Source organism: Pelophylax lessonae, assembly GCF_965119305.1.
Source record: "Pelophylax lessonae genome assembly, chromosome: 5".
NCBI classification, from domain to species: Eukaryota; Metazoa; Chordata; class Amphibia; order Anura; family Ranidae; genus Pelophylax; species Pelophylax lessonae.
Genome location: NC_138772.1, coordinates 142,814,798 through 143,103,155, shown reverse-complemented (window position 1 = coordinate 143,103,155; position 288,358 = coordinate 142,814,798). Strand labels below are relative to the sequence as shown.

The following is a 288,358-nucleotide window of genomic DNA, read 5'->3' as shown; positions in this document are numbered from 1 at the left end:
GACCATCTCCTGCATAATGTCCGCAGTCTCTGACCGTCTCCTGTATAATGTCCGCAGTCTCTGACCATCTCCTGTATAATTTCCGCAGTCTCTGACCGTCTCCTGTATAATGTCCGCAGTCTCTGAACCATCTCCTGTATAATATCCCCAGTCTCTGACCGTCTCCTGTATAATGTCCGCAGTCTCTGACCGTCTCCTGTATAATGTCCGCAGTCTCTGACCGTCTCCTGTATAATGTCTGCAGTCTCTGACCGTCTCCTGTATAATGTCCGCAGTCTCTGACCATCTCCTGTATAATGTCCGCAGTCTCTGACCGTCTCCTGTATAATGTCCGCAGTCTCTGACTGTCTCCTGTATAATGTCCGCAGTCTCTGACCATCTCCTGTATAATGTCCACAGTCTCTGACCGTCTCCTGAAAAATGTCCGCAGTCTACGACCATCTCCTGTATAATGTCCGCAGTCTCTGACCGTCTCCTGTATAATGTCTGCAGTCTCTGACCGTCTCCTGTATAATGTCCGCAGTCTCTGACCGTCTCCTGAAAAATGTCCGCAGTCTCTGACCGTCTCCTGAAAAATGTCCGCAGTCTCTGACCGTCTCCTGAAAAATGTCCGCAGTCTCTGACCGTGTCCTGTATAATGTCTGCAGGTTCTGACCGTCTCCTGTATAATGTCCGCAGTCTCTGACTGTCTCCTGTATAATGTCTCCAGTCTCTCACCGTCTCCTGTATAATGTCCGCAGTCTCTGACCGTCTCCTGTATAATGTCCGCAGTCTCTGACCATCCTCTGTATAATGTCCGCAGTCTCTGACCGTCTCCTGTTTAATTTCCGCAGTCTCTGACCGTCTCCTGAAAAAATGTCCGCAGTCTCTGACTGTCTCCTGCATAACGTCCGCAGTCTCTGACCGTCTCCTCTATAATGTCCGCAGTCTCTGACCGTCTCCTGTATAATGTCCGCAGTCTCTGACTGTTTCCTGTATAATGTCAGCAGTCTCTGACCGTCTCCTGAAAAATGTCCGCAGTCTCTGACCGTCTCCTGTATAATGTCCGCAGTTTCTGACCGTCTCCTGTATAATGTCTGCAGTCTCTGACCGTCTCCTGTATAATGTCCACAGTCTCTGACCGTCTCCTGTATAATGTCTGCAGTCTCTGACCATCTCTTGTATTATTTCCACAGTCTCTGACCATCTCCTGTATCATGTCTGCAGTCTCTGACCATCTCTTGTATTATTTCCACAGTCTCTGACCATCTCCTGTATCATGTCAGTAGTCTCGGACCATCTCCTGTATCATGTCAGTAGTCTCTGACTATCTCTTGTATCATGTCTGTAGTCTCTGACCATCTCTTGTATGTGGGAGTAATTTTGCCCTTTCCTTACCCCTACACTGTGAGTTACACACCCCTGTCTCCTGCACTCTTGTTTTGTACTCCTAATTTTTTTTTTATACATTACACACTGCTGGGCCCTGCGTTCTGTGCATTATGTACTCCTGGACCATGCTCTCTGTGTGTATCATGTACTCCTAAAGCTGGAACTGGCTATAGCCCTCTGTGCATTACATTCATCTAAATCTTGAACCCATTGCATTACACACACTGGACCACTGGAGCCTGCACTATATATCCTAAACCTGTCACTGGCTGCAGCACTCCCCAACCCCTGTGCTCTGCTTTACACACTCCTGCACTATATACATAATACTGTACATTATATACTTCTCACAAAAGTCTTCATTGTCTCAACAGTTGCTGGTTGCTATGAAGTCGCTGACTATTTTATTGAATTTATTCTTTAGGTAGGCTCAGACAAAGCAATCAAAGCATATTTTATGGGTACAAGGAAGCCTGGGTTTTGTTTAAACATATCCCTTAAGCCCCTACCACAATTTACCGCAAGCTAGCATGCCGCAGGTCTTTTCATTCCTCCAGTGTCCCTCATTGTGAAGTTCAAAAGTTGGGAGGTATGATTAAGCGGTGACAGCAGGCTCTTTTCCTCGCTCAGTCAACCATAGAACAGGTAGCGAGCTGCGGGCTGTCAGTTTATCTTCCCCACTTCCCCCCTCTTTTCTCCTGTCAGCAGTGCAGGAGAAGAGAGAGCGGCTCTCATCTGATTGCCGCCCAGCTTACTGCCCGGTCTGTTTCCCTTCCCACTGGCCACCGCGGAGGGCCAATCAGAACAGACTAGGGGGGCATCATGGGACAAGTAGTCCCGGAAGATTGGCGGCCCCATTTGTTGCCCACAGGGAGCAGACCACAGCCCCCATCATGCACTCTGCTTGGGGGAGAGATTGAGGACTGGGAAGCTGGGAAAAAGCTGAGGGAGTGAGTGCTACACCATAAAGAGAGGACTGTGCTGGGGGAAGTCAGAGAGCCACACTGCCCAGCACCACCAGAGAGAGGGCCACACTGCCCAGCACCACCAGAGAGAGGGCCATGCTGCTGCCCAGCACCAGCAGAGAGCGAAAGACTGTGTCACTGCCAGGGTACAGACGGGCTACACTACTGACCAAAGTCAGCCTGGTTAACCCAGAGGGAGCGGACGTATAACCGGAGGGATCACTGCTGCAATTCTGCTAGGGACTGAGCCATTAGGAAGTGCCTAACCTGCTATCCTGTAGGCCTTATTGACCGTCGCAACCTGCTTCAAAAAACTCCAACGCTGAGCTGCTGCCCGGCCCGAATATGGGGGGGGGGGGGTGACACCATGTTTTACCGCACCAGGTGACACCAACCCTAGTGACGCCACTGCATGGAGGCCTCAAGTTTAAATAGGCCATCATGCACCAGAATCTGTAGCAAGTGTGCCAGAGTGTGCATTCTAATCTAGTTAAAGGGTAACTCCACTTTCGTGGGAAAAAAAAATCAGCAAATAAAGAAAAATCAATATAGCGTATACAATTGCGACACAAATCATATTGTAATTGAATGTTATTAAAAATTACCTTTCCTTTTTAATCTGCAGCTGTTGTAATGTTCTGAAAATGCAATGCAATATGGCTACCTGGAGCTGTTCTGTACACAGAACGTTACTGACCACACCCCAGAAACATAATTTCCTGCTTGTGTGATTGGCTCACCAATTTTCCCAGAAGTCTGCCTAAGATATAAGTCAGATTTCTGGCATCCCCTACAACAAAAATGTCATTGGTGAGAATAGGAACACGTCTAAAGGAATGCAGGCCCAGCAGCTTCCCTCATTAGAGCCCTGCAGCTGCCACAGCTGATAGATAAATATGAAACCACTCTCTTTAGACTCACTAAGCACAGAGGCATAGAGGAACAAACAATGATTTCTTCAGAATACCAAAAGGTAGGAATCTGCAACAAAGTTTGTTAAAATCCCTGCAATGTACATAGATCACCCAGAGGGGAATGCTTTTTTCTCAACAAAAGTGGAGTTATGCTTTAAGATCCTGTGCTTGAGAATATGTGCACATCTTTGCTCACATGCACAGCTGGCATGAAGTGCCTGACAAAATGCATTTTTAATGGTTCCCTGTATATCTGCTCCCGCAGAAAGGGAGCCGGACTGAACAGGGGAATGAGTAGAAGCATTTGTATGCAAGCCACACTAAAGCCTCGTACACACGATCAGATTATCAGACGAAGCACTGTACTAACGATCAGAGAATCGGCAGATCGTTACTCGGATGAAATTCTACTTATGATTTTCTTATCGTGTGTATGGGCCTTTTGAGTTTAAAATTTGCTTCCAAATGCCAGTGTCCATATGATTCCAGCCAAGGCCCAGCCAAACAGACATAGGCTGCCTGAACTTCTTGTTGTACCGAAGCCAGGCAATTCTCCCATACAGCTTGTGGGCCTTTGAGTCAGGGCACAGAACAGAGAACACAAATGACCAGGTGTCTCCTTTGGGGGTAGCACTACACAGCAATCAGCTTTATAAATGAATACACATAGTTCTCAATTACTGCTCGCAAAACCAAATGGACCCAAACACCCTTTACTTGTTTCACCCCCTACATGACGTAAGCCCATCACAACAGACGATGGGTTATGATTGGTGGGGTTGGGTTAATTAGGATTTTGCAGTTGTGCACCTCTTATATTTTTGCCTGATGAAGGGGATCCTGTGTGTGGTCCAAAAATAATACAACAGAACATCTTCTGTAGCGACTTCTTGCCTTAATGAATCTGACAAGCGAGCACGTTTCTTTGCACAAGTCCCATGGAGAAAATAAAAGTATAACAAGAGACAGAAAACTCCTAGTATACAAATATATTTTGCTGTGACTCCAATTTAATGTCAAATAATCCCTGCAAGAATTGTTTACACAAATGATATATAGCTTTTAAAGGTTACTAAGCTGGTAGTAGGAAGTGTTTTCAGATAGCTTTTTGTGAAATGACCTCTCCTTAAAACAATTTTGATCGATTAATGAAGCTGCACAAAGTGGAAATCACTAAGTTAGTTATTAACACACAAATAAACCCTGCAAGGCACAGGAAATGCTAGGATAGAAAAATATAACAGCTCATTCTGTTTGTACCTTTATTTTCTTGGCACTCCATAAAAATATGCAAAATATAGGGTGCAACAGACCCCAGTGCTAAGAATCGATTTTGGCTTCAGTTTGGGGTTTCTTCTGGATGCCTGTCTGCATCAGGACCTCAAAGCCAGTATCATGTGGATTAGAAAAGATGCCCAGTTTGTAGCTTTTTTCTGACGCTAGGGATAAGTAGAGTAAAGTTGGCAAAATTACCAGTGTCACAGTAAGGGAAAGTTCATATTTAGGAAACTGTTAGTTTTGGTCTTTGAGCTGTTTAGTTAAAATTTGCTTAAAAAAAAAAAAATTATGTACTCATCAGGAGCCGTTAAAAGCCAATTGCACCATCAAAAACACTAGGCAGTATTAAACCCAGAACAAAAAATGGTTATCAGTCCTTCGGAGTGGTGGCTGCATTGGCTTTAATTTCCTAGGTTTTTTTTTCAATCTGATTTCACCTGATGATACAGCCAGTAACAAGCCTCATGTATAAGAGTGCCTCCAGAGAGTGAGCATAGGGGGCACCTTTGGACAGCAACATTGTCAGTCTAGGAGGAGGGGGAGTGTTAGATGTTCAGTACTAGCAGATTTAAATACACAAACAAACTTAAGCCAAACGCTGACTAATACTTTTTAAGCAGTTACAGCAAACAGTGTTTTTTTCCTTTTGGGATAAAGGATTTACATAATAAAAGCTGATCGTTCTAGGCACCCCGCTAGTGTTAAATGGTTTGCCTCATATCTATATGTAATACATTCTGCTTGAGAGTGTGTTTTTTTAAAAAAACAACAGACTTACTGGCTCGATCACCAGATGAAAAATAGAAGTAAGAAAGCCTAGAAAAGAAAACAAATGCAGCCATCACATCTAAGAAATGGTAAACTGCAATATAATGAAATAATACATGTTTGCTTTTAGGTTTGATACCACTTTAACTTTACCTCCCCCAATGGCTACATTTTAACAAAATCCCTTGATTTGCAGTAAAAAAAGATATTTAAGCTCTCTAATTTGGATATCCCTGCCTCTGCCTGTTGCATTTTACTGGTCACGAATTTTCGCCTGCTGCATGCTGCATCACCACCACCACCACCGACATCACTTTATAGGATAAATAATTCCTTTGAGCACAGGGCTGAAACCCACTAAACTCGCACTACGTGAACAAAGTGTAACAATACCCAAATGTACTAAAACGCACACCTTTATAAGAAGTGTTCAAAACATGGACATGAAAAAAAAAGTGCTTTCATGTGAAAAAGTGCAACAAGATACAACTAAGTGAGGTACAACCTATACATATTGTGACAGGAAGTCAGGTAAATCTGGGAATGTAGTCACTGAGAGGAGACACATTCCCACCTGCTTTGAAAGTTCACTGATACTATAGGGTGTTGGCTGCAGAGAGAGCCAGCAGGAAGTTGAAAACCATTCAGCTGTTCAGAATGAGGAGATCAAGGACTCTATAATTTGTCCAGAGAAAATCTATTGAGTGCTGCCTCCTGTCGTTGTGTGAGCTGGGAAGAGGAGGACAGACATACGTGTACCTCCCGACGCCGTGTGGGCATGGGAGAAGGACTGCTGCCGCCTGTCGCCGTGTGGGCTGGGAGAGGGGGACAGTCGGATGTGTGCCTCCCGACAAGCTGGTGAGCATGGGAGAAGACCCCCTACAGCGATGTGAAGCTAAGGAGGGTAACCACGAGTGAAGACGTCTCAAAGGTGAGAAGACAAAGTGTTCCATGTGAAGAGTGTGAAGAGTAAAGGGACCTGTTAAATGAACTGTGTTCAATATGAAGAATCTGAAGAGTAAAGGATCCTGTTATAAATGAACATGTGCTGTGTGAAAGAAAACAAAGGGACATGTTCAATGGACAATGTTTGTGCTGTGTGAAAAGCAAACAAATGTCCATTTGTTTGCTTTTCACACAGCACAAACATTGTCCATTGAACATGTCCCTTTGTTTTCTTTCACACAGCACATGTTCATTTATAACAGGATCCTTTACTCTTCAGATTCTTCATATTGAACACAGTTCATTTAACAGGTCCCTTTACTCTTCACACTCTTCACATGGAACACTTTGTCTTCTCACCTTTGAGACGTCTTCACTCGTGGTTACCCTCCTTAGCTTCACATCGCTGTAGGGGGTCTTCTCCCATGCTCACCAGCTTGTCGGGAGGCACACATCCGACTGTCCCCCTCTCCCAGCCCACACGGCGACAGGCGGCAGCAGTCCTTCTCCCATGCCCACACGGCGTCGGGAGGTACACGTATGTCTGTCCTCCTCTTCCCAGCTCACACAACGACAGGAGGCAGCACTCAATAGATTTTCTCTGGACAAATTATAGAGTCCTTGATCTCCTCATTCTGAACAGCTGAATGGTTTTCAACTTCCTGCTGGCTCTCTCTGCAGCCAACACCCTATAGTATCAGTGAACTTTCAAAGCAGGTGGGAATGTGTCTCCTCTCAGTGACTACATTCCCAGATTTACCTGACTTCCTGTCACATACCCCCCCCTCTTGTTTCAACCCTAGGGTTGGGACACATATTTCCAGGCACGCATGTGTCAGGCACTGCTGACTCACTGATAAGCCTCCTATTATCCTCAAGCTTCCGGATGAAACTGTTTTGTCATCTTCATTGACAGATTTCTCATAAATGCCAGACAGCTTGTCTCTCATAACCGTCTGTCCAATCCACCATGGAGGACCGTGATCCATAGGCAACTCAATTGGGCTAGTCTTAATGTCTTCAACATTCTTAAGACGCCTCTCTCTGCAATCCATAAATGTTTTCCACAAAACTTTGAGAACCTTTGCTTCACTAAGCTTTGTTCCAAGTAGGGACTCTTGACATCCCTCTGTGACTTGAGTTGCCTCTCCATACATCTGTACACAATCATTGACTTTTTGTTGTAAAAGGGAATGATCTTCCTTCTTGAGCTTTGCTTGCTCTAAGATGCTGTGCAGAGGATTTTCCAATTGAGACAACAGGCTGTCACACATTTCTTCAAAGTGACCCCTGTTCCTTTTCCCAGAGATATCAATATCATTCACCAAACATTTCATATTCATAGGCAGATCGGAAGCATTTGCACTCATCAACTTCTTAAACTTTTCGCCCTCCTGAGCGAGTCGCAGTAAAGGCCTACTATTTGATTTGATATTCAGTTTATATTTCTTGCCAAACTCTTCACAGAAGTAGTCAACCAGAACATCATCAACTTTCCTTACACCAACATAGGGGTTAAAGGCAACAACACAGTTGAACCCAGCGATCTGGGTGGTATCCATTATAGACCTCCTCTCTGCATCAGTGAAGAAGCATGGAACTGCAACACATTCTTTTACAGGTTTCTTCAATGCACTTTCTGCTGAACTATTTGACCGCTCAAGGTCACCTAGTTCTTTTTCTCTATCTGAATTCCACATGGAATGCATCTCAAGATCACGATCAAACTTCTGCCACCCGTCTTTCACCAGTTCCATTTTGGAAACACTCCCTGAAAGGCACTTATTCATTTGCTTCACGTTTTCACCAACAGCCTTAGTTTTCCCCACTAGGTTTTCAGCCTGAACTGAGAAATCATCACATTTCTTACTCAGCTCCTTTGTTTGCTGAAGCTCTAATGATACATTTTCCAATGCTTGAAGTTTTTGAAGGAACGGTTTATTCCAAAGGGGTGATTCAAGCCACATGTCATCACATTTCTGAGGCTCACTCAGGACAGACCCCAAAACACTGATCCTTTTAAAAACTGCATCAGGCACACTATCCCCTCTTTGGGACAGATCCTCTGTTGCCTGGAATTCCTCTTCCAGTTCCTGCAACGGAATCTTCATCTCTTCTACTTGCTGTTCTAAGGCTCGCTTAGACTTTTCTAGCTCCTGAACTCTTTTCACAACATCATCCTTGGAGCTGACCAATTCTTCCATTTCTGTACGCAGCTGTTTGTTAACACTTTCTAGTTCAGCCTTACACTCTAGAGCTTCCTCCAAAGAGCGAGCCAAGAACAGGGCTTTGCTCTCGTTATCACGCACCTCCGTTTCTGCACGGGCGCGTTCTTCTGCATATTTTTCAGACACAGTCTTCTCTTCACCAAGCATCTGATCAAACTTCTTTTTCACATCTTCAACACACTGTAATGAACCAACGCTTTCTTCCATGCGTTTTTTCATATCCGCTATCTGAGCTTGCAATGTTGCGACTTGCTCTGATAGGTTTTTCTTTGCTTCCGCCTCCTCTTCTAATTGTTCCAGGAAGCCATTTTTCTCATCTTCCATTTGTTTGAGCTTTGTGCTAAAACTCAGCCTTTGACACCTCTCTTCCTGTAAGAGTTCCTGCGTGTCTTGCAGCTGCGATTCCAAGATAGAAAAATCTTCCGCAATTTCTCTAGATTTGCTGTCTGCTTGAGAAAGCTGATTTGTAACATTGTCCAACTCAACCTGCAGTCGGTTTGCCTTCTCTGACAGCTTAGCACACAATCGGTCACCTTCTGACACCTTGACTTGCGATTCCAGAAGCTGTGCCTCTACTTTTTCCCTCTTATGTTCACAATCTTCTTTTCCCTGCATAAGAGCCTTCACCTCATTGGCTAGCATCTGGGAATAAGAATGTAATTCTGCCACACAGGCTTCTTTCTCCTTTAACTGCTGCTGGACACGTTGGGCTTCCCCTTTCCAACTTTCACAGTCCGCACGCCATTCATTTACCACATTGCTTAAAGTAGTGAGCTCATACACAGTACTCAGTAATTTAGCCTCTCTTTCACTTTTCTCTTTGTCGCTGAGAGACAATGTCGCTTTCAGAGCAACATTCTGTTCCTGCGACTCCTGCAGGTCTATTTTTGTAACTTCCAAACACTGAAGACTTTTTTCCAGCTGATTACGCAACTCCAACATATCAGCCATACTTTGCTTCTGCAAAGTCTGAATTTCACTTTCCTTTTCCATGAGGATGGTATCTTTCTCCATTATAGTCTCTCTGCGTTTTTGCAACTCGACCAAAAGAAGAGCAGTGGATTCTTCCCACTGTAACACATGAGACTTGAGTAGTTCATTCATTTCCTGCAAGTTTCTATGCTCCATTTTAAGCAATTCCAAGGCTTGTTCCTTTTCTTCCATTTTCCGTTGCAAGGCATCCAATTCAGCCCTGCACACATACTCGGTTTCTTCCAAACCGATGGCCTCCATTGGCTGCTGGCGTCTCTGTTTCCAGCCTGCCATGCTCTCTTGGTGAGCCTTTTGCTGAGCTGCAAAGCTCCGCTGAAAATCCGCATTTGCCTGCTGTTGAGCTGCATTTGCTTGCTGTTGAGCTGCATTTGATATAATCAGATGTTTCAACATCTCCTCCATTTTGAGTTTACTTTTCATCTGAGCACACTGCGTCTCCATAGCAGTTTCATCAGTGTTGCTAGGGACAACAACCTTCCTCTTTAGTAGACTCTCTTTAGGCATGGATGGGGCTGGTTCAGACGGCAACATCCCCTCCATCCAAAGAATCCGGTCTCTCATTTCATCTATCTTTGCATTTTTCAGGCGTTTGGACCGCCCCATCTTCAATAACTCCACAAACAAATTTTTCACAGTCCAGCAAACAATTTTCAGACCACTGTCTCTTCAACACATGTAGTTTTTCTCTCTCTTGCAGGATCTCTTTTCCTGCGCACACAGTTTGTGCAGTCACTTGCACCAGACACAACAAAGTTCATCAAAAAAATTTTGAGACCCCTGTCTCTTTAAAACACTTTTTTTTTTTTTTTTTTTCTGTCAGGATCTTCTCTCCTGCACACATAGATTGTGCAATCTCATGCACCAGACAAAGTTCATCAAACATTTGCACTTCCTTGCAGGGATCTTGCTGCTTCTGCCCACTGCATACCTCCACCATATGTGAGGGATTAGCTCGGTGGTAGGCGTGGATGACCCCTTTGGGGGTGCGTTTTCACAGAGAGATAGCCGATTAGAGGTTGAAAACAAGACTGATTTATTCATGCAATTTACTTCACATAATTGCAAGCGTCAAAACAGCCAAAATAAAATAAAAGACAAAATAAATCCTTGCCTCTGTGGGCGGCTACCTTCTCACGCTGGAACCTACCTAAGAAGTCTTCCCAACCTACTGTTGGGCCGACACTGCTGATCCTACAGCAGACACTCAAATGTCCATTTGTTTGCTTTTCACACAGCACAAACATTGTCCATTGAACATGTCCCTTTGTTTTCTTTCACACAGCACATGTTCATTTATAACAGGATCCTTTACTCTTCACACTCTTCACATGGAACACTTTGTCTTCTCACCTTTGAGACGTCTTCACTCGTGGTTACCCTCCTTAGCTTCACATCGCTGTAGGGGGTCTTCTCCCATGCTCACCAGCTTGTCGGGAGGCACACATCCGACTGTCCCCCTCTCCCAGCCCACACGGCGACAGGCGGCAGCAGTCCTTCTCCCATGCCCACACGGCGTCGGGAGGTACACGTATGTCTGTCCTCCTCTTCCCAGCTCACACAACGACAGGAGGCAGCACTCAATAGATTTTCTCTGGACAAATTATAGAGTCCTTGATCTCCTCATTCTGAACAGCTGAATGGTTTTCAACTTCCTGCTGGCTCTCTCTGCAGCCAACACCCTATAGTATCAGTGAACTTTCAAAGCAGGTGGGAATGTGTCTCCTCTCAGTGACTACATTCCCAGATTTACCTGACTTCCTGTCACAATATGTAGTGCTGACCCTCAGAGGGGGTTTTTAGCAATGAAATGCAGGGAGCTGAAAAAAAGTAACATTGCTATAACTGGATTTTTTAGTTTTTAGATAATAAGAAACTTTTAAATCCCCCATCAGGTTTTTATTTTATTCTCTCTATTTTTCCTGGTGACTATTGTCTCCAATACAGAAAGTAATGATGAATCCAAAATGTTAGAGTTGTCACAAGAACAGGTGTCGAGAAGAAATTTTCTAATGGGGACACGAGTTTAGGTGACAGCTCTCTAGGATGGGATTTCCTGATGTTGGGGAGAGATTTCCTCCTACTTCCTGTTCAGTTTTTGGTAAAGTGAAAAAAAAATCTCCCTGATGGGAAAGACAGCAAAAAGAAGAACCTAAAGAGGCCTTAACCATTCTCTGCTGTATATAAAGCACAGAAAAAAAATGTGCCTTACATACACATACATTACATAAAATGGAAGCCTCCAGCAAGAAACTGGCACAAGGCTGGGACAGGGACGGTCCCCATTGGGAATGGGATGCAGTAGGCCCAAGGGAAGGTGCCGAGGAGATTTGTTCTGGGCACAGACCGAACAAGCAGCCACATATGCAGAAACCTCAGTGCGGAGAAATGGCCACCAGAACTGACGGGAAATAGCCCAGGACAGCTGGTTATTATCAGGATGACCGGCAGTCGGGAAATTGTGGTACGTGCGCAAAAGTTTGATGCGCAACCCCTCAGGTACAAAACATTTGCCAGCAGGTCTCCCTGTGGGAGCATCAGGTTGGGCAGCCAAGATCTGTTCCCCAAGAGAAGAGGTGTCAGGAAAGGAATCAGCATTCAGCAACAATAGAATGCTGGATGCAGAGCAGGTGTGTCACCACGCCCATCTCCCCAGCCCTGGCCCTATATAAGACACTCTCTGGCTGTGCTTCAGTGCTGGTTTATCATCAGCTCCTGTACCCGTGACCTGTTCGAATGCCTGTTGTTCCTGTTTATCCCGGCTAGCTCCTTTGACTTACCTGCATCTCTCCTTTGTTTGACCTCGGCTTGCCTGACCACCCCTTACTCTAAAAGACACCTCTGCTGGATCTCCTGTGTACCGACCTTGGCTTGGATCCCACGGACTCTCTCTCTTGTGCGGCCCTCTGTACCTTCATCTCCTCGGACTGATTATCTGTGTATGACCCTCGGCCTAGGCATTAACCTTTGTCTCTTTTCTCTGAGCATCTATAGATCTCCTGGAAGCGGTCCTGAATCACCATCCATCCATCCATCCGGGATCCATCCGCATCCAGTGCTCCTTGGGACGTGTCATCTCCTGTTTCACCACCAGGGGTGATCCGCACCGAGCTGCAAGGGAAGCCCTCTCAGCACTTCGGCCTCCACCAAGGTAACTGACAAGAGGTTAAGTTGGTGCGGATGGCAGCCAGGATATGATCTGAAGGTATGATCGTTGTCGGCACAGATTCCTCCCTGGACAACTCAGAATACTGGTGAGACCCGGCATCAGCCTTAACATTCTTGGAGCCGAACAAATAGGAGAGCACATAGTTATAACAAAACAAGACAAAAAGATAATAAATATGTAGCGCTAAAATCATTAAATGATTAAAAAAAGTCCTTATAAAAAGTCAATTTCCAATAAAAGATAATCCCAGTGATATTACACAGCACCCGATTTGCAAGAGTGAAGAAGGTCCACCACCAAGTAGAGTTTTCAAAACACGCTTACCAGACAAATAGGTGTAATGGGCCAACATGAGTTAACATGAGGCTGCAACACACTTAGTATTGGATTGGACCGGACCTCTTCACAGAGATGGATCTCAGGAATAATACCTCCACAGTACGTCTTACCGGAGCCACTCAAAGGAAGGAAATAATACCCTTCATAGTGCAGTATGTTTCAATAAGCTTTATTCAAGGTAAAGAAGGTAAAGTATAGCACTCACATATAAGAAGGGCAAAATTAGCCTAACACACGCCGACCTGCGTGATTGCGAACCGGATAGCAAGATGACAGCCAATAACCTCTATTGCGCATAGGCATCCATAGGAGGGCGGCCCGACGCGGCGTTTCGTCACATAGGACTGACGTCTTCAGGGGCGTGGCCCCACTATTAAAGGACGCCTCTTTATGGCAATGGAACAGAATTGATTGGCTGCCTAAAACCGGAAGGGGAGATCGCCATCATGCGTTCCACCGACCGGAAGGGAATAGAGCAAAGCATATGTAATATACGGAAAAGGAGTCACAACTCAATGCGCTCCGCATACCGGATGGAAGCAAGCCATCAAAAGTCAACAGGCCAGAACTAATGATAGCTAATAACTTCCTTAAAAATATTTACAAAGTTAAATCCCCCTTAACTCTGGTGATAACACACGGAGCCAAAAGAGACTAATTTATCACTATTTAGAAAAATATAGTAATGCGCCTTATAGAGCAACGGCGCCATCTTGTGTCCAGATTCGGAATCTACATGTACTATACATACAATCAATACAAATTTAAAAACAAAACCAATAAGATCACAAAAAACATAAAACATATTCTTATTTGCCTCGGTTCATATTATATATCAGAGATAGCTCGTAGAGATAAAAACCCAATGTAAAAATGGAATAAAAGAAGGAATAAAAGAAAAACACTTTAGGAATTAGATATAAAAGCGTTAATATCCCACGCAATGTTCAGTCCGTGTGGCGTGTAAGATTTAAATTTATAAATCCAAGCTGTCTTCAGTTTAGACACACCACGAGTGAGATTACTTCCCCTCCAATTAGAGGTATATTTATCGATCCCCAAGAATAGGGTACCTGTAGGGTCTCTGTTATGGCAAACGTCATAATGGCGAGACACACTATGCTTGGGGAAGCCATTTAAAATATTCGTGATATGCTCATCGAGACTTACCCTTAACATCCTTGTGGTACGCCCCACATACGCCATCCCGCACGGGCACCTAATAAGGTATACCACATATCTTGAAGTGAAAGATATGAATGGTTTAATTTTGTATGTGAGCTTGGTTCCACTTGTCACAAATGCTTCACTTTTCTTTTGGCCCGCAATATTATATTTACAGACCCTACAGGACCTACACGGAAAAAATCCGCACATATCTTGAAAAAATGAGACACGTTTAGGAGGGTTCCGGATATTCGGCGCCACCTGTAATCTCAAGGGAGGCACACCCCTGAAAATCCCAGGCGGCGTGTCGGGCAGGACATGACCCAAAACCCCATCATTTTTTAACATGTGCCAATGTCTACGCAACATATTCTTTACCGAAAAATGTTGGGTAGAATAAGTAGAGAAGAAAGCATGCTGGTAAATATCATCCTTGGTTTTTATTTTAGGTACCAACAAATCTTCTCTATTCCGTGCACTCGCACGTGCAAGAGCCACATCCAATTCCGCCTCTCCATACCCCTTCTCCAAAAACTTTAATTTTAGAGAGGATGCCTCTTTAAGAAAGTCCTCGTGCCTAGAGCAGTTACGCCTCAACCTCAAGAACTGACTGACAGGAACGGATCTCAGCCAAAATGGATGATGACAGCTGGAAATGTCAATGAATCCATTCCTGCCAGTAGTCTTAAAAAAGGTTGAGGTGATTATCTGCCCATCTATAACTTTGATGTTAAGGTCGAGAAAATTAATCTCCTCCCTGCTCCACTCAAAAGTGAGTACAATGCCTTTATTATTTACATTCAGGGAGGCCATAAACAATTCCAGAGAGGATTGATCACCATCCCAGAGGAGGAGGATGTCGTCAATGTACCTGCGCCAGAGCACCAGCTCCTGCCCAGGCACATCAGCGACGACATCCTCCTCCCACTTGGCCATAAATAGATTGGCCATACTTGGCGCAAATTTAGCGCCCATAGCCACTCCTCGACTTTGACGATAAAAGGTCTGATCTAACCAAAAGTAGTTGTGACCCATCGCAAAGTAGAGGAGTGACATGAGGAAATCTCGCTGCAGGCCATATTTGATATCTTGTTTTAGATAATATTCTACTGCCTCTCTCCCGTCATCATGTGAAATAATCGTATATAACGATGAGACGTCGGCTGTAGCCAAGATATACGAGTTTTTCCAGTTTAAGTTGTTCAGCTCGTTTATGACCTGCGCCGAGTCCCGTAAGAAAGAAGGAGTCTTCACAACAAGTGGCTGTAAAAAATTATCAATATATCTCCCCACCCGGGCAGTAACGGAATCTATACCGCTTATAATAGGTCTCCCGGGTGGGTTGATCGGATCTTTATGTACCTTCGGTAAATAATATGCCACAGGTGTTCTTGGCGCTGAAGGGACCAAAAAAAGTTTCTCCTTCTTAGTGAGCAACCTATTCTGGAAACCATAATCAACCAAGGCACTCAATTCTTTTTTATACTTAATGGTAGGGTTTCCCGCCAAAACCTCATAAGTATTACTATCAGAAAGCAATCTACACATTTCCTTATTATAGGCCGTAGAATCTAAAATCACAATCCCTCCACCCTTATCGGCCGGCCTCACCGTAATATCCTCCCTATCCCTAAGGCGCTTCAAACCCTTCTTAAACATAAGATTGGTGCTGATATTCTTGACCTTCAAGGAATCAATATCCTTGGCCATCAAATCTCTAAACACCATAAGGGAAGGAGCCAACAGGCCGGGAGGATTAAAGGTGGAGGCATTGGAAAATGATGTAGACTTAACACCCATAACATATTCTGTCCTGGGGTTCAATGGATTACTGAGAAGATGTCTCTTGATACTCATTTTCCTAACAAATTTATATAGGTCTATGAAAGTATCAAATTTACTCAAAGATTTGGGGGGAGCATATTTCAATCCATGATTTAAAACAAATTTCTCTTCGTTAGATATGGGGGCAGAGCTGTAGTTGAAGAGGCCAGCGTCTTTTAAAACCGCCTCTTTTTTCTGTCTGATCCTCCTCCCCCCTCTAGTCCCTCTTTTACATTTTTTCCCCGTTTCCCTTTGGGAGTGTCCTGGCGAAAAAACTGATTATAGTTTGAGTTTTGGGCACCACCACGGGGAAAAAATTCACTATTATGGGGGCCATAATTATATCCATTCTGACTATAATCCTGATGCGGATATCCCTGGAAGTTGTTATTGCGAGGGGGCTGTACCCAACCACCCCCGTTATTTCTGATAGGCTTTCTGATAGGAATACTTATGAGGTTTTGCCGGGAAACCCTACCATTAAGTATAAAAAAGAATTGAGTGCCTTGGTTGATTATGGTTTCCAGAATAGGTTGCTCACTAAGAAGGAGAAACTTTTTTGGTCCCTTCAGCGCCAAGAACACCTGTGGCATATTATTTACCGAAGGTACATAAAGATCCGATCAACCCACCTGGGAGACCTATTATCAGCGGTATAGATTCCGTTACTGCCCGGGTGGGGAGATTATTGATAATTTTTTACAGCCACTTGTTGTGAAGACTCCTTCTTTCTTACGGGACTCGACGTAGGTCATAAACGAGCTGAACAACTTAAACTGGAAAAACTCGTATATCTTGGCTACAGCCGACGTCTCATCGTTATATACGATTATTTCACATGATGACGGGAGAGAGGCAGTAGAATATTATCTAAAACAAGATATCAAATATGGCCTGCAGCGAGATTTCCTCATGTCACTCCTCTACTTTGCGATGGGTCACAACTACTTTTGGTTTGATCAGACCTTTTATCGTCAAAGTCGAGGAGTGGCTATGGGCGCTAAATTTGCGCCAAGTATGGCCAATCTATTTATGGCCAAGTGGGAGGAGGATGTCGTCGCTGATGTGCCTGGGCAGGAGCTGGTGCTCTGGCGCAGGTACATCGACAACATCCTCCTCCTCTGGAATGGTGATCAATCCTCTCTGGAATCGTTTATGGCCTCCCTGAATGTAAATAATAAAGGCATTGTACTCACTTTTGAGTGGAGCAGGGAGGAGATTAATTTTCTCGACCTTAACATCAAAGTTATAGATGGGCAGATAATCACTTCGACCTTTTTTAAGACTACTGACAGAACGGATTTATTGACATTTCCAGCTGTCATCATCCATCTTGGCTGGGATCCGTTCCTGTCAGTCAGTTCTTGAGGTTGAGGCATAACTGCTCTAGGCACGAGGACTTTCTTAAAGAGGCATCCTCTCTAAAATTAAAGTTTTTGGAGAAGGGGTATGGAGAGGCGGAATTGGATGTGGCTCTTAAACGTGCGAGTGCACGGAATAGAGAAGATCTGTTGGTACCTAAAATAAAAACCAAGGATGATATTTACCAGCATGCTTTCTTCTCTACTTATTCTACCCAACATTTTCCGGTAAAGAATATGTTGCGTAGACATTGGCACGTGTTAAAAAATGATGGGGTTTTGGGTCCTGCCCTGCCCGACACGCCGCCTGGGATTTTCAGGGGTGTGCCTCCCTTGAGATTACAGGTGGCGCCGAATATCCGGAACCCTCCTAAACGTGTCTCATTTTTTCAAGATATGTGCAGATTTTTTCCGTGTAGGTCCTGTAGGGTCTGTAAATATAATATTGCGGGCCGAAAGAAAAGTGAAGCATTTGTGACAAGTGGAACCAAGCTCACATACAAAATTAAACCATTCATCTCTTGCACTTCGAGATATGTGGTATACCTTATTAGGTGCCCGTGCGGGATGGAGTATGTGGGGCGTACCACGAGGATGTTAAGGGTACGTCTCAATGATCATATCACGAATATTTTAAATGGCTTCCCCAAGCATAGTGTGTCTCGCCATTATGACGTTTGCCATAACAGAGACCCTACAGGTACCCTATTCTTGGGGATCGATAAATATACCTCTAATTGGAGGGGAAGTAATCTCACTCGTGGTGTGCCTAAACTGGAGACAGCTTGGATTTATAAATTAAAATCTTACACGCCACACGGACTGAACATTGCGTGGGATATTAACGCTTTTATATCTAATTCCTAAAGTGTTTTTCTTTTATTCCTTCTTTTATTCCATTTTTACATTGGGTTTTTATCTCTACGAGCTATCTCTAATATATAATATGTACCGAGGAAAATAAGAATATGCTTTATGTTTTTTGTGATCTTATTAGTTTTGTTTTTAAATTTGTATTGATTTTATGTATAGTACATGTAGATTCCGAATCTGGACACAAGATGGCGCCGTTGCTCTATAAGGCGCATTACTATATTTTAATAAATAGTGATAAATTTGTCTCTTTTGGATCCGTGTGTTATCACCGGAGTTAAGGGGGATATAACTTTGTAAATATATTTAAGGAAGTTATTAGCTATCATTAGTTCCGGCCTGTTGACTTTTGATGGCTTGCTTCCATCCGGTATGCGGAGCGCATTGAGTTGTGACTCCTTTTCCGTATATTACATATGCTTTGCTCTATTCCCTTCCGGTCGGTGGAACGCATGATGGCGATCTCCACTTCCGGTTTTAGGCAGCCAATCAATTCTGTTCCATTGCCATAAAGAGGCGTCCTTCAATAGTGGGGCCACGCCCCTAAAGACGTCAGTCCTATGTGACGAAACGCCGCGTCGAGCCGCCCTCCTATGGATGCCTATGCGCAATAGAGGTTATTGGCTTTCATCTTGCTATCTGGTTCGCAATCAAGCAGGTCGGCGTGTGTTAGGCTCATTTTGCCCTTCTTACATGTGAGTGCTATACTTTACCTGCTTTACCTTGAATAAAGCTTATTGAAACATACTGCACTATGAAGGGTATTATTTCCTTCCTTTGAGTGGCTCCGGTAAGACGTACTGTGGAGGTATTATTCCTGAGATCCATCTCTGTGAAGAGGTCCGGTCCAATCCAATACTAAGTGTGTTGCAGCCTCATGTTAACTCAAGGCCCACTACACCTATTTGTCTGGTAAGCGTGTTTTGAAAACTCTACTTGGTGGTGGACCTTCTTCACTCTTGCAATATCGGGTGCTGTGCAATATCATTGGGACTATCTTTTATTGGAAATTGACTTTTTATAAGGACTTTTTTTAATCATTTAATGATTTTAGCGCTACATATTTATTATCTTTTTGTCTCGTTTGCATATGATCAGTGTATGACCAAGTGTAGCTGCTCTTTGAGATTGTATTGAGAGATTTTTTTATATTTATCTGCTCATTGTTTTAAATTGTTCTTAGCGCAACTATACTTACGTATATTTTATAACAAAACAAGAATAAGTCCCATCTGGCCTGATGGGGTGTGGTCCTCTTGGCCTCCGAGAAATACGTCAGATTCTTAGGTGAGAATGAGAATTGGAACAACAGAACCTTCAAGCAAGTGTCTCTACTCTTTGAGAGCCACAATAATGGCCAAGTAATTGCATTCAGCTGGAAAAGGCTTCTTGGAGTTGAACCCATATGGAAGTAGGGTCAATTAGGTGTCTGACGCTGAGACAGGAGGGCGCCCACTCCCGTCTCAGATGCATCCACCTCTAGGACAAAGGGCAAACCAAGATTGGGATGAGACCGAATGGAAGCCGAAGCGAAAGCAGACTTGAGGGCTTTAAAAGCTTGGATGGCAGCAGGCGTCCAATTGTGGGAATCACTACCCTTCTTGGTAAGATCTGAGATAGATTTGGCCACAGAGGAAAAGTTCCTGATAAATTTCCGATAGTAGTTGGCAAACCCAAGGAAACGCTGAATGGAACGTAGACCACTCGGGCGAGGCCATTGTAGAACAGCCGAAACCTTCTGAGGTTCAATGGAGAACCCTTCAGCAGAAATGATGTAGCCCAAGAAGGCAACCTGAGACAGGTGGAATTCACATCTCTCAAGCTTACAGAAAAGCCCATTTTTACGTAACTGTTGCAGCACCCATCTGACATCCAGGTAGTGTGATTCAATGGAGTCCGAGTAAATCAAGATGTTGTCCAAATAGACTACCACGAATTGCTGCAACAAATCACGAAAGACACCATTGATGAACTCCTGGAAGAACGCGGGCGCATTGCACAGGCCAAAGGGCATCACCAGAAATTCGTAATGACCGGTTCTGGCATTAAACGCAGTATTCCACTCGACGCCCTCCTTGATCCTTATGAGCTTATACGCACCCCTTGGGTCAAGCTTGGTAAAGACCTTTGCTCCATTGAAGTGGATGAACAATTCAGTAATCAGTTGAATCAGGTATGCATTCTTGACCGTGATGCGATTGAGGCCCCTATAATCAATGCAAGGTCTCAACTCAGGAAGAAAAAACCGGCATCCACTGGAAAAGTGGAATTGCAAAAACGCATTTGCAACGTACTTCTCCATGGCCTTATTCTCCGCAACTGAGAGAGGATAACTTCTGCCACGTGGGGGAATGGCACCAGGTTGCAAGTCTATGGCACAATCCTACGGACGATGAGGAGGAAGAATACCAGCATGCAACTTGTCAAATACATGTTGATACTTAAGGTATTCAGTAGGCAACACTGAATCCGAGAAGGTACAAAGTACCTTAACTGGCCCATGGATACAAACAGCGCCACACTGTGGAGATCAAGAGAGGATCTCGACTGCCAATCAAAGGTCGGATTGTGTTTCTGAAGCCAAGGGTACCCCAAAACAATGGAGTAGTGTGGGGACAAAATAACCTGGAAACCGGTCGACTCCCTGGGAACCGCACCTATCGCCATATCAACCAGAACAGTCTCATGGGTAACCTGTGCCGGTTGCAGGGGTCTGCCATCAATCGCCTCGATAACTAGTGGAGAAACATGAGGCTGCAAGGGTATGGAATTTGCAGTTGCAAACGTACTGTCAATAAAATAACCACCAGAACCGGAGTCTACCACCGAACCTGCTGCCCAGGTGAAGACAATAGTGATTAGCGGTTTATCTTTATGGGAAACCGGGGACGAGTAAATTCCACCTGAGATCTGCCCCGATAGGACATTAGGTGCAAGCGTTTCCCGCATGGGTCGGACAAGATTTCAGGAAATGCTTACCAAGAACGTATGAGAGGCATTGGCCTTCCCTCCTCCTAAAGGCCTGCTCAGCCTCAGACAGGTGAGCTGCATTGGTTCACAGCCAGATGCACCATCCCCAGGAGGCGTGGGAGGTGAGGGAGGAATAAGTGGGAAAGAAAGCGTAGGAGCCAGTCTGGTAGGAGGCCTCCGCAGGTGCTCCTTAAATGATGGTCTCTCCCTGAGCCTGGTATTGATCAAAATCAGAAAGGAAATGAGAGCCTCGAGTTTGTCAGGGAGATCCTTGGCCACAATCTCGTCCTTCAATGCATCGGAGAGATCATGAGAGAAGACAGCCACCAGAGCCTCATTATTCCAGCCCACCTCTGCTGCCAGGGTACGAAATTCGATGGCATACTCGGCAACTGCCTGTATACCCTGTTGAATGGACAGGAGCAGCTTTGCCGCAGAGGCAGAGCGAGCAGGCACATCGAATACCCTATGAAAAGAGGCAACAAAACTCGGGTAATCGAGTATCACAGGATTGTCGTTCTCTCATAAGGGATTCGCCCAGGCCAAGGCCTTGTCCGAGAGCAATGAGATTAGGAAGCCCACCTTGGACCTGTCAGAAGGAAACCCCCAAGGAACCATCACATAATAAATGTTCACTTGGTTTAGGAAGCCATGACACTGACTCGGCTCACCCCCATAGCGCTGCGGAAGGGTGGCTGAACCAGTCATCCCTCTGGTAACAGCGACTGCAGCTGCAGCTGAAGGGGCAGGAGCGGTAATAGGTGCAGCAGCAGGTGCAACAACAGGAGGAACCACTGGCCTAGCAGCACCAGGAGCAAGGTGCGCTGTGCATACAAGCAACGTCTGCAACGCCTGAATGCACTGGCCCAAAAGGTGATCTTGTTCATGGAGCCTGGTAACCAGCATGTGGAGCATAGGAGAACCTACATTGTCAGGATTCATGGCCCTTGCATACTGTCAGGATGCCAGGAAACCAGACCACACGGGGACGCAGGTAAAACAAAGCAGTTTATTGGAGCAAATAACAATAAAAGCACAGCAAGAGTGAGGAAATCAGAGCAGGAAGAAGCCTGGGTCAAGCCCAGAAGCGGGTAGTCATCCAAGCTGGGGTCGAGTCCAGAAGTGGGTAGTCATCCAAGCCAGGGTCGAGTCCAGAAGTGGGTAGTCATCCAAGCCAGGGTCGAGTCCAGAAGCGGGTAGTCTACTGATCCTGGGTCTTCTGCCAATGTGGGGTCGTCTGCCGATGCAGGGCTGAGAGCCAGGGAGTTGTCAGCCAAGCCAGGTCATACACGGAGGAACATGGAGAACAGAAGATTGCTAGCAGAGATGCACCTTGGAGCACAAACGCAAGGGCAAGGACTGCAACCCATCAGGTGATTGATATAGTCAGGTGTGCAGCATTATCACTGTGCGACACCCAGGCAGCAGGCAAGTGATGATACAGAGTTTATAAGAAGCAGAAGTCTGCACATGTCCAAGATGGCTGCCATTAGGAGGGCAAGGTAAGACCTTGACACATAGATAATGTTTTTTTGTATCCACGTACATAAATGGATACTCACATGCGAACACAAGATAACAGAATAAACCGATCCGCTCCAGCCAGAACGCAAAAGTGGTACGTCCTGAATGCATCTGGTTGGAAAGCTGGTCATTCCCCTTTCCTTATATTGACAATAACCTAGTGAGTTATTTATAAGCTGACTAGGTAAAAGGGTTACTTTACAATACCAATCTCTATGGTATATAACACAAATAACTATGGCGAACTAAGCTTTTATTTGTACATATCAGGAAAATTGCCATAAGCTTTCAAAATGAATGGGTTGCAAGGCACATCAATTCACAAGGTGTTTTTTATTTATTTATTTATTTTTTTAGGGCAGCACAATGCAACCCACAGGACACCATTCTGCTGTGTTGCAGTTTATATGCATTTTTCAGGTGTGCTGGTGTGCCATTTAGAATGAATGGCACTAGAGTGCTGCAATGCATGTATATTAATTATGTTAAATCTGGCTACAAGTGAATAACATACTGCGAACAGAGGTGCAGTCTTCGATGTGCATATCCTTGTAGTGTGTGGTAAGAAATTCTTGGCCAGGAGACTGCGTAAAGTCTTGGCATTTTGTTTGCAGAGCAATGCAATTAAAGCTGTTCAGTGTAACACAATACTAAAGCAGAATTTACTAAACACATACAGTCCTAGCCTATTCCAGGGAATGAAGTGGACCACTTCTAATGTTGGCAGGGTATTTCCAGAGTCTCTGATTAGTGTTTTATGGTTTAACTATTACTTGCTGCCCATAGTTTATATTGTATCATTCGAATGTGCTTATTATGAATCCTCTTTTATTCCAGAAAATCTTTTTCATTCTGAGGTTTGGTGAAGTGTCAGTAAATAGGCTTTTCATGGGAAGAGTGGTGGTAGATTTTGCCTCTGTTTTCTGTGACTCCTTTCACTTGGAGTAACTTAAACCACATGTCCCCGCTTCTATATTTAACAGAGCTATATAAAAGGTTTTGTACACATAACTGCTAACCGTAGCCTAAAATACTAAAATGAGACCTTATAGGGCTTTTTTTATTTTGCACACAGCATGTTCTAGGAAATAAAAACAATACCAACAGTCTCCTCAACTGTTTAATATGCAGCCAGAGTCAGAATATTTTCTACTATTAAAGAGCCTGTGTACAGAAAAAATCTGTATATGCCTCATTGATTTTATACAATTTATTTCATCTTTTTTTCTAAAATATGCTTTGTGGGGTTTTCACAAGCCCAATTTGTAAAACAGATAGAAAATGCCTTTAAAAAAATATAATTTTCTATAAGGACATGACTGAGATACGCTTGCTGCATTATACAAAACGACAAAGTGGTCTGCCTGATGATTTCTGGCAGTAGGAAGAAAGACAGCTTTCCCTATTTAACAGCAAAACCCATCAACCTTGCCTCTTCAGATAACAATACAGATATCTGACAGCACAAAGAGAGACACCAGATCACACTTGAAGTGTATCTAAACCCCAAAGCAAAAATGTAATATATTGCAACTTACTATTCCTTAAATGTGGTGGCTGCGTTATTTTATTTTCTGGCTTTTTTCCCCTTTTTTTCACCTGGTGATCCTGCAAATAAAACACTGTGGAGGAGATTTACTAAAACTGGTGTAGCTGTGCATAGTAACCAATCGGCTTCTAGGTTTTAGACCCCGTTCAAATTGGGGCGATTTGACATGTCAAATCGCATGCCGAATCGCAGCATTTTGCCAGAAACAGCACTGTTCTAATCAGCACAAATGCCGATTTGTGGCACAAATGGAAGATATGAGTGGGAGGCCTGGCCCAAAAAAAGAAAATGGGGGGGGGGGATAATGTAGACAGGTATGGCCTATACTGTTCATCACTGCTCATCCGGAGCCTACAGGAGCTCAACAGTTAGGGAGGAAAGCCCGAATGGCCGCCGGCAAGGAAAATAGAGGAAAGAGAGGGAGAAAGCGAGAGAGGGAAGGGAAATAGAGAAGGGAGAAGGACAGGGGTCTTTAAGCTGATGGAACTTTTACAATTCTAAAAATTAAGGGGTCACTTGAGAAGGTGGGAAATGGTCTATCCAGGGTTGCCAAGTCCGTTGGAATTTGTCATAGTTGTCCTCAAGGATCGCTGTCAATCTTTCCTTAATGAGCGCACAATCAGTGATTTTTTTAATGCCTGTTTTATGCCTGTTAATGGGTGCATGGATACAGAGGTTAACAAAGAGAGGCTTAAAAATAAAACGCCAAACACTTGTAAAAGAGGTCTGAACAATAACTATGGCAGCCATCACATATTAGTACTAGTAAGTTGCAATATATTACATTTTTGTCTTGGATTTAGATACACTTTAAAATATTTGCTAATTTACCAAGCACCTAAATTCACAAGCCAGAGTCTTCCTAAATTTGTGGATCTTTAATAAATCACTAGTCAATTTTGTAGTTATTCAAAATCGCAAAATTTAGCTTGTACCTTTCATTTTAGAAGAGAGCGTGAAAATTTGTACATAATAGTCATCTGCATGCTGCTGCTTTGATTAGAAACTGGCAGGTCCTCTTCAAAGGTTCCTAACAAAACAGCTGCCCCCTATAAATACAGACTGACAAAAAATTCTATAACTTTATGAATTACATTTATTAAAATACAACCATCTTGTGCAAGTGGAGCAGTGCAGCCAAGGAACCAGCCAAAGAATCAAGTTTGCACTGTCCACGGAAGCCAGACCCTGTCATATTTCTGAGGGCATCCCCTGTTAGTATAAGTCATTTTATACATGGGTAACACTGCATCAATAGAAGATTCCCAGGATTCCACCGTAGGGGGATGGGGGAAGTCTATCTAGTAAGTATTTCTTTTTTAGCATAAAACAGTAAAGAAGGAGATCAAGATCTTGGTGTGGCGAGACCTCTGCTCATCGTCCTGGATGCCCAATAAAGCTTATTCAGCCGACATCGGTAGAGATAGCTGTAATCAGGTATTAATATAGTCAAAAATCGCTGTCCGGTATGGAAATATAATTGTATGTATAAATCTGTTATTATCATCCACTATGATGTAGGAATCAGTAAAGATCACATTATCCTTATACACAAGACTAGGGCAAGTTCAGAACATATGAACATAGTTGCTATCAGGAGACTGGCATCGGGGGCAGTTTGGTGAATGCTGTGGGTATATTCTGTGCAGTCTTTGAGGCTTGTAATATACCCTATGTAAGAACTTGGTTTGTATCAATTTACAGTGGGTATGGAAAGTATTCAGACCCCCTTAAATTTTTCACTCTTTGTTATATTGCAGCCATTTGCTAAAATCATTTAAGTTCATTCTTCTTCCTCATGAATGTACACATAGCACCCCATACTGACAGAAAAACACAGAATTGTTGACATTGTTGCAGGTTTATTAAAAAAGAAAAACTGAAATATCACATGGTCCTAAGTATTCAGACCCTTTGCTCAGTATTTAGTAGAAGCCCCCTTTTGATCTAATACAGCCAGGAGTCTTTTTGGGAAAGATGCAACAAGTCTTTCACACCTGGATTTGGGGATCCTCTGCCATTCCTCCTTGCAGATCCTCTCCAGTTCTGTCAGGTTGGATGGTAAACGTTGGTGGACAGCCATTTTTAGGTCTCTCCAGAGATGCTCAATTGGGTTTAAGTCAGGGCTCTGGCTGGGCCATTCAAGAACAGTCACGGAGTTGTTGTGAAGCCACTCCTTCGTTATTTTAGCTGTGTGCTTAGGGTCATTGTCTTGTTGGAAGGTAAACCCTCGGCCCAGTCTGAGGTCCAGAGCACTCTGGAGAAGGTTTTTGTCCAGGATATCCCTGTACTTGGCCGCATTCATCTTTCCCTCGATTTCAACCAGTCGTCCTGTCCCTGCAGCTGAAAAACACCCCCACAGCATGATGCTGCCACCACCATGCTTCACTGTTGGGACTGTATTGGACAGGTGATGAGCAGTGCCTGGTTTTCTCCACACATACCGCTTAGAATTAAGGCCAAAAAGTTCTATTTTGGTCTCATCAGACCAGAGAATCTTATTTCTCACCATCTTGGAGTCCATCAGGTGTTTTTTAGCAAACTCCATGCGGGCTTTCATGTGTCTTACACTGAGGAGAGGCTTCCGTCGGGCCACTCTGCCATAAAGCCCCGACTGGTGGAGGGCTGCAGTGATGGTTGACTTTCTACAACTTTCTCCCATCTCCTGACTGCATCTCTGGAGCTCAGCCACAGTGATCTTTGGGTTCTTCTTTACCTCTCTCACCAAGGCTCTTCTCCCCCGATAGCTCAGTTTGGCCGGACGGCCAGCTCTAGGAAGGGTTCTGGTCGTCCCAAACGTCTTCCATTTGAGGATTATGGAGGCCACTGTGCTCTTAGGAACCTTAAGTGCAGCAGAAATCTTTTTGTAACCTTGGCCAGATCTGTGCCTTGCCACAATTCTGTCTCTGAGCTCTTTAGGCAGTTCCTTTGACCTCATGATTCTCATTTGCTCTGACATGCATTGTGATCTGGAAGGTCCTATATAGACAGGTGTGTGGCTTTCCTAATCAAGTCCAATCAGTATAATCAAACACAGCTGGATTCAAATGAAGGTGTAGAACCATCTCAAGGATGATCAGAAGAAATGGAAAGCACCTGAGTTAAATATATGAGTGTCACAGCAAAGGGTCTGAATACTTAGGACCATGTGATATTTCAGTTTTTCTTTTTTAATAAATCTGCAACAATGTCAACAATTCAGTGTTTTTCTGTCAGTATGGGGTGCTATGTGTACATTCATGAGGAAGAAGAATGAACCTAAATGATTTTAGCAAATGGCTGCAATATAACAAAGAGTGAAACATTTAAGGGGGTCTGAATACTTTCCGTACCCACTGTATCTCAAGAGGAGATCAAAAGTTTGGAGCTACAGTATCCTCAAAACACTCTTCCCAAGTTTTGCCTATCCAGGCTTGGGATATCCGCCCTCCATTGTTCCCAGAGCCTATCCATTTTAGGGGATTCCAGACATATAGTGAGGAAAAGGGTATATCTAGGGTCGCTTGTGCCAGGAGTTCCTCTATAGAATCCGCTTTTAGACCAGGAGCAGCAGGGATTGCGCTTTAGCCGCATGTCTCAAAGGTAGCAGTGCTCCTGTAGGCATAATATCCTTAAGCGTTTTTATTACGAACTGCGCCAAAAGCTGAGGATCTAGTATCATCCTAAAGTGTGGCTGGGATGGATTGCCCCATAGTGGTTGGTGAGGGGACCACTGATTGGGATGCATGAATATAATCCTAGCAACTGCCCAGACTTGCAGCGTCACCTTAGTGGGATCAGGAAAGGAGGGGTAAGCTTTGGGCCCACTATAGACTAAGTTACTGAGTTCCAAAGGGAGCCCAGACAGACAGAAGCATTGGTTCTGGATTGCTCAAACCACCATCAAACAGTTACCAAGATAGCTATTCAATATTACACCATCAGGTTAGGAAGTGCTAGTTCACCACAACCTACAGGGAGCTGAAGGGTTGACCTGGCTAGGTGAGGAGGGGATCCATGCCATAGGAAGGAGCTAATGCAGCCATCAATTTCTTTAAAAAAGGAATTGGGAACCCAAACTGGATAATTTCTAAAGATATAATTGAATATGGGGAGATAGATCATCTACAGTATATTTATGCGTCCTAGGAGGTTAAGTTGTGGATTAGTCCAATTGGAGCAATGTTATTTAAGTTGGACAGCTATTGGGTATAAATTAAGTCTATGAAAAGACTGGAGGTGTCACGTGACTCTGATCCCAAAATATTTAAACTCCTCCACCCAGAGCAGAGGGGTTTGAGTCACATCCTCCCTAGCCTGGGAGTCCACAGGGCCAACTTTGTCCAATTGATGCGAACACCTGAAAAATGCCCACAGATATCAAAAGCCTCAAGAACTGCCCCCAAGGAGGAATTAGTTTCATGTAGATACAACAGGGTATCACCCGCATAAAGCAAAATAATTTCCTTCAGAGAGCCAACTAGGATACCCTCGATGTGTCAAATATGGCCAAAGGTTCTAGAGCTAAAGCAAAAAAGCTGGGCGAAAGAGGACACCCATGGCGGGGTCCCGCGCTGCAGAGGGAAAAAAACTGGAGATAACTTCATTAGTACGAATTCTTGCCCGAGGGGATTTATATAGCATACCCAGTCATTGCATAAATCTAGGCCCAAATCTGAACCTCCTCAGGACCTCCCAAAGATACTCCCACTCCACGAACTCAAAAGCTTTCTCCACATCCAAAGAAGCAATGACTCTTGTGCCTCTGTTAGAGTGGATTGTAGCTAAATTAAGAAATAGTTGGCGGATGTTAATGTCTGTACCCTTACCAGGCATGAACCCAGTCTGGTCCACGTGAATGAGTTTCTCCATCACTTTAGCCAGGCGGTGGGCTAGTATTTTGGCCAGTATTTTGGCATCGGTATTAATCAAGGAGATTGGCTTATAGAAGGCTCAATCTTCTGGATCTTTGCCTGGCTTGGGCAATAACACCACAAGAGCCTCGGACATGGAGTCTGGGTAAAGAATCCAGGGAGATAGACTGAGAAAGGAGGGATGTAAGCCTAGGTGCCAACAGATCCTGATATAGGGAAAATAATTCAACCGGGATCCCGTGTGGACCAGGAGCCTTGCCAGACTGCAGGCAACAAGTGCTTCCTGCACTTCCTCAAGGGAGATGACCTGGACCAGTTCGTTTAATTTCTCTAAGTCAAGGGAGGGAAAGGGAATTTGATCTAGGTACCGGACCAGTTCTATAGTACTGTAAGAGACTCTAGAGGAGTATAACTCCAAATAATATTGCAAAAATCTGTCATTAATAGCTACCGAAGCCTTAAATATCTCCCCGCAACAAGTGCTTCCTGCACTTCCTCAAGGGAGATGACCTGGACCAGTTCGTTTAATTTCTCTAAGTCAAGGGAGGGAAAGGGAATTTGATCTAGGTACCGGACCAGTTCTATAGTACTGTAAGAGACTCTAGAGGAGTATAACTCCAAATAATATTGCAAAAATCTGTCATTAATAGCTACCGAAGCCTTAAATATCTCCCCGCTTGAATCTTTAATTCTGCCAATGTGCGTAATTGCATATTGCCCTTTAGCAAGCTACGCTAACAGCCTGCCATTTTTGTCCCCAAACTTGAATACTTTTTAAATAGTATTTAGTATGGATTTTTTGGTTAGATCCAGCCAAAGTAAGGACAACTCACGGAGGGTATGTTGCCATGCTACATAACTATCTTGATCTGGATATGCCACATAGGCAGCTTCCTGCTGCTACGCCTGCTCTTCTAATTGCCTCAAAGACTGTACAGACAATTTAGTCTCCACATCCTCTGTTCCACAGTAGCAGGCAATTAAAGAGTTACAGATAATGGGGCATGGTTAGAGATACCCCTGGAAAGAATCTCAACAGAGACTACCTGTCGCAAAAGAGCGAGGGAGGCAAATGCCAGGTCTATACGGGACATTGTTTGATATGTGGTAGAAAGACAAGTGTATTCCCTGTCAGATGGATGGAAATGGCTCCACACAGGGAAAAAGAGGTTGCCCAGTGAGAAAATCCAGGGGACCAGGAACCAGAGGGATGGAGTCTGTCCAGATCTCAAATGGTACCAAATTGAAATCTCCCACTATTAACACATTATCCACAGAAAACTGAGTAGTAGTTTGCATTAATGAAAACAAAAAAAGTAATATCTGCAGGAGGAGGTAAATAGAGACCTGTAAAAACATAGGGTGAGTCAACCAATGGGACATGTAAGATAACATATCTACCTCCTGGGTCTGTCTTCACTTCCAATAGCTGAGAGGGCAGGGACCTATGCCCTAGTACACTTACTGCCATGCGCAATTCTGGTCTGGAGCTGGACAAGACCCTCCGAGTGCCTGCTACAGTGTGCTCGGCATCGTCGGCGCCTGTGGGTCTGGCGGAGGCGGTGCCTGAGCAGGTTGTGTGATGTCATGGTGCAAGGGAGCCGAGTGGAGTGTGCAGAGCCTTGTGTGCGGGTCTGCGGGACAGTAGCAAGGCAAGTTGGGAGCGGGACTGTCAGTGCTCCTTGGACTGGAGTGAACTGAAGGGACCACCTGGCTTGGAGAGAGACTATCACTTTGACTTGGACTTGAAGGAAATGTGCCCTGTCAGTAAGATGTTATCATCATCTGTGCTGCTGCACACTGCTGTCAGTTTCACTGTTAGAGTAAATTTCATGTGTGTTCCATGACCATTCTAATTTCTTGCTCTTCTGATCCCTTTCCCTGAGCTACTTATTTACTATATTGAAAATTAAATTAATAAATATGTCTCTTTGCCTTAATTTCTACCTTAAATCACATTGCTAATCGCATATTGTACTTGTTTGTGGCCTAAATACTTTCCACCTAAAACTGTAATTTTGTAACTTTTGGAAATGCCAGTAAAAACGTGGCTGTGCCAGGAAATTTTGGGTGTCGTATCAGTAAATTTCAATCTGGTAGTTTGGCAACACTGGTCTCTAATGGACAGTCTCTAATGGACAGTAATCTGGAGAAAAGTGATCTACATACAAAACCATTTCCTCCTTTTTTTGGTCAGCCCAGGACATTCATTGGAAATCCATACAGCTGAAATAAGGTCATTGATATAGTAACTGCATGTTTATCCAAAGTATAGTGTGGACTGGTTAAAACCCCTGTCGGTTTTTTTTGCTGAGTATTTCTCAACTGTACAAAATTTACTCTATATGTCCTGGTGGTCACTGTAACCAAGACATGTGTCGGAAAATCAAAACTTTTACAGTTGTCACCACAACATGACTTGAGGGCAAATAATTAATTGGGGACATTAGTTTTAGTGACAACTGTATGAGAGTGGAATTTACCTCCAGTTTTTCCTTGTTGCCTCTTTAGAAAAAGAAATGAAAAAAAAAGAAAAGAAAAAATGTGGTTATCATTGAGGTGTGCCTTAGCAGCATTAGCCTGGTCCAAGATGATGGAACTCTCTGGTGCCACATTTACATATATGAAAGAAAAAAAGAGAGTATTTTGAGTGTGCAAGTTAACCGCTTGCCGACCGCCCACAGTACATTTACTGCGGCAGTCAGCCCATCCTGGGCAAAGCGACGTAGTACTACGTCGCTCGCCCAGGAGCCTACAGGGGGCGAGTGCGCGCTGCCGGAGGCGCTCTCCCGCCCCCGCTCGTTCACGGGCATCCCCGCGCTAGTGACCAGCGGCTCTGATGTCCGCCGGTCACTCCCGATCTCTCGCTGGAGAGGGAGAAAGGCAGGCGGCTGATGTAAACAAAGCCGCCTGTCATTCTCCCTGGTGTAACTGCAGAGATCATACGATCCTGCTATGTAGGATCGTATGTCTCTGTAGTTACATCACAAGCCACGCCCCTTTACAGTTAGAATCACGCCCCTAGGGACACACAACCCCTTGATCACTAATAAAATTAACCCCTTCCCTGCCAGTGTCATTTTTTACAGTAACAGTGCATATGTATAGCACTGATTACTGTAGTAATGTCACTGCTACCCCCAAAAGTGTCAAAAATGTTAGGGGTCCAATCTGTCCTCCCCAATGTCACAGTCCCGCAAAAAAAACCCCAGATTGTCGCCGTTACTAGTTAAAAAAAAAACAATAAAAATGACATAAATCTTTCCCTTAGTTAGTAAACGCAATAACTTTTGCGCAAACCAATCAAAATAAGCTTATTGAGATTTTGTTTACCAAAAATATGTAGCAGTAAACAAATTGGCCTAAAATGTTAAAAAATTTTGATTTTTACATTATTTTTGGGGAATTTCATATAAAAAAAATGTGAAAATATTGTTATTTTTTTTAAAAAAAAATTTTTAAAGCACAAAAAATAAAAATCGCACAGGTGATCAAATACCACCAAAAGAAAGCTCTGTTTGTGGGAAAAAAAGGACGTCAATTTAATTTGGGTACAGCGTCGCACGACCGTGCAATTGTCCATTAAAGTCACGCAGTGCCGAATCGCTAAATAGGACCTGGTCTTTGAGCAGGAAAATCCTCCGGGGCTTAAGTGGTTAATGTTAATTTCCTTATATTAATCCTCTTAAAGGACAAAATCAAAGTAAGGAGGAAAAAATAATCAAGCATGGGGGAATTCTGCCCTAAAAAATATTGGCTTTTCCTTATTTCGCCCTAAAAAAAGTGGCATGTACAACGAGTTGTCATTACACTGCACTGACATTTGCCTGGACCCATTAGAAAACATGCTGGTTCTAACATGTGTGCATAGGGAACTCAACTGAGAGTATTTTGAACAATGTCCTAAATTCTAGTGCCTCTTGGTTGTCTTTTTACAGTTGAACAGCTTGTAATATATCATCAAGAAATGCTTTACAATCCAAATCCAGCAAGACAGCAGGACTTTCTGTATTATAACGCCGCTGTTTAATATCACCAAGGGAGCTCTGACTAAATTGGCCATTTAGAATTTTTGTAGAGGTGAATAAATCCCAAGTCTCAGTTAGCATTGTTTACCGATTTATCATTCACAAGCATGCTGCTTTTTTTTTTTTTTTTTGCGGCTCTGTGAAAGAAATTCAACTACTCCATGTTTAACGTTATTGCCATTGGTTGTAGGAAACATTTCCAAAGGGGAATTAACCTATTTTATAATTATCATTAGCCTGAAAGGGTACAGTATTGACATTTTGTGTTTTTAAAGTGGAACTCCAACAATAATAATGAATTTTGTAACACCCTGCTCATAAATTTAGGAGTTCAGACCTCAGACCAAACAAGCACTGGCCACAGCTTCTAGCAACCCAGTGTGTTGGTTCCTTTTACACTTTTTTTTTTTTTTTTTAAGATTTCCTTTTACTTCCTGTCCAATTAATGGGCGTCAGACAGAAGAGGAAGTGAAGGTAACAGGAACACTGTCAAAGAGTGGGGAAAAGCAAAAATGTGCCAGGTCACAAAACAATATGGTATCTCTTACTGGATGAACGACAGGACATCAAATTAGTTTGTATCATTCTTGTCAAGTATACTGACTTGTGTTCTGCATCGTATCTTGGTACAACAGTGAAATGTTTTATACTGTGTCCCATGTTAATGTTGAACTCCAGCCAAAAACTATTTTTAACATGTGCACTTTGAAGATAAATCCACACTGATGAAGTATGTCCTATATGTCTAGTCTGCAGTGTTATGTACAACTCAGACTTTCACTGAACCCAAATAAAGTGCAGTCAGCACCCAATGTCCAGTACTGATAGGTTACAGAAGTATTCAGATTACAGTGGGTTATGTTGATTGACGTGGTTGATAAATTTTGGTGATAGATTAACAGATTAAGGTGTCCTTTTATGAAACGGAGATGAGCAGTGATCCTGCTGATCACAGCTCATTTCCGATCATTCTCAGTTTATGAAACAGAAATGATCGCAGGAGAACATGTTCTCCGCTGATCATCTCTTCACACGGGAATCTGTCATTGACAGACACAGAAATGGCCAGGCTATGAAGCTGCGATCCCCGCACTTCACTGGCGATCTGGGTCAGAATTCACACTCCTGGATTCACCAGCCTGGAGCTTGTGAAGCGGGGAGTGAAGACAAAATCGGGGAGAACTGAGGGGGAAAAAGGAAGATTATCGACTTCCTTCTTCCTCGTTCAGACCCCCCAACACAGTAATCATGTCCCCCTGCCATATTTATGTATATATATACATGTATATATATACACACATACATGTAGATATATATTTAATGTGTATATATATATACAATGTATGTGTGTGTGTATTCAGTGTATATATATACATATTTATGTAAGGGGACTATTATTTATAACCTCGTGTACTCAGCAGTGATAATTTATCTCTGCTTGTTAAAGCGCGCGAGGGATTTTCATACTACTGTAATCTCGCTTTGTCTCACGAGATTACAGACGCTCCATTGACTTCTACACAGATCTCCGAGAAAACTGTTCTCCTCTGATCACCCTGGGCGAACTGAAGTTCTCCGATTCATAAAATGGGTGCCAGATGTGATCATTTTCCCCGGAGAACTGTAGAGAAGCCAATGGAGAAAAAAATTCACCCGTTCATAAAAGGACACCTAACCCTGGCTATATTTCTCTGATGACTATCGGACCATAGCCACGAGGGGGCGCCACAGTGGGACCCAGCCAAAAGAAAGAGAAGGAAAAAAGGCATTCAGGGGCGCATAGATTACTTTGTATGAATCAGCTTAGTATGTAAGATAAAATGGCCAACCAACAGCCTAGGACGCTATATTAGTACATGATTCTAATTTCTATTCTATGCATACTTACATGCATGTGTATCCTTGGAGTTCATGAGATATTTACCTCCCGCTGTTTCCTAAAAAAGCAGGCTCTGATTTGAGAAATGCCATTAATGCACTGCAATGAAAACAATTGTAATACAATATGTGTAAAATATTTTGTATGGGGAATCATGGGAGAGATTTATGATAACAAAGCAATTTGAAAAGCACTATTTTTGTTGGTTGTTTGTATTTATGTGCCTACAAACTCTGCTTTTAACTTGTCTCTTTAGTGAAAAGATATTGGTTTTAACTAATTTAACCACTTCTGGACTGGAAGGTTTTACCCCCTTAAAGTGTTTGTAAAGGTTCGTTTTTTTTTTTAAATAACAAATATGTTAAAATGAAAGGATTTTGCACAGAGCAACCTCAATCCTCCTTTTCTTGGGTTCCCCCGGCGGCGGCTCCTCCTCCTCTTTATCGGATGCCCCCATGGAGAGACGCTTTTCATGGGGGCACCCATGCCGGCTCACTTACGAGTCTCGATGTTGCGTCCATTGACACAGACAGCAGGACTCGGCTTCCATGTCATTGGATTTGATTGACAGCAGCGGGAGCCAATGAGGACCTGAGAACAGTGGCTGTTCATTGCTAGAACGATTGGGTTCAGGTTACGAAAAAGGGGGTTTTGGGGGGCAGCTAAAGAACAAACAAACAAAGAATGCATTAAGGTGAAAGACCATGACACTTTACAAGTCCTTTAATGACCAGTCCATTTTTTGCGATACGGCACTGCCTTACAGCGCTACTTATTTAACTGACAATTGTGCGGTCAGCAACGCTATACCAAAATAAAATTGATGTCCTTTTCTTCCCACAAATAGAGATTTCTTTTGGTGGTATTTGATCACCTCTGCAGGTTTTTTTTTCCCGCGATACAAACAAAAAAAGAGTAACAATTATGAAAAAAACTATATTTTTTCCTTTTTTCTATAAAACACAGCCAATAAAAAGAATTTAAAAAACACATAATTTTAGGCCGATATGTATTCTGCTAGATATCTTTGGTAAAAAAAATCCCAATAGTGTATATTGATTGCTTTGCGCAAAAGTTATTGCATCTAAAAACTAGGTGATAGATTTATTTATAATTTTTTTTTCTTACTAGTAATGCGATCAGTGATTTTTAGCAGGACTGCGACATTGCAGTGGACAGATCGGACACCTAACTGACATTGTTTACACTTTTGAGGGGACCAGTGACATTACTACAGTGAGCTGTGTTAAAAATATGCATTGATACTGTACTAATGACACTGGCAGGGGAGGGGTTAACACCAGGGGCGATCAAAGGGTTAAGTGTGTCCCTAGGGGATGCTTTCTAACAGTGTGAGGGAAGGACTCACTAGCTGAACATAGAGATCTGTGTTCCTAAATAGCAGGTACACAGGATCCCTGTGTTCATCTGTGACATCTGTGTCTCTAAGGGGGAGCAATCGGGGGTGGCCGGTGGATATTGCGTCCCCTGGACTCCCCCTCTGGCCAATCACTTTTTGGAAGGAAACACTTTTTGAATGATAAAAATTGAATTTTATTTACAACTATATAGATCAGATCAAAATGAGGGACAAATGAGGAGGAAAGAGGGACAGAGGGACTTTGTTCCAAATTAGGGATAGTCTCTCAAAATCAGGGACAGTTAGGAGCTATGCTTGAAAGTCTAAGTCCGGCACTGATTGGGGGATAGACACAGATGAACAAAACATAAATACATAGGGGTTGAGTTACTAAAATTGGAGTGTGCAAAATCTGGTGCAGCTGTGTATGGTACAAAAAACTGTACAAAAAATACCGCTTTCAAAGCGATCGTACAATAATCTGATCATTAGTAAACAGTTTTCGTCCGACATTTTCCAAAGGGACAAACACAAAAAATGTTCTCGTATGATACGAGATGGTAGGATTTTCATTTAATCTGTACAGTTTTCATCCCAAGATACAATACAAATACAATACATGACTTCACTGAATTTATTTTTTCTGTTGTATGAGAATTTCGTACTTTAGTAACCGCTTAATTTCCGATATGGAGACTAGCATGCAAAAACCCCCCAAAAAACAGACGATCATTTGTCCGATAATCTCATCGTATGTACCAGGCATATGTTTTGGCTACAAAACCTGGAAGCTGATTGGTTTCTGTGTAGAGCGTCACCAGATTTTGCACCCTCCAGTTTAGTTAAGCAACCCCATAATTACTAGGACACAGACACAGAAATGTTGGTGGGATAACTGTGAAGAGATAAGTGGCATTCCACATACAATAATAAAACTGTGTATACGTAAATGTGTGGAAGGTGTGCTGATTGTGAACTGTGTAAAGCTGCAACAATAGATCCAAATTGTGGACAAACGTGTAGTGAAAATAAATGAATCAAGTGCGCTAAACAAGTGTACTGGTGTTCTGCAAAAGAAGAAACACTAAATTGTGCTTAAAACGAAAAGCAAACAGTCCTATTCTGAAACAGACTGTTAAAGTGTTAACCCAAACCATATATACCTTTGCAAAATTAATATGTGCTGGGATGGCGCACAAAAACACAATTAAATACAAAGGTACAAATTAAATGCAAAGTCCAAATGTAATTTTGTAAAGGTATATATGGTTTGGGTTAACACTTTAACAGTCTGTTCCAGAATAGGACTGTTTGCTTTTCGTTTTAAGCACAGTTTAGTGTTTCTTCTTTTGCAGAACACCGGTACACTTGTTTAGCGCACTTGATTTATTTATTTTCAATAATAAAACTGTGCACAGTCAGATTCTTCATGTTAAAGTGGAGTCCGGCCTCCTCAAAAAATGTTTTCTTAGATAAAAATACCCCTGGAAAAGTCAGGGCTAGTGCATTTCAGCAATGATAGCCTCTGAACTGTCCCCGGGTTCACTTACCTTTTAGAAGAAATACTTACCTTGAAAATGTCTTGTCAGGCACTGCCATCTCAGGTGTGGGCAGCTGAAGCCAGAGCGTCCTCTTCGGTGTCCTCTTCGGTGACGTCGGAGTCCCAGAATGCCCTGCACTGGCCCTGCTCGTCACTTCTGGTGCAGGTGCGTCATCCCTGCATAGCTTCTGGGCATGCCCAGAAGCTGTTCAGCAGGGAATAACGCACCTGAACCGGAAGTGACGAGCGGGGCCGGTGCAGGCGCATTGAGTCTTGGAAGCGAGGACGTTCGGCTCCCAGGTGTCAATGCAAGCAAGAAGAGACGGCACAGGCCGCGGCCGAAGAGAAAGGAAGGTAAGTATATTTTCTTTAATAACAAGGTAAGTAAAACAAAAAAAATGTGAAATTATCCAATTATTTTTCAGTGACTGTACAGCAAGCAGATCGTGTAAAGTCGATTTTGAGGCCGGAACTCCGCTTTAGGCAACATCTTTGTGAGCACACAAATGCAGGTGTGTGTACATTTACAGGGTCCGGATATCTGGCTGTCTTTTGCAGAATAGTAGCTGCTATTTCTGTATATATTTTAAAGCTCAAAGGGGAGGTGGGAGAGTGCAAAATGGGATCAGAAGTGGTAATTATTGGTAGGCTAATTTTGGGCATGGTCTGTGGAGAAGGATAATAGCAGGCCAGCAATACAAATAACAGGATACAGTGAACCTTTGAACTACTTGTGAAAAATCTAGATTGCTGCGTCTGCTACTTTATTCGGGTTTCAAATACTAATGAGCTCAGTTAAAAAAAAAAATCCTGCTGAAATATGTTTGTACAATTTGCAGTGGTAGTAGCCAGCATAGCAAATTAGGGCAGCAGAGATTTAAAAATACTTTTTTTTTTTAAATCTTCCTTGAAATCATGTGACTGCTCTAGCCCCATTCTCCAGTAAACCAGCATAGTGCTTTAAAAATGCACTTAAATCAAAATCACTGAAAGAACAACATACACTGTCAACCAACTAATGATTCCAAGCATATTCTGACATTATTCCCCTAAAAGAGTTTATGATTTTTTAAAAAAATTGACTTAAAAAGTCCCTAAACCCATACACATTTCATACAGTAAGCTTCACTTGAGCTCTGGCTGGTAAGTCATATCTTTTTACTGGCCAATAAAGAGCCTAAAATGTACTGTATGATGTTAAAAGGATGACAACGTCTAAGCTCAAAATAGAAACCAATATCAATACTCAAATAGATACGCTTGTATGTACAGTGCTTGATGTTTTACTAATGCTACCTATTTGATGTTACCAGTTTATCTTGATGATTTGTTTTTAATGATGATATGATGATTTTAAGGAATTAAATAATAAAATCAGTTTTTTTATTAAATTTGCTTTTTTTTTGTTTTTTTTGCTGTTTTATCTCCCCATTTTTCTGGTACCTTTAAAGTTCCTTCCTTTTTTAGCAGGGGAGAGGAGGAGTCGCTGTTTTCCCCTCCCCTTGTTTTGTTGGGATTACATTCTCTTCCCTTTTCCCTCCTTCCCTTTTTTTTTGTATACATTTTTGGGATGGTGCCACTATGTGGATGTTTTACAGTATGATGCTCTCACTGCACAAATACATTTGTATAAACTCAAAATAACCATAGCACAGAGATTTTTCTTGGGTCCAGAGGCTCCCCAAATACATGTAGCATTGCCCCCTTGAGGACTGCTGGATTCCACACCTTCGTGTCCCCCTGGGTTACCATTAGCAATTTCAGCATGCACAGATTAAAGCCTCGTACACACGATCAGATTATGGAACGATCTTTCATCCATTTTTTGTTGCATGCTAGTCTCATATCGAAAGTTATGAGTTACTTTTATATGAAAATTCCCGTACAACATAATTCAACTTCAGAAGTGATGTCATGTGTTGAATTGTTTTGTATGTGTTCTTTCGTGTCTGAGCATGCGTAGTCTTGCTCTTGCGATTTTTTTCGACAAAAACTGTACTAATTAAATGAAAATCGGACTTTGTGTTGACGTACGATAAAAATTTTATAGCCTGCACATCCAGTTTTTGTCGTCCGAAAATTCGTAATCAGCTGTCGAAAGCATTATACTAACAATCCGAAAATCTGCAGATCGTTCGTCGGACGAAATTCTACTTCGTATCGTGTGTACGGGCCTTTACACTTTACTTCTTGGCTCAGTCAATGATCAGTCCAGGGGTTTGTAGTTGTTTTTGGTGTTTTAATTTAAATAGGGATGGGAGAAGGGAATAGTGGGATACTCCAGATTAACTATTCACAAGATGTGAGGACTCCTGTCTGATGATGCAGCCAGGCTGCTAATTCACCCTGCCACTAGGTGAATTTAGGTGAAGTCTCTATCCAAAAGACTTGATGAACTAATTCTCTTCAGGATACTCTCCTAGTATCCCCTTTCGCTTGACACACTGACACCCGTCCTCTGACTATCCGACTCTGCTCACCAGCCAAAGACACTGCAGCTCATGTGCTCCTGGCTTTTATACAGTATCCCATAATGCACTGAGACAGCCGGTCTCAACGCTACTGTATCAAAGCCTGTGTACCCATTGGTCAGGTTTCCTCCCACTGTACAACATGCCTCCCTATTGGACCAGTGTGAAACACTATCTACACCCAGTGAATCACAAACTGAGCAGACTGAGCAGACCTTACTCACAGATCCTGCTCTCTGGTAGGCAGAAAGCAATATGGATTTGCCTGCTGCCCCTCTGATAGGCAGACAGAGCCAAAAACTATACGCTCTCACGAGCACCTACCTAGGAGGGTGCTACATACACAATAGTCATTTTTAAAATAACAGTTGTCTACAGGCCACCTATGGTTCCAGATGTTGTGGGTTTATGTCCGTTAAATATTATCATTAAAGGTTCACTTTAACCACTTAAGGACCAGAAGGTTTTATCCCCTTAAGGACCAGGCCATTTTTTGCAATTTGGCACTGCGTGACTTTAACTGGTAATGGAGCACTCTGGGCTTCCTCTGATTATTATGGAGCTGTCAGGACGCTTTTAATCAGTGGAAGCAGTCTCCAGGTGCGGCTGGGTTCTTTTTCCCTCTGCAGCCACTACACTGTGTGTAAACTGGGTATCTGCCACCCTCATTGTGAGTACATGCACATCCTTGTCTACTTTGTCTGTGTTGAAGCATGGGCTGCCGCCAGTCTCAAAGCACTAAAGATTTTTTCAGAAGGAATTAATTTTGTTTTTCTTTATCTTTAAAAAAAAAAAAAAAAAAAGTCTTCTTTAGGTCTTTTCGGCCAGATGGCTTTTTCCCAAGTTCCAACATTCTATGGACTACGTTCCAAGTGAACTGAGAAACCACTCTTCCTGATTTTTCGGAAGATGAAAGAGAGAGAATATGAAAAAGAATTCAATATTGTTCTTCCCTTTCGGCCTACTTGGGATCAGTTTGGTCTTTTCAAGGGGAATAACTGCTTGATGTCCCAAGTGGGTTTGGGGAAGTTTCACGCCATTGGCAGGGGTTAGTTCTTCCTGAACAGTCAGGGTGGTTCAGTTTGACTAGCTCTCTGCGGCTTCCTCTGTCTTCAGAAATGACAGCACATTGCACAAAACTAGGACAGTTCCTTGAGCATATAGACCAGGGGGTTGGCAGAAGTAGAGTGTAAACATCGGGCTATGCTGGAAAACACTTTCATTTGCCACTAAAGAATGGTCCTGACCTTGCTGCCTTCTGAGGAACTTCTTCGTATGATTTTCTGCAGCTGTCTCTCGTGTAAATAGGTTTAGACAGGAGGTTGAGTTATTTTGTAGTCCTTATTCCCTCCCTTCCTGAAATGATATTGCTTGTTACGTCCCATAGTAGGCTGACATGAGGAGGTCCAGGAAGGAGGAAAATTGTTTTCATACTTACCGTAATTTTCCTGCATCCTCCTAAATGTCAGCCGAGGATTTCCCACCCAGGTCTCCGTCGCGAGGCTTGTAAGGGAACAGTTTCCTAGTTAGGCTAGTTAGAGGTTGTCCTAGAGGGGTCAGAGGGGTTGAGCTGACCCATAGTAGGCTGACATGAGGAGGATCCAGGAAAGGTAAATTACAGTAAGTATGAAAACAATTTTCCTCAATTGCTCACTTTTTGGCAGCCTAGTCGCATACAGTACTCCGAAAACCAATTACCGCCTTCTGCTTTCTAAGGGCGTAAATTGTTGATTTCACTCCTCACTACCTATCACAGTTTCGGAGGCCATGAATTGCCAAGACAGCCCATATGACCCCTTTGTTCGGAAAGTAGACACACTAAGCTATTTGCTGAGATTTTATGTTCAGTGTTTTGCAGATCTCACTTTTTGTCACAAAGTTTTGAAAATTTAAAAAAGAACAAAACTACCTTTTCCTTTTCTTTCTTCATTTTCCAAAACAAATGAGAGCTGCAAAATACTCACCATGCCTCTTAGAAAATACCTTGGGGTGTCTACTTTCCCAAAATGGGTTATTTAGGGGGGTTTTGTGCTATCTTGGCATTTCATGGCCTCCGAAACTGTGATAGGTAGTGAGGAGAGAAATCAACAATTTACACCCTTTGAAAGCCTGAAGGCGGGATTGGTTTTTGGGGTTCTGTACGCGGCTAGGCTGCCAAAAAAATCTCACACATGTGGTATCCCCATACTCAGGAGAAGCAGCAGAATGTATTTTGGGGTGTAATTCCACATATAGCCATGGCATGTTTGAGCAATATATCATTTAGAGTGACAACTTTGTGAAAAACAAAAAACAAATAAAACATGTTTGTCATTTTCCCAAAACTTATGGCAAAATATAAAATATTCCATGAACTCAACATGCTTTTCAGCAAATAACTCCCAATCAGCTCTATGGTCAGCTGACGGAACCACCAGCTGCAGTCTCGGGTTATCCCATGGGACAGGAGAGCCTGAGAAAACCATGGAAGGTGGCGGGAGGGGGGGGGAGTCCCCTCCCACTGCTTGTAAAAGCGGTCTAGCGGCTAATTAGCTGCTAGGATTGCTTTTACATTAAGGCCGACCGCTGGCTGTAAAAAGTGATACCAAGATGATGCCTAAATCTGCAGGCATCATCCTGGTATGACCACTCAAATTCGAGCAACGTACCAATACATTGCTGGTCCTTGTTGGGCATTTATTGTAAGGTTCTTTTTTTTTCATACAGCCTGTGGGCTGAAAAAATAGAACCTAACAAATTCCTCCATTCACATGGATCGATGTGGATGAAGAAACCTCTGTCAGAAAGTGTGCGGTATGCCCACCATTAGACCTCCCAGCATCCACCCACTTCTAATGATGGGTACACATGCAATATTCTTTTTTTTTGTCCAGCCCATAGGCTGAACGAAAAAAAAAAAGGAACATAGCACATTCCTCCATTTGCATCAATTGATGTGGATGAAGAAATCTCTGCCAAGAAAAGTATTAATAAATATATGGCGAAGCAAAGGGGAGATCCATCCTCTGTGTCCACTCCATCCCCTATGCTTCGCCATATATGCTCTTTTTTTAACTGCGGTGGTGAAATTACCTCCCACAGCACTGCAATCATTGATTTACGTATATGCTGAGACAAATGTTGCTGTCAGAATAAACAAGTCAACAAAGCTGATGGGCATACCTGCAAAGCAAACAATGGTTAACAATAAAACACAATAACAATAAAACATTACAATATAATAGTATACAGTGCAGTAAAACAGTAGAATGGTGGTATCTGCAAAGCAAACTATGGTTAACAATGAAAAATAGTAACAATAAAACATTACAGTACAGAAGTATATTATAACTTACAGTACGGGCTGGTACAGAACCCCTGTAATCCTCCACAAACTTTCACCTTCAACATCCCATCTGTGTTGGAGATGTGGATCTGCACCTGGATCCTTACTACATACCTGGTGGTCCTGTCCGAAAATACAATAATTTTGGAAAGCAATGCATGATGACATAACTAAGATAACCACCTTCATCCGATGACTTTACCCCGGCACAATACGTGCTACATCATACATCCGTTCCAAAATCCACATATCACAAATCATTGGCTCTCCACTTAGTGAAACCTGCCAGACGCTGCATTCCAGCAATATGGGGCACCGCCCCATTGTTAGCAGATTGGTATCGTTGGATTCGTTATACGGCTGAAATGGAGGAGCTGATCAGTGTCACACAAGACAACCCCCTCTAAATTTACCCACACTTGGGCATGTTGGTTCCACTTTCAAGAAACATTGAATGCAGTGCCTATCCTCATTTATAAACTATCTTGAATGCAACATAGTTAGAAGTGGTTTGATACCCTAACATCTCATTTTACACCATGTGCCTACTTTCTGATGTATATGATATGCCCACTTTTCCTCACTCCCTATGTAGATTCCTTGTGCCCATACCTTCCCTTCAACTCTTTCTATCTACTCATCATACAGTTGCAGGATTACATATGTCCATATAGATGACCTTGACTTAGTTATAGTCACTTAATTTGTTACTTCGACACCAATACTCCAACGAGATGCAACTGCACAAGAGCTGTATCAATTCACCGGATGAAACAGATGTCAGACAACATATGTAACACTCACTCTGGGTACAGAAGGGCTGTGATGATTTTTTCCTGGAATTTTAGGAAGCATCCACTCCTTCCTGACGCTTTGTATAGCACATAAGTGTTCAGCAGAGCCAATTGGAATCATAGGTGTGCGCAGCCTATTGCATTAGGGTGTGCACCCCAAATCTCAAACACACATGCAAGTGTGTGTCTAAATATATATGGCCCCAGTGCATTCATCTCCCTGCTGGCACAATGAAAGAGAAGTGCTTAAGCACTTCTCTTATGGCTCAGCTGGTAGGAGTGAGATATTTCTCATCTCCCCACACCCGCACACAGAGGTATAATGCTAATGTGCACTAGGTGATTAGGGTGTGCACACCCTGTGCGCACGCCTATGATTGGAATAAGTATGCAGACACTTTCTTGTACCAGCGTCTGGCCTTACGGGCAATTAAGTATGGTGCCATCATCTAGTCACTGAAGTCCACCCCTCCCATGTTGAGGTTGTATTCGTGGACACAGAGGGGCTTCCCAAAAACACCAGTTGCCATTGCAATTTGGACTGTCATATCTGCCTAAATGGAGGACAGAAGGAAAACATTCCGTGTGTCCCTCCACTTAACTGCAAGCAATTTATTATACTGGAATCTACAAGCTGTTGGGGGAAGCCCCGGCGATAAGGTCACACGGTGCCACATGCGCTAATTGCAAAATCAAAAAGGTGGTATGCTTGTGTAATAATTAGCCACGTATAAATGGTACCCCTTTCCGAATAAGGGTGACACCAAGTGCCAAACAATCTTGTCATTGCTCCCTATGTAGTCTGGGCAGTTGGGGGGCTCCACATTTCTATCTTTTCCCTCATAAATCCAGAAACTACATGTATAGTCTGTTGCCCTGCCACAGAGCTTGTACATCTTGACCCATACCTGGCACGCTTGCTGGGGAGAAACTGTTTGAAAGCAAGGAGGCCAAAAAATGTAATCAGGGACTCATCAACGCAGACAGCTTGTTGGGGTGTATAAACAAGGCTGAAAACTTTTGGATGAAGTGATTTACAAGGGGCTGAAATTTGTGGACCCGGTTATATCCAGGGTCACCCCGAGGACGACAGAGTTAATTGTCATTGAAATGCATGAACCACAAGATTTGCTCGTATCTAGTCCTGGCCATGGCAGCAGAAAACACAGGCATATGATGTATTGGGTCTGTGGACCAATATGAACGCAACTCACTCTTTTCAGTAATGCCCATGATGAGGGATAGGCCCATAAAGGTTTTAAATTCAGAAACAGTGATACATTTCCATGCAATTTCTCTGGCAAGGGTCAAATTTGGATTTGCAGCTATAAATTGATCGGCATATAAATTGCTTTGGTCCACAATAGATCTGTACAGATCTTCCATGAAAAAAAAAGCTCATTAAAATCTAGGGGAGTAATATTGGCTGTTTCCACCTAAATTCTGGGTTGGCCAGTGAATGGGGGAAGTACAGGTGCGGCAGAAGTGGTGGGCTCCCAATCAGGATTTGCAAGCGCATCAGGAAAGACACTATGGGCTCTACGGGCCTGTCTTTGAATTCTTGGTGGCTGCAGGACATTACTTGTGCTAGCCGCCGCACCAGCTTAAACTTCACTTATGGGACTTACCACGTGGCCAAGTTTTACTGCAGTACTGGTTTGACTATGACCAGGATGTACTAGGCAGCTGGTGCTTGCCAGTTCACCAGAAGATCGAGCGGCACTAGTACTGACACTCTGCTGCATACGAGAACCCTGTGGTTGTTGCACCTCAGCAACAGAAGAACGGAGTTAGGTACGCCTAACCTTAGCAGGGACCACTACTCCATCGTCGGAGCTATCTGTCAGGGTGCTGCTGCTCTCTAAAGGTTTGAATACTGAGCCTGATTCTGACAGTGAGGCTTCCCCACCGCTCTCATCTGTCATGCTCAGCATCGTGTAGGCCTCTTCACTAGAGTACCTCCTTTTGGATATTTTAGCCAATAAATGTATAAGTACCTAGTGTGACTCACAGATAAAAAAGCACCTGTTGTCAAGGACTGTTTGAACCGCTACCAAAAAATCTAACTGCTAGTGCTAGCAGAGATCAGGCCTGTGCTGTGTATTGAAAGTGACTGTAATCTGTTGATACTGCACTTCTTGGGAGCTGGGCAGAGGGGCTAAACACAGGTGCTGGCAGGTGTCGGGGCTGATCCTGCTAACGCTGCGTTTTGGGAACATTATACTAAACTATTGGGGACGCTAGTATAGTTCTGATGTGATCAAAGATACTGATCCGTTTAGACACTATACTAGTAATAGAGGTGTTTAGTGTGTGTGTCACTTGCAATCAAAGGGGTAAAATGTATAACTAAATATGGTAGGCAATCTTACTCTGTCCTGGATTGATGCTAACTAACAATAACGCTAACTGATTTTACCTGTGACACTAATACAGTGCTCGGAAAAAAGATCTATAATAGTGACAATGCAACAGGGCAATGAAGGGGTTAACTGGTGGTTAAATCTTTATGGCAGGCACCCTAAACCTATCTGGGACTGCCACAAAACTAACTTAGGTCACTATAACAGTGATCAGTAAATTATCTGCAATACTGTACATAGTGAGACTGTGACAGGGAGTGAAAGGGTTAACTGGGGGCTGATCAGGGGGTGACAAATGTGCCTACGTGTACTGGTGTTAGTGTAGTGCTTGTGCACTTACTGTCTGATGTTCTCTCCTCTTATGCTGGAACCGAAAAGGGCTCCTGGAGAGAAGATTGCACCATTTCCTCTGCCTGTGTGTACATTACATTTGTAATGAGGGTCAGTCCCATCTGGTAAGAGGCTCTGACACTTGGGTGCTGGTGCTGGTCTCTGAATTAAGCACTATAGTCAGGATTGGTTGGACACTGATGTCACCTGCTTAGCGCTACACCTACTTTTTATACTTTTTGGATCTGTTATTCAGGATTTTGTGTTAGCTGCTTTTTGGTATATGAATTTACATTGAGGTTGGCGCAGTATATTATTATTTCTAAATTTAGCTTGTTCATTTAAGATTTGACAAAAAGACCTGGAAGCTTATTGGCTGCCATGCACAGCTGCATCAGATTTTGCACTCTCCAGTTTTAGTAAATCAATCCCCTTTGTCAGAGGGACTTGTAGATCTGAATGCAGCTCAAGTGCAGTGAATTCACCACACTTATAGCCCAGTGTTTACTTCCTCTAGCCCCATAACAGAAGGTCCATACCTTTAAATGAACTTGGAGCAGGGTTAAGGCTGGCCATACACTATACAATTTTCTTATTCAATTTCCTTTAGATTTACCTTAAACTATGTAGTGCAAGGGTCTTCTTGATTGCATACAAATTGAAAGTGTTTAGGTTTGACCCTATATTACATGGTTTTGGTAAATCTAAAGGAAAGTTGAACAAGAAAATTGTATAGTGTATGGCCAGCCTATGAGTCTGCAGGAGCCAGAACATTGCACTGATGCGATGCACGGATTGTGGCTGCATTGCTCTACATGCTTCAAGGCAAAAATGTAATAAATGGACATATTTAATTTTAATAATGTGGGTGCATTTAATAAATGGTTGAAAATGGTGGACAAGGCCTTCAAAGAGGTTGTAAAGTCACATAACACAATTACTTGTATTATCTCTGTTTTTGCAAGCTATAAAGTGTAGTGTGTGTAGTGTGTGTTTTTCTTTTAAATGATAATCCTAAATATCTTTTTTCACAGCTCCTTTGTGCATTTACATGATCTCCCTGGGGGCTGAGATTCCCCAGTAATGTCAGCCAGCCAGCAGAGGTAGATTATGTGACCACCCAGAGGAGTTGCGCAAAAAGTTATTTAGGATTATCATTTTAAAAAAACTGACATACTGCAGTGAATATCTTGCTAAAACAGAGAAGATACAAGTCATTGTGCTATGTAATGCATTGGAATTGAGGCAGGAGGAGAGGGGAGGGCCCCAGAGGAGATCGGCTCTGCAGACACAGACTGGAGCTGACAGGCAAGGAGGGAGGGGGAGAGAGGAGAAGAAGAGACACTCAGAACACTGCGAATGATGGAGGCACGCAGGCTAACCATGGTGATCACGGCTCAGCAGCCATGATTACCATGGTCAGCACACAGAGGGGGGCACAGGAACTGGCAGGATCAACCAGGTGTTTCAGATCAAAAAAAGGGACAAATGACAATGTAACAGCACTATGCTACTGATCATTCTTTAATGGAACAGGAGCATTTTTTTTTTTAGGGTAACAACCACTTTAGCATAGGAGTTTTTGTTTTTCTGCATTCCCTCTATAGAAATATTATATTACATATGGATCATGCAAGGAGATCCATTATTTTTCCACTGCCTGTAATGGACAAAACTGTCCAGAAAATGTGACTAGACGTGCAATTTGTCTAGTTTTGATTTGTTTTTCGCAGATTCTAATGTATTCAAATTTCCAAATAGACATAAATGGCAACAAATCACATTTTCAAATTCATTCAATAACATCCATTATGAATAGCTGTGGTTGTTAAAAGGCGGGCGGCTGCCATGCCTTTAACAACTGTAGCACTATTTCCAGCAAAGGTGCTGGATGTGGGTCCCCCTGGGTTACTTCTAGCAACAACAGTACCTTCAAACATGTTTCTCCAAGTGTGAGCATTAAGACAAGAACCAGTCCAGTTTCTTTGGGTTTATTTAGGAACTTGGATGGGAGAAGGGATGAGTGGGATACTCCAACAACTAAACTATACAAAAGTAGGCAGGGACTCTAGAGAACAACGCTTGATACTGGTTAACGCTGACTTGATGCTGGTTAACGCTGACTTGATGCTGGTTAACGCTGGCCTGATGCATGTTAACACTAACTTGACAATGTGACTTTGGCCTTTGACTGCTAAAGTCCTTTAAGCTCCCTTAAGTACTCCTTCCTGAGATAGCTGACTGTTAACTGTATTGCTGAACACTTGAGGGCCCACACTGGCGCCCCCCTTTACACCCCTATCTTCAGGGCTTTAAACTTGGCACCCCCTTTACTGCCACAACCGGCTAGCTGGCTCCTGGATCCCCTTGACCTTCTGGAGTGGTCCCCTCTCTTAGGCAGACCCCTGGGCAGATCTTGAGTTCTCACGATACTGTTTTTCCTGAAGGTCTCTGCCCAGCAGCTCCACTCAGTCAGCACACTCTGGATCCTTTCTGCAGCCCAGCTCAACCTCCGGTCCCTGCCTGGACCGCCTTCACACTTTTCAGGAGAGGAACACCTCCTCCTGGGACTAATGCTCTGTCACATGCTCCCTCAGCATCTATTGCCATTCCCAGGGTGCATGGTGGCAATCACCCCCCACTGAGACAGTCATAAACCCTGGTGTACTATTGGCCAAGTTTCCTCCACCGTCCAACAAGGCCCCCTTATTGGATACAGTGGGGAGACTCCCCAGACTCAACAGACCACACCTGGAAACATGTGACAGACTAGCTAACAATTCAGGCCCCCCTGATAAGTAGACAGGGCCACATAAAAGTTTACCTAGCACCTACCTAGGAGGGTGCTACACAACCATGACTCATCTACTGTCAGAGGGATTTTCCGCTGACAGCAGAATGTACTGTAAACAGTTCCAGTTATTTTATTTTTTTTAAATAGCATGGGGTCCCCTGCTCCAATCCATACCAGGCCCTTCAGGTCTGGTATGGATTTTGAGGAGAACCACACGCCAAAACTAAAAAAGGCGTAGGTTTCCTCCCAAAATCCGTTCATGTCACTGGGTGACCCCATCCCCATGTTTACCTATTATTCAGCGAGTGTCTTGTCACCCGACAACCACTGGGCCAAGGTTGTGGGGGAAAGGCCCTTGTCTTCACTAACATGGGGACAAGGTGCTTGAAGGGGTAGCTTCTCTCCCTCAAAGCACCCCCCTATGTTGAGGGCATGTGGCTTAGTATGGTTAAGGGAGGGGGGCGCTTGCTTGTCCCCCCCTTTCTTGGCCTGCCAGGCTGCATGCTTGGATAAGGGTCTGGTACGAATTTTGGGAGGGACACCACGCCATTTTTTTTATACATTTTGGCATGGGTTTCCTCTCAAAATCCATACCAAACCCAAATGGCTTGGTATGGATTGGAGGGGGACCCCTCCAAAAAAAATTGACCAGCAATCCTTTTGTTTATATTTTGTTAAGGGTGCAGCGGTCGACTACTCCTTAACAACCGCTGTTATTCACAAATAATTCAGATCCATCTGAAGTTATATCGGTTGGATTCGAAAACTTTTCAAACCCACCCGGTTTAATGACATGATTCCCGAAGAAACGAAACAATCTTGAAAATGAACCAGGTGGACACAACGAAAAACGAAAAAAAAAATTATCAGCCTAACAAATGCATCCGAAACAGAACTAAACAAATGTCTAAATGTAGCAGAAACAGGGTTGGGACAGACAATCGGGGGGGGTTGTGCTTACAACAGCTTTAAGCTCTTATCTTGCATTTAAAATTACCCTGTTCAAAGTGTGCCAATGTTGTCATATGATTGCGCTGCAGAACAAATAGTGGTATCACCTTAATAAATAAAAAATAACAGATTTTACTCACAGTATCAACAGGCAACAAATCTATGTTATGGAGTTGGCGAGACTCAGAAAAACAACAACTGCTGCGTTAAAGCCGAAGTCCAGGTATGGTACAAATTGTGTAGTTTACATTGTTCCAATTTAGCACAATGTAAGTATTTATATCTCATAACTGAGGGACCACTGTGGAAGTTGGCAAACACTGTAGTAGACGCCATAACTATAATGATCTCTACAATCTTCTGGGTCCTTCCCTTCTGCAAAATGACAATTTTTTTTACGAATTCAAAGCTTACTCTGATTGGATGAGACGGAGCAGCAGGGCAGTGACATCATGATCTCTACCTTTCCCAATCAGAGAACTCCTTGTACTTATTGAAAAAGTACAAAGCAATCTGTAAGGGTGAGCAACTCACTTTGTACAGGACCTGGAAGCAGAGACTGATATACTGATTGTGACCATCCATGGTGTGAGGTTTGTATACTTATATTGGGCCAAGCTGGACAGTGGACAGTGAGATACTGTTCTGAGCAACCATTCAGAAAGGGTCACAACAGGGAGTCAGCCTGGAGGAATATTCCTTTTGGTGATAAGCTTCTTTTGACCCCAAAGGGGTCCATCAGTTCTGGTAAGTAGGGTCCCAGAAGGGGATTGAGACACCTGGCACCAGCTATTATTTTGGAGCACTTCAATACTCTATTTGCAGCAATACCACAACTTTTTCCATTATACTACACTATATTTTGGACTTTTTTAGCACTATAAGCACTTTATTAAAGTTTTGCACGACATTATTTATCTTTGCACTATTTTGCACAACATTATTGGACTTTTGCAGTTTTGCACCTTCTTTATGAATTTTAAAGCGGAGTTCCGGCCTATTTTGCAACTTTAGTGATTCCTGGAATGCTCGCGATGCTGATCAACAATTGGGCATTTTCAATTTTTTTCGGGGGTCCCTTACCTTGTTTTCAGGGCATTTTTGATTGTACTTCCTCCTTCTCCCCCCTCTGTGGCCACGGCCACTGACATCACTTCTGCCTTTGCATTGCATCCTGGGAGCTGTTTGTCATCACTCCCAGGAGGCTGGAATCAGGAAGAACTCCCAGAACATTCCCTGGAATCAGGGAGAAGGACACAGCAGATTAAACTGCGGCTTCAGATGCCCACATCCAAGATGGCCGCGCACAGACAGCACTTTTAAAAGTAAGATTTTGACTAAAATCCAATACTGTACACCTTGTAAGTATGAGAATAGCAGTTCTGTAAAGGGCGATGGATTAGTATTATAGGGGTATTTTTAGTTAAAAAAGGTATTTGAGGCCGGAACTCCGTTTTAAGGATTTGTGCACTTTTTAATCTTAATTATTATATTTACAAGCGTTGTGTTTTTTGTTAGTCAGTTTGTCTGAGTTTTTAACTTGGTAAACAGCAGCTGCATCATACATTCACATATTTATTTGGTTATTTTATTCACTTAGCGTGGGTTTTAAATTGCTAATATTAGCCATGCAGACCAATTTGATGCAGTGTGCGACGTATGGTCTGAGCACTGACAGGCTGACCCTCCACCCCTTCAACCTCTGCAGCATTGCTGGCAGCACTCATACATCTATTTCCCAAAGACAACCTCTGAGCACGTGCACTCAACTTTTTTTGTCGACTATGGCGAGGCCTGTTTTGAGTGGAACCTGTCCTGTTAAACTGCTGTATTATCTTGGCCACCGTGCTGCAGCTCAGATTCAGGGTCTTGGCAATCTTTTTACAGCAGGCCATCTTTAAGTAGAGCAATAATTTTTTTTTTCAGATCCTCAGAGAGTTCTTTGCCATGAGGTGCCATGTTGAACATCCAGTGACCAGTTTGAGAGAGTGAGCGATAACACCAAATTTAACACAACTGCTCTCCATTCACACCCAGGATCTTGTAACACTAACAAGTCCCATGGCACCGGGGAGGGGAAATGGCTAATTGGGCCCAATGTGGACATTGTCACTTGGGGGTGTACTCACTTTTGTTGCCAGCGGTTTAGACATTAATGGCTGTGTGTTGAGTTTTTTTGAGGTGACAGAAAATTTACACTGTTATACAAGTTGTACACTCACTACTTTACATTGTAGCAAAGAGTCTTTTCTTCAGTGCTGTCACATGAAAAAATAGAATAAAATATTTACAAAAATGTGAGGGGTGTACTCACTTTTGTTAGATACTGTACACACACACATATATATATAGTGATGAGCCGAACACCCCCCCCCCCCCCCTGGTGCGGTTCTCACCAGAACACCGTGAACAGAGGAAAAGTTAATTTGAATAAACAAACCCCATTTAAGTGTATGGGATTTGAACCTCGAAAATCAAACAACCTATTTTTGAAAGCCTAAATGCAAGTTATTGCCCCAAAAAAGTCTATGGGGGTCTGGGTACTGACCTGGGGAACACGTAGCAATGAAAAAAAAGTTTTTAAAAACGATCGTTTTTAAAGGAGCAGTGATTTACTGATTTTAATGAGGCTTAAAGTTAAACTATAAAAATGAAAAATTCCTTCAAATATCGTGCCTGGGGGGTCCCCTGAATGTGCCTGTAAAGTAGTACATCTCCAAGATGTATGTAGCCTGCTGCAGCAATACTGACATTTCTAAAGCAAAACATGTCATAGACAAATATACATACAAATTTCAAATCGCATGTACTTGTCATACAGGTGCAGAAAAATTGGGCCTTGGTTGTTGATGGTGCCTGAACACCGTAACTCCTCGCAGTTACTCTTGCTGGGCGCAGGAACGGTCCCTGCTGCTAAAAAATCCATACAAATTTGAAATCGCATGTACTTGTCATATAGGTGCCAAAAATTGGGCCTTTGCTGTAGGTGGTGCCTGAACACCGTAACCAAGCCCTCGCAGTTACTCTTGCTGGGTGCAGGAATGGGACCTGCTGGTAAGAATTCCATACAAATTTGAAATTGCATGTGCTATACAGGTGCCAAAAACTGGGCCTTTGCTGTAGGTGGTACCTGAACACCGTAACCAAGCCCTCGCAGTTACTCTTGCTGGGTGCAGGAATGGGACCTGCTGGTAAGAATTCCATACAAATTTGAAATTGCATGTGCTATACAGGTGCCAAAAATTGGGCCTTTGCTGTAGGTGGTGCCTGAACACCGTAACCAAGCCCTCACAGCTACTCTTGCTGCGTGCAGGAATGGGACCTGCTGGTAAGAATTCCATACAAATTTGAAATTGCATGTGCTATACAGGTGCCAAAAATTGAGCCTTTGCTGTAGGTGGTGACTGAACACCGTAACCAAGCCCTCACAGTTACTCTTGCTGGGAGCAGGAATGGGACCTGCTGGTAAGAATTCCATACAAATTTGAAATTGCATGTACTTACATACAGGTGCAAAAATATTGGGCTTTTGGTGTTGGTGGTGCCTGAACACCATAACCCCTCACAGTTAGCAGGGCACAGGGACAGGGCCTGCTGTTAAAAATGACATACAACAGTTAAATTGTATGCACCTGTCATACAAGTGCAGAAAAATTAGGCCTTTGGGGTTGGTAGTGAGCTAAACCAAAAACATTGTTGGAAGGTAGCAGAATCAAGGTAGAGGAATAGGATAGGCAGCATATGCAGTCTTCAAGGGATGGCAGACCCCTAGCAAATTCAATCAGTTACATTAGCATCAGGGGCCTGATAGCTCTTGTTGATCCAGGACTGTTTTTTTTTGATAGAAGTCGGCTGATCAACAGAGTCTGTGGACGGACGCACTCTTATGTCCGTCACAAAACCTCCAGCAGCACTGAACGTCCATTCGGAAAGCACGCTGGAAGCAGGACAGGCCAGTAGTTCCATTGCATATTAAGCAAGTTCTGCCCAGTGGTCCATCCTCAAGACCCAGTAAGCCAGTGGATGCTCAGGTGGAAAGGTCTCCAAGTTTGCTCTTGCGCCTAGAAAATCATGCACCATGTGATGGAGACGCTGCCGATGGTTGCTTAAACCTAACAGCCCTGGGTGCTGCTGAGGACAAAAGAACTGTTTAAAGGCATTGGTCAGCTGGCCGCCTTCTCCTCCTTTGGCTGAACGATGCCTCAGAAACACGTACAGAGAATGTTGACCTCCCAGTGTCTGGAAAGGTGGGCTCTGCAACTTTACCCTTGCAACGTGGATCAAGAAGGGTTGCCAACCAGTAATTATCCCTCTGCTTGATAGCACAAATCCTCGGGTCCTTTCGCAGGCTTTGCAGAATCAGGGAGCCCATACAACGTAAGTTGGAGGAGGCATGAGCTTCTGAGTCCTCTGGGTCACTAAAGATGACATCATCAGCAGGAGCAACCTCTACTCAACCATATACAACTCCTGGGGTTTCTGGGGAATCAAAACCATCCCTTGAAGACTGCTGTAGGCTATCCTCTACAGCCATGCTGCTGAAATCCCCCTCCTCCTGTGTGTTTTGTGGCCCTGCAGGAATGATATCTGCATAAAGGGGGCCTTGTGAGGAAAGGAAGTCCTCCTCTTCCTCACGCTGTTCTGCCTCAAGTGCCCTGTCCATGATTCCACGCAGCGTGTGCTCCAGCAGATAGACGAGCGGGATAGTGTCACTGATGCATGCATCGTCCCGGCTCACCATCCTTGTGGCCTCCTCAAATGGTGACAGGACGATGCATGCATCCTAATCAAAAGCCACTAGCGTAGCGAAAAAAAGCCAAGCTCCCCTGACCCTGTCCTTGTGCCATACTCACACAGGTACTAATTGATGGCCCTCTACTGCATGTGCAGCCGCTGCAGCATTGCCAACATTGAGTTCCACCTGGTGGGCATGTCACAAATGAGGCGGTTGGTGGGCAGGTTGAATTCCCGTTGAATGTTAGATAAGCAAGCACTGGCATTGAACGAGCGGTGGAAATGGCCACAGACTTTTCTGGCCTGCCTCAGGAGATAATGGAAGCCCGGGAATCTGTTCAAGAAACGCTGCCCACCAGATTCAGAACATGTGCCAAACATGGGACATGTGTCAAGTGTCCCTGTCGGAGGGCAGAGAGAAGGTTGGTGCCATTGTCACCTACAACCATTGCTGGCTCAAGCTGTCATGGTGTCAACCATCTCTGAGCCTGCCCTTGCAGAGCTGACAGAATCTCTGCACCGGTGTGACTCCTATCCCCTAGACAGAACAACTGAACACAGCATGGCATCTTTTAGCCTGACTGCATGCATAGCCCCTTGAACGCTTAGGGAGCACTGCTGCTTCAGAGGACAACTGAGCAGAAGAGGACATGGAGGAGGAGGTGGTGGAGTAGCCAGATGTGGCAGAACCAGCACCAGCTTTTTGGAGGCGTGGTGGCAAAACAAGCTGCAACACCGAATCCTGTCCTGCATCCTTCCCAGCTGCCAGCAGAGTTACCCAGTGCGCCATGAAAGAAATGTAATGTCCCTGTCCATGCCTGCTGGACCAATAGTCAGCAGTAATGTGCACCTTCCTGCTGACTGCTTTGTCCAACTAGGCCAAAACACTACCTTCCACATGACGGTAGAGAGTCGGAATGGCCTTACGCGAAAAGAAATGTCTTTTTGGGACCTACCACCGTGGTGCAGCACATTCAACAAATTTGCGAAAGGGAGCAGAGTCTACAAGATGAAAAGGCAGCAACTGTAATGCTAGCAATTTGGCCAAGCTAGCATTAAGTCGCTGAGCATATGGAAGGCAGGGACAGTATTTCTTTCTATGGTTCAAAAACTGGGGTAGTGAAATTTGCCCTCTGCTCAAATCAAGTGGTGGTGTACTGCTAGCAGATTGGGTGCAAGTCTCTGTGGCACTCATTGCTATACCATCATCCCTCTAAATGCTGGTATTTGAGAAGGCATGAGGTATAGTAGGGTTAGAGATCACAGATGAGGAGAAAGGTGATGTATGCTTGTTTTGATCTGGTGCCTCTTTCAGGTGCTGTTGCCAACGGACTGCATGGCAAGTCGTCATATGCCTTGTCATGAATGTGGTGCCCAAGCGGCTGGTGTTCTGGCCACGCTTGATCCACTTTAGACAGATGTTGCAAACAGCAACATTGCAGTCTACTGCACAGGTACTGAAAAAAGCCCACACTAATGAAATTTTGTGAGTCCGCAGGGATTTTGCAGCACCCTGCACCTGTGGAGCTCTGTGCTGTGACGCAATAGGTTGGCTACTGCTATGGCGGCCCCTGGAGCACATCCTGCCTCGTTGGAGTTGTGCGTCCTCCTCATCCTCCCCCTCCTCCTTCTCTATCCTGTCAGGCACCCAAGTACAGTCAGTGACCTCATCATCCCCTCCCTCCTCATCACTGGAGCAAACTTGGCAATATGCTTCAGCTGTGGCAACATGACTGCTGGTTTATTGTCCGTCATTGTCACCCCCTTTCTCTAGGCTCACATTATTCCCTTCATCAACCTGGGAACCAAAATCACAGCTTTCAAATTGCTGTGCATCCTCCAGCAGCATGTCATTGACACTATGATCGAATAGTTCAGGTGACTCCTCCGTGCATGATGGTGGGGCGACAGAAGGAGTAGCTGTGGAGAAGGAGCCAGTGGAGTGGTTCACTTTGGCAGCTGCGGTGGAAGGCAAACTACTGTGAGCATGGGTGTCAGAGGACAAGGAAGATGAGGAAGGCTTATGGATCCACTCCACCATCTCTTCCACATGTTGTGGCTGAATAGCATGGGCAGCACCGGAAATAAAGGACGGGCATGCCCCGCCTGCAGAGGATGCACTATGTCGACTGTGACCACAACTGTTCACAATGGACACATAGGCTGCTTGCCCTCTTTTCGTGTCCTGTGAGCGTTGGCCTCTCCTTGTTGGCCTTTCGGGCATGATGTTGCACCAGATCAATATAGGGTATACACAACAGATCAATAGATACTCAATGACCTGATGTGATGTAATCAATAGCCCTATAGGTGACCTGTGTTATTTATAGATGTATGCAACTGACCGATTATTACCAATACTCTCACTGATGTGATGTAATCGATAGCCTTACAGGTGACCTGTGTTGCTTATAGATGTATGCAAGTGACCGATTATTTCCAATGCTCTCACTGATGTGATGTAATCGAAAGCCCTATAGGTGACCTGTGTTTCTTATAGATGTACGCAACTGACCGATTATTACCAATACTCTCACTGATGTGATGTAATCGATAGCCTTACAGGTGACCTGTGTTGCTTATAGATGTATGCAAGTGACCGATTATTTCCAATGCTCTCACTGATGTGATGTAATCGAAAGCCCTATAGGTGACCTGTGTTTCTTATAGATGTACGCAACTGACCGATTATTACCAATACTCTCACTGATGTGATGTAATCGATAGCCTTACAGGTGACCTGTGTTGCTTATAGATGTATGCAAGTGACCGATTATTTCCAATGCTCTCACTGATGTGATGTAATCGAAAGCCCTATAGGTGACCTGTGTTGCTTATAGGTGTACACAAGTGACCGATTATTACCAATACTCTCACTGAAACAAGTACCTGGCCCTCCCTACACTGCTAGGAATATCTCTCTGGCTGCACTGTCTGACAAACTCCAAAAAAATCTACTCTCTCCCTGCCTCACACACGTTCCTCTCCCTGTCTCCTCGCCCGCACAATCAGACGGAGCCTTTATGTAGTGTGGGGCGTGTACTTGGCTCCTGAGCCACGATTGGCTAGAGGCAGCATGCCTTTAATCCAATCATGGCAGAGATCATTTAATTGGCCAAAGCATGAGGTCAGGGTGCATGCTTTGGCCAATCACATAACGTGCTGCGCGCACAGTGCATTATGGGAATGTCTAATTTCCAGCGAAGAAGCACATTTGTTCATGATTCGATGAACGATCAAACGAGCGATGTTCGAGTCAAACTTAGCCTTGACTCGAACTCGAAGCTCACCCCTACACACATATATATATATATATATATATATATATATGACAATGTTTATTTTAAAACGGCTGTATCAGAGTACATTCGGACTATGAATATATGCGCCTTGACCACTGTGACAATGAATGCCAACAGCTCTCTGGAGTGGTGGGAAAAATGCGATGAAGAGTAGCAGGGTTCCTGTACCCCCTGACTGTCAATTTATAGTTTTTCCTTGGATTTATTTTAATGAATGTAAAGGGTTTTGTGTTTGGAGGAAGTAGAGTGCATTCATTGAGAAAAATGTGTTTTATGAATACCACTTGTGCTACAGCCCCCCAAAAGATAGCAGTGAAAACTGTTGTACTGGTGACTTCTACTGGGATTGTCACATTCCAAAAGATCAAACAGGTATAGCATATGCAGACTTACATTGGCGAAAGCTAAACCAATGCAACTATGCCAAAAAAAAAAAAAAGCCATACCTGAAATTCAGCTTTATGTAATGCATGCTTTAAATTGGATGGATTAAACTCCATCCAACTTGTTAGAAGCACTTCAGAAACCAGAGCATTCAATATCAACTCAGTGCTACAGTCAACTACCTTCTCTGCTAACTTTGTTTAGTAATTGGGAAGACACTGCCCTCTGCTGTTAGTAAATATTATTTCACAAGCTTACAAAAAAAAAGTTTGTTTTGCTGCCGCTGCCAATTACTATGCTATACCGCTTTAAGCAGGACATTTTCTTTAGAACTCTTTAAAGCTTAGGTAATTAATCACATGCCAAGGCAACCATGTTCAGAAGATGTCATCCAGTATCTGAAATTGTGATGTACTAAGATCCTGTGTGAAACACTTTTTTCTATAACACTACCTAAATCAGTGATCAACCTAAATTTAATAGAGGGCATTAAGTGCAGCCACCAACACATCCAAAGGGCGCCCCCAGTAGCAGTGCCTTTTTGTGCGCTGAGGTGCATTGTGTCAAGTCATGCAGCCTATTCAATATGCATAGGCTATAAAGCACTTCAACGCCTGAATATCTTGGTTCTGCTGTATTTCGTTTTTCATTTTTTGCAATGTACATTATTTTTTTTTCACACTGAAGTGAAATTTGGAGTGATCATTGGTGTCAGTGACCACAATAATAACCCCCATTATTGGTGTCTGTGACCACAATAATAACCCCCATTATTGGTGTCAATGACCACAATAATAACACCCATCATTGGTGTCAGTGACCACAATAATAACCCCCATTATTGGTGTCTGTGACCACAATAATAACGCCCATCATTGGTGTCAGTGACCACAATAATAACCCCCATCATTGGTGTCAGTGACCACAATAATAACCCCCATTATTGGTGTCAGTGACCACAATAATAACCCCTATCGTTGGTGTCAGTGACCACAATAATAACCCCATCATTGGTGTCAATGACCACAATAATAACCCCCCTCATTGGTGTCAGTGACAACAATAATAACCCCATCATTGGTGTCAGTGAGCACAATAATAACCCCATCATTGGTGTCAGTGACCACATCAATAACCCTCATCATTGGTATCAGTGACAACAATAGTAACCCCCATTTTTGTTGTCAGTGACCACAATAATAACCCCCATCAGTGTTAGTAGTGACTGCAATAAAAACCTCTTGTGCAGTGGCAGTGAAATGTATCCCTGTAATCCCCCCACTGGTGGTCAGTGCAGTTGCAGAGAAATGTTACCCTCCCCACCAGTGGTCAGTGCAGTAAAGCAGTGACATTTAACCCCCTCTCTGGTTTCAGTGCAGCAAGGCAGTGAGATGTATCCCTCCTTACCCCATCACCATCTCCAGTGCTACTCTCCTGATCATGTTTATTTCAGTGCTGGGTGCTGGAACGCAGAGAGTGTTTTAGCGCCTGACACCGCACTGTCGCTATGCAAAGAGGGGCCCAAAAAGTGTCAGACCAGGACAAAGAGGGCCCCCAGACCATATGTTGGGCACCCCTGACATAAATGCTTTTCTAAGAACACGGTGACATTATGTATTGTAAAACAAATGTTAAAATAAAAATGTGCAGTGATTACTACTTAAAAACACACTGCAATTAATACCGCCATTTAATGCCATCATGCACAATCATTGTATATTAGGAGAATTGGTGGCAATATTAAGTCATTCACACAACACAATCATGTGGACAGGCATGAAGGAGCCCTTAGGAAATTTCCCCAGAGGCTCCAACTCTATCACACACTACAATATACAAAATGACAGACAACATTTGTGTATATTAATTTGGCTTTAGATACACTTTAAAGGGACCCTGAAAACTAAAGGCGAGGCAAACAGGAACCATATATTTTAAGTACCTGCTGGCTGCAACAATGTAACTCCATTCAGCATAGATGCTTTTTTGGCAATCCTAGTCCAAATTGACACTTTCATGTATAATGGATTGACAGCTTACCAGGCCATCCCGAGCGGCAAACCCCACCCACCCCCCCACCCCCCATCAGAATGTTTAAAAGCATGGAAAACGTTTTTAAAGGATCGACACTAAAGCCTCTGCTTAAACATCGGCAGCGCGTTGGCGGGGTCATCTGCGCCCATGCATGTGGCTGTACCTTTTCGCGCAAAGTGCGCTTATCAATGCCCAGGAGCAGTCGGACACTGCTGTCATGTGAACAATCAAACATTAAAGCGGAGTTCCACCCTCCCTCCAAAAATTAAAAGTCAGCAGCTACACATACTGTTGCTGCTGACTTTTAATATTAGGACACTTACCTGTCCTGGAATCCAGCGATGTCGGCACCGCAGTCAATGTTTCCATCAGCCGCCGGGTGCTGCTGCCGCCATTGCTGGTAAGGGAACCCGGCAGTGAAGCCTTGCAGCTTCACGTGCGGGTCCCTACTGCGCATGCGCGAAGCGTGCTGCGCAATCAAAATGGCTCGGCGATGGGGGAAGGAGGAGGGGGCCAAACTTCCGAGGGACGGCGCCGCTGTGTCGTCTCCCGAAAGTGGGGAACGAAGTAAGCCCCTGTGTGAATAAGGCTGAAGATGTATAGTGACCATAATTATAGAGAAACACCAGACACAAAGTGAAGAAATGTCCTGCACGTTATTGGCGAGGGTCTCTGCAGCTAACAAAGTGGAAGGAGATAAAAAGTGGAGGTGCATGGACTTGAGGGGAGTTGCATGCTGTGCACCAGTGTATGCTCTGTTGGTGACATCACAGGGGGCAATGCCACCAGGTGATGTCACTGGGTGGCCCTGCCCTTAGCTATTAAAGAACTGTAAGGCGGCAGGTCAGCGGGGGGGGGGGGCGGTCATTGGGATTAAGGATGGATCTACCCCTGGGGACAGTTTTTTTTTTTTTTAAATAAAGGAATTGTCAAAAACTGTCTCTGTGTTTATATTTCTTTTTTACCCCATACTCATTCATATATGGGGGGCGGGATCTGGGGGACCCCTTGTTAACGGGGACTTCCAGAGTCTGATAACCCCCCTACCCGCAGACCCCCACAACCACCGGCCAGGGTTGTGGGGAAGAAGCCCTTGTAACCATCAACATGGGGACAAGGTGCTTTGGGGTGGGGGTCGGAGCCTCCCCTTCCTCCAAAGCACCCCCCCATGTTGAGGGCATGTGACCTGGTGTTGTTCAGGAGGGGGGAGCTATTCGCTTGCCCCCCCACCCCCTTTCCTGGCCTGCCAGGCTGCATGCTTGGATAAGGGCCTGGTATGGATTGGGGGGACCCCCATGCCATATTTTTCACAATTTTTTATTGCCGGCAATGTTTTTTTTTATACTCAGCTGTCAGTGGGGAACCCCGCTGACAGCTTATGAGTCATCTGTTGTTAAGGATGCGGCAGCTGGCTTCCCGATCCGCTCCTTAACAACCAGCTTATATTAAAAATGTCGGTGGCCACCGCCTCCAAAAATTCACATCTGAACCGAATCTAAATTTGCAGCTAAACAGCTGCTTTGGAAATTTGCAATAAAACCGAGGGGAAATTTGCAGTGGACATGTGTGAACCTAGCCTTAAGGCCTGTACACACGATACGAAAATCGGAAGTAAAATTTCATCCGACGAACGATCTGACAATTTTCGGATTGTTAGTATATTTCGACAGCCGATTACGAATTTTCGGACGACAAAAACTGGATGTGCAGGCTATAAAATTTTTATCGTACGTCAACACAAAGTCTGATTTTTGTTTAATTAGTACAGTTTTCGTCTGAAAAAAATCGTAAGAGCAAGACTAGGCATGCTCAGAAGCGAAAGAACACATACAAAACAGTTCAACACAAATTCAACACATGACATCACTTCTGAAGTTGAATTCTGTCACACGAGACTTTTCTTATGGAAGTAACCTCTTCACTTTCCATATGAGATTAGCATACAACAAAAAACAGATGAAAGATTGTTTGATAATCTGATCGTGTGTACAAGGCTTTAGGCAGGATGATGATCAGGACATCTGTAGATGTCAACAGCCTGACCTCCCAGTAGCTGAGGGGGCTCTGTACTGATTGAAATACAGTATATTGTCAAAAGTATTGGGACCAGTCCTATTTCTGACATTTGTTGTTTACAAGTTAAAAATATATTTTTTTTTGCTAGAAAATTACTTAGAACCCCCAAACATTATATATATATATATATATATATATATATATATATATATATATATATATTAGTGATCGATCAATTATCGGCAACACCGATATATCGGTGGCCGATATGCACTTTCCCCGATATATTGGAATCGGCCTTTGGACTTACCGATATTTTGGGAAAGTGCTGTACCGGAGTGATGCCTGTAGCTAGAGGCATCACCCCAGTACCGGCGTCCATAGCCAAGGGTCGGCTGTCTTGTAATGACAACCGATACGGCTGAGAAGCCGCTCGACTGTCATTCCAAGGAGCGGGAGGGGACGTCCCCCCTCCCGCAGTTCGCCCGGGTCTTCCGTCCCACCGGGAGACCCGGGCATCCTACCTGCAGGGCCCCCGAAGAGAAGACACGATCAAAGCCACATTCGGCTCTGACCGGGTCTGCATTTTTTTTAATTTGGCGCCGAGTACCCGGAAGTGATGTCATGACATGACATCACTTCCAGGTACTGGCGGCGCCGAATTAAAAAAACTTACAGCATTCAAAACAGCCAAACTTGGCGTTTGGAATGCTTTTAAGTGCAGAGGAGGGGTGTTGGGTCTTTTAGACGCCCAGATCCCTCCACCACAGTACCTGGTAGACATTAAAAAAAAAAATGTCTGAAAATATCAGCCAATATCGACCGATACCGATACCCGATGACCAAAACATCGGTATTGGTATCGGTATTAAAAAAACGATATCGGTTGATCAATAATATACACCCGCGAGCTCAGGGCAATATCCCGGCTCTGTCTGTGTGCGAGTCAGATGACTCATCGATGCAGGCAGAAGAGTGTGTCAGCAAGCCTGCACGGAGCCGAAGTAGATCCGGCTCACAGGCGGAGTGATATGAGTCATGCACTCTGCCTGTGGGAGGAGCTGCAGAGAGCAAGCAGAGGCTTTGCTCTCTACTACAGCCACATCTTATACTCCAGGAGGCATTTTGGCGCGCGGGGGGAACAATCATCGTGACACCCCACTCTGTGACAGACACAGTGACCTAACCTGAGAGCAGCACCAGAGAGCCAGCACCTGAGACCAGTACCAGCAAATGACCAGCACCAGTGACCAGCACCTGTGACCAGCGCCAGTACCAGCACCAGTGACCAGCACCAGTGACCAGCGCCAGTACCAGCACCAGTGACCAGCACCTGTGACCAGCGCCAGTACCAGCACCAGTGACCAGCACCAGTGACCAGCACCAGTGACCAGGCCAGTACCAGCACCAGTGACCAGCACCAGTGACCAGGCCAGTACCAGCACCAGTACCAGCACCAGTGACCAGTCCAGTACCAGCACCAGTGACCAGACCAGCACCAGTACCAGCACCAGTGACCAGGCCAGTACCAGCACCAGTGACCAGACCAGCACCAGTACCAGCACCAGTGACCAGGCCAGTACCAGCACCAGTGACCAGACCAGCACCAGTGACCAGGCCAGTACCAGCACCGGTGACCAGGCCAGTGCCAGCACCAGTGACCAGACCAGCACCAGTGACCAGGCCAGTACCAGCACCAGTGACCAGGCCAGCACCAGTACCAGCACCAATGACCAGGCCAGTACCAGCACCAGTGACCAGGCCAGTACCAGTGACCAGGCCAGTACCAGCACCAGTGACCAGACCCGCACCAGTGACCAGGCCAGTACCAGCACCAGTGACCAGACCAGCGACCAGGCCAGTACCAGCACCAGTGACCAGGCCAGCACCAGTACCAGTGACCAGGCCAGTACCAGTGACCAGGCCAGTACCAGCACCAGTACCAGCACCAGTACCAGCACCAGTGACCAGGCCAGTACCAGCACCAGTGACCAGGCCAGTACCAGACCAGCACCAGTACCAGCACCAGTGACCAGGCCAGTACCAGTACCAGTGACCAGGCCAGTACCAGCACCAGTGACCAGTACCAGCACCAGTGACCAGACCAGCACCAGCACTAGCGACCAGGCCAGTACCAGCACCAGGCCAGTACCAGCACCAGTGACCAGACCAGCACCAGTGACCAGGCCAGTACCAGCACCAGTGACCAGGCCAGCACCAGTGACCAGGCCAGTACCAGCACCAGTGACCAGGCCAGCACCAGTGACCAGGCCAGTACCAGTGACCAGGCCAGTACCAGCACCAGTGACCAGTACCAGGACCAGCACCAGTACCAGTGACCAGCACCAGTACCAGCACCAGTGACCAGCACTAGCACCAGTGACCAGCACCAGTGACCAGGCCAGCACCAGTACCAGCACCAGCACCAGTGACCAGGGCCAGCACCAGTGACCAGCACCAGTACCAGTACCAGCACCAGTGACCAGGCCAGCACCAGTGACCAGGCCAGTACCAGAGACCAGTACGAGCACCAGTACCAGCACCAGTGACCAGTACCAGCACCAGTGACCAGGTATACTGATTACATTTCATTTCATTATTCTCTGGTAGTGTTAAATTGGAAAGGGGGGGGGGTGCGGCGCGTGCGTGGGGGGGGGGCGGCGGCGTGGGGGGGCTCACCTCCCTGAAATTAGTTTTTGCAGGATGTCTGCTGTTGGCGCTATATAAATCCTGTTTAATAATAATGTAAGATTTGTATCTATGTAGCTTTATTATATACTAGGGATGTATGGAACACCAGGTCACTATTATTATCCATGCACACAGGGTCTATGCTGTGAAATAAGAGACACAAATGGAGAGAGTATAATTGTCCACCATGACTGGAGATTAGGCCTCAGTACCTCATAGCAACCAACTGCAGCCCCACTGCTGCCTCCCATGTCCGCCCCGCCCCAATTCCTTTTTCTAAAACACATAACATTCCTAAGCAGCTTGGGGCCGAACCCCTCTCTGACAATAATATCACTTGTATATCAAATAGGACAATTCATTGACCATACGTATCTCCCTCTTATTAGGATACCCCCTCCCCGCTTATATTCCTTTTGGAACGGCCTGCTCCCCTCCCATGAGTGAAGTGCGCTGCTCCGGGGTAGGTTATAAATAAGACCCGCCCTTCCTGCCCCGTCCCAGTGGTTCCCGCGTTCTGTCTTCGGTTGTTCTAGGTTTTGTTGAAGTTGTGACGATGGTGAGTGTGTGTGTCTAGTATTAGGCCTGTCCGTCTTCCATACACATACAGGGCTAGTGGTGGAAGGCTCTTCTCGGGGGACACATGTCGGCTCCATGCTGCGCACTTCTCTGTGTGTAAGCGGGACTCCGAGGAGAACCTCGGCGGCTCTGTGTCAGCGGAGGCCTAGAGATCGGGCCTGTAATACACGATGGCCGGAGCCCCGTATAGAGGGAGACTGAGCCGTGTACACCGCCTATGGCCGGTCATTGTAGAGGAACCCCAGAGATGGGATCAGATCTAATCTCCGGTGTGTGCTCACATCTCACCACAAACGGATAGGAGTGGGCCTCAAAGTAGGACTAAAGGAAAAACTTATATTTTGGGGAGGGTGATAACCTGTCAGGTCATCTGTGTTCCAATAGGGGAGATTTCCTTTCACTTCCTGTCCTATAATCAAAACCGGAAATGAGGGAATCCCTGGTTGCTTCCAGAACTAGTGTCCCCACTGCAAGATTTATTTTTTTCCTGTTCTGGGGACAATCCACAATTTGTGATTTTCTTTTACTTTAGATGAGAATAGTATTTAGGACAAAGAGTGAATCTCCCAAGCTGTGGCATGGATGGCAAAAAAAAAAAAAAAACTAATGGGGATTCAAATCCTTTTCCACTCTGCAGGGATGAAAAAAACCAAAAGTGCCTTAACCACTTAAGCCCCGGAGGATTTGGCTGCTCAAAGACCAGGGCCTATTTTGCGATTCGGCACTGCGTGACTTTAACGGACAATTGCGCGGTCGTGTGTCGCTGTACCCAAATTAATTTGACGTCCTTTTTTTTCCCACAAACAGAGCTTTCTTTTGGTGGTATTTGATCACCTGTGCAATTTTTACTTTTTGCGCTATAAACAAAAAAACAGCGACCATTTTGAAAAAAATAACAATATTTTTCACTTTTTATTGTATGAAATTTCCCCCCCCCCAAAAAATGTAAAAATCTAAATTTTTTATTTTAGGCCAATTTGTTTTCTGCTACATATTTTTGGTGAAAAAATTGCAACAAGCCTATTTTGATTGGTTTTGCGCAAAAGTTATTGCGTTTACTAAGGGAAAGATTTGTCATTTTTATTTGTTTATATTTTGTAACTAGTAATGGCGGCGATCTGCGATTTTTTTTTTTTTTTTTTTTGCGGGACTACGACATTGCGGCGAACAGATTAGACCCTTGACTAACATTTTTGACACTTTTGGGGGTACCAGTGACATTACTACAGTAATCAGTGCTATACTTATGCACTGTTACTGTAAAAATGACTGGCAGGGAAGGGGTTAACTTTATTAGACATCCAGGGGTAAAATGTGTGCCTAGGGTTGTGCTTATAACTGTAAAGGGGCGTGGCTTTTGATGTAACCACAGAGCTATACGATCCTACATAGCAGGATCGTATGATCTCTGTTCTTACATCAGGGAGAATGACAGGCGGCTTTGTTTACATTAGCTGTCTGCCTTTCTCCCTCTCCAGCGGGAGATCGTGAGTGACTGGCGATCATCGGAGCCGCCGGTCACTCGCACTAGGATGGCAGTGAACGAGCGGGGGCAGGAGCGCGCCTCCGGCGGTGCGCGCTCGCCACCTATTGGCTCGCAGGCGAGTGACGTACCTATGCGTGACTTTGCCCAGGGGGGCTGATTGCCGTAGTATACTGTATGTACTTGCGGCGGTCGGCAAGCGGTTAAAGGATAAGCCCAGGTAAAACCTAACTAACGCTAAACCTGCTGTCTGCCGTATTCTAAACTTAATCTATCTAATCCTGTAAAGCAAAAATCACTGTTCTTGCCTGTCCTGCAGCCGGTCCGGTTCCATGCTGAGCTGTCAGCGGGCGTCTTCATCGTGGAGGCGGGTGCAGGAGAGGCACTAGACTATCGGTGACGTCTCTTCCAAGTCATTTCCCAGCCTTTCTCAGTCCTCTCCTGCACACAGCTGCCGCCGCTGGAGGCCGGACTGGATCGGGAGCAGAATAGGTAAGTATAACAATTTTTGCTTTACAGAGTTAGATTAGGTTTAGAATGTAACACAGAACAGGTTTAGCGTTAGGTTTTGCCTGGACTTATCCTTTAAAACAGAGCTCGTCATTTTTTTTTTTTTTTTCAAAGCACCACTGTCATGGTCGAAGCTTATGCCTGGCAAATTGGCATCAACTGCATATGTAATCATTTGTGTTCCATGTAGATCCAATCTTACTATCCCTTCTTGAGCCTGGAAGCCTAAATCTTTAGTGTGGGCTGTTCTGTAGAACAATGCATCTCTTCGGAAAATGTCTGGCGATCTGCACAAGCGCAGTATGTAAAATCACTCCAGCTGATCTATTGATCAGCTGGCGTGACGTCAACATTGTACATGCACAGATCTTCAGAGGACTTATCAGACGATCTGCAAAGCGCGGAGGGAGAATATAATTGTCAGCTTCTGCCTTATTCTCACTGCACATCCACAAGACTTGAGAAGATTAATCCACCTTGGAACACAGCCAGATCCGCCCAACAGCAAAAGTATTTGCCTACTATGTTGCTCAAGTCTCAGGCATGCGCAGAGAGAGTGAGGCAGAATCTGACATTTAGATTCTCGCTCCGCGCTTTGCGGATTGTCGGGTAATACCTCAGACGATCTGTACATGCGCAGTGTTGATGTCACGGCAGCTGATCAAAAGATCAGCTGGAGTGATGTTATGAACTGTGCAGATCGTTGGAGGCATTTTCCAATGGGATGCATCATTCGACAGAACATGGGCATCTGGAGCCCGGTTGGACTTGCTTCCAGGATATGGTGCAGCTGGCTACCCAGCATGCACCTCCTGATCTCACACCTGCTCAGTGTAAAGAGAGTGAGATGCTAACGGTGCGAAGGATGTCGTTAAACTCCTGGGATTGATGACACCTATATCCCGGGAGCCATGGGCGGGAGGCTGACGTACCTCAGCAAGGTGATACGGAAGTACAGCACCTAAGGAAGAATAAAAAGTGATTAAACTTTGAAGGAAAAAAGTTCCCAAATATTGATGGCATAGCACTAAGCAATGCCTGTGACCAAAGTGTAAAAGTAGGATGGAACTCCACTTTAACCTCTTGCCGAACGCCCACCACAGTATTACTGTGGCAGAGCGGCTTGGCTGCGCAAAATCACGTAGAGCTACGTGATTTTGTGCAGAAAGTTTTGGTGGCGCTCCCGCTGTGTTTGGAGCGGCGCCGATTGCCGACGGCCTCCTGCGATTGTCAGAGAAACTGACGGAAGACCCGCCTGCTTCTGTAAACAAAGCAGGCGTGTCTTCTGTCAGACAGGCAGGGCAAGATCAAGAGTTTCAGCTAAGCTGAAACCCCGATCTCTCTGTGCCTGTCACAGAGCCCTTCCCCCACGCAATCAGCATATTTTAGGCATACATTAACCCCTTTTATCACCCCCAGTGTTAACCCCTTTCCTGCCAGTGTCATTTATACAGTAACAATGCATATTATTTAGCACTGATTACTGTATTAATGTCACTGGTCCCCAAAAATGTCAGGGGCCCGATCTGTCTGCCGCAATGTCGCAGTCCCGCTAAAAAATGCTGATCGCCATTACTAATAAAAATTCCAAAAATCTATCCTGTAGTTTGTAAACGCTATAACTTTTGCGCAGACCAATTAAAATACGCTTTTTGGGATTTTTTTTACCAAAAATATGTAGCAGAATACAAAATTGGCCTACACTGATAAAAAAAATCTGATTTTTTTTAAAAACAAAATTTATTGGGAATGTTTATAACAAAGTAAAAAAAATGGCTTTTATTTTCAAAATTGTGGCATTTTTTTTATAGCGCAAAATCTAAAAACCGCAGAGGTGATCAAATACCACCAAAAGCAAGCTCTATTTGTGGGGGGGAAAAAGGACATCAATTGTATTTGGGTACAGCGTCGCACGACCGCGCAATATTTCGTTAAAGTAACACAGTGCCGAATCGCAAAAAATGGCCTGGTTATTAAGGGGGTAAAACCTTCCGGAGCTGAAGTGGTAAAGTGTTATAAAACCCAGGTCCCTCCATTCACCATGTCTGGTTTCCCACAGAACATGGAAATTCAATTATTTTAGTAAATATAAACTGCTAAATACCCTTTCTAATCAGCAGTATATAGCAGTCTTGTGACTTCTAACAGTGTCTGGTTAAAGCTTGTAGGAGGAGTTTTCATTCTCTGACTGTCATTTGAGGCTGCAGGACCCCTGATCCTCTGTCTGGACAGTGCTGATTGGTCTTGTGCTGATCATGTGCACTCCCAAGAAAAAAAAAAAAAAACTTTCTAGCAATACACACAAGTCTTATCCGGACATGTTATGGGGACAATGCAAGAAGAAAATCTGTGCATACAGGATCAAACAGCCTTTTTACACAATACAGAGGATTACCCCTTAGGTTCCACGTTGAGTATAACAAGCATGCTTTACTCTTATACAAACTGATTTTAATGTTGTGGGCTTAGTAACACTAGGCCTAGGTAGGTATACACTGGTGCAGTGCAGGGAACTGCATGTGATTCAGACAGAAATCACACCCAGGGTAGATCATCTCCTGCACTATGCCCGCAGACCTGCATCTCCTGTACCATGTCCGCATCCCCTGTTTTGGGTCTCGTGGTGGTCCAGTAGCTGCTGCATTTCCCAATAAAAATCAGTATTTCTCTTACGTCCTCCGACAGTCGCCACCGCCTCTAAGTCATCACTGTTGGGTAGGGCTGCACGATATTGTGGAAAAAAAGTACATTGCGATATTTTTTTATCTAACGATATATATTGCGATATTGAGAGAGCCGTCAATCCAGGCTAAAGTCAATTACCGGCTGGGACAGCCAGGGTTAATGTTACTGTAGGGATGGGATTATTAATGGTATATATTTATCAGGCAGCACTATTGACACTCAGTGACAGTCAGTGTACTGTGGATGACAATCTTGATTAGGCACAGTCACTCTGTCGGGACTCAGTGGTGGTAGGAGAGGAGCCGGTAAAAGAACACAGCCTCAGCCTGACTCCACAATCATCTGTCCAGACTCCAGCCCACACGTTCAGTGGAGTCTGCCGCCCTGCAGCTAGTTCTCTTGACCGGCGGCACAGCAAACCAATCACGCCGTGAGTAGCGGCACAGAGCGAACCAATCAGGTGTGCAGGCACGCGTGATTGGTTAGCTGTGCAGCTACTCACGGCGCGCTGCTCACCGCTGGCGCCGAATTGTGAATCCTTCCCCCCCCGCCAACTTCTCCCTGCCTAATTAATATCGCATCCTCGGCGATGCGAATATCGCCCACCCCTGCTGCACGATAGTCGATAGCACATCGACTATCGTTCAGCCCTACTGTTGGGTATTGACTTCCGCTACGCAGGAGTAACTAGGCATATAGACTTAGTCAAAAGACAAAAGGCATTAGCATATATACACCCATGGGGGCTGTCCCATCTGGTCCCATCTGGTCAATACCCCCCTGCAGTGACCACTCCCAACTCCCAACAAGTTTTAATCTGCCTAGCGTCAGGAGTAGTCAGGCTTCCCTGTGCTGGGGCTTCAGTCTCAGCCTTCCTAATCTTTTATTTGATTTTCTCTGAAAATGTCAGTTTTTTCTTACTTTACTAGCTGTTTATTTTGTCAGCTTCTAGTGTTAGTCGTTTCTTCGGATGACGACGGATCATGCGGTGCTGGGATTCGGACTGACCGCCCTGGTTCTCCAGGGCAGAAGGGTCAGATGGACCCCCAGCCCGCCATTGAGCGTTCAGCTATGGTTCGCCCTGGCATTACGAACGACCCATCCCTGCTCGCCGCAGGGATGCAGCCGTGAGGTGGCTACCTCACAGGACACATCTGCGATGCTGCAGTGTCATGTCCCTGGCTCACGGCACTCCCCGTCAGCTGAGGACAACGGTTTTCCGTTCATAGAGGCGTCCCACGCCGTCTGGTACAGGTAAGTACTTCTGTGTGGGGCCTCTGTCTGGGGTGGCAGTCTGTGTTGCTGTGTGTTCCCCATGTCTGTGCCTGTGTGACTCCTTGATGCAGTCCCTGTGGGGATCACTTGTGCAGATACTGTATGGTTTCTGGGGGTCTCCTTCCCTGTGTCACTTTGGTGCATTGTTGGGGGTGCAGACGTTTTTTTTGTGTGGCGACCGCAGCGGCATGAATTTGCGCGGTCCGCCATCTTTGATATGGGCAGGCCCGACCGCATGTTTGGCGGCCATTTTGGCATAGCCTCTAAATCATTCGATCAGGGTACAAGATCGAATTCCTTTCCAGGCCGGCGGACAGATTTTTTCCCTCAAATCTTCACTTGCCTCCAGGGCGTCTGCAGGACCTGCACCAGGCGGTACAGGACCTTCTTGCTCAGGGGGTGATTGTCCTGGTGCCTCATCGGGACAGGTTTCGGGGGTTTTATTCCAATCTGTTCACTGTGCCCAGAAAGGAGGGCAAAGTGCGTCCTATTCTGGACCTAAAAGCGCTGAACCGCTTCGTGCGTGTTCCGAAGTTCCGTATGGAGTTTCTCCGTTCGGTGGTGGCCTCTCTGAGTCCAGGGGAATTCCTGGCTTCGATAGAGCTGAAGGATGCATATCTGCACATCCCCATTTTCGAAGGTCATCAGCGGTACCTTCGGTTTGCTATCGCAGAGGACCACTACCAGTTTGTGGCGTTACCTTTCGGTCTCGCTTCGGCACCCAGGGTTTTTACCAAGGTGCTGGCGCCGGTTCTGGGCCTACTGAGGGCATAGGGCATTGCGGTCTTGGGGTACCTGGACGATCTTCTTCTGAGGGCATGTGCCAGCCAGGACCTAGTGCGCGATCTGTCCACCACGGTACAGACGCTCCAGGAGTTCGGATGGACCATCAACGTTCAAAAATCGGCGTTGTCTCCATCGGTTCGTCTTCCCTATCTGGGAATGATTCTGGACTCTGCTCAGACAAAGGTGTTCTTGCCGGAGGACAGGCTCTGGACCTTGCAGGACGAGATCAGGTCCCTCAGGGACAACCCGTCCTCGTCACTCAGAACCTGTATGAGGTCTCTGGGGTTGATGGTGTCAGCCTTCGAGGCGATACCCTTTGCTCAGTTTCACACGCGGGCTCTCCAGACGGAGATCCTGGCCAGGTGGGACAGACTGCCTCAGTCCCTGGATCTGAGTGTCTCCTTGAGTCGTCAGACCAGATTGGCTCTTCTGTGGTGGCTCCAGTCCCCGTCAGTGGCGGAAGGCAAGTGCTTCCGTCCGTTGGTGTGGACGGTGATTACCACGGATGCCAGCCTGTCGGGCTGGGGTGGAGTCCTGGGCAACCTGTCTGCCCAGGGCACTTGGTCGGAGGAGTAGTCCTCCCACCCGATAAATGTGCTGGAATTGCGGGCGATAAAACTCTGTCTCTTCCAGCGGTCGGACCGTCTTCAGGGCCTTCCGGTCCGAGTACAGACGGACAATGCTACCGCGGTGGCTTACATCAACCACCAAGGGGGCACCAGGAGTGCTCGTGCGGCCTGGGAGGTGACCGACATTCTATCGTGGGCCGAGACTCATGTCCCAGTGATCTCAGCAGTTCACATTCCGGGTGTGGAGAATTGGCAGGCTGACTATCTGAGCCGCCAGACCCTGGACCAGGGGGAATGGTCTCTGCACCCGGAGGTCTTCCAAATGCGGTGTGCGAGGTGGGGATCCCCGGACGTGGATCTGTTCGCATCTCGGCTAAACCAAAAGGTGGAAAGGTTTGTGGCAAGAACACGCGATCCTCTGGCAGTCGCCTCGGATGCGTTGGTGGCCCCTTGGCATCAGTATCGTCTGTATGCCTTTCCTCCGATTCAGTTGCTATCCAGGTTCCTCCACAGGCTAGCCTCGGAACCGCACCTGGTGATTCTGGTGGCTCCGGACTGGCCACGCCGGTCCTGGTACGCCGACGTTGTTCATCTGGCAGTGGCGGCTGCCCATGCGGGAAGATCTCCTGTCTCAGGGTCCGATCTTCCATCCTGCTTTACAGTCGCTGGCTTTAACGGCCTGGCTGTTGAGACCCAGGTCCTGCGGGACAGGGGTCTCTCCTCTGAGGTCATTCCTACCCTTGTCAAGGCTAGGAAGTCCTCCTCTGGAAAGATCTATTACCGTACCTGGAAGGCTTACTTCGCCTGGTGCGAGTCCAGGGGGTTCTCCCCTCTCTCGTACTTGGTGTCGAGAGTGTTGGCTTTTCTCCAGGCTGGAGTGGACCAGCGCCTGGCGCTGGCCACGATCAAGGGCCAGGTGTCCGCACTGGCGTTTCTTTTCCAACGCCCTGTGGCATCTCATTCTCTGGTTCGCACCTTCATTCAAGGTGTGCGACATTTGGCTCCTCCCAGGAAGGAGCCCTTACCTCCGTGGGACTTGAACTTAGTTCTGTCCGTGTTACAGCGTGCTCCCTTTGAAAACATTCGGGATATCTCGTTGCCTCTGCTGTCTAAGAAAGTTGCCTTTTTGGTGGCGATCACTTCGGCTCGCAGAGTGTCGGAACTGGCAGCGTTATCTTGCCGTTCTCCATACTTGGTGATTCACCGGGATAAGGTGGTTTTGCGTCCGCAGCCCTCCTTTCTTCCTAAGGTGGTCTCTGAGTTCCACATTAATGAGGACATTGTTCTGCCTTCGCTTTGTACGAAGCCTAAGCATCCTAAGGAGGTTGCTCTGCACTCCTTGGATGTTGTCAGAGCGATCAGGGTTTACCTGTCTAAGGAATCTTTTCGTAAAACGGATTCCCTCTTTGTCCTTCCTGAGGGACCTCGGAAGGGCATGGCTGCATCCGCAGCGACAATTGCCAAATGGATCAGACAGACCATTGAACAGGCTTACGCCTTGAAGGAACGGGTTCCACCCTTCCCTGTTAAGGCGCACTCTACCAGATCTGTGAGTGCGTCCTGGGCCTATTGGCATCGGGCCTCGGTGGCCCAGGTGTGCAAGGCTGCGACTTGGTCGTCGGTGCACACTTTTTCCAAATTCTACAAAGTAGACGTTCTGGCATCAGCTGATGCCTCCTTTGGCCGCAAGTGCCATGATGGACCCTTGTGTTTTTTTCTGGGTCCCTGGCTGTTGGCATTTGCTTTCCTGGGCTGTTTCTCCTGTTGAGCATTGTTTTTTTCTGTTGCCCAGTTGGTTCTCTTACGGTGCATGTAAGATTCCTTTCTCTGATGTGGGTACTGCGTTGCCTTTTCTACGGTTGCGTCTCCCACCCCTCATGTCTAAACTGCTTTGGGACATCCCAACAGTGATGAGGCGGCAGCGACTGTCGGAGGACGTAAGAGAAAACTGAATTTTTGTAAAATCTTACCTGTAAAATTCCTTTCTCTGAGTCCTCCGATAGTCGCTGCCCCCGCCCCTCTTTTGGGGTTCTTGTTACCTACTGCTATGCTACCAAACTGAGTTGGGAGTGGTCACTGCAGGGGGGGTATTGACCAGATGGGACAGCCCCCATGGGTGTGTATATGCTAATGCCTTTTGTCTTTTGACTACTTCTATATGCCTAGCTACTCCTGCGGAGCGGAAGTCAATACCCAACAGTGATGACTTAGAGGCGACGGCGACTGTCGGAGGACTCCGAGAGAGGAATTTTACAGGTAAGATTTTACAAAAATTCAGTTTTTTTCTTGCCTGTGATTGGATGATAGAAATTAGTAGTGCTTCCCCTCAGATCTAGTGCAACTGCACTTGCAGTACACATACAATGCACTTGCAACTGAACAGACTATTTGCCTTTAGTAAATCAACTTTACTGCGTTTTGCAAATCGCTTTTGGGGTGTCATTAACTTAGTTCGCATGAACAGACTGTGATTCTGATGCAGTGCTGGAAACACGCAGGAATCGCAAATCTTGCACCGCATCAGTGTGAACCTAGGCTTAGCTATACTTAAAGGTAGGGATGCACCGAAACCGAAAATGCAGGATGCCCTTGGCCGAAAACCGAAACCGAAAATTACTTTTTCCCCCAAAAAATGTTTTAAAATGGATAGAAGAGGGGCATACACCAAAAACAGGCAGCGACGTACACCTGTCGCTGCCACCCTGTCACAGTATATGTACTGTGATGGGTTGGCAATAGGTTAATTTAATTACCAATGGTATTTGTATTATGCAGCATGAGGGGGTTAATATATTGTCACTGCTGGTCACTCATCTATTAGTGACTGACCAGTGGCAGGTAATTAACCCCTCTGTGCTGCATTAGTGCAACCAGTGTTAATTAACACTGATACTGGTTGCACTAATGCAGCACAAAGGGGTTAATTACCTGCCACTGGTCAGTCACTAATAGATGAGTGACCAGCAGTGACAAAACATTAACCCCCTCATGCTGCATAATACTAATATCATTGGTAAGCTGCCTCAGCTCCCCCCCATCTCCCCCCACTGCCTCAGCGTCCTGCATTCAAAAGTCCCGCCTCTGGCCGGCGGCACCGCCTCTCAATGACGTCCCTACTACGATCTGTGCATTATGAATGGACATACCAGGTCGGGGGGGGCGGGGCGAGCGGCCGCTATAGAGAGAACTAATGTGATTCTTCCCTGTCAGCTCAGCACGTCTATGTGTGAATGAGAACAGAACTGAGCTGACACCGGGGGCGGGCGGAGCGGCCGCTATTAGCTGTAACTATGTGAGAGCTTCTCTTCCTTGTCAGCGGAGATACATGCCTGTCAGTGAAGAGAAGCTCTCACATAGTTACAGCTAATAGCGGCCGCTCCGCCCGCCCCCCCCCGCCCCCGGTGTCAGCTCAGTTCTGTTCTCATTCACACATAGACGTGCTGAGCTGACAGGAAGGATCACATTAGTTCTCTCTATAGCGGCCGCTCGCCCCGCCCCCCGACCTGGTATGTCCATACGGCCGGCCAGAGGCGGGACTTTTAAAACCTGCCCTGCGCTGCGCCCTCCTCCTTCCCCACGGCGGCCATATTTTATTTTCGGCACTGTGAGAGGCTCATTTTCGGCCGATAATTTCGGTGGCCGAAATTTCGGTGCATCCCTACTTAAAGGCACATCTCCTATACCATATACGGTATGTACAGACAACACTTTTAGTTGCAGTTAGAGTAGGTAAGGGTTAAAGTATAAATAGAGCCTCAAAACCTTTTTTTTTTTTGGGTAGAGTAGGAAGCAGTGGAAACCCCAATCAGGTTTTCTTCCCCCATCTGTGTCCTGTTGAGGAGATTTTCCTTCAGTGTCCTGTATACACAACAGGAAGTGAGAGGAAATCTTTGCAGTGTAAGGATAAATTCTCTCTAAGGGCTCTTTCACACTGGGAAGCTCCGCTCTGCAGAGATCGGAGTGGATCTCCTGCTGAACTGGAGCCAAGTGGGAAAGATACCAGTTTTGACATCTGTGCCTGTTCCGTTTGTGTCCAGCGGACTGTGACAGCTCTATGGTAGCTAGATGTAAACAGACTGCATTGTGTTTAACCACTTGCCCTCCAGAAGGTTTTACACCTTTCATGACCAGGGCATTTTTTGCTGTTCAGTGGGGTGCTACTTTAGTTGGTAATAGCGTGGTCATGCGACACTACCCAAATTAAATTTATCATTTTTTAACACAGCCTTCCTTTGGAGGTATTTGATCGCCACTGGGATTTATTTTCTTTAAATTAAAAAAGACCATGTTAAAAAAAACAATATTTTCTACTTTGGATTAAAACATATCCAATAAAATCAAATCTCTCCATAAATTTAGGCCAAAATGTATTCTGCTATGTATTCTGCTACATGTTTTTGTTAAAAAAATTCCAATAAGTGTAAATTAATTGGTTTGCGTGAGTTAATCGCGTCTACAAACCATGGTATAGATAGTTGAAAATTAAGCAGTCCTGGTATATTGATGGCTTCACTCATTTCTTGAGGCCCCAAAATGTCAGGACAGTACAAATATTCCCCCACAATTTTTTTGGAAAAGTTAGACATTAACCAGGTCTGGACTGAAAGGATTTTTTTTTGCGATTCGGGATTGCGTTACTTTTAACTGAAAAATGAAAATTGCGTGGTAGTGCGACACTGAACCAAAATAAAATTGATGTCCTTTTTTTCCTACAAATAGAACTTTCTTTGGTATTTGATCACCTGCTATATAACATTCCCCGAAAAAAAAAATGTAAAAATCAAAATTTTTCATCACTTTAGGCCAATTTGTATTCTGCTACATATTTTTGGTAAAAAGAAAAAAATCGCAATAAGAGAACTTTGTTTTGCGCAAAAGTTATCGCATCTACAAACTAGGGAAAAGACTTCTCATTTTTATTTAATTTATTTTTCTCTATCGTTTATTGACGGACACAGTCCTCTGATCCATATCAGTAGTCATACTGCCCCCTACAGCAGTTGGACACTAGGCAGAAAAAAAGTTCTGGCTGCGCCTATGGGCAGTCCCGGAGGGTACTCTCTCTTCCTGCATTGGATGTCAATTTTAATCTGTCTAGTCAGGAGTAAGGACCTAGTTCCTTGCTGGGATCTTTGGTCCTGGCATAAAAGTATTTTTTTATGTAGATTTTTTTAGCTAGCCTTTTTTTCTCTGGAATTTTGTCCTGTGAGATCTTCAAGCAATCATGCCAGTCTGGGCAGCAAGCGTGTGCAGGCCTTGCTCCGTGCTGGGTTGGCCATGACAAAGTCCCACTGGACGGGGATTGGGTCCCTGAGCTAAACGTCTCGCCAGGTCGCACACGACAGGGTCTAAGCCTATGTCGTAGCATTCCTATTTGGCCGACAGCCCCCACGCTTTGGTGGAGAGGGGTCCTGTCAGGAGATGGCGTCCGCCTGTGTTCCTGGTACGGTGAGTAAATGCCCCCCACTTTTCCCTGGTGGATTTTGGGGTGGACGGACCCTCACACTCCTGGGTTTCCCTCTGTCCTGTTGTGCTCTCCTCCTTCCCTCCACGTGGGGGGAATGTTTGGGCCTACCTGGGGCTGGGACCTCGTTTACAGGCCGCATGGGGGGCGTGCCGTCCATGCGGGGGCGGGAGGCCCTCGATGGGTTCATCCAGCTGGATGGTGTTAGGAGGGCTGGCGGGGTCCCCCCTGTGGGTCCTGGTTATCTTGCTCCTGCGCGGGGCCGCCATTTTCCTGTAGCCTCGTCTGCTTCTATGACGGCCATCTTGATACACCCGTTTTCAGCCATTTTGCGGAGGATTCTTTGCTGTGAATGCTGGTGGGTGTGCCTGGAGGTGTTTTTTGGTGGGAGGAGCCCCTCCCTTCACCCCGGGCAGCTTCCTCGCTCACTTTCTTTTACTGAGCTGCTGCTGAGACCTTCCTAATCCGATTGCTGCTATCTGGGGACAGTGAGTTACTGGGCGCATAGTGTCTCTCTCCCTGTGGAAGTTCATTAGCGCGTGCCTGACCTCTGGCCGGCGCGGTGGGGCTGCTCTTTTCATATAGAAATTTCATTTTTTTTTTTTTGCAAATTTTGCTGGCGGGTTCTTCTGGTTCAGTACGGACCCCGCAGACCACGTGTTCCCACCTGACCCCCTCATGGAGTCCTCGGGGCCTTCCGGATCTCCGCTGTCCATCAATGCATTTTCAGAAGTTCGGGAAGCATTTGGGCCCGGGTGGAGGTGGCCTTGAGAGAGGTGCGCTGAAACATTTCTCTACCTACCCCTGCCTCATCTGTTGTCTCGGATTCTGAGTCTGACTGTCGCCGCAGACGTGGGCCTCCCTGCCGGGTCTGTTACCTTGTGCCCTGTCTCCTCTGATAATGCAGATGACATTTCTACCTCCCCTGCCACGCATGGTACAGACGATGGTGGACGCACTGGTTGTTTCGGTGCGTGACACCCTGCACTTTGGAGGATGCAGCTTGAGCCACAGACGGTGGCACTCGCATGCCATCCGGAGCAGCTTGATTTCCTAGCATGCTTATAATGGATGGTACCGTCTGCGTCGTTCCCCTGGGGTGTCTAAGCGGCTGCTAGACGTTACCCTTTTGAGGAGTCTGTTAAAGTGGACTGTACTGCCTAATGTGGATCTACAGGTTTCTAGGCTGCATAGGACTACCGTTGTTCCAGTGGAGGAATCCCCGTCTTTTAAGGACCTGGGGGTTAGGGTGGCGCGGGCTGTGGCTCGCGATCTGTACTCCCTGGCAGGGTCTGCACTAGTAACAGTGTTTACTCTTGCCACGCAGACTCTGCTTGATGGACGGAGTTTCAACGCTGTGACTTGGTATGAAGAAAGTCCCTCCTGCCCTTCGGGAGCTGTTGGACCAGCTGGTGCAGGGGCTTAAATTTGTTTGCGATGCCGCGCTGGACACGGCTCCTTTATTGGGTCACCTGTCAGTTTCGGCGGTGGTTATCCGGCGTTTACTTGGCTGAAGTGTTGGTCTATGGCTCAAGCTTCTAAGAAGGCCTTAACGGATCTCCCCTTTTAGGGAGATCGTCTGTTTCGCGCTGCTCTGGATGACATTATATAAGGGTCTCACGGGGGCAGAGTGCTTTTCTTCCACAGGCTAACAAGGATAAGCGCCTTCGTTGCGGATGGGGTCCCTCCCTTTCGGCTCACAGTTTCTTCGTCCCTCGGGGACAGTCAGTGTGGCGAAGTCCTTCAAGACTTCCTCGGGTGGTTCCAAACGACCCTAGTCTGGCAAACGAGAGATTGGTTTTTCCAGACCTGCGGACAAGGCCTACTCGGCCTGAAGGTGCATCCTCGCCTATATATGGGGTGATGAGACGTCTTTTCCGGTTCTCGGACCTGTGGCTGGACCGGATCGTAGGCAGCTTGGTTCAGGTCATGCGGTCCAGTTGCAAGATCGAGTTTAGATCTGCTTTTTCTGGTAAGGTTTTCCCTTCCAATGTACGGCTGTCCCCGGATCGCTTGCAGGCGCTCTATGGGGCAGTTCAGGCCCTGGTTCAACAAGGCTGGACCTACTGGCCCTTGATGGTTCCGTACGGATCAAAAATTCAAGATGGTATCTGTTCGCACAATGGTGGCTTCCCTACATCAGGGGGATTCCTGGCCTCCCTAGACATCAAAGATGCCTACCTTCCATCCCGTTCTGTGCAGAGCACCAACGGGTTCTCCGTTTTTGCCATGGGGAAGGATCTATCGGTTTGTGGCATTACCCCTTGGTCTCGCTTCTGCTCCTCAGGTCTTCAGAATGGTGTTGGCTCCAGTCCTGGTGCTGTTGCGGCAGGTCTCGGTGTATCAGTCCTGGGTTCCTGGCTGATCTGCTTCTCCGTGTGGAGTCTCCCCTACTGGGCTGACGACGAATTTGGTCTACAACCTGGAAAGGAGCTTGGACTTTACCCATCAGGCGCTGGCAGGGGTCAGCATAGAGGAGGAAGGAATAGAGGAGACGCAAGCAGCAGAGGTACGCAGCTGGGTGACTGTTAGGAATGTTAGGGGGAGGAGAGTCAGGGAGGCCAGTCCTGAGTTGGTACACCCTAACATGTTTGCCGAGTTGCAGGTTGAGGGGGATATCAACTCAGGGGTGGCAGAGCTGGAGCATGCACCCTCCCCCAGCTGCCAGGGGAGGGACGGCTCCAGGAAGAAGGGGGGCCGTAACTCAGGAAAGGTTAGAAAGGTTGTGGTAGTGGGGGACTCAATTATCAAGAGGACAGAGAGGGCAATCTGTAAAAAAGATCTCGTGAACCGAACAGTTTGTTGTTTACCGGGCGCCCGAGTTCGGCACATCGCAGATCTGGCAGACAGATTGATGGGGGGGGCTGGGGATGACCCAGCGGTCATGGTGCATGTGGGCACTAATGACAAAGTTAAAGGTAGGTGGAGGATCCTTAAGAACGATTTCAGGGACTTGGGTAATAGATTGAGGAAAAGGACCTCCAAGGTGGTTTTCTCTGAAATACTGCCTGTACCTCGAGCCACACAGGAGAGGCAGAAGGAGATTAGGGAAGTTAACAAGTGGCTGAGGAATTGGTGTAGGAAGGAGGGGTTTGGGTTCCTGGAGAACTGGGCTGACTTCTCAGTCGGCTACCGGCTCTTTAGTAAGGATGGGCTGCACCTTAATGGGGACGGTACAGCTCTTTTGGGGAGAAAGATGGCCACCGAGTTGGAGGGGCTTTTAAACTAGGAGACGGGGGGGAGGGCTCAGAAGTAGAATCAGTCAGGAGGGAGCAGAGGACTGAAGGCAGTTGTAGGGTCAGCAGCGACATTAGGTCAACAACATCAATTGGCGGGTCTGTGCGGGAAAACAGCAGACCAAACAAAAATAAACATAACCGCCAATCACGTTTAACTTCCGTAAAACTAAGAGGGGTATATGCTAATGCCAGGAGCCTAGCTAATAAGATGGATGAGTTGGACATGTTAGTACATGAGGAGGACATAGACCTTGTGGGAATAACAGAAACTTGGTTCGACCCCTCACATGACTGGCTGGCAAATATCCAAGGGTATTCTGTGTACCGGAAGGACAGGGTAGAGGGGGAGGGGTATGTCTCTATGTCAAGAACAATATAAAGGTGCTAGAAAGGAGTGACATTACGGATGGGATGAGCATGGATTTAGAATCTGTGTGGGTTGAACTCGATAGGGAAGAAGATAAGGGAAAAGTAGTTGTGGGGGTTTGCTATAGGCCACCTAACCAAGGGGAGGAGGTAGAGCTGGAATTTTTAGCACTAATAGGTAAAGCGGCAAAACTGGGATCAGTCATCATATTGGGGGACTTCAATTATCCCGACATTGACTGGGAAGAGGGGACTGCACACTCGCATAAGGCCCGTCTATTCACGGAAACCTTACAGGATAACTACATGTCACAGTTGGTGGATTCCCCTACTAGAGAGAATGCAATCCTGGATCTATTGATCACTAATGACCCAGACATAATCTCGGAGGTAGGAGTCCAGGACAATCTGGGCTCTAGCGATCACAGGATGATCACATTTAGTATAAATAACAATATAAAAAGGCAAGTGGGGAACATAAGAACCCTAAACTTCAGAAGGGCAGACTTTCCAAAATTGTACTCAATGATGGAAAGGGTAAACTGGGACCAAACCCTGGGATCCCTGACCACTGAGGAAAAATGGGAATGCTTTAGGAACATATTAAGCAAAGGCATCTTGCAGTGCATTCCTATGGGGAATAAATTTAGAAGAGACAAAGCCAAACCTGGCTGGCTAAACCGTAGCGTTAAAAAACTTATTAGGGGAAAAAAATTGGCCTTCAAGAAATATAAATCAGAGGGCACAGTATCGGCCTTCCAGCAATACAAGGAGGAAAATAAGAAGTGTAAACACGAAATCAAGATGGCTAAAATCAACTTTGAGAGACAAATAGCGGAGGATAGTAAAAAAAACCCAAAGAAATTCTTTAAATATATCAACAGCAAAAAAACTAGGGCAGAGCATATTGCACACATAATTAACGATGATGGGAGGATGGTTACAGAGGACACTGAAAAAGCAACCGTGCTGAATGCTTTTTTCTCGTCAGTCTTTACGCAGGAAAAGGAGGGGTACACTGACCATGACTGTATGGTTAGTAGTAATACACAGGACTTGCCACTATGGCTAACAGAGGGGGAAATCAGGGAAAGACTGGATAAACTTAACACAAACAAATCACCAGGCCCGGATGGCGTACATCCGAGAGTGCTCAAGGAACTCAGTATGGTTATATCTAGACCACTGTTCCTAATCTTTGCTGACAGTATTAGGACAGGAGATGTACCAGGGGATTGGAGGAAGGCTAACGTGATTCCGATATTCAAAAAGGGCCAGAGACATATCCCGGGAAATTATAGGCCTGTCAGTTTGACATCAATAGTATGTAAACTTCTGGAGGGGATGATAAGGGACTATATCGTAGAGTATGCTAAAGACAACAACATCATCAGTAGTAACCAACACGGGTTTACAAATGGGCGTTCTTTTCAAACCAATCTCTTAGCATTCTACGAGGAAGTGAGCTGTGAGCTAGATAGGGGCAGACCAGTGGATGTGGTGTACTTGGATTTCGCTAAGGCGTTTGATACAGTTTCCCACAAGCGCTTAATTTATAAAATAAGGTCTGCAGGTATCGACAGCAGGGTTTGCTCTTGGATACGGAACTGGCTAAAAGGCCGTGTCCAAAGGGTGGTAATAAACAGCGCATACTCAGACTGGGCTGAGGTAGTAAGCGGGGTGCCCCAGGGCTCAGTCCTGGGACCAACCTTGTTCAATTTATTCATAAACAGCATTGAGGACGGGATCAGTAGTTCGTTATCAATTTTTGCAGATGACACAAAATTGGCCAGGGCAATAACTGCACAGCATGAAGCAGATATCCTACAGAATGACCTGGACAAAATTACGGAGTGGGCAACGACATGGCAAATGAGGTTTAATGTGGAGAAGTGTAAGGTTTTGCACTTGGGGACCAAAAACATAAAAACACAATACATGTTAGGAGGGGAACCCTTGGGGGACTCAAAAATGGAGAAAGATCTGGGAGTCTTGGTTGATGATAGATTAGGCAACAGCATGCAATGCCAAGCGGCAGCTTCCAAAGCCAACAGAATATTAGCATGCATAAAGAAAGGGATGTATTCCAGAGATAAGACTATAATCCTTCCACTTTATAAAACTCTGGTCCGACCGCATCTGGAGTATTCTGTCCAGTTCTGGTCGCCAGTCCTCAGGAGGGATGTGTTGGAGCTGGAGAGAGTCCAGAGAAGGGCAACTAAACTAATTAGGGGATTGGAGGACCTTACCTATGAAGAGCGGCTGCAATCGCTCGATTTATTTTCCCTGGAGAAGAGACGTCTGAGAGGGGACATGATAGCAATTCATAAATATCTTAATGGGGATCTCAGCTTAGAAAAAAAGCTGTTCATTCGAAGGAATTGCATGAGGACTCGAGGACATACAATGCGATTAGAGGAGAAGCGTTTTAACCTCAGGCAACGTGGGGGGTTCTTTACTGTTAGGGCTACAAGATTGTGGAATTGTCTACCACAAGAGGTGGTTTCTGCAGGTAGTATGGTGACTTTCAAAAGACTCTTAGACTTACATCTCAAGGATCAGGAGATAAAGGGCTATGTTAGATGATTACAGTCACACACACCTACACAGGTTGAACTGGATGGACTATTGTCTTTATTCAACCTCACCTACTATGTAACTATGGTAGTCACCATGTGAACACTGGAGGAGTTTGGGTGGGTTCTGAACCTTCAGGAGTCATCCCTGGTCCCTTCCATGAGACTGGACTATCTGGGCCTGACTTTGGGCTCGTCCTCAGTCAGGGTGCTTCTCCCTCCGGGGAAAAAACTCTTGGAACTTCGGACTGCACCAGCACGTGGTCATACCTTCTAACCTGCATGCAAGTGCTGGGACTGATGGTGTCTTTCGAGATGGTCCCTATTGCTCAATCCCTCTCTGGGATCCCCTGGAAGGCAATCCTTCTCAAATGGGACTAGAATACAAACCAGTTCCGGCTGAGCCAGGTGACCAGGAAGTCTGGAATCCTTCCTCCCCTTCTTTACTGGACAATTGTCACTGCGGATGAAAGCCTGTCCGGGTGGGGAGGAGTCCTCGGCAGGTTCTCTGCTTAGGGAGTATGGTCCCTGAAGGATCCAGGTTACTGATCAATGTCCTGGGGCTGAGAACGATACGGCTTTGCCTAGTTCCCTGGACCGGGCACCTGCAGCTGTCCTGTGGGCATTCAATCAGACTATGCCACGTCTGTGGCTTATGTCATTCACCAAGGGGGCACCCAAGGGTGTCCTTGCAGTCTTTGAAGTGTCATTCATTCTTTGGGCAGAGCGCTTTTTTTTCAGCGCTCTCCGCTGTTCCGTTCCAGGTGTGGAAAATTGGCAGGTGGATTGCCTCAGTCGACGGACTTTATCCCGAGGTGTTCCAGCAGTTTTGCCTTCGTTGGGGCTCTCGAGACGTGGATCTGTTGGCGTTGCATTTACAGGATAGTGCAGAGGACCCTCTGGCAGATGCACTGGTGGCACCATGGGTTCTGTCGTGGGCAAGAACATATGCGAAGTTCAGCATGAACGGTGCTGAGAGGTTTGGCTTGGTCACCTGCGCAAAAAGGATGCCGGCATTGTCGTGTTTGAGCAATCATGGATGGGCCCAGGTCAGTATCAGCTGCTGTCTGCCTTTTCCTCCTCTCAAGTTGCTTCCAAGACTTCTTCGCAGGATCGAGGCGGCAGGGATTCCGGTCATTCTCGTGACTCCAGACTGGCCTCGCCGAGCCTGGTACGCCAACCTGGTTGGGCGCTCCTTGGAGACTTCCTCTCAGGGAGGATTTTTGTCTCCGGGGCCAATCTTCCATCCTGCTTTACGGTCGCTGGCTTTATCGGCTTGACTGTTGACAGCCAGGTGCTGAAGGGCAGGGATTGTCTGCTTCAGTGCTTCCCCCCCTACTAAAGTGTGGGGAGCGACTTCTAGAATGATTTATTTGTGAACATTCTGGTGGCGTAGACGGCTACTGAATGGGTGAGGTTACTTAAAATTAACTTGGAAGCTGAACGGCTCTCCCCTGCAGTGCTACAAATGGAACAGTTGGCTCAAGCCCTGGTGTTCATGTGTGATACGTCCCTGGATTCAGCTCTGTTAGTGACCAGGGCGTCGGCAGTGGGGATTGCTATTAGGCGCATGGTGTGGCTAAAAAGCTGGTCTGTTTATCAGGCTTCCAAAAAGGCCTTGACTAATCTTCCCTTCACAGGAGAGAGGCTGTTTGGATCATCTCTGGATGAGTTGATCAAAGGTATCACAGGGGGTAAGGGTACTCTTCTTTCCCAATCCTCTAAGTGCAAGGCGCCACGTCCTAGGTGAGGGCCTTCCTTTACTGCTCATAAGCGTCTTACCTTTTTCTTGTCACCCGAAGGTACAAAAAAAAAAAATCATTCAGGTCTTCTGGAGGTTCCAAGAAGCCATGGTTGGGAAAATTACGACTGGCCAGTCTGGATCTGTAAACGACTCCTCGTCTGCATGAAGGGGTGCCCTCATCTGCTCTGGAGTGGGGGGGGGGGGCGTCTTTGTTTCTTTCCGGAACCCTGAAATTTCTTGATTCAGGACAAATGGGTTCACAAATTGTTCTGATCAGGGTACAAGATCGAATTCCGATCTTGCCCGTCAGACAGGTTCTTCCCTTCCAATGTTCACCTATCCTCAGGCCGGTTAAGACTGGGGGGCAGTGCACGATTTGTTCTTGCAAAGAGTGGTTATACCGGTCCTTTTTCAGGAATGTTTTCAAGGGATTTATTTAAACCTGTTCACCGTACCCAGAAAAGAGGGCAAGGTGCGTCTAATCCTGAATCTCAAGGCCCTGAACCACTTCATGCGGGTACAGAATTTTGGGTGGAATTTATCCGCACGGTAGTGGCGTCTCTGCACCAGGGAGACTTCTTAGCCTACATTGATATCAAGTACGCATATCTGCACATCCCTATTTATGCTGGTCACCAGCGGTTTCTTTGCTTTGCAGTAGCAGAGGAGCATTATCAATTTGTGGCATTACTCTATGGTCTTGCCTCTGCTCCCAGGGTGTTTACCAAGGTGCTAGCACCTGGATTGGCATTGCTGCGCCAACGGGGGATTTTGGTACTGGGGTACCTAGATCTCCTGTTGAGAGAAGACTCCCATTCAACCTTTTATAGGCGACCTGACGATCACTGTCAGAACCCTGCAGGAGTTCGGTTGGAACATCAATTTCAAGAAATCTGCCCTGATTCATTGAGACTGGATTATCTGGGCCTGACTCTGAATTCAGCCTTGGTGAGAGTTTTTCTGCCCCCAGCAGGGTTCGTACGGTCATGAAAATCCTGGAAAAGTCATGGGATTTTGACATGACACTTTCCAGGCCTGGAAAAGTTATGGAAAATGAGTAAACCCCACTAAGTTTTGGAAAAGTCATGGAATTTTGTGCAGCTATTTAATTTAGAAAATGTCTTCGGTGCCCCCTGTATTCTGTGGGAGCAGGGGACAGTAAGTGGACTATTTTCTCTGTTTCGGGTTTAGGCGGATTAATCAGCCGCAGCGCGCTGCACAGCTGAAGCCTGGTCACCACTGGTCTCCAATATGAATAGACCGTGACAGGTTAGGAACTCTGCGGCGGATTGATCCGCCTAAACCTGAAACCAAGAAATAGTGCACTTACTGTCCCTGCTCCCAGGGGCGTACCAGCGGGAAGGAAGAGGGGGGCGCGCACTGGGGGTTGACAGCCGAGCCGTCCGCATCTCTGCACTGGGGGGTGTCAGGCCGCACTGGGGGGGGTGTCAGGCCGGGGTCCGCCGGGCCGCCTGCATCGCTGCACTGGGGGTTGTCAGGCCGGTGTCCGCCGGGCCGCCCTCATCACCGCACTGGGGGGTGTCAGACTGGTGTCCGCCAGGCCACCCACATCTCCGTGTGAAGAAGGCAACTGCAGCGGCAGAAAGGTGATCAGTGAGAGTGTCTGAGCAGCCTTGTTTTGTGTGCTGGATAGGATGTGGCAGCTGCATAGAGATGAATTGAACTTTCCATATTCCTCCTGCTGTCGCTGAATGCTTGTTACTCCTCTCAGCAGCTGCAGGAGGAATATGGAAAGTTCAATTCATCTATATGCATCTGCCCCATCCCCCTCCTATACAACTTCCTTTGCTGGCCCCCCTCAGTGCTCTTCCCCCCCCCCGTGCTCTTTAGCCCCCCTCAGTGCTAATAACCCCCCCCCAGTGCTATTAACCCCCCCTCAGTGCTCTTTAGCCCCCCCATGCTCTCTGGCTCCCCCAGTGCTCTCCACCTCCCTGGCTCCCCCCTCAGTGATTTCCAGTTCCCCCCCCCAGACAGTGCTCTCCAGTTCCCCCCCTCCCCCTGTGCTCTCCATCCCCCTGGGTTTCCCTGCTCCCCCCCCCAGTGCTCTCCACCCCCCTGCGCCTTCCAACCCCCCTGCAATGCTTTCCAGTCCCCCCCCCCCCCGTGCTATTCAGCTCCTCCAGTGCTCTCCCGTCCCCCTAGTGCTCTTCTATCTTCTATCATGTCCGCAGTTCTTGACCTTCTCTTGTATCATGTCCGCAGTCTGACCATCTCCTGTATCATGTCCGCAGTTCTTGACCTTCTCTTGTATCATGTCCGCAGTCTCTGACCATCTTGACCATCTCCTGTATCATGTCCGCAGTCTGACCATCTCCTGTATCATGTCCGCAGTCTCTGACCATCTCCTGTATCATTTCCGCAGTCTCTGACCATCTCCTGTACCATGTTTGCAGCCTTTGACCATCTCCTGTACCATGTCTGCAGCCTTTGACCATCTCCTGTACCATGTCTGCAGCCTTTGACCATCTCCTGTACCATGTCTGCAGCCTTTGACCATCTCCTGTACCATGTCTGCAGCCTTTGACCATCTCCTGTACCATGTCTGCAGCCTTTGACCATCTCCTGTACCATGTCTGCAGCCTTTGACCACCTCCTGTATCATTTCCACAGCCCCACACTATTTTTCCCAGGACTTGACCCCTGAGTATAGACAAGAGTAAGCGCCACATTTGTGCATCTGTGCCATCCATACCAGTCCACCTGCACCTCCATCATGACTGTGGTTTGGGCCTAAAGAGTAAGCGCCGCATTTTGTGCATCTGACTGTGCCATCCATACCAGTCCGGGTGCACCTCCATCATGACTGCCTGAATTGAAGCTTTATCCCCAAGCAGGAGCGGCCATTAATCTTCTTTCTCCAGTTACAGTATATTGGTCAAATTACAAGTTAACTTTATGGGGGTAACACAGTTTCAGCTAAAGTTAGTGTGTTCTAGAGGTGCAACGATGCGTCGACGTAATCGATTACGTCGACTACAGAAATACGTCGACGTGCGTGAAAGGCGTCGATGAAGTCACACGCCCCCTGCTCGCATTGCTGGCTGGGCATTGATTGGGGCCTCTGCAGGCGTGACATCCCGGGGTAGCTGCGCCTGCGCGGCGGTGCATCAGCTGAGCTGACTCTCTGTGGCTGCAGACTGCTGCCAATGCCGATGATCCCTCCCACTGCCCCACAGAGACGAGATGTCACGCGCCACTCCAGCAGCAGCATGTGATCGCAGGTGAGCCTGAGGGGTCTGCACTGGGAGGGGGGCTTACTAAGTGGTCTGTACTAGGTGGGAGGGCTTACTGAGGGGTCTGTACTAGGTGGGAGGGCTTACTGAGGGGTCTGTACTGGGAGGGGGCTTACTGAGGGGTCTGTACTGGGAGGGGGGCTTAGTGAGGGGTCTGTACTGGGAGGGAGCCTACTGAGGGGTCTGTACTAGGTGGGAGGGCTTACTGAGGGGTCTGTATTGGGAGGGGTGCTTACTGGGAGGGGGCCTACTGAGGGGTCTGTACTGGGAGGGGGCCTACTGAGGGGTCTGTACTGGGAGGGGGCCTACTGAGGGGTCTGTACTAGGTGGTAGGGCTTACTGAGGGGTCTGTACTGGGAGGGGGCTTACTGAGGGGTCTGTACTTTTTGTTATTCAAAGGATTAATTAGCTAATCAAAAAAAGAACACTCAAGCAAAAAAAATAAAATAAAAATAATCGTTAGATTAGTCGACTAATTGGAAAAATAATCGTTCGTTGCAGCCCTAGTGTATTCACAGGGTAGCAATGCCAGGGAAATGCTGCTTTAAAATCTATGGCTTCATGATGAAAAGTATGAGAGGTGGCTGGAGAAAGATCAGGACTCGGGACATGCTAAATGTAGTGTGTCGTAAAACATTTGACCTTTCGAACATGGGAGAGGCAGCGCTGTCTAGCCACGCTAAAGGTGCAAAGCACAAGTCTGCAGCTGCATGCTCGACAGCTTCCAATCCGATTGTCGCTTTTTCACCCATGCGCCTGAAGTGACACCGGCTCCCAGCTGCAGCAGCAGTGCTTCCATCTCATCCACTATAAAACAAGGGACCATTTTGAGTCGCGCTGTATCCAGAAACTAAACCCTAACTGCAGAGGTACTGTACACTACTGTACAAAGCTTGTCATTTATTTAAGTAAAAATATGCTGGGTGTGACATGGATTTTCTTCTTATTTAACATGTATACATAGACATTTCATGAAACTTTAGGTCATGAATATTTACGTTAAGTCATGGAAAAGTCATGGAATTTTATTGGTTAAAAATGTGTATGAACCCTGCCCCGGAGAAGCTGCAAAAATTGCAGGGTGTGATTTGGTTACTGTTGGCAAACAATCTGTCTTCACTGTGGACTTGCTTGCGGGACTTGGGTCTGATGGTATCAACCTTCGAGGCGGTTCCGTTTGCTCAGTTTCATACCAGACCTTTGCAAAGGGAGATTCTTGTCAAATGGAACAAGGATCCAAAGTCCTTGGACTCTTTGATTCGGTTGAGTCACAACACAGTCTGCTCTATTGTGGTGGATTCAGTCTCCAGCACTATGCCAGGGCAAGTCCTTCCTCAGGTTGTTTTGGACGGTGTTAACCACGGACGCCAGCCTGTTAGGCTGGGGCGGGGTGCTGAGGAAGCTCTGAGCCCAGTGTACCTGGACAGTGGAAGAGTCAAAACTAAAAAACGTTTTGGAGCTCAGAGCATTGTCTGAGCTATTGGATGACTCGTCTACAAGATTGTCCGGTTCGGATTCAATCGGACATTGCCACGGCTGTGACTTACATCAATCATCAGGGGGTCACTAAGAGTGTCTTGGCGGCCAAGGAAATGGCTGAGATTCTGGCCTGGGCGGAAAGGTTTGTTCAACTCTCTGCTGTACACATTTGAGGTGTGGAGAAATGGCAGGTGGATTACCTGAAATGTCAGATGTTGGATCAAAGGGAGTGGTCCCTACACCCGGAGGTGTTCATCTCTTGTGTGTTCGGTGGGGAACACCCGAGGTCGATCTGTTTGCTTCTCGCTTCAACAGGAAGGTTCAGCGGTTTGTAGCCAGGTCTCGGGATCTTCTGGCCGACGCCACAGATGCACTGAGCAGAAGTTGAGAAAAATAAAAAATTGCAGACTGGGCCCCCTGGTGCAACATGAACACTGCAGAACAAGTATCCCCACCTAATCCCCCCCCCCCCCCTCAAGGAGGCAGCAGGGCCCTCCAGATCCCAGCTATCCATAGATGCACTTTTGGCAGTCCTGGAATCTTGTGTGGCCCGGGTGGAGGTGGCCTTTAAGGGGCGAGGTGCCAAAAAACACCCGCCGTCTGCCTCATCTGATATATCTGATTCAGCCACCGCAGACGCGGGTCTCCCTGCCAGGTCTACTACCTCGCGCCCTGTCTCCTCTGATAGTGAGGATGACACCTCTCCCTCCGCCACCGCGCAAGAAAAGGCACTGGTGGACGCACTGATTTTATCTGTGCATGAGATCCTAAATATGGAGGACGCAGCTGAGACTGTGAATAAGGCGCAGGTTACGTTATGTTTGGCACTCACAAGCTATCCAGAGCGTCAAAGGTTTTTCCCTTTCCCGCGTATTTTAACAACATGCTCAAAAAAGAATGGGACCGCCCAAAGCATTCCCCTGGGGTGACTAAGCGGATTGCTAGACGCTGCCCCTTTGGGGAATCCATTATAAAGAAGTGGACTGTGCCACCTAAAGCTACCATGATTCCAGTGGCGAATTCCCCGTCCTTTAGGGATCCGGTAGATAGAAAGGCGAAGTCTGTGGCCTGCAATATGTACTCCCTGGCGGGGGTCTGCACTAAGGCTGGTGTTTACAGTTGCCCTTGTCTCGCAAACCTTGACTAAATAAACTTAAGTTGCTACGCTGTGACCTGGAGGAGAAACCACTTCCCCCCTGCCTTTGCTGAGCTGTTGGACCAGTTGGTGCAGGGGCTGCAATTTGTTTGCGATGCCGCGCTGGATGCTGCTCCCATTTTGGGACGACTGTCGGTTTCGGTAGTGGTCCTCCAGGGTATACTTTGGCTAAAGTGCTGGTCTGCGGATCAAACCTCGAAGGCCTTGACTAATCTGCCTTTTCAAAGAAATCGCCTGTTTGGGTCTACCCTGGATGACATTATCAAAGGTCTCACAGGGGGTAAGAGTAGGGTAAGGACCCGGGTCGCAGACGGGGCCCCTCCTTTTCAGCACATACTTCCCTCCCAATGTGAGACTGTCCCCGGATCACTTACAGGCTGTCTTTGGGGGTGGTACAGGACCTGGTACAACAGGAAGTATTACTTCTGGTTCCATGTGCGGAACGTTTTCAGGACTTTTATTCAAACCTGTTTATGATCCCCAGGAAGGAAGGCAAGGTGCGTCCAATCCTGGACCCGAAGGCACTGAATTGCTTTGTGCGAGTTCAAAAATTCAAGATGCAATCTATTCGCACGGTGGTGGCTTGCCTACATAAGGGGGATTTCCTGGCCTCTATAGACATTAAAGATGCCTATCTTCGGGGGGACCCTGGTCCTTCCCTAGCTGGCAGATCATGGCTCAGTTTGCGACCCTCTCGGGATTGCACGCGAACTGGAACAAGTCCCTAGTCTTACCTATAGATGCCGGGGCTGCTGCCCTCTGGGACCCCTCTTCCCCGCTATTAAGTACCACGGTATTTATATCTCCGCCGATACCAAGGATTTAATCAAACTCAATTTACAGCCTAAAGTGCAGTGGGTGTAGACAGCGCTTGAAGGCGTGGTCACATCTCCCATTATCACTTATTGAGAAAATTAACTTACTGAAAATGAAAATTCTCCCGTTCCTACTTTATACCCTGAGGCATTCCCAGTTTGGATCCCAATATCGTACTTTACCCAATTGGACTCCCTTGTTACATCTTTCCTATGGTCCTCACGTCCTGCCAGATTTAGTAAGAAAATTCTCCGCAGGCCTAAGGCACAAGGGGTGCTGGCTTGCCCTGATTTTTACTCTTATTACATAGCGGCTGTGCTAGGACATGCCCTCAACTGGCTTATCTCTCATGTTACCATCTCCTCTGTGGTCCTGGAGGCGGCTCATGCAGTTTCCTACGAAAAACTTTGTAACACTCTATAATAGGGGTCTGAAGGCATCATATCCCCCTTGGTGATTTTGTGGACTCTCACAATAGTCACATCTGATCGGAGAGGGGCTCGCTGGTCTCCAGATACCCCACTGTGGTTCAACCCACACTTGGCAGAGTTCCTGTCTGTTCCGGATCCAGCCTTGTGGGCTAATAGGGGCATTAAGACCTTGGCATACATCAGTGATGGCAGTACCCGGACAACATTTGACAATCTTAAGGCAAAGTTTCAGCTCCCCAACTCCTTCTTTTTCAGATTCCTCCAACTCTGCCATGCCTACCGTGCACAGTTCGCCGCTCCCATAACTGGCCTGGTGCGTAATGATCTTGAGTCTCTCCTGTGGGACGCTGGCTTGAACAAACCCTTATCCACTATTTATAAGGCTTTGCTGCCCTCTATCCACAATGGGCTGTGAGCGGTGTGGTGTGCAGAGCTGGATGGTGAGGACTGGGAGGATATGTGGGACCTCCCGTTTCAGCCACTCATAGCGACCAGGGATGTCTTGATTCAATTTAAGATATTGCATAGGATTTATTATACTCCACAGCGGTATTTATCCTAGTGTCTCGGCTTCCTGCTGGAGATGCACTTGTGACTCAGCAGGTTTCTCCCACATTTTTTGGGAGTGCCCTCTGATCGCTTCTTACTGGCGGGAGGTGTCTCGGTTCATCTCAAGCTTGACCTTAGTTTCAATCCCTTTGACTGGGAATTTGTCTCCTTGGACTGGTGGACCAGTTGGCGACTGCCAAGGCGACACATACCCTGATTTGTATCCTGCTGTTCTATGCGAGGAAAGCGATTGTCCTGAAGTAGAGGTCAGACCTCCCCCCCCCCCCCCCCGACCCTTCGTTTCTGGAAGGGACTGGCGGTGGTGAAAGGAGCCTGGGTTTGAAATTCTCCTGGCATTGACCCAGATTGCTGAGCCTGGTGGGGTTGCACATTGGGAAACCGAGGGGGAGGAAAAGTGGTGGCCTGACATATGTTATTTTCATTATCCGATTGTTGGGCAGTATGCTTTTGGGAGGTTACGGTTATGACCTCAAACTTGTTTTGTAGTGTTAGTGGCTAGTGATTGTGCTGGTGGGTATGCCCCAAAGGCTTTGTTTTGTACCAAAAATAACTTTTCAATAAAAAGAATAAAAAAAAAAAAGATGCCTACCTTCACATCCCAATATGTGCAGGACATCAACGGTTTCTGCGCTTTGCCGTGGGAGAGGGTCATTAACAGTTTGTGGTGTTACCCTTTGGTCTCGCCTCTGCTCCTCTGGTCTTCACAAAGGTGTTGGCTTCTGTCCTGGCGCTGTTACGAGTGGGGGATATCGGTCCTGGGTTACCTGGACGATGTGCTTCTCCGTGCAGAGTCTCCCGCGGTGACGGCGACACATTTGGAGATCAACATGAGAACTCTTGAGTTAGGGTGGATTCTGAACCTTCAGAAGTCGTCCCTGGTCCCTTCTATGAGGCTGGACTATCTGGGCCTGACTTTGGACTCGTCCGCAGCCAGGGTGTTTGCTTTCTCTGGAAAAACTACAGACTGTGATTCAGCTGTTGCTGTCCAGCAAATGGTTGCCCCTTCGGACGTGTATGAGAGTTCTGGGACTGATGATGTTGTCCTTCGAGGCAGTCCCCTTCGCTCAATTCCACACAAGAAGCCTCAAAAAAGAAATCTTTCTCAAATGGAAAAAAAATCCAAATTTTCTGGACAATCAGATCCAGCTGTGCCAGGTGACCAGGGAGTCCCTGATCTGGTGGCTTTGGTCCCCAATGCTTAAACAAGGGAAATCCTTCCTTCCTATATATTGGAAAATTGTCACCACGGATGCCAATCTGTGCGGGTGGGGAGGGGTTCTCGGCAGGTTTTCTGCTCAAGGAGTCTGGTCCCTGGAAGAATCCAGGTTACCGATCAATGTACTAGAGCTGAGCGTGATCAGGCTTTGCCTAGTCCACTGGACCGAGTACCTTCGGGGTTGTCCAGTGCATATTCAATCGGACAATTCATACAGCAAAAGCCATGGTCCACATAGCGGTTTGAAAGCATCAGAGGGATCTCATTGTTAAATGTATCAGTCAGGAGAAGGGTACAAAAGAATTTGAGGCATTCGATGTGACAGAATTGATGAAAAGACAAGAAGGAAATTGGTCGGGGAGGCTGCCAAGAGGCCTAGAGCAACATTAAAGGAGCTACAGGAATATCTGGTAAGTAATGGCAATGTGGTATATGTGATCTCCAGTATTTGTCATATGTCTGGGCTATAAGGTAGCGTGGCAAGACGGAAGCTTTTTCTTACGAAGAAAAACATCCAAGCCCGGCTAAATTTTGCAAAAACACATCTGAAGTCTCCCAAAAGCATGTAGGAGAATGTTATGGTATGATGTAAATATAGGTTGAACTTTTGGCCATAATTCCAAAAGAGATGTTTGGCGCAAAAACGCTACACATCACCAAAAGAACATCATACCCACAGTCAAGCATGATGGTGGCTATTTTTCTTCAGCTTGAACAGGAGCCTTAGTCAAAGTAGAGGGAATTTATGAACAGTTCCAAATACCAGTCAATATTGGCTCAAAACCTTCAGGCTTCTGCTGGAAAGCCGAACATGAAGAGGAACTTTCAGGATGGCAACGACCCAAAGCATACATCCAAATCAACAAAGTAATGGCTTTACCAAAAGAAGATTAAAGTTTTGGAATGGCCCAGCCAGAGCCCAAACCTGAATCTGATTGAAAATCTGTGGGGTGATCTAAAAAGGGCTGTGCACAGGAGATGCCCCCCCCAATCTGACAGATTTGGTCCTTTTTGCAAAGAGTGGGCAGATCTTGCCAAGTCAATATGTGCCATGCTGCTACTTACACCCAAAAAGACTTGAGTCCTGTAATAAAATAATCCAAAGGTACTTTGGTGTAACAACAAAGTATTAGTTTAAGGGTGTGCACACTTATGCAACCATATTTTAGTTTTTTTTTTTTTTTACTTCCCTCCATCTAAAAAATTTCAGCTTTTTGTTCAACTGAGTTTCTTTTCCATCACCAAAACCTGAAATTTTAACTGGGGTGTGTAGTCTTTTTATAGCATCTGTATGTGGGTGTGACTTGCTTATGCATTCGCTTATGCATGCGAGCTCGGAGGGACGGGTTGATTAGCAGAACAAGGGCCTCTTTTATGTGAGGTCTGGGGTCAGACCTCAGAGCTCACATTTACACTTAAAAGCAATAAAGTCTTTAGTGTAATAAAAAAAAAAATGGGCCCTTTAAGGCCCGAGGGCAGAAGTTGACGTCGCTCCGGTCCTCCAAGGGCATAGTCGAGTGGAGACAATCTTGCCCTCGCTCTACTTTCTCCCCATCCGCGGGAAGCAGCAGGAAGGGGGTAGGCACCTCTCCCGCCGCCCATAAAAGTAATCCTGTGGCAAATCCACTATTGGGACCATTTTTATGTTAACCACTTGCCGACCAGTCACTGGGACTGTACTGCGGCAAAGTGGCTCGATTCCGTCCAGTGACGTAGACCTACGTCGCTGGACTCCTCCCCTTGTGGGCGGAGCTCGCACCCGCTGTTTTCAGTCACAGCGGGAGTCGGGCCAGGGGAGGTGCCGCTGCTCTTCCCCGATCGTCGGGGAATCGAGTTTGGAGATCCGCCCGCTTGTGTAAACAAAGCGGGCGGATCTCCTAAGTGACAGTGACAGATTGCAGGGTTCAGCATCTGTCCCTGTGTCACTCAGTCACCTCCCCCCACACACGTTAGTAAGCACCAGGCATACATTAACCCCTCCCTCTCCAATTAAATTAACCCCTTCCCTGCCAGTGTCATTTTTACAGTAACGGTGCATATTTATAGAAATGTCACTGGTACCCCCAAAAGTGTCAAAAATGTCAGTCAAGGGTTCGATCTGCCCGCCGCAATGTCGCAGTCCCGCAAAAAAAATCGCAGATTGCCGCCATTACTCGTTAAAAAAAACCCCACCAAAAATGACAGAAATCTTTCCCTTAGTAAACGCAATAACTTTTGCTCAAACCAATTAAAATACGCTTATCGTGATTTTGTTTTTACCAAACATAGGTAGCAGAAAACAAATTGGCCAAAAATGGGGGGTTAATTTCATATAAAAAAATGTGAAAAATATTATTTTTTCAAAATTTACGCTCTTTTTTTGTTTATAGCGCAAAAAGTAAAAATCACACAGGTGATTAAATACCACCAAAAGAAAGCTCTGTGGGAAAAAAAGGACGTAAATTTTGTTTGGGTACGGCGTCGCACGACCGCGCAATTGTCAGTCGCACAGTGCCGAATCGCAAAAAGTGGCCTGGACGTAAGACAGCAAAATCCTCCGGTGGTAAAGTGGTTAAAGCAGAGTGCCTGCTGTGTAAAAAAAAAAATACAGGGGTTATGGCAGCGATCTTTATTTTTTCTTTGACTTTCACTTTTAATGATGTTAAACAGGTCAAATAGTGAGAGGGAATCTCCTTAACGGGGCCACAGGCAATAAAAACGGATGGGTTCTAATTCCTCTCCATTCTATCCAAAACTAAAGAAAAATTTTGCCTTTAGATTTACTTTATATTTTTGATTATTTGTGTATTCTATGTATGATGTATTGTCACTTGCAGATAATGTAAACTAAAAAAGGGAACCTCTGCAAAATCACATGTGTGAGTAATCAAGAACTTCCTGTTTTTTTTTTTTTTTTTCTTCAGAACCTTTCTGGGTAGTCATTCATGATCTGATGGGTGCATGTTGGGAGTCTTCCTGGGCCCTGTTCTGTTATAAAGAAAATTTGGCATTTTTATTTCCACCTAATTGTATGCAGTATGTATTCGCTATGCTTCTTATTAATTTTTGTCTCGTGTAGTCTGATGCAGGAAGTCCCATGGAGGATCAGCCATCCGGTTATGTGCTTCCTGAGGGGAAAATTGTACCCAATACTGTTTTTGTTGGGGGCATTGACATCCGGGTGAGTTTGAGTAATGTTTTTGTGACTGTTTTATTTAAATATTGCTTTGTGAAATGGCTGCTATTGAAACTACATTTGGGTAATGGAAGAAAATGCACAATGGAATGAATATAGTACACTGCAACAGATCCTAATTGAAAAGTCTACAGCTTGAAGGCTCTAAACCAGCAGCGATGCTTTAGCTTCTCAGGACTAAACTAAAATGAGCTTGTCAATAAATGCCAAAGGTATGGTTACTGTATTAGGACTTTGCCTTGTATCTCCTAGAGGCAGCAGCTATACCCACTAGTAAACGACTGACCTAGCCCACAATTAACACGGTAAGAAATTACAATTTCTATGGGTTTAGTTAAATGTGTACAGGTATTGTATTGAAGTGGTATATTTAACCATTACTTCTATGCCTTGCAGCTGCCAGCCACAGAAGTAATCCATAATTACAAATCTTTCCCTCGGTCCACCATATCCTAGGAATTAAAAGGCTGAAATTCTAATGTAGGATCATACTGAGTTCCTAGGTATTTGCTGCAGTGGCTGTGAAATTAGACCCTAGTTTTAGAAAATGTTCTCCTAGGATGCGCTGCTTTGGCTGTGTTCTACTTCTAAACCTCACTGTATCCCAGAGAATGGTTCTTACACACTTATGTGTTCATCTTCTTAGTGTGGTACACCTGACATGAATCCCGTTGGCATCTCTTTGCAATAGCAGGATGTCCAGGTATCTAGCCGGATCAAGATACCCCCCTAGCATATGCAAAAGATGTTCTAATCCCACTATGAACACTATACTCCCTGATAGTTTTTCCTCTGCTAAAACGCCTCCTGTGGAGGAGTTAGGAGGCATTCCCACAATTCTGATAACCTCCAGCTGGCCTGGAAGAGACTGCCATTCCACCTGGTAAGATGTATTGCGTACCTCCAAAGACTGAACCAGTTATCAGAAGCGGATGGCTGCAGTAGCGCTCTGCTTGTTCAGTCGCTGTTCTAACAAATAGTGCAGATCATCAGATAATGCCTTCGATCTGTGTATGCACAGTATGTAACTTCACTCCAGCAGATCTCCTAATCATCTGCTATGATGTCAAAACATGCGCAGATAGTCAGAGGCATTATCCGACGATCAACAAATAGTTGAGGGAGAATGTAATTGTCAGATTCTGCCTGGCTCTCTGCTATTAGACAAGTCTGCCCTCCAACACCGCCAACTCCGCCTGTCGTGATTGGCCAATTATTGAGCATGAGCAGAGCCGGGCAGAATCTGATTATTCTCCCTCAGTGCTTTGCTGATCGTTGGCTAGTGCCTCAGACGATCTGCGTATATGCAGTGTTGACATTGTTGCAGCTGATTGGGAGATCAGCTGTAATGACTATACGAACTGCGCATGCGCAGATTGTTTTAGGCATTATCCAACGTTCTGCACTATTTAATAGAACTCCGGCTTCCAGCTTTAAAGTGAAAGTGATGCGATCATTTTCAGAGTGGGCAGCAGTCTCAGATCTTCACTTTTACAGGCCATGCAAGATTGCTAAAGGGTCCTCATTCATGGTTTGAAAATTTTCTGTACTAAGATTGGAAACCGTGTTAACCAATTCCCATTCAGCATATGTATACATACGTCCTGGACAAGAAGCCGCTATATTAGGATCATGATTGCGCCACACATGAGGTAAATGAAGCCCTACCTAAAATATCCAGTTAGTATCCAGTTAGGAAGGTCCTGCACTACATTATTGTTGGTAGATCTAAAGGAGATTGTACAATCAGATTGTAAAGTGTATAGCACGTGGGAAGTAAAAAATGTAAAGGTGAACACCATACACCCTCCCCAGCTGTCAGTGCCCACTCAATTTGGTCCAGTGGTTTGAAATCCCCACTCTACTCCCTCTTCAATGTGCATTGCTTCTAGGCAGACCAGAGTGATTCTGACTGGTAAGTGCCAGCATAGTAAATTGCTCTGGTCCTTCCCAGAAGCTCTGCACAGAGAAGAGGGAGAAGAGAAAAGATTTCAAATACTTGGACTGCTAGACCAGCTTTGTGGGCACTAACAGCTCGCACAATTGAGTAAAGCGGGACCTGGGAAAGGTGGGGGGAGAGTGTACGGTGTTCACGTATTCATTTCTTCTTTAACCACCTAAGGACCAGAAGGTTTTACCCCCTTAATGACCATACCATTTTCTCTTTCGTTTATTGACGGACACAGCTTCAGATCTTCATAACCGTTGGGTTATACTGCCCCTACAGAAGTAGGACACTAGGCAAAAAGTCTGGCTACGCCCATGGGCAGTCCCAGGGAGTAGAACTCCCTCTCTGCTATATACACTCTAGGTTTCTGCCTAGTCAGGAGTAAGGACCTAGTTTCTTGCTGGGATCTTTGGTCCTGGCAATTTTTCCTTTTTAGATAGAATTTTTTTTTTCCTGTGAGATCTACAATCAGTTGCTGCACTGGGCGACAGGCTGGATAATCTAGATGCAGTGGTCACCCCAGTCTGGCCAGTGAGCGCACGCAGACCTCGGCCCTGCGCTAGGTCAACCGCAACATAACCCCACTGGATGGAGACTGGCCTGCGAGTTAAACACCTCGCAAGATCGCAGCGTTCCTCCTGGCTGACAGCCCCCCCCCCATTTCCCCGCCCATGGAGCAGTGCCCACCTGGTTCCTGTTAGGTGAGTAGCTGTCCCCCCCCCCACCCTGGAAGGTTTTGGGGTGGACACGGGCCCCTTCTTGGGGCGGTCAGACCCCCGGGTTCTCCTCCTTCCCTTCAGGCACCCCCTTGTCATCTGTCCCCCATCCTACCTTCACATATGTCAGGGCGGTCTTATCCACATCCTGGTGTGGGGTCAGGGCGCTATGCTGGCAGCGGGGGGCCGAGCCGCCGGCGACCAAAATGGTTACCGCCCCCTTCGCGTCATCACATTCATGCGGCTGGACCGCCCTCCAGTGATGCTTACGCTGCCTGATTGGTTGTAATCTCCCAGCTGTTGCTGCTGGCCAGTCAGTCTCAGGGCAAACTGCGGCTGGCCCTCCCCGCTGCCTGATTGGTTCATCTCCTCGGCTGCTGCTGTCCAGTGACAGTAAGGGCAAACTGCGGACCCGGAAGGACACCTACCAGTCCTATACGCTTACACCAATGTAAAATATATGTCAATAAAATTACTAAGCATCCAATCCACTGAGTGGCACCTTTCTGTTAACTCTTTTCTGCCTGTTTGTGGGACTGTAGGTTCGGCCTAAGAGTAGTAAGCGCCGCATTTTGTGCATTTAACTGTGCCATCCATATCAGTGTCCAGCTTCACCTTCATGACTGCCTGAACTGCTTTATTCCGGCAAGCAGGAGCACCCATTTACTGTTCTTTCTCCAAGAGTAAGTGCCGCATTTGTGCATCAGATCTGTGCCATCCATACCAGTCCGCCGGCACCTCCTCCATCATGACTGTGGCTTGGGCCTAAAAGAGTAAGTGCTGCATTTTGTGCATCTGACTGTGCCATCCATACCAGTCCGCCTGAACCTCCATCATGACTGCCTGAACTGATGCTTTATCCCCAAGCAGGAGCGGCCATTAATCTTTCTCCAGTTACAGTATATTGGTCAAATTACAACAGGGGTAACAGTTTCAGCTATAGTTAGTGTGTTCACAGTGTTACAGCAATGCCAGGGAAATTCAGCTTTAAAAATGTATGGCTTCATGACGAGAAGTATGAGAGGTGGCTGGAGAAAGATCAGGACCCGGGACGTGCTAAATGTACAGTGTGTGTGGAAAAACGTTTAACATTTCGAACATGGGAGAGGCAGCACTGTCTAGCCACGCTAAAGGTGCAAAGCACCAGTCTGCAGCTGCGTGCTCAATAGCTTCCAATCCGATCGCTGGCTTTTTCACCTGTGCACCTGAAGTGACACCGGCTCCCAGCTGAGGCAGCAGTGCTTCCATCTCATCCACTGTAAAACAAGGGACCATTTTGAATCACTCTGTATCCAGAATCGAAACCCTAACTGCAGAGGTACTGTACACTACAAAGCTTGTCATTTATTTTAGTAAAAATATGCTGGGTGTGACATGGATTTTCTTCTTATTTAACATGTATACGTAGACATTTCATGAAACTTTAGGTCATGTATAATTACGTGAAGTCATGGAAAAGTCATGGAATTTTATTGGTTAAAATGTCCTGAGGCCCGGGTTCCCTCCTGGGTCCCTGCGAGCCTTGTGGTGCCACGCGCGTCTGCCATATTGCTGCAGCCTGTGTGTTTCTATAACCATGTTTGTGTAGTCCGGCTGCCGTTTTGCGGTGGTTTGCCATTGAAAATGGCAGCTGCCATGATAGTGGAGCCCTGTGGGCGGCAATTTTTGCTGTGGGAGCCCCTCCTCATCCCCTGGTGCTGACTGCAGGATCCTTTCACTTCCTGATCACCGCGTGTGGAGTGCAGATAATCTTGGTGGCTGCAGGGGCCTGTTTCTGCTGGGTGGTGAGTCTGGTGGGGTTCTCTTCCTCTCTGCTGAGGATTGTTTGCTGCTGCCAGTGCGGTGGGGGTTGTCCCTTGCAGTGTTAAACTTTGTGTGGTCCCCCTGGTGACTCATGTTTGGAGCACATCTCCCCACCTGATCCCCCCTCTCTGAGGCTGCGGGGCCCTCTGGGTCCCAACCATGCATCGATGCACTGACAGCGTTTCTGAAGTCCTTTGTGTTCCGGGTGGAGGTGGTCTTCGGGTGACGGGCTAGCATAAAGGGCCCCCCCCCTTTCCTCTGCCTCATCTGTCTCATCAGATCCTTAATCTGACTCGGCCGCCGCAGACTTGGGTCACCCTGCTGGGTCTGCAACTACGCCCAGAATCTGATAGTGAGGATGATTCCTCCACATCTGCAACCGTTCACGTGGAAGCACTGATTATATCTGTGCGTGAGATCTTGAGGATGCAGGTGCAACAGAGGAGCAGGTTTCCTTTGGCACTCACAAGCCATCCAGAGCGGCAAAGGTGTTTCCTTTCCCTGCCTTTTTTTACAGAATGGGCGCTAAAGAGTGGGGACAGCCAAAGCGTCCCCATGGGGTCCCTAAGCGCTTTGCTAGGTGTTACACCCTATGAGAAGTCCCTCCTTAAGAAGTGGACTGTTCCCCCGGTGGTGGAGGCTCCAGTTTCCAGATTGAACAAGGCAACCATGAGTCCCGTTGAAGAGTCCCCAGGCTTTAAGGATCTGGCTTACAGGAAGGCGGAAGCTGTGGCCTGCAATATATACGCTCTGGCTGGTTCGGCACTGAGTTCTGTATTCATTACCCTGGTGTTGCAAACTGAGTGGGCTAAGCTTTTACGCCATGACCTGGGGTGAGAACAGATCCCCCCTGCCTTTGCTGAGCTGGTGGATCAGCTGGTCCAGGGGCTGCAGTTTTTCTGTGATGCCTCTTTTGATGCGGCTCCCCTAGTGGCTCGGCTCTGTTTTGGCAGTGGTCCTTCGGCGTGTCTTTTGGCTCAAATGCTGGTCTGCGGACCAGACTTTTAAAAAGGCCTTGACTGATCTTCCCTGATAGCCTGTTTGGAGCTACCCTGGATTACACATAAAAGGTTTCACGGGGGGAAGCGTACCTTTCTTCCATAGGCTACTAAGGGCAAGGAACCTCATCATAGACATGGGCCTTCCTTTTTGGCTCATACGTTTTTTTTCATCCCTCAGGGTCGACTGCCAAGGGCTCAAAGCCTTTCAGGGCCTCCTCTGGAGGATCCAAACGAACCTGGTCTTGCAAGCCGAGAGCAGGCTTATTCAGACCCGCGGACAAGGCTCCTTCAGCATGAAGGTGCGCCCTCACCCATATCGGGGGTGGGGAGAAGTCTGCTGGTTTCTGGACCTGTGGACTTCCCTGGTGCAAAACAAGTGGGTCCACTGTCATTCACTCCGGCTACAAAATTTCGTTTCACTCTTGTCCTCTGGCAAGCTTTACTTCCAACTTGCTCCTGTCCCCGGACTGCTTATAGGGTCTGTTTTGGGCTGTACAAATTGTTACATCAAGGGGTGATTGGCCCGGTTCCAACTTTGGAAAGTTTTTAGGGTTTTTACTCAAACCGGTTTACCGTTCCCAGGAAAGAAGGCAAGGTGCGTCCAATCCTGGGACCTCAAGGTGCTGAACTTTTTGTGCGGATGCAGAGGTTCAGAATGGAGTCCATTCGCATGGTGGTGGCCTCCCTGCGTCAGGGGGATTTCCTCACCTCCTATTGACCTCGAGAATGGTTACCTTCACATTCCAATATGTGCCAGTCACCAACGCTTCCTCCACTAAGCCGTGGGAGAGGAGCATTATCAGTTTGTGGTGGTACCCTTTAGTCTCTCCTCTGCTCCTCGGGTCTTCACAAAAGTGTTTGCCCCTGTGCTAGCATTGATACGCCAATGGGGGATCGCGATACTGGGTTTCTTGGATGACCTCCTTCTGCAAACGGAGTCTCCTACTGCTCTGGTGAAAAACCTGGAAATCACTATATGAACTCTGCAGGAGTTGGGCTGGGTTCTGAATTTTCGGAAGTCTGCTCTGATTCCGTCCACAAAGCTGGGCTATATCTGCTCCTTCCTCTGGACAAACTCCAGAAATGTCAGGCTGCAATTCGTCTCCTGCTGTCCAGCAGATGGTCATCCCTCCGGACTTACATGCGGGTGCTGGGCATGATTGTGTCTACCTTTTTGAGGAAGTTACATTTGCACAGTTCCATACGAGGTCCCTGCAAAGGGAGATTTCTGGCCAAATGGGACAAGACTCCGCAGTCTTTGGACAAACGGATCCTTCTGAACCAGGGGGAACGAAGGAGTCCCTGATATGGTGGCTTCGTTCTCCGGCGCTTCGTCTGGGCAAATTCTTCCTCCCCTTGTATTGGACAGTGATCACCACGCATGCCAGCCTGCCCGGCTGGGCAGGCGTCCTCTGCAAACATTCTTCTCAGGGGATCTGGACCCTGGAAGAGTCCAGACTACCGATTAATGTCTTGGAACTCCGAACGATCAGACTGGACCATTGGACGGATCGTCTTCAGGGATGTCCAGTGCGCATTCAATCGGACAGTGCCTTATGTCAATCACCAGGGGGGCACAAGAAGTGTCCTGACAGCTCTGGAGGTAGCCAGCATTCTAAGGTGGGCGGAACGGTTTGGGGGGTTGAACAGAAATTGTCCTTGAGTACCATCAAGGGCCAGGTGTCGGATTGGGGGTCTTCTTTCAATGACCCTTGACCACACACTCCCTGGTGCATACCGTTCTTCAGGGTGTCAGACATTTGGTTCCTCCAGTGTGGTCTCCGCTGCCGCCTTTGGACCTCAATTTGGTGCTTTTGGTCCTCCAGAAGCCCCCCTTGAGATTCTCGTGGAGATTCCCTTATGCTTTCTCAGAAGGTGGCTTTTTTGGTGGCTGTCACCTCTGTGCACAGGGTTTCGGAACTGGCGGCCTTCTCCTGTAGTTCACCTTACCTGGTGATTAACAGAGATAAGGTGGTTCTTTGCCCCTGTCTGTCGTTCCTCCTAAGAGTCCATTCACACTGCAGCGACTTGTGTGCCCTCAAGTTGCCCCAAGTCACTTGACATAACAAAAGCAATGTTAATCAATGAGTGCCGTCTTAATTGGCACTACTGAAGTCGCTCCTGTACTACTTTGAGGCGACTTGTATCCGACCTGTCCCATAGACTTCAATGGGAGTCGCCTCCTTATCTTATTTGAAGCGACTTGTGATCCGACTTTCCATGAAGAAGAAGGAAATTTATTAGCCAGGCATTCCCCACTGGACTCCAGAACCAGAAAAAAAGATAGTTTGTCCAGAACCAGAGAAAAAAGATAATTTTTCTTAGAATTTTTAGTAGCACAGGGATAGGGCTTTGCTCCTTTTACACCTGGGCGTTTTTGTTGTAGGCGTTGGGCATTTTTTGGGAGTTTTTATTTATTAGCCAGGCATTCCCCACATTCCCCACTGGACTCCAGAACCAGAAAAAAAAAAGATTTTGTCCAGAACCAGAAAAAAAAGATAATTTTTCTTAGAATTTTTAGTAGCACAGGGATAGGGCTCCGTTCCTTTTACACCTGGGCGTTTTTGTTGTAGGCGTTTATTGGACATTTTTTGGGCGTTTTATTTATTAGCCAGGCATTCCCCACTGGACTCCAGAAAGACGCCCAAAAAATGCCCAATAAATGCCTGCAACAAAAGCACCCAGGTGTGAAAGGAGCGGAGCGGATCTATAGAGTCTGGAGGGCTTACATCACTTGGTGTGAGAGTCGGTTCTTCAGAAACCGCCTTTTGAACATAGTAGCTATCACTTCCGCACGCAGGGTTGTTGGAGATGGCTGCGCTGTCTTGTCGTTCACCTTACCTGGTGGTTCACAGACAGAGTGGTGCTTCGTCTCGGTCAGTCGTTTCTGCCCAAGGGCATCTCTGGTTTCCATTTAAATTAAGACGTATTACCTCACCTTGTGTCCTAAGCATCCGAAAGTGATTGCCTTACATTCTTTGGCTGTGGTTCGGGCGATCGGGGTGTACCTGGTGGCAACTGAGTTGTTCCGAAAATCGGATTCTCTATTTGTCCTTAACGGATGGTCCCCGTAAGGGGCTGGCTGCATCTGCTGCGATCATTTCCAGATGGATCAGGCAGACACTTGTGTAGGCCTATTCCCTTAACCGGTTGCCGACTGCGCACAGTATATTTGCTGCGGCAGTCAGCCCCGGCCAGGCAGAGTGACGTAGGTCTACGTCGCTCGCCTGTCACTGGGATTAGAGCCAATAGCGGGCGAGCGCGCGCCCGCTGAGGCGTGCGCCCGCCTCGGCTCGTTCAGGGAGGAGTGCGGGCGTGTGACCGGCGGACCCGATGTAAAAACCCGATTAAAAAATCTCAAAAAACCCCCTGGTCAGGAAGGGGGTAAAATCTTCCGGGGCTTAAGTGGTTAAGGATTAGGATCCTCCTTCCCCTGGTAATTCTACAAGGGCGCTTAGTGCCTCCTGGGCCTTCCGTCATTTCATCGGTTGTGCAGGTTTGCAAGGCGGCTACCTGGTCGTCCGTGCACACTTTCACAAAATTCTATACGGTGGATGTGTTAGCATCTGCAGATGTTTCTTTTGGCCAAAAGGTTTTGCAGGCCACTGTTGGAGAGGATTAGTCCTCTTTGAGGGTTTTTTTTTTTTTTTTTCCGGTAAGCTTGTCGTTTCCTGGTTGAGCTCCTCTATACCTGGTTGGCTACGTTTAGCTTTTGGGAAGTTTGATTTTTGCTGTTCTTCCCACCCCTCATATTGACATTGCTTTGGGACGTCCCAAGAGTCGAGAAGATATGGAGCTGTGTCCGTCAGTGAACTAAAGAGAACTGGATTTTTACCTTACACAAAAATCATTTTTCTCTTACGTCCTCCGACAGTCGCCGCCTCTTCATATTCGTCACATATGGGGTATTAGACTTTGCTCCGAAGGAGTAGCTAGGCAACAGAATATGTTAATAAAGCTTTTAACATATCCAACATATCCCACCCTCAAGGGGTGGTCCCCTCAGTCAATACCCTCCTACTTCCTGCAACCATATCTCAGTTTTAATGTCTAGCTTGTCAGGAGTGGCTGGCTCTCTCTGTGCTGGGACTTTATGTCCCAGACTCTTTCTTCTTTTTAATATTTTGTTTTGAGTTTTTCTCTCTACCTTTACTTAGCTGTTGTTTTATCAGCGTTAGTTAGTTCTTCGGACGAAGAGGATCATGCGGACTGGGTCTCGGGCTGATCCCCCTGGTCGCAGGTCGTGGGTCAGTGGCTTCCCAGTCTGCCATCGAGCGTTCAGCCAGGTAACGCTCCTGGCATAGTGAACGACCCATCCCTGTTCGGTGCAGGGATGCTTGGTGAGGTGGCTACCTCACTGGACGCTGTGCGGTTTCTTAACCCACGTTCGGAGCGTCTTGTATGCGACTCTCCCTGCCTCATGTGTAGCGGCTTGTTCGCCTGTGCGGGTCCCCCACACCGTGGTGAGGTAAGTGTATTTATGTGGGGACCTGTCTGTCTGGAGGGGTGTCAGTCTGGGACTGTGTAACCTGTCTCTATGCACACTGTTTGTCTCCCTATCTCTCGGCTGCATGCTGTGGGCTGCAAGGGGGGGGGGGGGAGTTGTGTGGCACTATGAGTGTCAGCATGATCAGTGTGGAAAGCTGTGTGCTGTGGGGCATGTTTTATGGCATGTTTGGGCACTTACAGCGATCGCTGCGGCGATCGGTTCTGTTTTTTTACATACAGACATGTGTGCATTACTGCACTGTGGAGCGACGGTTTCGGCGCCAAAAGACGCCATTTTGCCTGCCCTCGCTCCGGCCGCATGTTTTACATGCATGGCGGCCATTTTCTTGTAGCCTCCATAGGTTTACATAGAGCGCCCTAGCAGCATCACTTCCTCTTCCCAGGAACACCGATCGAGGCAGCAGCAGCGGCGAGGGTCTCCTCAGGTTTTATCCTTCTGTTTCTTGCTATCCATTGCCTGTGTTCAGTTTACATATCCCTGTGGGGGTCTCATTGTGCTTAGTGTGACGCGGTGGGCTGCGCTTGCTGAAAGGGGCAGTTAACCTTTGGTTGTCTGGCATTACAGGGGCAATGGATTCTCAGGAGGGCAAATTTCCTACAGTATTGGTGGAAAGCCAGGGGACCGCTGCTTCCCCCCCAGGGGGGGATTTAGCCACTATTGTGGCTGGCCTTGCTGCTCAGGTGCAAATGCTGGTGGCTGCTCAATCTACCAAAAGGCCCAGAGTTGTGCTCTCCTCTGATTCTGAGGGTGAAGGTGATGGGGCTGTTCTAGCTGGGGCTTCCCTATCGGGGTCCCGCTCCTCTCTTGATCTAGTGGGGTCTGAGGTGGAGGCTGAAGTTGAGGGGGTTGATAATTCTCCCCCTGGCTCGCCTGAAGAGCTTGCAATCATGGATGAGTTGATTGCTTCTATTAAGCAAACGCTACGTTTGCAGGACGAAGTGTGTCCCCCCGCTGCCTTGGCGGCTTATGGGACGCAGAGGAAACGCAGGACGCCACAGGTTTTCCCCTGCAATGCTGATTTTCAGCGCGCTGTTAAGGATCAATGGCGCGATCTGCGCAAACCTTTTGCGGTACCAAGTAGGTTCAAGCTGCGTTATCCTTTTTCACCTGCCACTGATGAAAGGTGGTGCGTGCCTCCACCAGTGGATCATGCGATTGCGGTTTTGAACAAGGCCACTGCGATTCCTGCAGAGGGTTCACCCATTTTCCGTGATGCCACAGATAGGAGACTGGAGTCTCTGGCCCGTCATACGTATTCTGTTACGGGTTCTATGCTTAAAGCTCTGTTTGCTTCTCTCATGGCGGCCCAGGCGATCGCAAGTTGGACGCAGATGCTTAGGCGCGTCTTGGTGGCCGACTCGGCCTCGCCGGCGACCCTGGATATGGTGGATCAGATCCACCAGGGTGTCATGTATCTGTGTGATGCGGACCTGGACCTGATTCCGTTGGCTGCACGGGTGCACAGTGTGGCGGTGTTGTCTCGCCGCCTGGTTTGGTTAAAATGTTGGTCGGTGGACCAATCTTCGCGTAAGACCTTAGCCAATCTGCCTTATGATGGGTCTCGCCTTTTTGGGGAGTCCCTGGATGTGTTGATTAAGGGAATCACCGGGGGTAAGAGCACTCTCTTGCCCCATTTCCCCAAGGCTAAGGGGGCTTCTGGGAAGAAGCATGCTAATTTTCGGCCCCCTCAGGGGTCCTTTCGTGCCTTTCGGCCGCACTACAAGGGCAAGCCGTTCAAAGGTCAAGGCTCTCAGAAGAAGCCCTGGTCTGGTAAGCAGAAGTCCGGCCAATCCGGACCTGCAGCCCATAACAGTTCGGCCTGAAGGGGCGCCCTCACCCAGTTTTGGGGTGGGGGGACGCTTGCTCGGTTTTCTTCAGCCCTGGTTGGCCCGTGTGCGGGACAGATGGGTTCAGGAAATCGTTCGGTCTGGTTACAAGATCGAGTTTCTCTCTCGGCCGGAGAGCAGATTTTTTCCTTTAAATCTTCAACTGTCTCCGGAGTGCCTGCGGGACCTACACCTGGCGGTGCAGGACCTGAGGGCTCAGGGAGTGGTGGTTCCGGTGCCTCATCGGGACAGATTTCGGGGGTTTTATTCAAACCTGTTCACCGTGCCCAGGAAGGAGGGCAAGGTTCGTCCGATTCTGGACTTGAAGGCTCTGAACTGCTCTGTGCGGGTTCGCAAGTTCCGCATGGAATCCCTGCGGTCGGTGGTGGCTGCCCTGGTTCCGGGGGAGTTCATGGCCTCCATCGATTTGAAGGATGCGTATTTTCACATCCCCATCTTCGAGGGTCACCAGAGGTACCTTCGATTTGCCATTGCGGAGGATCACTACCAGTTCGTGGCGTTGCCTTTTGGCCTCGCCTCGGCTCCGCGGGTCTTCACCAAGGTGCTTGCACCGGTTCTGGCATTATTGAGGGCCCAGGGCATTTCTGTCCTGGGGTATCTGGACGACATTCTGGTTCGGTCTGCGACCAGCCAGGGTCTGGAGCAGGACCTGTCTGTCACGATGCAAACTCTGCAGGAGTTTGGTTGGACGATAAATTTTCCAAAGTCGGCACTGAGTCCGTCTGTTCGTCTTCCCTACCTGGGAATGATTTTGGACTCGGTGCAGGCGAAGGTCTTCCTGCCGGACGACAAACTCAGAACTCTTCAGGAGGAAGTCAGGTCCCTCCGGGATGTTCCGCAATCGTCTCTACGGACGTGCATGAGATGTCTGGGATTGATGGTCTCGGCCTTCGAGGCGATTCCCTTCGCCCAGTTTCACACGCGGGGTCTCCAAGCGGAGATCCTGTCCAAGTGGGACGGGCGACCTCAATCTCTGGATCTTCAGATCTCGTTGAGTCATCGCACCAGAAAAGACCTTCTGTGGTGGCTCCAGTCCCCGATGGTGTCCGGGGGCAAGTCGTTTCGTCCTATCTCGTGGACGGTAATCACCACGGATGCCAGCCTGTCGGGCTGGGGTGGTGTTCTGGGCGTTCTGTCCGCCCAGGGAACTTGGTCGGAGGGGGAGTCCTCCCTTCCGATCAACATTCTGGAATTGCGTGCGATAAGTCTCTGTCTTCGTCGCTGGACGGACCGGCTGCAGGGCTGCCCGGTTCGGGTGCAGACGGACAATGCCACGGCGGTGGCCTACATCAACCACCAAGGGGGCACCAGGAGTGCCCGAGCGGCTCGGGAAGTGGCCGACATTCTGTCTTGGGCCGAGACTCATGTCCCGGCGATAACGGCGGTTCACATTCCGGGGGTGGAGAACTGGCAGGCGGACTATCTGAGTCGCCAGACCCTGGATCAGGGGGAATGGTCTCTCCACCCGGCTGTCTTCCAGATGTTGTGCGCGAAGTGGGGTCTTCCAGATGTGGACCTGTTCGCGTCACGTCTCAACAACAAGGTGAGGAGGTTCGTGGCACGGACGCGCGACCCTCGGGCAGACGCGTCGGACGCGTTAGTGGCCCCGTGGCATCAGTACAGACTGATGTATGCGTTTCCACCGATCCAGTTGCTGTCCAGGTTCCTTCGCAGGTTTCAATCGGAACGCAACACGGTGATTCTTGTGGCACCAGACTGGCCTCGCCGGTCCTGGTACGCAGACCTCGTGAATCTGGCGGTCGACGCCCCGTGGCGTCTGCCTCTTCGAGACGATCTACTGTCTCAAGGACCGATATACCATCCTGCTTTACAGTCGCTGGCTTTGACGGCCTGCCTGTTGAAACCGAGGTCCTGAAGGAGAGGGGTCTCTCTCCGGAGGTCGTTCATACTTTGATCAACGCGAGGAAGTCTTCCTCTGGGAAGGTTTACTACCGTACTTGGAAGGCCTATTTTGCCTGGTGTGAGTCCAGGGGGTTTTCACCCCGCACGTACTCGGTGTCCCGTGTGCTGTCTTTCCTTCAAGCGGGTGTTGATCAGCGCTTGGCGCTGGCTACGATAAAGGGTCAGGTGTCTGCTCTGGCCGTTCTGTTTCAACGTCCCGTGGCATCCAACCTTTTGGTTGGCACCTTTATTCAGGGTGTGCGGCATCTGGTTCCTCCTAGGAGGGATCCTCTGCCCCCTTGGGACTTGAATCTCGTGCTATCTGTGTTACAACGTGCTCCTTTTGAACAGATCAGGGAGATCTCGTTGTCTATGTTATCCAAAAAGGTCGCCTTTTTGGTGGCGATCACTTCGGCTCGCAGAGTGTCGGAACTGGCGGCTTTGTCCTGCAAGTCTCCGTACTTGGTTATTCATTTGGATAAGGTGGTCTTGCGACCTAATCCTTCCTTTCTTCCGAAACGTGTTTCGGAATTCCATCTTAATGAGGACATTGTCTTGCCTTCGTTGTGCACGAAGCCTAAACATCCACAGGAGGTGAGATTGCACTCTTTGGATGTTGTTCGGGCGATCAGGGTTTACCTTCGATCGACTGAGTCTTTTCGTAAAACGGACTCCTTGTTTGTTTTCCCAGAGGGTCCTCGGAAGGGCATGGCGGCTTCGGCCTCTACCATCGCTAAATGGATCAGACAGACCATTGAACAGGCCTATGCCTTGCAGGGGAAGGTTCCCCCTGTGCCTGTGAAGGCGCACTCTACTAGATCTCTGAGTACGTCTTGGGCCTGTCGTCATGGGGCTTCTGTAGCCCAGGTGTGTAAGGCGGCGACTTGGTCGACCGTGCACACTTTGACAAAATTCTACAAAGTAGATGTTCGGGCATCGGCGGATGCTTCCTTTGGCCGCAAGGTTCTTAGTGCGGCTGTTCCCTAGGGTCCCTTGTTGGGGACTCCTGGCTGTTGGGATAAGTTTTGTATCCCCTGGTTTTTGCCTTTTCCTGGGTTGTTGCTCCTGTTGAGCACTTGTTTTTTGCTGTTGCCCAGCTGGTTTCCTTCCTTTGGTAAGGTTCCTTTCTTGATGTGGAAACTGCGTTGCCTTTCGGCGCGGATGTGTTTCCCACCCCTCATGTTTGCACTGCTTTGGGACGTCCCCATATGTGACGAATATGAAGAGGCGGCGACTGTCGGAGGACGTAAGAGAAAACGGAATTTTTGTAAAATCTTACCTGTAAAATTCCTTTCTCTGAGTCCTCCGACAGTCGCCGCCCCCGCCCCTCTTTTGGGGTTTGGTTGTATACTCTACTGCTATTCCACTAAAACTGAGATATGGTTGCAGGAAGTAGGAGGGTATTGACTGAGGGGACCACCCCTTGAGGGTGGGATATGTTGGATATGTTAAAAGCTTTATTAACATATTCTGTTGCCTAGCTACTCCTTCGGAGCAAAGTCTAATACCCCATATGTGACGAATATGAAGAGGCGGCGACTGTCGGAGGACTCAGAGAAAGGAATTTTACAGGTAAGATTTTACAAAAATTCCGTTTTTCTGATGTTTACTGACGGACACGGCACCCGCCCCGCTATTGAGTGGGGTTTTATGTTCTCCTGACACTGCTTTTTACAAAACTGATGAGCTATAGTTGGAAGTGGGAGTATACCCCCCCCCTAAAGGCATAGTCAAACTTTTTTCAGCCTAGTGTCCTAGAGGGGGCAGCATAAACCCAAGAGTCGATATGGAGCTGTCCCTCAGTGAACATCACAGAAAAGGACTTAACGGTAAGGCAAAAATCCATTTTTTTTTTTTTTTGTTTTTTTGAGCCCCAATCCATATTAGTCCTTGCATAGTGGTGATCAGTATGTGCTCCAATCCTTTTTTAGCAGTAGCTTTACACAATGGAAATACACATAGGCAAGATGGTGGATTGCACAAGCAGTGTGATCTCTGTAATGGTGAACTGGTTGTGATGTGGTTTCATCTGCTTTAAGTTGTGTCCCAACATGGGAGAATATACATCTCATTACCAGGATAACATGTCTGTTTACCCTTGTGTGTTGAACATTTTCTTTTTTTTTTTTTTTAAGATTGATCAGCATGAAATTAAAGACTTTTTTTCGAAGTTTGGTTCAGTAAAAGAGGTGAAAATAATTACTGATCGCGCTGGTGTCTCCAAGGGGTAAGAACTAAACATAATTCAGTGAACATTAAAATTATAATATTCTGTAGTGATAAAGGCAAGTTGTTTATATTTGCCTGTCTATGCAAAGCATTGCAGCTGTAGCATGTGTACAGCTCCGTCAGGTTGTAATGTTAGCTATTTAGTTGGGTGGCAGTAAAACCACTGCCCCGCTGCCTGTATTTAACAACCCCCACCTGGGCCGCCCATGTGAAAAAGCATTTTCATTATATGTCCACCTCATTGTTTTTGGCAGCAGTATTAAATATGCAAAGGGATTATGCCTTCTGCTTGGTAAACATTAGGCTCCATGTACACGGGACGCTGGAAATGGCCGTTTAGGAGCAGTTGGGCGTTTTTTTCAGAAGCCCCTGAACCCATCTAGATTTTATCTTATCTGTCCATGTACACCAGGTCGTTTGCAGGCAGTTGCGTTTAGGGACTGTTTTTAGAACGCAATTATTTGCGTTCGAACGTGTGTTTCCCGGCGTTTCAAACGCGTCCGAACGCGATGACCCGCGTTTAGCGTTCGTGTTTTTCCATTTTAAAGGGGAATAATTTTTTTGACCTCTAGGAACGCTTCTAAACGCAAGCGCCGCTAAACGCGGGTACAAACGCGACTGAAACGTCCTAAAAATTCCAGCATTCAAAGGGACTTTTAACAACATCCCGTGTACATGGAGCCTTAAAATTAATTTCAAGTGGTAATCAACTTTAAACGGTTGTCTTCGTGAAATAGAACACTTGTATTTTATAAAAATTGTGTGTGTTATAGGTTGTTTTTTCATTGTTGGAATCTATGGAGAATCTATAGAAAACAGAACTAGTCTTTTTAGGGTACTTGTTACACGGTACTGATGTTTGAACATCAGTATTCCTGCCTAAAAACATCTTGCACTTATTTTGCACGTACACAAGTAAAATAAGTTCTAGCTCTCAGAAAGAGACCAGAGTAGGTTTAGGCTTAGTTATAATTTGACTGGAATTCCACTTTAAAACTCTATTCTAAGTCTATTCTATCTACGTAAAAGAAAAGATGTCTATGCCTACCTATTTTAAAGTCAAATCTGGTCACTTGATCCCAGCAACAGCTTCCGTGTAGAGAGGCAGTGGCAACAGCTGCAGTGCCTGGGAGACATCATCCATAGGCTTACTATTAGGCATCCATTGTGGGCTATCCCTCTACACTGAAGCCAGTGTGGAGACCCGATCATGTGACTGGACCAGAGCGGCTTTAGAATAGATAAGTATAAACATCTTTTATTATACACGGTAGACTTAAATGGAGGTGGGAGTAGGTTTAGGCTTAGAATTTGACTCAAATTCCATTTTAGCCGCTTCAAATTAACGATTTTACGGGTATACTCTCACTTACTCCGGACTAGGCAGAAAAAAGTGCATATAGCAGGAAGGGCCTAGTTCCTTGCTGGGATCTCTGGTCCTAGCACTTTTGTCCTTTTTTAAACTGTTTTTTTTTTCCCTCTTATTTTCTGTTCCTGTGAGAACTACAATCAACTGCCAGACTGGGCGACGCACTGGATATTCTAGATCCTTATGGTCTCCCCAGTCTGGCCAGTGAGCGCGACCCAAACTCATCTCCGAGGTAGGCCGGCGGCGACATAGCCCCACTGAACGGGGGCTGGCCAGCGAGCTAAGCGGCTCGCAAGGACGCTCCGACCTGGTTACGACCTGACTCGCAGCGTACCTCTGGCCCACAGCACCCCAATCCCAAGATGGTGCAGTGGTCTACCTGGATCGGTGCCCTCCCGGTTTTAGTGGTGCGGTAAGTAGTGTCCCCCTTTTCACTGGTGGCCTTTGGGGGGGGGGAGACATGGGCTTCTCCCTGGGTTGGTCAGACCCCCCTGAATTCCCGTCCTGTCTGCATGCATCCCCCTCATTCATTGGGGTCTCACTGTGGACCACCCCCAGTTGCCCACATCTAGCTCCCCCCCTCCTTTCCCACCTAAGGGTGCCCACACAGGCTTGGCTGTTTTGGGAATGTGAGGGGGGGCGCCACCGGCTGCTACAGTTGCGTATATTTTTTTTTTATGGGGGGGTGTGCAACTATGGTCCTGGGGGGGGGGGGGGCTCCTGCACATTCATTTTCTGGGGTCCCTGGAGCCATGTGGGCATTGCGTGGAGCCAACATTTTGCCGTGGACGGCTGCTGTATCTATCCGCGGACATTTTTTTTTTAAGTTTCCCATTGACTAAAGCAGCGGCCATGTTTTTGAAGTCTACAGAGCGGTGATTCGGTGGTGGGCTTCTAGTGTTAACTCCTGCATTTCCTCTTTCTCTCCGATTGCCGCACAGCATGCAGCTTGAACGCTCTGCTCTGTACCTGGGTCGGTGGTGGGGAGTCCCTGGGCTGGTAAAAGGCTGGCCCTCTTCTCTGCTATAGCAGCAACTCTGTGTACTGGGACCTGTGGTACCGCTTGTGCAGCGGTGGGGATTTTTTTAGCAGCTCTTTTTTCTGTTCTGCTAATTTAGTCCCTGGGTTAACCATGGAGCCCCTGGAGCATGTTTCACCACCTGACCCCCTCTGAGGCAGCGGGGCCCTCTTGGGCCCAATCCGCTTTGTCTGCTATGACAGCGTCCTGGAGTCACTAGTGTCCAAGATGGATATGGTCCTGCAAAACAGGACGGACAAAAGCGCCCCCTGCCTTCACCTGCATCCTGTCTCCTCTGATTCTGAGGTTGATTTGGCCGCTGCAGACGTGAGTCACCCTCCTGGGTCTGCGTCCACGCACCCTGATAGTAAGAATGATTCCTCTTCCACTACAGTCATGCACGAAAAGGCACAAGTGGATGCACTGATTGTAGCAGTGCGGGAAACTTTAAAAGTGGAGGACGCAGCTGCGTCGGAGGAGGCAGTACGTTTCGGTACCTGCAAATCCTCAAAGGCGGCAAAGGTGTTTCCCTTTCCCGCCTATTTTGACAAAATTGTCACGAGTCAGTGGGGTTCACCAGAACGCATTGTTGGGGTACCTAAGCTTTTCGCTAGAAGGTATCTTTTTTTAAGAGTCCCTGTTAAAAAAAAGCTGACAGTCCCACCTGTGGTAGACTCTCAGCTTTCCAGGTTAAAGCCATCCTTCTCCCGGTGGATGACTCTCCGTCTATTAAAGACCCTTGTTTCTCCGGGGGAAAAACTCCATAAGTGGCAGGATGCGAGTGGACTCCTGTTGTCCAACAGGAGATCATCTCTCAGGACTTGTATGCGAGTGCTGGGCCTGATGGTCTTCACCTTCGATGCGGTTCCATTCGCAGAGTTCCATATGACACCTCTGCAAAGGGAGATTCTTGCCAAGTGGGACAATAATTCATAGTCTATAGCCAATGGGATCCTGTTGAGCTGGGGTTCGAGAGGGTCCCTGATTTGGTGGCTTCGCTCCTCGGCTCTTCGACAGGGAAAATCCCTTCTTCCCCTGTACTGGACGGTGGTCACCATGAATGCCATCCTGTCCGATGGGGAGGCGTCTTGGGCACGAAGACGTGCCAGACTGCGGTTCAAAATCCTAGAACTTCAAACCATCAGGCTTTCCCTAGCCCATTGGATAGATTGTTTGCAGGGGCGTCCAGTCAGGATTCAGTTGGACAATGTGCGACGGCCGTGGCATATGTCAATCAAGAGGGCACAGCTTGGGAAGTTGTCGGCATTCTAAAGTGGGCGGATTGCTTTGTTTCATCCCTCTCTGCTGTGCATATTCCAAGGGTGGAAAATTGGCAGGTGGACTATACCTCAGTCGGCAGGTGTTGACTAGGGAGAATGGTCTCTTCATGTCTTGGGCCGAGACTCATGTCCCGGCGATAACGGCGGTTCACATTCCGGGGGTGGAGAACTGGCAGGCGGACTATCTGAGTCGCCAGACCCTGGATCAGGGGGAATGGTCTCTCCACCCGGCTGTCTTCCAGATGGGTGGAAAATTGGCAGGTGGACTATACCTCAGTCGGCAGGTGTTGACTAGGGAGAATGGTCTCTTCATCCGGAGGTGTTTCATCAACTGTCTCTGGTATGGAACTCCAGAAAGTGGAACTGTTGTCCTCTTGTCTCAACAAGAAGGTACACAGGTTTGTAGCTAGGTCTTGGGATCCTCTGGCCGACGCCACAGACGCTCTGGTGGTCCCTTGGGACCAGTATTGTCTGATATATGCCTTTCCCCCGCTAAAACTTCTGCCAAGAATTTTGCGAAGAATCGAAGCAGAAGGAATTCCGGTCATCCTAGTGGCCCCAGACTGGCCTCGCCAGTCCTGGTACTCAGATCTGGTACGGCTGGTTGCTGACGTCCCTTGAAGACGCCCTCTCAGAAGATCTTCTGGCTCAAGTGCCAATCTTTCATCCTACTTTATAGTAGCTGGCTTTTAACGGCGTGGCTGTTAACAGCCAGGTGCTGAGGGATAGAGGGGTGTTGGAATCGATGATTCCCACGCTATTGAAAGCTAGAAAGTCTACTTTTAGAAAGATTTTCATCGCATCTGGAAGGCGTACATTGCGTGGTGTGAGGCTCGGGGTGTCTCTCTCCCCCCCCGTTCCTTTTCGGTGGCTAGACGTGGGCAATCCTCGGCCCAGAGGTTTTTTTTTTTTGTCCCTCAGGGTCTCATGATAAGGGCTCATAAATCAGGGCCTCCACTGGAGGTTCCAAGAGGACCCGGTTTGGCAAGCCACGAGCGGGCTCCTCCAGACCTGCAGACTAGGCTGCTCTGCATGAAGTGGTGCCCTCCCCCGTATCTGGGGTGGGGGGATATCTTCGCTGGTTTCCGGATCCATGGACCTCCCTGGTATAGGAAACGTGGGTCCACAGTTATTCGGTCAGGCTAGTGTGATGGCGAACCTTGGCACCCCAGAGGTTTTGGAACTACATTTCCCATGATGCTCAAGCATTGTGCTGTGTAGTTTAGCATCATGGGAAATATAGTCCCAAAACATCTGGGGTGCCAAGGTTCGCCATCACTGGGCTAGGAGATCGAGTTTGGTCTTATCCTCCGGTAAGGTTATTCCCTAACAACCTGCACGTGTCCCTAGATCACTTGTGTCTATTTGGGGTAGTGCAAGACTTGTGCCTTCAAGGGCCGGTTCCGATTTGGAAGGTTTTCAGGGGTTTTTACTCAAACCTCTTTACAGTTCCCAGGAAGAAAGGCAAGGTACGTCCAATTCTGGACCTCAAGGCGCTAAACAGCTGAACAGCTAAACAGAAGTTCCATTCACACGGTAGTGGCGCCACGTCCCTACATCGGGAATTTCTTCTCTCTTCTATTGACATTAAGGGCTCCTACCTGCACATTATATTATGTGCCAGTCACCAACGCTTCCTCTGTTTTGCCGTGGACGAGGAGCATTATCGGTTTGTGGCGTGGACCTTTGGTCTCGCCTTGGGTATTCACAAAAGTGTTGGCCCCAGTGCTGGCATTGTTTGAGTGTGCGGGAATCACGGTACTGGGGTACCTGGATGATCTTCTGCTAGCAAAGTCTGAGGGAGTTTGGTTGGATTCTGAACCTTCAGGAGTCTGCTTTGGTTCTGTCCATAAAAACTGGACTATCTGGGTCTAACTTTGGCCTTAGCCAGTGTTTTTTCCTAAGGTAAAACTCCAGACATTGCAGGAGGTTATTTAGTCTGTTCAGCAGACAGTCATCCCACTGGGCTTGCATGTGGGTGCTGGGCCTGATGGGGTCCCACCCTCGAGGTGGTCTGTTTACACAGTTCCACACAAGATCTCTGCTAAAGAGATTCTGGTGAAATGAGACAAGGATCCACGGCCTTTAGAGGTGGCTTTGTTCTCTGGCATTTCGTCAGGGAAAATCCTCTCTCCCACTGTACTGGACAGTTGTCACCACGGATGCCAGCCTGTCTGGGTGGGGAGGCGTCAGCACAGATGTGCTCAGGGGGTATGGACAGAGTCCAGACTGCCAATTAATGTTCTGGAACTCCGAGCGATCTGCCTTTGGCTAATTGAACAATTCGTCTTCAGGGGGGTCCGGTATGAATTCTTTTGGACAATGCCATGGTCTGCCATTTGCCAAGGGGGCACAAGCAGTGTCCTGGCGGCTCGGAAAGTATCCAGCCATTCTAAGGTGGGCTGACTGATTTTGTTCCAACCCTCTCAAATTTCTGCCATGACTCCTATGCAGGATCAAAGCAGAAGGGATTCTGTCCAGACTGACCTCACCGGGCTTGATCGGGTACAGCTGTTTGCCGATGCTCCTTGGGGGGGCTTCCTCTCAGGGAGGATCTGCTATCCAAGGACCAATCTTCTATCCTGCTTTACAGTCCCAGGCTTTGACGGCTTGACTGTTGAATGCCAGGTGCTGAAGGATGGAGGTTTATCTGAGTCGTGATTCCTACGCTGTTGAAAGCTAGGGAATCTACTTCTAGGAAGATCTACCTTTGCATGTGGAAGACGTACATTGTGTGGTGTGATTCTCTTGGGGTTCATCCTCCCTCCTTTTCGGTGGAACAGATCTTAAACTTCCTTTTACAGGGGGTTGAACAGAAATTGGCCTCGAGTACCATCAAGGTCCAGGTATCGGCTTTGGTGGTAATTTCCAACGACCTTTGCCCGCACTCCCTGGTGCGTGCCTTTTTTCAGGGTGTCCGACATCTGATTCCTTCAGTGCGGGCTGCATTGCTGCCCTGGAATCTTAATGTGGTGCTTTCAGCTCTACAAAAGCCTCCCTTTGAAAATATTTGGCTTGCGCTGCCCCGAAGGTGGCTTTTTTTTTTTTTCTTGTTGGCTATCACCTCTGGGTGCAGGATGTCTGAACTGGTGGTGTTATCCTGTCATTCACCTTATTGGTGATTCACAAGGATAAGGTGGTGCTTCACCCCTGTCCGTCATTCCTTCCTAAGGTGGTCTCTGTCATTTGAAGATATTGTGTTGCCTTCCCTGTGTCCCAGGCTAAACATCCGAAGGAAATTACCTTGATTGTGGTCCGGGCAATTAGGGTGTACCTGGCAACTACAAGTCTTTTAGGAAGTCAGACTTTTTGCTCACGGACGGATCTCCCAAAGGGTTATCCGCTGCTTCTGTGACCATTTCTACATGGATCAGACAGACGGTGGTTCAGGCCTGTTGCATCAGGGGTCAGGTTCCTCCTTTCCCTGTCAAGGAGCACTACTAGGGCGCTTAGTGTCTCCTGGGCTTCTGTCATCACGCGTCAGTAACGCAGGTTTGCAAGGCGGCCACCTGGTCATCGGTGCACACTTAGACAAAATTTTTATAAAATGGATGTGTTGGCATCTGCAGATGCTTCTTTTGGCCCCAAGGTTTTGCAGGCTGCTGTTTAGAGGACATGGTCCTCTTTGAGGCTGTATTGTTTTTTTTTCAGGTGAGCTCCAGTTGTTTATGGTTGAGCTCCATGTTACATGGTTGGCTATGGTTAGCCTTTAGAATTTTTTTTTTCTGCTTTTTTCCCCACCCTTCATGTTTACCACTGCTTTGGGACGTCCTATGATTAAGAAGAATCAGGAGCTGTCCGTCAATGAACAAAAGCGAAAATTAGATTTCTCTTACGTCCTCCGACAGTCGCCGCCCCTTCATATTCGTCACAATAGGGTTATTGACCTTTGCTCCGTAGGAGTGGCTAGACAACAGAATATGTTAATATCAAAGCTTTTAGCATACCCCACCCCCAGAGGGTGGTCCCCTCAGTCAATACCCTCCTGCTTCCTACCTCAGTTTCATTTGTCTAGCTCAGGAGTAGGTTAGACGTTTCCTGTGCTGGGGCTTTTCAGTCTCAGCTTCTTTTCTCTTTTTGATTTTATTTGGAGTTTTTTTCTCTTTCTTTACTTAGCTGTTTATTTTCAGCTCTAGTTAGGTCTTCTGATGAAGATGATCGTGCGGTGCTGGGTCTCGGGCTGGCCTCCCTGGTTACCCGGGGTTCAGGGCCAGTGGCTTCCCAGCCTGCCATCGAGCGTTCAGCTAGGTTTCCCTGGCAAATATGAATGACCCATCCCTGTCCGCTGCGGGGATGCTGCAGTGAGGTGGCTACCTCACTGGACGCCATGCGGTTTCGCACCGCAATTCCACTGCGTCCTGGCTGCGACTCTCCCTGTCCTTAGTACAGCGGTTTGATCGCTTGTGCAGGCTCCCCACGCCATCCGGATGGTAAGTGTGTTTCTGTGTGGGGACCTGTCTGTCTTGGGTGTCAGTCTGGGACTGTGGGACCCTGCATGTCTGTGCTTAATGTTGAGCTCCCTGCAGTATAGCTGCTCTCTGTGGGCTGCAGGGGGGGGGGGGGGGGCTCTCCTGCTCTGCTCTTTGTAACAGGCTGTGTGCTGTGAAGGACATGATTGTGAGACATGTTGTGGGCACACTGTGCGGCGACCGCTCCTGCGGTCTGCCATTTTTTTGTGACAGTTTTGTGGTGGCCGATCCTGTGTGGTGAGAGCGCCGTTTTGGCGCCAAACGCCGCCATTTTGGCGGCGATCGCGCGGGCCACATGTCAGTGTTTTCTGCCTCTACAGCCTCGGCCGGCGGCCATGTTTGTGTAGCCTTACATAGGCTTTATGAGGGCGGTCAGTCTCGCATCATTTCCTTTTGCTCTGAGGACAGCGATCGATGAAGCAGCAGCCTGTGTGACCTCTCCAGGTTTTACCTTCCATTCCTGTATTCCTTACCTTTGTATTCCTAGCCCGGTGGGTCAGTGTGTTGTGAGTGCGGTGGGCTGCGATCGCCGCGACCTTAAAGGGGCAGTACTCCTTTTTTTCCTAAGTTACTGGGGCATGGATTCTCAGGAAAGCAAGTTTCCTCCCTCCTTGGTAGGGGGCCAGGGGGCTGCTGCTGCTTCCCCCGAGGGGGCTGATCTGGCTACTATTGTGGCTAACCTTGCTGCTCAGGTGCAGATGCTGGTGGCTGATCGATCCACAAAAAGGCCCAGAGTGTCAATTTCCTCTGATTCAGAGGGCGATGGGGATGCTATGGCTGGAGTGCCCTTCTCAGGGTCTCGTTCTTCTCTAGACCTTGCGTGGTCTGAAGGGGAGGCTGAGGTGGAAGGGGTTGATAATTCTCCCCCTGGCTCGTCTGAAGAGCTTGCACTCATGGATGAGTTGGTTGCTTCTATCAAACAAACGCTGCATTTGGAGGATGAACCATGTCCTCCTGCTTTGATGTCCTCTTATGGGACGCAGAGAAAACGCAAAACGTCGCAGGTTTTTCCTTGCTCTACGGAATTTCAGCGCGCTGTTGAGGAGCAATGGCGCAACATAAAGAAGCCTTTTGCTGTGCCGAGTAGGTTCAAGCTGCGTTATCCTTTTACACCAGCTACTGATGAGCGTTTGTGTGTGCCGCCTCAGGTGGATCACGCGGTGGCGATTTTGAATAAATCCACTGCGATTCCTGCTGAGGATACCCCGGTGTTCCGGGACCCTACGGACAGGAGATTGGAGTCTCTGGCCCGTCACTCTTATACGGTTGCGGGCTCTATGCTGAAGCCTATTTTTGCTTCCATTATGGCAGCCCAGGCTATTGCCGATTGGACGCAGGTGCTCAGGCGCACTCTGGTGGCTGACTCTGCTTCGCCGTCGACATTGGCTATGGTGGATCAGATTCATCAGGGTGTCATGTATTTGTGTGATGCGGACCTAGATACCACCCTAGGACCACCCTTTGGCTGCGCGTCTGCAGAGTGTGGCGGTGTTGAACCGTCGCCTGATCTGGCTGAAATGTTGGTCTGTTGACCAATCTTCTCGCAAGACTTTGGCTAATTTGCCTTACGCGGGTTTTCGCCTTTTTGGCGAATCCTTGGATACTCTGATCAAGGGTGTTTCTGGGGGTAAGAGTACTCTTTTGCCCCAGACTCACAAGTCTAAGTTTGTTCGCGGTAAGAAGAATGCTTTGTTTAGACCCTCTCAGGGGTCCTTTCATGCCTTTCGGTCGCACTAAAGGTAAGCCCTTCAAGGTACAAGGCTCCCTGAAAAAGCCGTGGGCAGGTAAGCAGAAGTCCGGCCAGTCCGGGTCCGCTGCCCATAGCAATGCGGCCTGAAGGGAAGTTCTGGGGTGGGGGGACGTTTGCTCGGTTTTCTTCAACCCTGGCTGGCCCGCGTTCGGGACAGGTGGGTTCAGGAAATCGTTCGATCTGGATACAAGATCGAGTTTCTCTCTCGGCCGGCGGGCAGGTTTTTTCCCTCAAACCTTCAGCTGTCTCCGGAGCGCTTGCGGGATCTGCACCTGGCGGTGCGGGACCTGCGGGCTCAGGGAGTGGTGATTCCGGTGCCTCATCGGGACAGGTTTCGGGGATTCTATTCACATCTGTTCACTGTGCCCAGAAAGGAGGGCAAGGTGCGTCCGATTCTGGACTTGAAAGCTCTGAACCGCTTTGTGTGGGTTCGCAAGTTCCGCATGGAATCCCTGCACTCGGTGGTAGCTGTCCTGGTTCCGGGGGAATTCATTCGTCGCCTCCATCGACTTGAAGGATGCGTACCTTCACATCCCCATTTTCGAGGGTCACCAGCAGTACCTTCGATTCGCCGTTGCGGAGGATCACTACCAATTCGTAGCGTTGCCCTTTGGTCTCGCCTCGGCTCCGCAGGTTTTCACCACAGTGCTTGCGCCGGTTCTGGCTTTGTTGAGAGCCCAGGGCATCTCACTCCAGCCATCCACCCATAACAGGGTGACACCAAGCAAGCCAACCAGGCACCACAAAGACTATTCCTGAAAGCCGGCCACCCACCACAGTGTTCCTGCAAGCCATCCACCCATAACAGGGTGACACCAAGCCGGCCACCCACCACAGTGTTCCTGCAAGGCATCCACCCATAACAGGGTGACACCAAGCAAGCCAACCAGGCACCACAGTGTTCCTGCAAGCCATCCACCCATAACAGGGGGACACCAAGCCAGCCAACCACCATAGTGTTCCCTGCAAGCCATCCACCCATAACAGGGTGACACCAAGCCAGCCACCACAGTGTTCCTGCAAGCCATCCACCCATAACAGGGTGACACCAAGCCAGCCACCACAGTGTTCCTGCAAGCCATCCACCCATAACAGGGTGACACCATGCCAGCCAGCCACCACAGTGTTCCTGCAAGCCATCCACCCATAACAGGGTGACACCAAGCCAGCCACCACAGTGTTCCTGCAAGCCATCCACCCAAAACAGGGTGACACCAATCCAGCCACCCACCACAGTGTTCCTGCAAGCCATCCACCCATAACAGGGTGACACCAAGCAAGCCAACCAGGCACCACAGAGACTGTTCCTGCAAGCCAGCTACCTATAACAGGGTGAGACCAAGCCAGCCACCCACCACAGTGTTCCTGCGAGACATCCACCCATATCAGGGTGACGCCAAGCAAGCCAACCAGGCACCACAGAGACTGTTCCTTAAAGCCAGCCACCAATAACAAGGTGACACCGGTCACCAAGCCAGCCACCCACCCATAACAGGGTGACACCAAGCCAGCCAGCCAGTGCCACCACAGTTTTCCTGCAAGCCAGCCACCCAGAACAGGGTGACGCCAGCCAGCCACCACAGTGTTCCGGCAAGCAAGCCACCCACAACAGGGTGACACCAAGCCAGCCAAACTGCTAGGCATCAGCCACCTACCCAAAACAGGGTGCCAGTGCCAGCATCAGCAGCAACTTCAGCTTCAGCAAGCCATTTCTTTAATCTTTTTGTGTCCAGTTTAAATGGAGATGGATGAGGAGAGAGAGTAAAAGTGTGGTCTGGGACTATTTCTCGTCTCAACCATCTCCAGGAAAAGCAGCAGTGTGCAACACATGTACAAACAACATAAGCATGGGATCAGTAACCGCAAAAAAACAAAAATATGTCTGATCTTTGGGCCCATCTAAGAGTTCATCATATTGAATTGCATCATGCAGCACAGAAAAAACAAAATGAATATCAATGTGATTGATTCAATTTCAATACCTCCTCCACCATCCCAGGCAACAATAACAGATATGTTTGTGAAAAAAAACAGATGTCACTGTCTAGATTCAGATGGAAGATCCCAACTGATGGACAGAGTAATCACAGAGATGATTGTCACGGATAACTAGCCATTCACAATGGTGTCTGACTCAGGATTTAAGTGGTTAATGTCCATGCTTGAGCCAAGCTACACACTGAAGAGTGAGAACTTTTATCGAACCGAAATGCCGGCAAAGCTACACCAAAAGATAGATGACAAAGTAAAGGCTATGCTGCAACCAGAGAATACTGGCAACTTGCTCTCATTCACGACCAACTGCTGGTCAGAGTCCGAGTCACTACTCATTCTTGCATGCCACTTCATTGACAGCGGATGGACAAAAAGGCAATTGGTGTTGAATAAAAAAGCGATGCAAGGATCCCACACAGCTGAGTACAGTAGAGAAATTCTTCTAGGAATGCTTGAAGAATGGGGAATCGACAAAGACCAAGTGATGCTTGCACAACTTGGAGAAAGTGGAGCAAACATGCCTAAAGGAATGAGGTTAGCTGATACATCAGACCTCTGTGTCATCATGGCACACGACACCCTCCAACTTTCAAATGGTCTGTCAAGCCAAAGAACTTTGATATGTTTTGAGAAGCATGAAGAGATTAAAAATGTTGTGCTTGCAAGTCTTTTGTTTCCTCAAAACAAGAACCATGCTTTCCCTTCTGATGTATTGGCTAAGGCAAAACAATGGCTGATAGAAGATATGGAGGTGCAGGAGGTTCCTGCCGAAAAGTCCAGAACACTATTTTTATGCAGAGCAGCATGCTGAAAAAAGACAAATGTCCAAAATTACGTCAACAAACAAAGAATCTGCTTTATCGTCGTCGAATAGATCAGGACATTTTCAGTGTTTTATTGGGGCCTCATGCAGAGGATTCAATTTCTTCTGAATCTGCAACTATGAGCCTGAATGATGAACTTTATCTCTATTTGAAAGAAGCCGTAATTGAAAAGTCATCCTCTTCAGTTGTGGAGAGAAAATGAGGCACACTACAAAAGACTTGCTCCCCGTGCTAGAAGATACCTCTCTCTGCTCCTCTGAGCATGTTCACGAAGTTGCAGCATTGTTTGAACAAAACAGAAGACCTTTAACAGGTGACCATGGACATGCTGAAATGTTCTGCTTTCTGCATTATAATATTATTGTACTTTAACTGGGAGTATTGAAAAGAGTAGTGTCACCTTGACGCCACTCCTCCACTCCAGTCCACTGACTAGCTGTTGCCTAGCTTTTTTTCTAGCAGTTTTGCACTGACTGCTGTAGTTGCAGTGAGTGCCCTACTGCAGAGGTAGTCTGCTGAGGTGACTCCAATACACAGTCTAGCTGTTGCCTAGCTTTTTTCTAGCAGTTTTGCACTGACTGTAGTTGTTGCAGTGAGTGCCATACTGCAGACAGGTAGTCCTCCACTGACTCCAGTTCAATCCACTGTGATGTGTAGCTGTTGCCTTGCTATTTTTCTAGCAGTTTTGCACTAACTGCAATAGTTGCAGTCAGTGCCTTACTGCAGTGCAGAGTTAGTCCTCCATTGACTCCAGCCCAGTCCAATCCACTGTGACATGTGTAGCTGTTGCTTTGCTCTTTTGCTAGCAGTTTTGCACTGACTGCACTGCATTAGTTGCAGTCAGTGCCTTACTGCAGAGGTGGTCCTCCACTGACTCCAGTCCATCCAATCCACTGTGTATGTGTATTTTTTGTGTAGCTGTTGTTGCCTACCTTTTTTCCAGCAGTTTTGCACTGACTGCACTGCAGTAACATATTGCAGTGAGTGAGTCCACTACACTGCAGCACTTTATTATGCATAATGCACAAACAGATGTTGTGAAATGCAAAGCAAATGTCTCTGCAATTGAAGTTTTCCTAACCTTTTTTATGCAGTTAAGTTGTGAGGAACGAGCACTTCATGTTAAAAATGTTAAAGGGGGCGTGGCCTGGACATGGCTGGCTGAGGCTGCTTTTTAAGTGAGCTCCGTGATCTATCCCACTTAGCCCGGCTTTCACTCATTATTACCCTGCGGTATGCGGTCTGCCAAAAGGAGAAAGACTAGGAGTACCCTCGGACGTCCACATACCTCCCGTAACTCACCTGCTGGAGGTGAAATTCGGCACTTCTTTTCCCCCTCTCAGCCATCCCCCCCCCCCCCCCCCCGGCAAGCAAGATGGCGGCGCCATGCACTGTGCTTCAGGCTGGCGGGAGTTCGCTGTCGGCGTCACCTGTGCTCTCTGCTGCTTCAGAGACGCTCTCGGATACCCCCCCCTGCCTCCCTCCCTCCTCACCCGGGCACATCGAGACCGTTGAGTCAATTAGGGGTGGACAAGGAACTCCGAACCATCCTTCGCTCCCTCCCGAGCGTGGCCGTCGGAGGCGATCGTCGGCCGCCTTGAAGCCGCTCACCGCAAGGAGGTGCAGGCAGTTCAGCAGGAGATCCACCAGGTGACAGACAGAGTATCGGCAGGGGAAACGGCCATCTCTGCTATGGATCACCAGTTGACCACCCTTGAGAAGTCGCAGGCAGCACACATGGAGGGTGCGGTGGCGATGCAGCTGCATATGGAAGACATGAAGGACCATAGCCGCCGCAACAACATCCGCCTGAAGGGTCTCCCAGAAGCGACTGGTACGGTAGATCTACCCGCTACGGTGTCTGCTATTCTGAGTCAACTTTTGGGGGAAGATACCCCGGAGAACCTCGAGTTTGACCGAGTCCACAGGGCACTGGGTCCCCGGGCACCGGCTGTGGAACGTCCGCGGGATGTAATTTGCAGGCTGCATCGGTTCACTCATAAAGAGATGGTGATCCGCAAGGCCTGGGACTCTGGCCCACTGGATTTCGATGGAGCTTCCCTGCAGTTTATGCCTGACCAGTCGAAGGCCACCTTATACAGAAGGGCTTTGCTTCGCCCGCTTTTGGAGCTGGCCAGGAGATCTGGATACACCTACCGGTGGGGTTACCCTCTGTTGGTCACGTTCCATAAACCCAACGCTGCCTTTACCCTCCGATCACTGGGAGACCTTCCTGCTCTGTTTGCCTTCCTGGGGACGGATCCGATCACTGTCCCCAACTGGCTGCTGCTATTACCGAGGCCTTTGGACCATCGGGCCTCCACCTCGGGGGATGCTCCCCTGCTGCCTCGCCTGCAGCGACCCCGCCGCAGCTCCAGGGCTCGCCTAACGGAAGCCCTAAGGGAACTGTGAGTACCTGCTCTTTACCGGAGACATTCATTCCCCCCCCTTTTTTTTTTTTTTTGTTCTTGTTTGTTGCACTATGGATCCCTCATGTTGACCCCCTCTGGGACACACGGACTTGTTCTGCCCCCATTTGTGCTTCCCTGTGCTCCTCTGCCTTCCCCCGGGTGTACCTGCATTTCCCTGGACATTGTGGACTTTCCGGATTACCTATGCACACCGACCATTGCTTTTTTACCCACACGGACTGCCCTGCTCCCCCCTCCCCGGTGAAGCTTTGCTGTAATCAGGATCCTCACAACTGCCATACACGGCGGGGGAGATGTCATCTGGACACATGCTGTGATGGTGGATATCCCTCTGTGACAGGAGGGGCTGACGGAGGAACTGTTATGTACCATGTTTCGGGGGATTCTTCCTTTATTTTCTACTGGGAACTGTGGAGTCCTTCCTGCCTCTGGGCACGGGGGACTTTCAGGGGATGGGTGCTTGGGGATGTTGGGGTGGTGGGCTGCGGGGGGGGGGGGGGTCGGGAGCAGGGGATGTGTTCTTGTACATCAGTGGGGCATTGCCTTGTCTTAGGGTAGGGCCCGGACTCCCTGGGGGAGGAGTTGGTTTCACTGTGGTGATGTTAAATACCATCGAGGCTCCGGTCCCTGGACCGGGGGAGTTGATCTGCGGGGTAGGGGGGTCGAGCACTGTTCACAGTCCTCGGGTCTGATGCTTTTTAGAGGAGGATGGTGGGAGGATTGGGGGTACAAGTTGTCCACACCCTTCTTTTTCTGCTTTTGTGGTACAAAGAGGTGTGGATGGGGGGCTTGTGACATGTTTACAAAGTTCTTGTTATACTATAGACTACTAGTTGGTTATAAGCCGTGCATTTTGCCTTAACGGAAGTTATTCAGAGGGAGGGGTTGTGGACCTCTCTCCTTACATACCTCAGGCTCAGTTTCTTTTTCATGCCGGGCTGGGTGGGTGGGTTTTCCTGGGGTGCGCTCTTGGAGCCCCCTAGTGCACTTGCAGGGTTTTTCTTTCTGCAGCTTAGTGTTGTCAACGGGCTCAGCTCCCGTTGGTGTTTTTCTGTTCAATCTTACTACTTTCCTTCTTTCTGGTCTTTTCGTCTCCATCTTTCCCCCTTCTCTCTCCCTCTTGTTGTGTTCCTTGTCCTCTTTCCGTTCCCCATTTTTTAAAATTGAAGGGGCTCAATGTCCCGGAAAAGCGCAAAGTGCTTCTGAACGATTTACGCCGCTGCCGTGCCGATGTGGCGTTTATACAGGAGACCCACTTCAGAGAGGCCCGTCTTCCGCTCCTCAAAAAACGCTACTTCCCCATCTCTTTTCACTCGACTAACGCTACAGCGAAGTCGAAAGGGGTGTCGATTCTCCTATCCTCTCGTGTTCCCTGGTCCTTGAAAGCCTCCATGATTGACCCGGCTGGACGCTATGTGTTCGTCAAAAGGTCCGTGGGCACTTTTCCGGTAACATTTGCGACTGTATACGCACCAAATGATGTACAGGATGTCTTCATAGTCCGGGTGCTTCAGAAGCTCGCTTCCTTTCAGGAAGGCCAGCTAATTCTGGGGGGGGGGGGGGGGGGAGGGGGGACTTCAATGTCCCTCTGGTTCCAGCTGTGGACACTTCTTCGGGGGTTTCGTCCTTTCCTCATAATCCTCGTCGCCGCATAGCAGAGTCATTACATACTGCTCAATTGGTGGATGTGTGTAGGTTGCAACATAGTGGCGAACGGGATTACACCTTTTTCTCCCCCCCGCATAAACTGTACACCCGCATTGATTTCTTTTTGATCCCGCATGGCCAGCTACACGCGGTCACTGCTTCTGCCATTGGGTTGAAGCAGTGACATGCAATGATCACATTATCGTACCGACTAACGGAGGGGGCTGGGGGGAGGTTTCCTGCATGGCGCCTTAGTGATTCTCTCCTTCAACATCCGGAAGTGCAATCAGAGGTATTGAAGGAGATTGAGGAATACTTTCGGGTGAACACTACGGAGGACTGCGACCCGGGAGTGGTGTGGGAAGCACACAAGACGGTCATTCGTGGCATTTTCATTAAACATGGTGCGCGTCTGAAAAGAGCGCGGGCCCAGCTTTTGGAAAATATCCACCGCTTGGAGCTTCAACACGAATTTTCCTTGGATCACACTGTGGTGATGGATCTTTTCTCTCTCCGCAAACAAGTGCAGGACCTGCTGTTTGCCAAAACGAAGGCGGATCTACAGCGTTCCCGTCATTTCTTTTATGTGTCAGGGAACAAATGCGGGAAGCTGCTGGCTGCATTTGTGCGAGCTCAGCGATTAGCCAGCTATGTACCACATATACTTTCACCCTCAGGTCAATGGGTGTCGCTGCCCAAAAAGATTGGGAGCACATTCAGGGACTTCTCCCTTTACAACTTACCATCTCAGGGGGTGTCGAGATCTCAAATTGATGACTATGTCAGATCCGCCAACCTGCCCTCCCTGGCTCCGGAGGATCAAGAACAGCTGGAAGCCCCAATTACGTTATCGGAACTTCAAGGGGGCAATGGGGATCTTTAAACCGGGCAAAGCGCTTGGACCAGATGGCTTCACATTGCCCTATTACACCGCGTTTCTCCATTTGTTGCGACCGCATCTGGTGACCTGGTTCAACCAATTGGGCAAGGGGGGTTCCAGGTTCCGATAGACTCTTTGTGGGCACGTGTTTGCCTTATCCCCAAGGACGGGAAGGACCCCACGGTGTGTGGGAGCTATCGCCCGATTTCTTTATTGAATTTAGATCTTAAATTATTTGCTAAAATTATCGCTAACAGGATGGCTCTACACATGCAATCCCTAATCCACTTGGATCAGGTCGGGTTCATTCCGACACAGGAAGCGAGGGATAATACCTCTAAGGTTTTGAACTTGATTCACCAAGCGCAAGTGACCCAGAAGCCATGCCTACTCCTTAACACAGACGCGGAGAAGTCCTCCAACCGTGTCAATTGGCCATTCATGATGTCCTCACTCCAGTCAGATTGGGTGAGACCATGCTGACCTGGATATCTCAAATCTACTCGCATCCCGCGGCCCAGGAGATTTCTTTCCGATTACCAATGGCACCTGTCAGGGATGCCCACTATCACCCCTGCTCTTTGCGCTCTCGCTAGAGCCCTTTTTGCGTAGGGCGTACGCAGCAACCCTGACATATCGGGGCTTTCTGTGAGGGAATATGAATGTAAGGTGTTCGCGTATGCAGATGACATGTTGTTCTCCCTTACCAATCTGGTGGTCTCAGCCCCTAACTTGCTAAAGGAACTGGAGGCTTCTCGGATCACACCCACTGACGCTTGCAGTGGTGGCATTCCTTTTCTCTCATCCGGCTATCTCTACGCAGACCTCCCCGCTGTGTCCCATACTGAAAAATCCGGCCTTTGAGCCGGGGATCTCTGACTTGACCTTTCAGGGGTTACGGACTGGGGGCCTTTTATTTGGCCTCCCACTTTGTAGTGGGCAGTCTCTGGCCTTCCATGGAGGAACTGATGGACTCTGGAGGTCGCTTTCGCCTCCCGTTTTGGACGGCGGCACGGTTACATCACTTTCTGCATTCCTTATCTCCCGGTCTCTATGCCCGTGACCGAACACTATTTGAGGACTATTGCGTGGATGAGGGGACACTACCGAGTACCCTTTCCAAAACATATGGCCTCCTAGTTGCCCCTGCGGAAGGCTTTGTCCCATCTTATTTTGCAAAATGGGAGAACGATTTAGGATGTACGTTTACACCTGCCCAACGCCTGAATATCTGTACATTGGCACCTTAAGACCCCGACATGCACCAAGCTTCAGGAAACCAATTATAAGGTGTTGACCAGATGGTACCGTGTTCCCTTGGTTTTGCATAGAATCTATCCGGATGCTTCGGAGAGGTGCTGGCACTGCGGAGAGAGGAAGGTACGTTGCTGCATGTGTTCTGGTTGTGCTCCAAACTGTCTGGCTTCTGGAGAGCGGTCAGGGACCTTCTAGGGGAACTCTCTGATTATACGGTTCCGGACACACCAGCCTTTTTTCTCCTCCAGGCCTCGGACATCTCGATCTCCAGATATAAAAAATTGATCCTCCCTCATGTCCTATGTGCGGCTAAATCCTGCATTCCGTTATACTGGAAGTCCACACATGTCCCTACTATTGGCTATTGTATGCGGAAATTGGAGGAGATCAATAGGTTTGAGGATTTGACCCTCACTGCCCAGCATCGGCGGGAGAAGTATCGGAAGTTATGGGGATTCTGGAATATGTTTCTCCTCTCTGACCGGGGTAAAGCCTTAATGTTTCCGCAGCATTCGGACGGCGCGCTGTGAGCGGAATTTACGATAACCCGCTTTTCGGGCACAGGCAGGAATGATCCATTCCCTCCCCCCCCTTTTTTCTCTTCCCACCCCTCCCTCTGTGTCCCCCCTTGTCTCCCCTCTTTTCTTTTCTTCTTTTCGGTGTCTGTTCTTATCTCTTTCCTCCCCCTTTAGTTCTAATCCTCAGTCTTGGGTTTTTCAAAAACAAACAAAAAACAAGGGAATCTGAAGTAAATGGAGGTATTTCTTTGATAGCCTTTTCTCTCAGAAGTGGAGGTACCATGGTGCTACGAAATACCTGGGTTGCTGACGGGGGGTATATTTAGGCACTTTTGAGCCTGTTTATGATGCTTGCATTGACTAATTCTACTTGTTGGCCATTCTACAAGTATGAGGTATTTTGTGCTACTTTGCTCTGTATGACTGGTTGTATACGCACTTTCTTTGTAATATTGTTTGCAATTTTCTGTTGATGTTCTTCCATTGTTTCTGACTTTCTATATATAAATAAACATATTTGAAAAAAAAAAAAAACGTTAATAAAGAATCGCATGTTAAGAGATTTGTCGAATTTTGTGTTTTTTGGGCAAAAGTTTACATGTGTGAAAATATCGGCCGATACCGATATGCGATCGGCGAAATATCGGTATTGGCACCGAAAAAATTATATTGGTCGATCACTGATCTGAATTCATAACTCTATATGCAAAAAATCAAAACATAATCTTTATAATGTTGAAATAGTATAACACACTATAGATTCTGTGCATGTGTAACCTAAAGTGCGTTTTCTAAACCAGCAAAAGTCCGGAGGTACACATATAATGGTCAAACCTGTGGAGCCCCTTGGATCCTAGGCCAGCCCAGGTGGTGTATAAAGGGTCTTAACTTCTCAAAGAAAGTTATGGCAGCCCCACCCCTACTTTAAACTTTTTTCATGTCATTGTCACATTAATTTTGGTTTGGGGAGAAAGCTAGTTCCCTGGCGGTCACATTGATTGGCTTCTAAGTCTTTTGGATAAAATCAAGTGCATCTGTTATCTAGCGTATCATCTGTTATCTAGAGAGAGCCCATCCTCAAGTACTTGGTGGACCAGCTTTGGCTGGTAACTAAGGAATGGAATTGACCTTGCTTCAGCCTAGGTAGACCATAGTGTGCCTTGCCCCTGTCAGTAAGTTTTTTTGTCCCAGTAGCTTCAGGTTTAGAGGCCCTTTCTCTTCAGACAATTGGCCTTGCTGTGCTCTGTGTGCACTTTTTTGTGTGCTGTGAGTTCCCAGTTCACTTTTCACATATGTTCATTGACTGACACAACTCTTCTCATTCTTGACCATAGGGTTTACAGCGTCGCCTACAGGAGTAAGACACTAGGCAGAAAAATAACACAACACTGCCTATGGGCAGTTCTAGCTGTTATAAACCCCTTCTGCTATAGGCAAGCCAGTTATTTCTGCCTAGCCTAATGTTTTGGGAATAAGGACTTGGTTCCATAGCTTTTTATTTTTTTCCCCTGTGGAGATTTTCAATCAACAGTCAGGCTTGGTGATGCACTGGATAATCTAGATCAGGGGACTATGGCCCTCCAGTTGTTTGGGAACTACAATTCCCATCATCCCTACTGATATGCATCAGAGACTGCGTCTGTCAGTGAATGATAGAGAAAACTATTTTTGACTTACCTTAAAATCCCTTTCTCTTGAGTTCATTGACGGACGCAGTACCCGCCCCTCTATTTTGAGTTGGGTTGGTATTACTTCTCTGACACTGCTTTGATACAAAACTGACATCCTATGCAGGAAGAGAGAAGGGTATACCTCCTGGGACTGCCCATAGGCATAGCCAGAATTTTTTTCTGCCTAGTGTCCTACTCCTGTAGTGGGCAGCATAACCCTACTGACATGCATCAGAGAGTGCGTCTGTCAATGAACTCAAGAGAAAGGGATTTTACGGTAAGTCAAAAATCCGGGTTTTTCACAAATAGAGCTTTCTTTTGGTGGTGTTTGATCACCTATGAAGTTTTTTTTTTTTATGCTATAAACAAACGGTCAGCAATTTTGAAAAAAAAAAAAAAAAATATATATACATTTTAATTTGTGCATGAAAAACACATCCAATAAAAATGTCAAAAAACAAAACAATTTCGTCATCAATTTAGGCCAATATGTATTCTACATATTTTTGGTAAAAAAAAAAAAATCCCAATGAGTGTATATTGATTGGTTTGTGCAAAAGTTATTGACTCTACAAACTATGGAATATTTTTATGGCTTTTTTTTTTTGGTTTATTAGTAATGGCGGCGATCAGCAATTTTTTTTTTAGCAGGATTGCGACATTGCAGTGGACAAATCGGACACCTACCTGACACTTTTGACAATTTTTTGGGGGGGACCAGTGACATTACATAGTTACATAGTAGGTGAGGTTGAATAAAGACAATAGTCCATCCAGTTCAACCTGTGTAGGTGTATGTGGCTGTAATCATCTCACATAGCCCTTAATGTCCTGATCCTTGAGATGCAAGTCTAAGAGTCTTTTGAAAGCCACCATACTACCCGCAGAAACCACCTCTTGTGGTAGACAATTCCACAATCTTGTAGCCCTAACAGTAAAGAACCCTCCTCGTTGCCTGAGGTTAAAACGCTTCTCTAATCGCATTGAATGTCCTCGAGTCCTCATGCAATTCCTTCGAATGAACAGTTTTTTTTTTCTAAGCGGAGATCCCCATTAAGATATTTATAAATTGCTATCATGTCCCCCCTCAGACGTCTCTTCTCCAGGGAGAATAAATTGAGCGATTGCAGCCGCTCTTCATAGTTAAGGTCCTCCAACCCCCTAATCAGTTTAGTTGCCCTTCTCTGGACTCTCTCCAGCTCCAACACATCCCTCCTGAGGACTGGCGACCAGAATTGGACAGAATATTCCAGATGCTGTCGGACCAGAGTTTTATAAAGTGGAAGGATTATAGTCTTATCTCTGGAATAGATCCCTTTCTTTATGCATGCCAATAATCTGCTGGCTTTGGCAGCTGCCGCTTGACATTGCATGCTGTTGCCTAATCTATCATCAACCAAGACTCCCAGATCGTTCTCCATTTTTGATTCCCCCAAGGGTTCCCCTCCTAACGTGTATTGTGTTTTTATGTTTTTAGTCCCCAAGTGCAAAACCTTACACTTCTCCACATTAAACCTCATTTGCCATTAGTAATCAGTATTTAAAATGTGCACTGTTACTGTACTAATGAAATTGACAGGGAAGGGGTTAACATCAGGGGCAATGAAAGGGTTAAACGTGTCCCTAGGGGGTGCTTGCTAACTGTGGGGGGGTTGCTCTGACTGGGGGGAAGACAGATCGGTGTTGATGCTTAGCAGGAACACAAGATCTCTATCTTCTTCCCTGTCGGAAAGGCCCTGTTTACATAGGCAGACCCTCTTTCTGCCTTTGAGGATTGATCGCGGGCGGCCAGCGGACACTGCGTCCCTCTGTGAATCAGTGCCCGATCGTGCATTCCCCCCCCAACCCCCCTTCACGGTACACCCTCTATTGACTATTGCACAAAATGATGTACAGCTATGTGATTTTGCACAAAAGAGCCAACCTGCCGCAGTACATGTACAGTATCTCACAAAAGTGAGTACACCACTCACATTTTTGTAAATATTTTGTTATATCTTTTCTTGTGACAACACTGAAGAAATTAAACTGCTGCAGTGTAAAGTAGTGAGTGTACAGCTTGTAAAAATTTTGAGGGGGACAGCAAATTTACACAGCACACAGCCATTAATGTCTAAACTGCTGGCAACAAAAGTGAGTACACCCCAAGTCAAAATGTCCAAATTGGGCCCAATTAGCCATTTGCCCTCCCCGGTGTCGTGACTCAGTGTTACAAGGGAGCAGGTGTGTTAAATTTGGTGTTATCGCTCTCTCTTACTGGTCACTAGAAGTTTAACATGGCACCTCATGGCAAAGAACTCTGAGGATCTAAAAAACACTTTCTGCTCTACATAAAAATGGCCAAGGCAATAAGATTTCCAAGACCCTGAAACCGCGCTGTAGCATGGTGGCCAAGACCATACAGCAATTTAACAGGACAGGTTCCACGCAGAACAGGCCTTGCCATGGTCAACCAAAGAAGTTGAGTTCACATGCTCAGCATTATATCCAGAGGTTGTCTTTGGAAAATAGAGGTATAAGTCCTGCAGAGGTTGAAGAGGCTGGGGTTCAGCCTGTCAGTGTTCAGACCATACGCTGCACACTGCATCAAATTGGTCTGCATGGCTGTCATGTCAGAAGGAAGCCTCTTCTAAAGATGATGCACAAGAAAGCCCGCAAACAGTTTGCAAGACAAGCAGAATAAGAACATGGACTACTGGAACCATGTCCTGTGATCTGATGAGATCAAGATAAACTTATTTGGTTCAGATGGTGTCAGGCGTGTGTGGCGGGAGCCAGGTGAGAGGAGTACAAAGATAAGTGTGTCTTGCCTACAGCCAAGCATGGCGGTGGGAGTGTCCTGGTCTGGTGCGGCATGAGTACTGCCAGCACTGGGGAGTTACAGTTCATTGAGGGAATGCCAACATGCCATATACTGAAGCAGAGCATGAGCCCCTCCCTTCGGAGACTGGGCCACAGGGTGGAATTTCCAACATAAGGACCCCCAAACACCTCCAAGTCGACCACTGCCTTGCTAAAAAAGCTGAGGGTAAAGGTGGACTGGCCAAGCATGTCTCCATGACCTAAAGACTATTGAGCATCTGTGGGGCATTCTCAAACAAGGTGGAGAAGCGCAAGGTCTCTAATATCCAACAGCTCTGTGATGTCATGGAGAATTGGAAGAATACTCCAGTGCCAACCTGTGAAGCTCTGGTGAACTCCATACCCAAGAGGATTAAGGCAGTGCTGGAAAATAATGGTGGCCACACAAAATATTGACACTTTGGGCCCAATTTGGACATTTTCACTTAAGGGTGTTCTCACTTTTGCCAGCGGTTTAGACATTAATGGCTGTGTTTTGAGAGGACAGCAAATTTACTGTTGTACAAGGTGTACACTCAATACTTTACATTGTAACAAAGTGTCGTTTCTTTAGTGTCACATGAAAAGATATAATAAAATATTTTCAAAAATATTAGGGGTGTACTCATGTGAGATACTGTACGTTAGGCAAGTGGTTAAATCTTTCCTTCTAGACAGTGCCCCAAAAAAAAAAAAAAAAAGCTTTTGCAGTCACATTTAGGGATTGGTAAGGCACTGTGTGTGTGTGTGTGTGTGTGTGTGTGTGTGTGTGTGTGTATATGTATATATATATATGTATATATATATATATTAGACATTAAGCCCGTTAAATTAACGGGCGCTAGAACATATGGCTGACTGAGCGGCTCTCGCTTATCTCTTTTTTTTTTTTTTTTTCTAACAACGCGAGAGCCGCATGACGTAGCCAGCTCTGCACATAGCGTCCCTGTTGCCCTAGCAACAGAGACACGCGCAGAGCTGACCGAGCGGCTCTTGCGTGTGAGTGCGTGCCCGCGCACACCCGCCGCTTCAAGAGTTTTGGCTGGCCGCTCGACTGGGGTGTATGCAGGATATCTATTCTATATTAATAATATGCAAGTGTCTCTTCATCCGTCCCTGTGTCTGTGGGATTGCGCTACTGCGCATGTGCCCCACGGACAGCCGTTGGGATTGGGGGCGGGCACCATGTCAGGGGCCCCAGAAGTATGTCACACTGACCTGTGTAGGATGGGGAGCTCCTCGGTGTTGGGGGTTACCCTGATAAAGGGAAGTTCCTCTGAGCAGGCGGCTCCGGACCAGATCCATATTCCCCGGAGAGTCTACACTCACCCGCATGTTGGAGCCGGGCAGGAGCACCCCGTCATGGGTCAGGAGAAGAGGCAGGCGCCGGGGGGATCTGGATAGAGCCGCTAGAGGCCATGACCGGCCACACACACAATCCGCACACCGACCGACCAAACTCACTGACAGCTCCAAGTCCGGGCAAAGAGCAGCAAGACTACAACTACAGAGAGCGGCCGGAGACAAATCATCTCCGCCTGAGGAAACCACCGCCATCTTGTGATATCCTACATACACCCCAGTATTATCACCTCATCATATACTATACACCCCAATATAATCACCTCATATACTATACACCCCAGTATCATCACCTCATCAGATATCCTGATGATACTGGGGTGTATAGTATATGATGAGGTGATTATATTGTGGTGTATAGTATGTAGGATATCACAATATATGATGAGGTGATTTCTGTCCTCAGCCCTGTAAGGTGAATTCCCAGTTGTAATACTCAGTTGGCCAGTAGATGGCGGTGGTTTCCTCAGGCGGGGCTGCGGACATGGTACAGGGGAATGCGGGGCTGCGGACATGGTACAGGGGAATGCGGGGCTGCGCACATGGTACATGGGAATGGGGGGCTGCGCGCATGGTACAGGGGAATGCGGGGCTGCGGGCATGGTACAGGGGAATGCGGGGCTGCGGACATGGTACAGGGGAATGCGGGCATGCGGACATACTACAGGAGATGCGGTGCTGCGGGCATGGTACAGGAGTACCATGCTTGCAGCACTGCATCTCTTGTGGTATGCCTGCAGCCCCGCATAATGGCAATCAGTGCGGCAGTGGAGGAATCTCACTTACCTGTTCCTGATATGTGCTGGGGAGTAAGTCTGACCTGTGTAGGATGGGGGAGCTTCTCGGTGTCGGAGGCCGGGTGTTGGGGGTCACCCCCGATAATGGTGCGGTGTGAGGGCCGTTCTGAATTCGTAAGTGCTGGGGAGGCGGAGTTCCGATCAGTTGCCTTAGATTTAAAAATGGCGCCACTCGGCGCCAACACATCATTGCGCATTCGCCGCCGCTCGGGAAAGCTCGAATACGTTCGGCTATTCCCGGGAATAGCCGAACGTGTACGGCTTTTACCGAGCAGCGGCGCATGCGCAGTGACATGTTGGCGCCATTTTTAAATCTAAGGCAACTGATCGGAACTCCGCCTCCCCAGCACTTACGAATTCAGAACGGCATTATCAGACAGAAGCTGCGGTCTTCTCCACCACCGATATGTTTCCTTCCACATCTGAGGCGGATGTTAAAAGGTGGGCGGGGATCCGCTCATATACATGCCCACCCAGCGCCAGGCTCTGCGTCCCATTGGCTGTCCGTGCGGCACATGCGCAGTAGCGCATTTCCACGGACGCAGGGACGGTGTGGAGTGGACGCAGAGACACTAGTCTTTTATTAATATATATATATATACAGTATATATAGTGCTTTGCGAAAGTATTTGGCCCCCTTCAACTTTTGCCACATTTCAGGGTTCAGACGTGAAGATATAAAACTGTAATTTTTTTGTGAAGAATCAACAAGTGGGACACAATCATGAAGTGGAACGAAATTTATTGGCTATTTCAAACTTTTTTAACAAATAAAAAACAGAAAAATTTGGCGTGCAAAATTATTCAGCCCCCTTAAGTTAATACTTTGTAGCGCCACCTTTTGCTGCGATTACAGCTGTAAGTCGCTTGGGGTATGTCTCTATCAGTTTTGCACATCCAGAGACTGACATTTTTGCCCATTCCTCCTTGCAAAACGGCTCGAGCTCAGTGAGGTTGGATGGAGAGCGTTTGTGAACAGCAGTTTTCAGTTCTTTCCACAGATTCACGATCGGATTCAGGTCTGGACTTTGACTTGACCATTCTAACACCTGGATATGTTTATTTGTGAACCATTCCATTGTAGATTTTGCTTTATGTTTTGGATCATTGTCTTGTTGGAAGACAAATCTCCGTCCCAGTCTCAGGTCTTTTGAAGACTCCCATCAGGTTTTCTTCCAGAATGGTCCTGTATTTGGCTCCATCCATCTTCCCATCAATTTTAACCATCTTCCCTGTCCCTGCTGAAGAAAAGCAGGCCCAAACCATGATGCTGCCACCACCATGTTTGACAATGGTGATGGTGTGTTCAGGGTGATGAGCTGGGTTGCTTTTACTCCAACCATAACGTTTTGCATTGCTGCCAAAAAGTTTGATTTTGGTTTCATCTGACCAGAGCACCTTCTTCCACATGTTTGGTGTGTCTCCCAGGTGGCTTGTGGCAAACTTTAAACGACACTTTTTATGGATATCTTTAAGAAATGACTTTCTTCTTGCCACTCTTCCATAAAGGCAAGATTTGTGCAGTATACGACTGATTGTTATCCTATGGACAGAGTCTCCCACCTCAGCTGTAGATCTCTGCAGTTCCTCCAGAGTGATCATGGGCCTCTTGGCTGCATCTCTGATCAGTCTTCTCCTTGTATGAGCAGAAAGTTTAGAGACGGCCAGGTCTTCGTAGATTTGCAGTGGTCTGATACTCCCATTTTAATATTATCGCTTGCACAGTGCTCCTTGGGATGTTTAAAGCTTGGGAAATCTTTTTGTATCCAAATCCGGCTTTAAACTTCTCCACAACAGTATCTTGGACCTGCCTGGTGTGTTCCTTGTTCTTCATGATGCTCTCTGTGCTTTAAACGGACCTCTGAGACTATCACAGTGCAGGTGCATTTATACGGAGACTTGATTACACACAGGTGGATTCTATTTATCATTATTAGTCCTTTAGGTCAACATTGGATCATTCGGAGATCCTCACTGAACTTCTGGAGAGAGTTTGCTGCACTGAAAGTAAAGGGGCTGAATAATTTTGCACGCCCAATTTTTCAGTTTTTTATTTAACAAAGTTTGAAATATCCAATACATTTCGTTCCACTTCATGATTGTGTCCCACTTGATTCTTCACAAAAAAATTAGTTTTATATCTTTGTTTGAAGCCTGAAATGTGGCGAAAGGTCGCAAAGTTCAATGGGGGCTGAATACTTTCGCAAGGCACTGTGTGTGTGTGTGTGTGTGTGTGTGTATATATATATATATATATATATATATATATGTGTGTGTGATATTGTTTTTTGGTTTAGACGCATTTTAATCTTGAGGTCTAGGACCATGTACCATATGGACCTTGGATCGAAGCGTGCTCTAAAAGTATTTATTTGCTGGTATAACCAATATTTATAGGCTTTATTTTCAGCATTTCAAACATATGTTCATTGGCGGACACAGCTCCTGATCTTAATAACCATTGGGTTATACTGCCCCCTACAGGAGTAGGACACTAGGTAGAAAAGTAATCTGGCTACGTCTTGGCATTCCCAGGGGCTATACTTTCTCCCCCTGCTATAGGTTTTTTTCTGCCTTGTCAGAGGTAAGGACCTAGTTCCTTGCTGGGATCTCTGGACGTCCGTTCTGTGCTAGATCGTCTGCGACATAGCCCCACTGGACGGGGGCTGGCCTGCGAGCTAACTTAAATGCCTTGCGAGGTCGCATACAGGTGGGTCTTGGCCCGAGTCGCAGCATTCATTCTGGCCAACAGACCCCCTCATTTCGATTGCGAGGGGTTCAGTCTGGACTGGTGCACACCTTGTTCCTGGTATGTTGAGTAGCTGTTCCCCCCTCTGCCCCTGGAGGGTTTTGGGGTGGACATGGGCCCCTCCTTATTGTCAAGCGCCCCCTTTTCATCTGTCCCCCATACCACCCCCCCCCTCCACTTGTTCTGGGGCTGTGCGGGTGGTGTGGTCCACCACCTGGGGTGGGGGCAGGATGCTGTGATTGGAGGGGGGGGGGTTTGTACCTGGTGGGGACTCCTGCCAGGGCCCCTTCCTGCCTGGGTCTGTCCTTGAGGCCTAGGGATCCCTCCTAGAAGCCTCATGGTGCCACCATTTTGCTGTAGCTTGTGTTTCTATGCACAACGGCCATGTTTGTGTAGTCCAGTGGCCGTTTTGCAATTGTTTCAATTAAATAGTGGCGGTGGGAGCCCTTCCTCATCCCCTGGTGCTTACTTTTGGATCTTTTCACTTCCTGATCGCCACACATGGAGTGCGGACTATCCTGGTGGCTGCAGGTGCCTGTTTCTGCTGGGTGGTGAGTCTGCAGGGGTTCTCCCTCTCTTTTAAGGATCACTTAGTGCTTGTGGCTGGCGACTGGGTGTTGCTCTCAGCGCAGTGGGGGTTGTCCCTTTGCAGTGTCACGCTTTTTGTGGGGTCCCCCTGGTGATTCATGGAGTCTTTGGAGCAATCTCCCCACCTGATCCCCTCTGAGGCTGCCGGGCCCTCCGGTCCCAACCATCCATCGATGCACTGACAGCAGTCCTGGAGTCCTTTTGTTTCCCGGGAGGTGGTTTTCCGGCGACTGGTTAGCAAAAACCTTCCCCTGTCTTATCGGTCTGATCAGATCTGGAATCTGATTCGGCCGCCGCGGATGTAGATCACCCTGCTGGTTCTGCAACCATGTGCCCGGAATCCTCAGATAGTGAGGATGATTCCTCCACATCTGCACCCGCCACGAAAAGGTGCTGGTGGAAGCACTGATTGTATTTGTGCATGAGACCTTGAAGATGGAGGCTGCAGCTACGAAGGAGACGCAGGTTCCCTTTAAAACTCACCAGCCATCCAGAGAGGCAAAGGTGTTTCCTTACCCCGCCTATTTTGACAGAATTGTCGCTAAATAGTGGGGACAACCAAAGTGTCCACTTGGGGGCGTTAACCCTTATCAGGCGTCTCTTATTAGGAAGTGGATTGTTCCACCGGTTGTGGACCTTCCAATTTTTGAAGGAAACAGGCGCACGCGGTTTCAAATCAATGCCAACTGAGGAATTCTCTGCCTTTAGCGCAGAACCCTGGTTTATTTATAGTCGGAGCACAAAAGGGGATTACAAGAGTGGTGGCGTCAACACAACCAATCAGACATGTATACTTTCAAAAGTACAATAGGAAAGGTGAGTGTATGTTTATGGAGAAATACGGCCGCGTGCATGAGACTTAAACTGTCAAGTGAAAGTGAAACAAAGCACCATTAATAAACATGGCTGACAAACACTATTGTGGATTCTCATGGACTCGGCCACGTCAATTCATAAGCATGCACTCCCGTCATAACCTGTTAAGAGTGAATCCTGTATAATATAGTTCATAAAAACCATAGTTGATGATTATGCTATTCCAGTAAAAGGGAAGATGGCTGCAAAGGAAAATAGCAGCAGTATTTCATGTGGCTCAAGCATAATAGAAAGCTACCAGCCATTATTCCAGTAAAAGGGCAGAGATTTATCAAAATGATAATTCCACTTTACAAACCTATCTCCACCAGTGAATACTGGGGCCTCGGCTGGTTGATCGCACTGCCATAGATCCAGACCAGCGTTCTCTCCAGCGGTAGCCGCTCAGAGCGCCTGCCGTTTTGGAGATCAGGCGAGTGGTATGCAGTCTCCATTTAATGGAAGGTTTCCACAACTACAGATCTTTCCTCAATGTCAGTTAAAGCCATATTCGCTGTGCATAGCGATTACCAGTAAACTGACACTGGGAGACACAATGGCAATTTAAATAACACTTCCTGAAAAATGTCCACAAAAACATTAATAAAATTGCCACAACACCGGAAGAGTCCAGACCATCGATCAATGTCTTTGGAACTCTGAGCGATCATACTCTCTGGACCATTGGACGGATTGTGTTCAAGGTTGTCCAGTGCGCATTCAATCGGACAGTGTCACCGCCGTGGCTTATGTCAATCACCAAGGGGGCACAAGAAGTGTCCTGGTGGCTCTGGAGGTAGCCGGCATTCTAAGGTGTGCAGAACGGTTCATTCCAGCCCTCTCCGCTGTACAGATTCCCGGGGGAGGTGGGGACTAGCAGGGAGATTACCTCAGTTGGCACGTGTTGGACCAAGGGGAGGTATTTCATCAGTTGTGTCTCTGGTGGGGCATCCCTGAGGTGGATCTGTTGGTGTTTCTGCTCAGCAGAAAGGTGCAGAGGTTTGTGACTCAGTCAACGGATCCTCTGGCAGGCGCCTCAGACGAGCTGATGTTCCTGTGGGGGTCAGCATCGTCTGATTTACGCCTTCAACCCTCAAGCCTCTGCCAAGACTTCTACGCAGGATCAAGGCAGAAGGGAATTCCGGTCATCTTAGTGGCTCCAGTTTGGCTTCACTGGGCTTGGTACATCAGTCTGGTGCGGCTGGTCGATGTTCCCTTGAAGCTTCCTCTCGGGGAAGATCTGCTGTCCCAAAGACCAATCTTCAATCCTGCTTTACAGTTGCTGGCTTTGACAGCTTGGCTGTTGAATGCCAGGTGCTGAAGGAAAGAGGTTTATCGGAGTTGGTGATTGCTACAATGTTAAAAGCTAGGAAATCTACTTCTAGGAAGATCTAACATATGTGGAAGACGCACATTGCATGGAGTGTTAACATCATATGTGGAAGACGCACATTGCATGGTGTGAGTCTCTTGAGGTTTATTCTCACACCACCCCGGTTGCTTAGATCTTGACCTTCCTTCGGGGGGGGGGGGGGGGGTAATTGTCCTTGAGTACCATCAAGGGCCAGATGTCGGCTTTGGAGGTCTTCTTCCAATGACCTTTGGCCACACACTCCCTGGTGCGTACCTTTCTTCAAGGTGTCCGACAGTTGGTTCCTCCAGTGCGGTCTCTGCTGCCACCTTGGGACCTCAATTTGGTGCTTTTGGCCCTCCAGAAGCCTCCCTTTAAAAATCTTCAGGGGATTCCCCTGCTTAAGCTGTCCCAGAAGGTGGCCTTTTTGATAGCGATGACCTCTGCATGAAAGGTGTCGGAACTGGTGGAGTTATCCTGTCGTTCACCTTACCTGGTGATTCACAGAGATGAGGTGGTTCTTCGCCCCTGTCAGTCGTTCCTTCCAAAGGTTGTCCTTTGATTTTCATTTGAATGAAGACATTGTGTTGCATTCCCCGTGTCCCAGGCCTAAACATTTGAAGTAAGTTGCCTTGCATGCCTTGGATGTGTCTGGGCAATTGGGGTGTACCTGGCAGCTACTGAGTCTTTCAGGATGTCAGACACCCTATTTGTGCTCACGGATTGGCCTAGTAAAGGGTTGCCTGCTTCCTCTGCGACCATTTCCAGATGGATCAGACAAACAGTGATTCAGGCCTATTCTATCAAGGGCGAGGTTCCTCCTTTCCCTGTCAAGGAAGGCGCACTCTACTACGGCGCTTAGTGCCCCCTGGCCTTCCGTCATCAGGCATCAGTGATGCAGGTTTGCAAGGGGGCCATCTGGTCGTCGGTGCACACTTTCACAAAGTTTTATAAAGTGGATGTGTTGGTGCTTCTTTTGGCCGCAAGGTTTTGCAGGCTGCTGAGAGGACCTGATCCTCTTTGAAGGTGTATTTTTTTTTTTTTCAAATGGGCTCCAGTTTTGGTTGAGCTCCTGTTACCCGAATGGCTACTGTTTAGCCTTGGGATTTTTTTTTAGCTGTTCCCACTCATGTTTAACACTGTTGTGTCCGTCGAACGAAAGGAAATGGGATTTTTGACTTGCGGTAAAATCCATTTCTCTGATGTCCATTGACGGACACAGCACCCACCCCTCTCTGGAATTGTAATTCTTCTGACACTGCTTGTAACTAAACTGAGTGCCTATAGCAGAGAGTATGTATACCCCCTGGGACTGGCCATGGGCGTAGCCAGACTTTTTTTTTTTCTGCCTAGTGTCCTACTCCTGTAGGGGGCAGTATAACCCAAAGTATTTTTTTTTTCTTTGACACTTAATATAATTTAGCGCTACACGTTTATTTACATTATCTTTATGGAGTTCTAATATAGTTCTGTGTGAGCTGCTTATTTTTTATCACCATTTTGATCTATCACATTATTTCAACATAATTAGCACAGAAATTCCCTGGTTGTGTATAGTATGACCCAATGGTTATGGAGATCAGAAGCTGTGTTAGTCGATGAACATCAGAGAAATGGATTTTACACTAAGCCAAAAATCAATTTTTTATTGTATCCTACAGATGTAGCTGTACATTACAAGGTATCCGCTAGTGTTTATGTAGTAAGACCTTTACATTCTGTTATCTGGAACGACCTCATTGCATTTCAGGGTTTAGTGCAGCCTTTGATTGGTATTGTGGTGCTTTAAATACTTCAGGTGAATTTTCATTTTCAGGTGATGCGGAGTGTTGGGACAGAGTGATTTGAGGTTAACTATAGAGGGGTGCTTGCTAAGGCTGGCTATTAAAGCAGAATTTCAGTTATTTTTTTCATTGGTCCAGCTATGCATATAACATGCATATTCCATACCTGGCCTATCCCTGTGGAAATGGGAGTACCACTGTAGTTATTGCTGCTACATCGATCCTTCATGTCTTCAAGTTAAAGGTTGACCTGTTCAAAAGTAACTACAGGGGGTTGTTAACACGCCACAGGTGCCATTTAGATCGCTTGCAGTTTTTGCCATGCAAAGCATTCTCTGGTTGAGGTAAAGAGAATTTAGAGTTTTGTGATCAGTGCCCATCCCAAGTGGTCGATCTTATTCCAATGCAGTAGGGCATCTGCTAGGCTCAGAACCTGGAATAGTGGGGATTACTGTAGTAGCAACTACCTACTATAGGGATTCTCTTTCACAAGGATCTGCCAGACAATGCATAGTCCAAGCTGCACCAATGTAAAAATGCAAAAATAATTCACTCCTGGTTTTAACAAAAAATAAAAAATCATTCCCAAATGGCAGTGAAACTATTTGATGTGGTCTTATGAAGTGACTAAAATTAAATTTTCTTTTCTTTTTTTTTTTAGATATGGTTTTGTCTCCTTTTATGATGACATTGACATTCAGAAGATTGTAGATGTAAGTTTTTATAGATATTGGTAAATATTTGCCTGCATTAAAACACTGGGTACAATCTTGGTGTCAGTCATGTTCATCCACCCCAGACTTGTTCATCCATGTCTTTATTGACCTTGCTTTTGTGCACTGGTCCAAATCATTTGGTGGAGGGGAGATTATGGTGTGAGGTTGTTTTTCAGGAGTTGGGCGTGGCCCCCTAGTTCCAGTGAAGGGAAATCTTAAAGAGGAAGTAAACCCTCCTCTGCAACTTGTACCTATAGGTAAGCCTATGATAAGGCTTACCTATAGGTACTGTAAATATCTCCTAAACATGTACCATTTAGGAGATATTTACCTTACATGCAGCCAGTGACGTCACTGGCGCATGCACTCTGAAGGAACGGCCGCTGGTGCCGTTTCTTCAGAGACCCGTGCCGTGACCCTTGGCTCCCGCGCGCGTGCCGTCACCATCCCGGAAGACGGGCGACTGGACATGTCGCCCGTCATACAGGTAAGCAGGCGGCACGGCGGGGGCTCGTTCTAAGGTAAGTATTTCATAATGAGCTAGTATGCGCTGCATACAAGCTCATTGTGTTTCTCTTTTAGGTAGCAAAAAGAAAAAAACATTTTTTTTCTGGTTTACAACCTCTTTAAGGTGTCAGCATTCCAAGATATTTTGGACAGTTTCATGCGTTTGACTTTGTGGAAACAGTTTGGGGATGGCCCCTTCCTGTTCCAACATAACTGCATCAGCGCACAAAGCAAGGTCTATAAAGACATGGATGAGCAAGTTTGGGGTAGAGGAATTTGACTGGTCTGCGCCTCAACCTGATAGAACATCTTTGAGATGAATAGGAGCCGAGACTGTGAGCCAGGCAGGCTGCCTTGCCCACATCAGTGCTTGACCTCACAAATGAGCTTCTGCAGGAATGGTCAAACATTCCTGAACCTTGTGGACAGCCTTTCCTGAAGAGTTGAAGCTGTTATAGCTGAAAAGGGTGGGCAAACTCCAATATTAAACCCTACGCACTAAGACTGGGATGCCATTAAAGTTCATGTGCGTGTAAAGGCAGGTGTCACAATATTTTTGACAATATAGTGTATTTCACTGATTGCTGTCATTTTGCCTGAAATTGCGATTTGAAAACATTTACCTTCCGAATCTAAAGTTGTGTAGACCAGGAAGTGAATACTATTTGCACTTATAAAATTAGACAGCTGTAAATCTTAGTTTTGCAGAATACCTTAAAGGCTCCTTTCACACGGCCGCTCCGTGTGAAAGGTCCGCTGCGGGACTTTTTTTTTTTCCACGGAGCGGATGACATTTCTGTCATCCGCTCCGTGTGCCCGCATATCATCCCATCCGTTTGCGGATGATATGCGGACCTAATGTAAGTATATGGCACTGCGGATGTCAGCGGATGACACCGCTGACATCCGATTTTCCTTCCTTTCCGTTTTTTACACGGAAGGAAAAATGGGGTTCTGTTCCATTCGTAAAAACGGAACAGAACTGACAGGAGGAAAATCGGGTGTCAGCGGATGGTATTCCGCTGACACCCGCAGTGCCATTCACTTACATTATGTCCGCAGATCATCCGCAAACGGATGGGATGATTTGCGGACACACGGAGCGGCCGTGTGAAAGGACTCTAAATGTTTATAACCAGCAGCAGCCTTTTATTTGGAAATAAGTGGTGCCCTCTACATACATTTTGTCGTAAGTACTCAGATGTAGTTATCCCATTTTTTTGAATGGCTTTATTTACTTTTGCTTTATATTTAAGTCTCAGATCAACTTTCATGGCAAGAGACTAAAGCTTGGACCAGCTATAAGAAAGCAAAGTACATGTGAGTAAATCTCTACTTTGCATTTAAACATATCTTTGGTTCTCCGCAAAGCATTTAACCCTATATTCTGCTTTTAGGTCCGCACATTCAACCAAGAACTGTGGTGCTTAGCACCCAAGTGCCACAATATCAGAGCATGTGGAACACCCCTGTCACTGATGCATATGTTCAGCCTACTCCCATGTTTAGTCCTATGGCATCGTATATTCAGGTTAGAAATTGGCCGGTGTATGTATGTTTACACATCCTGTACTGGGATAGTGTATAGGTGTCTGTTTAAAAATGTTATAATGCACATCCTGTACTGGCGGGGGGGGGGGGGGGGGGGGGTTGGTGTATGAAAATTGTAATACACATCCTGTACTGGGATAGTGTGTGTTTAAAAATGTATTCTAATACACATCCCCTGTACTGGGATAGATTGTATAGGTGAGTTTAAGCACTTGAAGACCAGGCCTATTTCTGGCACTTGTTTACAAGTTAAAATCAGTATTTTTTGCTAGAAAATTGCTTGGTACCTCCAAACATTTTTTATATAAATATATATATCTTTTTTATTTTTTGAGCAGAGACACTAAAGAATAAAATGGAGGTCGTTGCAATATTTTGTCACACTATATTTTCACAGCGGTCTTTCAAATGCAAATTTATTTATTTTTTTTTAAATACACTTCAATTAATTAACCGCTTGCTGACCGCCGCAAGTACATATACTGCGGCGGTCAGCCCCTCACAGGCAGAGTGACGTATCTGTACGGCACTAGCCTGTGAGGCTCTGGGGAGCGAGCGCGCCCCCCGCACCACCCGATGTCCGCCGGTCACTCTGCGATTGTCGGGGGAGAGGATGAAAGGCAGGCAGGCTGTGTAAACAAGCCGCCTGTCATTCTCCCCTGTGTAGAAACACTGATCATACGGTTCTACTATGTAGGACAGTTGATCAGTGTTCCTACAGCTCTAGCCACAGCCAATCACAGTAAGAATCACGCCCCTAGGGACACACAGCCCCTCCCTCTCAAATAAAGTTAACCCCTTCACTGCCAGTGTAATTTTACAGTAACAGCAGCCCTCAAATTTTTCACTCGCCTGCTCGCATTTTGCGAGTGAAAAATTATTGAATGCGAGCGAGGAGAGGAAGAGACAGAACACTGTCTGGACGTGCAGGGGTGGGCAGTGTCCATATCTGTGATGAGGGGGGGCACTAGGAGCTTCTGCCTTCACCTGCCTGACAGGAGTGAATGTCATTCTCCCTCCTGTTATTGCAGCAGCACAATACATGATTTCTGGACTCCTCCGTTCCAGCCACTTATCTCTCCTGCAGCCGTTAATCACTTCTCTTCTTCCAAGCTCCCCTCCCCTGTTGGTTTGGTTTACTCAGCCAGGTTACTTTCTAGGGATGCACCGAAATGAAATTCTTGGCCGAAGCCGAATAATAATGAAATGCTTGGCCGAAGGCCGAATACCGAACGCGGTGTTTCGCATTTTTTCCATTTATTTTGCCAATTTTTTGTCCTCTCTCTTGTCCTCTCTTGTCCTCTCGTGTCTCTCTCTCTCTCTTGTCCTCTCACTCTCTCCCTCTTGTCCTCTCATGTCTCTCTCTCTCTCTCGTCCTCTCATGTCTCTCTCTCCCTAAATGTTACTGTAGGGAATGGGATTCAGTGCACACTGCAGCCTTGTACCATAGGGTTAATGTTAGTGACACTGTAGGGATTGGGAAGGATGCTGGGAATGGAAATCAGGAAGCATGCAGGCAGCCTTGTAAATTTGAATTGCAGATACAGGGCACTGGGCAGGTCAGGGTTAATATGGTAACATCAATTACTCAGTGACAGTCAGTCAGTGTCAGTGTGGACTCGATCAGATTATACAGTGACAGACAGTCTCTCATAGTGGTGGTAGTAGGAGGCTGGAGGTGGACTAGTAGGAGCCTGGAAAGGAGCACAGCCGCATACAGTCATTACTCACTCGTGCACTGCAGCCCGCCCCACACATTCAGTGAGTCTTACTCTCCTCCCTAGTTTTTTCTATGGCACATTCAGGAAGCCAATCACGCCGTGAGTAGCGGCACAGCGGAACCAATCAGGTGTGCAGGCACGCGTGATTGGTTCGCTGTGCAGCTAATCACGGCGTGATTGGCTCCCTGAATGTGCCATTGAAAAAACTAGGGAGGAGAGTAAGACTCACTGAATGTGTGGGGCGGGCTGCAGTGCACGAGTGAGTAATGTATGTATGCTCACCGCTGAAGTGTCCCGGCTTCCCCTGCCTAAAGCCCCGTACACACGTACCGATGGTCGGCTTACAAATGTTCCTCTTTTCTCCCCGGGATGTCGGTGTCTGCTGAAAAGTGCAAAGACAGCACAAGGACAGCACAAGAATTTTGTCCGCCGACTGCAGAAGTGATGTCATGTAATGGTTAACTTTCCCTGTGTTTTCTATTTTCTGAGCATGCCCAGTCTTGCAAATCTGCGGTCTGTCGGCCGAATTGTGTACTGACAGGCGAACAATCGTCCGTTCTGGTGTCGGCATACAAATATTTTCATGTTTGCAAGAAAGACTTTTGTCCGCGGATTGTGCGCAGACATCTGTCGGAGGCACCATACTAACACGCGTACAATCGGCAGATCCTTCGTCCACCGACGTTTGTATGCCGACGATCGGTACGTGTGTACGGGCCTTAACACGGAAGTCTGTGAGTCCTCCTGTCCTCCGAGTCCCTTCCCCCTGCCTATGTAAATATCGTGACCTCGGCGATATGAATATTGCCTACGGCCACAGAACGATAGTCGATATCATATCGACTATCGTTCAGCCCTATTGTTCGGCACAAATTTATTCGGCCTTTTTACTTTTTCGGCTGAACACCGAAAGTGCTTTTTTTGCTATTTTCGGCCGAATAATGTTCGGTTGCCGAACATTCGGTGCATCCCTATTACTTTCACTTTGTCTCCTCACACTTGTCTTTATCTTCCCTGCACAATCGTAAGTCAGCAGCAATTCTTGTACTCCTCTGTTCACATTAACCCTTCATATACTTCTGTCTTTCAGCTCTCCTGAAAATCTGTACAGTGTGTCCTGCAGCCTCTGGTCCCAGCTCTGAGCGTTCCAAGCAGCCATTTAGCTGACCCTGTCCTGTCCTGTCCCAAAATACAGCCTTAGCACTTTCTCTACATTCCTCCACTCTGCTCTTCATTAACATATATTATTACAACCTAGACACACCCCCCCCCCCCCCCCCCCATTCACTCTCTTATCCCTAATAATTGGTGAACTGTGGTTTGGCCAGTGTAATTGTATGTGCGTTTTACCTGGATTTTAGGTGCATTTCTATTGAATTTCTATTACAAAGTGCATTTTCATGAAAGCGCTTTATAGTCCTGCATGCTGCATCTTTGATGCGGCTTCAGAAAATGCACTGTGTAATATAATTCAATTGAAATTCACCTAAAATCCAGGTAAAACGCACATACAATCACACTGTTGTTAATATTTATTTGTGCAACTTCTGCAGTCATGCAAAAACATTTAACAGTGTTATTTTATAAAATAATTTTTGAGGGCACATTTAGGGGCGGGGCAGGGTAGGGGTTAGGTGGGGCATGTAGTGGCGAGTAACCCTTAAGGCCTGGCTAGTAGCTCAGGACTTGAAATTTTGAGCCCTGGTAACAGTGCATATATATAGCACTGATTACTGTAGAAATGTCACTGGTAACCCCAAAAGTGACAAAAATGTCAGTCAAGGGTCCGATCTGTCTGCCCCAATGTCGCAGTACCGCAAAAAAAATCGCAGATCGCCGCCATTACGCGTTTAAAAAAAAAATGACAAAAATCTTTCCCTTTGTTAGTAAACGCGATAACTTTTGCGCAAACCAATCAAAATACGCTTTTTGCGATTTTTTTTTTTTTTTTTACCAAACATATGTAGCATAAAACAAATTGGCCGAAAATGTTAAAAAATTTTGATTTTTCACATTTTTTTGGGGGGCATTTCATATAAAAAAATGTGAAAAATATTGTTATTTTTGCAAAATTGACGCTCTTTTTTTGTTTATAGCGCATGATCAAAAAATCGCACAGGTGATCAAATACCACCAAAAGAAAGCTCGGTTTGTGGGAAAAAAAAGGACGTCAAATTCGTTTAGGTACAGCGTTGCACGACCGCGCAATTGTCCGTTAAAGTCACGCAGTGACGAATCGCAAAATACCCCCTGGTCTTTTAGCAGCCAAATCCTCTGGGTCTTAAGTGGTTAAAAAAAGTAAACAGTAGTTAGCCCAATTTTTTTGTACAATGGGAAGGATGTTACGCCGAGTAAATATATGTAAGATGTCACGCTTTAAAATTGTGCACACTCGTGGAATGGCAACAAAAAATCAACCTAAAAATCTCCATAGGCGATGCTTTAAAACATTTTTTAATGTTCAGAGTTACAGTGGAGGTCTTGTGCTAGTATTATTGCTCTTGCCCGAACGATAGTGACAGTACCTCAAATGTTTGATTTGGACACTGTTTACATTTGTGGGCGCGACTTAAGTATGCGTTTTCTTTGGTACATGAGCACGGAGGGATGAGACGCTTTAAAACTTTTTTTTCTCTTACGTCCTCCGACAGTCGCCGCCATCTTCATATTCGTCACAATGGGGTATTAGACTTTGCTCCGTAGGAGTAGCTAGGCAACAGAATATGTCAATATTAAAGCTTTTAACATATCCCCACCCCAGGGGGTGGTCCCCTCAGTCTATACCCTCCTGTTTCCTGCTTCAGTTTCAATGTCTAGCTTGTCAGGAGTAGCTGGATGTCTCTATGCTGGGGCATTTTGTCTCAGCCTTCTCTCTTTTTTGATTTTATTTGAGTTTTTTCTCTCTTTCTTTAGCTGTTCTTTTTACCAGCAATAGTTAGATCTTCGGATGAAGAGGATAATGCGGGCTGCGTCTCGGGCTGACTCCCCTAGTCGCAGGTTGTGGGTCAGTGGCTTCTCAGCCCGCCAACGAGCGTTCAGTCAGGTACCGCTCCTGAGTTTTCTGAACGACCCATCCCTGTTCCGTGCAGGGATGCTAGGGTGAGGTGGCTACCTCACTGGACGCTGTGCGGTTTCTCAACCCACCTTCTGCTGCGTCCTGGATGCGACTCTCCCTGTCTCATGTACAGCGGCTTGTTCGCCTGTGCGGGTCCCCCACGCCATGTAAGAGGTAAGTGTATTCATGTGGGGACCTGTCTGTCTGGGGGGTGTCAGTCTGGGACTGTGTTACCTTGCCCTGTGTTCACACTATTGATGTTTCCCTATCTCTCACACTGCATGCTGTGGGCTGCAAGGAGGAGGGGCTGTGCTGCACTTCTGTGTCAGTCTGAGTGTGTGAACGGCTGTGTGCTGTGGAACTTGATGCTATCATGTTTGGGGCACATTACAGCGCCGCTGCGGCGGTCCACCATGTTCTTTATAACTATGTGGTGTATTTTTATTCCACCTTCATGAGGTGGGGGAGCGGCGGTTTCGGCGCCAAACGGCGCCATTTTGGCTGTACTCGCTCCGGCCGCATGGTACACATGCATGGCGGCCATTTTCTTGTAGCCTCCCATAGGCTTTAATGGAGCGCCCTGAATATCAGCAATTCCTTTTCTACAGGAGCACCGATCTGGCCAGCAGCAGCAGCGGTCTCTCCAGGTTTTTTCCCTCTATTCTCTGTATTCTTGCCTGAGTATAACTTCTCCCTGTGGGGGTCCCTGGTGTGGGTGTGCTTGTGTGGCGGTGGGCTACGTTCGCAGCGCCTTATTTAAAGGGGCGGTCACCCATTTTATTTTACTCATTTTGGGGCATGGATTCTCAGGAAAGCAAATTTCCTGTCACATTGGTGGGAAGCCAGGGGACTGCGGTTTTCCCCCTCGGGGGGGGGGGGGGATTTGGCTGCGATTGTGGCTAGCCTTGCGACTCAGGTGCAATTGCTGATGGCTGCTCAATCCTCAAAAAGGCCCAGAGTTTTCAATTACCTCTGATTCAGAGGGTGTTGGTGATGGGGCTGCTGTTGCTGGGGTCTCCTTGTCGGGGTCCCGTTCCTCCCTGGTCCTTGTAGGGTCAGAAATGGAGGCTGAGGTTGAGGGGGTTGATATTTCTCCCCCTGGCTCGTCTGAAGAGCTTGCACTCATGGATGAATTGGTTGCTTCTATCAAGCAAACACTGCGTTTACAGGATGAACCTTGTCCTCCTGCTGCCTTGGCGGCTTATGGGACGCAGAAAAGACGCAAAACATCTCAGGTATTTCCCTGCACTGATGATTTACAATGCGCTGTTAAGGAACATTGGCGTAATATACGCAAGCCTTTTGCTATACCAAGTAGGTTTAAGCTGCGCTATCCTTTTACGCCCGCTACTGATGGGCGTTGGTGTGTCCCACCTCCGGTGGATCACGCGATAGCGGTTCTGAATAAGCCCACTGCGATTCCTGCTGAGGATATCCCGGTGTTCCGGGATGCCACGGACAAACGGACGGAGTCCCTTGCCCGTCATGCCTATTCTATTATGAGTTCTATGCTGAAAGCTTTATTTGCTTCACTTATGGCGGCCCAGGCTGTCGCGAGCTGGACGCAGGTGCTTAATCGCGTCCTGGTGGCTGATTCTGCCCTCCAGGCGACTTTGGATATGGTGGATCAAATCCACCAGGGTGTCATGTATTTGTGTGATGCGGACCTGGATATGGTTCCGTTGGCTGCACGTGTACATGGTGTGGCGGTATTGTCTCGCCGTTTTGGTTTGGTTGAAGTGTTGGTCGGTGGACCAATCTTCGCGTAAGACCTTGGCTAATCTGCCCTATGATGGTTCTCGCCTTTTTTGGTGAGTCCCTAGATACGTTAATTAGGGGGATCACGGGTGGTAAGAGCACGCTCTTACCCTAATCCCACAAGGCGAAGACGGCTCCTGGTAAGGAGCCGTGGACTGGTAAGCAGCCAGTCCGGTTCAGCGGCCCACAACAGTGCGGCCTGAAGGGGCGCCCTCACCCGACTCTGGGGTGGGGGGACGCTTGCTCGGTTTCCTTCAGCCATGGCTGTCTCGGGTTCGGGACAGGTGGGTTCAGGAAATCGTTCGATCTGGCTACGAGATCGAGTTTCTCTATAGGCCGAAGCGTAGATTTTTTCCCTCAAATCTTCTACTGTCCCCGGAGCGTTTGCGGGATCTGCATCTAGCGGTGCAGAACCTGAGGGCTCAGGGAGTGGTGGTCCCGGTGCCTCATCGGGACAGGTTTCGGGGGTTCTATTCCAAACTGTTCACCGGGAAGGAGGGCAAGGTACGTCCGATTCTGGACTTAAAGGCGCTGAACCGCTTTGTGCGGGTGCGCAAGTTCTGCATGGAATCTCTGCGGTCGGTGGTGGCTGCCCTGGTTCCGGGGGAGTTCATGGCTTCCATCGACTTGAAGGATGCGTATCTTCACATCCCGAATTTCGAGGGTCACCAGAGGTACCTTCGATTCGCCATAGCGGAGGATCACTACCAATTTGTGGCGTTGCCCTTTGGTCTCGCCTCGGCTCCACGGGTGTTCACCAAGGTGCGGGCACCGGTTTTGGCTTTGTTGAGAGCCCAGGGCGTCTCTGTCCTAGGGTATCTGGACGATATTCTGGTTCGGTCTGCGACCAGCCAGGGTCTGGAGAAGGCTCTGTCCGTTCCGATGCAGTCTCTGCAGGAGTTTGGTTGGACGATAACTTTTCCAAAGTCAGCACTGTGCCCATCGGTTCGTCTCCCTTACCTGGGAATGGTTCTGGACTCTGTCCAGGCGAAGGTCTTCCTACCGGACGACAAACTCAGGACTCTTCAGGAAGGAAGTCAGGTCCCTCAGGGACGCTCCATCCTCGTCCGTTCGGACGTGCATGAGATGTCTGGGATTGATGGTCTCGGCTTTCGAGGCGATTCCCTTCGCCCAGTTTCACACGCGGGGTCTCCAAGCGGAGATCCTGTCCAGGTGGGACGGGCGACCGCGATCTCTGGATCCGGATTTCGTTGGGCCATCGCACCAAAAGGGTTCTTCTGTGGTGGCTCCTGTCCCCGCCGGTGTCAGGGGGCAAGTCTTTTCGTCCTCTCTCATGGATGGTGGTCACCACGGATGCCAGCCTGTCGGGCTGGGGTGGTGTTCTGGGCGTTCTGTCCACCCAGGGAACTTGGTCGGAGGGGGAATCCTCCCTTCCGGTCAGCATTCTGGAATTGCGTGCGATGATTCTCTGCCTTCAAAGTTGGCCGGACAGGCTGCAGGGCTGTCCGGTTCGGGTGCAGACAGACATTGCCACGGCGGTGGCTTACGTCATTCGCCAAGGGGACACCAAGAGGGCCCGGGTGGCTCGGGAAGTGGCCGACATTCTGTCTTGGGCCGAGACGCATGTCCCGGCGATATCAGCGGTTCACGTTCCAGGGGTTGGAGAACTGGCGGGCGGATTATCTGATGCCGCCAGTCCCTGGACCAGGGGGAATGGCCCCTCCGTCCGGGTGTTCTCCAGATGTTGTGCGCGACGTGGGGTCTTCTGGAGGTGGACCTGTTCGCGTCTCGTCTGTACAGCAAGGTGTACAGGTTCGTGGCAAGGCCACGCGATCCTCGGGCAGACGCGTCAGACGCGTTGGTAGCTCCGTGGCATCAGTACCGACTGATGTATGCGTTTTCACCGTTTCAATTGCTGCCCAGGTTCCTTCGCAGGTTGGTCTCGGAACCAAAACACGGTGATTCTTGTGACACCGGACTGGCCTCGCCGGTCTTGGTACGCAGACCTCGTGCATTTGGCGGTCGACGCCCCGTGGCGCCTGCCTCTTCGGGAAGATCTCCGGTCAAGGGCTGATATTTCATCCTGCCTTGCAGTCGCTGGCTTTGCCGGCCTGGCTGTTGAAACCGAGGCCCTGAGGGATAGGGGTCTCTCCCCTGAGGTCATTCACACTTTGATCGACGCAAGGAATTTTTTCCTCGGGGTAGGTCTTTTACCGTATTTCGGAGGCCTATTCTGCCTGGTGTGAGTTCAGGGGGTCTTCACCTCGCCCGTGGTCGGTGTCTGGGGTGTTGTCCTTCCTTCGAAAGGGTGTTGACAGCGTTTGGCGCTGGCTATGATCAAGGGTCAGGTGTCTGCGATGGCCGTTCTTTTTTCAACGTCCTATGGCATCTATCTCCTTGATTGGCATTTTTGTTCGGGGGCATCTGGTCCCTCCTAGGAGGGTGCCTCTGCCTCCTTGGGACTGGAATCTTGTTCTGTCCGTGTTACAACATGGTTCTTTTTTGAACGGATCGGGTAGATCTCGTTGTCTATGTTGTCCTAGAAGGTCACCTTTTTTGGTGGCGATCAATTCGGCTCGCAGAGCGTCGGAGCTGGCAGCCTGTCCTGCCATTGTCCGTATCTGGTCAATCACTTAGTTAAGGTGGTCTTGCGACCTAACCCTTCTTTTTTTCCGAAGAGGGTTTCGGAATTTCACCTCAATGAGGACATTGTCTTGCCTTCGCCTTGCGCGAAGTCTAAACATTCGGAGGAGGTGGTGTTGCACTCCTTGGATGCTGTTCATGGCGATTAGGGTTTACCTAAAATCCTCAGGGACAGGCCTGCGAAGTGGCTACTTCGCTGGGACGTCTCAACTGCGGTACGCCGCATGTTGCTAGCGTCCTGTTCGGCTGACGGCACCCCCACCCAGAGTGGGAGGCTTCCTGTCACAGAGCGGTACCCACGTTTTCGCTAAACTGGTGAGTACCATGCTACCCCTCTGTCTATGGCATTATCTGTCGGGGGGGTGTATGTGGGGCCTCTGTTATGGGGATGGCAATCTATGTGGAGTCTGTGATATCCCCCTTATGTCTGTCAGTACTGTTCCCGTGTGTCCCTTCCCGGTCCCTGTGGGGGCGCTATAGCGGTTCTGCCGCAGTGTGGGGGGTTTGCGGGGGTCCCTGTGGTGCTTGTGCAACGTTTTGGGGGCACAGACATGCTTGTGGGGGCCGTAATCGGTTTAAAACCGCGGGGGGCTGCCATTTCAGGTGTGGGCAGGCTGTTGGCCTCATTGTGAGGGCAGTAGCCATTTTCTGTAATGCTTTGGCGCCCTTCGGGCACCATCTTTAGTGTGGGCAATGTGTTTCCTCATGTGCTCAGCAGCCATTTTCTCGGAGCCTCCCCCATAGACTTACATTGGCAACCATTTTCTTGTGGCTCAGAACTATGTTTTGCCTCTAGTGGCATGACATCATTTCCTTTCTCCTGGCACACAGATCGAGCTGGCAGCGTGGGTACAGTATAGCACACTTCTGGGGGATTTTCTGCTTTATATCTCTGCTGGCAGTTATTACTTTTCAGTGCTTAGTAGCACAGGCTAGTTATTCATTATGGTGGGAATCGCAGTTATTGCCGATTTTAAAGGGCCAGCGCCATTTAATCTCGAAGTGTTCTGATGGAGTCCCAGGATAGCAAATTCCCCCCAGCTCTGGTGGAGGGTTCAGGTACTCCTGAATCCTCTGCAATAGTCTCACTTACTGCTGCATTTACGACTTTAGCGTCCAAAGTTGATGTCTGAGCAGGCTTCTAAGAAAAGGCCCAGGATTTCTCATTCTGATTCAGAGCCAGATGTGGTTGCCACAGACAGTGTACCCCCTGAGGGGTCTGTCCTCTCAGCCGGATGGGGAGGAGGAGGTGGAGGATTCCCCCTCCGGGTCAGCAAGAGAACGCGCTGCAATGTCTGCGCTCATTAGCTCTGTTAAAGACACGCTACATTTAGAAGATGAGCCCCACCTGCCGGGTAAGCGGTCTTCCTTTGGGATCCGCGAAACCCAGAAGTCGGTTTAGGTGTTTCCCTATCCCGCTGAGTTTCACGAAACAGTAAATGAACAATGGCGCAATTTAAAGCGCAATTTTGTGGTGCGTAAGCGGTTTCAGTACCGTTATCCCTTTGTGTCTCCGGTGGATTTGTGCTGGACTGTGGCCCCTAAGGGGAACCACACTGTGTCCAGGTTAAATAAAGCCACTTTGATGCCAGCGGAGGATTCTCCGGTGTTTAAGACCCAGCGGATAGGCGGGGGGAGTTTCTTACCCGCCACTCCTATCTTGTAGCAGGTTCCTTGATGAAACCCGTGTTTGCCTCAGTAATGGTCTCTCAGGCTGTGGTGGAGTGGACTAAGGTGCTAAGACGCACCCTTGTGGCTGATTCCGCCCCTCCTGCTACTCTGGAGATGGTGGACCAAATTATTCAGGCTGTTTTATACCTGTGTGATGCGGCCTTGGATGAGGCCCCTTTAGTCTCACGCTTATCTGCAGTCGCAGTGCCGATCCGTCGCATCATTTGGTTGAAAAGCTGGTTGGCCGACCACTCTTCCAAGAAGACAGTTTCTGACATCCCTTATGCTGGGAATTGCCTTTTTGGGGACTCCCTGGACGAATTGGTGAAGGGGGTCACTGGAGGTAAAAGCACGCTGCTGCCCCAGGTGTCCAGGGGCAAGTCTTTCTGCGGTAAGCGGGCCCTTCCTTTAAACCTAACCAGGGGTCCTTTCGTGCCTTCAAGGCACAAGACAAGGGAAAATCCTTCAAGGCCTCTGGTGGCCAGAAGAAGCCTTGGGGGGGAAAAATCAAAAGCCGCCCACTCTGGCACGGCGGCCCAGCCTGCCTCGATATGAAGGGGCGCCCTCACCCGTCTCAGGGGTGGGGGGACGTCTGCACTGTTTTCCCGAGCCCAGGCTGGCCAAGATTCAGGGCAGATGGGTTCAGGAACTCATTCGGTCAGGGTATAAGATCTAATTTCGATCACGCCCAACAGACAGATTTTTTTCCTCAAATCTTCATTTGACCCCAGATCGTTTCCAATATCTCCAACCGGGCGGTTCAGGATCTCCTCTCCCAGGGGGTGATCGTCCCGGTGCCACATCGGGACAAGTTTCGGGGGTTTTTACTCCAATCTGTTCACTGTGCCCAGAAAGGAGGGCAAGGTGCGTCCAATTCTGGACTTAAAGTTTCTGAACCGCTTCGTGCAAGTTCAAAAATTCTGCATGGAGTCTCTCCGATCGGTGGTGGCCTCCCTGAGTCCGGGAGATTTCCTGGCTTCCATCAACCTTAAGGATGCGTATTTACACATCCCCATTTACAAAGTTCATCAGAGGTACCTCCGATTCGCAATCGCGGAGGAGCACTATCAGTTCGTGGCATTGCCTTTCGGCCTCGCTTCGGCTCTAAGGGTGTTTACCAAAGTGTTGGCTCCGGTCCTGGCCCTGTTGCCGGCGCAGGAGATTGCAATCCTTGGATATCTGGACAATCTCCTATTAAGGTCGAGCTCCAGTGCCACTCTGTTGCGCGATCTGTCAACCACGGTTCAGATGCTTCAGGAGTTTAGGTGGACCATCAATTTTCAGAAGTCGACTTTGTCTCCTTCTGTTCGCCTCCCTTACCTGGGGATGGTTCTGGACTCTGCCCAGTCAAAAGTCTTCCTGCCGGAGGACAAACTCCGGACTCTGCAGAACGAGGTCAGGTCCCTCAGGGACGAGTCCTCATCGCTCAGGACCTGCATGCGGTCCCTGGGATTGATGGTTTCAGCCTTCGAGGCGATACCATTTGCACAGTTCCACACACGATCTCTGCAAGCGGGGACTCTGGCCAGGTGGGACAGACGTCCTCATTCCTTGGAAAGGAGGATCTCGTTGAGCCACCATGTCAGAGCGGATCTTCTGTGGTGGCTCCAGTCTCCGGCTCTGATGGAGGGGAAATCTTTCCGGCCATTGTCATGGACGGTGGTCACCACGGACGCCAGCCTGTCGGGCTGGGGTGGTGTTCTGGGCAGTTTGTCTGCCCAGGGCACTTGGTCGGAGGGGGAATCCTCACCGTCGATCAATATCTTGGAACTGCGAGCGATCAGACTATTGTTTGTTCCGTTGGTCGGATCATCTTCTGGGCCGCCCTGTGCGTGTGCAGACGGACGACGCAACTGCGGTGGCTTACATAAATCAGGGGTGCCGGGGCGGCCGAGGAAGTGGCCGAGATTCTGTCTTGGGCCGAGACGCAGGTCCCGGCGATTTCGGCATTTCACATTCCAGGTGTGGAGAACTGGCAGGCCAACTATCTGAGCCGTCAGACTCTGGACCAGGGGGAATGGTCCCTACACCGGGAGGGGTTTCAGATGCTGGGTGCGCGGTGGGGATCCCCGGATGTCGATCTGTTCGCGTCACGGCTAAACAACAAGGTGGAAAGGTTCGTGGCAAGAACGCGCGACCCTCTGGCAGACTCCTCTGACTCGTTGGTAGTGCCTTGGAATCGGTATCGCCTGATTTATGCCTCCCCCCCCCCCCCCCCAATTTCAATTGCTGTCCAGGTTCCTTCGCAGATTTGCCTCAGAACCAGACTGGCCACGTCGGTCTTGGTACGTGGAAATCGTACAACTGGTCGTCGAGCCTCCCTGGCGACTCCTATTACGGGATGATCTGCTGTCTCATGGGCCGATTTTCCATCCTGCTTTAGTCGCTGGCTTTAACGTAGTCGCTGGCTTTAACGGCATGGCTGTTGAAAGTCAGGTCTTGAGAGATCGGGGTCTCTCGTCGGCAGTCATTCCTACCTTACTCAAGGCTAGGAAGGCCTCGTCCGGTAAGATTTATTATCATACCTGGAAGGCTTATTTCGCCTGGTGTGAATCGCAGGGTTTCCATCCTCGCTCCTTTTCGGTGGCGAGGGTGTTAGCCTTCCTGCAGTCTGGTGTGGACCAGCGTCTTGCACTGACCACTATTAAGTGTCAGTTATCTGCGCTGGCCATTCTCTTCCACCGCCCCTTGGCGTCACATTCCTTGATCCGCACTTTTATTCAAGGGGTGCGTCATCTGGCTCCCCCTTGGAGGGCACCCTTGCCTCCTTGGGACTTGAATTTGGTTCTGTCCGTTTTGCAACGTTCTCCTTTTGAGAACATCCGGGAGATTCCTCTGCCTGCACTGTCACGGAAAGTCGCCTTTCTGGTGGCAATCACATCTGCTCGCAGAGTGTCGGAGTTGGCGGCCCTGTCTTGCCGCTCCCCCTACCTGGTTGTTCATAAGGATAAGGTGGTCTTGCGACCTCATCAATCTTTCCTTCCAAAGGTGGTGTCCGATTTTCATCTCAACGAGGACATTGTCTTGCCTTCGCTGTGTGTGAAACCTACGCATCCTAAAGAGTTTGCCTTGCATTCCTTGGATGTAGTCCGGGCGATCAGGGTTTACCTGTTGTCTACTGAATCCTTCAGAAAGTCGGATTCTCTTTGCCCTTCCTGAGGGTCCTCGGAAGGGTATGGCTGCGTCTGCGGCAACCATTTCTAAATGGATCAGACAGACGATTGTACAGGCTTATTCGCTTAGGGAACGGGTTCCGCCCTTCCCTGTCACGGCGCACTCTACCAGAGCGGTGAGTACGTCGTGGGCCTTCCGGCATCAGGCGTCGGCGTCCCTGGTGTGCAAAGCGGCTACCTGGTCGTCCGTGCACACCTTTACAAAATTTTACAAACTTGATATTTTGGCATCGGCAGATGCCTCCTTTGGCCGCAAGTTCTGAGTGCGGCAATGCCTTAGGGGAGACATGGCGTTTTTTTTTTTTTTTTTAGCCTGTCCCCTCCTGTTGTAGTTTTTTTCCCCCTTGGTTGTTTTGCTTTCCTGGGTTTGTTCGCTCCTGTTGAGCTTTCCTGTTACCCAGTGTTTTACCTTTCTGGTTCAGATAAGGTTCTTTTCTCTGAACTGGGTGCTGCGTTGCCTTTTAGACGGTTACGTTTACCTCCTCTCACATCTACACTGCTTTGGGACATCCCAGTAGTGAAGACTGTATGAGTGGGCAGCGACTGCCAGAGGACGTAAGAGAAAGTCGAATTTTTGTGAGAACTCTACCGTAAAATTATTTTCTTTCTTCTTTCTCTGAGTCCTCTGACAGTCACCGCCCCCTCCCCTCTTTTGGGGTTCATATACCTATATACTGCTTGCTAGCAAACTGAATTGGGAATGCTGCTAGCAGGGGGGTATTGGACCAGAGGGACAGCCCCCTGTAGGTGTGTTTATATAAGGTTTTGTGAATGTTTTCTAACAAAATCTTCTGCCTAGCTTACTCCTGTGGATAAGACCAATACCCAGTAGTGAAGACTGTATGAGTGGGCTGCGACTGTCAGAGGACACAGAGAAAAGAATTTTACGGTAAGTTCTTACAAAAATTCTATTTTTTGAGGCTCACCAATGGTTTACATCTTGTGGTGAACCCTCTGTTTTCACTCTGGTGAAGTCTCCTCTTGATTGTTGACTTAAACCCACATACACCTTTCTCCTGGAGTGTAATTGATCTGGCCAACTGTTGTAAAGGGTGTTTTCTCTTACGTCCTCCGACAGTCGCCGCCTCCTCTAAGTCATCACTGTTGGGTATTGTCCACCTATCCGTAGGAATAGCTAGGCATATAGACTTAGTCAAGACAAAAGGCATTAGCATATACACACCGACGGGGGCTGTCCCATCTGGTCAATACCCCCCCTGCATCACCACTCCCAACTCAGTTTTAGTTTGCCTAGCTTAGGAATAGTCAGGCTACCTTGTGCTGGGGCTTCAGTCTCAGCCTCCCTAAATCTTTTATTTGATTTTCTTTTAAATGTCAGTTTTCCCTAAAACGTCTTTCAGGACAGCACCTTAGAGAGATGGCTCCTCCCTCTCCTCATCAGGAAACACCCCATCCACCAGATTTTAAAAGGAGGCTTCTCCCACCATTCATCAGTTTTTGTGTTTCCTCCGGCCGAGGAACACCTCTGTGGGGAGCTGGGCTCTTAAGGTGCTATCCTGAGAGACCGGGCTTCCTACGTCCACCTACCCTTTTTGGAGACGATTGCTTCTCCCATTCACGCGACCGACTGCAGTGCATGGGCTCCTTCTTCCTCTTCAGTGCTCTACGCTGAGTCAAGACCCCGCAGAGCACAGCCCTGGGAAGGCATCTTGGAGGAGCGGAATGTTTTTTCTTAGGTTTCCGCCGCCTTTTTTTTTCAAATTTGCCGCCATTTCTCCGGATCGAGTGACGCTCGTCCGGACCGGAAGTGAGGTTCCGGAAAGGGCAGCGTTCTGCAGGGGGCGTATGGCGTCATTTCCGCCGGACGCAGAGGAAGAAGGGAGGAGCAAGCTGGTGCCTTATTCCGGATCCGGTCCAGTGCAGGTGCGCTTTGGTCTCCGGAATCGGTACCGAAGCCACGGGTGATACCGCTGTCAAGCGATGGAAGCTTCTTCAGCGAGTGGGACAGGCACAGGCACCAGTAAGGCCCAGGTAAGGGGTGTCTTTATATGGCCTATCTTACTGTGGGGTCTCTCTCCATCCCTTTTACTTTCCCCCCGGTGGCTGGGGGCCTGTCAGGGCACATGGGACTTCCTTTAAATGTCTTTCTGTGCACCTTTGGTGGCCCTGAGAATCAGGCTGACTTTTAAGAAGCATGTGTATGTTTTCCCATTCATGTCTTCCAGGCTAAAAGCTCTGAAACTGTTTTCAAGAGAAAGTGTCCTTCATGCAAAGCAAAGTTGTCGGAAAGTTGGAAAAAGACACTTTGCCAGGGATGTATTGATGCACTAGTAAAGGAAGAAGCATCTGCAGTTTGTGGCGATTTAGTCGCATCTGTGAGGAAGGAATTGGATGCTACCATCCAATCTTTTCGGTCATCCCTACAGGACCCTGCCCTGAGTCAGCCATCAGCCTCACTGTCCTCTCAGGGTTCACAATTGGTTCCTTCGGTGGGGACAGAAGGGGTTCCTTCCACCCAAGGAGATAATTCCCCCTCACATTCCAAGGAGGATTCAGAGGAAGAAGAGGAGGGAGGGGCACAAAGCAGGCCCACTAAATACAAACTATCCTTAGAGCAAGTGGATGGTCTCCTGAGGGCAGTTTACATCACCCTGGGTCTAGAGGAGGAAAAGAAGGAACTGTCCCTACATGACAAAATGTATGCAGGCTTGGAAGAGCCTAAGGGCCGTATCTTCCCAATGCATCAGACCATCTCAGATGCAATAAAACATGAGTGGTCTGATCCGGAAAAGAAAACCTTCTTCCCTAAAGCCTTTAAAAGGCGATTTTCTTTTGATGAAGACCCAGGAGCTCCCTGGAATAAGATGCCAAAGATTGATGCAGCCTTCTCCCAGGTTTCTAGGTCAACAGACCTAGCATTTGAAGACATGGGAATCCTGAGGGATCCCATGGATAAGAAGATGGACCAGCAACTTAAGAGATCCTGGCAATCCATCATGGGGAGTCTGAAACCTGCCATGGCAGTAACCTGTGTGTCCAGGAATCTGGAATACTGGCTTAGCCAGCTAAAAGCACACATCACAGCAGACTCACCTAAACAGGAAATTTTGGATTCCTTTTCCACGCTCTCCACGGCCATAGCCTTCATTGCTGACGCTTCAGCAGAGTCAGTGAAGATGACAGCAAGATCTGCAGCTTTATCCAACTCAGCCAGAAGGGCTCTTTGGTTAAAGACATGGCCTGGAGATACAGCTTCTAAAAATAAGCTGTGTGGACTTCCTTTTCAAGGGGATCTACTATTCGGGCCTGGGCTAGACTCTGTTCTAGATAGAACAGCAGACAAAAAGAAGTCTTTTCCTGTGAAGAAGAAACAGGCAGCAAAGAAGCTTTTTCGACCTCAAAAAGCTCAGCAAAATAGCAGACCCCAGGAGAAGAGAAGAAACTGGTCGGCACAAAAACCCAAAGGGAAAGGAGGTGTTCTCTTCCATCCTCCTGTGTCAACCAACAAAACACAATGACAAGACATTGCCGGTGGGAGGAAGATTGAGGGAATTCCTCCCCTATTGGGCAGCCATAACAGAAAATCAATACATTCTGGATATGCTGTCCCAAGGCTACAACATAGAGTTTTCAGAGACGCCACCCGAAAGGTTCTTTGTCACAAACCTCCCAAGAGATGCAGAAAAAGCCCTGGCTATGATGGACCTGTTAAAGGACCTGAGGCGACAGGGAGTTGTCTGTCCAGTTCCAGTGGAGGAACAACATCAGGGATTTTATTCCCACATATTTTTGATAAAGAAACCATCGGGGGATTTTCGTCTTATACTGAATCTGAAACCATTAAACAGGTCAGTTCTGTACAAAAAGTTTCGAATGGATTCAATTCTTACAGTCAGAACCCTGTTAACAAAAGGATGCTTCATGGCATCAATCGACTTAAGGGATGCTTACCTACATATCCCTATTGCCCCTCGCTCACAGAGATTCCTAAGGTTGGCAGTAAATCTGGGAAAGGAAATGCTCCATTTCCAATTCAAAGCACTCCCTGTCGGGCTATCATCCTCCCCTCGTATTTTTACGAAGGTAATGGCAGAGTGTCTAGCTCCCCTCCGCCTTCAGGGAATCTCTGTGGTGCCTTACCTGGACGACCTGCTTTTCTTTGCCCCGTCAAAGGAAAAACTTCAAGAGGACCTGCACAAGGCAAGAGGTCATCTAGAAGCTCTGGGATGGATAGTGAACATCAAGAAATCGAATCTCACACCGGCTCAGCGGGTTCAGTTCCTAGGGTTTCAGTTATGCTCTGTGGAACAAAGAATCTTCCTACCAGAAGACAAACAGGTCAAAATACAGAATTTGGTAGCAAGGCTACAAACAAATCAGTGGTGGTCGATCAGAGAGATCATGTCAGTCCTTGGAAACCTGACTGCATCAATTCCAGCTGTCCAATGGGCAAGGCTGCATTTTCGACCACTCCAATACTTCCTCCTCAGAATCTGGGATCACAATCCAGAGACTTTGGACTTAAAGGTAAAAATCCCCACCAAGGTCAAGAGGTCCCTTTGGTGGTGGAGAAATCGGATAACCTTGTCTCAGGGTTTGGCCTGGTCCTTCCCGGCAGACCAGAGGTTAACAACGGATGCCAGCAGTTGGGGGTGGGGAGCCCACTGGAACCAAAACCTGGCACAGGGGGTTTGGTCTCAGACCGAGACAAGAAAATCCTCAAATTGGAAGGAATTAAAGGCAGTCGGCCTAGCCCTAACTGCCTTCTCTCAAAATCTTCAGGGGACTCATGTTCAAGTCCTTTCAGACAACGCCACTACAGTGGCATATCTAAACAAGCAAGGGGGCACAAGAAGCAAAACCCTACAGCTTTTGGCAACGGAAATTCTGCAATGGGCGGAAAGGCAGTTACTTTCCTTGTCAGCAATCCACCTAAAAGGTACACTAAACAGTGTGGCGGATTATTTAAGCAGGCAGAAGATCCGAGAAGCAGAATGGAGCTTGAACCCAGAAGTCTTTATGTTGATAACCAAGACTTGGGGAAAGCCAGAGGTGGATCTGTTTGCAACGAAAGAAAACGCAAAACTTCCACTTTACTTCTCACTCCACAGAAACGACAACTCTCTGGGAGTAGATTCCCTGGCACATCCATGGAGGTTCAGGTTGGGGTATGCCTTCCCCCCCTTCCAGCTCATTCCGTTGGTATTGAGAAAAATCCAAATGGAAAGAGCCTCAGTGATCCTGATCACACCTTATTGGCCCAAAAGGGTTTGGTTTTCGACTGTCCTTCAACTATCAGTCAAACCTGCTTTTCAGCTCCCTCTTCGTCAAGACCTACTGCTTCAAGGTCCAGTCTATCATCCAGAAGTGGAAAAGCTAAAGCTCACCGCCTGGTATCTGAGGAGCAACTGCTGAAAAGGAAAGGATTTTCAGACGCATTAATTGCTACTCTACTTTCCAGTAGGAAAAAAGTCACAAGGAATATATATGCAAAAGTTTGGAAGACATATAATACCTGGTGTGAATCGAAAGATCAAAAATTGAACAGTATTACTTCAATTTTGGAGTTCCTACAGGAGGGCGCAGGAAAAGGTTTGGCAGTAAGTACCCTCAAGGTACAAGTTACAGCCCTGGGGGTATTCTTGGAAAGGCCCATTTCTTCAGAATCTTTAATCATCAGATTCTTCAGGGCCCTTACCCGCTCCAGACCAGTGCCTGTCAGAAGCTTCCCCAAATGGGACTTGTCGGTGGTCCTTCAGGCCTTCACAAAGGAACCTTTTGAACCACTAGAAACGGTTACATTAAAAAACCTTACCCTCAAGACGGTCTTCTTGGTGGCAATAACATCAGCAAGAAGAATCAGTGAATTACATGCTTTATCAGCTATCGAACCTTTCTTGGCCATATATCCAGACAGGATAATTCTCAAGACGGATCCAGGGTTTCTCCCAAAAGTAGCTTCAACGAGAAACCGCTCACAAGAAATTGTGTTACCTACCTTCTGCCCTAATCCATCAGGAGATAAGGAAGAAAGCTTTCACTACCTAGATGTAAGAAGGGTTCTTATACACTACTTGGAGGTTACTAAAGAGTTTAGATCATCAAACTCTCTTTTTGTTCTTTTCTCTGGCAACAAAAAAGGTCGCCAGGCATCAAAAGGATCAATAGCCAGATGGCTCAGATCCGCTATTTCAGAGGCTTACTCCCAAATGAAATTGTCTCCCCCGCAGGGGATCAGAGCTCACTCTACTAGAGCGTTAGCCACTACATGGGCAGAGAAAGCTGGTGCCACTCCAGATCAAATCTGCAAAGCGGCTACGTGGTCAAGCTACTTTACATTTGCAAGACACTATAGGTTGGACCTTTTGGCAGCTGAAGATCAGGCTTTTGGCAGAAAGGTCCTGCAAGCTGTGGTCCCTCCCTAAATTGAGTAAGTCTCGATAATCCTCTCTAAGGTGCTGTCCTGAAAGACGTTTTAGGGAAAATTCAAGTTAGACTTACCGGTAACTTGTTTTCCAATAGTCTTTCAGGACAGCAGGAGGATCCCGCCCTATTGTATAAAATGTATTGCTGTGATTAACCATATCTGTTTGTGTTCCAGCATGGGCCGGAGGTACTCTTCTACAAACTGATGAATGGTGGGAGAAGCCTCCTTTTAAAATCTGGTGGATGGGGTGTTTCCTGATGAGGAGAGGGAGGAGCCATCTCTCTAAGGTGCTGTCCTGAAAGACTATTGGAAAACAAGTTACCGGTAAGTCTAACTTGAATTTTTTTCTCTCACTTTACTAGCTGTTTATTTTACCAGCTCTAGTGTTTATTCTTCTGAAGAAGATGGATCATGCGGTGCTGGGATTCGGACTGGCCGCCCTGGTTCTCCAGGGCACAGAGGGTCAGATGGACCCCCAGCCCTCCATCGAGCGTTCAGCTATGGTTCACCCTGGCATTAAGAACGACCCATCCCTGTTCGCTGCAGGGATGCAGCCGTGAGGTGGCTACCTCACAGGACTTGTCTGCGATTCTGCAGCGTCATGTCCCTGGCTCACGGCACTCCCTGTCAGATGAGGACAGAGGTTTATCCGTGCATGGAGGCTCCCCCACGCCATCGGGTACAGGTAAGTACTTTCTGTGTGGGGCCTCTGCCTGGGGTGGCAGTCCGTGTTGATGTGTGTCCCCATGTCTGTGCCTGTGTGACTCCCTGTGCGATCCCTGCGGGGTTCGCTGTGTGCAGATCTGTATGTTTGCCGGGGGTCCCTGTCCCAGTGTCACCTTAGGTGCATGTTTGGGGGTACAGACTTGTGTGTTGTGCGGCGACCGCTGCGGGGGAAAAATCACGCGGTCCGCCATGTTTTTGACTATGCACAAGCGTATAGCCCCTCTGGGGCGAGTATACAGCTCATTTTGGCGCCATCCGCCGCCATTTTGTGGGCGGTGGAACGATCGGTTCGGCCGCATGTCGGCGGCCATCTTGGCGTAGCCTCCTATGCATCCCTATGGGGCAGCCATTTTCCCTGGGGTCTGGCTTATGGCCAGCCCCCTCCAGCAGCATTTCCTCTTCCTCTCAGACAGCACAGGCAGCAACGATCTGCGGGCTCTGCAGTGTATCTCTCTGTCTTCTTCTGCATACTGCTTCTGGCTCAGTTTCTTTCTCCTTTTGGGGTCTTCATAGCTGTGACAGTAGCGGTGGGCTGTGCACTCCGCAGCGCTATTTAAGGGGACAGTACATTACTTTTTTGCACTGTAGTTTTTTCTTATATTGAGCCATGGATTCTCAGGAAAGCAAGTTTCCTCCAGCTTTAGTGGGGGGCCCCAGTTCTCCTGTGGCCCCGCTGCAACCTGATCTGGCTGCTGTGGTTGCGACTTTAGTGGCAAATATGGAAATGCTGATGTCTGAACGGGCTGCGAGAAAACGGCCAAGGCTGTGTCTCTCTTCTGATTTAGATGGGGATATGGATGCTGCTACGAGCGTGCCCTTTTCAGGGTCCCGCTCATCCTTGGACCCCCCGGGGTCTGAGGGGGAGGCTGAGGTGGAGGGTGTTGATACATCCTCCCCAGGGTCACCCGAAGAACGGGCGACCATGGATGAGTTGGTTGATTCTGTTAAGGAAACCTTACATTTAGAGGATGAGCCCTGTCCTCCGGGCGTTGTGTCCTCATTTGGGATGCACAGGACCCGCAAGTCTGCGCAGGTTTTTCCCTGCCCAGCGAAATTCCATTACACTGTTATGAAATGTGGCGCACGTTAAAACGTCCATTCCTGGTACCTAGTCGGTTCAAATTGCTTTATCTTTTTGCGCCGGCTACGGAATCACGATGGTGTGTGCCTCCACAGGTAGATCACACTGTGGCCGTGCTGAACAAGGCTACCTTGGTTCTTACTGGTTTTCCGGGATCCCACGGACCGGCGGTTGGAGTCTCTAGCCCGCCATTCCTATACGGAAACCCCTTTTCGCGTCCATTATGGTGGCTCAGGCGGTGGCTGATTGGATTAAGGTGCTTAGAAGCAACCTAGTGTCCGATGACGTGCCGCCTGCACGACTGGAAATGGTGGACCAGATCCATCAAGGAGTCATGTATCTGTGTGATGCAGCCCTAAATGAGGCTCCCTTGGTGGCTCGCCTCTCGAGTGTCGCGGTACTTAACCGGCGACTGATATGGCTGAAGAGCTGGTCGGCCGACCAGTCCTCGCGGAAAACTGTTGCTGATTTTCCCTATGCTGGCTCTCGCCTTTTTGGCGAGGCGTTGGATACCCTGGTGAAGGGCGTCACGGGGGGTAAGAGCACTATGCTACCCCAGAACCCGAAGAACAAGTCTTTCCGTGGCAAGCGGGGTTCTGCGCCTAGATCTACTCAGGGGTCCTTTCGTGCCTTTCGGAACCAATCCAAGGGCAAGCCCTTCAAGGCCCAGGGCAACCAGAAGAAACCCTGGGCGGGTAAGTGAAAGACCGGCAATGCCGGTTCGGCGGGACACTCCGCCTCTGCCTGAAGGGGCGCCCTCACCCATTTCTGGGGTGGGGGGACGTTTGCGCGGTTTCCTCCAACCTTGGCTGCTCCGGATCTCGGACAGGTGGGTCCAGGAAATCGTTCGATCAGGTTACAAGATTGAATTCCTTTCCAAGCCAGCAGACAGATTCTTTCCCTCCAATCTCCAGCTGCTTCCGGGGCGTCTGCAGGACTTGCATCAAGCGGTGCAGGACATGCTTGCTCAGGGGGTAATTGTCCCGGTGCCTCATCGGGACAGGTTTCAGGGGTTTTATTCGAATCTGTTCACTGTGCCCAGGAAGGAGGGCAAAGTGCGTCCTATTCTGGACCTAAAAGCGCTGAACCGCTTCGTGTGTGTTCGGTTGTGGCCTCCTTGAGTCCAGGGGAATTCCTGGCCTCTATAGACCTGAAGGATGCGTACCTACACATCCCCCATTTTCGAGGGTCACCAGAGGTACCTATGGTTCGCTATAGCGGAGGACCACTATCAGTTTGTGGCGTTACCTTTCGGTCTCGCTTCGGCTCCAAGGGTCTTTACAAAAGTGTTGGCACCTGTTCTAGGCCTGCTGAGGGCTCAGGGCATTGCTATCTTGGGATATCTGGACGATCTCCTCTTAAGATCGAGTATCCGCCAGGACCTACTGCGCGATCTGTCTCCTGACCTTGTCTCCTTCGGTTCGTCTTTCCTATCTGGGAATGGTTCTGGACTCTGCTCAAGCAAAGGTGTTCTTGCCGGAGGACAAGCTCCGGACCTTACAGGACGAGGTCAGGTCCCTCCGGGACAAGCCATTCTCGTCACTCAGGACCTGCATGCGGTCCCTAGGGTTGATGGTATCGGCCTTCGAGGCAATACCCTTTGCCCAGTTTCACACACGGTCTCCTCAAGCGGAGATCCTGGCCAGGTGGGACAGACTGCCTCAGTCCTTGGATCTTAGTGTCTCATTGAGCCGCCAAACCAGAATGGATCTTCTGTTGGTGGCTTCAGTCCCCGGCGGTGTCAGAAGGCAAGTCCTTCCGTCCGTTGCTGTGGACGGTGGTTACCACGGATGCCAGCCTGTCAGGCTGGGGTGGAGTCATGGGCAACCTGTCTGCCCAGGGCACTTGGTCGGGGGAGGAATCCTCCCTTCCGATCAACATATTGGAATTGAGAGCGATCAAACTCTGTCTCTTCCAGTGGTCCGATCGACTTTGGGGCCATCCGGTCCAGGTACAGACGGACAATGCTACCGCGGTGGCTTACATCAACCACCAAGGGGGCACCAGGAGTGCCAGGGCGCCCCGGGAGGTGACCGACATTCTGTCTTGGGCCGAGACTCATGTCCCGGCAATCTCAGCAGTTCACATTCCGGGTGTGGAAAATTGGCAGGCCAACTATCTGAGCCGCCAGACCCTGGACCAGGGGGAATGGTCCCTGCACTCGGAGGTCTTCCAAATGCTTTGTGCGAAGTGGGGATCCCCGGACATGGATCTGTTCGTGTCTCGGCTAAACCACAAGGTGGAAAGGTTCGTGGCAAGAACGCACGATCCTCTGGCAGATGCCTCGGATGCGTTGGTGGCCCCTTGGCATCAGTATCGTCTGATGTATGCCTTTCCTCCGATTCAGTTGTTGTATAGGTTCCTTCGCAGGTTAGCCTCGGAACCGCACCTGGTGATTCTGGTAGCGCCGGACTGGCCACGCCGGTCCTGGTATGCCGACGTTGTTCACCTGGCAGTGGCGCCTCCTTGGCGGCTGCCAATGCGGGAAGATCTGCTGTCTCAGGGACCGATCTTCCATCCTACTTTACATTCGCTGGCTTTAACGGCCTCGCTGTTGAGACCCAGGTCCTGAGAGACAGGGGCCTTTCCCTTGAGGTCATTCCTAACCTGATCAAGGCTAGGAAAACCTCCTCTGGTAAGATTTATTACCGTACCTGGAAAGCCTATTTCGCCTGGTGTGAGTCCAGGGGGTTCTCCCCTCGCTCGTACTCGGTGTCGAGAGTGTTGGCTTTCCTCCAATCGGGGGTGGACCAGCGCCTGTTGCTGGCCACGATAAAGGGCCAGGTGTCTGCACTGGCTATTCTTTTTCAAAGCCCTGTGGCGTCTAATTCTTTAAACGCACCTTCATTTAGGAGGGGGCGACATTTGGCTCCTCCCTGAAGGGAGCCTTTACCTCCGTGGGACTTGAACTTGGTTCTGTCCGTTTTGCAGCGTTCTCCCTTTGAGAACATCCGGGAGATTTAGTTGCCTCTGCTGTCTAAGAAGGTTGCCTTTTTAGTGGTGATCACTTCGGCTCGCAGAGTATCGGAGCTGGCGGCGTTGTCTTGCCGCTCTCCGTACTTGGTAATTCACAAGGATAAGGTGGTCTTGCGACCACAACAGTCTTTTCTTCCTAAGGTGGTCTCTGAGTTCCACCTTAATGAGGACATTGTCCTGCCTTCGCTTTGTACGAAGCCTAAGCATCCCAAGGAGTTTGAATTGCATTCCTTGGATGTTGTCAGGGCGATCAGGGTTTACCTGTCGTCCACTGAATCTTTTCGGAAGACGGATTCCCTCTTTGTCCTTCCTGAGGGACCTCCGAAGGGCCTGGCTGCGTCTGCAGCGACCATTGCCAAATGGATCGGACAGACCATTGAACAGGCCTATGCTTTGAAGGGACGGGTTCCACCCTTCCCTGTTAAGGCGCACTCTACCAGATATATGAGTGCGTCCTGGGCCTACTGGCATCGAGCCTCGGTGGCTCAGGTGTGTAAGGCTGCGACTTGGTCGTCAGTGCACACCTTTTCGAAATTCTATAAGGTGGATGTTCTAGCATCAGCTGATGCCTCCTTTGGCCGCAAAGTTCTCAGTGCGGCAGTGGCATGAGGGACCCTTGTTTTGTTGTGTCCCTGATGTTTGGGGTTGTTTATCCCCTGGATTATTTGCTTTCCTGTTGAGCCTTTTCTGTTGCCCAGAAGGTTTTCTTACTATGCATGTAAGGTTCCTTTCTCTGTGGGTACTGCGTTGCCTTTTCTACGGTTGCGTCTCCCACCCCTCATGTCTACACTGCTTTGGGACATCCCAATAGTGATGACTTAGAGGTGGTGGCGACTGTCGGAGGACGTAAGAGAAAACTGAATTTTTGTAAAATCTTACCTGTAAAATTCCTTTCTCTGAGTCCTCCGACAGTCGCTGCCCCCGCCTCTCTTTTGGGGTTTTTTCTTGTACACTTACTGCTATGCTACCAAACTGAGTTGGGAGTGGTCACTCCAGGGGGGTATTGACTAAGTGGGACAGCCCCCATGGGTGTGTATATGCAAATGCTTTTGTTCTTTTGACTAAGTCTTATGCCTAACTACTCCTGCGGAGCGGAAGTCAATACCCAATAGTGATGACTTAGAGGTGTCGGCGACTGTCGGAGGACTCAGAGAAAGGAATTTTACAGGTAAGATTTTACAAAAATTCAGTTTTTTCACCAGGGAAAGAATTCTTCAGTCATCCACCACAGTTTTTTTCTGTGGTCTTCCGGGTCTTTTGGTGTTGCTGAGCTCACCGGTGCGTTCTTTCTTTTTAAGGATGTTCCAAACAGTTGATTTGGCCACACCTAATGTTTTTGCTATCTCTCTGATGGGTTTTTGTTTTTTCAGCCTAATGATGGCTTGCTTCACTGATAGTGACAGGTCTTTGGATCTCATATTGGGAGTTGACAGCAACAAATTCCAAATGCAAATGGCACACTTGAAATGAACTCTGGACCTTTTATCTGCTCCTTGTAAATGGGATAATGAGGGAATAACACACACCTGACCATGGAACAGCTGAGCAGCCAATTGTCCCATTACTTTTGGTCCCTTAAAAAGTGGGAGGCACATATACAAACTGTTGTAATTCCTACACCTTTCACCTGATTTGGATGTAAATACCCTCAAATTAAAGCTGAAAGTCTGCAGTTAAAGTACATCTTGTTTGTTTCATTTCAAATCCATTGTGGTGGTGTATAGAGCCAAAAAGATTAGAACTGTCAATGTCCCAATATTTATGGACCTGACTGTACATACAGTTATCAGTGCTTAGAGCCAGTGCAGTACTCAGTGAAGGAAATAGTTTGGACCAGCTTGGTCTAAAACTAGAGTGACGGGTAATATAGCCATTGGTTTTCAATTATACTGGGAAATACTGTACAGAGTTAACATGAGATTTTGCAGTACAAATAAAATGTTCACAATAACATAAACTTGTACTATTCAATGCATGATGCTTATGGCCAGTCATTAATTATTGCTAATTGCATCCTTTTTGCAGGCTTGTCCTTACCCAAGCTCACCAGTCATGTTGCAGCAAGTACCCTTGGCATACCAGCAGCCAGGATATTACCAGGTACCTTGATTACGAACGTCATTGCTTTGTCTTCCTTTTGATGTTTTAAAAACATTTTTCTCTTGCGTCCTCTGACAGTCGCCGCCCGTTCAGTTAGCCTTCACTTGTAGGTAAAGCTAGGCAGTTTTAAATGTTAATAAAAAACTTTCTACATTTAGGCACACCTCCAGGGGGCCGTCCCTTAGCCATTATCCTGATCCAGTTACCACTGTCCCTCAGTTTTATGCTGCCTAGCATCAGGAGTAGGCTAGGTTTCCCTGCTGCGATCTAGTGTCTGTTTCTTTCTCTTTTTTCTATAAAAGCTGTTCTTTTCTTTGACAATAGCTTTTTTATTTTCACTCACTATCGCTAGTTAGTCAGGGAATTCCTGGAGGACTGCAAGCGACAGCAGAACTGGGCCTCGCACTGGATAATATGGATCCTTATGGAGTCCCAGCCTGCCAACGAGCGTTGCAGGTCATTGGTGCACCCTGGCCTCGCCATGACAGTGCCCCTTGAGCTGGGGAAGAGCCTGTGGAGTCACTTCGCTGGGATGTCTCAACTCTGGAATGCCCAAAAGCTGCTAGCATCCTTCCTGGTTGATGGCACCCCCGCTCAGGGTGGGAGGTGTTCCGTATCAGTGCCCGCGTTCACTGGACTGGTGAGTGATACTACCCCTGGGTCCCTTGTGAAGGCTTTGTCTGTGGGGGTGTTCCGTGGGCCCACTCTTAGTGGATGGCAGTACATGGTGGCTTCTGTGGTATCCCTTTCCTGGCCGTGTGGTGCGGCCCCCTTCCTCCCTGCCAATGTTGGGGGCGCTCTGCGGTGTATACCGCCATGTCTGGGGGGTGTGGGGGCTCCCGGGATCCCTGTGGGGGCCAGCATGTGTATTTTTTGCCTTAGTTGGTGCCGCTCGCACGGCCGCCATTTTGAGTGTGGGCAGGCTGTTTGGACCACCTTGTGTGTGCAGCAGCCATTTTAGCTCATTCTTGCGCCGGTTTGGGCACCATCTTTGAGGGCGACCGCCTAGTAAGGGCAGCGGTCATTTTCCCAGTGCTTCCTCTGATTGAATCTCAGTCAGGCACCATTTTTCTGTGGCTCCGGGCAGGCATAGGCCTCTAGTGTGTGAGGTCACTTCCTCCTCTCTCTCTCACTGCAGCAGCGTGGAGTGGCAAGTACACTGGGACCCTGTGGGGAGATTTTCAGTTTTTCTTGTTTTTTTTCCTGAAATCTGTTTCTTCTGGTACCTTTAGCTGTTTCTGAGGGTCTCCACTAGCGGTGCAGTTTTGCTGTGGGGGTCCGTGGGAACCGCCGATTTAAAAGGCCAGCACTCCAAAAAAATTTTATTGCAAAAATGGAGTCCCAGGATAGCAAATTCCTCACAGACCTGGTTGGTGCTTCAGGGACCCCTGAATCCTCTTCCATGGCCTCATTATATGCTGCTCTCGCAACTTTGGCATCCAAGGTGGATCTGCTGATGTCTGAACGCACTTCTCAAAAATGGCCTATGCCCTCCCAGTCCTCTGACTCAGAGCCTGATTTGGTTGCCATGGACCACGTCACCCCGGAGGGGTCCCTGTCCTCACTTTCCGAGGAGGAGTCTTCCTTGGTGGCGTGGGAACGCGCGGTAATGGATTCACTTATTTTCATTAGGGAGACTTTGAGTCTTGAAGATGAGCCACCTCAGTCGAGTAAGCGGGCTGTGCTCGGGTTACGAAAGGCCCAGAAGTCGGGTCAGGTTTTCCCCTGCCCCGAGGAATTTCACGAACTAGTGAACGACCAATGGCGTTGCATCAAACATATGCTAGTGCTGCCTAAGCAATTTCACTACCGATATTCCTTTGCGGATGCAGTAGACAAAACTTTGGACGGTGTCGCCTAAGGTGGACCACACGGTCTCTAGGCTAAATAAATCCACTTTGATGCCGATGGAGGACTCTGGTTTTCAAGGATCCGGCAGATAGGCGTGTGGAGGCACTTTCCCGCCACATGTATTTGGTGGCGAGCTCCCTGCTCAAACCCGTTTGCCTCGGTAATGGTCTCTCAGGCTGTCACAGCTTGGTCCAAGGTGCTTCGGAACACCCTGGTGGTGGAGTAAGCCCCACCGACTGCCCATGACATGGTGGATCAAATGACCCATTCCGGGATGTACCTGTGTGATGCAGACTTGGACGAGGCTCCGTTAGTCGCATGGCTGTCGGGGTCGCGGTCAGCCGCATTATTTGGCTGAAAAACTGGTCGGCTGACCACGCTTCCAAAAAGACTGTGTCTGTCCCTTATGTGGGGAGTCATCTTTTTGGGGACACTCTGGGTGAGTTGATCAAGGGGCTTATGGGGGGGGGGGGGGTTAAGAGTACCCTTTTGCCCCAAGCATCTAAGGGAAAATTCACCCGCACTAGGCGGGGCCCTTCTTTTTAAAGCTCATTGTGGGTCCTTACGTGCCTTCGGGGCACAGGAAAAAGGAAAATCCTTCAAGACTTCAGGGGGTCACAAGAAGCCGTGGTCGGGTAAGCCAAAGGCCGGTCAGGCTGGTTCGGCGGCCCAGTCCACCTCTTCCTTAAGGGATACCATCACCCCTTTCAGGGGTGGGGGGACATCTGCGTTGTTTTCAGGAACCCTGGTTGTCCAGAATTCAGGACAGGTGGGTTCACAAACTGATTCGTTCAGGGTACCAGATCGAGTTTCGATCCCGCCCAGCAGTCAGGTTCTTTCAATCAAATCTCCATCTGACTCCCAATCGTTTCAGAGATCTCATGGGGGCGGTACAAGATCTTCTCGCCCAAGAAGTCATTGTGCCAGTACCTTCAAGGGACAGGTTTTGCGGTTTTTATTCCAACCTGTTCACGGTGCCCAGAAAAGAGGGCAAAATGCGTCCGATTCTGGACCTAAAGTCTCTTATCTGCTTTGTGAGGGTACAGAAGTGTCGGATGGAATCCATCAGGTCGGTGGTGGCTTTGTTGAGTCCAAGGGAACTTCCTGGCCTCCATCGACTTGAAGGATGTGTATCTGCACATCCCTATCTACGGGGGTCATCAGAGTCAAAGGAGCACTACAAGTTTGTGGCGTTGCCCTTCGGTCTCGCTTCAGCTCCCAGGGTATTCAACAAGGTTCTGGCTCCAGTGCTGGCTTTACTGCATTTACAGGGGATTGCGGTCCTCCGTTATCTGGACGCTCCAGGAATTCGAGTGGAACATCAACTTTCAGAATTCGGCTCTGCTTCCTTTGGTTCGCCTCCAGTACCTGGGGATGGTCCTGGACTCCGCTCAGGCAAGAGTCTTTCTCCCGGAGGACAAACTCCGGACCCTGCGGGATGAGATCAGGTCCCTCAGGGACAACGATCTCTCCTCTCTGCGGGCCTGTATACGGTCCCTGGGTCTGATGGTTTCTGCTTTCGAAGCCATCCCATTTGCTCAATTTCACACGAGAACTCTGCAAGCAGAAATCCTTCCCAGATGGGTCAGAACGAGGATTTCTCTGAGCCACCTCGCAAGATCGGATCTTTTGTGGTGGCTCCTGTCACCTACTCTGACACAAGGCCAGTCCTTCCAGCCTCTGCTTTGGACAGTGCTCACCACGGATGCCAGCCTATCGAGCTGGGGTTCTGGGCACGCTTCGTGCCCAAGGGACGTGGTCGGCGGAGGAGGCCTCCTTACCGATAAACGTCTTGGAGCTCCGAGCAATCAAACTCTGCCTTTTCCATTGGTCAACTCGGCTTCAGGGTTGCCCTTTTCGGGTACAAACGGAAAATGTCACCGCAGTAGCTTACATCAATCACCAAGGAGGCACCAAGAGTGTCCGGGCAGCCAAGTAAGTGGCCGAGACGCACGTTCCGGCGATTTCGGGGGTTTACATTCTAGGTGTGGAGAACTGGCAGGCGGACTATCTAAGTTGCCAAACTCTGGACCAGGGGGAATGGTCCCTTCATCCGGAGGTGTTTCGCCTCCTGTGTGCCCGGTGGGGGTCTCCGGGCGTGGACCTGTTTGCATCCCGTCTCAACAAGGTGGGAAGGTTTGTGGCCAGATACCGCGATCCTCTGGTGGACGCGTTTGTTTTGCCTTGGCACCGGTAGGTATCGGCTGATTTATGCCTTCCCTGCGATGCAACTGTTATCCAAGTTTCTCCGCAGGTTGGCGTCGGAATGGATTCACACCATTCTGGTAGCCCCAGACTGGCCGCATCGGTCTTGGTACGCAGACATCGTGCAGATGGTCGTCGAGCCTCCCTGGCGGCTTCTGCTGAGGGACGATCTTCTGTCTCAAGGGCATGATCTTCCATCCTGCTTTACAGTCTCTGGCTTTGATGGCGTGGCTGTTGAAAGCCAAGTCTTGAGAGACGAGGGTCTCCCCGAATGCTGTCATTCCTACCTTATTGAAGGCTCAGAAAGCTACCTCTAGAAAAACCATCGCATCTGGAAGGCGTATATTGCCTGGTGCGAGTCGCAAGGATTTCTTCCCCGCTCCTTTTCGGTGGCGAGGATTTTGGCCTTCCTGCAGGAAGGTGTGGATCAGCGTTTGGCATTGACCACGATAAAGGGTCAGTTGTCGGCCTTGGCCATTCTGTTCCAGCGTCCCTTGGTAACTAATTTCTTGATTCGCACCTTTATCCAAGGGGTGCGGCATCTGGCTCCACCGAGGAAGCCTTCTTTGTCTCCCTGGGACCTGAATTTGGTGTTATCCGTTTTACAACGGCCTCACTTTGAGAACATCAGAAACATTCCTCTGCATGTGCTCTCCCAGAAAGTTGCCTTTCTGGTGGCTATCACATCTGCTCGCAGGGTGTCTGAATTGGCGGCTCTGTCTTGCCGTTCGCCTTATCTGGTGTTTTATAGGAATAATGTGGCTCTGCGACCCAATCAGTCTTTTCTCCTCAAGGTGGTGTCGACTTTCCACCTCAATGAAGATAGTGTTGCCTTCGCTTTGTGCAAAGCCCAAGCATCCCTAGGAATTTGCCTTGCATTTCTTGGATGTGGTCCGGGCGGTCAGGGTTTACCTGTCTGCCACGGAGTCTTTTAGGAAGTCTGATTCTCTGTTTGTCCTTCCTGAGGGACCTCGGAAGGGTTCGGCTGCGTCCGCTGCAACCATTTCGAAGTGCATCAGACAGACGATTGTCAGGTTCTGCCTTTCCCTGTAAAGGCTCATTCTACTAGAGCTGTCAGTGCCTCTTGGGTTTTTCGCCATCAGGCTTCTGTGACTCAGGTGTGCAAAGCGGCCATCTGGTCGTCTGTGCACCCTTTCACAAAATTCTACAAAATTGATGTGATGGCATCCTCAGATGCTTCCTTTTGGCCGCAAGGTTTTGAGTGCGGCGGTTGTTTGAAGAGACATGTTTTTTTTCTGTCTCTTCCTGGGGTGTTTTTGTTCTGGGTTAGCTCCTGTTTGAGCTTTGTTGGGCTCAGTTGTTTTTTCTGGCCTGGTTGATATGTTACCTTTTCGGTAGGTTGCGTCTTCCCACCCCTCACACCTGCATTGCTTTGGGACATCCCACTAGTGAAGGCTAACTGAACGGGCGGCCACTGTCGGAGAACGTAAGAGAAGATAGAATTTTTGTAAGAACTTACCGTAAAATTATTTTCTCTGACCGTCGCTGCCCCCGCCCCTCTGGTTCTTGGATCTTGGGGTTATTGCCTTCCGGTACTGCATGCTGCAAACTGAGGGACAGTGGTAACTGGATCAGGATAATGGCTAAGGGATGATCCCCTGGAGGTGTGCCTAAGTATAGAAAGTTTATTAACATTTAAAACTGCCTAGCTTGCTCCTGCAGAGGGTGCCATTACCCACTAGTGAAGGCTAACTGAACGGGCGGCGACTGTCAGAAAATAATTTTACGGTAAGTTCTTACAAAATTTATATATTTTTTTTTCTCCCATGTAGGTGGCTCCACAGTGGTCTGGTGGAGATCAGAGAAGCTATGTATTACCTCAGGTAAGAAAACCTTGAGTTATTTAAATATGCACTCACCCTTGAAATTTTAATTACTTTTGGAGACCTGCAAACAGCTTGATTTTTGATTGGAACGTCTATCTTTGTTCCTAAGTTTCCAGATCTATACACAGGCTGTGAACAGACGTAGTGTAGCTTGAGGGACAGGAAAGTGTAAGAGTTTTTAAAGACAAGAAAGGGAAGGCAGGCTGCGCAAAAATACCATAGTGCAGTTGAATGATAAATTAACACTTTATTTTAAAAAAAGTATGTGTTTTGCACTCAAACATATACAATGTCACAGAAGGTAGGAACACCAAGACAGTGTAGCCAGCTGGCGTGGAGTAGCATTGGATCAGTCTACATCCCAGTAGGTCCAACCTCCTTCTAATGTCACCAGTTGCAGCATATGCACAGGACTTCTCCCCCAGGTGGATTAATGAAGAGGAGGAACTTCCTGAAACGCGTAGTGTACACATGCTCCGACTAGTGATGTTAGAGAGATGTTGGACCTAAAGAAATTACTACATTTTATGTAACCTGTGTTTGAGTGGGATGAGCTACCATGGCAGTTTTTTTTTTTTTTTTTTTGTGTGTGTTTATGCCTCTAAAAGCCCCTGCTGCAACTTCTGTAAATGCCTATGTGCATAGATACATTAGGCTAACGTGGAGAGGTGTTTAGAGGCAGGAAGAAAACTCCTGTAAAAGATATGTATTTGAGCTCAGGTGTGCATAAGGCCTTACAGTTCGGTTGTCCTAAAGTTGTATATATTAATACAGGGCACAGGCAACTTACTCATACAAGTTGGGTTTTAGAAGTGTTTCTTCAGGTGATTGGGCACTGGCAACCTTTTAAAGATTGTCTCCAGTGGATGATCAGGTGGATGGTCGCATGCTTTTACGCCACTTAAAATGTATTTCTCTTACGTCCTCCGACAGTCGCCGCCTCTCCATATTCGTCACAATGGGGTAATTGACCTTTGCTCCGTAGGAGTAGCTAGGCAACAGACTATGTCAATATTAAAGCTTTTAGCATATCCCACCCCCAGGGGGTGGTCCCCTCAGTCAATACCCTCCTGCTTCCTGTATCCATACCTCAGTTTCATTGTCTAGCTTTCAGGAGTTAGCTGGCTGTTTCTGTGCTGGGGCATTTTGTCTCAGCCTTTATCTTCTTTTTGATTTTATTTGAGTTTTTTTCTCTCTCTTTACTTAGCTGTTACTTTTGTCAGCATTAGTTAGTTCTTCTGATGAAGAGGATCGTGCGGGCTGGGTCTCGGGCTGGCCCCCCTGGTCGCAGGTTGTGGGCCAGTGGCTTCCCAGCCTGCCATTGAGTGTTCAGTCAGGTATTTTTCCTGGCATATGTGAACGACCCATCCCTGTTCGCTGCAGGGATGCTGTGGTGAGGTGTCTACCTCACAGGACGCCATGCGGTTTCGCACCGCAGTTCTACTGCGTCCTGGCTGCGACTCTCCCTGTCCCATGTGCAGTGGCTTGATCGCTTGTGCGGGTTCCCCACGCCATTCAGAAGGTAAGTGTACTCTGTGTGGGGACATGTCTGTTTAGTGGGTGTCAGTCTGGGACTGTGTAACCCTGCATGTCTGTTCACACTATTGGGCTCCCTGTCTGGTGTGATGCTGCTGTGGGCTGCAAGGAGGGGGGCTGTTGTACACTGTTCTGTGTTACAAACTGTGTGATTCTCTGTGTGACATGCTGTATGTTGTAGGGCATGCTGTGGATCATGTTTTGTGCAACATGCGGCGGCCGCTGCTACGGTCCGCCATTTTATTAATAGCTGCAGGCTTATGAGGGCCATTTCTGTGTGCTGGGAGCAGCGTTTTTGGCGCCAAGGGATACATGTCAGCGCTGCATGCTCTGCCTTTGCAAGTCCCTCACCGGCGGCCATGTTTGTGGAGCCTTCCATAGGCTTTATAGGAGCGGTCTGTGTTACATCGCTTCCTTTCCCTGAGAACAGCGATCGGTGCAGCAGCTTGAGTGGTCTCTCCAGGTTTTATCTTCCTTATTCTTGTATTCCTTGCCTATGTTTTTGTGCTTCTCCCTGTGGGGGTCGGTGTGTGCTGTGTGTGCGGTGGGCTCCGCTCGCCGCGAGCTTAAAGAGGCAGTACTCCTTTTTTTCCTACACACTTTTGGGGGCATGGATTCTCAGAAAAGCAAATTTCCCCCCACTTTAGTGGGGGGCCAAGGGACTGCTGCTGCTCCCCCCGCGGGGGGTGATTTGGCTACTGTCGTGGCTTACTTAGCTGCTCAGGTGCAGATGCTTGTGGCTGCTCAATCCACAAAACGGCCCAGAGTTTCAATTTCCTCTGATTCAGATGGTGATGGGGCTGCTATGGCTGGGGTCACCTTATCGGGGTCCCGCTCGTCCCTGGACCTTGTTTGGTCTGAAGGGGAGGCAGAAGTTGAAGGGGTTGATAATTCCCCCCCTGGCTCGTCTGAAGAGCTTGCACTCATGGATGAATTGGTTGCTTCTATCAAACAAACACTGCATTTGCAGGATGAACCATGTCCGCCTGCCGTCCTGGCCTCTTATGGGACGCAGCGGAGACGCAAATCATCGCAGGTTTTTCCTTGCACTGAGGATTTTCAGCGCGCGGTTAGGGAACAATGGCGCAATATACGGAAGCTTTTTGCTGTGCCAAGTGGGTTCAAGCTACGTTATCCTTTCACACCCGCTACTGATGAACGTTGGTGTGTGCCACCTCCGGTGGATCACGCGGTGGCAGTTTTGAATAAATCTACTGCGATTCCGGCGGAGGATACCCCGGTGTTCCGGGATGCCACGGACAGGAGGCTGGAGTCTCTTGCACGCCATACTTACTCGGTTACCGGTTCCATGCTGAAAGCTATTTTTGCTTCACTTATGGCAGCTCAGGCTGTCGCGGATTGGACGCGGGTGCTCAGGCGCGTCCTGGTGGCTGACTCTGCCCCTCCGGCGACGTTGGCTATGGTGGATCAAATCCATCAGGGTGTCATGTATTTGTGTGATGCGGACTATAGTCCCTTTGGCTGCACGTGTGCACAGCGTGGCGGTGTTGACACGCCGCCTGATTTGGCTGAAATGTTGGTCTGTGGACCAATCTTCTCGCAAAACTTTAGCTAATCTACCCTATAGGGGATCTCGCCTTTTTGGCGAACCCTTGGATGCGCTGGTAAAGGGGATCACGGGGGGTAAGAGCACGCTCTTGCCCCAATCCCGCAAGGCTAAGGTTGCTCATGGTACGAAGCATGTTTCTTTAGACCCTCTCAGGGGTCCTTTCGTGCCTTTCGGTCACACTATAAGGGCAAACCCTTCAAAGGTCAAGGCTCCCTAAGGAAGCCGTGGACAGGTAAGCAGAGATCGGGTTTCTCTCCCGGCCGGCGTGCAGATTTTTTCCCTTAAATCTTCAACTGTCTCCGGAGCGTTTGCGGGATCTGCACCTGGCGGTGCGGGACCTGCGGGCTCAGGGAGTGGTGGTTCCGGTGCCTTATCGGGACAGATTTCGGGGGTTCTATTCAGATCTGTTCAATGTGCCCGGGAAAGAGGGCAAGGTACGTCCGATTCTGGACTTAAAAGCTCTGGACCGCTTTGTGCGGGTTTGCGAGTTTCCGCATGGAATCCCTGCGGTCGGTGGTGGCTGCCCTGGTTCCGGGGGAATTCATGGCCTCCATCGATTTGAAGGATGCGTACCTTCACATCCCCATTTTCGAGGGTCACCAGAGGTACCTTCGATTCGCCATTGCGAAGGATCATTGCCAGTTCGTGGCGTTACCCTTTGGTCTCGCTTCGGCTCAGCGGGTGTTCACCAAGGTGCTTGCACCGGTTCTGGCTTTGTTGAGAGCCCAGGGCATCTCTGTCCTGGGGTATCTGGACGACATTCTGGTTCGGTCTGCGACCAGTCAGGGTCTGGTGACGGACCTGTCCGTCACGATGCAAACTCTACAGGAGTTTGGTTGGACGATAAACCTTCCAAAATCGACGCTGTGCCTGTCGGTTCGTCTTCCCTACCTGGGAATGATCCTGGACTCGGTCCAGACGAAGGTCTTCCTACCGGACGATAAGCTCAGGACACTTCAGGAAGAAGTCAGGTCCCTCAGGGACAATCAGTGCTCGTCCTTCCGGACGTGTATGAGGTGTTTGGGATTGATGGTCTCGGCTTTCGAGGGGAGATTCCCTTCGCCCAATTTCACACGCAGGGTCTCCAAGCGGAGATCCTGTCCAGGTGGGACGGGCGACTGCAATCTCTGGATCTCCAGATTTCGTTGAGTCATCGTACCAGAAGGGATCTTCTGTGGTGGCTACAGTCCCCGGCGGTGTCGGGGGGCAAGTCTTTTCGTCTTTTCTCCTGGACGGTGATCACCACGGATGCCAGCCTGTCGGGGTGGTGTTCTGGGCGTTCTGTCTGCCCAGGGAACTTGGTCGGAGGAGGAATCCTCCCTTCCGATCAACATTCTGGAATTGCGAGCGATAAATCTCTGCCTTCGACGTTGGACGGTCAGGCTGCAGGGCCGTCCGGTTCGGGTGCAGACGGACAATGCCACGGCGGTGGCATACATCGACCACCACGGGGCACCAGGAGTGCCCGAGCGGCTCGGTGGTGGCCGACATTCTGTCTTGGGCCGAGACGCACGTTCCGGCGATAACGGCGGTTCACATTCCGGGGGTGGAGAACTGGCAGGCGGATTATCTGAGTCGCCAGACTTTGGACCAGGGAGAATGGTCCCTCCACCCGGATGTCTTCCAGATGTTGTGCGCGCAGTGGGGTCTTCCGGAGGTAGACCTGTTAACGTCTCGTCTGAACAACAAGGTGGAAAGGTTCGTAGCAAGGACGCGCGATCCTCGGGCAGACGCGTTGGTAACTCCGTGGCATCAGTGTCGGCTGATGTATGCATTTCCACCGTTTCAACTGCTGTCCAGGTTCCTTCGCAGGTTGACCTCGGAACCGCACACGGTGATTCTAGTGGCACTGGACTGGCCTCGCCGGTCCTGGTACGCAGACCTCGTGAATCTGGCGATCGACGCTCCGTGGCGTCTGCCTCTTCGAGAAGCTCTTCTGTCTCAAGGACCGATTTTTTCATCCTGCTTTGCAGTCGCTGGCTTTGGCGGCCTGGCTGTTGACACAGAGGTCCTGAAGGATAGGGGTCTCTCCCCGGAGGTCATTCATACCTTGATCAATGCTAGAAAGGCCTCTTCGGGGAAGATTTACTACCGTACTTGGAAGGCCTATTTTGCCTGGTGTGAGTCCAGGGGGTTTTCCCCCCGCTCATACTCGGTGTCTCGGGTGTTGTCTTTCTTTCAAACGGGTGTGGACCAGCGTTTGGCGTTGGCCACGATTAAGGGTCAGATTTCTGCACTGGCCGTTCTCTTTCAACGCCCTGTGGCGTCTAATTCTCTGTTTTTTGTCCAAGGGGTGCGACACCTGGTCCCTCCTCGGAGGGAGCCTTTGCCTCCGTGGGACTTGAACCTTGTTCTGTCAGTGTTACAACATGCTCCCTTTGAGAAGATCAGGGAGATCTCATTGCCTCTGTTGTCTAAGAAGGTCGCCTTTTTGGTGGCGATCACTTCGGCTCGCAGAGTGTCGGAGCTGGCAGCTTTGTCCTGCAGGTCTCCATATCTGGTGCTTCACTTAGATAAGGTGGTCTTGCGACCTAATCCTTCTTTTCTTCCGAAAAGGATCTCGGAATTTCACCTCAATGAGGACATTGTCTTGCCTTCACTTTGCGCGAAGCCTAAGCATCCGAAGGAGGTGGCCTTACATTCCTTGGATGTTGTTCGGGCGATCAGGGTTTACCTTGTCATCGACCTGTCATCGACAAAATCCTTTCGCAAGACGGATTCTCTTTGTCCTTCCTGGGGGACCTCGGAAGGGCATGGCGGCGTCAGCTTCTACCATCGCCAAATGGATCAGACAGACCATTGAGCAGGCCTATGCTTTGACGGGAAAGGTTCCCCCTATGCCTGTGAAGGCGCACTCTACCAGATCTCTGAGTACGTCTTGGGCCTGTCATCATCGGGCTTCTGTGGCCCAGGTGTGTAAGGCGGCGACTTGGTCGTCCGTTCACACCTTCTCAAAGTTCTACAAAGTGGATGTTCAGGCATCGGCAGATGCTTCCTTTGGCCGCAAGGTTCTTGGTGCGGCAGTACCTTAGGGTCCCTTGTTTTTGGGCCCTTGGCTGTTTGGGATGTTTTTATCCCTGGGTTATTTGTTTTTCCTGGGTTGTTGCTCCTGTTGAGCAAAGTTTTTTTCATGCTGCCCAGCTGGTTTCCTTCCTTTGGTAAGGTTACTTTCTCTGATGTGGGTCCGGTGTTGCCTTAGGCGTGGCTGCGTTTCCCACCCCTCATGTATGCACTGCTTTGGGACGTCCCCATTGTGACGAATATGGAGAGGCGGCGACTGTCGGAGGACATAAGAGAAAACTGAATTTTTGTAAAATCTTACCTGTAAAATTCCTTTCTCTGAGTCCTCCGACAGTCGCCGCCCCCGCCCCTCTTTTGGGGTTTGTTTATGTACTCTACTGCTATTCTACTGAAACTGAGGTATGGATACAGGAAGCAGGAGGGTATTGACTGAGGGGACCACCCCCTGGGGGTGGGATATGCTAAAAGCTTTAATATTGACATATTCTGTTGCCTAGGTCAATTAACCCATTGTGACGAATATGGAGAGGCGGCGACTGTCGGAGGACTCAGAGAAAGGAATTTTACAGGTAAGATTTTACAAAAATTCAGTTTTTTCTCTACAAGGATGATTTGGGACATTCCATATCTGGGTTTTCGTGTACTTCCAGACACGTTTACCCTATCTCCTACACTCTACTCATTAGTACTCCACAATACTCTCACTTTTAGCTATAGTGCAAACCAGGTGAAAGGAAGCCAATTCTAAACAGGTAAACATTTTCTCTGCTGAAGGTCACGTGACCCCCACAGTCTATTAGCGCATGCTTTGACAGATACCATAGTGCTAATCCCACGTGGTCTAAAAGTGAAAAGAATTTATCAGCTTGAGTGGCTCAAAAGGTGATTTTGATTTAGAGCTCTTAAGAGAGTGTATGGATTTGTATGTTAAATACCTTCACTCCGATTGGTTTAAATCCATAAAATGGATTTCCATGGGTTTCTTTAAATGTATGGAGGTCCGTGTTCCTTCAAGGACTGTGTATTTCCCTTTTGAAATTGGGGTGTGTAGGCATGTTACTGTTCATTATTTAATTTGCTTGCATACTGGTGTCCTTATACCCCGATATGTGCCAGGCAGGTGAGTCTACCCTGCTCTTGGGCTCTGATTCTATCTGCAGAATCATAGGACATTCAATGGTTTCCATTACGAGACTTGAGACTCCTATAACCACGTATTCAGTGCTGACTGTGTATCCAGGATATATCAAGTGATGTGGTACCATTTTTTACACACGCACCATAAGGACGCCCCTGTTTTAGAAGTTATGGCCAATAAATCAATCCCCAAGGGTACATTGGAGGACAATGAGCGTTTTTTTCTTCTTTGCAAAAGGAAGGTGTTTTGGATATATTGTTTTGGCTCTTTTTCACCCAATGGTCTTAATGAGGACTTGGAGGTTCACAACATAGTGTGAATCCTATACCGAGTAATTCTATTCATGTGGTATATTTGGCTGTTTTTTACACAAGTATTCACCTTTATTTCCCTTTCTGTGCCCTACGGCCACATCACCCTGAACGTGTCTGATCTTGGAGGCTAAGCATGGTTGGGCCTGGTTAGTACCTGAATAGGAGACTGCCTGGGAATACCAGGTGTTGTAGGCCTTTTTATTATTATTATTTATTTTTGCGTAGGTGCATTAGCGATTAGCACCATCATTTCTTAATTCATTCTGATTTGTGCATGTATCACAATTACACACAACAATACTATCAAGTGATATTGCTGACATCTATTTCTTTTCTTTTAAATCAGAAACAAAGTTTATTGAACAAAACAGAAAATTCACAGGCTTCACATAACAAGCTCTCTTGCAAAGAGAGCACAAACAGTCAAATATATTAAGCATAGCATCTCCCTAAGAACGCACTCCCAGCAAAACATATCACAGCTATGCACCCAGGCACGGTTACACAACAGAACATACAATTCCCACCCCATGTCCACAATCAAAACACATAGGGCACTATTGCAATAAGCGATCCATGATGAGATCTGCGGGGGCCAAGCCCGGTTGTGCCAACCACCCAGCCCAGATTTTGTCATACCTCAGTGGGACACCTCTATGCTGATAAACTAGGCGTTCACAACGCAGAGTAGTTCCAACAGCCCTCACCCACATCTCCAGCGAGGAAGGGGACGGGGACGTCCAGTGCTGCAAAATAAGTTTCCGGGCCTGACAACACCAGTCGTACGTTGACATCAGGCGAGTAGTCCTTCACCATGCCAAGGAGGCACGGCTTCGGATCCACCGGCACAGATAATGAAAATGCAGCATTAACAGTCTGGACCACCGCCGTCCAATACCTGTGGAGCTTGGGGCAACGCCACAGAAGGTGAATGAGGTCTCCACAATCCCTACTACACCTGGTGCACAAGGAGTCCGTTCTAAGACCCATCCTATAAAGACAGAGGGGGTTGTGGTGCACCCGGAGGAGTATGTAAAGTTGGGAGAGTCGTTGTGCAACGCTAAGAGAGCATGTACGCACCGACTCCAAGGCCTCACCCCACTGATCATCATTGCTGACATCTATTTCTTTTTTTTTAAAATCAGAAACAAAGTTTCTCTTACGTCCTCCGACAGTCGCCGCCTCTTCATATTCGTCACATATGGGGTATTAGACTTTGCTCCGAAGGAGTAGCTAGGCAACAGAATATGTTCACATTAAAGCTTTTAACATATCCCACCCTCAAGGGGTGGTCCCCTCAGTCAATACCCTCCTACTTCCTGCAACCATATCTCAGTTTCAATGTCTAGCTTGTCAGGAGTGGCTGGCTCTCTCTGTGCTGGGGCTTTGTGCCCCAGACTTTCTTCTTTTTTGATTTTTTGTTTGAGTTTTCTCTCTACCTTTATTTAGCTGTTCTTTTTGTCAGCGTTAGTTCTTCGGATGAAGAGGATCATGCGGGCTGGGTCTCGGGCTGATCCCCCTGGTCGCAGGTCGTGGGTCAGTGGCTTCCCAGCCTGCCATCGAGCGTTCAGCCAGGTAACGCTCCTGGCACAGTGAACGACCCATCCCTGTTCGGTGCAGGGATGATTGGTGAGGTGGCTACCTCACTGGACGCTGTGCGGTTTCTTAACCCTCATTCTGTGCGTCTTGTATGCGACTCTCCCTGCCTCATGTGCAGCGGCTTGTTCGCCTGTGCGGGTCCCCCACGCCATTGTGAGGTAAGTGTATCTATGTGGGGACCTGTCTGTCTGGGGGGGTGTCAGTCTGGGACTGTGTAACCTGCCTCTGTTCACACTGTTTGTCTCCCTATCACTCGGCTGCATGCTGTGGGCTGCAAGGGGGGGGGGAGCTGTGTGACACTGTGTGTGTCAGCCTTGTCAGTGTGAGAAGCTGTGTGCTGTTGGGCATGTTTGGGCACTATACAGCGATCGCTGCGGCGATTTGACATGTTTTTTTATGCATGGATGACATGTGTGCATTACTGTACTGTGGAGCGGCGGTTTCGGCGCCAAACGGCGCCATTTTGCCTACACTCGCTCCGGCCGCATGTTCTACATGCATGGCGGCCATTTTCTTGTAGCCTCCCATAGGCTTTCATAGAGCGCCCTGGCAGCATCACTTCCTCTTCTCCAGGAACACCGATCGAGGCAGCAGCAGCGGCGAGGGTCTCCTCAGGTTATATCCTTCTTATCCATTGCCTGTGTCAGTTTTATTGTCCCTGTGGGGGTCTCATTGTGCTTGTGTGTGGTGCGGTGGGCTGCGCTCTCCGCGCTTGTTAAAGGGGCAGTTAACCCTTTATTATCCGGCATTTGTAATAGGGGCAATGGATTCTCAGGAGGGCAAATTTCCTACCGCCTTGGTGGAAAGCCAGGGGACCGCTGTTTCCCCCCCAGGGGGGGATTTAGCCACTATTGTGGCTGGCCTTGCTGCTCAGGTGCAGATGCTGGTGGCTGCTCAATCTACTAAAAGACCCAGAGTTTCTCTTTCCTCTGATTCTGAGGGTGAAGGTGATGGGGCTGTTATGGCGGGGGCCTCCTTATCGGGGTCCCGCTCCTCCCTGGATCTAGTGGGGTCCGAGGTGGAGGCTGAAGTTGAAGGGGTTGATAATTCTCCCCCTGGCTAGCCTGAAGAGCTTGCAATCATGGATGAATTGATTGCTTCCATAAAACAAACGCTGCGTTTGCAGGATGAAGTGTGTCCCCCCGCTGCCTTGGCGGCTTATGGGACGCAGAGAAAACGCAGGACGCCGCAGGTTTTTCCCTGCAATGATGAGTTTCAGCGCGCTGTTAAGGAACAATGGCGCAATCTGCGCAAACCTTTTGCTGTACCAAGTAGGTTCAAGCTGCGTTATCCTTTCTCGCCTTCCACTGATGAAAGGTGGTGTGTGCCACCCCCAGTGGATCACGCAATTGCGGTTTTAAACAAATCCACTGCGATTCCTGCAGAGGATTCCCCTGTGTTCCGTGATGCCACGGATAGGAGATTGGAGTCTCTTGCCCGTCATACTTATTCTGTTACGGGTTCTATGCTTAAGGCTCTGTTTGCCTCTCTCATGGCGGCCCAGGCGGTCGCAAGTTGGACGCAGATGCTTAGGCGCGTCCTAGTGGCCGATTCGGCCTCGCTGGCGACCCTGGATATGGTGGATCAAATCCACCAGGGTGTCATGTATCTGTGTGATGCGGACTTGGACCTAGTCCCGTTGGCTGCACGTGTGCACAGCGTGGCGGTGTTGTCTCGCCGCCTGGTTTGGTTGAAATGTTGGTCGGTGGACCAATCTTCACGTAAGACCTTAGCCAATCTGCCTTATGATGGGTCTCGCCTTTTTGGGGAGTCCTTGGATGTGTTGATTAAGGGGATCACCGGAGGTAAGAGCACTCTCTTGCCCCATTTCCCCAAGGCTAAGGGGGCTTCTGGGAAGAAGCATGCTAATTTTCGGCCCCCTCAGGGGTCCTTTCGTGCCTTTCGGTCGCACTACTAGGGCAAACCGTTCAAAGGTCAAGGCTCTCAGAAGAAGCCCTGGTCTGGCAAACAGAAGTCCGGTCAATCCGGATCCGCAGCCCATAACAGTGCGGCCTGAAGGGGCGCCCTCACCCAGTTTTGGGGTGGGGGGACGCTTGCTCGGTTTTCTTCAGCCCTGGTTGGCCCGCGTGCGGGGCAGATGGGTTCAGGAGATCGTTCGATCTGGTTACAAGATCGAGTTTCTCTCTCGGCCGGAGAGCAGATTTTTTCCCTCAAATCTTCAACTGTCTCCAGAGCGTTTACGGGACCTGCACCTGGCGGTGCGGGACCTGAGGGCTCAGGGAGTGGTAGTTCCGGTGCCTCATCGGGACAGATTTCGGGGGTTTTATTCCAATCTGTTCACCGTGCCCAGAAAGGAGGGCAAGGTTCGTCCAATTCTGGACTTGAAGGCTCTGAACCGCTCTGTGCGGGTTCGCAAGTTCCGCATGGAATCCCTGCGGTCGGTGGTGGCTGCCCTGGTTCCGGGGGAATTCATGGCCTCCATCGATTTGAAGGATGCGTATCTTCACATCCCCATTTTCGAGGGTCACCAGAGGTACCTTCGATTTGCCATTGCGGAGGATCACTACCAGTTCGTGGCGTTGCCTTTTGGTCTCGCCTCGGCTCCGCGGGTCTTCACCAAGGTGCTTGCACCGGTTCTGGCATTATTGAGGGCCCAGGGCATTTCGGTCCTGGGGTATCTGGACGACATTCTGGTTCGGTCTGCGACCAGCCAGGGTCTGGAGAAGGACCTGTCTGTCACGATGCAAACTCTGCAGGAGTTTGGTTGGACGATAAATTTTCCAAAGTCGACACTGAGTCCGTCGGTTCGTCTTCCCTACCTGGGAATGATTCTGGACTCGGTGCAGGCGAAGGTCTTCCTGCCGGAAGACAAACTCAGAACTCTTCAGGAGGAAGTCAGGTCCCTCAGGGACGTTCCGCACTCGTCTCTGCGGACGTGCATGAGATGTCTGGGATTGATGGTCTCGGCCTTCGAGGCGATTCCCTTCGCCCAGTTTCACACGCGGGGTCTCCAAGCGGAGATCCTGTCCATGTGGGACGGGCGACCTCAATCTCTGGATCTTCAAATCTCGTTGAGTCATCGCACCAGAAGAGACCTTCTGTGGTGGCTCCAGTCCCCGATGGTGTCCGGGGGCAAGTCGTTTCGTCCTATCTCGTGGACGGTAATCACCACGGATGCCAGCCTGTCGGGCTGGGGTGGTGTTCTGTGCGTTCTGTCAGCCCAGGGGACTTGGTCGGAGGGGGAGTCCTCCCTTCCGATCAACATTCTGGAATTGCGTGCGATAAATCTCTGTCTTCATCGCTGGACGGACCGGCTGCAGGGCTGCCCGGTTCGGGTGCAGACGGACAATGCCACGGCGGTGGCCTACGTCAACCACCAAGGGGGCACCAGGAGTGCCCGAGTGGCTCGAGAAGTGGCCGACATTCTGTCTTGGGCCGAGACTCATGTCCCGGCGATAACGGCGGTGCACATCCCGGGGGTGGAGAACTGGCAGGCGGACTATCTGAGTCGCCAGACCCTGGATCAGGGGGAATGGTCTCTCCACCCGGATGTCTTCCAGATATTGTGCGCGAAGTGGGGTCTTCCAGATGTGGACCTGTTCGCGTCTCGTCTCAACAACAAGGTGAGAAGGTTCGTGGCAAGGACGCGCGACCCTCGGGCAGACGCGTCGGACGCGTTAGTGGCCCCTTGGCACCAGTACAGGCTGATGTACGCGTTTCCACCGATTCAGTTGCTGTCCAGGTTCCTTCGCAGGTTACACTCGGAACGCAGCACGGTGATTCTTGTGGCACCGGACTGGCCTCGCCGGTCCTGGTACGCAGACCTCGTGAATCTGGTGGTCGACGCCCCGTGGCGTCTGCCTCTTCGAGACGATCTCCTGTCTCAAGGACCGATATACCATCCTGCTTTACAGTCGCTGGCTTTGACGGCCTGGCTGTTGAGACCGAGGTCCTGAAGGAGAAGGGTCTCTCCCCAGAGGTCGTTCATACCTTGATCAACGCGAGGAAGTCTTCCTCGGGGAAGGTTTATTACCGTACTTGGAAGGCCTATTTTGCCTGGTGTGAGTCCAGGGGGTTTTCACCCCGCACGTACTCGGTTTCCCGAGTGCTGTCCTTCCTTCAAACGGGTGTCGATCAGCGTTTGGCGCTGGCTACGATAAAGGGTCAAGTGTCTGCGCTGGCCGTTCTGTTTCAACGTCCCGTGGCTTCCAACTCCTTGGTTGGCACTTTTGTTCAGGGAGTGCGGCATCTGGTTCCTCCTAGGAGGGATCCTCTGCCCCCTTGGGACTTGAATCTCCTTCTATTTGTGTTACAACGTGCTCCTTTTGAACAGATCAGGGAGATCTCGTTGTCTATGTTGTCCAAAAAGGTCGCCTTTTTGGTTGCGATCACTTCGGCTCGCAGAGTGTCGGAGCTGGCGGCTTTGTCCTGCAAGTCTCCGTATCTGGTTGTTCATTTGGATAAGGTGGTCTTGCGACCTAATCCTTCTTTTCTTCCGAAGCGAGTTTCGGAATTCCATCTTAATGAAGATATTGTCTTGCCTTCGCTGTGCGCGAAGCCTAAACATCCAAGGGAGGTGAGATTACATTCTTTGGATGTTGTTCGGGCGATAAGGGATAAGGGTTTACCTTAAATCGACTGAGTCTTTTCGAAAGACGGACTCCTTGTTTGTTCTTCCAGAGGGTCCTCGGAAGGGCATGGCGGCGTCGGCCTCTACCATCGCCAAATGGATCAGGCAGACCATTGAACAGGCCTATGCTTTGCAGGGGAAGGTTCCCCCTGTGCCTGTGAAGGTGCACTCTACTAGATCTTTGAGTACGTCTTGGGCCTGTCGTCATGGGGCTTCTGTAGCCCAGGTGTGTAAGGCGGCGACCTGGTCGACCGTGCATACTTTCACAAAATTCTACAAAGTAGATGTTCAGGCATCGGCGGATGCTTCCTTTGGCCGCAAGGTTCTTAGTGCGGCAATTCCCTAGGGTCCCTTGTTGGGGACCTCTGGCTGTTGGGATATTTTTTTTATCCCCTGGTTATTTGTCTTTTCCCTGGTTGTTGCTCCTGTTGAGCACTTGTTTTTCCTGTAGCCTAGCTGGTTTCCTTCCTTTGGTAAGGTTCCTTTCTTTGATGCGGAGACTGCGTTGCCTTTCGGCGCGGATGCGTTTCCCACCCCTCATGTTTGCACTGCTTTGGGACGTCCCCATATGTGACGAATATGAAGAGGCGGCGACTGTCGGAGGACGTAAGAGAAAACGGAATTTTTGTAAAATCTTACCTGTAAAATTCCTTTCTCTGAGTCCTCCGACAGTCGCCGCCCCCGCCCCTCTTTTGGGGTTTGGTTGTATACTCTACTGCTATTCCACTGAAACTGAGATATGGTTGCAGGAAGTAGGAGGGTATTGACTGAGGGGACCACCCCTTGAGGGTGGGATATGTTAAAAGCTTTAATGTTAACATATTCTGTTGCCTAGCTACTCCTTCGGAGCAAAGTCTAATACCCCATATGTGACGAATATGAAGAGGCGGCGACTGTCGGAGGACTCAGAGAAAGGAATTTTACAGGTAAGATTTTACAAAAATTCCGTTTTATTGAACAAAACAGAAAATTCACAGGCGACCCTTTCAAGGAGATTGCCTAAGCTACTCTGGATGATGACATTAAGGGTCCCACAGGGGGGGGGGGGGAGAGTACCTTTCTTCCGCAGGCTACTTAAGAGCAAGGATGTGGGCCCTCTTTCTCAGCTCATAGGAAGTTTTTTTGTCCCTCAGGGTCGACTAACAAGGGCTCAAAGCCTTTCAGGGCCGCATCTGGAGGATTCACACGAACCTGGTCTGGGAACTTGAGAGTAGGCTTCTCCAGACCCGTGGACAAGGCTCCTTCAGCAAGGTAAACCCTCAACCGTTTTGGGGGGGGGGAGACTTCACTAGTTTCCGGACCACTGGACTTCCCTGGTACAGGACAAGTGGGTCCCTGAAGGGGCACCCTTTCTGGGGCGATGGGACATCTTCGCTGATTTCTGGATCTTTGGACTTCTCTGGTACAGGTGAAGTGGGTCAACAGTGTCATTAAGTCTGGCTACAAGATTGGGTTTCGGTCTTTTCCTCCAGAAAGGTTCTTCCCTTCCAAGTTGCGCCTGTCCCTGGACCACTTACAAGGGTCTGTTTGGGGCGGTACAAGATCTGTTACTTCAAGGGGTGATTGTCCCAGTTCCCACTTCGGAACGTTTTCAGGGTTTTTACTCAAACCTGTTTACAATTCCCAGGAAGGAAGACAAGATGCATCCAATCCTGGACCTCATGGCGCTGAACTGCTTTGTGCGTGTGCAGAAGTCCATTCTCATGGTAGCATCCCTGCGTCGGATTTTATTTTGCCTCCATCAACATCAAGGATGCTTACCTTCACATTCCAATATGTGGTGGTCACCAGCGCTTCCTCCGCTTTGAGGAGCATTATCAGTTTGTGGCGTTACTCTTTGGTCTCGCCTCTGCTCCTCGGGTCTTCGCAAAAGTGTTAGCACCGGTGCTAGCTTTGTTACACCAATGGGGGATCGCGGTACTGCGCTACATGGACGACCTCTTTCTGCAAGCGGTGTCTCCTCCTGCTCTGGTGGAAAACCTGGAGATTTCCATATGAACTCTGCGGGAGTTGGCTGGATTCTAGATTTTCAGAAGTCTGCTCTGGTTCCATCCGCAAAACTGGACTATCTGGGTCTTACTCTGGACACTGCCTTAGCCACAGTGGTCATTCCTATCGACAAACTCCAGAAATTGCAGGCTGCAATTAGTCTCCTGCTGTCCAGTAGATAGTCATCCCTCTGGACTTGCATGCGGGTGCTGGGCCTGATGGTGTCTACCTTCGTGGCGCTTCTGTTTGCACGGTTCAATACGAGATCCCTGCAAAGGGAGATTCTGGCCAAAATTGGACAAGGCTCTGCAGTCTCTGATCCGGATCAGATCCAGCTGAGCCAGGGAACGAAGGAGTCCCTAAAATGGTGGCTTCATTCTCCAACGCTTCGCTTGGGCAAATCCTTCCATTGTTTTGGACAGCGGTCACCACGGATGCCAACCTGTCCAGCTGGGGTGGCGTCCTTGGCAAACATTCTGCTCAGGGAATCTGGACACTGAGAGTCCAGACTACCGATCAATGTCTTGGAACTCTGAGCGATAAGACTGTGCTTGGGCCATTGGACAGATAGTCTTCATGGATGCCCAGTGCGCATTCAATCGGATAATGCTGTGGCTTATGTCAATCACCAGGGAGACACAAGTGTCCTGGAGGTAGCCAGCATTCTAAGGTGGGCAGAACAGTTCGTTCCAGCCCTCTCCGCCGTACACATTCCCGTGGTGGAAAACTGGCAGGCAGATTACCCCAGTCGGCAGGCGTTGAACCAAGGGGATGGTTCCATCATTCGGAGGCGTTTCATCAGTTGTCTCCGGTGGGGCATCCCGAGGTGGATTTGTTGGCGTCTCGGCTCAACAGAAAGGTGCAGAGGTTTGTGGTTCGGTCACGGAATCCTCTGGTGGACCCCATTGACGCGTTGGTTACTTCGTTCGTCAGTATCTTCTGATTTTATGCCTTCCCTCCCCTGAATTTTTTGCCTAGACTTCTACGCAGGATCAAGGCAGAAGGGGCTCCGGTCATCTTATTGGCTCCGGACTGGCCTCCCCGGGCTTGGTACGCCGATCTGGTGCGGCTGGTCGCCAACGTTTCTTGGAAGCTTCCTCTCAGGGAGGATCTGCTGTGCCAAGGACCCATTTTCCATCCTGCTTTACTTTAGCTGGATTTGACGGCTTGGCTGTTGAATGCCAGGTGCTGATGGATAGAGGTTTATTTGAGTCAGCGATTTCAACGCTGTTAAAAGCTAGAAAATCGACTTCTAGGTAGATTTACCATTTTACGTGGAAGACGTACATTGCGTTGTGTGAGTCTCTTGAGGTTCGTCCTCGCTCTTTCTCTGTGGCTTGGATCTGGACCCTTCCATCAACAGGAGGTTGAACAGAAATTGGCCTGGAGTACCATCAAGGGCCAGGTGACATCTTTGGTGGTCTTCCTCCAACCACTCTTGACAAAACACTCCCAGGTGCATACCTACCTTTCTTCAGGGTGTCTGAGATTTGGTTCTTTCAGTGCGGTCTCAGTTGCCATCTTGGGGCTTCAATTTGGTGCTTTAGTTCCTCCAGAAGCCTCCCTTTGAGAATCCTCAGGAGATTCCCTTGCTTTTGCTGTCTCAGAAGGTGGCTTTTTTGTTGGCTGTCACCTCTGCGCGTAGGGTGTCGGAAACTGCCGGCGTTATCCTGTCATTCACCTTATTTGGTGATTCACAGAGCTATGGTGGTTCTTCGCCCATATACGTTGTTCCTCCCAAAGGTTGTCTCTGATTTTTATTTGAACGAAGACATTGTGTTGCTTGTGAGTCCAAAACATCCGAAAGAAATTGCCTTGCATGCCTTGGATGTGGTTCGGGCAATTAGGGTTTACCTGGCAGCTAAAGGAGTCTCCTAGAAGTCAGACTCACTATTTGTGCTCACGGATGGGCCTCGCAAAGGGTTGCTCGCTTCCTCTGTGACCATTTCCAGATAGATCAGACAGACGATTACTCTTACTCAGGCCTATTCCATCAGGGGTCAGCTTCCTCCTTTCCCTGTCAAGGCTTACTCTACTCGGGCACTTGGTGCCTCCTGGGCCTTCTGTCATGAAGTATCAGTGATGCAGGTTTGCAAGGCGGCCACCTGGTCGTCTGTGCACACTTTCACAAAGTTCTATAAAGTGGATATGTTGGCATCTACGTAGCCAGATTCTTTCTTTCTAGTGCCCTATTCCTGTAGGGGGCAGTATATCCCAATGGTTATAAAGATCAGGAGCTGTGTCCGTCAATGAACATCAGAGAAATGGATTTTACGGTAAGTCAAAAATCCCATTTCTCTTACGTCCTCCGACAGTCGCCGCCGCCTCGAAGTCATCACTGTTGGGTATTAACTTCCGCTCCGCAGGAGTAGCTAGGCATAAAGACTTAGTCAAAAGAACAAAGGCATTTGCATATATACACCCATGGGGGCTGTCCCATCTGGTCAATACCCCCCTGCAGTGACCACTCCCAACTCAGTTTCTTTCTGCCTAGCGTCAGGAGTAGTCAGGCTTCCCTGTGCTGGGGCTACAGTCTCAGCCTATCTAATCTTTTATTTGATTTTCTTTGAAAATGTCAGTTTTTTTTCTTACTTTACTAGCTGTTTATTTTGTCAGCTTTAGTTTTTAGTCGGATCTTCGGATGAAGATGGATCAGGCGGTGCTGGGATTCGGACTGACCGCCCTGGTTCTCCAGGGCAGAGGGTCAGATGGACCCCCAGCCCGCCATCGAGCGTTCAACTATGGTTCGCCCTGGCATTATGAACGACCCATCCCTGTTCGCAGCAGGGATGCAGCCGTGAGGTGGCTACCTCACAGGACACATCTGCTATGCTGCAGTGTCATGTCCCTGGCAAACAGCACTCCCTGTCAGATGAGGATAGCGGCTTTCCGTTCATAGAGGCACCCCACGCCATCTGGTACAGGTAAGTACTTCTGTGTGGGGCCTCTGTCTGGGGTGGCAGTCCTGTGTTGCTGTGTGTCCCCCATGTCTGTGCCTGTGTGACTCCCTGATGCGGTCCTTGCGGGGATCGCTTGTGCATGCGCTGCGGTGCTGTATGTTTTTGGGGGGTCCCCTTACCTGTGTCACTTCGGTGCTTATTGGGGGTGCAGACTTTGTGTGTGGCGGCCGCAGCGGGGTAAAACCGCTCGGTCCGCCATTTTAGGTATGGGCAGGCATGTTTGGCTTCTCTATGGGCAATACTACATGCTGTTTTTGGTGCCTTCCGCTGCCATTTTGCGGTGGCAGAACGATCGCTCCGACCGCATGTTCGGCGGCCATTTTGGCGGAGCCTTCCAATGCAATCCTAGGGGGCAGCCATTTTCCCTGAGTCATGCAGCCTATAAGTTCAGCCTACTCTAGCAGCACTTCCTTTTCCTCTGAAGCAGGACATCAGTGGCAACACTGCGGGGCTCTGCAGGTTATCGCTCTCCATGTCTTTCTGTATTGTCGCTTCTGGCTCAGTTTTTTCTTCTCCTGTTTGGGGGTCTTTGTCACTGTAGCGGTGGGCTGCGCACTCCGCAGCGGTCTTAAAGGGGCAGTACAAACTTTCTTGCACTGTTGTTTTTGAACCTTGAGCAGTGGATTCTCAGGACAGCAAATTCCCTCCAGCTCTGGTGGGGGTCCCCAGTTCTCCTGTGGCCCCTCTGAGTCCTGATTTGGCCGCTGTAGTGGCGACTTTGGTGTCAAATATGGAATTGCTGATGGCTGAACATGCTGCTAAAAAGAGGCCCAGATTGTCTCTCTCCTCTGATTCAGATGGTGATATGGCTGCTGCTGCTGCGAGCGTGCCCTTTTCAGGGTCCCGCTCATCCTTGGACCCGCTGGGGTCTGAGGGGGAGGCTGAGGTGGAGGGGGTTGATACCTCCTCCCCGGGGTCGCCTGAAGAGCAGGCGACCATGGATGAATTGATTGTTTCGGTAAAGGAAACACAACATTTGGAGGATGAGCCCAGTCCTCCGGGCGTTGTGTCCTCGTTTGGGACACACAGGACCCACAAGTCGGCGCAGGTAATTCCCTGCCCTGCTGAGTTTCAGGGGTGGGGGGATGTTTGCGCGGTTTCCTCCAACCTTGGCTGCTCCGGATATCAGACAGGTGGGTTCAGGAAATCATTCGATCGGGGTACAAGATCGAATTCCTTTCCAGGCCGGCGGACAGATTCTTTCCCTCCAATCTTCATTTGCCTCCGGGGCGTCTGCAGGACCTGCACCAAGCGGTGCAGAACCTTCTTGCGCAGGGGGTGATTGTCCCGGTGCCTCATCGGGACAGGTTTCGGGGGTTTTATTCCAATCTGTTCACTGTGCCCAGAAAGGAGGGCAAAGTGCGTCCTATTCTGGACCTGAAAGCGCTGAACCGCTTCGTGCGTGTTCGGAAGTTCCGTATGGAGTCTCTCCGTTCGGTGGTAGCCTCCTTGAGTCTAGGAGAATTCCTGGCTTCGATAGATCTGAAAGATGCGTACCTGCACATCCCCATTTTCGAGGGTCATCAGCGGTACCTTCGGTTTGCTATCGCAGAGGACCACTACCAGTTTGTGGCGTTACCTTTCGGTCTCACTTCGGCACCAAGGGTTGGCGCTGGTTCTGGGCCTGCTGAGGGCACAGGGCATTACGGTCTTGGATTACCTGGACGATCTACTTCTGAGATCACGTGCCTGCCAGGACCTAGTGCGCGATCTGTCCACCACGGTGCAGACGCTCCTGGAGTTCGGATGGACGATCAACGTTCAGAAATCGACGTTGTCTCCATCGGTTCGTCTTCCCTATCTGGGAATGATTCTGGACTCTGCTCAGGCAAGGGTGTTTTTGCCGGAGGACAAGCTCCGGGCCTTGCAGGACGAGATCAGGTCCCTCAGGGACAACCGGTTCTCGTCACTCAGGTCCTGTATGCGGGGCCTGGGGTTGATGGTATCGGCTTTCGAGGCGATACCCTTTGCTCAGTTTCACCCGCGGGCTCTTCAGTCGGAGATCCGGGCCAGGTGGAACAGACTGCCTCAGTCCCTGGATCTGGGTCCGATGGGAGGTGACCGACATTCTGTCTTGGGCCGAGACTCATGTCCTGGCGATCTCAGCAGTTCATATTCCGGGTGTGGAGAATTGGCAGGCCGACTATCTGAGCCTCCAGACCCTGGACCATTCCCCCTGGTCCCTACACCCGGAGGTCTTCCAAATGCTGTGTCCCCGGAAGTGGATCTGTTCGCATCTCAGCTAAACCGAAAGGTGGAAAGGTTCGTGGCAAGAACGCGCGATCCGTTGGCGTATGCCTCGGATGCGTTAGTGGTCCCTTGGCATCAGTATCGTCTGATGTATGCCTTTCCTCCGATTCAGTTGCTATCCAGGTTCCTCCGCAGGTTAGCCTCGGAACCGCACCGGGTGATTCTGGTGGCTGCGGACTGGCCACGCCGGTCCTGGTATGCCGACGTTGTTCACCTGGCAGTGGCGGCTGCCAATTCGGGAAGATCTCCTGTCTCAGGGTCCGATCTTCCATCCTGCTTTACAGTCGCTGGCTTTAATGGCCTGGCTGTTGAGACCCAGGTCCTGAGGGACAGGGGTCTCTCCTCTGAGGTCATTCCTACCCTTGTCAAGGCAAAGCAAAATCTATTACCGTACCTGGAAGGCTTATTTCGCCTGGTGTGAGTCCAGGGGGTTCTCCCCTCGCTCGTACTCGGTGTCGAGAGTGTTGGCCTTCCTGCAGTCTGGTGTGGACCAGCGCCTGGCGCTGGCCACGATCAAGGGCCAGGTGTCCGCACTGGCTATTCTTTTCCAACGCTCTGTGGCGTCTCATTCTCTGGTTCGCACCTTCATTCAAGGTGTGAGACATTTGGCTCCTCCCAGGAAGGAGCCCTTACCCCCATGGGACTTGAACTTGGTTCTGTCCGTGTTACAGCATGCTCCCTTAGACAGCAGAGGCAACGATATCTCCCGTATGTTTTCAAAGAAGGTTGCCTTTTTGGTGGCGATCACTTCGGCTCGCATGGTATCGGAACTGGCGCCGTTTTCTTGCCGTTCTCCGTACTTGGTGATTCACAAGGATAAGGTGGTTTTGCGTCCTCATCCCTCCTTTCTTCCTAAGGTGATATCTGAGTTCCACATTAATGAGGACATTGTCCTGCCTTCGCTTTGTACGAAGCCTAAGCATCCCAAGGAGGTTGCTCTGCATTCCTTGGATGTTGTCAGGGCGATCAGGGTTTAACTGTCTACGGAATCCTTTCGGAAGACGGATTCACTCTTTGTCCTTCCTGAGGGACCTCGGAAGGGCATGGCTGCGTCTGCAGCGACTATTGCCAAATGGATCAGACAGACCATTGAACAGGCTCACGCTTTGAAGGAACGGGTTCCACCCTTCCCTGTTAAGGCGCACTCTACCAGATCTGTGAGTGCGTCCTGGGCCTATTGGCATCGGGCCTCGGTGGCCCAGGTGTGCAAAGCTGCGACTTGGTCGTCGGTTCTACAAAGTAGACGTTCTGGCATCGGCTGATGTTTCCTTTGGCCGCAAGGTTCTCAGTGCGGCAGTGCCATGAAGGACCCTTGTTGTTTTTATGGGTCCCTGGCTGTTGGTATTTGCTTTCCTGGGCTGTTGCTCCTGTTGAGCTTTGTTTCTCTGTTGCCCAGAAGGTTCTCTTACGGTGCATGTAAGATTCCTTTCTCTGATGTGGGTACTGCGTTGCCTTTCTGCGGTTGCGTCTCCCACCCCTCATGTCTATACTGCTTTGGGACATCCCAACAGTGATGACTTAGAGGCGGCGGCAACTGTCGGAGGGCGTAAGAGAAAACGGAATTTTTGTAAATCTTACCTGTAAAATTCCTTTCTCTGAGTCCTCCGACAGTCGCCCGCCCCCGCCCCTCTTTTGGGGTTTGTGTCTTATTACCTACTGCTATGCTACCAAACTGAGTTGGGAGTGGTCACTGCAGGGGGGTATTGACCAGATGGGGCAGCCCCCATGGGTGTGTATATGCAAATGCCTTTGTTCTTTTGACTAAGTCTTTATGCCCAGCTACTCCTGCGGAGCGGAAGTCAATACCCAACAGTGATGACTTAATAGGCGGCGGCGACTGTCGGAGGACTCAGAGAAAGGAATTTTACAGGTAAGATTTTACAAAAAATTCAGTTTTCTCTTTCGTTCTATGAAGGACGCAACTCAAGAATCTTCTTGGTTTTGCTGCTCCTACAGGAGTAGGACATTAGGCAGGAAAAAGCTTTAACACGCCTATGGGGCAGTCCCAGGGGGTATACTCCCACTTCCTGCTATAGGCATTCAGTTTTTTCTGCCGAGTAAGGACCTACCTTCCTTGCTGGGATCTCTGGTCTTAGCACTTTTTCTTTATTAAACTGATATGTTTTTCTCATTTTCTGTTCCGGTGAGAACTATCAACTGCTGAACTGGGCGACGGACTGGATATTCTAGATCCTTGCGGACCTCCCAGCGAGCACATGCAGATCTCAGCTCTGCGCTAGGTCATCTGTGACATAGCCCCACTGGAAGGGAGCTGGCCTGTGAGTGAAACGTTTCACGAGGACGCATACAACCTGGTCCAGGCCTGAGTCACAGCTTGCCTCCTGGCTTGCAGCACCCCCATTCTGCCTGATGCGGTGCCCACCCAGTTCCATGGTATGGTAATTTTGTACATTTAAAGTTTTGAAAAATAAAGAAAACTTTTAACACAAATTTGGTACTGAACATGTTAATTTTTGTTTAATGGCTGGCTTGCTGGTACCCTGTGGTGGCTGGCTTGCTGGTACCCTGTGGTGGGTGGCTGGCTGTCTGGTACAGGGCCTGTGGGCGGCTGGCTGTCTGGCAACCTGTCTGTGGGTGGCTGTCTGGCACCCTGTCTGTGGGTGGCTGTCTGGCACCGGGGCTGTGGATGTGGGTGTATGGCTGTGATACACTCCCGCGAGACTAGTCCCAACTCCAGAAGAGGCTGTCCAAGGCGAGGGAGGCGGACTAAGAAGGCAGAATGATGTCACAAAAATATCGGCCAGTTCCGGGGTCGATACCGATATATCGGGGAAAGTGCATATCGGCCTTGCCGATAATCTGTCTATCCCTAGTAAGTAGTGTCCCCCCTTCCCTGGTGGCCGTTCGAAGTGGATGTTGGCCCCTCCCTTGGACAGTCGGACCCCTGGGTTCCCCTTGGACCAGCCCTCATCTCCCCGGGGGTGACCATACCTGTTCAGGTTAACCTTTCAAGGGTGTATGGGGGGGGGGGCTCCACCGGCACCAGAACGTGCAGTTTTCAGGGGGGTTATTGTGCCGTGGGGGGGAAGCTCCTGCCAGGGCCCCCCTTACTGCCAAAATGTTTCCTGCGGGTCCAGAGAGCCATGTGGAGCTGCCATTTTTTTGTGGCTGGCTGTAATGTCGGCAGACATGTTTGTTGTTTGTGTAGTCTGGCTGCCTTTTTCTTGTCGTTTCCCTTTTGATTAGAGCGGAAGCCATGTGTTTGGAGCGTTACGGGCGGTGATGCGGCGGCAGTGGACCTCTAGTGCTGATTCCTGAACTTACTTTCTCTGATTTACTGCATGGTGTACAACATCTGGGGCTCTGTGCTGACCAGGGGTGGTGAGTTCCAGTGGGTGCCTTGCGGCTCTTCCTCTCTCTGCTATAGCAGCGGTTGAGTCGAGGCAGTGGGGGATCACTTAGCAGTGGTTTTTTTTTTTTTCCCTCACTTTGCCTGTTTTTTCACTGGTTACCATGGAGTCCCTGGAGCAAATGTCACCCCTTGATCCCCTCTCAGAGGCGACAGGCCCTTCTGGATCCCAGTCCTCCCTGTCTGCAATGGCGGCGTCTCTGGAGTCCCTAGTGCCAAAGTTTGATATGGTCTTGCAAAAACGGACCAGCAAAAAAAGCGTCCACCGCCTTCACCTACCTCCTCTGTCTCCTCAGATTCTGAGTCTGATCTGGCGGACGCGAGTCATCCTGCTGGGTGGGCAACCATGCACCCAGAGTGCTCTGATAGTGAGGATGATTCCTCTTCTACTGCAGCCACGCACGAAAAAGCGCTGGTGGGTTCACTGATTGTTTCAGTGTGGGAAACGTTAAAAATGGAGGATGCAGCTGCTTCAGAGGCGCGCCGGTCACCTTCGGTACCTGAAAATCCTCAAAAGCTGCTAAGGTATTTCCTTTTCCTGCCTATTTGGACAAAATTGTCACTCGCGAGTCAGTGGGGTTGCCCTAAACGCAATGTGGCAGAGCCTAAGTGTTTCGCTAGAAGGTACCCGTTTCAGGAGTCCCTGTTTAAAAAAAAAAGCGGATGGTCCAGGTTTCCAGGCTGAGCAAATTCACTCTTAAGCTTAGGCTTTTAAGGACTCTTTTGATAGGAAAGCGGAAACCTTGGCCTGGGACATGTTTTGCGGAGCTGGTGGACCAGTTGGTCCAGGTGTTTATCTGTGATGCCTCTGTATGCAGCTCCCTTAGTTTCTAGGCTGTCTATGACAGTAGTGGTTCTTCGGCGCATGATATGGCTAAAATGCTGGTCTGCGGACCAAGCCTCCAAGAAGGCCTTATCGGATCTCCCCTTTGTGGGGGGGGGGGGGTCGCCTGTTTGGGTCTTCCCGGGATTAAATCATTGAGGGAGTCATAGGAGGGAAGCGTACTCTCCTCCCACAGGCTTCCAGGGGCAAGGGGTCTCGTCTCAGTCGTGGTCCTTTTTTCTCTGTTCAGAAGCTGCTTTTTTCGTTCCTCAGTGTCTCAAGACAAAGGATCCAAATCCGTTAGGGCCGTCTCCATAGGTTCCAAGAGGCCCTAGCCTGGTAAACTGAGAGCAGGTCCTTCTGGGTGGGGGGACTTCTTTGTTTTTTTTTTTTTTGTTTTTTCTGGACCCGTGGGGCAGGTTGGTCCACGAGCTGATTCGGTCCAGTTATCAGATTGAATTTCGGTCTTCTCCTCCAGAGAGGTTTTTTTTTCTCCATCGTTCGACAGATGCAGCTCTTCCTATTCAGACTCATAGGGTTATGCTCCTCCTTGTAGGGATACACTAGGCGGAAAAAACTTGTCTGCGCCCATGGGGGCTGTCCCAGCAGGCATAACCCCTCAGGCTCTGCTATTCTCAAATAGTTTGTTCTGCCTAGTGTCAAGGATAGGACCTAGCTCCCTGCAAGTACTTCCATCTTAGCTGTAACGGAAAGTTTGATTCACTCGGACAAGCTGCAAAAGTTACAGGACACTATTTGGTTGCTGTTGGCAGTCTGTCTTGGGCGTACATCTCAATGATCAGAACATTCAGGGGTATGAGAGATGATTACGGCAACACACACCTACACAGGTTGAACTGGATGGACTATTGTCTTTCTTCAACCTCAACTACTATGTAACTATATGTAAGGTTTCTCCTGGTTCCTTTTCGGTGACTCTAATTTTGGCGTTCCTCTAAAGAGATTTGGAACAGCGCTTGGCCTTGGGTGCCATTAAGGGCCTGGTTTCGGCCTTAGCAATTTTCTTTCAGCACCCTTTGGCTGCGCATTCCTTTGTTCGGGGGTTCGCTACTTGGCTCCACCTGTGCGTCCCCGTTGCCTCCGTGGGATCTCAGTTTGGTACTGTCGGTTCTTCAGATACCGCCTTTCGAAAATATTCGAGATTCCTCTGCTTACATTGTCCCAGAAGGTATCCTTGTTGTCAGTCATTCCTTCCTAAGGTTGTCTCTGGTTTCCATCTGAATAAAGACATTGTATTGCCCTCCCTTTGTCCTAAGCATCCTAAGGAGATTGCCTTGCATTCCCTGGATGTGGTTCGGCCGATCAGGGTGTACTTGGCTGCAACCGACCGTTTCCAGATGGATCACAGACGGTAGTGTAGGCCTATTCAATCAAGGGTCAGGTTCCTCCTTTCCCTGTTAAGGCGCATTCTACACGGGCACTTAGTGCCTCCTGGGCCTTCCGCCCTTGAGACGTCCATGATGCAGGTTTGCAAGGCGGCCACCTGGTCGTCTGTTCACACTTTCACAATATTTTTTCAAATGAATGTACTGGCATCTGCGGATGGTGCTTTTGGCCACAAAAGGTTTCACAGGCCGCTGTTTGAGAGGACTAGTCCTCTTTTGAGGGTGTATGTTTGTTTTTTGTTTTCAGGTGAGCTCCATGTTACCTGGTTGGCTAGGTTTAGCCTTTTGGGAATTTTTTCTGCTGTTTTTTCCCATCCCTCATATTTTACACTGCTTTGGGACGTCCCAATGGTCAAGAAGATTCTGGAGCTGTGTCCGGCAATGAACGAAAGAGAAAATTTAAATAGCCTTACCCTAAAATCCTTTTCTGTGATCATTGACGGACACAGCACCCACCCCTCTATTAAGTTGGTTTATTTTTCTTCTGACACTGCTTGCAACTAAACTGAATGCCTATAGCAGGAAGTGGGAGTATACCCCTGGGACTGCCCCATAGGCATGGTAGAGCTTTTTTCCTGCCTAGTGTCCTCCTGTAGGGGGTAGCATAACCCAATGGTGAAGAAGATTCTGGAGCTGTCAATCAATGAACATCAGAGAAAAGGATTTTATGGTTAGACAAAAATCCAATTTCTTTCGCAGCCCAATGAGGGGGACAGCTCTCCCTCTATATACTGTCATTCTTTCTTTGGACTGCTTGTTAGAGCTGAGGAGGTGGGTGGAATGGCCTTCAGTCCTCCCCACAGGGGTTTGCTCAGTGGATGTAAAGTCAAATGTTTTAAAGAAAATAAAGGTATAATTGCCTGCCCTGTGCAGAGTTTGACCGCAGAAACCAATGTTTACCCCTGCTCTTAGTGTAGTCTGTGAGAGAAGGAAGAAGGGAGAGAAGACTCGGGTAAGTGTTTAGCAAGCCGGGGGAAGCAACAACTAGTTGAAGGTTTTAATTAAGGCAAAAAAAATAAAAAATTAAGGAAAAAATGTTTGACTTTGGAACCACTTTATTATTAATCTGTCTCAGTGGGTTCCAGAGAAAATAATTTAAATGTGAACAAAAAATCCTATTTTTCAATTTGGTTTACATATGGTTTTCCTGTTTTTGTAGGCTTTAACTTGGAATTATACAGGAAATGACTTTGAGACAGCCTGTGGTGAAGTGCTGCAGGCAGACTATACAATCCCAGAGCAAAATGCCTTAGTTTCAACAAGTCCCCAAAAGGTAACAATATCATTGCTTTATGTTGACTAAAATGTAAAGTGCCTTATCAACTGTGTGTAAGCAGGGACATTGTCATTCATTATTCATAGTCTCTACTGTGATATCTTTAGCAGGGCAGACCTAAATTAAATTTATTGGTATTTGTAGAAAATTGACCGAAGCATACAAACTGCTGTTTCCTGTCTGTTTTCTGGCGATGGAAGGTTCCACAAGCCTTTCTTTCAAGATGATTTCATGAAGGTATAGTATGATTTAGTATAGTATTATAGTATGAATTTTTTAAATGCTCCACCATGTTAAATTGCACACAGTTTCTTGATATCTCATTACTTTGTACACTCAGAATCCTGGGTACTCTAAACACTAGTGTACGAGTGTTTTTTTATATACAAGAGTTAAAAAAAGGTGCGGAAACTTTTGAAGAACCCTCATATTTTTAAGGTTCATCCAACAGCCACCACCACCCTAAAATATTGGGGTACACAGTCATTAACCTTTTGGATTATACTGCCACCTACAATAGAATTAGACACTGGGGAAAAAACTGTAAACCCGCCTAGCATAACCTCTTCTACCAGCATGCCCCAGTTTTGTGCTTGTGTCCTAGAAGGATAGATGCCCAGCTCTGCTGTGAAAAAATCTATCCTGATTGCAGAACACTGGGTACTTCATGCTCCCTGGCTGACAGCTCTGTGACAACAAGTACACCTGAAAAGGAGCTGACACATTTAGCAGCAGTATTCTGCTGATAAACGTTTCCAACTCTTATTTTGTACATTCATTAACCACTTGCCGACCGCATACTGTATATATATACGGCGGCAGAGTGGCTCTCCCAGGCAAAACCACTTATGGATACGTCATTTGCCTGGGAGGAGCTAGGGGGCGAGCGCATGCTGCTGCCGGCCCGCTTCCGCCCCTGGTCATCAGCGGGTAAGCGGTTGCGTGTGTCAGGCGGCTCCGATTGCCACCTGACACTCTTGATCGTTCCCAGCTGAGGGAGGACGGGCAGCTGTTGTAAACACAGCCGCCCGTCCTTCTCCCTGCAATGATCACAGAGCTCATGTGATCCTGCTATATAGGATCGCATGTCTCTGTGATCATTTCACAAGTCCAACCCCCATACAGTTAAAATCACTCCCCTAGGGTCACATTTAACCCCTTGATCACCTATACTGTTAACCTCTTCCCTGCCAGTGTCATTATTACAGTAACCGTGCATATTTTTAGCACTGATTACTGTAGTAATGTCACTGGTCCCCCCAAAAGTGTCAAAAATGTCAGTCAGGGGTCCGATCTGTCCACCGCAATGTCGCAGTCCCGCAAAAAATTGCAGATCGCCGCCATTACTATTAAAAAAAAAAAACAGTAAAAATGACTTCTTTCCCGTAGTTAGTAGTCGCGATAACTTTTGCGCAAACCAATCAAAATCCGCTTATTGCAATTTTATTTTTCTACCAAAAATATGTAGCAGAAAACAAATTGGCCTAAAATGTTAAAGAATTTAGATTTTTCATTTTTTTTGAGAATGTCATATAGCAGAATGTGAAAAATATATATTTCTCTTACGTCCTCCTACAGTCGCCGCCTCTTCATATTCGTCACAATGGGGGTATTTGACTTTGCTCCGTAGGAGTAGCTAGGCAACAGAATATGTCAATATTAAAGCTTTTAACATATCCCACCCCCAGGTAGTGGTCCCCTCAGTCAATACCCTCCTACTTCCTGCATCCATACCTCAGTTTTCATTGTCTAGCTTTCAGGAGTCGCTGGATGTTTCTATGCTGGGACATTTTGTCTCAGCCTTTATCTTCTTTTTTTGATTTTATTTGAGTTTTTTCTCTCTCTTTACCTAGCTGTTACTTTTGTCAGCATTAGTTAGTTCTTCTGATGAAGAGGATCGTGCGGGCTGGGTCTCGGGCTGGCCCTCCTGATCGCAGGTTGTGGGCCAGTGGCTTCCCAGCCTGCCATCGAGCGTTCAGTCAGGTATTTTTCCTGGCATATGTGAACGACCCATCCCTGTTCACTGCAGGGATGCTATGGTGAGGTGGCTACCTCACTGGACGCCATGCGGTTTCGCACCGCAGTTCTACTGCGTCCTGGCTGCGACTCTCCCTGTCACATGTGCAGTGGCTTGATCGCTTGTGCGGGTTCCCCACGCCATTCAGGAGGTAAGTGTACTTTGTGTGGGGACCTGTATGTGTAGTGGGTGTCAGTTTCGGACTGTGTAACCCTGCATGCCTGTTCACACTGTTGGGCTCCCTGTCTGATTTAATGCTGCTGTGGGCTGCAAGGAGGGGGGCTGTTGTACACTGTTCAGTGTCAATACTGTGCTTATCTGTGTCACATGCTGTATGATTATAGGACATGATGTTATACATGTTGGTGCATACATGCGGCGGCCGCTACGGCGGTCCGCCATTTTTATCATAGCTGCAGGCGTGTGCTGGCCATATCTATGTGATAGGAGCGGCGTTTTTGGCGCCAAGCGCAGCCATTTTGGCGGCGATCGCTCGGGCCGCATGTCAGCGCTGCATGCTCTGCCTTTGCTAGTCCCTCACCGGCGGCCATGTTTGTGGAGCCTTCCATAGGCTTTGTAGGAGCGGTCTGTGTTTCCTTACTTCCTTTCCCTGAGCAACAGCGATCGGTGCAGCAGCTGAGTGGTCTCTCCAGGTTTATCTTCCTTATCCCTGTATTCCTTGCCTAAGTTTTGTGTTTATCCCTGTGGGGGTCGGTGTGTGCTTGTGTGCGGTGGGCTGCGCTCGCCGCGCTGTTAAAGGGGCAGTACTCCTTTTCTTCCTAACACACTTTTGGGGGCATGGATTTTCAGGAAAGCAAATTTCCTCTCACCTTAGTGGGGGGCCAGGGGTCTGCTGCTGCTTCCCCCGAGGGGGGTGATTTGGCTACTGTTGTGGCTAACCTTGCTGCTCAGGTGCAAATGCTTGTGGCTGCTCAATCCACAAAACGGCCCAGAGTTTCAATTTCCTCTGATTCAGAGGGTGATGGTGATGGGGCTGCTATGGCTGGGGTCTCCTTATCGGGGTCCCATTCGTCCCTGGACCTTGTAGGGTCTGAAGTGGAGGCTGAAGTTGAAGGGGTTGATAATTCCCCCCCTGGCTCGTCTGAAGAGCTTGCACTCATGGATGACTTGGTTGCTTCTATCAAACAAACACTGCGTTTGCAGGATGAGCCTTGTCCTCCTGTCCTGGCCTCTTATGGGACGCAGCGAAGACGCAAATCATCGCAGGTTTTTCCTTGCACTGAGGATTTTCAGCACGCTGTTAGTGAACAATGGCGCATTATACGGAAGCCTTTTGCTGTGCCAAGTGGGTTCAAGCTGCGTTATCCTTTTTCACTCGCTACTGATGAACGTTGGTGTGTGCCACCTCCGGTGGATCACGCGGTGGCGGTTTTGAATAAGTCCACTGCGATTCCTGCTGAGGATACCCCGGTGTTCCGGGATGCCACGGACAGGAGGCTGGAGTCACTTGCCCGTCATACTTATGCGGTTACCGGTTCCATGCTGAAAGCTGTTTTTGCTTCTCTTATGGCAGCTCAGGCTGTCGCGGATTGGACGCAGGTATTTAGGCGCGTCCTGGTGGCTGACTCTGCCCCTCCGGCGACGTTGGCTATGGTGGATCAAATCCATCAGGTTGTCATGTATTTGTGTGATGTGTTACATAGTTACATACATAGTAGGTGAGGTTGAATAAAGACAATAGTCCATCCAGTTCAACCTGTGTAGGTGTGTGTGACTGTAATCATCTAACATAGCCCTTTATCTCCTGATCCTTGAGATGTGGACTTGGATATAGTCCCGTTGGCTGCACGTGTGCACAGCGTGGCGGTGTTGTCACGCCGCCTGATTTGGCTGAAGTGTTGGTCTGTGGACCAATCTTCGTGCAAAACTTTAGCTAATCTACCCTATAGGGGATCTCGCCTTTTTGGCGAATCCTTGGATGTGCTGATCAAAGGGATCACGGGTGGTAAGAGCACGCTCTTGCCCCAATCCCACAAGGCTAAGGTTGCTCCGGGTAAGAAGCTTGCTTCTTTTCGGCCCTCTCAGGGGTCCTTTCGTGCCTTTCGGTCGCACTATAAGGGCAAGCCCTTCAAAGGTCAAGGCTCCCAAAAGAAGCCGTGGACAGGTAAACAGAAGTCCGGCCAGTCCGGATCCGCTGCCCATAACAATGCGGCCTGCAGGGGCGCCCTCACCCAGTTCTGGGGTGGGGGGACGTTTGCTCAGTTTTCTTCAACCCTGGATGGCCCGTGTTCGGGACAGGTGGGTTCCGGAAATCGTTCGATCTGGCTACAAGATCGAGTTTCTCTCTCGGCCGGCGAGCAGATTTTTTCCCTCAAATCTTCAGCCCAGGAAGGAGGGCAAGGTGCGTCCAATTCTGGACTTAAAGGCTCTGAACCGCTTTGTGCGGGTTCGCAAGTTCCGCATGGAATCCCTGCGGTCGGTGGAGGCTGCCCTGGTTCCGGGGGGAATTCATGGCCTCCATCGACTTGAAGGATGCGTACCTTCACATTCCAATTTTCGTGGGTCACCAGAGGTACCTTCGATTCGCCATTGCGGAGGATCATTACCAATTCGTGGCGCTACCCTTTGGTCTCGCTTCGGCTCCACGGGTGTTCACCAAGGTGCTTGCACCGGTTCTGGCTTTGTTGAGAGCCCAGGGCATCTCTGTCCTGGGGTATCTGGGCGACATTCTGGTTCGGTCTGCGACCAGCCAGGGTCTGGTGAAGGACCTGTCCGTCACGATGCAGACTCTGCAGGAGTTTGGTTGGACGATAAACTTTCCAAAATCGACGCTGTGCCCGTCGGTTCATCTTCCCTACCTGGGAATGATTCTGGACTCGGTCCAGGCGAGGGTCTTCCTACCGGACAACAAGCTCAGGACTCTTCAGGAAGAAGTAAGGTCCCTCAGGGACGTTCTGTGCTCGTCACTCCGGACGTGCATGCGATGTTTGGGATTGGTGGTCTCGGCTTTCGAGGCGATTCCCTTCGCCCTGTTTTCACAAGCGGGGTCTCCAAGCGGAGATCCTGTCCAGGTGGGACGGGCGACCGCAATCTCTGGATCTCCAGATTTCGTTGGGTCGTCGCACCAGAAGGGATCTTCTGTGGTGGCTCCAGTCCCCGGCGGTGTCGGGGGGCAAGTCTTTTCGTCCTATCTCATGGACGGTGGTCACCACGGATGCCAGCCTGTCGGGCTGGGGTGGTGTTCTGGGCGTTCTGTCCGCCCAGGGAACTTGGTCGGAGGAGGAATCCTCTCTTCCGATCAACATTCTGGAATTGCGTGGGATAAATCTCTGTCTTCGACGTTGGACGGACAGGCTGCAGGGCCGTCCGGTTCGGGTGCAGACGGACAATGCCACGGCGGTGGCCTACATCAACCACCAAGGGGGCACCAGGAGTGCCCGAGCGGCTCGGGAAGTGGCCGACATTCTGTCTTGGGCCGAGACGCACGTCCCGGCGATAACGGAGGTTCACATTCCGGGGGTGGAGAACTGGCAGGCGGATTATTTGAGTCGCCAGTCCCTGGACCAGGGGGAATGGTCCCTCCACCCGGATGTATTCCAGATGTTGTGCGCGAAGTGGGGTCTTCCAGATGTGGCCCTGTTCGCGTCTCGTCTGAACAACAAGGTGAAAAGGTTTGTGGCAAGGACGCGCGATCCTCGGGCAGACGCGTCAGACGCGTTGGTAGCTCCGTGGCATCAATACCGACTGATGTATGCATTTCCACCGATTCCACTGCTGTCCAGGTTCCTTCGCAGGTTGAACTCGGAACCGCACACGGTGATTCTTGTGGCGCCGGACTGGCCTTGCCGGTCCTGGTACGCAGACCTTGTGAATCTGGCGGTCGATGCCCCGTGGCGTCTGTCTCTTCGAGGAGATCTTCTGTCTCAAGAGCCAATATTCCATCCTGCTTTACAGTCGCTGGCTTTGACAGCCTGGCTTTGAAACCGAGGTCCTGAAGGATTGGGGTCTCTCCCCTGAGGTCATTCACACTTTGATCGATGCGAGGAAGTTTTCTTCGGGGAAGGTCTATTACCGTACTTGGAAGGCCTATTTTGCCTGGTGTGAGTCCAGGGGGTGTTCCCCTCGCACATACTCGGTGTCTAGGGTGTGGTCCTTCCTTCAAACGGGTGTTGACCAGCATTTGGCGCTGGCTACGATCAAGGGTCAGGTCTCTGCGCTGGCCGTTATTTTTCAACGTCCTGTGGCGTCTAACTCCTTGGTTAGCACATTTGTTCAAGGGGTGCGGCATCTGATTCCTCCTAGGAGGGAACCTCTGCCTCCTTGGGACTTGAATCTTGTTCTATCTGTGTTACAACATGCTCCTTTTGAACAGATCAGGAGGATCTCGTTGTCTATGTTGTCCAAGAAGGTCGCCTTTTTGGTGGCGATCACTTCGGCTCGCAGAGTGTCGGAGCTGGCAGCTTTGCCCTGCAGGTCTCCGTATTTGGTCATTCACTTGGATAAGGTGGTCTTGCGACCTAACCCTTCCTTTCTTCCGAAGAGGATTTCGGAATTTCACCTCAATGAGGACATTGTCTTGCCTTCGCTCTGCGCGAAGCCTAAACATCCGAAGGAGGTGGATTTGCACTCCTTGGATGTTGTTCGGGCGATTAGGGTTTACCTAAAATCGACTGAATCTTTTCGCAAGTCGGATTCTTTGTTTGTCCTTCCAGAAGGTCCTCGGAAGGGTATGGCGGCGTCGGCTTCCACCATCGCCAAATGGATCTGACAGACCATTGAACAGGCTTCTGCTCTGAAGGGGAAAGTTCCCCCCATGCCTGTGAAGGCGCACTCTGCCAGATCTCTGAGTACGTCTTGGGCCTGCCATCATCGGGCTTCTGTGGCCCAGGTGTGTAAGGCGGCGACTTGGTCGTCCGTTCACACTTTCTCAAAGTTCTACAAGGTGGATGTTCAGGCATCGGCAGATGCTTCCTTTGGCCGCAAGGTTCTTAGTGCGGCAGTTCCTTAGGGTCCCTTGTTTTTAGACCCTTGGCTGTTTGGGATATATTTTTTATCCCTAGGTTGTTTTGTTTTTTCCTGGGTTGTTGCTCCTGTTGAGCAAGTTTTTTTCATGCTGCCCAGCTGGTTTTCCTTCCCTTGGTAAGGTTCCTTTCTCTGATGTGGAGACTGCGTTGCCTTAGGCGCGGCTGCGTTTCCCACCCCTCATGTTTGCACTGCTTTGGGACGTCCCCATTGTGACGAATATGAAGAGGCGGCGACTATCGGAGGACGTAAGAGAAAACGGAATTTTTGTAAAATCTTACCTGTAAAATTCCTTTCTCTGAGTCCTCCGACAGTCGCCGCCCCCACCCCTCTTTTGGAGTTTATGTACCCTACTGCTATTCTACTGAAACTGAGGTATGGATGCAGGAAGTAGGAGGGTATTAACTGAGGGGACCACCCCCTGGGGGTGGGATATGTTAAAAGCTTTAATATTGACATATTCTGTTGCCTAGCTACTCCTACGGAGCAAAGTCAAATACCCCCATTGTGACGAATATGAAGAGGCGGCGACTGTTGGAGGACTCAGAGAAAGGAATTTTACAGGTAAGATTTTACAAAAATTCCGTTTATTTTTTTCAAAATTGTCGCTCTTTTTGTTTATAGCGCAAAAAATAAAAATTGCACAGGTGATCAATTACCACCAAAAGAAAGCTCTATTTGTGGGAAAAAAAGGACATCAATTTTATTTGAGTACAGTGTCGCACAAGCGCGCAATTGTTCGCTAAAGTAACGCAGTGCCAAATCGCAAAATAGGGCCTGGTCATTAAGGGGGGCAAATCCTTCCGCTCTTAAAGTGGTTAAATAGCTAGTGGTTAGACCATGTGATAAAAAAAACTGTGGGATGGTGATAAAATTTGCACATTAGACCTCCATGAGTAAGCTCTGAAGGTGAGAGGAAACATGTTGGGGGCGTGGCCTGGAAGAATTTAGCTGAGGCTGCTTTTACTTAACTACTTTGTTAGGGCGTGTGGCCGCGATGCTACCTCGCACACTACAAAACTACATTTTAAAAATCAGTGACCTCCTGTCTTGACACAGAATACTCTCTGGGCTCCAGGAGGAGGGATCCCTGAATTGATGACATCCTGTTCATGTTTTTCACCACATAGTAATACAAATTACATCGTGCCCTGGTATTTAGAGTTTGAATGGGTGGTAGTGTGTTCGGGACTGTGGTAATGTATGGGATGAATCAGACTCCTGGCTTGTCCATCTAATTATGCTATACACTGGGCAGACCTGAGAGTTTGACTTCTGATCTGATCCATCAATGATACAGCATAGTTAGTTGAACAAGCCAGGAGTCTGCTTTATCCCATGGAAACTTAAATCAGCGCCTCCATAAAGCTGGTCAGCAGAGGGAAGTATGAAGTGTTCAAGAATTTCCTGATAGATGCCTGTGCTGACTTTCGACTTGATAAAACACAGTGGATCAACACCAGCAGATGACATGGCTCAACAAATCATTGCAGACTGTGGAAACTTCACACTGGACCTCATACAACTTGGATTCTGAGCCTCTCCGCTCTTCTCCAGACTCTGGGACCTTGATTTGCAAATGAAATGCAACATTTTCCATAGCTCATGATGATTTAGGGTGCCATGTCATCTGCTGGTGTTGGTCCACTATATTTTATCAAGTCCAAAGTCAGCGCAGCCCTCTACCAGGAAATTCGATAGCACTTCATGCTTCCCTCTGCTGACCAGCATTATGGAGATGCTGATTTCATTTTTCAACAGGACTTGGCACCTGCCCACACTGCCAAAAGTACCAATGTCTGGTTTATTGATCATGGTATCACTGTGCTTGATTGGCCAGCAAATTTTCGTGACCTAAACCCCATAGAGAACCTGTGGGTTATTGTTAAGAGGAAGGAAGATGACACTAGACCCAACAATGCAGATGAGCTGAAGTCCGCTATCAAAGCAACCTGGGCTTCCATAACATCTCATCAGTGTCACAGGCTGATCGCCTCCATGCCACACCACATTGATGCATTAAGTCATGCAAAAAAGAGCCCCGACCAAATATGGCTTGTGTACTATACTGTACATGGACATGCTTTCAGTAAGCCAACATTTCTGTATTTAAAATCCTTTTTCTCTTTCGTTCATTGACGGACAAAGCTCCTGATACTTCTTAACCATTGGGTTATACTGCAGGAGTAGGAAACTAGGCAGGAAAATGTGGTCTCTAGTAGTATAGGACTTTTATAAGAATGAGCAATCCAGAGGATAGTTTGTTCAGGTTGCGAGGTAAAAAGCAGGATCTAACAGCATGTGAACTCCGGCATGTCTTCTCCCTTGGCTGGTCTCTCTCAAACTATCCTCTGGATTGCTCATTCTTATAAAAGTCCTATACTACTAGAGACCACATCGGACCCCTGGACCGAATCCTTGGTCCAGTCAACATAAGTTCCTGTAGCATCCTGAAATCACGGGGAAGGCATTCTCATATGAAGTGGACACAAAAACATAATTGGTAAAACATCCTTGAAAAAGGCCGCGTATGGCCGAAAACGCGTCGGAAAAACCGATTGGACACCCCCTCTGAACTTAGTTCCTGTCCGAAATACACGGAACAGCAGAGCAGGAATGTCCTAACCAATGTCACCAATACTCACCTTCAATCTTTTTCGTCACTTTCACCCAATGGGCCTTCACCCATTCACTTATACATGTTTGTAATACCTTTATTTTCTTCTCAGTTGTTTTATATAAAAACTATCAAAATCCATTTACTCCTGCCCATAAAGTCCCAAACCTGGCTTGAGGCACCAAAAACTACAATAGTATTAGGAGTAGGACCTAAAATGAAGGAAGGGCTGAATCTGCGCTTGTTTCACTAGATGTTCAAAAAAGATCCAAAAAAAGATCTCTGACCTAGGTCAACTAAAACGGGGTGGAGCCCAGATTGCTTGGCCAGCCGAGGACACAGAGAAACCGCAGATTTACAGCGTTGCTTCTGGTTTAGCTTCCCCAGCCACAGCGCTCCTGTCTGTTTCTGCCCAGTCGTTTCCTTGTCGAACTCTGCATTTTAGAAGCGTGTTAAGCAAACCAAGGACACAGCCACTGGCCTCTCAAGTCTTCAGTGCTTCCTTTTCACCACTAAGCAGCTTCCTGGCTGATCTCTGCACAACACATTGGTATTGAAAAAAGTATCCCATTCGTCCCCCAGGCACAACAGGTCGGGGACGACCGTGAGCCAAGAAAGGTTCAGACGCCAGCTCCTATGGGAAGGGGGGCAAACGGGATCAAAGTAACCCAGAACGGGGCATGGTCCGACAGCAGACGGGGTCGAAACCCGCCAGTCAAAGCCGGGGGGACAAAATCTGAGACACCCAGATAGTGTCAATCCTGGACATGGTCGAGTGGGTAGAGGAGTGACATGAATAGGCACGGCTGGACGGGAACCAACACCTCCAAGAATCAAGAACTACGCCTACAGAACCTGGTATCACGGTGCTGGGCAGCCGGGAGAGGGATCTGGCCCTGACGATCAAGCCCAGGATTGGACACCATATTGAAATCCCCCAGCCAAACAGCAGGGTTTAAGGGGAACCTAGACATAAAATGAAAGCCCTCAACCAGTAGTGAGGCCATATACGGGGGAGGAACATACCAAGCCAGTAGTAGCAATTCATGACCACCTATAGTACTGTGTACAAAGACATACCTGCCCTGAGGATCCGTGAGCACCTCCAGCGGTTCAAACGGGACAGATTTTGAGATAAGAAGCGTGACGCCTCTCGAGTAGGATGAATTTGTGTCAAAAAAGGGGGAGGTAAAAATAGTTGAACTTTGTTGGCACAACGAAAGGACAATGCGTCATAAAAAGTTTAATTTTTATTTGAAAAATTAGTTAAAGAAAGGAAATTTATAAGTATATGGAACAGACATACATGAAAACAGATTTAAAATCATTGCTGTTAATATAGGAACCAATACATGTGGGAATCCCAGACAACCACATAGTTGGAAAAATGCAAAAAGAAATATGTATGATAATACAGATGATAACCAAACCGTGAAGACTCAAAGAAGAGCTTTTGGAATCGATAGCAAGTAAAGCAATAGCAAATAAAGCAATAAATTCCAACAGTGGCGGTGGGTCCACTTAATCACAGTGATGGGATATTCATCTCAGTTCATAATAACGTTCTCTACATGTTTCGTGCAAATGCACTTCTTCTGGAGAATATCGTTATATAGGCTAGTTAAACAATCTACAAAGACAAAAAGGTTACATGTAAGATTCAAGCATTGAAATCTATTTTTCAGCACAATAGTGCTTAGTAAATATATTGCAGTTCTTTTCAGCGACAAAAGTCGCATGCATAGGAACTGCATATAATTGACATTTTTCTTACCGCATAGAGAAATATTGATTGTAGAGTACAAAGGGAAATTTTGTACAAATCAATCAATCAATAATTGCTAATTAAAACAGCAGCAAGTCAGCAAAGGCTTGTGGTTCAGAGCCATGTGTGGGGGTGATATTTAGAGTAAAACAATACACCAATCTAGGTATGATGAAAAACAGTACCTTTTGAGAATATATGTAATAAAACCCGTGAGGGATATTGTATACAATATAGTAGTAAGGAAAGGGGAGAGAAAAAATAATTGATCTCATATCCTTACCCACAAACAGTAGTTTTCTTACGTACTCCGACAGTCGCCGCCCCTCATAAAGTCTTCACCAATGGGTATTGACTTCCGCTCCACAGGAGTAGCTAGGCATAAGACTTGTTAGAAACAAAAGCTTTTAGCATAGACACACCCATGGGGGCTGTCCCACTGGTCAATACCCCCCCTGCAGTAAGCCATCCCAACTCAGTTTGTCTCTGCCTAGCGTTAGGAGTAGATAGGCTTCCCTGTGCTGGGGCTACAGTCTCAGCCTTCTAATCTTTTCTTATGATTTTTATTTGCAAAATGTCAGTTTTTTCTTTGCTTTACTAGCTGTTTATTTTGTCAGCTTTAGTTTTCGTCCGATCTTCGGATGAAGATAGATTTTGCGGAGCTGGGAATCGGACTGGCCGCCCTGGCTCTCCAGGGCAGAGGGTCAGAGGGATACCCAGCCCGCCATCGAGCGTTCGGCTATGGTTCGCCCTGGCGCTATGAACGACCCATCCCTGTTCGCAGCAGGGATGCAGCCTGTGAGGCGGCTACCTCACTGGACGCATATGCGGTTGCATGCTGCAGTGTCCTGCCTTTTGGCTGACTGCATTCCCTGTCATCTGAGGACAGAGGCTTTCTGTTTAATAGAGGCACCCCACGCCATCCGGTACAGGTAAGTACTTTTCTGTGTGGGGTCTCTGTCTGGGGTGGCAGTCCTGTGTTGCTGTGTGTCCCCTCATGTCTGTGCGTTTGTGGGGCTCCCTGATGCAATCCCTGCGGGGGTCTTTTTTAGTGCACTGCTGGCGCTGTGTGGGTTTTGGGGGCCCCTCTCCTGTGTCACTTTCAGTGTTTGGGAGGCGCAGACTGTGTGTGCGGCGACCGCTGCGGCTAAGAACCGGGCGAACCGCCATTTTGGATGTGGGCAGCATGTCTGGCTTTACAACAGCTTGCTATGTAGCGTTTTGGCGTCATCCGGCGCCATCTTGTGTGTGGCAGAACGATCGTTCAGAGCACGTGTCGGCGGCCATCTTGCCGAAGCCTTCCATTACTTTCTATGGGCAGCCGTTTTCCCTTAGCCTTGCAGCATATAGCTCTGCCTCTGGTGACCTCACTTCCTTTTCCTCTGGAGCAGCGATCGGTGTGGTAACACTCTGTGGGGCTCTGCAGACTGTCTCTTCCATATCTCTCTGTTTTATCCTTCCTGGCTCAGTTTTGTCCCTTTTGGGGGGTCTGTGTACACAGTGTATTTAGCGGTGGGCTGCGCAATCCGCAGCGCTTTTTAAAGGGCCAGTAGCTTTTGTCATTATTTTTGCAATGGATTCTCAGGACAGCAAATTCCCCCCAGCCTTGGTGGGGGACCCCAGTTCTGCTGAACCCCCCGTTATACCTAATTTGGCCGCTGTAGTGGCGACTTTAGTGTCAAAAATGGAGGTGCTGATGGCTGCTAGGAAAAGGCCTAGACTATCTTTCTCCTCTGATTCAGATGGTGATGTGGCTGGCGTGCCCTTCTCAGGGTCTCGCTCGTCCCTGGACCCGCTGGGGTCTGAGGGGGAGGTGGAGGGGGTAGATGATTCTCCTCCGGGGTCGCCTGAAGAACGCGCAGCTATGGATGCGTTGATTTCTTCTGTAAAAGAAACACTAAATTTGGAGGATGAGCCCACTCCTCCGGGCATTGTGTCCTGTTTTGGTACACATAGGACCCGCAAGTCGGCGCAGGTTTTTCCCTGCCCCGCTGAGTTTCATCACACTGTGAATGAACAATGGCGCAGTTTGAAACGCCCTTTTACGGTGCCTACTAGGTTTAAACTGCTTTGCGCCTTCTACGGATTCGCGCTGGTGTGTTGCTCCCCAGGTGGATCACACGGTGGCCATGTTAAACAAGGCTACTTTGGTTCCCGCTGAGGATACCCCGATGTTCCGGGATCCTACGGACAGGAGGTTGGAGTCTCTTGCCCGCCATGCCTACATGGTGGTGGGTTCCATGCTCAAACCTATTTTCGCTTCTGTCATGGTGGCTCAGGCGGTGGCGGATTGGACTAAAGTGCTCAGACGCACTCTCGCGTCTGATTCTGCCCCACCTGCTACACTGGCCATGGTGGACCAAATTCATCAAGGGGTCATGTATTTGTGCGATGCGGCCTTGAATGAGGCCCCCTTGGCTGCACGCCTGTCAAGTGTCGCGGTACTTAACCGTCGACTGATCTGGCTGAAGAGCTGGTCGGCTGACCAGACGTCACGCAAAATGGTGGCGGATTTTCCCTATGCAGGGTCTTGCCTTTTTGGTGAGGCTTTAGATACCTTGGTGAAAGGAGTCACTGTGGGCAAAAGCACTCTGTTGCCCCAGAATCCGAAGAACAAGCCGTTTTGCGGCAGGCGGGGTCCCGCCTTTAGACCCAATCAGGGGTCCTTTCGTGCCTTTAAGCCACAAAACAAGGGCAAACCTTTTAAAGGGCCAAGGTGGCCAGAAGAAGCCCTGGGCGGGCAAGCAAAAGGCTCAGTCCGCCTCTGCCTGAAGGGACGCCCTCACCCGTTTCAGGGGTGGGGGGACGTTTGCGCGGTTTCCTCCCACCTTGGCTGCTCCGAATTGCGGACAGGTGGGTTCAGGAAATTCGTTTCGCGGACAGATTCTTTCCCTCAAATCTTCATTTGACCCCAGGGCGCCAAAGGACCTGCATCAAGCGGTGCAGGACCTCCTTGCCCAGGGGGTGATTGTCCCGCTGCCTCATCGGGAAAGGTTTCGGGGGTTTTACTCGAATCTGTTCACTGTGCCCAGGAAGGAGGGCAAGGTGCGTCCTATCCTGGACTTGAAAACTCTGAACCGCTTTGTGTGCGTTTGAAAGTTCCGTATGGAATCCCTCCGCTCGGTGGTGGCCTCCCTGAGTCCAGGGGAATTCCTGGCCTCTATAGACCTGAAGGATGCGTACCTGCACGTCCCCATTTTCAAGGGTCATCAGAGGTACCTCAGGTTCGCCATAGCGGAGGACCACTATCACTTGGTGGCGCTACCTTTCGGACTCGCTTCAAGGGTCTTTACCAAAGTGCTGGCGCCTGTTCTGGGTCTGCTGAGGGCACAGGGCATTGCGGTCTTGGGATATCTGGACGATCTACTGTTAAGATCGAGTGCCAGTCAGAGCCTGCTGCGCGATCTGTCCACTACGGTACAGACACTCCAGGAGTTCGGATGGACCATCAACGTACAGAAGTCGACTTTGTCTCCTTCAGTTCGTCTTCCCTATCTGGGAATGGTTCTGGACTCTGCTCAAGCAAAAGTGTTTCTACCGGAGGACAAGCTCCGGATCCTTCAGGATGAGATCAGGTCCCGTTCGGGTACAGACGGACAATGCGACCGTGGTGGCTTACATAAACCACCAAGGGGGCACCAGGAGTGCCCGGGCGGCCCGGGAGGTGACCGACATTCTGTCTTGGGCCGAGACTCGTGTCCCGGCGATTTCGGCAGTTCACATTCCGGGTGTGGAGAATTGGCAGGCCGACTATCTGAGCCGCCAGACCCTGGATCAGGGGGAATGGTCCCTACACCCGGAGGTCTTCCAAATGCTGTGCGCGAAGTGGGGATCCCCAGACGTGCATCTGTTCGCGTCTCGGCTAAACCACAAGGTGGAAAGGTTCGTGGCAAGAGCACGCGATCCTCGGGCGGACGCCTCGGATGCGCTGGTGGCTCATTGGCATCAGTATTGTCTGATGTATGCCTTTCCTCCGATTCAGTTGTTGTCCAGGTTCCTTCGCAGGTTGGCGTCGGAACCGACGGTGATTCTGGTGGCGCCGGACTTGGTACGCGGACATCGTTCACCTAGCCGTAGAGCCTCCTTGGCGGCTCCCAATGCGGGAAGATCTTCTGTCTTAGGGACCGATCTTTCATCCTGCTTTACAGTCGCTGGCTGTTGAAAGCCAGGTCCTGAGAGACAGGGGTCACTCCTCAGAGGTCATTCCTACTTTGATCAAAGCTAGAAAAGCCTCGTCTGGTAAGATTTATTACCGTACATGGAAAGCTTATTTCTCTAGCGCTCATCGACAGACGTAGTCCTCGGTGATACACCACCTTCGGGTTATGTTACCTCCGCAGGAGCAGGACTAGACAGGAAATTAAAAAGCTCTGGCCACACCCTAGGGGCAGTCCCAGAGGGTATATCCTCTCTCTCTCTGCCTCAGCAAATCAGTTATTTTCTGTCTAGTTAGGAGTAAGGACCTAGACACCTTGCTGGGATCTTAGGTCCTGGCAAGAATTTTTTCTTAAAGGATTTTTTTTTTTAGACAGCTTTTTTCTCCAGTGTTCCTGTGAGATCTTCAAGCAAGAAAGCTGAACTGGGCGACGGGCTGGATGTTGAGATCCGGTGGTCACCCCAGTTCAGCCTACGAGCGCGTGCAGGCCATAGCTCCGCGCTGGGTCGGCCGCGACAAAGTCCCATTAAAGGACTGTCCACGCGAGTTAAACGTCTCGCCGAAACGCCAAAGACCATGAGTCACGGCGTCCGTATCGGTCGACAGCCCTCCCGCCCCGGTGGAGAGGGGTACTGTCAGGAGTTGGTGCCCGCCTGGTTCCGGTATGGTGAGTAGTATGTTCCCCCCTTTTCCCTGACGGGTTTTGTGGTGAACGCGGGCCCCTCTCTGTATGGTAAGAAAGAGTCCTTTCTATCCTATAACATGTCACAAATCCTCCTACTTTGAGTGTGATTTATGTGTGCAAAAGCCAGGAGGCTTGGCTTGGGAGCTAACAATCTATTGTATACATGTTTTAAAGATGTAATCTGTGGCATTCTGGGAATCTTATGGGTTCAGTATAAGCTACCTACCAGTCAGAAGCCACGGACATGTAGACTGCCTTCCAAATCAGATCTCCAGCTATTAGCAGGCCTCCCGAACGGCCACGAGGTCCGCCAGGGCCGGTACCGCCAACCACGCCATATCCCCATGCAGAGAGAGTGTTGTGTGCCCTGCAGCACACCGCTATTCAGTTTAGGCCGCCGCCATTTTTTTTGCTGGATCGCACGAGCCGCCATTTTGGCGTAGCCTCGTGTCTCCAGCATGGGGGCGGCCATGTTTGAGGTGATCCTACACCTCGTGGAGCTTGGGGGAGGCGCCGGAAGGCGTGCAGAGGGGCGGAGCCAGCCAAAAGACTTCCTGTTTGTCAAGACAGCGCTGTAAGCTGTTGCAGTTTAACTCTGAGCATCAAGTGGTGAGCCTGGGGGTCTATCTCTCTCTCTCTCTCGATCGATAGGGATCCCTAAGCAGGTAACACTAAGGGGCTTTTTTGTGGCGCTGGGGGTCAGAAAAGAAAAAAAAAAAAAAAAAAGTTTTTTTCTTTACTTTTGAATTATATTATCCAGGAAGTAACTGGAGTTATTATGGACCCTGCCACACATATTCCCCCACCTGTTTCCCTCGAGGGGGCCTCGGGACCCGCCGGTGCACAGAGTATAGAGTCATTTACAGCAATTTTGGAGTCTATGGTGGCTCGGGTGGAGGCGGCCTGTCAGGGACGGGGGTCAAGGAAGCGACCCCCGCCTACCCCTATACCATCTGACACCTCTGACTCAGATTCAGAGATGGTCACGGCAGTTGCAGGTTCCTCTGCAAGGGCTGTTATCCCAGGTAAAGCCCCCTCAGACAGTGAGGAGGACGCTTCTTCTCTTGCTATAATTCAGGAAGAAGCATTGGTGGACGCACTAGTTGTGGCAGTGCAAGAAACCTTAAAACTTGAGGCTTTACCGGCAGAGGCAACTGAAACAGAGAGGCCTTTTGGGACTAATAAGCCCATCAAGACGGCGAAGGCTTTTCCTGTACCTAAATGTTTTGGTAATCAGATTAAAGGAGAATGGGAGCATTCTAAACGTACCTTTACTATTTCCAAGCGTATTGCTAGACGCTATCCGTTTGAGGAATCCATCATTAAGAAATGGACGGTACCACCAGTCGTGGATCCGCCTATTTCCAGGCTGAATAAAGCCACGGTTATTCCAGTGGAGGACACTTCGTCCTTTAAGGATCCGGTGGATCGAAAGATAGAAGCAGAGTCCCGCACTATCTTTTCTCTGATAGGGTCAGCATTTAGACCAGTAATCGTTATTGGTCTAGTTTCCCAGACACTTACGGAATGGGCGAAAATGGTACGCCAAGATCTTAGGGGAAAAGATATTCCCCAGGAGACATCTGATTTGATGGAACAGATCATACAAGGGCTACGGTTTATCTGTGACGCAGCCTTGGACACTACTCCCCTATTAGGGCATGCATCTAAGTTAGCAGTGATCCTCAGACGTGTGCTGTGGTTAAAATGCTGGTCAGCTGACCTAGGTTCCAAAAAGACCTTGACCAATCTCCCCTTTCAGGGGAATCGTCTATTTGGAGCCAACCTAGATGAAATCATTAAGGATGCCACTGGGGGCAAGAGCACTTTTTTGCCACAGGCTGCAAAAGCTAAGGGACCTCGCAACAAGCGAGGACCTTTCTTTACCGCCCATAAAGGGCGCCCAGCTGGTACTAGCGGGAAAGGCAAGACTCCTCCAGGAGGGTTCAAGAAGGGGACCAACCCAGCCAAACCCGAAGCAAAGGAGTACACAGCCTGAAGGTGCGCCCCCACCCGGTTTCAGGGTGGGGGGACGTTTTCACCGGTATTCAGGACATTAGATCGAGCATCAACCACTACTACCGGTGCGATTCTTCCCTTCCAACATTTAAGTACCACAGGAAGCGGTAGTTACCGTTCCCTGAAAAGATCTTTTCCTTTACCTTTTCCTAAGATTAGTCCCGATACCTCACAGGAATCGGATCTGGTTGACCAGATAGGCCAAGTAGCCTCTAGTCGGGTGACTTCGGTCCCTGAGGTTCAACCAGAAAAGATCACCTTTCCTGATAACTATCAGGTATCTGATAAATGTGTGGGAACAGAAAACGACCAGACTTTCTCGGATGGTCGGGGCCAGATAGCTCTAGGGACGCCTGGTTCAGATCCAATCAGCGCCAGTGGTCCTAGAAATTCTAGGCTGGCCTCCTCAAGCCGGCCTGGCCGACTTGGACATGTTAGTCGCAGACGTTCCGTGGGAACTTCGTCTCAGGGAGTGTCTGTGGTCTCAAGGACCAATTTACCTTCGTGCTTTACGGTCGCTGGTTTTAATGGCCTGGCCATTGAGACCCAAGTACTGAAGGACAGAGGTTTGTCTACTTCAGTCATTCCTACCCTTATTAAAGCAAGGAAAGCGACTTCCAGGAAAGTCTATTATCACACATGGAAGACTTATATTGCGTGGTGCGAATCTTTAGGATTTCCTCCACGTACCTATTCGGTGACTCGAATATTGGCCTTTTTGCAACAAGGGGTTGAGCAGAAGCTAGCCTTGAGCACCATCAAGGGTCAAGTTTCAGCATTAGCAATCTTCTTTCAGAAGCCTTTAGCTACCAAATCCTTGGTGCGGAATTTCATCCAGGGGGTGCGGCACCTGGCTCCTCCAGTCCGCGCGCCCTTACCGCCCTGGGATCTTAATTTGGTTTTGTCGGTTCTACAGAAACCTCCCTTTGAAAACATCAGGGAGATTCCCTTGCTTACTCTATCCCAGAAGGTGGCCTTCTTGGTGGCTATTACTTCTGCTCGCAGGGTGTCAGAACTGGCTGCATTATCATGCCAGTCACCATACCTAGTGATTCATAGGGATAAGGTAGTACTTCATCCTAAGCCATCTTTTCTTCCCAAGGTGGTTTCAGATTTTCATCTGAATGAAGATATTGTACTACCTTCCTTGTGTCCTCAGCCCAAGCATCATCGGGAACATGCGTTGCATTCCTTAGATGTGGTTCGGGCAATCAGGGTATACCTGAAAGCTACGGAATCATTCCGTAAGACGGATTCACTTTTTGTGATCACGGATGGCCCCAGAAAGGGTTTGCCTGCATCTGCCGCGACCATTGCCAAATGGATTAGACAAACGGTGGTACAGGCTTATTCTATTAAGGGTCAGAGTCCTCCGTTCCCTGTTAGAGCGCACTCCACTCGAGCGCTCAGTACTTCCTGGGCCTTTCGCCATCAGGCGTCAGTGGTCCAGGTATGTAAGGCGGCCACCTGGTCGTCGGTACATACCTTTACAAAATTTTATAAAATTGATGTGACGGCATCGGCGGATGCCTCATTTGGCCGCAAGGTTTTGCAGGCCGCAATTTGAGGAGACCGGTGGTCTACCTCAAGGGTTTTTTTCTGTTTGAAAAAAAAAAAAAAAAATTGTTTTCTCTTTTATTGGTTGAGTCTCATCATCAAGGATGAGCATTGTAAACTTCTAGTTGGCACCGGTTGGGCCTTCTAGATTGGGATTTGATTTCCATTTTCCCACCCCTCAGTTGTGATACTGCTCTGGGACGTCCCGAAGGTGGTGTATCACCGAGGACTACGTCTGTCGATGAGCGCTAGAGTAAAATGGATTTTTGTAAAATCTTACCGTAAAATCCTTTTCTCTTAGCTCATCGACAGACGTAGTCCCCGCCCCTCTGTTTTGGAGTTGGGTTGGGTTAAATTCTCTAAGCACTGCTTTTTCACATAACTGATTTGCTGAGGCAGAGAGAGAGAGGATATACCCTCTGGGACTGCCCCTAGGGTGTGGCCAGAGCTTTTTAATTTCCTGTCTAGTCCTGCTCCTGCGGAGGTAACATAACCCGAAGGTGGTGTATCACCGAGGACTACGTCTGTCGATGAGCTAAGAGAAAAGGATTTTACGGTAAGATTTTACAAAAATCCATTTTTTGCCTGGTGAGAGTCCAGGGGCTTTTCTCCTCGCTCATACTCGGTGACGAGAGTGTTGGCTTTCCTCCAGTCCTGGTGTGGACTGGCGCTGGCCACGATAAAGGGCCAGGTATCTGCACTGGCTGTTCTTTTTCAGCGCCCTGTGGCGTCTCACTCCTTAATTCGCACATTCATTTAAGGTGTGCGACATTTGGCCCCTCCCCGGAGGGAGCCTTTACCTCCATGGGACTTGAACTTGGTTCTGTCCGCGTTACAGCATTCTCCCTTTGAAAACATCCGGGAGATATAGTTGCCTCTGCTGTCTAAGAAGGTTGCCTTTTTAGTGGCGATCACTTCGGCTCGCAGGGTGTCGGAGTTGGCGGCGTTATCTTGCCGCTCTCCTTACCTGGTGGTTCATAAAGATAAGGTGGTCTTGCGACCTAACTCGTCATTTCTACCTAAGGTGGTGTCTGACTTTCACCTTAATGAGGACATTGTTTTGCCTTCGCTCTGTGCGAAGCCTAAGCATCCTAAGGAGGTGGCCTTGCATTCCTTGGATGTTGTCCGGGCGATCAAGGTTTACCTGTCGTCCACTGAATCCTTTCGGAAATCGGAATCCCTCTTTGTCCTTCCTGAGGGACCTCGGAAGGGCATGGCTGTGTCTGCAGCGACCATTGCCAAATGGATCAGACAGACGATTGTACAGGCCTATGCTTTGAAGGAACGGGTTCCACCCTTCCCTGTTAAGGCGCACTCTACCAGATCTATGAGTACGTCCTGGGCCTACCGGCATCAGGCTTCGGTGGCCCAGGTGTGCAAGGCTGCGACTTGGTCGTCGGTGCACACCTTTTCCAAGTTCTATAAGGTTGATGTTCTGGCGTCAGCTGATGCCTCCTTTGGCCGCAAAGTTCTCAGTGCGGCAGTGCCATAGGGGACCCTTGTTTTTTTGTGGGTCCCTGGCTGTTGGAGGGTTTTATCCCCTGGGTTATTTGCTTTTCTGGGTTGTTGCTCCTGTTGAGCCTTTCTGTTGCCCAGAAGGTTCTCTTACTGTGTGTTTAAGGTTCCTTTCTCTGATGTGGGTACTGCGTTGCCTTTTCTACGGTTGCGTCTCCCACCCCTCATGTCTGCACTGCTTTGGGACATCCCATTGGTGAAGACTTTGAGGGGCGGCGACTGCCGGAGGACGTAAGAGAAAACTGAATTTTTGTAAAATCTTACCGTAAAATTCCTTTCTCTGAGTCCTCAGACAGTCGCCGCCCCCGCCCCTCTTTTGGGATTTTTTCTTGTACACTTACTGCTATGCTACCAAACGGAGTTGGGATGGCTTACTGCAGGGGGAGGTATTGACCAGTGGGACAGCCCCCATGGGTGTGTCTATGCTAAAAGCTTTTGTTTCTAACAAGTCTTATGCCTAGCTACTCCCATTCGTGGAGTTTATTGCACATAAAATTATCCGACGTAGACCATAGGACAACACACCATTCAGCAAACGCGTTTCACACGATAGTGCTTGGATTAAGCACTATCGTGTGAAGCACGTTTGCTGAATGGTGTGTTGTCCTATGGGCTATGTCGGATGATTTTATGTGCAATAAACTCCACGAATTCCTGCATTTGGAAGTGCCACATCCTCTTTTCTTGCACGTTTGTACTTTCCGGGCCACGGACATCAGCGAGCACCTTGTATGGGTTTTCTCCAGCCTTTCTGGGATCATAGCTTTGCGGACTGTTTTGGAGCGGTGGGCTCATCCCTTTTCCCTTCCCGCTTACCTATTGCCTTCCCTATGTCCCAGGCTTAAACATCCTAAGGAAATTGCTCTGTATTCCCTGGTTGTGGTTCGGGCGATCAGGGTGTACCTGGCAACTACGGAGTCTTTTGGAAGTCACTCGCTATTTTTACTCACGGTTGAACTTTGAAAGGGTTGGCCATTTCTGCTGCGACCATTTCCAGATGGATCAGACTGACTTGTGATTTAGTGATTCAGGCCTATTCAATTAGAGGTCAGGTTCCTCCTTTCCCTGTTAAGGCGCACTCTACTTGGGCGCTTACTGCCTTCTGGGCCTTCCGTCATCAGGCATCGGTGATGCAGGTTTGCAAGGCGGCCATTTGGTCATCTGTGCACACTTTACAAAGTTTTATGAAGTTGATGTTTTGGCATCTGCAGATGATTCTTTAGGCTGCAAGTTTTTTCCAGGCTACCTGGTCCTCTTTGAGGGTGTATTGTTTTTTTCAGGTGAGCTCCAGTTGTTTTGGTTGAGCTCTGTTACCTGGTTGGCTATGGTTGGCCTTGGGGATTTTTTCTGCTTTTTTCTCACCCCCCATGTGTAACACTGCTTTGGGACGTCCCTATGGCCAAGAAAATCAGCTGTGTCAATGAACGAAAGAGAAAATGGGATTTTTTGACGGACACAGCACACCTACCCCTCTGTGGAGTTGGCTTTCTTCTGACACTGCTTGTAACAAAACTGAGTGAGTATAGCCGAGTGTGGGTGTATACCCCCTGGGACTGCCCATCGGCGTAGTCAAGCTTTTTCCTGCCTAGTGCCGTACTCCTGTAGGGGGCAGTATAACCTAATGGTTAAGAAGGATCAGGAACTGTGTCCGTCAATGATCATCAGAGAAATCGGTTTACGGTAAGTCAAAATATCCCATTTCTCTATTGTTCATCAACAGACACAGCTCCATATCTTCTTTAGACCATTGGGTTATGCGGCTCCCATCAGGGATAGGACACTAGGCAGGTAAAAGCTTTACTATGCCTATGGGGGCTTTACCTGCAGGCATAACCCCACACGCTCTGCTACAGCATCTAGTTTGTTTTGGCCTAGTTTAGGAATAGGACCTAGTTCCCTGCTGGGACTTCGGTCTTAGCTATTAATGGGGAAATTTGTTTTGTGTTTTTTTTTTTTTTTTTAAATATATTTTCGCTAGTTAGAGTTCCTGGAGAACTACAAGCAACAGCTGGCTGTGGTTTCGGACTGGATATTCTAGATCCTTACGGTCTCCCAGTCTGGCCAATGAGCAGGTTATAGTCCAGAACTAGGCCTCGCCACGACAAAGCCCCGATGGATGGGGAAGAGCCTGCAAGTGGACACGTCTTGCTGGTCGACCTGGAATGCCCTGAGTCGCAGCGTACCCCCTGGCTGGCAGTACCCCCCCCTGGGTAGGAGGTGGACTGTTTGGAGTGGCGCCCACCTGGTACCATGGTATGAGTAATACTGTCCCCCCAATCCACTGGCTGTCTACGAGTGGAGGTGAGCCCTCTCCCTCGGTTTCCCTGGTTTCTGAAATGTCAGGCCTACCCCTCCAAGTCTTTTCCTTTACCCATAGCAGGTCCTACATTGGGGGGGTAGGGGGGTGTAAATATTGCAGCCGCTGTGGAGTTTTTCTGTGGGGGTGACTTTGTCCTGGTAGGGTCTCTTCCTAGGGACCCTCCGATGCCTCTTGTCTGGGACCCCCTCTGGGGAGCTGGGTGACCGCATGGCACACTGTGGGGGCTGCCATTTTGCTGTAGATTCATGCTTTCTATTCTCCCATTTAAATGCATGGGCAGCCATTTTTTTAGTTCCCCAAAGGAATGCATGGGGCGGCCATTTTCTTGTAGTCCACGATCGCGGGACGGGCAAACAGCATGACACACAATTCTTGCAATGACCCAGGCTGTGCTTCTATTTCCTGTGTCAGAACGTTTTACTTTGTTTCACACAACGTGCTGGCAGTCTCCTGAGGGGTTTGGTAACGTTTTCTGGGGTCCCCTGTAGGGTTTTCCACTCTTCTATCAGATTGTTTTGCATTGGGACTAGGTATACCGCTAAGTTAGCGGTGGGGTGGCGATTAGTACCGCTAAGTTAGCGGTGGGGTGGCGATTAGTGACTTTTAAAGTGACGCTGCATTTTTTTTTCCATCTCAATGTAATATGGAGTCCCAGGGTACTATTTCACCTACAGACCTCCTAGGGGGAGAGGGGCTGAGGAACCTTCTGGGTCGCAGCTCCTGTCTGCGTTTACAGCAGTTTTGGAAAGCCTGGTGTCAAAGGTTGACTTTGCATGCAAAAGTGTTGCTAGCCGCAAACGTCCTCTGCCTTCGCATCCCTCAATAGTTTCCTCAGATTCTGAAGCAGATATGGCCGCTGCAGACACACCCCACCCTGAGGGTTTGGTGTCTTTGCATTCTGATGGTGAAGAGGACCTGTCCTCGTCCTCTGCCATGCAGGAACACGCAATGGTGGAAGCACTTAGTTTCAGTGCGGGAAACTAAAATTGGCAGATGAATCTACAGCATCTGGTTTGCAGGTGTCTTTTCGCTCCTGAAAATCGGGCAAGGTGTTTCCTTGTCTGGAGCTTTTTGACGATAATATCAATGAACAATGGCGGCGCATCAAGCACATGCTAGTGGTGCCTAAACGCTTTAAACGCTGTTATCTTTTTGCAGATGCAGTTTCCATTAGGTGGACTGTGCCACCAAAGATTGATCACCCGGTTTCCAGGCTGAATAAGTCTACTGTGCTTCCGGTGGAAGAATCCCCGGCCTTTCCGGACCCTGTGGATAGACAAGTGGAGTCTCTGTCCCGCCATTTACACGTGCTAGCTGATTCCATATTGAAACCAATATTTGTGAATGTTATGGTGTCAGACGGTTACTGAATGGGTGAAGTTGCTAAAAGGTAGCTAGGAAGCTGAGCAGCTCCCCCCAGCAGTGCTGGAACTAATGTACCAGATGGCTCAAGCCCTGGTGTTCATGTGTGATGCGGCTCCCCTAGTGGCCAGTGTCGGTAGTGGGGATTGCGATTAGATGCATAGTGTGGTTAAAAAGCTGGTCTGCAGACCAGACTTCCAAAAAGGCTGACGGCTTCCCTTTATGGGGGGAGAGGGTTTTTGGATCCTCTCTGGATGAGTTGATCAAAGGCCTTACCGGTGGAAAGAGTACTCTTCTCCCTCAATCCTCTAAGGGCAAAGCACCACGTCATAGACGGAGGGCTTTCCTTCACTGCTCATAAGCGGCTTTTTTGTACCTCTGGGTCCCAAGAGAAAGGAAAGCCAGCCGTTCAGGTTGTCTGGGAGTTCCAAGAAGCCATGGTCAGGAAAATCAAAGACCAGCCAGTCCGGATCTGCAGTCAAATCCTCGTCTGCATGAAGGGGCGCCCTCACCCGCTTCTGATCAAGGTACAAGATCTTATTCCAGTCTCGTCCGTCGGACAGATTTTTCCCATCCAATCTGCGCCTGTCTCCAGACCGGAAAAGGGGGTTGAACAGCGGTTGGCTTTGGGCACTATCAAAGTCCAAGTGTCGGCTTTGGCTATATATTTTCAATGCCCATTAGCTACGCATGCCTTGATTCGTACCTTCCTTCATGAAGTGCGCCATATGGCTTCTCTGAGGCGGTCCCCGCTACCTCCGTGGGATCTAAATCTGGTATTATCTGTTCTTCAAAAGCCTCCTTTAGAGAACATTCGGGAGATTCCTCTGCTTTCATTGTCTCAAAAGGTTGCCTTTTTGGCGGCTATCACTTCTGCCCGCAGAGGATCTGAATTGGCAGCATTGTCTTGCCGCTCGCCTTATTTGGTGTTCCACAGAGGTAAAGTGGTACTCCGACCAAATCAGTCTTTTCTTCCAAAGGTGGTTTCTGATTTTCATTTGAATGAAGACATTGTGCTGTCTTCACTCTGTCCCAAGCATCCCAAAGAAATTGCTTAGAAAATCAGATGCTTTTTCTGTCCTTCCTAAGAGACCTCGTAAAGTATTGGCTGCCTCTGCTGCGACCATTTCCAGATGGATCAGGTGGACGGTTGTTCAGGCTTTTTCACTGAAGGGTCAGGTTCCTCCTTTCCCAGTGAAGGTGCATTCTACTAGAGCGCCGAGTGCCTCTTGGGCTTTTCGCCATCAGGCGTCAGTGATGCAAGTTTGCAAACCGGCGACTTGGTTGTCTGTGAATACGTTCACAAAATTCTACAAAGTTGATGTGTTGGCATCTTCGGATGCCTCTTGGCCACAAGGGTTTGCAGGCTGCTGTTTAAAGAGAATCCTTTTTTGTTCTCTTTGAGAGTGTGTGTTTTTTCTAGGTGAGCTCCAGTTCTTGGTTGAGTTCCATATTGCCTGGTTGGCTACGTTTTAACCTTTGGGGAGTTACAATCTTTGCATTGTCTTCCCACCCCTCATGAATATACTGCTTTAGGACATCCCAATGGTCTAAAGATGATATGGAGCGATTTTTTTTATTTTTTTTTCCTCCCCAGATTTGGCTGGCAGTCCCCCCGGTTAACTATGGGTCTCAGTCCATTCTGCCGGCCATGACGGCGGTCCTGCTGTCACTGGTGTAAAAAGTTGATATGGCCCTTCAACATAGGCCTAGCAAAAAGCCCCACCCCCCCTCCACCTGCATCCTCTGCCTGTTTAGATTCTGAGGTTTATTTGGCCGCTGCAGACGCGAGTCACCCTACTGGGTCTGCGTCCACACACCCGGAGTAGTGTATGAATCCTCTTCCACTACAGCTACAAATGAAAAAGTGCTTGTGGAGGAACTGATTGTATCAGTGCGGGAAACCTTAAAGTTGCAGGACTCAGCTATTGCTGCGTCGGCCACGCCGGTGCAATTTGGTACCCTCAGACACGTTGGTACAGGGGTTACAGTATATCTGTGATGCCTCTCTGGACGTTGCCTCTTTAGCCTGCAGAGTGTCTGTGACAGCTGTAGCTCTTCGCCATATTATTTGGCTGAAATGTTGGTCCAAAATGATGCTTACCGATCTCCCCTTTGTAGGAGACCGCCTGTTCGGAGCTTCTATGGAGGAGATCATTAAAGGTCTTATGAGAGGTAAGAGTACCCTGCTTCCACAGGTCACCAAGAGCAGAGAGCCTGGTTGCAAGCGTGGTCCATTCTTCTCGGCTCACAAACGGTCGTTTCGTCCCACAGGATCGCTGGACAAAGGGTCAAAATCGGCCTGTAACTTCACTGGAGGTTACAAAAGACCCCGGTCTGGCAAGTCAAAAGCAGGTTCCACTCCCGCAGACAAGTCCACCTCTGCCTGAAGGGGTACCCTCACCTGTACCTGGGGTGGGGGGGACGTCTTTCCAGACCTGTGGACCCCTTTCATTCAAGACAAATTGGTCCACGAGTTTATTTGGTCTGGTTACAAGATCGAGTTTCAGTCCTTGCCTCTGGCAAGGTTCTTTTCTTCCCTTTGCGTCTGTCCCCGGATCATCTGCAAGGCCTTTTTGGGGCGGTACCGGATCTGCTGTCGCAAGGAGTCATTGTACCAGTTCCAGAGTTGGAACGTTTTCAGGGGTTTTTTCAAACCTATTTACTGTCCCCAGGAAGGAAGGCGGTTCCATCCAATCTTTGATCTCAAGGTCCTGAACCGCTCTGTGCGGGTTTAGAAATTTCGGATGGAGTCCATTGGCACAGTAGTGGCATCCCTTCATCAAGGACTTTCTGGCCTCTATCAATATCAAGGACGCTTACCTTCATATCCCAGTAAATGTCGGGCACCAGCGTTTTTTCGCTTTGCCGTGGTCGAGGAGCACGATCAATACTCTCGTTTCTCTTTTCTGATACCAGAAATGGCATCACACACCATCCCTTTGTTTTTTTTTTCCCTTTTTTTCTTTCCTTTCTACTGTTTACATATGCAACTTATTACCAATAATTTGTTTTAAGGACATGGGAAATGCCAGGTATACTTATTAATTACCAGATATGCTAAATTCACCACCAATATCTATCATATGAATTGACACCAATAGGAATATGTCTTTTGATATCATTCCTTGGATCATTATCCATTTTTATTTTAATTTAATTTATTAGGTACATAGGGGATTGGTATCCCATAGATTAGAGATACCAAACACTTATCCATGAATATTAATTTTTTATCTTATATATCTGATATTTTTTTATATTGTAATATTTTGTTCACAATAGCGATGATACTTATGTTTTTTAATTATTTATTTGGAATATTTATTATGGGACTGCAGTTGGTCACTAATCAACCATTTCGTCTTCTGCTTTTACGCCATTAATTTATTTATCCGATTACTCCTATTTATATTGTGATATTTTTCACCCTTTACTTATTCATTGGATTCTTAGATATAAAATTCTCCCATTTTTACTGATTCACTTAAATTTACATTAAGAACAATGACACATATTTATATGCATAGATTTATATAAGTTTCTCTCATCCAATCTCTGAAAACGGCATTTATATCTAGAATAAAACATATCTTTTTTTTTTCCAAGCAACTCATTACTACCAATGAAGTCAAATTTTGATTGGCCATTATTGATTTTCATTGGTGTTTCCGGGTCCAATGTTTTTTCTACCCGGCAACAGACTACTCTATTTACATTTAAATACGATTGGTCATGTCTTTCTATTATTCCCAAGTTGATGGATTGTTATTTATAGGCGGAAAGTGGCGTAATGACGCTACTCATGATGCCGTCGGACAGACGAAACGTGTAGAGCGTCATTGTCACCACCGCCCTTGTTTTTGGAACGCACTTCTGGTTTCGTGGAACGCACGGCGTTCCGGAAGAGCCCCAGCACTGCATACCACTCGCTGTATGCAGATTTTTTAAGCCTGATTTACTTCGATTTATGTGAGTACTTTTCTTGTAATAAATTCAAGAATTTGGGTGAACAATCAATTTCAAGAAATCTGCTCGATCGCCATCTGTACGGGTCATTTATCTGGGGGCAGACTCCTGACTCCGCTTTTGTGAGGGTCTTTCTCCCCTTGGAAAAACTTCAGAAGTTGCAAGGGCGATCAGGTTGCTGATGGAAGCCGATCAGTTCTCCCTGCACAGGCCTGCATGAGGGCCCTGGGTCTGGTGTCGACCTTCGAAGCGGTCCCGTACACCGCGGTTCCGTGCGGCCAACAGTGGGACACTGCCACGATTTTCAATACAAGTGGACACGAGCAATCACTTAGGAGTTCTGGGAGGGGTAAGTCACACATACACTTAAGGTCCCATCTGTGCATTGGAGGTGGCATGTCTGGAGTGTGCACAGTATAACGGCATGGAACATTTGTCTGCACAATTGTCCAGATGCTGTTCCCGGATCGCATTCCCAGCTCTGGGGACCCCTTTGTTGTCTGCTGGTTGTGGCTATAGGTTTTGAAGACAGTCCCCACTTGAAGTGTTGCATGAAACGTAATATTAGAGGCCTCATAGATATGAGGACTAAGACATATAGGCCCATTAAGAGCAAGTTTGTTGACACTGGATGGTCCCGCCCCCTCCTTCCGGGGGGAGGGAGGGGCAAGGGAGGAGAAGAGGTGGAGGAACATTGAGCTACTCTCTATATAGACTTCAATCTGCTATGGCATGACCAGCTCTGAGGAAGGGAGCTTGACTCCCGAAACGTGTTAGCGGTCGCAATTTCCAGGACATGGTCCAACACACGGGTGACGGGAATTTGCAATACGATTCAAATTCTTCATGTTTGTGAGTATGCATTCAGCATTTTATTAAATTATTTTAAACAGTACCACGGGTAATGCACTAGGTGTTTGCGCCTCCTTTTCCTTTATCTTTCCTGCCGAGGTTTATTCGCTGGGTGGCGGTGGAAGGCATTCCGGTCGTCTTGGTGCCACCAGACTGGCCTCGGCGATCTTGGTACGAAGACCTGGTAAAAATGGTCATAGATCCTCCATGGAGACTTCCTCTGCGGGAAGATCTGCTATCTCAAGAACCAATCTTCCATCCTGCTTTACGGTCTCTGGCTTTAACGGCTTGGCTGTTGAAAGCAAGGTATTGAGGGATAGAGGCCTTTCTGACTCAGTGATTCCTACCCTTTGAAGGCTAGGAAATCGACGTCAAAGATCGATCGTACGTGGAAATCGTACATTTCATGGTGTGAATCACTGCAGCTGCACCCTTGCTTGTTTTCTATAGCTGGGGTTTTGGCCTAATTACAAGGAGTTGTGCAGCGATTGGCTTTGGGCACTATCAAGGGCCAAGTGTCGGCCTTGGCAGTTTACGTCCAACGTCCGTTGGCTACTAATAGCTTGATTTGCTCTTTTATTTAAGGGGTGCGTCATCTGGCTCCTCCGAGGAGAACCCCGTTGCCTCCGTGGGATTTTAATCTGGTTTTGTCTGTTCTTTAAAAGCCTCCTTTTGAGAATATTAGGGAGATTTCTCTGCTTTCTTTGTTGCAGACGGTTGCCTTCCTGGTGGCTATTCTGCTTGCAGAGTATCTGAGTTGGCATCACTGTCCTGTCCGCCTTATTTGGTGGTCCACAGAGATAAAGTGGTTCTCCGACCTAATCCGTCCTTCCTCCCTAAGGTGGTGTCGGATTTTCATTTCAATTAAGGCATTGTGTTGCCTGCCTTATGGCCTAAGCATCCCAAGGAATTTGCCTTGCACTCTTTGGATGTGCCAAAATATAAAAGGTGTAAATACCGCGCTAACCAAAAGCTGCCAGCACTACCAACTGACAAAAAGATTTATGAAAAGAATAAAAAAATATAAAGTGCAGCGCTATAAGAAGAACGAACCCAAAACTGTTCATATATCAAGTGCATAACATTGAAAGGGTTATATATTGAAGTGAATAAATAAGAAAACTCCCCTATTCAGAAATGGAAAATTTAAAGTCCATTTTTGAAATGTCCCATAAATTCAATCCATGGGTGAAAGAAATGGTCACTAGTGACAAAAAAGTCTAAATATCTAAAGTCCAAATAAAAGAGTAGAAATCATGTTCTCCGTTGTAATAGTAAATATATGTGCTTACCAGAGCAAGTGGACTTACACTACCATAAGGCAAGCAAGTCACTTAGGCTTCAAGGTTAATTTCAGGTGTCTTTGAAGAAGATGTCATCTGGTGCTGTTTCCTGAAAGTATAATCCTCCACCGGGGGCAGAAGAGAGGAACTCCTCATCCAGACCAGATTGTAATGAGTGACATAAAAAGAAAATATATATAGTGTGATACCGCCTATGATGAAGTATCACATAAAACGTGCGCACGTTATCACCCACAAATTGTGAATAGTGGAATGTGGAACTTTATCTCTCCCTGGTCAGTGCACCTTTGTGAATGTTCCACATTCCACTATTCACAATATCACAACAACGGAGAACAAGATTTCTACTCTTTTATTTGGACTTCAGATATTTAGACTTTTTTGTCACTAGTGACCATTTTTTTCACCCATGGATTGAATTTATGGGACATTTCAATAATGGACTTTAAATTTTCCATTTCTGAATAGGGGAGTTTTCTTATTTATTCACTTCAATATATAACCCTTTCAATGTTATGCACTTGATATATGAACAGTTTTGGGTTCATTCTTCTTCTTATAGCGCTGCACTCTATATTTTTTTTTATATTTTTTTTACTCTTTGGATGTGGTTTGGGCGATAAAGGTTTTTCTGACGGTTACTGAGTCTGAAGCAGACAGTGGTTCAGGCTTATTCACTCAAGGGCGGGTTCCTCCTTTCCCTGTGAAGGCATATTCTACTAGAGCGCTGAGTGCCTCTTGGGCTTTTCGCCATCAGGCCTCTGTTGTACGTTGTAAGTTTGTAAGGCAGCGACTTGGGTCGTCTTTTCACACCTTAACAAAATTCTACAAGGTGAATTTGTTTGCATCTTCGGGTGCCTCTTTTTGCCACAAGGTTTTGCAGGCTACTGTTTCGTAATAGAATGTTTTTTGTTTCTCGTAGGGGTCGTGAGCTTCTGTTTGGTTGAGCTCCTTGTTAATCAGTGGGCTAAGTTAGCCTCGAAGTTTACGTTGCTTTCTGGTTGCGTTCTTCCCACCCCTCATGCCTACACTGCTTTGGGACGTCCCAATTAGCTTACGAAGATGGAGGCTGCGTCTATCAATGGACGATAGAGAAAACAAGATTTTTGTAAGATCTTACCGTAAAATCTTTTTCTCTGAAGTCCATTGACAGACGCAGCACCCGCCCATCTGATATGGGGATGTTTTTTTTTTTTTTCACTGCTTACAACTAAACTGGTTTACTGAGCAGAGGGTGGGTGGGTTACGCCTGTGGGACGGCCCCCTGGGCGTGTACATTTAAATTTTTCCTGCCTAGACTACTCCTTCAGGGGGAGGCAAAACACAATTGGCTAATGATGATGGAGGCTGCTTCTGTCGATGGAATTCAGAGAAAAAGATTTTGCGGTAAGATCTTCCAAAAATGTGTTTTTCCTCCTGAATTTTTCCTGAGATCTACGATAAATTGCTGTGGTCACCCCTGTCTGGCCAGCGAGCGTGCACACCTGAGCTCTGCGCTAGTTCAGCCGTGACATAGCCCCACTGGACGGGAGCTGGCCTGTGAGTTAAAACGCCTCATGAGGTCGCATATGACCGTGTTTTGGCCCGAGTCGCAGAGTTCCTCCTGGCAGACAGTCCCCCATTTTGATGGAGAGGGGTTCTGTCTGGAGCGGTGCCCGTCTGGTTCCTGCTATGGTGAGTAGTTGCCCCCCCCCCCCCTCTCTTCCTGGAGGGTTTTGGGGTGGCATGGACCCCTCCTTGGGACGGTCGGTCCCCCGGGTTCCCCTCCTTCCCGCAGGCACCCCCCTTACCCAGACCCTTCCCCCCCCCCCCCCCCCGTTCCTGGGGTTGGGGTGTAGGGCGCTCACTAGCGATAAGGGGCTGGGTGGGGTGGAGCGCCACCGGCGACCTGGTTTTTGACTGTGTGTAGTCCAGCAGCCATTTTCCTGTGGTTTGCCATTGAAAATAGCGACCGCCATGACAGTGAAGCCCTGTGGGCTGCAATTTCGGTGGTGGGAGACCCTCATCCCCTGGTGCTGACTCCTGGATGATTTTACTTTCCAATCGCCGCATGTATAGTGCCTTATCCTGGTGGCTGCAGGCACTTGTTTCTTTGGGTGGTGAGTCTGGTGGGGTCCTCTCCCTCCCTGCTGAGGATCGCTTGGTGCTGCCAGCGCGGTGGAGGTTGCCCTTTAGCAGTGTTTTACACCTTTTGTAGGGTCCCCCTGGTGACTCCTGGAGCCTTTGGAGCACATTTCCCCACCTGATCCCCTCTCTGACGCCGCATGTCCCAACCATCCATCCATGCACTAACAGCGGTCCTGGAGTCCCTTGTATTCTGGGTGGAGGTGGCTTTTGGGCGACGGGCTAGCAAAAAGCACCCCCTGCCTTTCCCTGTGTTATTCTCTGATAGTGAGGATGATTCCTTCATGTCTGCGACCGTGCACGAAAAGGCACTGGTGGTTGCACTGATTGTATCTGTGCATGAGACCCTTCAGATGAAGAATGCAGGTTTTCAGATTCAACAAGGCAACCATGATTCCGGTTTAAGAGTCCCAGCCCTTTAGGTATCTGACTGTCCGGAAGGTGGAGGCTGTGGCCCGCACCATTGCCCTAGTGTTGCAAACTCTGACCGAGTGGGCTAAGCTCTTACGCTGTTACCTGGAGGGGGAACAACTCCCCCTGCCTTTGCTGAGCTGGACCAGTTGGTTCAGGGGCTGCAGTTTATCTGTAATGCCTTTTTGGATGCGGCTCGCCTCTGTTTTGGCAGTGGTCATTTGGCGTGTCTTTTGGCTCAAGTACTGGTCTGCGGCTCAGACATCAAAAAAGGCCTTAACTGATCTTCCTTTTCAAAGGAAATCGCTTGTTTGGAGCTACCCTGAATGACCTCATTAAAGGTCTCATGGGGGGGGGGTGAGTACTTTTTCTTCCGCAGGCTACTGAGGGCAAGGAACCTCGTAGATGCTTGCCTACCTTCTCTGCTCATTCCTTCTCCGCTTGTAAGAAGTTATTTTGTCCCTGAGGGCCGACTGGCAAGGACTCAAAGCCTTTCGGGGCCTCTTCAGGAGGATCCAAACTAGCCTGGCCTGGCAAGCCAAGATTGGGCTTCTACAGACCCGTAGATAAGGCTGCTTCAGCATGAAGGTGTGCCCTCACCCGTATCAGGGGTGGGGCGACATCGTCGCTGGTTTTCGGATCGGTGGACTTCCCTGGTGCAAGACCACTGGGTCCACGAAGTCATTCAGTCCGGCTACAAGATCGAGTTCCCTCTTGTCCCCCAGCAAGGTTTTTTCCTTCCAACCTGCGCCTGTCCCCAGACCTGCTTACAGGGCCTGTTTGGGGCGGTACAAGACCTGTTCCTGCATGGGGTGATTGTCCCGGTTCCGACTTTGAACAAGTTTGAGTAAAAACCCGGAAAAATGTCCTCAGTCCCCAGGAAGGAAGGCAAAGTGTGTCCAATCCTTGACCTCAAGGTGCTAGACAGCTTTGTGCAGGTATAGAAGTTCAGAATAGAGTCCATTCGAATGGTGGTGGCATCCATGCGTCAGCGTGATTGCCTCACCTCTATTGATATCAAGAATGCCTACCTTCACATTCTAATATGTGCCAGTCACCAGCGTTTTCTCCGCTTTGCTGTGGGAGATGAGCATTATCAGTTTGTGGCATTAGCCTTTGGTCTCGCCTCTGCTCCTCGCGTCTTCGCAAAAGTGTTAGCCCCGGTGCTTAGCTTTGCTACACCAACGGGGGATCGTGGTACTGGGCTACTTGGACGTTCGTTCTTCTGCGAGCGGAGCCTCCCTCTGCTCTGGTGGAAAACATGGAGATCACAATACGAACTCTGGAAGTTCGGCTGGATTCAGAATTTTCAGAAGTCTGCTCTGGTTCAGTCCACAAAGCTGGACTATCTGGGCCTGACTCTGGACTCGGCCTTAGCCATAGTGCTTCTTCCTCTGGACAAACTCCTGAAATTGCAGGCTGCAATTCGCCTCCTGCTGTCTAACCGATGGTCGTTCCTCCGGACACCGTTTGCCCAGTTCCATACGAGGTCCCATCGAGGTGGTTTCGCTTGCACAGTTCCATACGGAGTCCCTTCAAAGGGAGATTCTGACCAAATGGGACAACACTCCGCAGTCTCTGGACAATCGGATCCAGCTGAGTCTGGGAACGAGAGAGTCCCTGATATGGTGGCTTCGTTCTCCGGTGCTTCGGCTGGGAAAATCCTTCCTCTCCTTGTACTGGATAGTGGTCAACACGGATGCCAGCCTGTCCAGCTGGGGTAGCGTTCTCGGCAAGCATTCTGCTCAGGGGATCTGAACGCTGGAAGAGTCCAGTGTCAAGATCAATGTCTTGGAACTCCGAGCGATCAGACTTTGGCTCATTGGACAGATCGTCTTCAGGGTTGTCCAGTGCGCGTTCATTTGGACAATGCCATGGCAGTGGCTTATGTCAATCGCCAAGGGGAACAAGAATAGTCCTGGTGGCTCTGGAGATAGCCGGAATTCTAAGGTGGGCAGAACAGTTTGTTCCAGCCCTCTCTGCTGTACACATTCCCAGGGTAGAAAATTGTCAGGCAAAATAACTCAGTCAGCAGGCGTTGGACCAAGGGGAGTGGTCCCTTCATCCGGAGGACTTTCATCCGCTGTCTCCAGTGGGTTACCGCTGAGGTGGATCTGTGGGTGTCTTGGCTCAACAGAAAGGTGCAGAGGTTTGTGGCTTGGTCAAGGGATCCTCTGGCGGACGCCACAGATGTGCTGGTGACCCCGTGGGGTCATTATCGGCTGATTTATGCCTTCCCTCTCAAGCTTCTGCCCAGACTTCTATCTTAGTGGCTTTGGACTGGCCTTGTCTGGCTTTACCATCAGGGGTCAGGTTCCTCCTTTCCCTGTCAAGGCGCACTTTACTAGGGCACTTAGTGCCTCCTGGGCCTTCCGTCGTCAGGCGTCGGTGACGAAGGTTTGCAAGGCGGCCCCCTGGTCGTCGGTGCACACTTCTACAAAGTTTTCTAAAGTGAATGTGCTGGCATCTGCGGATGCTTCTTTCGCCGCAAGATTTTTCAGGCTGCTGTTTAGAGGACCTGGTCCTCTTCAGGGTGTATTGTTTTCTCTTACGTCCTCCGACAGTCGCCGCCTCTTCATATTCGTCACATATGGGGTATTAGACTTTGCTCCGAAGGAGTAGCTAGGCAACAGAATATGTTAACAATAAAGCTTTAACATATCCCACCCTCAAGGGGTGGTCCCCTCAGTCAATACCCTCCTACTTCCTGCAACCATATCTCAGTTTTAATGTCTAGCTTGTCAGGAGTGGCTGGCTCTCTCTGTGCTGGGACTTTCTGTCCCAGACTCTTTCTTCTTTTTAAAATTTTGTTTGAGTTTTCTCTCTATCTTTACTTAGCTGTTATTTTTGTCAGCATTAGTTAGTTCTTCGGACGAAGAGGATCATGCGGACTGGGTCTCGGGCTGATCCCCCTGGTCGCAGGTCGTGGGTCAGTGGCTTCCCAGTCTGCCATCGAGCGTTCAGCCAGGTAACGCTCCTGGCACAGTGAACGACCCATCCCTGTTCGGTGCAGGGATGATTGGTGAGGTGGCTACCTCACCGGACGCTGTGCGGTTTCTGAACCGCCATTGTGTGCGTCTTGAATTGCGACTCTCCCTGCCTCATGTGCAGCGGCTTGTTCGCCTGTGCGGGTTCCCCACGCCATGTGAGGTAAGTGTATCTATGTGGGGACCTGTCTGTCTGGGGGGGGTCTCAGTCTGGGACTGTGTAACCTGCCTTTAATCACACTGCTTGTCTCCCTATCTCTCGGCTGCATGCTGTGGGCTGCAAGGGGGGGGGGGAGCTGTATGACACTGAGTATGTCAGGCTGGGCAGTGTGAGGAGCTGTGTGCTGTGGGGCATGTTTTTAATAGCATGTTGGGGCATATACAGCGATCGCTGCGGCGATCTAACATGTATCCATATAATGGGATAATATTGTGTGTGATTTTATGCACTGTGGAGCGGCGATTTCGGCGCCAAACGACGCCATTTTACCGGCGCCCGCTCCGGCCGCATGGTTTACATGCACGGCGGCCATTTTCTTGTAGCCTCCATAGGCTTACATAGAGCGCCCTGGCAGCATCACTTCCTCTCTCCTGGAGGCACCGATCGAGGCAGCAGCAGCAGCGGAGTCTCCTCAGGTTTTATCCTTCTATTCCTGTGTTCCATTGCCTGTATTCAGTCTGTATATTCCCTGTGGGGGTCTCATTGTGCCTGAGTGTGGTGCGGTGGGCTGCGCTTGCCGCGCTTGCTGTAAGGGGGCAGTTAACCCTTGGTTGTCTGGCATACAGGGGCAATGGATTCTCAGGAGGGCAAGTTTCCCACAGTATTGGTGGAAAGCCAGGGGACCGCTGTTTCCCCCCCAGGGGGGGATTTAGCCACTATTGTGGCTGGCCTTGCTGCACAGGTGCAAATGCTGGTGGCTGCTCAATCTACTAAACGGCCCAGAGTTGCTCTGTCCTCTGATTCTGAGGGTGAAGGTGATGGGGCTGTTCTGGCGGGGACCCCCCTATCGGGGTCCCGCTCCTCTCTTGATCTAGTGGGGTCTGAGGTAGAGGCTGAAGTTGAGGGGGTTGATAATTCTCCCCCTGGCTCGCCTGAAGAGCTTGCAATCATGGATGAGTTGATTGCTTCCATTAAGCAGACGCTACGTTTGCAGGACGAGGTGTGTCCCCCAGCTGCCTTGGCGGCTTATGGGACGCAGAGAAAACGCAGGACGCCGCAGGTTTTTCCCTGCAATGCTGATTTTCAGCGCGCTGTTAAGGACCAATGGCGCGATTTGCGCAAGCCTTTTGCGGTACCAAGTAAATTTAAGCTGCGTTATCCTTTCTCGCCTGCCACTGATGAACGGTGGTGTGTGCCTCCGCCAGTGGATCATGCTATTGCGGTTTTGAACAAAGCCACTGCGATCCCTGCAGAGGGATCCCCTGTTTTCCGTGATGCCACGGATAGGAGACTGGAGTCTCTTGCCCGTCATACTTATTCTGTTACGGGTTCTATGCTTAAGGCTCTGTTTGCTTCTCTCATGGCGGCCCAGGCGATCGCAAGTTGGACGCAGATGCCTAGGCGCGTCCTAGTGGCCGATTCGGCCTCGGCGGCGACCCTGGATATGGTGGATCAGATCCACCAGGGTGTCATGTATCTGTGTGATGCGGACCTGGACCTGATTCCGTTGGCCGCGCGTGTGCACAGCGTGGCGGTGTTGTCTCGCCGCCTGGTTTGGTTGAAATGTTGGTCGGTGGACCAATCTTCACGTAAAACCTTAGCCAATCTGCCTTATGATGGGTCTCGCCTTTTTGGGGAGTCCCTGGATGTGTTGATTAAGGGGATTACCGGGGGTAAGAGCACTCTCTTGCCCCATTTCCCCAAGGCTAAGGGGGCTTCTGGGAAGAAGCATGCTCATTTTCGGCCCCCTCAGGGGTCCTTTCGTGCCTTTCGGCCGCACTACAAGGGCAAACCGTTCAAGGGCCAAGGCTCTCAGAAGAAGCCCTGGTCTGGTAAACAGAAGTCCGGCCAATCCGGACCTGCGGCCCATAACAGTTCGGCCTGAAGGGGCGCCCTCACCCAGTTTTGGGGTGGGGGGACGCTTGCTCGGTTTTCTTCAGCCCTGGTTGGCCCGTGTGAGGGACAGATGGGTTCTGGAAATCGTTCGATCTGGTTACAAGATCGAGTTTCTCTCTCGGCCGGAGAGCAGATTTTTTCCCTCAAATCTTCAACTGTCTCCAGAGCGCCTGCGGGATCTGCACCTGGCGGTGCGGGACCTGAGGGCTCAGGGAGTGGTGGTTCCGGTGCCTCATCGGGACAGATTTCGGGGGTTTTATTCCAATCTGTTCACCGTGCCCAGAAAGGAGGGCAAGGTTCGTCCGATTCTGGACTTGAAAGCTCTGAACCGCTCTGTGCGAGTTCGCAAGTTCCGCATGGAATCCCTGCGCTCGGTGGTGGCTGCCCTGGTTCCGGGGGAATTCATGGCCTCCATCGATTTGAAGGATGCGTACCTTCACATCCCCATATTCGAGGGTCATCAGAAGTACCTTCGATTTGCCATTGCGGAGGATCACTACCAGTTTGTGGCGTTGCCCTTTGGGCTCGCCTCGGCTCCGCGGGTCTTCACCAAGGTGCTTGCACCGGTTCTGGCATTATTGAGAGCCCAGGGCATTTCTGTCCTGGGGTATCTGGACGACATTCTGGTTCGGTCTGCAACCAGACAGGGTCTGGAGAAGGACCTGTCTGTCACAATGCAAACTCTGCAGGAGTTTGGTTGGACGATAAATGTTCCAAAGTCGACACTGAGTCCGTCGGTTCGTCTCCCCTATCTGGGAATGATACTGGACTCGGTGCAGGCGAAGGTCTTCCTGCCGGAAGACAAACTCAGGACTCTTCAGGAGGAAGTCAGGTCCCTCAGGGACGTTCCACACTCGTCTCTGCGGACGGGTATGAGATGTCTGGGATTGATGGTCTCGGCCTTCGAGGCGATTCCTTTCGCGCAGTTTCACACGCGGGGTCTCCAAGCGGAGATCCTGTCCAGGTGGGACGGGCGACCTCAATCTCTGGATCTTCAGATCTCGTTGAGTCATCGCACCAGGGAAAACCTTCTGTGGTGGCTCCAGTCCCCGTTGGTGTCCGGGGGCAAGTCGTTTCGTCCGATCTCGTGGACGATAATCACCACGGATGCCAGCCTGTCGGGCTGGGGTGGTGTTCTGGGCGTTCTGTCCGCCCAGGGGACCTGGTCGGAGGGGGAGTCTTCCCTTCCGATCAACATTCTGGAATTGCGTGCGATAAGGCTCTGTCTTCATCGCTGGACGGACCGGCTGCAGGGCTGCCCGGTTCGGGTGCAGACGGACAATGCCACGGCGGTGGCCTACATCAACCACCAAGGGGGCACCAGGAGTGCCCGAGCGGCTCGAGAAGTGGCCGACATTCTGTCTTGGGCCGAGACTCATGTCCCGGCGATAACGGCGGTTCACATTCCGGGAGTGGAGAACTGGCAGGCGGACTATCTGAGTCGCCAGACCCTGGATCAGGGGGAATGGTCTCTCCACCCGGCTGTCTTCCAGATGTTGTGCGCGAAGTGGGGTCTTCCAGATGTAGACCTGTTCGCGTCTCGCCTCAACTACAAGGTGAAGAGGTTCGTGGCAAGGACGCGCGACCCTCGGGCAGACGCGTCGGACGCGTTAGTGGCCCCGTGGCATCAGTACAGGCTGATGTACGCGTTTCCACCGATTCAGTTGCTGTCCAGGTTCCTTCGCAGGTTGCACTCGGAACGCAGCACGGTGATTCTTGTGGCACCGGACTGGCCTCGCCGGTCCTGGTACGCAGACCTCGTGAATCTGGCGGTCGACGCTCCTTGGCGTCTGCCTCTTCGAGACGATCTACTGTCTCAAGGACCGATTTACCATCCTGCTTTACAGTCGCTGGCTTTGACGGCCTGGCTGTTGAGACCAAGGTCCTGAAGGAGAAGGGTCTCTCTCCAGAGGTCGTTCATACTTTGATCAACGCGAGGAAGTCTTCCTCGGGGAAGGTTTATTACCGTACTTGGAAGGCCTATTTTGCCTGGTGTGAGTCCAGGGGGTTTTCACCCCGCACGTACTCGGTTTCCCGTGTGCTGTCTTTCCTTCAGACGGGTGTCGATCAGCGTTTGGCGCTGGCTACGATTAAGGGTCAGGTGTCGGCGCTGGCCGTTCTGTTTCAACGTCCCGTGGCTTCCAACTCCTTGGTTGGCGCTTTTATTCAGGGTGTGCGGCATCTGGTTCCTCCTAGGAGGGATCCTTTGCCCCCTTGGGACTTGAATCTAGTTCTATCTGTGTTACAACGTGCTCCTTTTGAACAGATCAGGGAGATCTCGTTGTCTATGTTGTCCAAAAAGGTCGCCTTTTTGGTGGCGATCACTTCGGCTCGCAGAGTGTCGGAGCTGGCGGCTTTGTCCTGCAAGTCTCCGTACCTGGTTGTTCATTTGGATAAGGTGGTCTTGCGACCTAATCCTTCTTTTCTACCGAAACGAGTTTCGGAATTCCATCTTAACGAGGATATTGTTTTGCCTTCGTTGTGCACGAAGCCTAAACATCCGAAGGAGGTGAGATTGCACTCTCTGGATGTTGTTCGGGCGATAAGGGTTTACCTTAAATCGACTGAGTCTTTTCGTAAGACTGACTCCTTGTTTGTTCTTCCAGAGGGTCCTCGGAAGGGCATGGCGGCTTCCGCCTCTACCATTGCCAAATGGATCAGGCAGACCATTGAACAGGCCTATGCCTTGCAGGGGAAGGTTCCCCCTGTGCCTGTGAAGGCGCACTCTACTAGATCACTGAGTACGTCTTGGGCCTGCCGTCATGGGGCTTCTGTAGCCCAGGTGTGTAAGGCGGCGACTTGGTCGACCGTGCACACTTTCACAAAATTCTACAAAGTAGATGTTCAGGCATCGGCGGATGCTTCCTTTGGCCGCAAGGTTCTTAGTGCGGCTGTTCCATAGGGTCCCTTGTTGGGGACTCCTGGCTGTTGGGATAGTTTTTTGTATCCCCTGGTTTTTTTGTCTTTTCCTGGGTTGTTGCTCCTGTTGAGCACTTATTTTTGCTGTTGCCCAGCTGGTTTCCTTCCTTTGGTAAGGTTCCTTTCTTTGATGTGGAGACTGCGTTGCCTTTTCGGCGCGGATGCGTTTCCCACCCCTCATGTTTGCACTGCTTTGGGACGTCCCCATATGTGACGAATATGAAGAGGCGGCGACTGTCGGAGGACGTAAGAGAAAACGGAATTTTTGTAAAATCTTACCTGTAAAATTCCTTTCTCTGAGTCCTCCGACAGTCGCCGCCCCCGCCCCTCTTTTGGGGTTTGAATGTATACTCTACTGCTATTCCACTAAAACTGAGATATGGTTGCAGGAAGTAGGAGGGTATTGACTGAGGGGACCACCCCTTGAGGGTGGGATATGTTAAAGCTTTATTGTTAACATATTCTGTTGCCTAGCTACTCCTTCGGAGCAAAGTCTAATACCCCATATGTGACGAATATGAAGAGGCGGCGACTGTCGGAGGACTCAGAGAAAGGAATTTTACAGGTAAGATTTTACAAAAATTCCGTTTTTTTCAGGTTGGCTCCAGTTTGGTTGAGCTCCTGTTGCCTGGTTGGCTAATGTTTTAGCCTTGGGAATATTTTTGTTGTTCCCAGCCCTCATGTTTAACCACTTGCCAACCGCCAGCAGTGCATACACTGCGGCAGGTCGGCTCTGTCCCACGAAACGACGTACGTACCTGTACGTCGATTCGCGGGACCGCTAGGGGGGGGCGCGTGCTCATTCGCCATGGGGAAAGCTAATTTGCAGGTCCTGGCGGCTGTGATGTCCACCGGGCACCCACAATCGCTCCCCGTGGAGACAGAACTGGTGGTTTGCTGTTGTAAACACGGCAGACCGCTGTTCTTTCAGTTTTGAACACAGGCATCCTCTTATTTAGGGGCAGTTTTGAACACGGGCATCCTGTGTTCCTCTTATTTAGGGGCAGAGGTCTGTGTTCATGCAGCAAGCCCATCGCCCCCCACAGTTAGAAAGCACCTCAAAATTACACATTTAACCCTTTGATCGCCCCTGGTGTTAACCCTCTCCTTGCTAGTGTCAGTCCAGTAACCGTGTATATTTTTAGCACTGATTACTGTTGTAATGTCACTGGTCCCACCAAAAGTGTCAATGTCAGGTGTCAGATCTGTCCGCTGCAATGTCGCAGTCCTGCTAAAAAATCACTGATCGCCGTCATTACTAAAAAAATTATAAATCTTTCCCCTAGTTTGTAGACGCAATAACTTTTGCGAAAACCAATAAATATACACTTGGGATTTTTTTTTTTTTTTACCAAAAATATGTAGCAGAATACAAATTGGCCTAAAATGATGAAGAAAAACATTTTTTTTACATTCTTTTTTCTTTTTTTTTTCTTGCGAATGTTGTATATCAAAGTAAAAAATTTGGCTTTTTTTTTTTTTTCTTTTTTCCAGAATTGTCACTTTTGTGATTTATAGGACAAAAAAAAAATGACACAGGTGATCAAATACCACCAAAAGAAAGCTCTATTTGTGGGTAAAAAAGGACATCAATTTTATTAGGGTACAGCGTCGCATGACCGAGCAATTATCAGTTAAAGTAACGCAGTTCCGTATCGCAAAAAATGGCCTGGTCATTAAGCATTATGGGGGTAAATCCTTCCTGGTTTACACTGCTTTAGGACGTCCCAATGGTTATGAATACCAGGAGCTGTGTCGATCAATGAACGAGAGAGAAAATGGGATTTTTGACTTACTGTAAAATCCATTTTTCTGATGTTCATTGAGACACACCGCACCCACCCCTCTGAAGTTGTAATTCTTCTGACACTGCTTTTAACAAAACAAAGTGGCTATAGCAGAGGAAGTATACAAAAAACTGGGGTTCCCCTAGTTGGGACTTTTTAGGCACATAAAGATAAGAAAAATGGATAAATAGAAAAATAATAAATTTTATTAAATATAACAATGATGGGTTAAAAAGACATGTGCAAGCATATAAAGGGCAGAAGGAAATAACTCATATCGCTAGAACTTTGAAACCCGACATGTTTCGAAGCCAAAATGCTTGCTCCTTCTTCAGGGGTGTTTCAAAGCGGTACTCTAGTAATAGAAAAATGGACATGTAAGAGCCATGAATTGTAAAGATTTTTTCACGTTACACAGTGATTTTTGCAGTTCACATAGTATATAACAGATAAGGCGAGTACTTACAGAGTTAAGTCATAACTGAGCTTACAGAGCATGCACAGGAATTAAAAGCATCTGGTTGGTGTGGATCTGTTTAGCGACATATGTAGCAATATAAATTGTGGATGGGTAGAGTAGTTGAAACCCCAAGCTGTTAGGTCAGGTGAGTGTCCCACAATTAGCTGGACATCTGAAGTCCTCAAAAGGAGGAGCCAGGAGCAGTCTCTTATGATGGAAATGTGTCCAGTATAAAAGCTACCGATCTGAAAGATAGGCAGACAGTGACTGGTTAGCTTATATCCTGATTCAAAAATGTGGGGTAAAATATATAGCAATATTTCTGAATATAAGGAAGGAACTGCATGAAATGCCAGGGTTTAAAATCAATGAATTGCTTAGTGGTATAGCGAGGAAGAGAATAAATGCTAAAAATACCTTGATGTTAAGACTGCAGCCAGCAAACGAATGCGCTGTCTGTGTGTTGGGAGAGGTGCACTATTTAAGTGCGCGCCGGTAACTAGAGATATGTTGCAGCTGGCATCACAGGGAGGGCTTCCTGGAGCGCTGATGCCGGACCCGCCCCCAGCCCACGTGTCACGCAGCGGCGTGACGTAGTGTGGGCGGGGCCGGCATTTGCGCTTCACCGGCACGGCGATCGAAGCCGGAAGTGTGTGAAAACACTGCGGCTGCTGATTGGTCACCGCTGGACCACAAGGGAACGGCGTAGATGGAAACTGGACCAAAACAACACACCGCTGATGCGCGATGTGTGTCTCACCGTGCCGGGATGGACAGATAAAGGGGACACAGCCTGGAACCTATAATTTAGCTGGGAATATTAGCCTAGAGCATAGCAAAGTTGCTAACTTGGGCATAGTGAGCCAAATGCACCGTAAAGTAAACGGGTACATTAAACAGGCGATGGCTATAGATATATAAGCATGTACATGACGCTAAAGGATCAACCAACAGATGTAACATAATATTGGTCACTGGTGCACAGTGGCAACATGGATCAAAGGGGAATTTGACAGAGTAGGATATAATATAATGTAGATGGATAATTGTCACATTTATAGGGAACAATGCTATAAAAGATAACAGTATTTAAACACATGCTGCATAGATATATTGTCAAGGAGCAGGTGCACAGTAAAACGTATACGTAGAGACATATTGTTAAGGGGCAATCATAGAGACAGAACTGTTAAATGATACAAAACATCAACATAAAATGCAAACAATCCAAAGGTTGGTATAATTCATCAGGCATAGAGAGACATGAAAAAAAAAAAAAAAATTGAAAGCATAATACAAAACAAACACCATTGTTGTAAGAAATGACATGTAGGGGGGATAGTATTGAGCTGGGAAGACAATGTATATTTGTTTCCATACCCCCAGAGCTAAATCCTTCGAGGTATGGCTTAAATGATATGGTCCCATTTAACCCTGGGGGTTCGGTGGCCTTAAGGAGGTAGATCCACCTTAGCTCAAGTTAGAGGAGGGACTTGTTCCAGTCACCTCCTCTAGAGCCAGGGTGGATTCGGTCCAAGATCAAAAACTTGATCCTGGGCATTTTGCCGGCGTGTACTGCGGCCACATGCCTACCCAAAGGTAAGTCTGGATCTGATTTTCTCATGCTCAAAATGTGGCGGTAGGCACGTTGCCAAAATTCTTGTTTCGTTTTGCCAATGTAAAAACATTGGCAGGTACAGAGTAACAGGTAGACTACGCCAACAGTTCGGCAGTTGGCAAAATGTTTTGCTTGATGGATAGTTCCATTGGGCAATGTGGGGCACTTTTGTGTAAGCATGTAGCCACAGTACTATTTAATTAAGGGGGTAAATCCTTCCTGGTTTACACTGCTTTAGGACGTCCCAATGGTTATGAATACCAGGAGCTGTGTCGATCAATGAACGAGAGAGAAAATGGGATTTTTGACTTACCGTAAAATCCATTTTTCTAATGTTAATTGAGACACACCGCACCCACCCCTCTGAAGTTGTAATTCTTCTGACACTGCTTTTAACAAAACAAAGTGGCTATAGCAGAGGGAGTATACACCCTGGGACTGCCCATGAGTGTAGCCAGAATTATTTTCTGCCTAGTGTCCAACTCCTGTAGGGAGTAGTATAACCCAATAGTTATGAATACCAGGAGCTGTGTCCGTCAACGAACATCAAAGAAATTGATTTTACAGTAAGTCAAAAATCCCATTTCTCTTTCGTCCACCAATGACCTGCTTTAAATCATAGACGGATGGCTAATAAGCCCCTCCCACTAGGAGTGACCAGGTATAGCCAAAAGCTTTGACACGTCCAGGGGGGCGGGATCCCTGTGTTATTACCCCTGGCCTCACTGTTGCATCTTCAGTTTTAGCTGCCTGGACTTACAAGTGGCTGAGCGGCTCCCTGCTGGAACCTTTTTGTCCTAGCTCTGTTTTTAAACGTCTTAAAGGGAACCTTTTTTATTTATTTTTTGTTGCTGCTGACTCCAGTTCCTGTGGAATGCCGGCTGGGTTTCGGACTGGCTGTATGAGAGCCTTGCGGTCTCCCAATTTGTGCCAGTGAGCGCTTGCAGACCGTAGCTCCGCGCTGGGTCTCCATAGCGAATATAGTCCCACAGACAGGGACTGGCCTGCGTGTGAAACACCCCGCTGGGACGCACACACCTGGCATGCCAGTGTCGCAGCGTGCACCTTGGCCAACAGTGCAGTCTGTCAGGATGGACGCCCACCCTCAGCAGCGTGGTCCTGTAAGTAGGGTACCCCCCGTCTGGTTAGCAGGCCTGGGGCAGATGTGGGCTCCTCCATAGATGAGTAGGACCCTCGGGTACGTATACTTCCTGCCACCCTCCTTTACTATAAGGGGTCACCTGGGACCTTCCCCTTCTACCCTGACCTCTCCCTACCCTGGGCTCCGGACCACCGGGACACTTTTAGTGGGGGGGTCCCCTATCTAAGTCGCTTCAGGTGCTATACTGACTGGGTAGTGGATGGTGGGGGAGGAGGCCTCTGAGGGGGGTACATGGTTGTCGCATACCACTACCTGGGGGGGTTCATCCGCTGGGATGACCCCCGCCAGGCCCCCCAGGCCTGTTACTAGGGTAGGCCTCACTAGGCCCGGGGTCACATGCTCATCGGCGCGTAGCCGCCATTTTGCCGTGGCCTGCAACCTTAACAGGCCTTAGAAGCCTGTCTGGGTATCACTGTCATGCCAGTGGCGATTTTGCTGGAGCCAGAGACGAAACGGCACAGGAGCTTCTGGCTCTTTTGGGCGTGGGGGCGTTTCCTTTTACTTTCTCTTCTCCATGCTGCTGATGGACCTTGCTGTGTTCTCCATTTGGTAACTACTCTAAAAGAGTCATTACTCTGGCCTTCACCTTTTCATCTTCAGAGGGGGTTCAGGCCTTTAGGGGGCTTAGTATTATCCCCTGGAGTAGCGCTGTGTGCATCACGATCGCCTCTTAAAGGTAGCGGCGGACTTGCTGGGACCTGTGGTGACTTTTGTAACCTCACTTAGCCTCAGGGGTGTTAATATTTGGTGATTGGGCGTGGATTGCTCCCTCTTAGGCCATTGCTCCTGTTTTCAGGAGAAGCTTCTGTTTACCCCTTGCGGTGCAGGTTCCGGTGTTACCCCGTTTCCCTGTCTGCTCTTTACATTCTTTCTGTGCAATCCTACTGTTTGGCCATTTGTCTAACATGGATTCCCCACGTTTGTCAGCGACCCTAGATGTATCGCTGGGGCCCGCTTCTAATGCTCATGATGTGACTTTATTATCTGTGATGCAAGAAATGTCCAGAAAAATGGACAAAGTTATTGCGGCAGCATTTACTAAGACACGCCCTCAGCCCTCGCCTGTCTCATCTCAGACCTCAGATTCTGAGGCCGATATGGTCACCGGCAACGCAGACCCCCCAAGAAATCGGCCAAGGTTTTCCCTTGTCCCAAAGTCTTGTCCGCCTTAGTGGAGGAACAATGGGGGCGACCTAATCGCACGTTTGCAGTTCCCAAACGTTTGGCTGGACCAGGAATGGGCAAACCTTTTAATCTGGCCCGCGGAGCGTGCAGTGTTCCCCAACCCCCGGGCCGCCCGAGGCACATCGGCAGTGGCGGCCGGGGCGCACAGAGCAGTGCGCCCCGAGCCCGCCCATTGTGTGACAATAGCGAATGAAAATTCGCTATTGTCACACGGATCCTCCTCCTGACCAATCAGGGTCCTCCCGCTTCCTGATTGGCCGAAAGGCAAACCCCATGCCATTGGCCGAGGAGGAGGACTGAGGACTCGAGAAGACGCCGGGGGACAGAAGAGAAGCGCTGCCTGAGGTAAGTGCACTGGTCTCGCGGGGGGCCCTGGCATATTAACATTGAAAGGGGGCCCTGGCATATCTGCATTGAAAGGGGGCCCTGGCATATCTGCATTGAAAGGGGGCCCTGGCATATCTGCATTGAAAGGGGGCCCGCTGGCATATCTGCATTGAAAGGGGGCCCGCTGGCATATCTGCATTGAAAGGGGGCCCGCTGGCATATCTGCATTGAAAGGGGGCCCGCTGGCATTTCTGCATTGAAAGGGGGCACGCTGGCATATCTGCATTGAAAGGGGGCCCGCTGGCATTTCTACATTGAAAGGGGGCCCGCTGGCATTTCTGCATTGAAAGGGGGCACGCTGGCATATCTGCATTGAAAGGGGGCACGCTGGCATATCTGCATTGAAAGGGGGCACGCTGGCATATCTGCATTGAAAGGGGGCCCTGGCATATCTGCATTGAAAGGGGGCATACTGGCATAACTGCATTGAAAGGGGGCCCTGGCATATCTGCATTGAAAGGGGGCACGCTGGCATAACTGCATTAAAAGGGGGCCCTGGCATATCTGCATTGAAAGGGGGCACGCTGGCATATCTGCATTGAAATGGGGCCCTGGCATATCTGCATTGAAAGGGGGCACGCTGGCATATGTGCATCTTGGTCCGACCCCCGGGTCCAATATATGAACCCATTGTGGCCCTCGAGTCAAAAAGTTTGACCACCCCTGGGCTAGACGCTACCCGTTTTGAGGAAGAGATCTTGCGTAAATGGACGGTTCTCCCCTCAGGTGGACCCCCAGATATGCGGAATTCACAAGGCCACGGTTTTACCGGTGGCAGAATCCTCATCTTTCCCTGATCCAGTTGACAGACGTATTGAGGTCTTATCCCGACATCTGTATACGGTAGTGGGATCTATTCTCAGGCCTGCCCTGACTACCATTCTAGTCTCCCAGACTATGTTTGAATGGGTAAAGGCTCTGAGAGAGGCAATGACGGTAACCCAGTTACCGTCATCTGCCCTGGAATTCGCTGACCAATTTTCGCAGACTCTGCAATTTGTATGCGATGCAAACCTGGACGTTCTTCCGCTCGCGGCCAGAGCGTCAGTGGTAAGTGTACTCATCAGACGTGCGATCTGGCTAAAGTCCTCGTTGGCTGACCAGGCTTCCAAGAAGCTTTTGGCAGATCTTCCCTTTCAGGGTGATCATCTTTTTGGTTTCTCCCTGGATGACTTGATCAAGGCGGTCACTGGGGGAAAGAGCACACTCCTTCCTCACTCAACTAAGGTAAATCCCCCTAGCGTAAGTGAGGTCCTTTCTTTACAGCCCAGAAGCCTCTTTTTTGTCGCAGAAAACCAAACAGACTTCGGGCGGAAAAGGAAGCGGTGGGCTGGTAAGCCTAAATCCTCTGCCCCCAGCACCTCCAAGCAGACCCCTTCTGCCTGAAGGGGCGCCCCCACCCACTTCACAGTTCTTCCCGGATCCTTGGAGACCTCACTGTTGCACGACAGGTGGGTCCACGAGGTAATTCAGTCCGGGTACAAGATAGTTTCGTTCCCGTCCGCCAGGCAGATTTTTTTCCCTCCAATCTTCAGCTGTCCCCAGACCGCCTTGCGGGGCTGCAGGAAGCTATTCAGGATATGCTGTCACAAGGCATGATTGTACCAGTTCCTCATCGAGGGCACTAGTTGAACCTGTTTACCTTTCCACGGAAGGAGGGCAAATTGCGTCCAATCTTGGACCTCAAAACTCTGAACCGCTTTGTGCGCGTCCAGAAATTTTGCATGGAGTCCTTGCGGTCAGTGGTGGCATTTTTGCATCAGGGGGACCTGCTGGCCTTGATCAACTTCAGGGATGCCTATCTCCATGTCCCTATTTGCCAAGGTCATCAACAAATCCTCTGCTTCGTGGTGGGCAAGGACCATTTTCAATTTGTGGCGTTACCGTTTGGTCTCGCCTCTGCTCCCAGGGTATTCACCAAGGTGTTAGCCCCTATCCTGGCTCTGCTACGACAGAGAGGAATAGCGATTCTGGGGTACCTGGACGATCATCTTCTCCGAGCGGACTCGTCTGTGACATTGGAATGGGATTTGGGGGTGACCATTGACACTGAAGCAGTTCGGTTGGAATCTCATCCTTTAGAATTCTGCCCTGGTTCCAACAACCAGACTGGAGTATCTAGGGATGATCCTAGATTCAGGTATTTCTACCTCCTGTGAAGTTACAGAAGTTAAGGGAAGCGATTCTGTCGCTGCTGGCTTGTGACCTTGTCACAGGTCATCTATGCAGGTGCTGAGCCTGATGGTGTCCTCCTTCGAGGCCGTACCATATGCTCAGGCCCACACGAGAATTTTGCAGCAGGAGATCCTTGTCAAATGGGACAAGGATCCTCTGTTTGAGTCAGAGGTCCAAGGACTCTCTGAGTTGGTGGCTCAGCTCTCTGAATCTTCTCTACGGGAAATCCTTCCTTCCAGTATTCTGGACGGTGGTGACGACAGATGCCTGTTTGATCGGTTGGGGGGGAGTGTTGGGCACCCTGAATGTTCAAGGGACGTGGACGTTGGCAGAGTCCACGCTCCTGATCAACGTTCTGGAACTGAGAGCAATCAAGTTGAGCCTGTTCCACTGGACGGACAATCTCAAGTGGTGTTCTGTCCGAGTCCAGTCCGACAATGTCACGGCCAGGGCATATGTCAATCATCAAGGGGCAACAGGAGTGCCCTGGCGGCTCTGGAGGTAGCCGAGAGCCTGCGCTGGGCAGAGGACTACGTCCCAGCCCTATCCCCCGTGTACATTCCCGGCGTAGACAATTGGCAGGCGGAACTACCTGAGTCGCCAAACCCTGGATCAGGGAGAATGGTCCCTCCACCAGTGTTCCACCAGCTGTGTCTCCGGTGGGGGACCCCGGATGTGGACCTGTTCGCCACCAGACAAAACAGAAAAGTTTCGAAGTTTGTGGCTCGGTCCAGAGATCCTCTGGCCGATGCAGTAGACTCCCTGGTGGCTCCCTGGAGCCAGTACGGGCTAATTTATGCGTTTCCTCTGCTGAAACTTTTATCTCATCTGCTACGCAGGGTCGGGTTGGAGGGGATTGTGGTAATTCTGGTGGCTCCAGTTTGGCCCTGGAGATCCTGGTACGCAGAAGTGATTCGGCTGAAGGTCGCAGGTCCGTGGACACTTCCTCTACAGGAAGATCCTTGATTGCAGTGTCCGATCTTCCATCCTGCTTTACAGTTGCTGGCTTTAACGGCTTGGCTGTTGAGAGCAGAACAGGGGTTTGTCCGATTCTGTGATCCCTACCTTACTCAAGGCTAGGAAGTCCACTTCTCGGAAAATTTATCATCGTACGCGGAAAGCTTACATTGCTTGGTGCGAATTGCTGAAACTGCATCCTAGATCCTTTGCTATCAGCAGGATCCTGACCTTTCTACAGGAAGGGTTTGGCGTTGGGCACTCTTAAGTGTCAGATCCCGGCCTTGGTTGTGTACTTCCAACGCCATTTGGCTAAGCACTTTGATTTGTACGTTTCTTCAGGGGGTTCCCCATTTGGCTCCCCCCAGGAGGTCTCTGTTACCTCCTTGGGACCTTAATTTGGTTCTATCAATTCTTCAGAAATCCCCTTTCGAGAACATAAGACACAATTTCTTGCTCGCCTTGTCGCTGAAAGCTGCTTTTTTTGGTGGCTATCACCTCTGCGCGCAGGGTTTCTGAACTAGCGGCGCTATCTTGCCGCTCTCCTTATCTGGTAATACACAGGGATAAGGTAGTGTTACGGCCTAATCCCTCGTTTCTTCCAAAGGTGGTTTCAGACTTCCATCTCAAAAGACAGTGCTTCGATCACTCTGTCCGAAACCTTCACATCCAAAGGAAATTGCCTTGCATTGCTTAGATGTGGTTCGGCCGATACGAGTGTATCTGGAGACTACGGAGTCCTTTCATAAGTTGCACTCTGTGAATACGGATGGACCCGGTAAGGGTCAGGCTGCGTTTGCGGCGACCATCTCTCAATGGATCAGACAGACGGTGGTGGAAGCGTATTCTCTTAAGGGCAAGGATCCTCCTTTCCCTGTCACGGCTCACTCTACGTGGGCGTTGAGTGCCTCTTGGGCTTTCCACCATCAGGCGTCAGTGATGCAGGTTTGCAAGGCGGCCACTTGGTCGTCTGTACATACGTTCACCAAGTTTTACAGAGTGGATGTGTTAGCATCCTCGGATGCATCCTTTGGCTGCAGGGTTTTGCAGGCCGCCATTTAAGGAGCAGTTTACTTTTTCCTTCTCCTTTGTGGTTTTGCTACAATTGAGCCCCAGTTGTTGCTTGTTGGGCTCCATGTTCTATAGTTGGCCGTGGGAATTGCATTCTTTTAAGTTTGTCCTTTCCCCCACCCCTCAGTGGTTACTGCTTTTGGAATTCCCATTCGTCTGAGTCCACCAACGGATGTAGCTCCCAATCCTCTTGGGAGTTGGGTTTTAGTTGTTCACTGCTTGCAACTAAACTGAAAATGCAATGGTAAGGCCAGGGGTAATAACCCAGGGACAGGGATACCGCCACCCCCCCCCCCCCCCCTCCCGGACATTTTAAAACTTTTGGCTCTACCTGGTCACTCCTAGTGGGAGGGGCTTATTACTCATCTGTCTATGATTTAAAGCAGCAGCTACTTCTGTTGGTGGACTACGAGAAATAGATTTCTGCACCAGATTCGGTATGGTCTCCAGCTAAGGAAGCGGTGTGCAGCAGAGGACCAACAACGGCTGCGCAATGAGTAGGTAGTGATGTCACCCATAGACTTACTATGGGGATTCCATTGTCTAGTACCTCTCCTGCACCTGCCTCCATGCTGAAGCCGCCGCTGACAGCTCAGCATTGGACCAGATCGGCTGCAGAATAGGTAAGTACAGGGATTTTTGCTTTACATGGTTAGATAGATTAGGTTTAGAATGTGGCACAGAGCAGGTTTGGCATTAGTTAGTTTTTGCCTGGACTTATCTTTTAAATAACTTGATTTTTTTGTTTTGTATGGTGTCAATGTGCATTTATTCATTATTTCTTTTTTTTTATAGGAAAGAAGAGTGCATCAGTTCAAAAGAAGAGCCATGTTTAGGTCCACCATGGAGAAACCTGGATTGTAAAACTGCACCTAACACTAAGCCTGGGTTCACACTGGGGCAACTTGTCAGGCGAATTAGCCTCCTGACAAGTCGCGCTCCATTCAGTGCAGTGGAACCTCTCTAATTGGAGCAACTCAAGTCGCTCTAACTTAGAAAAAGGTTCCTGTACTACTTTGGGGGATGACTTGCATTGACCTCTGTTAGAGAAGTTGTATGCAAGTCGCGCTGCACGGGGCGACTTCAGAAGTCGACCGCCCTATTGTGAACCCAGGCTAATAATGCTGACAATGTAGCACTTTTAGTTTACCTCCTAAGATTCGTTAATAATGCTCTTTTCAGACCGTACCATCCAGCTCAAGTTTTGGTTCATGAGGGGATACATTTTTAGAGGTTTATTATGAATCAGAGTGTCAGCAACTGGCAATGATACCAGACCTTTACCACAAGTAGATGCTGCTTAAAAATAAGTTTGTGAAGTGTGGTCATATACTATAAAACACTCCTCTCAAAGGTTTCTGAGTTTTGTTAGATATAAGCATTGTTTAATTGTTCATTGTTTTACACATTTGACATGATTTTAAGAAAAGAGCACGTTTAATCTTTTTTATTGTTGACATTTTTTTGTCACTTTTCTCAAGCATGTTCTGTTTTAAAAATGTTTTGAGTTATCTCTGTTTTTTTTTGCCATGCTTTTTCACTCTTCATAGTGTGACGCTCATATCTTTACTCCTCATGTGCTTTGTCCCCAGAGGTTTTGCTTTATGCACTCACCTTATACCATTCACTTGTATATTGTCCCTACAAATGTTATTTTTGCACCTATTTATACCACTCACTTGCATATTGTCTCCATAGTGTTTATGTGGCCACTTGTACCTTTTACAAGTGTATGACCCTATAAGTGTTACTTTAGGCACTCATTTCACATTTTATTCGGTGTGAGTGATGGCTTGTTAGGAATGTATATTTATTTTCATTTATTCACCCTTTTCTTTTCATTCTCATCAGACATAAATTTCACAGTTCTGAATGTTATTCTATGTAAATTGTGGTTATAAGACATGATTGGCTTGCCAGAATTGTTAAATGGCCTAGAAAAGTCAGATTTCAGCTGCAAATTTTATTTTCCAGCTAAAAAGCCCCTTACTACATGAGTAAACTTACACTTTGCATACAAACTTTGTACTAGATTCTGTAATAGGCTTTTTCCTGATAGCTGAAATAGCCAAACCGAAAGCAAAGGAGTGGAAAAGTGGTTCTTCTGCACCATGGAAACTAGGAGGCAGCTTGTTCTCTATAGAAAAGGTTTATCTGAAAGCAAGCAAATATTGAAGGGTAAGGGTAAAATGCTACCGTTATGGTAGAAATCCCATATTTCGTATATTGACCTAGATGCTGAGCTGAGTGCCTGCTTAGCTAGTAAACACCTTTGGCACAAGTGAGGTGCTTCTACAGGCACAGTGTGATATTTTGCTGTGGTAACACGGCCTTTGATCACTTTGCAGTGATATTGGTTTTAAGTGTATTTTGACTAAACGTTGTGTATGGCACCTTATTTTAGCAGTATTTTCCAGTAAATTCCCATCAGTAATGCAGCTTTTAAGACTTTTTTTTTTTATATATATAATGCATGATTTTGGAATAAGAGCAATGTGTGCTGTAAACGAAGTAGTGTGACTACAGAACCAAATGCTCAATGTATCCCTGCTATTTTTTCCAAGGGCATGCATTTTATTTCCTGCATTAAAGCTGCAAATTATGTAGATTTTAATTGATTTTACTGTAGTGTGCATTTCCCTAAAAAGTTTTGAAGGATAATTTGGACAACAGTTGAATTTTTTTATGCTCAGCCATTTTTTACATGAAGACACTTATTGCCATGAGCATATTTTACCATTTGCCTATTGCCCACCAATTATGGAATTTAATTTCTGCCAGCAAGGTTAAGTTTTGTCCAATTAAAATAAATGCATGAGAAATGTCATTCCTGCGTTAGAATTTACTGGTCTATAGATTTTCTTTGCAGTGTGGCATAGCTTTAGAGTTGTCAGTACAAAATAGTATTGTACAGGATGTGACACTACAGTGCAAGCACCTACCAGTGTCTAAACATACCTGATATCCTCCCCAGCATTCTGGATTTAATCATTTAATGTCAGCAAATCTGATAGCTTTTCACAATCATCCTCTGCTTAATGCATGTGCATTATATTTTCTGCTTAATGGATATGATGTGATGGAAGGTGGGAACACTTAACACTTCAAGAACATTTTTTAGCATTTGGGGCATACAAATTGCTTGGCATGTCATCGAAGGAGGTTTCTTGCCCAGTGATTGAACTGTAGTGCTGCAGCCTGTCCAACATATTTTATACTGACATGTTTAAGATTTTTAAAAATATCCTACTCTTGACTGGCAGCTTCCTATAGTAACTTAATACTGCTTCCTGCAGCTCCTTGGTTTTACTAGGTGCTGAAACTGGTTTTCATTTGCAATGTATCAACTTGTAAAATCTGGAATGCGTTTAGGCCTTGTGTTTGTGTCTGAATAAAAATGTCTCTACTACATGTGTCTGCTTCTTCCTTTTCCGTTCTAACCTTTCTTGATTTGAGTGAAAACCGTTCACTAGTTATTCAGCTATGTGATCAGTGACACTTCACTTTGTGAAAGTTTTAAACTCAAAACTGGCGCACTGTAACGTCATTCCGGAGTCAAATGCTGGTGGTGGATTTAATTTTATATCTGGAATTCTGTTTAATTCTATCATGACAGTGTGACTTGTACCTCTTTTGGCAGTATTTTGAAAAGATTCCCCTAAATGTGTCAGAATATTTCCTTGTAACCTGTTATCTTGATACTGTTTAAGATATATGACTGGAAACCAACATCTTTGTATGACCACCTAATAAAGAAAACCGAATTTGGCTCGTTGTTTGTTGTCTAAGATGTGAAAGTGTTACAGCCTTGCAGAGCGAAATTAATTTGGACTTGGTAATTATGAGCCTCCCAGGGATCTCAATAGGTCGTGGGCGACTACTTGTTTTAAATTATGGAGAAGGATTAGAACCTCTCAGGTTTGTAAATCTATATAAAGAGTAACCACTTTTGTTGAGGAAAACACATTACCATCTTTGTGATCTATGTGCATTGCAAGGATTACAACAACCTGTTCTGAAGGGATTGCTGGCTGTCTGCTTTGAATCTGTATGGCAGTGGTTTTATCATTAATCAGCTGCTTCACCTGCAGGGCACTAATAATGCAAGACTCGTTTCCCTTTGAGCTAATCTCACCAAAAATGACTTTTCTCTTTGGTTCACTGACACACACAGCTCCAGAATCTTCTTGATCTTTGGGTTATGTTGCCCGCCTACAGGAGTAGGAAACTAGGCAGGAAAAAGCTTTACTACGCCTATGGGGCAGTCCCAGGGGGTATACTTCCACTTCCTGCCATAGGTGCTCGGTTTTTTTATGCCTAGTCAGGAGTAAGGACCTAGTTCATTGCTGGGATCTCTGGTCCTAGCATTTTTCCTTTTTAAACTGATTTTTCTCTGTCGTTGACAGGCGCAGCGCCATATTCTTAACTATTGGGTTATGCTGCCCCCCTACAGGAATAGGACACTAGGCAGGAAAAATCTTTTCCACGCCTATGGGGCAGTCTCTGGGGGTATACACCCACTCACTCTGCTATAGGATTCAGTTTTTTCTTCCTAGTTCCCTGCTGGAATTTTGGTCCTAGCATGTTTTTTATGTAAAAAGGGAACCTTGTCTAAATTTTATTTTTTTTTAGCAAGTTATGTTCCAGAGAACTACAATCAACAGCCATACTGGGCGTCGGACTAGATATTCTAGATCCTTATGGCCTCCCAGTCTGGCGAGTAAGCGTGTGCAGGTCGCAGCTCTGCGCTAGGCCTCTCCACTACATAGCCCCACTGGACAGGGGCTGGCCCACGAGTGAAACACCTCGCCGGGAAGCACACGACCTGCTTTGTCTTAAGTCGCAGCATACCCCTTGGCCGTCAGCACCCCGGGCGGAGAGGTGGTATGTCCAGAGTGGCGCCCACCTGAATATCGCTGGTATGGTGATTAGTGCCCCCCCCCATATCTCGCAGTCTCAGGTTGGACGTGGGCCCCTCCCTGGGACTGTCGACCCCTCGGGTTATCCCCCATGTCCCCCCCTGTAGGTGGGATCCCTAGGGAACATTCCCTATTGACAATCCAAGGCTCCCCCCTCGGGCCATCCTCCCCACTATTTCATAGGTTGTCCCTACCTTAGTTATGGTGTAGGGTCTTTGATGTCAGCGTGCCACAATTTTGCATAGGGCATCTCCTCCTTTAGCGCTGCAGACCCTCTGGGTACCTTACCTGTGCGTCCGCGTCACAGCGGGCAGCCCCCTTTTAAGATGGGCATTCATTTCTCTTACGTCCTCTGACAGTCGCCGCCCACTCATACAGTCATCACTTATGGGTATTGACCTCTTATCCACAGGAGTAAGCTAGGCAGAAGATTTTGTTAGAAACATTCACAAAACTTTGCATAGACACACCTACAGGGGGCTGGTCCAATACCCCCGGCTAGCCTCATTCCCAATTCAGTTTGTCTTTTGCCTAGTTAGGAGTAAGATAGGCTTCCCTGTGCTGGCGCTACAGTCTCAGCCTTTTCTTCTGTTTTCTTACATTTTATTTGATGCTAAATGTGTTTTCTTGCACTGATAGCTTTTTATTTGTTCCTGCGCTTAGTTAGTCAGACTTCGGAAGACTACAGCGTTTGCGGAGCTGGCAATCAGACTGGTTGTACTAGAGCCTTACGGAATCCCAGCCCCCCATTGAGCGTTTAGCAGGCTACGCGTTCGCCCTGGCCTCACAAACGACCTGTCCCTGTCCTCATGGACAAAGCCCGCGAAGTGGCCACTTCGCTAGGATGCCTCAACTGTGGTACGCAGTGTGTTGCTAGAATCCTGTTTTGGCTGATGGCACCCCCACCGCCTGGGGTGGGAGGCTTCCCGTCAGTGGCACCCAGGAATTTGCATGGATCGGTGAGTACCATGCTACCCCCTCTGTCTATGATATTGTATTCCCGGGGGTGTGTTTGTGGGGCCTTCTCTCATGGGGATGGCAATCTGTTGAGAGTCTGTGTGATCCCCCTCATGTCTGTCTGTGTGGTCCCTGTGTCTCCCTCACGGTCCCTGCTGGGGCGCTATTTGCGGTCATGCCGCGCTGTGGGGGGTTTGAGGGGGTCCCTCGGGAGTGTGTTGTGTCACTTTGGGGGTACAGGCATGGCTGTGGGGGCCGCTGTGGTGTAAAAATCACGGGCCGCCATTTTGGATGTGGGCAGGCTGTTCTGGCTTCATGTATGGGCAGTCAGCAGCCATTTTCTCTAGTGTAATTTGCACCCTTTGGGCACCATCTTGCGTGTGGCAATGTTTCTTTGCATAGGGCTTGGCGGCCATTTTCCCAGAGCCTCCCCATTACTTTGCATTGGCAGCCATCTTTGCTTAGCTCAGACCACTGTTGGGCCTCTAGCGGCATGACGTCATTTCCTTCGTCCTGACGATCGATCGTGCTGGGAGCGTGGTAACACTTCTGGGGGGCTTGTTTGCTGTTTTTTTGGGGGTACTACCTTTGCTGGCAGTATTATGTTCGGTGCCTTAGCTATAGACTAGTCCTCATTGCGGTGGAATCCGCCGCTGTCACTTATTTAAAGGGCCAGTGCCATACATTTTTTAAATGTGTTATGTTGTCCCAGGACAGCAAATTTTCCTCCCAGTTTGGGTGGGGGGCTCAGGCACGCCTGAATCCTCTGCGATGGGCTCTCTTACTGCTGCATTGCGACTTTGGCGTCTAAAGTGGATCTGTTTATGTCTGAGCGGGCCTCTAGAAAACGGCCCAGGCTTTCTCAGTCTTCTGATTCAGAGCTAGAATGGTTGCCATGGACTGTGTGCCCCTGAAGGGTCCCAGTCCTCTCAGTCGGAAGGGGAGGAGGAGGATGAGGGGGACAACTCCCCCTCTGGGTCGGCCAAAGAACGTGCTGCTATGCCCACGCTTATTAGTTCTGTTAAGGACACGCTACACTTAGAGGATGAGCTCCACCCGACGGGTAAGCGGTCTTCCTTTGGGACCCGCAGAACCCAGAAAGCGGCTCAGGTATTTCCCTGTCCCGCTGAGTTTCACGAAACGGTGAATGAACAATGGCGCAATTTGAAGCGCAATTTTGTGGTACCAGTACGGTTTCAGTACAGTTATTCCTTTGCGTCTCCAACAGATTCGCGATGGACTGTGGCCCCTAAGGTGGACCACACGGTATCAAGATTACACAAGGCCACTCTGATGCCCACGGAGGCTTATCCGGTGCTTAGAGACCCGGTGGAATCTCTTGCCCGCCACTCCTATATGGTGGCAGGTCCCTTGATGGCGCCTGTGTTCGCCTCAGTAATGGTCTCTCAGGCTGTGGTGGTGTGGACTAAGGTGCTCAGACGCACTCTTGTGGCTGATTCCGCCCCTCCTGCTACTTTGGAGATGGTGGACCAAATTATTCAGGATGTTTTAGTCCTGTGTGATGCGACCTTGGATGAGGCCCCTTTTAGTCTCGCGTTTATCTGCTGTCGCAGTGATAATCCGTCGCCTTGTGTGGCTGTAGAGCTGGTCGGCCGACCAGACTTCAGGAAGACGGTGTCTGACATCCCTTATGCAGGGAATCGCCTTTTTGGGGACTCCCTGGACAAGTTGGTTAAGGGGGTCACTGGGGGTAAAAGCACTCTGCTGCCCCATGTGTCCAAGGGTAAGTTTTTTAGCGGTAAGCAGGGCCCTTCCTTTAAACCTTACCAGGGGTCCTTTCGTGCCTTTAAGGCACAAGACAAGGGCAAATCCTTCTAGGCCTCTGGTGGCCAGAAGAAGCATTGGGCGGGCAAGTCTAAAGCTGCCCACTCAGGCACAGCAGCCCCGTCCGCCATTCAGGTCAGATGGGTTTCAAGAACTCATTCGGTTGGGGTACAAGATCGAATTCGATCGTGCCCAGCAGATTCTTCCCCTCAAATCTTCATTTGACCCCAGATTGTTTCCAAGATCTCCCAACGGGCAGTTCAGGTTCTCCTCGCCCAGGGGGTGATTGTCCCGGTGCCACATCGGGACAGGTTTCGGGGGTTTTTACTCGAATCTGTTCAAGGTGCCCAGAAAGGAGGGCAAGGTGCTTCCGATTCTGGACCTAAAGTTTCTAAACCGCTTTGTGCGGGTTCACAGATTCCATATGGAATCCCTCCGATCGGTGGTGGCCTCTCTGAGCCCGGGAGATTCCTGGCTTCAATCGACCTCAAGGATGTGTCTACACATTCCTATATTCGAAGGGTCATCAGAGGTACCTCCGATTTACAATCGCGGAGGAGCACTATCCGCTCGTGGCATTACCTTTCGATCTCGCTTCGGCTCCAAGGGTGTTTACCAACGTTTTGGCTCCTGTTCTGGCCCTGTTGCGGGCGCAGGGGATCGCAATCCTTGGATATCTGGACGATCTCCTGTTAAGGTGGAGTTCCAGTCCAACTCTGTTGCGCGATCTGTCAACCACGGTTCAGACGCTCCAGGAGTTCGGGTGGGCCATCGGCTTTCAGAAGTCGACATTGTCCTCTTCTGTTCGTCTCCCTTACCTGGGAATGGTTCGGGACTCCGCCCATACGAGAGTTTTCCTGCTGGAGGACAAACTCTAGACTCTGCAGAACGAGGTCAGGTCCCTCGGGACAACGAATCCTCATCACTCAGGACCTGCATGCGGTCCCTAGGATTGATGGTGTCAGCCTTCGAGGCGATATCGTTTGCACGGTTCCACACGCGATCTCTGCAAGCGGAGATCCTAGCCAGGTGGGACAGGCATCCTCAGTCCTTGGAAAGGAGGATATCTTTGAGTCACCGGGTCAGAGCGGACCTTCTGTGGTGGCTCCAGTCTCCGACTCTGACGGAAGGAAAATCCTTCCAGCCGTTGTTATGGACGGTGCTCATCACGGACGCCAGCCTGTCGGGCTGGGGTGGCGTTCTGGACAAATTGTCTGCCCAGGGCACTTGGTTGGAGGAGGAATCCTCCCTACCGATAAATGTCTTTGAACTGAGAGCGATCAGACTGTTTGCTCCGTTGGTGGGATCGTCTTCAGGGCCACCCTGTGCTGGTACAGACAGACAACAACACTACGGTGGCTTACATCAATCACCAAGGGGGCATCAGGGGTGCCCGAGATTCTGTCTTGGGCCGAGACGCGGGTCTCGGCGCTTTCGGCAGTTCACGTTCCGGGTGTGGAAAACTGGCAGGCTGACTGAGTAGCCAGACCCCGGACCAGGGGGAATGGTCCCTACACCCGGAGGTTTTTCAGATGCTGTGTGCGCGATGGCCTGCCTCCTCTAAACAAGATGGGAAGGTTCGTGGCAAGAACACGCGCCCCTTTGGCAGCCACTTTGGACACGCTGGTGGTGCCTTGGAATCAGTATCGCCTGATTTATGCTTTCCCCCGATCCAGTTGTTGTCACGGTTCCTTCGCAGGTTGGTCCTGGAACTGAGGTTGGTGGTCCTGGGGGCCCGAACTGGCCATGCCGATCTTGGTACGCGGACATGCAAATGGTTGTCGAGCCTCCCTGGTGCCCCCCCCTTTCAAGACTATCTGTTGTCTCGGGCTGATCTTGCATCCTGCTTTGCCGGCGTGGCTGTTAAAAGCCAGGTCTTGAGAGATCGGGGTCTCTCATCGGCGGTCATTCCTACCTTGCTTAGAGATAGGAAGGCCTCGTCCGGTAAGATTTATTATCATACCTGGAAGGCTTACTTCGCCAGGTACGAATCACAGGGTTTCCATCCTCGTTCCTTTTTTGGTGGCGAGGGTGTTAGCCTTCCTGCAATCCGGTGTGGACCGACGTCTTGCGCTGACCACTATTAAGGGTCAGCTATCTGCGCTGGCCATTCTTTTCCCGCGCCCCTTGAAATCGAAATCCATTGATCCGCACCTTTATTCAAGGCATAAGAGCACCCTCGGAGGGTGCTCTTACCCCCTTGGGGACTTGTATTTAGTTCTGTCCATTTTGCAACGTCCTCCCTTTGAGAACATCAGGGTGATTCCTCTGCCTGCGCTGTCACGGAAAGTCGCCTTTCTGGTTGCGATCACATCTGCTCGCAGAGTGTCGGAGTTGGCGGCCCTGTCTTGCCGCTCCCCCTACCTGGTGGTTCATAGGGTTAAGGTGGTCTTGCGACCTCATCACTCCTTCCTTCGGGATGTGGTGTCTGAAATCCATCTCCATGAGGACATTGTTTTGCCTTCGCTGTGTGCGAATCCTAAGCATCCTAAGGAGTTTGCCTTGCATTCTTTGGATGTTGTCAGGGTGTTCAGGGTTCCCCTGTCGTCTATTGAATCCTTCAGAAAGTCGGATTCTCTTTTTGTCCTTCCTGAGGGACCTCGGAAGGGTATGGCTGCGTCTGCGGCAACCATTTCTAAATGGTTCAGATGGATGGTTGTACAGGCTTATTAGCTTAGGGGACGAGTTCCGCCTTTCCCTGTCACGGCGCACTCTTCCAAGCGCTGGGTGCATGTTGGGCCTTTCGCCATCAGGCATCGGTGTCCCGGGGGTGCAGAGCGGCGACCTGGTCGTCCGTGCACACTTTTACACATTTTGCAAACTTGATGTTTAGGCATAGGCAGATGCCTCCTTTGGCCGCAAAGTTCTGAGTGCGGCAATACTTGGGGGGAGACATGGCGTTTTTAGCCAGTCCCCTCCTGTTGGGGTTTTTTCCCCCTTGGTTAATTTGCTTTCCTGGGTTTGTTCGCTCCTGTTGAGTTTTCCTGTTACCCTGTGGGTTAACTTTTTGGTTCAGATACGGTTCTTTTATCTGACCTTGGGTGTTTCGTTACCTTTGAGACGGTTGCGTTCCCACCCCTCATGTCTACACTGCTTTGGGACATCCCATAAGTGATGACTGAGTGGGCGGCGACTGTCAAGAGGACGTAAGAGAAAATAGAATTTTTGTAAGATCTTACCGTAAAATTCTTTTCTCTGACAGTCGCCGCCCCTCTTTTGGGGTTCATGGACTGTCTACTGCTTGCTACCAAACTGAATTGGGAATGAGGCTAGCCGGGGGTATTGGACCAGAGGGACAGCCCCCTGTAGGTGTGTCTATGCAAAGTTTTGTGAATGTTTCTAACAAAATCTTCTGCCTAGCTTACTCCTGTGGATAGAGGTCAATACCCATAAGTGATGACTGTATGAGTGGGCGGCGACTGTCAGGACTCGGAGAAAATAATTTTACGGTAAGATCTTACAAAATTTCTATTTTTCATGTGGGCCTCTATGGAGGGCCTTTTTTTTTGCAGGGTCCAGTAGGTGGTCCATTCATGGGCCCTGGGTTGACGTCCCCTTGCAGGATTGCAGTCGGTGACCCTCACCTGCCTGTTTTGGGTCTATGCAGCGATCCTGATTTACGTTTCTGGGTGAGCTTAGTATGTTGCGAACCTACTGGGTCTGCGTCCCCACACTTCAAGTGCTCTGATAGTGAGGATGTTTCCTCTTCTACTGCAGCCGCGCATGCAACGGCTGAAGGATGCACTGATTGTATCAGTGCGGGCAGCTTTAAAAATTGGAGGATGCTGCTACGTCGGAGGTGCCGGTCTCCTTTGGTACCCACAGCTCCCCAAAAGCGGCAAAAGGTGTCCCCTTTTTCCTGGATGATATCCTTAAGCAGGGATCCTCAAACTGTGGCCCTCCAGCTGTTGCAGAACTACATATTCCATGATGCATTGTAAAACTGATATTCAGACATGACTAGGAAAGATGGGAAATATAGTTCCTGAACTGGAGGGCCATAGTTTGAAGACCCCGGTCCTTAAGGGTCTTACGGGGGAGGGGGGAGAGTGCTCTTCTTCCACAGGCTGCCAGGGGCAAGGAGTCTCGTCACAGAGAGCGGGTTCTTCTAGGCCTGCAGTCTTCTGCCTGAAGGGGTGCCCTCACCCGTGTCTGAGGTGGGGGTACGTCTTTGCTTCTTTCCGGACCCCTGGATCTTCCTGATTCAAGACAGGTGGGTCCATGAGCTGATCTGGTCCGGCTACAAGATCGGGTTTGAGTCTTATCCGCCAGTGAGGTTTTTTTTCCTTCCAGTGATTTTGTCCCCATACCTGTGGGGGTCTCTTCGGGGCGGTGCAAGTCTTTGTACTACCAAGGGGTGATTGTTCCAGTTCCAAAATCGGAACGTTTTCAAGGTTACTAGTCAAATCAGTTTACAGTTCCCTGGAAGGAAGGCAAGGTACGTCCAATCCTTGTACTCTAGGCTTTGAACCGCTTCTGCGGGTAACAGCAGTTCCGACAGGGGTCCATTTGTACAGTAGTGGCATCCCCACATCAAGGACGCTTGCCTTCATATTCCATTATATGTTGGTCATCCGTGTTTCTTCCGTTTGCCGTGGGTTAGGAGCATGCTCAATTCATGGCATTACGCTTTGGTCGCTACAGCTCCTCGGGTATTCACTAAAGTGTTGGCCCCGGTATTGGCATTGTAGCGGCAGCGGGGGATTTTGGTACTGGGTACCTGGACTATCTTTTTCTGCTAGCTGAGTCTCCAACTGCCCTAAAGGACAACCTGGACATTACTGTTCGGGCTCTGTAGGAGTTTGGTTGGAAATTGAACTTCCAAAAATCTGCTCTGGTTTCGTCCACCAAGTTGGACTCTCTGGGGTCTTACTCTGGATCGACTTCAGCCAGGGTGTTTTTTTTTTTTTTTTCCCAGGTCAACAAAATTCAGCAGTCGGTCTTCTTTCTGAAAATGCATCTAGGCTTTGTGCCTGATGGCATCTGCCTTCGGGGCGGTCCTGTTTGCACAGTTACTCAAGCCTTTACAAAGGGAGGTTCTTGCCAAGTGGGACAAGGATCCACAGTCTCTAGATAATCCTTCCTTCCCCCTGTACTGGACCGTGGTCCCTGCGGTTGCCAGCCTGCGTGGTGAGTCTCTTGGGGTTCATCCCCGTTACATTTTTGGTGGCTCAGACTTTGGCGTTCTTCCAACAAGGTGTTGAGCAGCGCCTGGCCTTGGGTACTGTTAAGGGCCAGATCTTCGGCCTTGGTGGTCGTCTTTTGCAGTCTTTGGTTCTCACCTTTTATTCAGGGGATTCTTGGCTCCCCCAGTGCAGTCTGTTTCCTCTGTGGGATCTCATTTTGGTGCTGTCAGTTCTCAAGTACCCTCCTTTCAGACATATTTGCGAGCGTCTTCTGCTTAAATTGTCCTAGAAGGTAGCCTTGGTGGCTATCACTTCTGCATGCAGGGTGTCAGCGCCAGCGGCGTTGTCTTGTCCACCTTACCTGGTGATTCAGAGATAAGGTGGTGCGTCACCCTTGTCAGTCGTTCCTAATGTTTCTGGTTTCCATGTGAATGACATTGTGTTGCCTTCCCTGTGTTCGGAGGCTGAACATCTTAAGGAGATTGCCTTGCACTCTCTGGATGTGGGTCGGGCGATCAGGGTGTACCTTGTACTAACTGAATAATTTAGGAAATCAGACATACTATTTGTCCTTACGGATGGACTTTGCAAGGGGTTGGTTGCATTTTGCCGCGACCATTTCCAGGTGGACAAGACTGGCGGTGGTGCAGGACTATTCCATCAAGCGTCAGGTTCCTCCGCTCCCCGTTAAGGCGCTTTCCATGCAGGTGCTTAGTGCCTTTTGAGCCTTCTTCCATCAGGCGTCAGTGGTGCAGGTTGACAAGGCGGTCGTCTGTGCACACTTTCACAGTTTTATACAATAGATGTGCTGGCACCTGCAGATGCTGCTTTTGTCCTTTTTTGCAGAGGATTAGTCCTCCTTTAAGGGGGTGTGTTTTTTTCAGATGAGCTCCAGTTGTTCCTGGTTGAGCTCATGTTACCTGGTTGTCTAGGTTTAGCCTTTTAGGTTTTTTTTCTTGTTTTTTTCCCCTTACGTTTCATGTTTGACACTGCTTTGGGACATCCCAATGGTCTAGAACAGGGGTAGTGAATTAAAATTCAAGGAGGTCCGGTCACTAAAATTTTCTTCTGGCCGAGGTCCGAATCTCAAGCATGTGCCATGAAAGATTGTACGCTTCTACTTTCCTTTTTTTGGCACAGCCACGCTCAATGATGCTTTTCTTACTGTTTTCTCCACACGCACTGGTAATACTCTGTAACTGTCCCCAATAGTGTTCCCCCTTACATCAGGTGCCCCTACCAGAGTGATTCATTACATTGGGTCCCCCCATAAAACAGTTGCCACTGTCAGGGTACCCCCTTATATGAGATGTCCCCATCAGAGTGCCCCCCTTACATCAGGTTTCTTCATCATAAGGCCCCCTTACATTAGGTGCCATCATCAGAGTGCCCCCTTACATCATTTGTACCCATCGAATAAGGTTAGAGTGCTCCTTTACATCAGGTGTCCTCATCAGAGTGCCCCCTTACATCAGGTGGGGCCATCACAGTGCCACCTTAGATCCGGTATTCAGATCAGTGTGCCCCCTTACTTCAGGTGTCCTCATCAGAGTGCCCCCTTAACATGTGCCCATCAGCGCAATCCCACTAACATAATATGTGTCCATCAGCATGCCCCTTATTTTATGTTAAGGGGCACTTTGATGGGTAGATTTTATGTTAAAGAGGTTGTAAATCTCAGAAAAAATAAAAACCTGGAAGACAAAGGCATAATGAGCTAGTATGCATCGCATACTAGCTCATTATGAAATACTTACCTTAGAACAAAGCCCCCGCAGCGCCGCTCGGTCACTGGTAACATGGCTGACATGTTCAGCCGTCTTACTTCCGAGTTCGCGTCATCTGGCCACCTGATTGGCCAGAGCAGTGATGACGTCACTCCTGTGCATGCGCGCGGGAGCCGCCAATCATGGCACAGGGCACGCGGGTTCATTCAGAGCGCATGTGCTGATAACGTCAAATGGTGCAAGTTTTTAGTAGATATCTACAGTACCTATAGGTAAGCTTTATTATAGGCTTACCTTTAGATACAAACACTACTTGGGGGGTTACAACCACTTTAAGGAGCATGCTGATGGACACATTTTGCTGTGCCCATCAGTGTGCCCCTTACAATAGGGGGCAGCAAACAATGACTGCACTTAAGATTGAGATAGGAGAAAAAAAGCACTATAGCACTCTGACAATTAGTTAGCATTTTGATCCCTTTCAATGTCTCCTGCAACCATCACACACAGCAGACATAGCAGGCACCAGATGTAGGGTTTAGACAGGTTCAGACATTGATCTCCCATCAATCAGCAGCAGTGATCACTGCTTACTACCTCCTTCACAGTGATCACTGCTACAACATCTCTCCCCACTCAGTGATCATAGTTTTCTAATGCTGTAAAAATAGTGACCTATTCATACACTGCACCTTGTTCTGCTGTAGTCCCTGCTTCCTCCTACTCCGTCCTCGCCACACATCACCTCTCTCTCTTCACACATTTCCCCTGCCTTACACAGACAGGAGGACGGGAGGCACAGTAGCTCTGAATAGAGGACGGAAGCTGCAAGCTGGTGATTGGTTGCTTGGACTGCCCTTTATCTTAGCAACCATTCACTGGCTTGTTTAGCTTCCGCCCTCCCTCCAGAACTGTCCCTGCCTCCCTCAGTTGGCTCTGTGAAGATGAAAGCGAAAGCATGACAGCTGAGAGAAGAACAGGCATCTAAATGGCGTGACCGCTGCGGGCCGGGTGAGAGAGTGATTGGGGCCGGACCTGGCCCGCGGGCCGCCATTTAGTGATGCCTGGTCTAGAAGATTCTTGAGCTGTGTCCGTCAATGATCGAAAGCGAAATTAGGATTTCTCGATCAATCATTGACAGACGTAGCTCTATGTTCTTCTTGACCATTGGGTTATGCTGCCCCCTACAGCAGTAGGACACTAGGCAGGAAAAATCTTTACCACGCCTTTGGGGCAGTCCCTGCAGGCATACACCCCCACACTCTGCTATAGGATTCCGTTTTTCTGCCCAGTTTAGGAATAGGACCTTGTTCCTGGCTGGGACTTCAGTCTTAGCTTGCTTTTTATTTTAAAGGGAACCTTTATTAAAAATGTAGGTTTTTTTAACTAGTTATGTTCCTGAGAGAACTGCAATCAACAGCTGGACTGGGTATCCTAGATCCTTAAGATCTCCCAGCCCGGCCAGCGAGCGTGTGCAGGTTATAGCCCAGTGCTAGGCCTCGCCACGACAGCCCCAATGGACGGGGGGCTGGCCAATGAGTGCAACACCTCACCGGAAACTCACAGCATACCTCTTGGCCATCAGCACCCCCACCCTGAGTGGAGAGGCAGTCTGTCCGGAGTGGTGCCCACCCGATATTGTTGGTATGGTGAGTAAGTGTTCCCCCATAACTCTGGCGGTCTCAGGGTGGACATGAGCCCCTTTCTGGGAAAGTCAGATTTGTCTGCAGGTCTGGATTGGCCTGTTGCAATGAGTACCTGAGGGTCCATGTTTGCATGAAGGGATGCCCTCACCCATATCTAGGGTGGGGGGTACATCTTCGCTTCTTTACAGAACCATGGACTTCCTTGATTCAGGACAAATGGGTCCATGAACTGATTCGATCTGGTTACAAGATCGAATTCTGGTATCGACCGTCAGGCAGGTTCTTCCCGTCCAATCTACTCCCATCTCCAGACCGGTTAAGGGATCTACGACAGGTGGGAAAAGATCTGCTGTCGCAAGGGGTGATTGTGCCAGTTCCTTTTCGGGAACGCTTTTAGGGGTTCTATTCAAACCTGTTCACTGTACCCAGGAAAGAAGGCAAAGGTATGTCCTGGACCTCAAGGCTCTGAACCGCTTTGTGTGGGTACAGAAGTTTCGAGTGGCGTTTTCTACACCAAGGAGACTTTTTGGCCTCCATCAATATCAAGGTTGCATATCAACACATCCCTATTTACGCTGGACACCAGCATTTTCTTTGCTTCGCTGTAGGAGAGGAGCATTATCAATTTGTGGTGTTACCCTTTGGTTAAGACCCTGGGGGTGGAGGTGAGACCAAAGTGTTGGCTCCGGTATTGGCATTGCTGCAACAACGGGGGATTGCGGTACTGGGGTACCTAGACTATCTCCTCTTAAGAGTAGACTTGCATTCAGCCCTGTTGGGCGACTTTACAATCACTGTACGGACTCTGCAAGAGTTCGGTTGGAACATCAATTTTAAAAAAATTGGCCCTGGTACCATCCTTAAAGCTGGATTATCTGGGTCTGACACTGGGCTCAGCTTCAAGGGTTTTTCTTCCCCCAGACAAGCTTTCAGACAAGCAGACAAAAGTTGCATTGGGTGATTCGTTTGCTGTTATCCAGCAATCTGTCCTCTCTGCGGACTTGCATGCGAGTCTTAGGTCTGACAGTGTCAACCTTTTGAGGCGGTTCCTTTTGCTCAGTTCCACACAAGACCCTTACAAAGGGGAAATTCTTGTCAAATGGAACAAAGATCCAAAGTCCTTGGACACTATGATTTGGTTGAATAACACAGACTGCTTTTCTATGGTGGCTTCACTCGTTGGCACTATGCCAGGGGAAGTCCTTCCTCCCATTGTATTGGACTGTGGTAACCACAGACGCCAGCCTGTCTGCCAGGGGAGGAGTGCTGGGGAAGCTGTGTGTCCAGGTGTCCTGAACAGTAGAAGAGTCCAGACTTCCGATCAATATTCTGGAATTTAGATAAAGCTTTACCTGAGTCACTGGACAAATTGTTTACAGGGTTGTCCGGTCTGGATTCAATCGAACAATGCCATGGCTTACATCAATCATCAAGGGGGAACTAAGTGTCTTGGGGGCCTGGAAGGTGGCCGAGATCCTGAAATGGACAGAACATTTTGTTCCAGCCCTTTCTGCAGTGCACATCCCAGGTGTGGAAAACTGGCAGGTGGATTACCTGAGGTGTCAGGTGTTGGATCAGGGGGAATGGTCTCTGCACCCGGAGGTGTTTCACCTCCTATGTGTCTGGTGGGGGGGGGGGGGTCACCCGATGTCGACCTGCTAGCTTCTCTACTCAACAAGAAGGTTCAGAGGTTTGTAGCCAGGTTGCGGGATCCTCTGGCTGACGCCACAGACGCACTGGTGGCTCCATGGGGTCAATATCGGCTGATCTATGCGTTCCCTCCGCTGAAACTCCTGCCGAGGCTTCTGCGCAGAATAAAGGTGGAAGGGATTCTGGTGACCCCAGACTAGCCTCGCCGGCAGTCTGACTTAAGTCAAGTCATGTGACTCAAGTCCCCCACCTCTGGTCTCAGGGGCCAATCTTCCATCCTGCTTTATGGTCGCTGGCTTTGATGGCTTGGCTGTTGAAAGCCAGGTGCTGAAGGACAGGGATTTGTTTGCTTCAGTAACTCCTACTCTGCTTAAAGAGAGGAAAGCGACTTCTAGGAAGATCCATCATCGCGCATGGAAGTCGTATATTGCGTGGTATGAGTCTCTAGGCTCCCCCTCGCTCTTACTCGGTGGCTCGGATCTTGGCTTTCCTTCAACAGGGAGTTGCTCAAAAGTTGGCCTTGAGTACTATCAAGGGTTAGGTCTCGGCCTTGGCAATTTTTTTCCAAAGGCCATTAGCCACCCATTCCCTGGTGCGTAACTTCATCTAGTGGATGCGACACTTGGTACTTTTCACTGGTGGCGTTGTCCTGTCGTTCTTCCTATCTGGTGGTCCAATTTTTGTCTTACTGTAAAATCCTTTTCTCTGATGTTCATTGACAGGCACAGCACCCATTTCTCTGTTGCGTTGGATTATGTATTCTTGTGACACTGCTTTTTACAAAACTGAAATCCTATAGCAGGAAGTGGGAGTAAACCTCCTAGGACTCCCCTATAGGCATAGTTAAACTTGTTTCCGCCTAGTGTCCTACTCTTATGGAGAGCAGTATAACCCAAGGGTCAAAGAAGATATGGAGCTGTGTCTGTCAATGAACATCCGAGAAAAGGTTTTTACGGTAGGATAAACGTCCAGTTTCTGTCGCTCATTGACAGACGCAGGACTCATATCTTGATATTAGTAGGGTATTGCTGCCCCCTATAGAAGTAGGACTCTAGGCAGAAAAAAAAGTTCTGTCTACACCTATGGGCAGTCCCAAGGGGTATATCCTCTCTCTTCCTGCTATAGGATGTCTTTTTTTTCTGCCTAGTAAGGATCTAAGCTCCTTGATGGGATCTCTGGTCCTGGCAAGCTTTTTAGATGATTTTTTTTTTTTTAGCTAGTTTTTTTTCCGGATTGTTCCTGTGAGATCTACAAGCAATTATACCAGACCTGGACGACGGGCTGGATGTTGAGATCCAGTGTTCACCCCCGCCGGCCAAACAGCGCGTACAGGCCCTAGCTCCGTGCTGGGTCGGCCACGACATAGTCCCCCTGGATAAGGACTGGCCCGCGAGTTAAACGTCTCGCCAGGTCGCATGTGGCTGAGTCGCAGCATACCTATTTGTCTGACAGCCCCCCCACTTCGGCAGTGAGGCATTCTGTCAGGAGTTTGGTGCCCGCCTGTTCCGGTATGGTGAGTAAATGTTCCCCCCTTTTCACCTTTACCACTGCGGGCCGCCATTTTCTTGTAGCCTCCATGTGCGCTGCATGGCAGTGGCCATCTTGGTACACCCGGCTCGTATTTCAGTGCAATGAATCACTGTGTGGGAGTCCTGGAGGCGTGTATGGGGGTGGAGCCCCTCCCTAGACCTGGGCACATTGCTCTGAGCCTTGGGGGGTCTCTCTCTGCTAGGGGTTTCTAGGCACGCTGCCTGGCCACTTGGGGGTGCTGTAGCGCGGCGGGACATTTTCCTAACAAAAAAAAAAACATTTTTTTTCTTCGAATTTTGCTAAAGGGTTCCCCTGGTGTACCATGGACCCTTCTGAACATGTGTCCCCACCTGAATCCCTCGAGGTGGCCGCAGGGCCCTTGGGTTCCCAGCTGACTATAGATGCACTTTCGGTGGTCCTGGATTTGTTTGTGTCCCAAGTGGTGGTGGTCTTTTAGGGGCGAGGTGCTAGAAAACGCCCTCCGCCTACCCCTACCTCGTCTGATGCCTCAGAATCTGAGTCTGAATCAGTCGCTGCTGACACAGGTCTCCCTTCTGGGTCTACTGCCTCATGCCCCGTCTCCTCTGATAGTAAGGATGACCTTTCTGCCTCGCAAGACAAGGCGCTGGTGGACGCACTGAACCCTCCAGGGTGACAAAGGTTTTTCCTTTTCCCTCATGCTCTATAGGTCCATTCAGGTCAAAAGCCAGATCCAGAAACATTAGGACACCCTGCGGATCGCAGGAACTTAGGCCTAGTGGTGGACACCAGAGTGAAGCCGGCGGTGTGAGTGAGTGAAGGAAGTCTCGGTAGCGTGACCGAGCGGAAGGTTGCTGACAGGCGGACGGAGAATCTGAGAGGAGCGGGACTTGGTCGCAAGGGAGGGCGGAGCTCCCGGTTTGGGTGAGAGACATCCAGTATCTATATCTCTGTTAACCACAGACCTAGGCTGAATTGGGGCAGGATAACTAGATAGTGTAATTTTCTAAGGCCATACTGACATTCAGCTAAACCACTGAACACTGCAGATATATATATATAGTGCGAGGTGGTTTAGCTAGGCCTCAAGCCCTCTATCCAGTTCTAGGCTGTCAACCTGTTGTGATGTATTAGGAATTATTACGTTTGTTTCTCTGTGGATTACAACTATTGATTGCTTTGGGGAATACAGTTCATCATCTCTACCCTTATTGGATTACAAATACTTTCCTCGGATTGTTGGGAATTCCTTGTCGGTGAAGACAAGTGATGCCTCACTTTCCAGGAGACTTGCAATTCATCATAAAGGGGGGCCCCCGTTAGTACACAGAGTGCACTCTGATAGTTGTTCCAATATTGACATATTGCTTACTTTGCATTCAAGTTACCAAGTGTAGTCAATCTTATCTGTGGTCACTTTCTAATTACTTCAGCTTATTTTAAGTATTGTTTATTGTTGCTGAGCGCAATCCTCTAGCATGCATACACATTTGTTTGTGCATATGTATGTGTGGCCTGCGTTCTGGATCCTGAGTGCTGAACTAAAAGGCCTAAATCCTTGGTTGGGAATTCAGGATCTATCCCTTTAGCAACATCTGTGTTATTTCTAATTCTGTTTGCATATTCCTGTTTTTACATAAAAAGTCAAAAGCAGTAAATTGATTATTCACGGCAATACTTGTGGTCTCAATTATTCACAATGACGGAACTAATAGTGTCAGATGGGTTGGAGCCGGTGTAACGTGAGAATTACCTACCCCGTGAGAAAAACCTACCCTCGTCACTTCTGGCCAGGAACAGCTGAGCAGCGCAGCAGTGCGCATGCTCAGAGCGCCGGCAACCTAATGTAAAAGCTGAGGAGCTGAGTAGTGCCCATGCGCACTAGTAGGATATTATGACTGGTCCGTGGGAAAAAACTACCCACGCCGCGCTTACATTAAAACATGTTGGCTGCAATATAAGTCATCTCTGCTCCTTTCCCTGTGACTTCCCTCATCTCGGCTAGTAAATATAAAAGCGGCTGGCGGCTCCGTGATTTGTTCTCATACACCCGCCGCCGCTTTTATATTTACTAGCCGAGATGAGGGAAGTGACCGGGACAGGAGTGGAGATGACTGTTATTGCAGCACAGCTGTTTTAATGTACACGCCGCGTTACAAACAGTGCCGTGCAACCGGAAGTGACGAGGGGTAGGTTTTTCTCACGGGTAGGTAATTCTCACGGAACACCGGCTCAGGGTGCAAGAAGTGAAGGATACCCATGCAACCAGCCATTCCCTCGGGGGCAGGGCTACATGTAAGTAGCTTAAGGTCTTTATTCAAAAATGCTATGGGCCTATAAGAGTTACAGAGGAAATGGACCTTTTCCGGCTTGGCAAGCAGAACTACATGGGCTTTATAAAAGGAGAGGGCGTGTGCGTTGCTCCAGACACTGCACATAGAGGTGTAACAATCAAAGGGATAATCTTTTGGCATGATGCTTATACCATTCAGCAGGCAGACCATTAGGGTCAGGAGAATTGCATTTGGGAAAGGAACCTATTGCAGATAATACATCCTCCTCAGTAAACGGGGTCTCCAAAAGAGTTTTACTATAGCAGGCAAAATAGGGTATAGGAAGGGTTTCAAGGGAAGAGTAGAGTTGACTTTCTAGTAATAGAGGTAAAAAGGAGGACAAATCACTAAAGTATGAAACAAATGCCCAAAGAATATCTTCCCTAGTATTCAAGCGTGTACCGTCTAGGGAAGAGATACAAGCTATGACTGCATGGGCTCTATGAGCTGCAGTAACTTGCTATTTTTATCCCCTTTTTCAATGCGATCCCCAGCTTTCTGTTTACAAGTGCATTGCCTTTAGCTTTGATATTGCAATAAAAGAGCGAAATTCTTCTCTGTCTTGCCATGCCTCTTTAGGTACAGAGACCTGCAAAAGACATTCTGTTTTGTGAACAGATAGACTGTGCTAACTATGACCTTTGGATCACTCTAGAAAGGATTTTCACATCTCTCAATCTTTATTGAAGTCTATTCAGTGAAAACAGTTCACAAAAAGTGGTCTTCCTGTAGCTAACCCTGCTGTCTCAATCTTACAAATCTCACTGCATCTATTGGAAATGTTCCTTCTTTCAACAATTCTACAAATTATAAAGTTTGAGATGCTCTTAAAGGCTCTTTACTCCTGCAGGCTCTCACTGCAATTTCAGTATGTCAAAGCGCAGCTAACTGGACTAGGACAATGAACAACTAACATGATCCTGCATTTTGTAACATAGCATTTACAGCAGTTGCCTTCTGTTTTGCATATTTTTTTGTGTGGATGCCCTAGAACAGTGATGGTGAACCTTGGCACCCCAGATGTTTTGGAACTACATTTCCCATGATGCTCATGAACTCTGCAAAGTAGTAGATCATGGGAAATGTAGCTCCAAAACATCTGGGGTGCCAAGGTTTGCCGTCACTGCCCTAGAACATAACATATATGACACATTTCCAGAATGATTCAAATCCCCATTCACATGTGCAAAATCTTGTGGCTAAAAACTTGGATGGCTGAAGCTGCCTGTAAGACATATAGTATGCCTTTTCAGGGAAAACATCTAGAGAGGCACTTGACCAATTCCATTCAAAGGATGCCACAGGTGAAAAGGTTTAGTTCCACAGCGGAATATACCAAAACCTCTCCTCAGCTTCTTCCCCTGCAAAACATAGAGCACCTAATTTCTCTAACTAGGCTTCATTTTCAAAACCTAAGTTCAGCCCTCTCCTAAGAGTGTGTGGGGGGAGGTGGGTCTGTCACAGTTTGCCTTTGGCTCCTTGTTTCTTCACTTGTAAAAATATATATATATATATTTTTTTTTTTTACATACTGTCATCAGTCAGTATCCCTGATCACCACCACAACCATTCTATAACACTGTACTTCACTGGTGACTTTTTTTTTTTACAAAAAAATTATCACAAAAAAATTACAACTTCAAAAAACTTGCCATGCCTCTTAC

The 288,358-nt window shown here is 48.5% G+C and overlaps 1 protein-coding gene across 1 annotated transcript; it reads left to right on the top strand.

Moving 5' to 3' along the window:
* Positions 1-79,392: 79,392 nt before the first annotated feature.
* Positions 79,393-265,906, top strand: DAZL (deleted in azoospermia like; the record flags this gene model as incomplete). The annotated part of the gene is made up of 11 exons (XM_082258906.1): positions 79,393-79,419; positions 99,341-99,442; positions 115,320-115,411; positions 149,511-149,562; positions 151,329-151,392; positions 151,470-151,603; positions 178,802-178,876; positions 184,726-184,776; positions 212,506-212,619; positions 212,767-212,859; positions 265,838-265,906. 11 exons carry the CDS (start codon positions 79,393-79,395, stop codon positions 265,904-265,906), a joined length of 873 nt encoding a protein of 290 aa, XP_082115032.1.
* Positions 265,907-288,358: the final 22,452 nt, after the last annotated feature.